Source organism: Amblyomma maculatum, chromosome 6 (assembly GCF_055883805.1).
Source record: "Amblyomma maculatum isolate TAMU_Amacu chromosome 6, ASM5588380v1, whole genome shotgun sequence".
Classification (NCBI taxonomy): Eukaryota; Metazoa; Arthropoda; class Arachnida; order Ixodida; family Ixodidae; genus Amblyomma; species Amblyomma maculatum.
The window spans coordinates 55,182,545-55,470,902 of record NC_139349.1 but is presented as its reverse complement, the minus strand read 5'-3'; the positions used below and the strand labels follow the sequence as shown (position 1 = coordinate 55,470,902).

At 47.2% G+C, this 288,358-nt stretch overlaps 4 protein-coding genes across 8 annotated transcripts in view; 1 reads left to right on the top strand and 3 right to left on the bottom strand.

Annotated features, from left to right (window-relative positions):
* The window catches only part of mnb (minibrain), a 92,543-nt gene extending 39,725 nt beyond the window's left edge, over window positions 1–52,818 (bottom strand). The window contains exons 1-2 of one of the 4 annotated variants that reach the window (XM_084606711.1): window positions 52,578–52,818; window positions 12,280–12,395 (exon numbers count right to left, since the gene is read on the bottom strand). In XM_084606711.1, the coding sequence (XP_084462837.1) occupies window positions 12,280–12,373 (94 nt within the window). In that variant the 5' untranslated portion in view covers window positions 12,374–12,395; window positions 52,578–52,818. Of the gene's footprint in view, window positions 1–12,279; window positions 13,275–52,577 lie in introns of those variants that run through there. The other 3 variants (XM_084606712.1, XM_084606710.1, XM_084606709.1) reach the window with 3 other exon arrangements.
* A 226-nt stretch (window positions 52,819–53,044) lies between these two features.
* Window positions 53,045–91,598, bottom strand: Fib (rRNA 2'-O-methyltransferase fibrillarin). The gene is made up of 10 exons (XM_084606708.1): window positions 91,466–91,598; window positions 90,300–90,587; window positions 88,019–88,144; window positions 86,405–86,455; window positions 85,260–85,354; window positions 79,718–79,888; window positions 73,448–73,580; window positions 69,006–69,118; window positions 60,976–61,121; window positions 53,045–53,189 (listed from the first exon to the last, which is right to left on the bottom strand). The coding sequence occupies exons 1-10, from the start codon at window positions 91,476–91,478 to the stop codon at window positions 53,165–53,167; spliced, it is 1,161 nt and encodes a 386-aa protein (XP_084462834.1). The 5' UTR covers window positions 91,479–91,598; the 3' UTR covers window positions 53,045–53,164.
* A 250-nt stretch (window positions 91,599–91,848) lies between these two features.
* Window positions 91,849–129,784, top strand: Vps16A (vacuolar protein sorting 16). Of its 2 annotated transcripts, XM_084606707.1 has the most exons (24): window positions 91,849–91,863; window positions 91,940–92,059; window positions 92,595–92,686; window positions 92,796–92,896; window positions 94,324–94,452; window positions 95,027–95,171; window positions 95,625–95,749; window positions 95,882–96,001; window positions 98,647–98,702; window positions 99,537–99,611; window positions 100,108–100,202; window positions 100,385–100,461; window positions 105,690–105,821; window positions 113,134–113,261; window positions 114,891–115,035; window positions 115,828–115,962; window positions 119,396–119,504; window positions 120,436–120,530; window positions 123,320–123,424; window positions 125,671–125,760; window positions 126,594–126,763; window positions 128,500–128,596; window positions 128,745–128,848; window positions 129,573–129,784. In XM_084606707.1, exons 2-24 carry the CDS (start codon window positions 92,007–92,009, stop codon window positions 129,715–129,717), a joined length of 2,523 nt encoding a protein of 840 aa, XP_084462833.1. In that variant the 5' UTR covers window positions 91,849–91,863; window positions 91,940–92,006; the 3' UTR covers window positions 129,718–129,784. The 2 variants fall into 2 exon arrangements, with proteins under 2 accessions (XP_084462833.1, XP_084462832.1); XM_084606706.1 differs by lacking the exon at window positions 91,849–91,863 and having other exon boundaries at window positions 91,922–92,059.
* A 7,625-nt stretch (window positions 129,785–137,409) lies between these two features.
* On the bottom strand, window positions 137,410–259,964 carry wit (kinase protein wishful thinking). Its single transcript, XM_084606705.1, has 13 exons — window positions 258,729–259,964; window positions 166,589–166,912; window positions 162,799–162,975; window positions 160,041–160,249; window positions 158,219–158,384; window positions 155,715–155,885; window positions 154,218–154,387; window positions 152,873–153,020; window positions 152,517–152,653; window positions 150,759–150,882; window positions 146,091–146,398; window positions 145,447–145,690; window positions 137,410–144,583 (listed from the first exon to the last, which is right to left on the bottom strand). Exons 1-13 carry the CDS (start codon window positions 258,778–258,780, stop codon window positions 144,069–144,071), a joined length of 2,745 nt encoding a protein of 914 aa, XP_084462831.1. The 5' UTR covers window positions 258,781–259,964; the 3' UTR covers window positions 137,410–144,068.
* Window positions 259,965–288,358: the final 28,394 nt, after the last annotated feature.

Sequence of the window (288,358 nt, the reverse complement as noted above, 5' to 3'; positions counted from 1 at the left end):
ACGCTGCATTCGCGGAGTGGAGGCGGGGCTGGAAGGCCGCCTCACCATAACGCCACAAAGGAATTCGAGAGATTTTTTTTCTTCCCCTCTTTTATCGACAGTGGTACAGGAGTATGATGGGAAAAGGGAACACGAAGAAGGCAACCCTTACGAAGTGTTCCCAAAACAGAGGAGGCGGTGCGAGAGACAAAGCGGGATGGTGGTGCACTCTTTTATAACGCCCCAAAACAGGGGTCGAGTCCAAGGACTGGTTGCACTGACTTAGAGAAGGTCAGTGAGGATCCCTTGGGATGTCATGGCCTCCAGCGCGCACTGGATAAGCCGGCGTTGGTCTGCTGGCTCGGAAGTACGCAGGACTCCCACGTCTCTGGGATGTTTGAGTTGTCTGTGTTGTAAAGTGTACAAGTCTACGCCATGTCTATGAGAGTGGCCGGAGCTGAGCAGTGTTTGCACGTGGGGAGTACCTGTTGAGGAAAGATCCTGCTGAATAAGAGAGGGCGTGGAAAGCTGCCAGTTTGTAGTTTGCGCCACTGGACGGCCCCGCGTCTTGTTAGATCGCGGTGTGCGGGAGGATATGAGCATCTGCAATAAAAGCAGCTTTTTCTCCTGTCACCCTTTTTCGCTACATAATATGCGAAAATAAACTCAGTGATTGATTGATTGGTGAGTGAGCATATGAGCATCTATGAGCGAATCGTGGCTGGAACCCAAAGAAGTTAAGCGAGAGGTGCACGAGGGTGGAGCAGAAAGTAGAATTAGTAACGCCTGGCAAGAGATGCGGCCAGCATTGTAGTTGCGGATAGCCTGTTGAGATCACTGATGACGATTTTTGTATATTAGGGTCAGCTAATGCTAGCGCAATGGCAATCTCCTCAGCTGTGGTGACTGTTTCTGCATTTAGAATCCTGCAGGCTGTGTACCAGCTGCGGTGAGGGGCGCGAGCTACCGCCACCGTCGCTGGCTTCGAGGGGTGGTAAAAGGCATTGTCGGGCCGTCTCTCGGAACAACCCGGACACTAAATCACCTCGACACTGCAAGCGCATTTCGTTCATACGTTCGCCACGCACGTAGACCCGCTCGGTACAACGCATATACTGTCACAGAGGTGTTTGTTTTCCGATCGAAACTGGGCGAGCGCTTGACAAAATCACATCGTTACGTCGCGTATGCACGCCAGCAAGTTGTTGGCTTTGTTTAGGCGCTCCACAACGCCTTTAAGATACAAATCTTGTAAACTTTTCTACAGAAATATACTGGCAAATGGCTATCTGACGATCTTAGAATACCTGTCAAATGCACTCCACTCCGTTTTAATTCATTTTATTTCACTCTCGAAGTCCGGGAGACGAAGGCCGCGCGGATTTAAGGGCCAAGGATTAAAGCAGAGTCGAAAAAGGAAATAATGAAGTTTGCGAAACGACACAACGGACCGTAAGAGAACGCTTGAAACCGAAGATACAGATATAACTGTCACCAACGGTCCAAGGTCGGTCTGTGCCGATACCAGCAGTAGTAGTAAAGCACTTCATTTCGGACCCAAACTGCTCAAAATGAGTTTCGCCTGACCAGCACGTTATAATAACAATAATAATAATTTAAAAAAAAAAAGATCAGCCAGAGAATGCATCAATATAACCGAGAAAAATAACGCTACCTTAGACGAAAACCAAGTCAGAAAAAGGAAAAAAAAAAAAAAAGAAGTATTCACGGCTATCCCACCAACGGCCGGTCTCGCAAACTAAACCGTCTTCACTTTCTCTCTCTCTCTCTCTCTCTCTCTCTCTCGCAGCTCTTTGAAGCTATTGACTCCTGATCGGCAGTCACGGGGTTTTGTTCGATTCGTCACGAGTTTTAATCCAGTGACGGCAAAAAGACGTTCCATGTTCAAAAGTGCAATTTTCTCCAACGAACAAACAAAAAATGTGTCATGAAATCGATTTTTTACTAAGCACAATATTTGAAGGGAACTGCTCTCGGTGTCCAACAAAGCGTGCGGCCATTGCCGGGAGGATAAAGGAACCGCCCTAAGGCAAGGCAAGAAAAGGGGCGATTGAGGTACTATCAGCCAAACAGGCCCAAATCCGGCAGCAACATGTGACTGAATTCTGAAGGAGACGACGGGCATCCTCCGCAATCTCAATGACGCTGGCGGCGCCCTATGTACTACATAGGTAGAATTTTCCAGTGACTCTATACATAGGTACCCGACCGACAATCCCGTGTGCGGTGGCAGCATTTCGATGGGGTGGAACCTCAAGGCACCGTGTATAATACACACTGCGACATTGGTCGAAGGTATCCGGCAACTGTCACTACGGTGATCCGCACATCACGAGTGTCTTTTGGGACCTGTCAATTAAATCAAGCGTGAATGTGCCGCATGAAAGGCATATTACTAAGCAAGCGTTCTAGGGAACGACAACTTCACAATAACGCTCGTGTAGAGTGAAAGCGTTGCTTGCACCATCCGAATAAGTGCCGTAAACGTTTCGCTCACACGTGTCACCCGTCCAAGAAGCAGTTTCGCTTAATTGAGGCGTTGCGGCCACCAAAGTGAACCCTTTAAGAAACACACGCTGCAAAAGCGGCAATTAATTCGTCCCCGTGTTTGACCAGGTTAAAGCTTACGCGCCGCAGGAAAGGGCACTCTAACGCCGAGATTTGCGTAACTCTAAGCGACTGACAAATTACCGGGCCAGGGATGTGTAGTATTAATGACCGCCGTCGTTGTGACGCCGTCATCGCCAGTTCCAAAATGGAGGAGGAGGAGGAGGGGGGAAGGGGGGGGGGGGAGGGCTTTCCTTAAGGCAGCTTCTTCGGCAACGCGCACTGCATGAAGAGCGCGGCTCGGCTTTCGGGGAGCACCCGAAGGATGATTTGTGCAAGCCTTATTAACACACCATTTATCTACGTTAACTGCCGTCGATGCTTCTCCCCCCACCTGCTATACGTGAAGAAGTCGGCACGTATTAAGTGGGTTGCGCCGAGGCGTAAATTTGCGATGTAGTTGATATAAGGTTACCGGCACGCGCAAAGGGCTCCATTTCTTTTTAGTTGTTCAGGGGCGCACGATCTCGCTAATGCGAGCTCGTTTAATTCAGTGTTCCGCTGTATTCGAATTGATGTTTATAAAGAAATAAAGGCCACCGACAACGGCTGCATTAGACCCCCCCCCCCCCCCTTTTTTTTTTTGTTAACGCCTAATTCGAACACACGGGGAGTGCGTTACGGGATCGATCTACCCATGCACAGGAACGTCATTTCTCTGCTATGAAATCGTTAACGTTACGCAGCTTGCAGACCGACCACATTGCGCGATTCAGCAAATGGCAATATACGGTCCCAAGACAAGTCAAATAAATAAATAAACGACTCCTACGATAGAAAGTGATTGACTTTACGTCGATTAAGCATTTAAAAGCCGCGGATCGGTTCACACTAAATTTGCATCGTTACTGCACGCCTAGAGAAACAGTTAAAAGTTAAATTGGTTCACAGGAAGGGAAAGGCGCAGTAACTGTCACACTTGCTCTGTGGACACCCGAACCGCGCCGTAAGGGAAGGGAGGAAGGTGGGAATGAAAGTGTAAAGAGAGAAAGAGGAGCCGTAGTGGAGGGCTACGGAGTAATTTCGACCACCTGGGGATCTTTAACGTGCGCTGACATCGCACAGCACACGACGCCTCTTCGTTTCGCCTCCATCGAAACGCAACAGTCCTGTCGCAGGTATTGAAGCAATGCTGCCTGGGACGAAAAAAAAAAAAAAGAATAACTATTGAAATAAAAACAAACAGAAGCGCAACGCTGTTTCTTTCATTTTGATCCACTGTTGAACAAGTTACTCTACAAGCCTACGTATGAACCAAGGCATTGGCTGACCCTGCTCCGTCCACCGTAGCCGCCACACGCTGTGGACCCTTCCAGTTGCAGCTGCCTTTCTGTTGCGCGCTCCTTCGCTCTCGCCGCAACATCAGACACCAGTCGCCTGACACACCGTCTCTCTTCCCTACTTTCCCCAAGACCTGCTGAGGGAGGCTTCCCTCTACCGGTGGCCATTCAAATAAAATGAATTAAGCCAACTGCCCTGCTTGGCACGTTATTACTCCGAAATCCTATTCTAAAGCTGCCTGTTTTCTCCTGGCCGCCTCCCGCTTCCTCCTCCTCCTCCGCCTAGCGGTAGCGGTCTCCACCTCGACCCACTTCGGCCATTCTCTTGACTGCGCATTTCTGGCCTGGAAGTCGCCCATCTTTCCTCGATCCAGCAGTGCCATCCTCTACAATGACTCCGCGTTTTCGAAAAGTCAACCAAACTCTCGGGTATACACTCTGGATGTGAAACCTTTTACAGTAAAGCCAAGGTGGGTCCCCCGGTTGTTCAGCGATTGCGCTACAGATTTAGCCCTGTAATAAGCTCACCGGTCCAGGCCACTACTGCGTGACAGGCCTTTTCTCGTCAGGCAAGCCACCTACCAGGAGTTCGTCGCTCTCCCTGCTCCTCGCTTTCCGCCTCTCCATTTCCTCCGTAGTTAAAATTCAGAGCAACGCACTCAGCACACCGTCAAGATGTTCTTTTTATATCACAGTCACTCAGGCCCCTCCTTCCCCCACTGATCTAGGTCCTGTGCCGATCTTGCAACACTGCTACTCCGTTTTGTCACTCCTCGATCTTCTTTCTAATCCCTCGCTAATCCCCGGTCCTCTCCTGGATTCGCCTCATTGGGGATCCGCTCCGACAGCTGAAGCTCATTTCGAGCTCCGGTCCTAAAATGCAATGTATTCCTACCGTCAACTGTCATTCATATCCAGCAGTGCAGGGTGTTAAAGGAGGTGGAGTGGGGTGCGAGTTTGCGATTCCTGATGTGCGGTCCCCAAAATAACTTGGCACCCCTTCTGTCTCCCCACTTCCCCAGTGGCTCAATTCAGGTACCACACCAGCCGTGAGACGGTCAGCGCACCTCTACACATGATCTCTTGCACGACCCCGAACTCCGTTTCTGCTTTCATCGCTTCACCGTCGATGAGTGAGGTGCCAACGGAGAATTATTCCCAAGACAAAATCGCTCACTACGTTCCACGCGCCAACACCTGTGCCTCGCAAGAGGGATAAGCACTCCGATCGCGCCCGATCGGGTTTCATTGTTTGACAGTTTAGCACCACAAAACTGGCACTCAGCCTCCCTGGTAAATGTGCGAGAAAAACACGCGTGCGTGTCTCGTCTCTCGAGTCTACCGGACAAGGATGAGCACCAGCCAGGTCCAACGAACGAGACTGTAGGATCCCGAAACGAGCGACAGACGTGTTACATGCCACGGACCGCCGGAGCCGGAGACCCTCACGCTGGGAAGTCCCGACTCATAAAGTGTGGTGTAACAAGCAGCAACTAAGACCATGTCGCTAAGCTGCAAATACCGACGTATAAACAGCAGTGGTGTCACACACTTGGTGAATAGCGGCCTTAGCCTGGCGAATCAGCGCGTCCACCGCGAAGAAAGGGGTCGGATGGAAGTAATGTGGAATTGCTCGAGGCGGAGGTGCATTGGAGAGCTTCGTCGCAGGCGCGCACACAGTATGCATCTACACATGGCGTTGGCGGAACCTATTAGTAAGCCGGCCGCAGCTATGCACTTGTGAAAACGAATAACGAAAACGGAAGAGATAACGGCAGAACAAACACACTTTTTTTTTTTCCTTAGCGCGAAAAAGACGCACGCTGCGCGGAGTTGTGACGCCACGTCGCGACGTCAACCGCCAGTGCGCTCGCCCCGTCGTCGGCCGTCGCGACACTTGTCGCGAGCGTTTCGAAAGGCCTTTTTTTTTTTTTTTTTTCCCTATTCTCTCTCCCTTTACTTTCGTTGTTTCCTGCGTCGCCGCTATCTCCACGCAACCGTTACAATGCACCGCACTGCTCGAGAATGGAATGAGCGGCGTTTCCACGTAGCGACAATGTTTCTCTTTCCTCCTCTCTTTTGACGTCTCTCGGGGCGGCTGTGACGGCGCTCCATGGGAAGTTAGCCTACAGCCTGCGGCGCCCATCAGTCATTGCGACGGCAGCTGATTAGGACGAAGCTTCAGCGCGCCCTCGCAGAAAATTTCTTTGAATTCGAGGCTGCGTTGATGATTCGATAGCAACAAAGAACGACAGCACTTCAATTTTACAAATGTTTCCTTCACCCCCCCCCCCCCCCCCGGTCTTCAGGTTCACGAGACTAGCGATTTTCCCTTTACCTTCCTTCCTTGCCACCATCCCAGGCATCCTCACTCCCATTTACTCCCCTCCCCCTTAACTCGGCGCAACGGCGGTGATCCCTCATACCTGAGGAGACAGTTGAACGCGCCGATCCCCCTTTTCATCCTCCACATAAGAACCACTTCTCTCTCTCTCTCCCGTCACAAGAACAATGCGATTACTAATGCGCAAGCCTACCAAGTAATCAATAATACGACGGGGTAATAAGAGTTTAGTACGAAACTACTTCCGCACTCGATTCAGCCGAAGGTGTTGCTTGATCAATCACACAAACTCAATTACTCACGTGCTCTTCCCCCGTGAGCGGTACATGTATACAGGTGCACGCAGAAGTTCTCGGAAAGCAGAAGCCAAGAAAACGCATTTTCTTTAACTACGAAGTTTCTGACAAAGCTGTATAGCTTTCCTTTGTTGCCGTAAGGCTGAGCCTCGGTGGATGTAAATGAGTAATTACTCCCCTATTATGAATCAAGAACCTGGACATCGGGTCGCTCACAAACAACAGTTGTAAGACAAACCTGCTCCCCCCTCGCTCACTGCAAGCGCGGAGGTGACATCTACTAACAGGTGGCGCGCTGAGGGGCACCAACAGCGCACCATTCCGCCCCTGCACTCTCAGGCTGCTGTCCAATAAGGTTTTCCGTGGCTTCAGTGTTTCAAACACTCCTGCACCTAGTGCACTAGCAGGCCCTCCCCCACCATGCCCTTTCTCTCTCCGCGCATTTTACAGAACGCTTTACCGCTCCACGTAACATTAACTGCTAAACAGCCTCCTGTGCTCCACGCACCCGCCGACCATGACCTACAAACCTGGCCCTCCTTCCCCTCGTCTCCGACTGACCGATATGCGCGAGAATCCCCCTTTCTCCCGACCCGCCGATCAAAACAAACAACAGGGCCAGGCAAGATTGTTGCGATGAGCCTTCGTTCCACGGAGTTTTTCTTCTCTCGTCCACTGTTCCAATTGACATTCGGCGAGCACTGGCGAAGAAGCTGTGCATGCTTCATCTCGCATCTCCGCTGAGAGCCCATGCGCATCTAGGTGGCTGAACTTCCTACCGATATTTTCGCGCGTGCCTGGATCTAGCCAATCGTCTCCTTGCGAGAGGCGAGGCAAAACTGAATACGAATTTTGAGGTTGCAAACTAGCGGTAGTGGTTGATTTATTTTTTTTTTTAAATAATCAAAAAGAAGGAAAAGAGTATTGCCGGCCGCGGCAACTGCTATCTAAAAAGCTGAAGCACTTGAGCTGCGGCCGGCGGGAAGGAAAAGGGGATAGGGAGAGGATAGCGCCCGGTAACCTAAAACGCAAGTTTCGTTTACCGCCGTGACTGGCTAGAAAGTAATACAGTACCTCTTCTTTTCTTCGTAGTACGCAAAGATCGATTCGCGTCCGAGGCCGGCGCCTTTCATGCTGTCGGGATCGAAGGAATTTCGGAACACGTCAAAATATATGAGCCGAAGGAATAGGGGGGAGAGTGCAGGGGTGCGTCGAGTAATGCCGAGCCGTTAGTGAAGACGAAGCGACGTTCGCTTCACACTCTGCTTACTATCGGCCTGGGCGTGAAAACTAGAGCTGTGCACGGGCTTCCGGGCCGGCCCGAGCCCGTGCACAGCTATAATCTGCCCTGAAGAGTTTGCTCTTGTCGCGGAAAGTTCCCGTGAAGGGTACACGGTGAGCCAGCGAGTTCACTGAGAACTTGGTCAAAAAATCAACCCCTTGTTTAGGTACAGAGCTAGCGCACTTTTGGATAAAAAAACAAGCTGCTCACCGAAAACTTGATTTTCTATCGAAAAACATGTTAGTCATCCCAACCACAAGTTATAGCGCAGAAAGAAACTTCAGCGCTATCGTATTCGGTTTGGTTTGGGGAGGGTTTAGCGTCCCAAAGCGACTTAGGAAATGAGAGACGACGTAGTGGAGGGCTCCGGAAATTTCGACCACCTGGGGTTCTTTAAAGTGCACTGACATCGCACAGCACACAGGCGCCTAACGTATTCATTATCCAGAATCGTCGCAAATGTCTCAATTCAATTCATAACTTGTTTTTGCACAATAAGTTAATTCTACTTGTGCTGCGCCTTCATGTATTACGTAAATTTGTCATTTCAAACGTGATAACACCTTGGATAAACTTTTCATTCTGAAATTATTTCCTTCTGTATCATTGCTTCAACTCCGAATATAGCATGACAGGCCGGGCCTTAAATGTGAGCGCCGGGCCGGGCTCAAGCCCTTTCAGAGTCGGGCCAGGCCGGGCTCGGGTCTGTAGCGTCTGGCCCGGGCCGGGCTCAAAATTTCGGCCCGTGCACACCTCTAGTTAGAGCAACAACGTCAGAAGTGCAAGCTCCGGGCATTTACCCCAGGCTGAGCGAAAGAAAAGAATACGGCACCGTCTTTAGGCACTTTCTTACTTCAATACCGTGGGTGGTTTAAACCCTCTCCGGTCAAGACGGTATGATATAGTATGTAAGCTGCCCATGGCCGACTGCGCAATGATCGAGACAACCAAGAGAGCGGAAAAGACGGAGGTCGCCGGAAGAAAGCTTGGCAAACAAGCGGCGATTCTTCGTTCACTTAGAACGTGCGTCACCGTGACGCTCTTTTCGGCGTCCAAAAGCGCCGTCTCGGATCTCCTCGGCGGGGAGAGTTGGTCTCCAACCACAATAATAAGTATAAAACGCAACGAAACAAGGCAAGAACAAGGAAGATGCAGCACAACAGCCTGAGAGCGCCGTTTTATTTGCGTCTGGTTCACCGATAGCGTGTGGGAGTACGCGAGGAAAGGGAGTTTACTTGTAAATACTACACACAAACATAAAAAGAGACGAGGTGACCTAGAACTAGACCAGACAGGCGCTTCGAGTTCCACGCCGTCCTTCGCTTTTTTTTTTTTTTTGTGTGCTACGTTTACTACTAAAACTTTCCTTGGTTCTGCAGCGAAGATTAAAAAGGAAAGGGAAAGAGAAGGTCTCTGTGACTGTGCTGCTGACTGCATTGTTTGCACTAGGGGAGCGGCTGAATGAAGGGGGTATTTCACTGTCACCGGCGGTGGTGAGTGTTTGCACCGGACGGTGACAAGAGCCCATCTCCTTTTCTTTCCTGCCTGTCCTTCACTGTGGAGCCACAAAATGCTGTCCGCGAGTACATAGCCCCCCCAGACCAAGCTTTTTTACTTCTCTAGCAGTCTAGTACCGTTAATGGCATCGAAAGAATTTGACTCCCTGAAGCATCTATGAAGCCCACTCTTGGGTATACTTCCCCCTGTGTACCTGTTCCCTTCGCTGTTCCTTCAATATGAATTCGAGTAGGGTCAAAATTATAAAATATGCATACGTAAATTCCGCCTGACTTGTCTAGCTAAAATAAAACTAGCTTGTGCTGGTCGCGACAGCTATCCATAAGCAAGCTGGTCTATCCGAGTCACGTTTTCGGTAGCAATGACGACAGCGCTGCAAGCAATCCGCAGGAAATGACCTACAATCAGGCAGCGCATTCCGTCTAATAGTGAATAAGATCAGTTTCTGGCGTAATATCAAACAAGCGACAGACATTGGAATTCTTGAGCTTATAACTTGGTCTGACGGGTAGTTTTACGTTTAGATATAACCAGGAAAGCTATCACAGCAAACTATTTCTCGTCATGGAGGACATGTGCACGGTGGTTACCGCGGGCTGGAGTCGTATCCGACTATACAGAACAGTGAGGTGGCCTTTTTATCCAAGTTGGTCGGTGACAACAGAGGAGCCTTAGCTCGGTAAACAACACATGAGTCACCGAGAATTCCCTAGCGATGGCACCAAATCTAGTGCTTCGAAAGCAGAGTAGGAACAGAAACACGAAATAGGGAAAGTTTGGACGAAGCCCAAACACCATCCTTGTGCTGTGCGACGTAAATGACGTTTTAAAAAGCATCACCAGGTGGTCGAAATTATTTCGGAGACCCTCGACTACAGCACCTCTTTTTCTGCCCGCCGCTGTGGTTAGAGCGGTCGACTTCTGTGCAAAAGGACGCGGGATCGGATCCCGGCAGCCTTTCGATGGAGGCGAAAAGCAAGGCGCCCGTGTGCTGTGCGATGTCAGTGCACGTTAAGGAACCCCAGGTGGTCGAAATTTCCGGAGCCCGCCACTACGACGTCTCTCATATAGCCCGAGTCGCTTTGGGCGGTAAGTCCCACCAACCAAACCTCTTTCTCTCCTTAACTTGCCTTACAATTCGGGTCGAGTGTCCATCGAGAAGTGTGACAATATGCCGGGCCTTTACTATAATAAACCAACTTACCAATTGAGAAGCGATACAGATAACGCGCCTTCCTTTCCCCAAAGGCAAACTTAAATAAACGGCACTATAACCACCATGGCCATAACCGAAGAGCAGTGGGAGACTGAGCTGTCAAGCCCCAGCCTGGAGGATCAGCGTAGTCTGGTCAGCCGGACTCGGGAGATGGCTCGGGTCCATGGCTTCCTGGACTGAGGAAGCTGCCCACCTAGGGCTGAATATTTCACGCCTGCTCATAATAAATGTTAGTTCTCTCTCTTAAAAGCCGCTGTTCAAGGACCTATCGCGTCTACTCGTGAACGAATCTGCGTCCTCGGGACACGATCGCCCTACAAACACTGGGCCACCGGCGCGTCGTGGCACGACGCGAGTGGGAACGACGACAATTACACATCCACCTGAAGCCGCTTGATTATGGCATCCATTGAAGCCAGGGTGGGTGTGCTACAACACTGATGTTTGAACCCGTTGGCGTTGATTCAACTTGTTAAAGCGATTCGCAGAACGAACACACACACATTCGTCCTGTCGTGGATGTGCTGTTTCACTCCTAAATTGAAGGGCTTATACAAACTGGTTGGAAAGCTGGCTAGTAACTTCGGTGGCCCTGAGGGTTACCTCCGGCATCCGAAGTCGGGTGATCGAGTGGCGAGCGCTGCGATTATTCCGCGGCAGGGTGATTTACCAGCTCGGCTCTGAAATCCAGCGATTTTCTCACATGACAGCCTCCATTCCTGGCGCAGCCTACGAAGGGTGACTTAAGGTGCGCGGTTTCGCTTGCTTCCACGCTCGCAGGCCTCGGCTTTGCCGGGGTGCGCGCATCAATCTCGGACCGGAGCCCGCCCTGAGGCAGTTACCGAGCGCGCTTTTGCTCGCCAGCCAAGGCCGTCTGGGCGCCGATAAGGCCCGGCGGCGCTCGGCCCGCCTCGAGGTCGGCTCGCTCGTAAAAAGGAGGAGAGGGGGGCGGGGGAGCTGCCCGGTAGCAGCAGCTGCGGCACCCTCCGCCCCCGCCGCGACATTGTTGCGAGCGTGCGCCCTTATCTGGCGCCCACCGTTGCACAAGCACGCTAGGCGCAAATCGGAGCAGCACATCCTCCGGAGCGAAGACGGGCGGCCACACGCTCAAGCCGCGACGCCCGCCGGGGAAGGGAAAGTAACAGAAAAAAAGAAAATGAGACGGCGTCAGGACGGCCGTCGCCAGCTACGTCGCTGCGCTCGTCACGCCCGTGCAGCTATGAGCAACGTCTCTCGCGTTTCACGCGAGGTACGGGAACTTAAAACGCGCGTGTGTACACGATGCGCGCTGGCATGCCAGAGGGAGACGCGACGACCGAGGAAGCCCTTCAGTGCGCGTGTTTAACCCCGACCGCGGAGAGGGGCTGCGGGATGCGCATGTAAAAAGTGCCTTCGGGGTCGTTGAACATGCCACTGACGCATGAATGAGTGTTGCCGCGGTCCACGGTGACCATGATCGCGCAACAGTGCTACCGGCGGCAGTCGCGGCGGAGCATGGCAGGCGTTGGAAGAGGCGAACGCACGCGCAGGTGGCGCCGCCGCTCGGCAGCGCACGCAAGCCAGCGGCGGCGACGCCCGAGCCATGCAAACAGAGGCTCCCGCGGCGGACTCAGACTGAAGAAGGAAAGGAGGAGAGGAAGACAGAGGGAGGGGGCGCCGCCGCGCGGAAGGAGGAGGGAGGAAAAGACGAAGCTTCGGCAGCGGCGTACAATCTGGCGGAGGCCTAGGGTACTCACGCTTGACGCGGATGCTGTCCAAGTGGAAGAGCTGGCTGGCCTTGTTCCAGTCGGACTGCTTGGCGAGCAGGACGGGGTCGTCCGGCGTGTCCATCCCCGCTGCCGCTGCGATGTCACTGCGGGCCACCACCATGAAGACAACGGGGCACCATTCAGCCCGGGCCAAAACACTCGAAGCCACACACACTCGCGCGCGCGCACCACCGCGGAAGCACACACACGCGCACACCAGCACTGCCGAGGAGACGCTTTCTCGTCGTCGGCAAGGCAGCACGCAGCGTAATCCAAAACGGTCCGAAGGGCGCACGCTCGCTTCACGGAACCATCCCCATCGTGGACGCCTCAATCCACCGCCGCCAGCGCTGTCCTTTCGGAGGAAACCAACATAAAGTTTCGCCGCTCGCAAAAAGCGCCCCTCACTCGCTGCTCTTCCTTCGCCCCTCCACCGGGGCCTCCCCCTCCCCCGTCGGCGCTGGCTCTCTTCTACGCTCGGCGAAGGAAAGCGTGCCGCCGTCGAGGGAAACGCAGGCCACAGGCGCGCACAGCAACAGCGGCGACCCCTAGCGTCGTCTGCGAAGGCGACGCCCCATTGGCCGCCACAGCGCCGGGCCGACCAATTGCGGAGCGGCAGACGGCGACCCAGCCGACGACTGCGGCTGGCGCTGGGGCTGGAGCGGCGGCCAGCGTCGGCGAGCGCCGACGGTCGTCAGCTAGTTCTCGCTAGAGTCGGAACATAACCATAAGCCACCATCCCTTACAAAAACTCTTCATGCCCGTGGCCACAGCTGAGCCCTGCTCGCGCATTTGGAAGCGACCAACGACTTACTTCCTCGGAGGATTCCCCGCTGGCTACGACCAGACACGCTCGGCGAAGCGAGCAAAACAAAAACAGTGACTCTTCCCTACAAAACACTGGCAGAGGCCGCGCCGTCGGCGCATATCCAGCGCTTGTTCGCCTTGCGACCTAGAAACAGCGGCGGTCGCGCCGCGAGTTTTTGAATGAACGCAAGCGGATGCAGAAAAGTGTCGGGCCGCGCCTACGCTCGTGTAAGTACGTACGCACGCACTTCCTCCAAGGACGGCGCAGATTCCCCTCCCCCCAAGACGGCAGGAAGCCCGCGGAAAGCCGCATCCGCCTGACGAGCGACAGATAAAGAAAAGCGGCCCCTACTTGGGTACGTCGTCGCCCCCACCAGCTCCAGCTGTGAATGAAGTCGGCGACAGGCAGCCATCTCTCCCTCCCCCCTCCCCTTTTTTTTTTTTTTACGTTGAGCCCGGTTGAACGAACGCGCCTTCCCGACAGCTGCCAACAGCGCTGCGTGGCACGCGCACTTTCTCGCAGTTTGGCCTACCACCTAAGGACACGCGACACTGAGAAATTCGTGATTCCAATTTAACTGTATACGAACGCCCTTTTCAACGTTCGGTCACTGACGGGGTCTGCAACATTGAGAATGAGCTCTACACCTGAATTCATTTCACTGGTACCGGGACGTGGATGTTTTGTTTTTTCTGCTAAGAGTTGACCAAGGCCCCAATTCGCATTTTGAATGAGGCAAGTCACATAATTACAATGAGGCTCATTATTTCGCGTGAGGCTCACATTGACAAACTGCCCTAGCTGCCGAGTAAAAAGAGAAATAACGTCAAACGAGCCAGATGATCTACCACTGACGAGTATCCGCTACTTCATGCATGCCTGACACACACACGAGTCAATAAGCAACACCTATTTGCCCTTTACAGCGTCGGCAAGGTCGCCAGGAAGCTTGATTCAACAGACGTTAGAGGGACGCGCAGGAGACCCGGTTCAAAATAGGAAGTCGACATCATAAATGTACATATACACTCCATGATATCACAGATGCCTTCCGAATGCGAAATTTACTGCAACCTAAATGACGCTCGCGGTTCAAGAGACGATCGCTACACGCCGAAGGTAAGACAATCTTCCTTTCCATGTGTTCGGCTGCGATTCTCTGGAGATATGAAACCAGCAGTGCCAAAATGCAAGAGCCTGGCTAATGAAAACAATTCCTATAAGGGCAACAGGAAGCTAAGCTAAGAAGACAAAATGTATTTCGTTGTTGCTGTTATCCCCTCTGTCAATACGCAACCGCGGTCGGATGAAGCAAGTATCGAACCGGACGAGCGAAAGCCTGGAATAGATCTTGGAGATATTGGGAACACGCCATATGACCCACACTTCCACGGCAGCAATTGGAGAGGTGTGTCATTCGGCAATGAGACAATCAATACGCGGAGGTCAGCTGGCGGAAATAAAATTACTTCCTTTGGCAGAGAGGAATCGACACCGTGCTTTGCAAACAGCTGTATATATGCGCCCGCGACCATTCAGCGGGCGCGTGATGTTCACATCCTGCTCATGTAAATCAAGCAGTCCCAGTCAGCGGCTGCCACAAAACAGCGAAAATTCGCCACGCCTTATGAAATTATTATACTAAACACAAGCTTAACAACGAGCTAAGAAGCTTGACCCGCGAAAACTCGAGTCGGAGTGCATGGCAGTGAAACATACCTTAGCTGGAAGCATAAACGTCAAGAGAAAACTGGAAGCAACAAAAATTCGACCAGTTTCTCTCCCCTCTGATGCTTCTGTTCGCCCTATGTAGCGTCTCGGCTTCAGAGGGTAAACAAACAGATATAGAAGCTGATGATTGTGTGTGTGTGTGTGTGTGTGTGTGTGTGTGTGTGTGTGTGTGTGTGTGTGTGTGTGTGTGTGTGTGTGTGTGTGTGTGTGTAAAAGAATGTTCGACAATTTGCCCCAGTGTCAATGAAGACACAGTACAAAAGGTCTGTCGCACAGAAGGATAAGAACGGTAAGCATTCCCTTCATCGCTGTTCGCGAAGCGGTCTTGTTCACGCCACCAGTCCAGTAGAGAGAGAGCGCTTCCGACAGCTTCTGTCTCACGCCGGTTCCGGATTCGCCACGCTACGCGAGGCGTTGAAAACAGGACTCGATTTAGACAAACCGGAGATCGGCCGTCCAATCGCGCATAGCGGGCGAGAAGCGGCGCATTCGTGCACCCACTCGGCTACGTGTAGCCGGCCCTATCCGTCCGTCCATCATCCGTGCGTGAATGAGCAAGCAGCAGCCGACAGACAGCCAGTGAGCGCCTAAAAAAAGAAACTACGACAAGCAGCAGGCGCTTCAACAAAGGCGCCGACAAGAGGCCCGGCGTCATTCAGGCGTCCATACAGACCCCCTCCCCCGACGTGGCCTCGCTCGCAACAGCGACTCCGTAGATGGGCCACGGGAATGCTTAGGCCACGTACCTATCACTGGTGGGCAGCACGAAAAACAGCACATATCAAGGGTGTGTAAACAGGTCCTCGTCTCAAATACTACGTACGAACAAAGCTGCTCTCCAGCCCCTTCTCGCCATTACCCGTGCTCTCAGTGAGAGATTATGATATTCACGGTTGCGTAGCCAACTCGGTACGTTTTCGTATCCCCTCAGAATTATCGGTACGTCTGTGCCTAGTCATACGATGTCATACGATCGAGCGAACGCAGGCCACTCTATCCAATGGCTTTCACCAAGCACACCCTCTGCCACACCCACGGCGGTGCGAGTGCCTAAGGAATCACGGCACGCGAGAACGAAGACTTCGCTTCCCTTGTGTCGTTCCATTTGCCACGGCACTTTCTGTGCTGCAACGTTGGGAGCGTTTGCTAACTCGCGAAATTTGGCAATGCTCACGTGGTCCAGTCCCAGTAATTCAGCCCTGAAGAACCCGCCGAATTTCGAACGCGCCGCAATGCACGTCGGGAAGGTCAGCGTGGTGCCATTCGGTGGCGCCACCACACGACAGCGGCGTCAAGCCAACGTCACATGCGCGTCACGGCGGTGCCATTGGCCGCGCTCCTGTTGCTACGGGACGCGGCGGCTGGCGCGCGCCCTATCGCGTCCTGCCGAGCGGCGGCGCGGTCCAATCGGGGCCGGTCGCCAAGGTTCAGAGACCCCCCCACGTTGAGGCGCGTCAGCGGCCCAACAACAGCGACGGCTCCAGCGATCGCGTCTGCCGTCTCCCAGCGTCCGCGCTAGCTGGTGCTCACGGCGGCGCTAGCCGCCTGTTCCTACGCACGCGCGCGCGCGCTATGGCCGGCTACCACACTCTCCCTCCTCCAAGGGGCAGGAGCCTCTCCGAACGCCATTGCGCAACTGCCCCTGTCCCTCGTGGGTGTTGTTAACCCTCCTCCCGCGTTCTTGGGAACACGAAGAGCGAAGTTTTTCAGCCCCCGAGCTAGTTGCCACCCGGACACAACACGCCACAGGCGCTTTCCCCCTCCCACTTTGCGTTGCCGACGTCCTCCCCGCATCTCAGGAACGATACCATTCATTCCAAGAAGGAAAAACATTTTTTTTTTTTTTTTTCCAGTGAGGAAACAAGCTGCTTCTCGCCGGGGCAACTGTTGCGAAACTCTCGCGCGCCGGCCAGACAGGCAACGCCGAGAAGCCTTGACACGGGTCAGTAAACATTGGCCACGCACGCCTCTGGTCGTGACCTTATTGCCACCTCGCGGTCGGTTTCCCTTCCGCCATCCCATGTGGGGAACCAGAATGTTGGGAAGCCAGGCGCTGTTCTGGTGACCTAAATTAAAAGCTAATCACGAGGCCAAATTACAAAGCTCGAGAATTTCAATGCCTCTGGCTTGTTTGGTACGGTCAAATTTCAAAAACTGATGCTGTTTTACAATTCAAGCGGAGTAATACACTCGCCGCCTACCATGGCCTATATATACAATTAGCAAGTGCTGTATAATACTCTTATACCGGTTTTGTTTTTAAGTCCAAAATTTAAAATAAAAAAGAAGTCTTTAGATTAATTTTAGCACTAAAGCTAGAATTGCCAAGCACGGTGGACAAGTAAGAGGCTGAAGGCTTCAATTGCTAATCTAATCACCTGATCAGCTACTTAAATTAACACATTAATGAAGTTTCTAATTTTCATTTTAGGGGGTATGTTGTATTTTCATAATTGAAGCTCGTATCTCCTCGCACATAGTACAGCTGCGATTTTTTTTTTAAAGCCCATGAATGTCATCCTGGTAGGCGGCTTCACGCAGTAGAACAGAGGCGCGTCCGATGTATTGCATTACGAAATTGACAACGAACTGCCGGGCGCTCGTCTGGCTCTCAGGTGACGCCAGCGGAGCGTTGAAATATCCAGGTGGAGCGATATCTAGACTACGGCAGAGGCGTTGTGTTAATGTGTGCAACTGCTTTTGAGGTTGACATTTGTGGGCCTTGTAACGAGCGCTACAACTTTTAACAAATCCCCCCCCCCCCCCCTTTTTTTTTTTTAGCTACACTATAACGCAGCACGAGCTTCACTTCTCCAAATAAAACATGCCCTCTAAAATGAAAATTTTAAAAGTTCGCATATTTAGCTATTTCGTGAACTAACTGAACGAAGGCTTTCGCCTCTTCCCTGCTGTCTGCCGAACCTCCCAATACAGCCCTATGGCTAAAATGAATCTAAAAGCACTTACTTTTTATCTTACATATTTGGAGCTTCCAAAAAAATTAAACATCCAGTATACTGTCAAAGAGCGATATTGCTGCCGTTCCGCTATGTCTGTCCTCGGTACGTCGAAGTCTGCTTAGGCTCGGCTATCATGCCCTCGGCACGCTGCAGAAAGGAGTTGTACGCCTGTTCCTCTTACAATTAGAAATAAGTGCGGTCTCTACGTCACCCGGAACGATAGGGAGCGTCAGGCCATAGTTTGCCCTAAATGAGAGACCCTGTCAGCCTAATCGGCCTAAATCGCGCTACACGTATAGTCTTCCTCGTTTCAAGAAGCGATGGCTGGCTGGATGGAAAACTTTTACTGACAGAGAGGCCTGCGCGAAGTTCGACCTTGTCCGTTTTCTCCTCCGCCGCTCCACCAAGCAGAGTCGAGCATCCATTACGACGATGATCACGACTGGACGAGAGAAGTTTGAATGCAAAGTGTTGACCGGCGATTTAACCATCACAACCATTACCAGTGTGTCCAGGATTCGGGAGATTCAGTGACGAATCAGTAATGAGCTGCTTAGAGCCAATCGGAAAATTTTACACCTAAAGGAACACGAGGTTGTCAAATGCTCGTGAACAACGCGAGCGTTCTATGAGGCCAATGCCGCTCACAGCCCATCGCACACTAAACGAACGCACAAAAAGACAGCGAAACCCAACAGTAGAAACAGCAGCGCACAGCACGAGGCCGGCCGAGCAAAGATGTAGCCGCGGTCGTCGTATATTCACGCTCCTCGGCCAAACCATGGTAACAGCGCGACCCTCAGAGGTCTTGCCTCCTCGCTGTCGGTTATAACTGCAGTTCCCGCTATACCTCGTTTCGACGGCTGGGGTGGGGGAAGCCCGACGAATCCCCAAGTTGACGGCATCAGGGAGCAAGGCGCGTAAGGCTCACTGCTAGGCAGCCCACAAACTTAACTTAGAAAGCAAGCTGAAATTAGCGTGCCAAGGCAGTCGTCAAGGCAGCAGTGCACTGGACAGTAGCAATGCTGCTCCGTGATAAAATGCAATCGCTCCTGCTTTGCTACTGAAATGAATATAGCTATTGCAAAGCTTCTAAAGCTATGCGTTTCTTCCCAAAATTACACTTATTGGTAATCAAATTAATTTAACAACGCGTGCTGACACACTCAGAAATTACTCAAATGAATAAAATATAACAAAAAATGAAGATTCGGTATATGTGCACGTTATGTAGGTTGATGCGACTATTGCGCAGGCAAGGCCATTCATTACAGGCTGCTGTCACGAGGAGCGATGGTGGTCGGCCGTGCACCTGGACGGCTACCTTACTGAGCGCGGTCACGGCGAGCACACGCCTTTGTTCAAGACAACCTTTCATGAGACTGCGACCGACGACAATCGAATAAAAGAGCCCCCAACAAACTCCACACCCATGGTTTCAACCTAACTCCTTGAGGCTGCCCACAAATTAAACCAGCCACTTCGTCATGTGCCGCAGCAGAGTGACACAGCTGTGCAACTATAACCTTCAGTGGCGAACAATCAAATGATTCTTAGAGCTACATACATAGCTATGAAGTTTCGGGAACCCTGGTATAGCTTTGGACCGACATGGACAACCTCTGGGGTGGTCGACTCACACGCAAAGCAAGCGATAACTTAATCGCATAGCTCTCGTTTTCATATCTTAAGTTGCCGCCAAAATGGACGCATTACCAGCCGCCCTAATAATTTCGGCAGGTCAACAGCGTCTACTGCGCCATGTTTGCTTCCTATTGCTCCCCTTATAATTAGCGTTGAAGATCGATAAGGCGGACTCAGGAACTGCCGGCGACATTATAGTTGTCGCTTTTTAAAGTCAACCGAGCAAGCGGCCAATCGAGGTCATTCCGATGTGCAATCAGATTTAAGAATTCGGTCCACAACTCGCCAATATCAGAGTACGGCGTCTACTACGCTGCCAGAGAATAATTTACAGTTCGCACACGCGTGCAGACGAACGCGATGTGACACAAACTAGCAGGCTCGCCCTTTACAAAACCCGCGTACAGAAAGTGACAAAGAAAACACGAGACGAATGCAACACACGACACCTTCCAATAATTGAAAACTGGCCGGAGCCCGACCGCTCCCCAACCTCGCGCCATTGCTCGTACTCCTGCCCCCCCCCCCCCCCCCCCCCACGCCCCCTTGCTTTTTACACACATACACACATACAAACCACCAAAAAGAAAAACCAAACGATGGCGGCTTGACTCACCTCCTATTATCCTGCATGGAGGCAGCTCGAGCATGAACGAGCACCCTCCGAACACGTGGGAGCGAGTGCAATGCAGTAGTAGCGACAGTGTGCGCGTACGGCGCTTTACGCGGGACGTAGCGTACACACCGCAACTACGGTAGGCGTAGTCCATCAGAGCGTCGGATCACACACACACACACACACACACACACACACACACACACACACACACACACACACACACACACACACACACACACACACACACACACACACACACACACACAAAACGCGACCACACCTGCGGCAAGCCGCACATCGTACCCACATTGTGAACGCGTATACGCAAGAGGTGTAGTGTACGCACCTGCTTGCGTGCTTTCTCTCTCCGCGTGTGTGTGCGTGCGTGCAATGAATACAGACCAAACTAGAAGTCACAGGATTTTCGCGCACATGTGCGGAGCAGTGCATATATGATAGGACGCTCTCGAAAGAACCGACAGGAAACGACGGCGCGCAGTGCACACGACCCCAAGTGGCGAAACATCCAAAAGTGCAAGCAGCCACGCACGCTGTGCAGCAATGCTTCCCGAAAGCCAGGCCACAACTTGTCAGCCGTGCACGCAGCGAGCACCTGCGGGAAGCGGCCACAGCAACAGCGTGCGTACAGTGTTACGCGGGGCTTCGTTTTATGAATGAAGAGGCAGCGGCGAGGAGGAGGGGGAGGAGGAGGTGCGTGCGTGCGTGCGTGCGTGTGTGTTGTGCTCTACTGCCTGAGCTGCCGGCAAGCTGCCATCACCCGCGGAATTTACACCGCATCCAGACGGCGGAGAAGCACTCGCGGATCTTTTCATGGCAGCCACCGCGAGCTGTGTCTGCGCGAGGGGCAGCGCATTTGCATGCGGTCGCGGCTGGTGTCGACGCTGAGAACTCGTTGCCTGTGAGATCGGAGTCTGCCTCGCTTCCTCCGCCGGTCGCACAACTCTGCCTTATACTTTCCGGCTGTCGTAGGATTTCGCCTCACTTTCCGCAGCCATATCGTGGCGTCAGCTTCTATCCATTCGATTTCAGCCATCGCAGGGAAAATGTGCAAGGCAGCCACGCATACGGCCGATACGTGCAACGCGATGCGACCACAACAATGAGCGCGTAACTGCGGAGACATCTTATCCCACAGCTGTCCCACAAAATGCCGACGAGAAACGAGGGGGGAGAAAAGAGAGAGAACTAACAGGCAAAGATAAGCAGCAATGGCACGGCGAGTGGGTCGAACGGATAAACCATGATTAGCAGCAAGTATACGATCTTTAATGCAACCTAATTGCGGTTGTGTGCGAAAACCGCTACCCACTAAATTTGGAGAAGGCGTCCAAAACATCTCGTCATCACGGTGTGTGCTCGCACGACGATGCGCATATACATACAACCGCGGCCGAAAACACACACACACACACACACACACACACACACACACACACACACACACACACACACACACACACACACACACACACACACACACACACACACACAGACACGCACACACACACACACACACACACACACACACACACACACACACACACACACACACACACACACACACACACACACACACACACACACACACACACACACACACACACACTTGAAGGTCCCTTCAGCTTTGGTTATACTGCAACGCGATAGCGCCTTATTCTTCATTTTCCTCTTTCATTGTACGCCTCTATAGTACAACACTAAGCATTCTATAGGGCTTCTAGACCCTCTTTACAAGCTCTGACTAACGAGCCTTTATGGCCTTTGTGTAGCGCTCTTTCGGTACGCGAAAGGCCCACCAGGTTAATTACGTCCCCAACAAGGAAAATTGCACCACTTTATTTCATAAATTGTGTACTTCCATTACCGGAACATATACTCGCCCAGCCTGACTTCATTTGGACCCTCCCCTGATTTGGTGACTTCATTTTTCGGGATCTCCAAATCACTATGCCGCCCCCATTTTCTGCGCCGCGAGCTCTTTAAAGGTTTAAAAAATAACATACGGCCACATCAGCCAGCGGTACATACTCGTGAAGCAATTACTGCATGTACGAAGCGTAACTGCAGCGGGTCCAGTCCAGTGGGCACAAAAAATGCATCCGTCCGCATTCTAATAGCACGGCCGGTAGCACTTACGACCTATATAGCGGTCACGACATTCCTCACTCCGAATACTTAAACACCGCCAATTTAAAGCTGGAAAGAAGGAAAGAATGTGAGCGAGAAAAAAGAAAGGAAGAATAATCGCGCAGCCGTCAGGACATTTGACAGGGTTGAAATATTATCGGAAAGCGCTTCTCCAGACACCTGTACACCCTCCAGAAACCAGACCACATGAATTGTCTACAGCGCCGAATGCAGGCAACCACGAGAGTTCGCTTTGTACTGAATCGAAGCAAAGAAAGGCCAAGGGAGGTTCTCTCTCCGCGCGATTGTTCAACCACTCAAGGCTGCGAACCGCCAATTACCGGTACTGTTACCCATCCTCTTTCGCTTCAGGTGACGCTGTACCGAGACACCGACCCCGAGCACCCCATCAGTTTGCGAAGAGGAGTTTGCGCGCATTTAAGAACGCGCCAAAAACACAATGCGGGCATTTTTGTGGTAGAAAAGGGGCTGCGACTTCAGACAGGACTTAAGACGAGATGTGTACAGGACGAGAGGCAACTGAAGTTCACTAGAACACCCGACGAGACCAATAATAATAAAAGCTATATTAATAAACACTGATGCATACAAAGAAAACTCAGAAAAAGCGATGAACTGCACAGCACCTCCCCCCCCCCCCCCCCATCAATCAAAATACAAAATCAAAATTGTGGTTTGTTCCCTTTTGTTCTTTGTAACGAGCCAATGCCTGTTCTGCATGCTACGGGTGTCTTTCTAATAAACCTCAGTTGCTAGTTGCCGCTCGTCCTGTCTGAATGCTTTTCCCGCACAACAATGTGAGACCAACTGACCGAAAACTCGTTGTTGAGCAATACAGACAGGCTTGTAGTATAAAGCTAAAAGCTGACAACTGATTCTTTTTTCGCAGCACTTCTCGCCACAATCACAGATATCAGCGGTGGCGATCCGACGCTTGCTCTCTCCGTTAAAGCCCTTCAATTTAATGAGGGGCTTTTCTCTCCGTGAGCTTGAGGCACGAAGGAGCCTAGGTGATGTTAAGCCACGTCGAGGGGCTTAGCCAATGAGAAGGCGGAGTGGCCTCACAACTGCAGCCAATGAGAGAGTGCAGCGTATCAGAGTTGCGGCCGTCACCGGGCGATGCTGTACAAGCGCTGTTACTGCGGTCAGTCGCTCCTGAGCCTTCATGGACAGCAGGTGTGTACGTGCGGTGTTCCATCGACCTCGGCTCCGAGCCGCTCACCGGGCCTAGAACTACTGCAGATGGTGTGAAGACAGCTCAAAACGCGGCTGCGCCGCACTTTTGTTTGGCGTCGGATGAACCATGTAGAGATAGTAGAACCACTTACATGGGAATTTTTAATAAAAAAGCAAACCAAAGTGTAAGGATACCTATGGAAGTATATAGCAGCTGGGATGAGCAGGGGTACGCACCGTACCTACTTTGCATTTGAAAAAAAAAAAAAATAAATAAATAAATAAGAAAATCGACTTTTTTTTTTCTTTTTTCTGTAATGAGGGCGTCAATGAGAGGCTGCCCTGGCCAGTTTAGATTTCCCGATAGTGCTCAGCAGTGCCGATAGTTTTCAGTAATTTTTTTTATAGATAACGTGTCCCTCCTCAGGCTGTACTGAGGGCCAGAGCCTACTCGCAAGGTGAGACGTCGGGCGAGTCCATTGACTTCCTCATTTCCCTAAAGCTAAGAATAGGTTGGCATCCGTAGTAAATGAATTATTCTGTCATCCTGACAGGTTTATAGTATCCTACTTGCTTGCGTTGAGTCCCTTCCGTGGAGAATTCCCTATTGCTGTTTTTGAATCATTTATGATTGAGTATCGATTGTCTCTAGCTGCTATTGCAAGAGTTAAATTGGTTGAAGCAATGCCACCTCTGCAGCCTTGTCAATTCTACGCTCGTCCTGACCCAGCCGCTTATTCATAGATTTTGTTGACCGCCTGTTAGGCGCCTAAGTGTTGTACTTCAATTAAGTCTTCTTCCCATACTACTGTTAATGCGGCAAGCATGATATACCTGTCCTCACAGTTGGCGGCGTCAACAAAGCCCACGTTCTGTCTTCAATGTGAAAGCATTGATGGGCTATGTTTTTCTTCTGCAGCGTTTCCGCCCATTCTTTCCTTCTTCCCGGTTATGCTCATGATGCATCTTCCGTGGCAGAGGGGAATTTTCGGTCGCGTCCTGACTTCCACCGGGACATCTGTCTTGTGGTCTCCTTTTGACTTTCATATGTGGTGATTAGTCACAAAGTACGCTTCGTCCCTTTAAGGACATAGCCATTTTTATTTTATTTTTTTTTAGTTTTGGGAGATTTGGTAGGCCCCACTATAACCTTTGACAGCGTATAGTGCACCTGATTAGCCGAGGATACCGGCTGCTACACTTCGTAAATATGACAGATAAAAAACTTGTCGCTTTAAGTGGGGAGAGACAAAACTTAACGGTCGCGTTCCTCAGCCGTTCCAGGTGGCCGGCAGTATTCTCGCCTTTCCGCGAGTAGCATGAAGGCATCATGAACGTCGACTCCACCATCGACAAGGCATTTGCTCTCATAGCCACCTGAAGTGGAAACTCAGCTCTGCGGTTTGTCCCTCCTCTTTCACAGCAGTTAGTCCGTTCAGTTCGCGCCAACCAAGCTTTGCTGGCAGAAAGCCTGGGTGCGAAAACTGGAGCAAACATGGAGGAAGAAATCTCGGGGCGTGACATCAAGCCGGCCACCGTTCGCAAGCCAAGTGTTTATAGTATAACCCCCCCCCCCCCCCCCCCCCACCCCCTCCGTCTTTTTTTCTTTCCAAAATGTGGGGACTCGATCTCCCATCGTCCCCTTTAAAGTCGGCTTTTCCCCCGAGGTCGACGATATGGCGCTAGTGTCATGGCAGCACTAGAGTTACTACGCGGGCTCCGCTCTGGCAGACGAGGCTTGGCCTCGCGAAGACTACCCCGCCTGCTCGTCCCGTACGTCCGACATCGGGAGGTATCCCCTGCTCTCGCGTGGGCGAACATTCGACCGTAACCTTGCTGGTGAGCCGGACGACCTATTCATTAGCGTGTTTTATTGCTAGCTGGCGTTGTTACTGCAGCAATAAATGCCAGTCTGTTGTCGTCAAGCGTTGCCCTTTGTTCCCAAGAGCACGGCCCGCCGTTCGCTCTGTATTTAGCGCGCGCGAACATAGGGTGGGGTCGGCGGCATGAACTGTCAACTCAAATAAGCGGGTTTTTATCGCCCTATTATAACTCCTTAAAAGCCTGTCAATAGTGTTAATGTAAGTATGTACTAGTGCGCACGTCCGCGCGGCCTTTTCCCTCCGTGTCACACGAGAAATTCAACGTCACAGTTTTTTTCAACACGCTGCTATGCTGTATACTTCCTCTTTGAGCCGACTCTTTTTAGTGCGTATCTCTACTAGCCGCAATCACGGTTTCGCCGATGTCTGTCCGAAGCCGCTCTCTCTCTCTTCGTGAACTTGAAGTGGAGAAAGAGGAGTGGCGACGCGCGCTCAGCATTGAGGAGGCGAAGCGGCCGCATAGCTGCAGCAGAACCCGCTCTCTCTCTCTGTCCATCCGTCTCTCCGTGAACTTGAAGAGGAGGAAGAGAAATTGGCGACGCCCGCATCACGCGACTTAACACTGAAGATTGATTGATTGATTTATGGGAAGGGATCGAAAGGCGCGGTAACTTTCTCACTTGCTTTTTGTGGACGCCCTAAGGGAAGGAAGGTGGGAGTGAAAGTGGAAAGAGAAAAGGAGGAGCCGTAGTGGAAGGCTACGGAGTAATTTCGACCACCTGGGGACCTTTAACGTGAGCTGACATCGCACAGCACACGGACGCCTCTTCGTTTCGCCTCCATCGAAACGCAGCCGCCGAGGTCGGGTTCGAACCCGGGTACTCCGGCACAGTAGTCGGGCGTCTTACCACTGCACCACCCCGGCGGGGCTTAGGAGGCGGAGCGGCCGCATAGATGCACCCATTGAGAGAGTAAGAGAGGGGCGTGTCAGTTGCAGACGTGGAGGCCGTCACTGGGCAGCGTTTCACAAGCGTGCGTTACTCCAGAGTGAGCAGTCGTGTATCGGTCGCGCATCCTCAATTTCGGCATCTCCCCCTCGCATCAGTCACTCCTCAGCCTTCACGGACAGCAGACGTGCACGCGCGGTGCTCCCTGGACCTCGGCTCCGAGTCACTCGCCGCGTCGTGAAGCTTCTGGTGCTTACCTCCGCGCCTTAACTGGCGGTCGCCTTCAAGCGCGTTATCCCTCTCCTCTCTTCTTCTCCCCCTATGATCCTAACCCAGACTTTTCGGCCGCAGAGCAGTGCATTGTAAATAGGTACAAATTGTCCCTGTTTTCGTTTATTTCTGAAGCCGCGCGTTTGCTTCGCGTCGCAATGGATGAAGCCGGGCCGTCAGGCACTGTGGCGCAGGTTCGCCGTTCTTGACAGGCTGAAGTACAACGGGTAAGCAGTGCTACGCACCTATTTCGCATTTAATTGGTGCAAATCGGTCGCAATTTTTTGTAACGATCGGTTTCCTTTATTTGTATCATTGTGCAGACTGTCGACATGATCGCAGATAAGTGACTAGCATGCACATATCTACTTTCGTGTTTGCCCTGCATGGTGCCCCTCTGCTGTATGCATGAGTGTTAGCTCTTACTACTCACGTTGCCGGTTTCTCCATTGTTCTCAGATTCAAAATGAGGACCAAGTCACGTGATCATAGCTACATTATTGCAAATAATTTTTTACCTGCCACGTGACCACCATACAATGGAGTCCAACATGTGTGACGTCATGATTCTCCAAAACTACGTGACCAAGGCCTCCCGACCACCGCTGCATTGCCTTACCTTATATATACTCCACCTGGGATAGTGGGTGGGTGGGAGGGTGTGGTGCGTGCCTGCGTGTGTCGTCACTTAAAATCATTATTGGTAGCAAAATTGTCGTCCACCCTTTTGAGGTGGAGGGTTCCGAGTGGCGTCAAACGAATCGGCATTATATGGCGCACAGAATTGTTTTTCGAGCTGAATCCTAACCTCCTAACAGGGATTCGCGCAGGCGACCTTTGGCCCTGGGAACCATGATGGGGTGCGACCTTCGGGAGGCCGTAGCGGGTGAACCAGTGGTCGCAGGGAGGTGCGTGTGGTACCAAACGAATCAGTGTTGTAATATACACGCTGGTACCGGAATCGAGGACCTAGGATTAAATTCTGTAAAACTCGCGCTAAAGCTCTTGATCGTACGCCTGCGGCGGTCGAGCACTTTTTATGAATGCTCCATCTGCAATGTACCTGTAATTTGGTAAGTGTAAAATCTGTTGCACCCCCCCCCCCCCCAATGCAACGCCTTACAGCAGTGCTGTTAGTAATAAATAAGTACTAACATTTGCACCGCACGAAAACAATCACAGCATGTTTAGCTTCACGGTACGGAGCAATCCTAATGTAAGACGCTCGTTACCCCGGTGGAATACCGACGCGAAAACTGGAACTCCAGAAAAAAAGCTCTCAATTAAGTCCAGCACGTGACAGCTGGACATCGACAAGCGCGGCCAAGATGATCCATCGGGCCGCACTGCTGCCGTCTTAGCGTAAACATGCCCTCTCAGCGGGCTATTGCGGAAAGGTGCCGTTCCGGTTGCCGCCGACGTTACGAAGACATCGCTCGCTGAAGCCTTCGGCCAAGAACAGAGTGATCGCTAAACGGGCCGCACAATAAATTTCTCCGCCCGCATCGCCCACGCGGCTCGAATTCCCGGCTATCCCACTGGCGACGGAGTTTCTCCACCGACTGACGTCACGGGGCGTACATCCTCCGCGGAGGGCAGCTCCCATAGGCAAACCAGCGCTTCTTCCCTTTCGCCCTTAAGCGGTGATGCAGGACACGGCCTTCTGCGCTACTCACGCATAGCACATGCTGTCATCCTCTCTTCCTCTACCACCCACGCATGCACTAGACTGCAAGCGAGCGCGCACATGGATGGAGGTCTGGAAGGGGAAGCAATGCTCCCCTTTGGCCACCTTTACATATCGGAAGCAGTGGGCGGGGGAAGCAGTGAGGGTCCGCGACGCGGGGACTGCAATGATTGCAATCGCCGGCGGCGGCGGCGTGCGCGCGGAGAGAGGACCTCGCGCTCCCCGGGTCCGGGCTCCGCGGCTGCCGCCGCCGTTCGATGGACGGAGCTCTGCACTCTCCTCTTCCAGTTCCGTCTGGGCTCCAGCCGAAGGGGGCGAAAGGGAACGGCGGCGGTCCATTTCGCAACCGCCGGCACGGAGCGGCGCAGCTTCGCTCTCGTCACCTCGGCGGGAACCCGCGGCTCAGACGACGGGCGCACAAAGAGGGGGAAAACGGTCGAAAGGGGGTTTGCGGAGACCCGGCAATTTCCAGCGCCACCTCGCGCTCTCCGCTCCACTTTCCTTCCTCCGGTGTTCCCGTCGCGCCCCCTGCCGACCCTCCACCTCGCCACGGCCATAACACGTGCTACTGCCATTACGCGGTTTCGCCGCCACTGTTTCGACACAGAGGCGCGTTCGTAACGGCGCGCGTCGGCGCTGCAGCGATCAAATCACGCGCTCCTCATTACTTATATAGTATACCGAGAGCGGCACCACCGAGCGACGGTCTCGCGAGCGCTTTTCGCGTTCTTGATCAAAACGGTGGCTTCATTATGTACCCACAGTTACGCACAGCAGCAAGCAAAGCGCGCGATGCGGTCGTCAGGTGTTCGTGGGAACCACATTTACACGATATAAGCAGACGGGAGACGTCCTCGAGTGGCGTCTGGGGTCGAAGCTCACGCCAGTGAGACACAAGTCGCGGGAACGTCGCAAGTAATGCGCAAAGCACGGCCCTTCAGCTACGCACCAAACGTACCACCGTGCAGTGAGCGCATAACTCCAGAACCGGCGACAGCGGGCCGAGCGCGAACATACACCGTCGTGACCCCAGCTGCAGGCACTGGTTTGCCGAAGATGGCGGAACACCCGTAATATACACGCCAATCACACCTTCGCTGCTCGCAAAAAAAAAAAAAAAAAAAAAGCGATGCACAGGCCGATAAGGCCGATAGATGCAGCTTCACGCGCGCTGACAGATGATATAGGTGCAGAAATAGGTAGCATAGAATAGGAGGTATGGGTTGTGGACCACTGGCGGTGGTGACAAATTTTATTGGGACATGCCAGCCGTAATTGTTATATCCTAGTGATGGAACTGCTCCTGGATGCGTGTCGTGGCATGAAGGTGATTCTTCGCGTCGACTTCCAAAGCCAGCCCGGCCCACCAGCAGCGCAGCGCTGCGGCGACATCATTTCAAGCCAATTCCTGAAGGAGGGCAGCATGCCTCATGTTTTTGCGAGTTAAATGTGCAGCTGTTTTCAGCCAGCCGCCGCACTGGTTCAGTGGTAGTGGTACTGGTTGCTCAGCGGGCAGACGCGGCCTTGATACCCACCGCGGAGATCGCATTCCGATGGAAACGAAATGTTACAGACCTGCGTACTGTGTGACGTCAGTGCACGTTAAAGAACCTAATTTGGTCTTAAATATGCGGAGCCCTCCACTACGGCGGCCCTCATAGCATGAGTCGCTACAGGACGCTAATCCTCATGCACCAAAACCGAGTTTTCTTAGTTTTTCAGAAGATGGAACAACGGCTGCGATCCGGCAATACGTGCTTCAATGCGTGTTTTATTTGTTGTTTGAGAGCTGGCGTGTCGCTAAGTGTTGGGTGCTTTGTAAACCATGTCCCACTGTTGCGCAGGATGATTATTCACCTGGATTAAACGTGGGTGAAAACTGGAGCCATAGGAAGCAGCAAGCATGATAAGGAAGCTCAGCGAAGTCGTCTGAGCACACTCTCCTCAGGGACCTAACAAGTTCAACGGGTCCAGCAGCCCCATCCGGAAATTGAGGTCGCATGATCCTTCGTGCGCGCGGGAAGCAGGGACAATGAATTACTAAAAGAGCAGCTGACTTCTTCAGGACTTCAAGGCAAAAAGTAATAATAATAATAATAATAATAATAATAATAATAATAATAATAATAATAATAATAATAATAATAATAATAATAATAATAATAATAATGCGGATTATCATTCGGAAATGGCTGACACATACTTCGAACAGTATAGTTTGCGACCAAACAATTGCCCAACACCCCTGACAATTGTTGTCGACACTACGCCGTACCACAGTGTTTCTCAAGAAAACAAAAACAAAATATGCCCACAGCGTCGACGCGAAAAGGTGACATCCAAACGCGGCTTACAAGACATTCAGTTCGTGCCGAATCATAGTAACTTTTAAGGAGAGTGGGCGTGCCCAATGGTACGTGGTACAGTGTACCGTCACTTCTGGTAACGAGGGAGAGCGCGCGAGGGAAGCCCGCTCTCCTTCGAGACCGGCCGTACTCAAAACGGCCACGGAGCCTTACGACTGCCTCCATTGCACTGCGAACTGAACCCAATCGAGAATGCACGAAGCATCGTGAAAGAAGACCACGTAGGTACGAAATGCAAGGAGTTCACTTCGGCGCATGTTGAGCAGCTTTTGCCATATCTGGGCAAACGTTTGCGTTCGTGTTGAACATGTTGAAAAAGCGGGCCTGGGAACAGGATGCAATTGTCGGTAGATCAAGCCGGTAATTATTGTCGCACTGCTTGGTGGAGTGACTCTTCTGAGCAACCTAGCAGCATTGAGCGGTATCCGAGAGCTGTCTTCAAGGACCGGCCCGTCACATAATTAGGCTTCATTGCAAATAAACTGGTTCACATGGAAAGGAAAGGCGCAGCATCTGTCACACTTGTTCTGTGGACAGCTGAACGGCGCCGTGAGGGAAGAGAGGAAGGTGGTAATGAATTTTTGTCGTACACTGGAAGCTGTAAAGGCCAAACACCGCGACGACTGATGGAGGCGAAACGAAGAGGCGCCCGTATGCTGTGCGATGTCAGCGCAGGTAAGATCCCCAGGCGGTCGAAATTACTCCGTAGCCCTCCACTACGGCTCCTCTTTCCACTTTCACTCCCACCATCCGCCCTTCCCTTACTGCGCGGTCCAGGTGTCCACAGAAACAAGTGTGACAAATACTGCACCTTTCCCTTCCTGTGAAACAATTATTATTTATTTAACACTTTGCCGAACAATGTGCCGAAAGGAAAACCACTTGCTTTCTGTGGACACCTCAACCGCGCCGTAAGTGAAGGGAGAAAGGTGGGAGTGAAAGTGGAAAGAGAGAAAGAGGAGCTGTAGTGGAGGGCTACGGAGTAATTTCGACCACCTGGGGGGATCTTTAACGTGCGCTGACATTGCACAGCACACGGACGCCTTTTCGTTTCGACTCCATCGAAACGCAGCCGCCGTGAGGCGGAGTGATTGCGCTGCGTTGCATACTATATGTGAAACGGAGAGTACTGCTAATCAACAGCCGGCTTAGCTTTGGCGGGCAGAATAGTCAAGAATACGGATACTTTCCGGTCCAAAAAACAAAATATCAAAATTTGAATCCGGCGCACATTTTTAGCTTCTTTTACAGCAGCACCGCAATATAGCCACATTCTGAGCAAAGCCCCATGTTTGTCTGAAGTCAATTTCACCTTTAATTTGAACAAATAAAACGCTTCTTCCTCGAAGCAAATAGACCCAGGCCGAAGCAAAAAGATCGGCTTCCTGGCCACTGCGTCATAAAACTACTCCACTTTTTTACCTATCATATTTATTGCAGGCGACTACGTACAGCAGAGAGCTAGTGGTTTCGCTGCACAAGCTAAAAAGTGCAACCACAAAATGCTTAGTTTAGTTTTATGGGGTTTAATGTCCCAAAGCGGCTCGGGATACGGGAGACGCCGCAGTGGACGGCTCCAAAAATTTCGACCAGCTGGGATTTTTTTACGCGTGCACTGACATCGCACAGCACATGGGCGCCTTACTTTTCGCCGCCATCGGAAAGCGGCCGCCGGGGCCGGGATTCGATCCCGCACCCTTAACTGTGCAAAGAAGTCGAGCGCCCTAGCCACTGCCCCACCACGGTGAAGCTAAAAGGGCGGCGAGGATAGACGCCGTACCAACCGGCGGAATGACCAGTCTGGATGAAAGACATTTCCCTCATAAGTGTCCCTTCATTGGAGCATAATACGGCTAACGTGATAGGTTCAACGTCGCAGTCCAACAAGCGCGCTTTCCACAGGTTAATCAGAAAAATCCCGCCCCAGGGTTCGTAGCCAGTTACTTCACGTACTAAGCCAGTCGTAGAAGGAAAACCAGCCAGTTGGCAGCTAAGGATAGCTAAGGGGAATATGGCAGTCCAACAGCACTGCTGCGGTTGCTGCAGTCTTTCACGTAGTGTCGTCGTCTCCTCCTCCAATGATAAATTCGCCCGTAAGATCGGAATGGTTGGTATTCATTTTCAGTGTGACTCTATTTTAGCACTATTGGCATCCAGGTAGGGGTGGCGCATGGAGAGAACGACGTTTGTCTCACGCGTTTGTTTGCGAACGCCCAGTTTTCCTGCGCATTCGATAGCCGTGTCTTGGGACAAACCCACACTGCAAAAAGTCCTGGCTCAGCGGAAGCTAATAAACCAGGACAAGCAACAATGCAACAAGCCCAACCTCCAATATTCGTACGCTGCAAGAAGGCCACGACAATGTAACAACAGGTCAACTGCCTCGGCGAAGCTTTCAGACGCAGGCCAGCTAGGTGCCGGAGCAGGTGACAGGGGTCGACCGCATCGTGTTTACATCCATTACTACACGTGACTATTTCATTTTTCGCTCCCACGCGAGCTATTACTGCCACAACTGGAAAAGGGGCTGTATATTCCCACACACAGAAGCCGCACAAACATTACCGGAGGCGCTGAAGAAGAAGCTTTGATTTCGAACAGTGGGGGCCACACGCAAATGCCACGACCTAGCGGTGGCAGGGGTCAATGGCATCCATCGATATTGTCACTCTCCCTCCTTCCAAAGATCAGAGGGCTCGAGAAGCTATTTACCGGCAACTCTACAAGCGTGGCGCTCATACGAGCGACGTGCGAATAAAATTAAATAAAAGCGCGACGGAGAGGTGGACGCAGCAGTGGGAAGGAGGAGCGCGCGCGTCGTTTTAGCGTCGTTTTCACACTCGCGCTCGTGGTGGCCGGCGCTTTCTATAAAAGTGGACCAGCAAACTGTATTTATATAAGCGGCTCCGTGCAGAGACTGAAGCACGCCTACGTCGCTTGCGTGCCACGCGCCGTGGTCACGCCACGCGTTCGTATATACGTACACGCACGCACGAGGGGACGCGCACTATGGTTACACCTGCTCGCTCAACAGCTTACGCGGCACAACGGAGTTGTGGCCCGGTTCGGTGAATTTTCGATTACTTCCGAAAATGGACGCGCACTACGCACGTCATGGCGCCAAGGAGATGGTGTGGCCAGCGCACGACACTTATTAACCAGTAGAACAAGTAACGATATAGTACAAAGTGGTCCCATGCATGTGACTCGAGCCAAAGTTTGCAAAAAAGAAAAGTTAACTCACACGCGAATGGAACCGGATGCATGACACGCGCTTGCGCCGCATTTGGTATATACGAGGATCAGACAGAAGCGCGAGAACTTGGGCTGTGACCATAGCCTGGCTGTGGCTATTCCCTGTTTTCCCCTAGCTAGCTCGCTTTGTAAGGCCCTCCCCTGACGCCTTTAAAGAAACACAATGAAAACCATCCTCGTAGCATGTTGGTAATAAACTTTTTTCTTTTTTTTTTTACTGGTCCCTTAAAGAGATTGTAAATAAGTTAAATTACTAATCTTTTCAAGTACTGGCTGCAGAGCCCAAGCGTGGTACGCACAGTTGTAGAGGACGTTCATAAACCTCTCGATAAATTGATTTCAACACGATACGTCTTGCGTGGTCTTTTTTTTTTTTTTTTTCGCATTCAGAGGAAAACCAGCGGAATATGAAAATAAGCCACGTGACGAGGCACTTTCGCACTGATGTTGGACTTATCTAAAGCATGCAATGGATAAACAAGGTTGGCTGCACTGCAACACCCTGCGCCACCAAAGCGACAGGCGGTTGTGTGTTTCGGCCTACTCCGGCTCTTGTCGCAGGAGGGCGTGTTTCTGGCCGAGCGCCGCGGAAGCGATGAAGCGTCAAAAACCACGAAACAAAATAAGAAAACAGCCTTTTGATTCCGCTTCAAAGAAGGAACGCTGGGCCAGCAGCACGCATGCGCGCATGCGCGCATATGCGACGAAAGCCAGAGGCCCAGACACAGCTGCTGCTGTCCCGTGGCCACAGGAGTAGAATCAGGGGCCACCAACTCCGCTCGTGCCACCAGGCATTTCTGACCAGCAGCAGTGGGATCAGAGTCGCTCCGCCCAAGAGGTTTGAGAAGGGTTGGACGGCCCCAGCAGTGCGGCCTTTCAGGACGACCGAGAGAGGGGTGCAGGTACGAAAGAGGGGAGTCGGGAAAGTGTCGTTTTGTAACTGCCTAAAGACAGCTGCTTCTCGCCGAGAAAGGGATGGTTGGGGGTGAGGATAGTGCTGCCTTACAAGTCGCATGTCCGCAAGGTACGTGAAACTGGAGGACGTGAAGGGGGAGTTGTCCGAGTCATCCCAGGAGACCCGGTCAGAGAGCTCTCGGGCCAAATCATGAGCGCGATCAATACCGGGGCAGCCTTCTTGACCAGGATTGTAGCAGTACGAGAATGTAAGGCGTTGGGAGAGTAGTAGCGATAAGCCGACTGTGAGAATATGAATTGGATGAGAGTGGTCGAGGTGCTGCGCGGCAAAAATAGCACCCGCTCTTCCAAATGGATTACATCATAAAGTCCAAGTTCAAGGAAACAGTGAAGGGGATCCGGGTGAGGGCTTATTTATTACCGTAACCAGGCTGGACTTGCATCCGCGTATAACAGTGGACCGAAGACGGACCATTCGACTCATACGATCATCATCACCAGCCTGACTATACCCACTGCAGGGCGAAGGCCTCTGCCACATTTCTCCAATTAACCCGGTTCTGTGCTAGCTGCATCCACTTCACCCAAGCGAATTTCTTAACCTCATCCGCCCACCTAACTTTCTGCCGCCCCCTACTTTCCTTTCCTTGGAATCCAGTTTGTTACCCTCAGCGACCATCGGTTATCCTCTCTTCGCACTGCATGTCCTGCCCATGACCATTTCTTCTTGATTTCCACTAGAATGTCACTAACTTGAGTTATTTCTCTGACCCACTCTGCACGCTTTTAATGTTATCCCTACCATTTTTCGTTCCATAGCCCTCTGGGTTGTCCTCAACTTAAGTTAAACCCTCTTTGGTTAGACTCATACGATACGCTTCCCTAACTCCAAGCCGGTGGTTGCCGTGCGAGGGGGAAGCCCGAGGGTTAGTTTTTGAGTGGACATGCGGGCCATCTAGGTGCCCGTGAGATTGTGATATGGTAGGTGATAAAGGAGCAAGGATTTACACAGGATGGAAAACATATCCTTCCCCTGAGCCATGCATATCATTTTTAAGAACCTGGCTGCATTGGTTTTTAAGCGCTTAAAATGTCGCAGTGACCTTGGCGTTAGCCTGTAGAGAGAACCCCAACACTCGCACAGCAGAACGACGTGGTATGGGTTGTCCATCGATGCAGATATAGATAGGGGGTTTAAGCTGTCCCTTGTTTATCTGGTAACCACTAGTTAGACCTCCCAGACAGGTGAACTGCTGAATGGTGTCGGCTGCTTGTTGGAGGCTTTGTTCAATCGATCCGATGGAACCAGTGCACACCCAGACAACGATATCATTCGCGTACATAGCATGGTATGGGGTCAGGAAGAAGCGGGTCAACTCATGGCGAGAAAAGCACAATCGAGCCTTGCGGTGCGCCTCGATTGGCTACTACCTTTCCCGTAGCCACGGTCACACTGCAATCGATCTCGTTAATTGGTTGGTTGGTTCATAGGAAGGGAAAGGCGCAGTATCTGTCACACTTGCTCTGTGGACACCTGAACCGCGCCGTAAGGGAAGGGAGGAAGGTGGGAGTGAAAGTGGATAGAGAGAAAGGGGAGCCGTAGTGGAGGGCTACGGAGTAATTTCGACCACCTGGGGATCTTTAACGTGCGCTGACATCGCACAGCACACGGACGCCACTTCGTTTCGCCTCCATCGAAACGCAGCCGCCGTGGTCGGGTTCGAACCCGGGAACTCCGGCACAGTAGTCGGGCGTCTTACCACTGCACCACCCCAATCCACTGCGTGTTTTAAGTAGGGTGAAAGAAAAAAAGGTTGATGGTAGAGCCATGCACGGGCTCGGGCCGTTCGGAAGCCCTCTACCTCGGGTTCGGGCCGGGCCCGGGCCAAGCTATATTTGTCTCGAGCTGGGCCGGGCACCTCGACCACGAATGCATGCAACTTTTGCGAAAGCGCGAACACGGCCATAGTGCGATAGGCATCTAGAATGCACAGCATTTTCCCGCGTCCTCTCCGTGGCCCCATGAGGGGATTTAGCCGCCCGCCTTTTCTCCTCGCCGCGAATGGATCTTTGATAGCCGTCAGTGACCGCTTGTCGGCTATTTAGCGCCGTAGCTGCCTCGACTCTATGCATAACTTGTTTTTGCACTCTAAGTTAATTCTATCTACGCGCTGTGCCTCTACATATACAGCAAACTTGCCATTTTAAACGCGAGAACTTCATATTTCAAGATCTTGGATAAACGTATCTTTTTGAAATGCTTTCCTTCTGTATCTTAGCTTCAACTGCAATTGTTTGGTTTGTGGGGTTTAACGTCCCAGAGCAAGAGACGCCGTAGTGGAGGACTCCGGAAATTTCGACCACCTGGGGTTCTTTAACGTGCACTGACATCGCACAACACACAGACGCCACTCCGTTTCGCCTCTTTCGAAATGCAGCCGCCGAGGTCGGGTTCGAGCCCGGGTACTCCAGCATAGTAGTCGGGCGTCTTACCACTGCACCACCCCGGCGGGGCTCAACTGCAATTATAACATGACATGACACGGGCGAGCCGGGCCTTAAATCTGAGCGCCGCGGGCCGGGCTGGGCTGGACTCAGGCCTCTAGCGTCGGGCCCGGGCAGGGCTCGGGCTCAAAATGTTGGCCCGTGCACATCTGTAGTTGACGGTTTACTGCAGTGCGCTTCATGCTACATGAGCAAAGGTGCACAAAGGGAGCTCCCGCAGTTACGTGGGACGTATCGTGCAGAAAACAATTCATGAAAAGGTTTCTGAATGAGCTCAGCACGTGGCAACAAGCTAGTGCCAATACATTTTGTCGTGTATAGTCAGCGTCGCAGATTTTGCGCGCGCTAAATTTTTCCAACTCCAGATTTGGTTTCGCGTCCGGGCGCTCTGAGTGTTGTAATCTACCATCTGTGCCATCGGTGAAGATCTCAATGCGTCACTATGGACTAGTGTCATTTTGTCATCGGTTGCACTTATGTTCGCATAAAGGTTGAGAGGCATCAAAGTGCCGTCGGGTGCGTTTTGATCGATTTGTGCTGCGATCGCCTCTTGCTGCAACCTTCGCAGTGGTCAGAAGTGTTCGCAGTAGCGCGACGACCGGATAATGGCGAATGATAGCAATCCCTGGCAGGACTTACTTCAATTTTAAAATCATGAGCGAAATCTTCGAGACAGCAGCAGGTCATCCTGAACAGCGCAAAGTAATGGCGGCTGCCGCAACACAAAGCTGCCACACCTGCTCTATTCCTTTCCCGGTACATCAAGGCTCATTCCTGCAGGCACACCTGTCCTCAGTCGTGCAACTCGGCACTGCGTTGCTTTCTGGCCTCTTCTCGCGTCTCGGTGGCGAGCAACAGCTGTGTCGTTGACGTGGTCTCCAGACCGAACGGCACGCGCAGACAGCCGACAGCTGACGGGAAAGGTCCACGTGCACCTCGGGGACGAACCAGGTGCATAGCGTACATGGCGGCGAGAGTCCGACGTCGAAGAGGAGGACGAGGAGAAAGAGGCCTCTCTCTATTTTTAGAGCGCGAAACAAGACCGCTCGCTGGGCGCTGAGAGCGTCAAGACGGCTGCGCGCGGCGACGGGGCAGCAGGAAGATGCCCTTCCAACGACGGAGCAACAGTCAAGGTCGCTTTACCTCCCCTACACCCCCGCCGGCCACCCAGCGACAAACGCCGGGCGGCAATCACGGACGCGTCACCGCCGTACGGCCCCATTTCGCCGCCCCAAGCTCTCCATGAGCGGAGACGCAGAAGGAGGCGCGAGTAGGGCGAGCGAAGAGCCCGTCGAGACACAACACGAGCGCAACAAAACGAGCCCTAGCGACGACGGCAGCGCACCAGCGGCAGCCGCAGCGCGAGGACCACCTGAGAGGGAAGCGGGCGCAAAATAGCGCCAATCATTAGGGGTACCCCCCTCTTCGCCGCCGTGGCCGCCGCACCACGCGGCCCCTTCCGCCGCCGGGTCGTCAGCCCTCGAGCGTCCCTTGACATTTTCGGCCGTCGCCGTGGGGCCCCGGCCGGCGGGCAGCAGGCGGCTCCGATACCATAGCTCCGAGGGCCCGCTGCTGCCGCCGACGCTGGTTGCGCCTCGCCGTTGCCAAGGAAACCGGCTGAGAGAGAAAGAGAGCGCGGCGCCGCTGCCGTTGCCATGGCAACAAAAGCGGCGGCGGCATGGATAGCCACCTTCATGGGCAGCGAGAGCAGCGCGGCACAACACACAAGGACCGCCCCGCGTTTTCGCTCCGGCCGACGGCCGCGGCAGCGGCGGGAGCTGCGGAGCCATCCGCGACGACAACGAAGACGAGGAGGAGGAGGGAGATCTCGACGGCGAACCTCTCCCTGTGCAGTCTGATGGTGCTCGCGCCGCCACCCCTGTGCAGTCTGATGGTGCTCGCGCCGCCACGCATGGTGCAATTCGCTCTGGCCGCCGCTGACCAGCGTCGTGCCACGGCCAGCTGCTGCTGCGCGCGCCGACGTCGGACGTGAGTCGGTTCGCGGATGGAACAATTCTCGTTGTTCGCCCCGAAAAAGGCCCAGCCGAGGGGAGAAATGGCTTCTGTGCTCGCGCCTCATTCGAGTCACGTTTCATCAGGTCGCGAAAAGCCATTAGCGCTGACGGAATGCTGCGCAGACCGCGAGCGGTTGCCTCAGAGCCGCACGGATCATAAGGCACACACCTTTCCCGCACCTGCCGCTGTGCAATTGATGAAACATTTGCAAAAAAAAAAAAAAAAAGAAATGGAAGAAAAGCCCAAAGACATGCGTTGCTCGAGTGAGGGCCACGAATTGCTCTGAATGCTGACTGACCACCTGCGACTACCGCCGAACGTCGCGATTCCAAGAGCAGGCTTTCCAGTCCGCGGGAAAAGCAGCTGACGAAAACGCTTGCCATAGGTTCAGAAAGTCTTACCATTTTCGTTAAAAAAAAAAAATAACCTTAATATCGGTTGTTTAAAAGGACATATTGTAACGTGGTGGTGACGGAGACTGGTAAGTAGGAATACACCGTGGTAGGAACAGTGAAAAGGAACTCTGTATCGGTTGAAAGTAAAAACCATGCTTGACATTCGTCGGAGAAAAGAGTCGTGGCCGCTCTCGGCCCCGCTCTATTTAAAGCTGGCAAAGAACTTTCTCGAGGTAAGCATAAATAAATAAGCACCCAAGAAAAAAAAAAAAAAACACCTTAGCGGCAATATGGGGAAGAAACGATGCAATTGGGCAAACGCAATAAAAACGTGAGTAAGGCTTGCTGCATCCGAAATGGTTATAATACATTCCTGCTGAAGGCAGCATATCCTCTGATGCCGGGGGTGGGCGATATTCTCAAACGCCAAGCTCACAATGTGACTCTTGGCCAGAAGGAAAAAAACAAGGGATGCAGAAAAGCGCGCCTCGGCCAGCCATTTGGGGCCAGCTACTGTACTACACTGGCCTAAGGGCGCAACGTACTCCTACTACTCCCCTCACCACTCATCCTTTCTTTCCTTTGCCACCCTTTTTAGAAAAGGCAGGCGCTGTGTTTCTTCGGACGGAAGTTGTCAGCCCGCCACAGTCTCTCTCTCTCTCTCTCTCTCTCTCTCTCTCTCTCTCTCTCTCTCTCTCTCTCACACACACACACACACACACACACACACACACACACACACACACACACACACACACACACACACACAACTTTTTTTTTATTTTTCAGAAAAGTCGCTTGTCAACTAGAAACGAGTCACCCCAAAACAAACGAAAACGCGTTACGTAATTATGGGGACACTGCATACGGCTCCATCCAATCATGGATCTCGGTGAAAACTGTTTCATTGCCTACACTGACGTTTGTCCGGTTGCCAAAAGGCGCATTCACCGTCGAGAAAACTGGTTACGAATATTTTGCAGCCAGTTGATAATATGAGCTCGTGACGTCCTTACCGAAAAAAAAAAAAAAAACAAAGAGCAGCTTGGCGCTGTTTTATAGTGACCGGAGGTGATGTGGCACTCTCCGCGTCCAGGAACTGGTGCCGACTCACGCACTTTGCTCGCAAAATCGGCCGATGAGTACGCCATGCGTTCTTTTCTTCGGTCTTTACTGATTTACCAAAGCTTAACATTTTCGGGGTCTCTACGTAATTACGATGCGGCCCCTTGCCGATACAAGCCCGCCCACTTGTATTTGTCACTATTTTCCCGTTTTAGCGTGGTTGGTGACGGCCACGGCTTGATTGCATCCGACAACGAACCACGTTATGCGGAGCGTCGGTCCCTTCTTCCTCTTGCATGCACGCAAATCAAAGAGCTTCCATCGCCCCTAAAGCGCAGCGTGTCACGGCATATTTGCGAATCTTCCTATTCCTGCCTGGATTCTGTACCACTTCCCATAGTCCGCTAGCACGACACTCTCAAGACTCAATCTCGGCTTTCCTTTATTTAAAAAATAATAATAATCAAGATGCAACGCAAAGGCATTCAGTCCGGTTTCTCATTAGTAATAAAGCGCGGCTTTCCTGTTCCGCTAAATACGGGTGCCCATTAAATGGCAGCAGCCCACGGGCGTTAACGATTGCGCTCGGCGGCATTCAGAGTAAACACGGCAAAGGCGCGCGCGAAACGTACTTACAGTGCATACCTCTCTATCTGCGGCCCCGGAAGAGCGGAACATAGACGCCCGGCTCTCCGCGGTGCGAACCAGAAGAGCTCTCGAGCGCTAAGCTCGCCTTGATTACGCTTAGATTGCGGCGCAGGAGCTCTCTGCTATGCGTGTGTGCCGCGCTGCGTGAATGATTGAACCAGAACAGACAGAGGGAGAGAGCTCCTCCGCCTGAACAGGAACATCGGTCCAGGGGGATTATCCCGACCACGTGATCCTCGCTGCGTGGGATCCCGCGCACCTGGCATTTTGTTTGTGTAGCGGCACCATGGAGGCACCCGGGCTTTTGTTCTGGGAAAGGAGAGGAGTGGGGATGAGGGTGTTATGCTGTAAATCAGGATAAAATCCTCTGATCTATCTCCGAAAGCCTCTCCTCTCCTGTCGCCATGCTTGTCGCTGGTGCAGGAGAACGCAGACAAAAGATACACCGCATCTATAAACAAAACAAGATCGCGGTGGGAACCAAAGCTCACCACCGAGCTGCCAGCAAAACAACAGTTGCTTGACCTTTCACACACCCCACGCAGCCGGAGGACTAAAGTTGTTTACACAACTGCGGCTGCAGTGGGACTTGACGAGCCTTCGTCAACCCTTGTTGCTCTTTCTTCTTTCTCCCTTTCAAGCGCATTCTGCTCAAGAAGCGCTTGGTGTGTTGGAGAAGCTCCTGTTTCGTACTTAAACAGGAGCGTCAAATAGTTCCGATTCTTGCCGGCTGGTCGGAATTGTGGGAACTGCAAAACGCTCCTCGGCATCATGAAGCAGGAAAACTTGCCCCGGATCGCTCACTGGAATGCGCCATATGTCGTCACACTTGGAGCCATTACGAAAATCGCTGCATCAGTTTTAAGTGCCTAAACACCATTTTCGCCGCCTGAGCGACCATTGTATGGACTGCGGCTGCTCTATCGAGCGTGAAAGATGCAACGTGAGCCATGCTTTTCTGAAGACACGCGAGACTGCGGAAGCTGCAAAAATAGCACGCAGGACCAACTGCCAAAGTGTTCCGTCAACCTCGCTTTCCGATAACCAGTTTACTTAACCTATCTTCAATATTCACTGAGTGATCAGTGAATGAACTAGCACGAACATTTTACAGTGCCCCGTTTTACACAACCCCAACGGTAACCAAATGAGAGCAGCTAGGCGCGCAGTGCTATCGCCTACCATCGCCAACCGATTTCTCGTAAAATGAAAGACAGCTGGAGGTGAGCGCTCAGAATTTCCGCATTTTTCTTGACGTCGTTGTGTTCCAACTTTCAAAAGCCAGGAGGTTGCAAGGCCTTGAGTTGGAGCTCAAATGTCTGTCGTTATCATCGACGTCGTCCGGACCCCAGCCAACATGAACGCGAAAGGGGGCTGGCTCTCAGAGAGAATAACGGCGGGCTTTGAGATTATGAAGAGGGAAAAGCTCTCCTCGCCCTCCTCTCACACAATTAAAACAAGGCGGCAAAACACAGTGCAGCCAGTACGCTGATTCGAGAAATCCTCCTTGGTTGCACTGCGGCAGCCCGGGAACAGAGCTGGCCAGGTAAACTGCGTTTCACCCAATGAGTTTACCAGCAAGAAATGCAACTAGGCTCTTAAAGAACCTGATCGATGCAAATGGCCCGACGAGCTAGGACCACAAGTTGCGAGCACTTGTCCACTTTTCGATAAACTTTTCGATAAATGCTCTCACACGGCGGCAGCCCAGAGCGACAAGGTCGCGCGGTCGAATGTTTTTGCGGGGAATCCCCAAGGATGAAGTAGATTTGTAATAGTGGAGTAATTACTCACTAACATCCACACAAGCGCAGCAAACGTGCATACCGCTAGGATGGAACCGTAGCACACAGCCAAGCGATGACCAACAGTAGCATGCCAACCCACAGCCCGTCGGACCCTCTTCAATAACACAGAAGGTTTAAGATAATATATATATATATATATATATATAAATGAGCCTTCACTATTTCCGCCATCGAATCGGAACACGGCTTCGCCGCAAGGAAAATTCAGGTGTTCTCTTTAGATTCAATCTACTGACTGTACGCTACGAAAAGACCAGCTTAGATATTCACGATAATGCTGCAGAATATGGCAACGTCGGCGGCCTCCGACTATAGTGCCTGGGTGTCGTCATAGTAAACGAACTTTAAGTACCGTTTCCAGAAAAGAGTAAGTGACCAGAGCACATCAGATGGAATGCATAAATTTATGCCTTGGATATCCGTTGTTCTCAGGAACACGCTTATCAGCGTAAAAAACGCGAACTGGTTCCGTGTTTTTGTTTTCGGGCACGAAGTGCGCAGCTGTGAAGGAAAACAAACTCAAATATACCGTGGACAACTGTTACAAAAGAAATGCAGAGCGAGGCAGCGGGCGCATCCGTGCATGCCCGATTACCAGTAGCGGATCAATTTTCGGGACACGCTTCGTCAACAGCTTTGTCTCTAATCCTGACCAGCTTTCGCCCTTGTACATTTCAAGGCGACCGACCGCTACGTGCTTCGTGCTCTAGGAAGAAATTTCCCACAGCCAGCGTTAAAGAACGGCAAATCCATTAGAATAACAGCTATCCGACTACCGCGTCGCAACAACCGCAGCGAAAGAGCACCGTGCTTTCTCCACACTGTATCCCTTGACGTCAGCCCACGGACTTGCAATCCGGACGCCTCGGGCGAAACAATGACGCCAAAGCGCCGAGCGGCGCCTTCCACTCCCATTTCTTACCGCCCACAGCCATCGCCAAACCGTTGGTCAAGCTTACTCCGCTACAGTCAACGCAAGTGGAGCATCAAAAGGCGGCGCCGCAGCAGCCAGCGCCACGACGCCAGGCAACAACATCTCGGCCGACGACGCATAGCAACAACACGACGCCGCGGCGGCCTTTCACTCCACGTGCCGCGCTCCACTCCGGTCGTCGTGGGGAAAGGGGGCAAGGCGCTGCCGCCGCTGCTCCTGAATGGAAGCACCCACGGCGACGAAACTTCATACACGACCCACGCGCGGGTGAGGCACGCAAGAGGCGATAGCAACGGCCCCCGGGGTCCGCACCCCACACCCTACCCGCTTACGCAGCATCCGCCCTCCTCCGCTCCTCCTCCCACGCGAAGACGACGGAGGTATCAGCTGGGTGACATACCGCGCGGCGCTGCTCTCGTTATCGCTAAACATGTGACGGCGCCGCGACAAGGCCGCGCTGTGAACTTCATGTCGACCCACCGACCGCCACTTCCGGTGCTGGCCGCGGCGGATTGTGCATGTGTAAACACTCACTTTAGCTCAGGACGCCTTCCCTGACCCCAATCCTTTTAAGAGACTGGCCGCGAGGTTGTGACCTTGCGCGGACAACGGCACATCTCGCCATACACAGAGGATCGAGGGACTCAATGACTCCCTCCGGAAAAAGGCACCTCCCGACGTGCACACGCTTTCAGCAGCGGCGCACAGGGGCAATAAATCGCCGCCCGCCCCAATATTCGGCTGTCAGCGGCCAAGCTTCTGTCGACTTTCCGAAAAGGGTCTCACAGCTGGCGACTGGCATTCGCGCTTGGACGCGCCTTCCAGGAACTACGCCGAACCGGACCGGCGAGGCGCGAAAGTTGGCGACGGTGCGGGGGAAACACGGAAATGTCGGCGCGTGCCGAGGCGATGACATATTTACCTAGGAAAAGGTTGACGAAACATTGGAACGGCGGTCGTTCAACAGCACACCGCGCTGCTCAAGCCCAAGATGAGCCGCACAGACACGGCCCCCAACACAACATGCGCGCTCCTCGGCTGCTCCCAGTAGCTGCCTGGAAGAAGGGTAGCTCACTGAGGAATACATCCGACGTCTGAACTACTTGAGGGTGTTGCCCCTAACTCGATAAATGGCGGACGAATAAAGAGATGCGACACATCAATACGCGATAGTGCAAAGTAATAACTAGTTGAACCCATTAAGAAAACCAAGGCTGGTGCAACGGAATCAGATAAGGGGCAGGAAAAAAAAAAAGGAAATGTGCATATGTACACAAGCTTTCACTCAGTCCAAAGGTTCAATATTAAAAGTCAGAGTCAACAGCTAACACGTTCGTGTTCCCAACCCAAAGCAGATAATGATTCAATCCCAGAATAAGTTTTTGAAAGGAATGTACAAAAATCTCCCCGTTTATTTAGTTTGTGAATATTTTCGATTATGTCACTGACGACTAACTTCGCAAGTTATTTTTGCCAAGTCTGAACGAAATGCATAAAAATTATTGTCAGAGGCCAGCCTTCTCACAATACTGAGACTGGCTATGACTAAGTATACATTTCACCAGCTAAAATGTGCAATATTTATTCTAACACATGCATCAAAGCAATGAAGGCATACAGTGATGCGAACATGTGAGATTATACGAGCTTATACATATTTAAAATTGACATTTTCAGTTGTGGCCTAGCCTTTATTCCCAGAACCGTTAGGCTCTCAATGTTAAGCAAAACTCATTCTGGGATCACTTTTGACAATAACTGACATGTTTCTCCTGAGAACCATTCACATTTCTTTCAGATTATATTGTTTCTAGGCTGTACCACTGCCATTACTGCTTTTCATGCCTATCGCGAGGCTACAAACCGGATGTTCTAGATGTACAACAGATCATTCTGCTACTTTCTAGTGCCCTGTGGTGTAAGTGACAATCAGCCAAATCTGGTTAACTTGGTAGCTTATTTCTGGCAAACTAGGCCTGGAAGAGGAGTCATTATCCGAGCTGTCAGTGATGAACAGAAAAAGCACAGTTCGAGTCTTGGCGCAAAACAGTTAACAAGCAAAGTGGTATTGGGAGAATACTGTGGCTATTTTCTAGAACACCTGTGAAGTGAAGGCAACATGCAACTTCAGTTTAATTAGCCAGCAATACAGGATATAAACTTTCTCATTTGAATGTGCTCCATTGTAATTAAACACTAAAATAATAAAAATTCTCACAAAATATATATTACACTAGCAAGCCACTTTTGAAAAAGCTGTGTAAGGGATAAGTAGAGAAAGACTGGCTGGTGGTTACTGCTGGTTAGGTACCTAAAGGTAATCGAGCATGTTTTAGACACTATTACTTAGCTGACTTAAAAATTCAAATACTGAAACTCCTTTGTTAACTTAGTAGTAGTAGTAAAACATTTTATTTAAGAAACTTCTGAATGCACTACAATTTATGGACTCGCTTTTACTCAACAGCTAATTTTTGCTGAAAAGAAACGTAGCTAAATTGAAACATGTGCAATAGTGGAAAGTAATAATTTATTTCGGACAGGCGTCATTCCCAGGCATCCCTCCCGCTTTTTGAGATGATGAAAACAGGCTGCTTTCCTCCTAATCTGTAAGTAATCTGCAATGTCAAAAGCTTCTTTCAACACTTTGCAGAGGAGAGCTGCGGAAGAGGTAAAATAGATTTTTGGTTCCCCATTTCAATTTACCAACCACCTCTCTTTCTCTGTAAATTTCTGAAAAAATCTTTAGACAAGAAAAATTTTAAATTGGCTGACGTCCAATTCTTGCCGGTCCTTTCAGGCTAGCCAGAAGAGTAATCAGTCACTGATGTGAACACACATCCATATTTGAACATGCCATAAACAGTCACAGCTCTTTTCATAAAACAAATGTTTTGGGGAACAGTGCCTGCTATTTCTATTTCTGCGAATGGCCACCACTTAATTTGAAGAAAAAAAAAAAAATCCTTACGTTTTTCTCTCATCCTTTCCCTATCATGGCATGCCATGGTATACATCTACTCACATATCTTGACAAGTGCAGACACTGCAAACGCAACTTTCTAAACCTTGCGTTTGGTGCTTGAAGGCTTTTACTGCCTATGCATCTAAAGCAAGACACAAACAAAACTTTCGATGCTGCATGCACGCTGGGTGATTAGTTTTAGGAGTGCACCATACGTAAAGGCCGTAGCTTCACCTTGGCCTCAGCATCTTGCATACACCCCCGGTACCTGCCAGCCTACTTGTGACATCCAGTGACATGTACGATAAGACTGGCTGTAAAGAAAAACTCTGGATGACTGAAACGATAGCCGCACTCTAGTACACAGATATAGCAATGCTGAAGTGCTAATGGATCCTGCCCCCATGAGCAGATTCGAAAGCGCCAGTTATTGTCTCACCCCCAGATGTTCACCTAAATCCCAGCCTACACTGCTTCCTTTCTTGTTCCGACAGTGTGAGAAAAAAATGGAAGCAAAAGGAGTAATTCACAACTTTGTCCACACTTCTGCACACAGCAAAATCCACAGGGAGCAAGCAAATAGATGGCCCTTTGGTGACTGGAGCATCTGGTGACTGGAGTTGCATCCCCTTTGGAGGGGATGCTACTACAAGGTTTAATGTTCATGACAAAGCTGACAACCAGGTGAAGATATGGAAACTTGCAGCTGCCTTGGAACCTTTTTAAAATTCCAAATTAAGCCAAATGTTTGATGATTACAACATTCTCCTAAGCAGTGTGACCTTTCACACGATGCTACTGCAAGACAATATGAGAAATACTTAAAAGCCTACAAAATACCAGCATTAACCTGATACCATATTGACATGACTGTAGCACACACTACATATGAGCAACATCGTGCAAGTCCAGCATGGACACCATACTTCTGTAAATACACACTACAATGCATGTGAAAAATCTGAGATGAAAAAAAAAAAAATAAGAACTTTTCTTACTGGAAAGCTTCAATTTTTTTCAATGAAGCATATTATGCTTTCTGAAATTAATCTACACCCTTTTATTACACTATGTTTTCATTTTGTGGAGACCTATTTTGCAGTAAAATTAAAAAAAAAAAACAAAATAGAGTTGTCCCTGAATATAAACACTACATATGAAACCCTATTTTCACCCCCAACACCAGGAAAAAAAAAAAAAAAAAAAAAAAAAAAAAAAAAAAAAAAAACTTGAAAATAAATGGTTGTGCATATTAACTATGGAGCTTTTCTTTCTTTTACACTTGCATTGTGGCTAAATTGCATAACAACCTTCACAGTGCCACAATATAGCAACCACTCATTCAATGCTACATTGCCTAACTGCACTATTTATTCTAATAATTTATATATAACTTGACTAAAGAATAAAGATCAACATATAACTGTATATTGCATGAATTGTCTCTTCCATGCAACCTTGCCACAGTGAATCAGTGATTGCGGCGCTCAACTGCTGAGCCCACAGGCAAGAGATCAATCCAGTTTGTGGTGGCAAAGCACAAGACACCTGTGTAATGCGCAATGTCAGCACATGTAAGAGAATCCAAGGCAGTCGAAATCAATCCAAAGCCCTCCACTATAGCGTCCCTCATAGCTGATGTCACATTCGGGCGTTCACGCCCTTTTACTGTCTATCAAGCACACAGTTCCGATGATGACCCCCCCCCCCCCCCCATTTCTATTTATCAAACATAATATACATCAAACAAAATTAGCACCTTTTCAGCAAGTCATAACTTCCACGGTTCCACTTATATAACTGTGTGCAAGTCACAGTGAACGTAAACGCAGAGCACCCAATTACATATCTAGGAAGCAGCAGGAAAGGTCATAATGCTAGCAAGCAAACGGGGTCCTGCCCCAACCACACACAGCTAAATAAAAATAAATATAATTAAATTTTATTTAATTTACTACTGAGGCTGTATTCTAGAAGTGTCTAATGTAGATATCTAAATAGACCTGCTTAATTTGATCTGAAAATGGAAAATGCCACAACTAGCACATTGAAATGCGTTGATTACCCAGAAGCACAAGCCCTCTTTAATCTGCCACGGATTCCTGTCATGTTTTCCAATGCTTTATTATAAATTGTAGGTACATAGGAATCATTTTAGCAGCATTCACTTATGCACTGCAATCTTTAATGCTATAGCAAGTGTAGCTATGGTTGATATGATGTAACAGGAAAGCATTTCATTTGTTGACACACAGCCATCATGTTTGCATTTGCAGCATTGATACCAGCTTTCACATCTTGCCTTCACTACAAAGAGCCAACCCCATTCTCACACACACACACACACACACACACACACACACACACACACACACACACACACACACACACACACACACACACACACACACACACACACACACACACACACACACACACACACACACACACACACACAAAGAGAGAAATAAACAACAACAAAACAAGCACTCTTGAATGTACATCCTATTCCAGGAAAACAATATGCCTTCAATGCCCATTCCCATTTAAGTACATTGTGTTCCTTGTTGCTCGAAGTAAACGCGTAGCTCCATAGTTTCAGTTGATTCGCACGCTGTCAACATTTGTCAAATAACAACTGGTGCCACAAACATTGCTAATGATTACTGTAGGTGTACATCATCTGCTGTTGCATCCAAGAGCAAATACAAAGGGAGGGCAATCTGTTGTTTACTAAACCTTTTCTCTTCTTTCAGGCATTTCACTTTTCAAGAAAATTTATCATTTTGCATCGGCAGCCACATAACCTCTTTTCAAGCACATAATTTTCTAACATTTAAAAATTTAAAAAGCACATAATAAATTTCATCAATACAGTCAGTCTGCTAGTCTTCTAACTTTTCATACCCCATTCTTTCATTTTTTTACTAATATCAGCCATTAAGATTGCTATAGAGTTTTGTTTAATTCTTCCTGTGACATTTTTTTTTTTCTTCTTAGGTATGTCATTTTCTTGTTTTGAGTTTATGACATTTTGTGCTTATAATCAACGTCCCTAACCCCATCTTCAATTCGAATAGGTGCAGCCGCCCGAATCTCTAAGTGGCGTGCGAGACGGTCGCATTTCCTGTGATTCTGACCGTTACAGAGGATGGCGAAAAGTCTACGGATCACATTGATCCCAAAACTGTTCACAAGCAATCATAAATAAAAGTGAAATGTAGGTAATGAGCACATCTCGTGCCTAAAACTAGCCAGTTAACAATGTTTCTAACAGATTTTCTATACGATTTCTAACCGATTTCTCTTTCCAGAAAGTTTTGACCTTCCGTGGCAATTTTGCTGACCAAAATACATAGATGGCACTGACTGAGTGCCTTGGGATACTGTAACCAAATGTAAACGCCTATGAAAGAAAAAATCCTACACGCCAGATCTGACATGCGCATCATTGAGCGACAGGACATTATATGGAAACAAATCACAACCTCTGCCCAGGATTCCTCTCCCCACGTTTCGTCCATACATTCGTTTTATATTTGTCTGATTATTGAAGAGCATGTCACGCAAACTAAATTGCGCAATAAACAAATGCGGCCTATGCTTTCCAATGCCTCGAAATCCGGATTCTGCAATGGAAAACAACAATACCAAACCCACAGCCAGACAGTGCAGGAACAAAATGAATAGGCTGAATGCAAAATTAAATTCAGACTTAACTGTTCAGTCGTGAATGTTTTGTGGAATTTTGTTGCGAGAGTTTGCAAGAAAGTATTATCAGGAATGTGTTAGCAGCACCACGACAGCACTACCGTTGCAACGCTTCTATCAGAAGACAAAAAGAGAAAAGGTGCATAGCGCGTGAGTTGCCTCAAACGGCACTTTTGGATTTGGCGCCAGTAATAGGGTCATACACGATACACGATGTCGTATGTCGACAGTACGCTGTGTGACGAGATGGCAACCTAAGAAGTAAGCTTCAGCGTGCTCAGATTCGGCTCTTAGCAGTCACCACAGCATTACACGAACCTTCAACTGTTCGGGGGCGAATGTATGACACGCTTGGCCGGCCCGCTCCGCCGCAGGTATGGCTAAAAAGCGAAAAACCACATAAAGCAGAAAGGTGGCAAAAAGCATAGCTTCAAAACGCGCCCACGCGGCTTTGTTGACATGCGACGGCCGGAGAGAGAATGAGCACACAAGAAACGAGGCGGAGAGAGCGACTGAAGAAAAAAACAAGAAAAAGAAAGAAAAAGCCCACATCACTGAAACTAGAGCGGCGCTGGTGTAACTAAAAAAAAAAAAAAAAAAAAACACCATCACAAAGAAACATAACGTAACGAAAGCTGCTTATTTCAGTGCAGCCAGGAAAAGATGGTCAGAGAAAGTCACGGTGACAGATTATAGACAACAGTACAGTCGCAACTAAGGAGGCTAGGACATTGCATTGCATTTTTCATGCAAATATGGCGTCCCCGATTCGAAGCGGCAGACGACAACGGCGGCCGCCAGGAGAGGGAAGAACACAAGCGAGGGCGAGGGCAAAAGCTAAACGCGAACTGAACGCAACGCTGCGGCGGACACAAAAAATACGGCAAAAAGGCAGTCTCGATGGGAAAGAAAAGCAGCTCTTTTACGTTAACAACGAAAATTCATCACAGATAGAATATAATGAAAGAAACCGGAGCCCGAAACGCTAATGAACGAGGAAACGTCATGTTTTTCGGCATCGCTGTCCTTTTCACTTCGCCCAGAGTCACCCGGATGTAGACATCTTAGAAGCGTCGTCAGCTGATCGCATGCTGTTACTAAGCGCCGCGAATTTCCGATCCCAACAGAATAACCTACAGGACGAAATAACAGTGATGGTCATTTCTAGCGCTCGTACGCCTACGATATGCACTGGGCACGCTGTGTCCGTGAAAGTGCGCGAATAAACAAACGAGTAAGCAAACAAGCCGATCTCGAGCAGGAACGATGAAACCGAGGCACCGCTCACGCCGGCGTTTAAACTTTCAAGCGAACCAACGCTGCACAGCGAAATCTGCAAACTACAACTGATGGATCGTCCGATGGCGCAGATTTCACCGACACAGCGACAAGAATGCGGCGACCAGTCGTCTCGAAGCGAACGGCGTCTGCAAGGCTTAGCAAATTGTCGGAGTTTTGGACATTTGTTTCGTACTGAGGTTAGTCAACGATGGGGATGGTGAGTGAAACGGTTAAAGAAACATGCGTAAAAGGAAACACCCTACGATTTAAACACCATTTAGGACCTCATGTCGCACAGAACAGTAAACACGAGAGAAATTCACGTGTTGCTGTGCGCAATGTGCTCCCGAGATAGAAACGGAACAACGAGTTTTATGTTCAACTTGTTCCGTCTCCAACGATCTCAACCGGCACTTACATTCTGCTACCTCAAATTTCACTAGGCTGATTGCTCCCGAAGCTACATAAGCTAAAATTCATTTGTAAACATTGCGCGTTCCTTTCATTTGAAAGAACAACGCCATAACCACATGGCGCATTGGCTCAAGTGAGATTGCCACGCAGCCTCAGGAAAAAAGGGCCACCTACCTCAACACAGGCTATCCACAGTTATTTTAGTTCACAGCGCAGGTCAGGTAATCCAATCAGAAGTAATCCAGAAGGCACACACACACAAAATAAAATCTCCAACACGTTAAAATGGCGCGGAAAATCTTTCAATTTGAATTCCGCTTATCCATGGCCGTTGCGTTTCCTCCCGCCAAAAGCGGCGAAGCCGAGCACCAGACACTGTAGTTGCGTACCATTAAAGAGAGGTTTATGCAAGTGCATGTGTATATGCTGCTATTAAATACAAACAATAACTTCTTGGCCAAGTTAAAATGGCAAAAAGCAAGCAGCTAGTAATACATACACATGGAAACGCGAATACGCAACTACCAATCGAGGTGTTGCTGAACGGGGACGTGCAACAACTCGTTTGCAAGGTTGGATTTCAACTTTGGGTACATACCAACTTTCAAACCAGACATCTTAGAGGGAAAAACACAATACGGTTAGGGCAAAAAAAAACGTTTATTATAGCTTACAGCCACGCGAACTGCGCGTTTTCAAATCCGGAAGGAGACGCTAAAACACTGTGCAGGATAAAAACAGACTTGTCCCGGGCCTGCAGGTCACCCTTCTGATTTCTTCGGTTGCCTGCACGGATACAAATGGTAAAAAAATATTAGAACGCTTTACTACTATAAAACAGTGTTTCATCACGAACATAAGGCTATTTACAAGCATCTGGTGGCTTGGCAAAGATGCGCCAAGAAACCGCATGTTGAAGGCAATGTGGTGCCACCTATGGAGCTTGAACGAAAACAATCCACCAGCGGCGACGCAACATCGGTTACACCGCGCAATTCAAAATCTTATACCTCTGTCACACGAGCAAATTTAATGTAATTCGTATCGAATGACATTAGCATCTAATGTCATTATTTTCCTGCTACACGAGAAAACTTAATGTGATTAGGTTCGAATGACATTCTTCATTGAATGAGTTTGGGGAACTCATTCGCATTCGATTGCAAACCGAATGTTCACTCTTGACACCAGATACGCAGCAGAAACATATAACGCAACAACATATTCTGCGCACAGTGAAAGTTAAAAATTATATTTCTGGAGTTATGTTTTAAAACCTGCTAATTCAGATGTAAAATTATTCGCACTGCAGGCACTCGCGGAACGGCATTACTCTCGGTCACAGCAGTGGTCCAATCATGGCAGCATCTCCCGATCATTTTGGGCTCTTTGTTCCTTGGTGGCCGCATCTCCCCGTATTTATCTCGGAACTACTTAAAGCTGAGACTGAGCTCCTCACAGTTTGGACGTCAATTACATGCTCTACGTGCCTCTGTGCGTCTCCGCACTGTATATACCATGCTGTATATCCGCGCTCCGCTGTATTGAGTCATATTGTTTGTTTACATTTATCGAATTTGTGGGTGACTCGATACTTGGCTTGGATTTTTGTGGCTAAAGTGCTACAGCACAACTAAAAGTAATGTTTTTCGCTTGAATTATCGAACGGAAATGTTTTGATCAGCCTTAAAATGCTACACAGTGATTTCAAACGCCTTTAATAAGCACTCATGTTCCTTAAGTGCAGTATTTTTATTATAGCTGATCGTAATTGCCACCATTTGCGAACGACATATTTTACCGTGTAGCACCGAACGACATTCGATTCGAATGACATTAAATCTGCTTCTGTGATGGAGGTATTAGTCCTTTCCAAAGTGGTCACCGTAAAATGATTACTTTTAGTGCGCTATAAATATGGTGACATACGGCGATCTCGGCACATCAACCATAAGCTATCATGTGTGCCTGACTGAACTTCAAAACCTACCAAACGACTAAGGAAAGCGAGCGCTGCAATTTGTAACCTGTGTATTGCACGTTTCATGAAGTATGAACACTGCCAATCTATACAACCTAAATGCTGCCCATAGAGATACAAATTCTATTCAAATGACATTAAACCTTACATCAGGGGCATCAGACCACCTTTGACATTTCAAGCCTGCCACAACTGAGGCCATTATAAGAACATACAGTGCTCTGCAACTTCATCGAACCCCTGTTTGAAAAATTCTCCCCCCTCAACCGGAGGCTCATTTGCGCTGAAACTGCGCAGAAAGCTTGCACATTGTTGTTTCCTTCTTTATTAGGTAAGTTTGACCATGGCGCTTACTAGGTTTGGCCACGCATGATGAGAAACCAGAACCATCTGCGACGAGATTGAAGAGTAAAAGAAGCGAACGTAAACTTTCCACCGAAGGGCAGCAGTGCGCCATTTAGCACCGTTACAGGAACGTGCCATGCTTGCCTTGGCGCTTTTGAACTGCGGCGCTTTCCTCCAGCGACACCAGATGACGCCACAGCTGCCTTATGCTAGAAACTCTGCGCTGGCGCTTTTTGCTCCTCAGTCTCGTCGCAGACGGTTCTGGATTCTCATCATCCGCAACCAAATCAAGTAAGCACCATGGTCAAACTTACCTCATAAAGAAGGGGACAACAACCCGCAAGCTTTGTGTGCAGTTTCAGCGCAAATGAGCCTCCGGTTGAGGCGGGAGAATTTTTCAAACGGGGGTTCGATAAAGTTGCAGAATAATGTACAAAAGAGGCCAACCATTACTAAGAAAAATATAGCAGGTCTTTTCTTTTCTTCTTCTTTCGAGCATACCAATGTGAGATAATGATGTACCCATGGAGATAATTATTTCTTGCGCAAGTTATCTGGTAAAGAATGCTGCGCCAAAACCTGAGTGACAGGAAAAGCTCTCAAGCGCGCTCGTTAATCAGCAAAGCAGCACATGTAAGCAGCAGCAGCCACCTAGCAGAAGATGCTACTCACTCTAGACCTGTCTTTCGTTTAAGTTCTGTGTCTTATGTACCTGCACAAAATGTGCGCCTCTCTGTCAGATGCCCTACATTCGTCTTGCACTGTACTTTATTTGCACCAGTAGTATGACAGCCTTAGCGTTATGCGTTTAAATCATCGCTTAAGAGGTTTCATTGTCTACCTAGTAGGCCTATCTTCGCTCAAGAGGCGGTCCAGTTAGAAAGTAGGGGAAAAAACAACCACATGCCGCAGGTAGGATCCTTACCCACGACCAACGGCAGTGGCAGTGGCTGTTCAATCTAATTTCATAGGTGTTTATGTTGGGTTGTGGGTTCGGATTTCACTGGGGGCGCATGGTTGTTTTTTCTTCTACATTCTTATCAATTATCTCGATGATTACATTATTTCACATTGATCAAACAAATAAACCCCTAAGCTTCCCTTGGTGTCGGTGGCTGCTTGCTTCCTTTGCATGTTTTCACAACGAGCCCCTAATTTTCCTGTGATGGCTGATTAGCCTGACGAGTGCCTTGATGTCACAGACAGCGTCGAAGGGCTACTGCACAGCTCCCCTCCTTCCCATTAGATCATGTTCCATGTGGAAGTTGCGGTAATACAGGATGTACTACGTCGCCTGCTATCGACACGGCTGGCACTGGTGAATGCTCTCGGGGATAATTTACATGCAACATACATATAGTCACTGAACCTCAGGCGGTAGAGCAACAGACTCGAAATTTGGAGTCCCCTATTTGCTGATTAGGTAGACACATGAAACAATGTTTTGGGGGAAAAGATGAAGTTAACCGAACAATAGACAGATATTCAGTCGCTGATCACAGGTAAAATACCTCTCAGTACGCTGGGAAATGCATAAAATAATGCAGGATCTACGACTGGCTTTTGGCTCTAGCTAGAAGGCGTAATTATTACAGTAAACGTCGAAGAAGCAGTTTCTTGTTCCTTGTCGCCACCTTGGTATTTTCTCTTCAAGCCCTCAGCACAACGGACCGGTTTGCTTCCGCGCCTGAACACTGTCCCAACCTGTGCGCTTGTCTGCACTGCACCGATGGTGGTACAGCCAGTGAACGCAGATTGCATAAAAGCAGTCACCACCCATCGTGTATGCTTGCATGACAGGCTTTGTCATACATGAAAGGTTTAGTCAACTGAACTGTCACATCATGCACAAAACTACTAACTGCTGCCCCACCACATGACAATTAGAAGTTGATGTAAAATGACCTTTTTTTTTACTTCAATAAACTGGATTTGGCCACTTTGTGCCAAATTGGCTACTTTTGGGACCTCTTGGCAACAGTAACTTGAAATTGGCAAAATCTAAGTCAGGACCAAATAAAATGCGATGTTTGGCCAAAGGTTAGACCAGACTTAATCTCCCCCCCTAGGCAAGACTTCGAAATACTTCCTTGTGCCATGCAATGCCGCCATGCGGCCTTTTCCAACCACCACTATAGTCAGATACAGGTCAAGAAAAAAGCTGCAAACAGCCTTCAAGGGAACCCCCTCTAACCAGTGGCATCGCTCCAAATGTGTGACGTCACGGCATACACTGGTTAATAATAATATTAATAATAATTATAATAATAAAAAGAAGACACCAGTATTCCCTCCGCGCTCACGGTTACACGGACTGTTACTAAAATGGCCGCCTCCGATTGTTGCATCTGTCCATCGGTGTTCCCAGGGGCGCCCACATCGTAGGGCTCCATGGCGGAAAAGAGATGCAACGAAGCGCAGAAACAACAAAGCGGTTTCGTGAAAACTCGACAGTGCTGAAATTCACCATCAGAATATGCTGTTTTGCCTGTTGCACTCTGATGAGCAAACGACTGTTGATCGAATTGAGTGAAGGCATGTATTCTTGCTGGAACTCGCGAAGCATTTAGGAACTATTTGCCAGCACGGACTCGCTCGAAAAACCACGTTCCAAGCACTACTCGTAGGTGCAAGGTGGTCGGCAGTGACGTCATCGTATAGCTCGGCAGCTATTGGTTGGAGGGGGGTCGTTTCATAGCTGGATGCCACATTTTTTCTTGACCTGTATCCGACTATAGGATGCGTCTCACTACCTTTCACTTTATTGTAGTACAGTCAAACCCGAATATAACGAACTCGGATAGAGCAAATTAGGTTTTATATCGAACACTCGAATTTCCGCTAGCATTATGAATGTATTTTTCATAACGCTCGCCAACGGGCGGGCCTTTGTGCTGGCTCCGAGTACTCTTTGGGCAGCCCACGCTGCCGGGCCGCAATACTTCTAGCACATGCCGTTGTCAGATGGGAGGGGGATTGGCGACTGCTCCGTTCCCCAAGGTCTCACACAGCGCATACGTCGTCACGCGCCCGCTAGGGTGCTTCTGCGCCGATTCCGCGCTGCCTCCAGGCGGCCTCGGCCCATGCTGGAGGCAAACGCAGGAGGAGCTCTCTACAGCAGCTTCCACGACGGACCCTCTTGTACGCATGCGCGGCCGTCGCCCGGAGTAGCCTTTAAAATCTGCGCCATCGGCCAGCCTCTCTTCGCAGCGCTCCTATTCGGCAGCTGCCTACCATGTGATCAAAGACGTGCGAGCAGCTCCAGACCTATTGTGCTTCGAGAAAGAAGAAACACTGACCAGAACTGGTTTCAAGTTTGGGCGAAGGGAAGGGGAGAATCTTCAAAGGGAAGGCAGCCTCCAACAACGAACGAGTCAGTGGCGCACTTTCCCACATCCTCAGAGCTTTCTTTGTTCGCGTTTGCAAGTCGTGCTGCTGCTATCCTCACATTTCCGGATGTGCCTATGTTGCTGCTGACTTGCATTCCGGCGCTACATCCTGCAAGATGACGACGAAGCAGCGGCGTGCCCTACCGCTTTCCGACAAGCTGGAGATCCGCGGCGAAAAAAAGTCTGACGTTGCCGCGCATTTCAAAATTTTGCGGAGCACGTTAAGCACCATTTTGAAAAACCAGTCGGCCATCAGAAGCAATGAACAGGAACGACCAAATGGTGATGGCTTTCGCCACCGCAAGCCGGCTTACGACCAAGTAGAGAAAGCGCTGTACCAATGGTTCTTGGACGTTCGCGCGCGAAATCTGCCTGTCTCTGGCCCCATGCTGCAACAGACGGCAAAAGATTCTGCCTTCGTCCTGGACGTCGAGGGGTTTACAGCGGGCAGTGGTTGGCTCCAACGATTTAAAGACCGCTACTCCACCACCGGAAAGGTGGCTGCAGGTGAAAGCCAAGCAGTGGACGCTGAGAGTGCTGAGAAGTGGGTGCAAGACGTGTGGCGTGCTGTCACGGAGAGATACAAACCATGCAATATTTTTAACACTGAAGAGACTGCCTTGTTTTGGCAACTGTGCTGCCGAGCAGTATCTTGGCGGTAAAAAATGAGAAGTGCCATGGCAGTAAATTGAATAAGGCCCGAGTCACCGTTCTTCTCACGACAAACATGAACGGTTCATCAAAGCTGCGGCCGCTTGTCATAGGCAAGTTCAAGTCACCTATGTGCCTGTGAGGATGCACTTCACTCCCAGTCACATACAACTCAAATTCTAAGGCCTGGATGACCAGAACGTTGTTCGAAGCGTGGCTGCGTGGCTGGGATGAGGAACTTGCAACGAGCGGGCGCAAGATTTGCCTCCTCCTCGATAACTGTTCTGCGCACCACTGCGGCGTCACGCTCAAGAACATCGAGCTTTGTTTCCTGCCACCGAACGCAACAGCGGTTTTGCAGCCCCTCGATCAGGGGATCATCCGCGCTATCAAGCTGGGCTACAGGAAATGCGTTGTTGAGCGGCTGTTGGTGAAATTGCGGGTTAACGACGAGCTAAGATTAATTTGCTGGCCGCAATAGAAATGATTAACCGTGCCTGGAAAGACGTGACGCAATCCACAATCAGCAACTGCTTCCACTATGCTGGACTATGTCGAGAGGATGCAGAAGCTACTAGTGAAGCGCGCACTGTGCAAGATGACAGCGATGTTGCCACGCTGTGGGAAGAACTCGCTGATGTTCCGGATGCTGTGCTCAAAGAAGTTGCCCTGGAGGATTTTCTCACTGTTGACGACAACGTAGCCGTGACAGCGAGCCCGTTGGACTCGAAAATTGTTGCCGACGAGGAGACCGAGGAGCCACCGCCGGAAGACGATCGCCCTTGCCAGACGTTGCACGAAGACCTCGCTGCTACCGATCTGCTGCGCCGATACTGCTCCTGAATACAGGGAAGCGGACTGGAGCTTGTGGAAATGATGTCGCGTGTGGAAAGTGCGATTCTCGCTGATGGAGTTAAACGCAGTGTTCAGGCGAAGATCACTGCCTACTGCAAATAAGTAAGCATTTATCTGCAATAAATTTCTTTTGTAGATTCATGGTGAGCGGCACGGTTTTTCTTTAGTTAGTGGGTTTTACGCTGCGCTGTTCTGGACATTGTGTATAACGAATTTGGTACTGAAGTTCGTTATAAACGGGTTTGGTTATAGCGAAATACTTTATATAGCGAACAAATCGCGTTGAATTATGCAGTTCATTATAACCCGGGTTTGACTGTATTTTATCAAAGCAAGGAAATTACTTGCTGCTTAGCAGATATACTTTGTTTCAGTAGTCTACTGGCTTTAAGGGCGTTGTGATCGGTGGCGCATGACAGCCCGGCAGGTGAGTTGTGTGATGCTGAGAGCTGCAGTGGGGTAAAAAATTTTCAGGCTACATAATTTTTTAGCCTTTTAACTCCAGAAAGTCTGAAATGTGAAAATGACGGCTGTCTGTATCATAAACGATGAATAGCTTATGGCTGTTGTAAGCACCTCAGTACACGTTGAAAAGTGAAGCATGTGGCCTGAACAACTTTGTACTTCCGATTTTTTTCTCATATGTATTGATTGCGCTTCATCAAAAGCATGTTTTTAAACAGAAAAATGCAACTAAAAACAGTATGCATCAAATCATGCCCTTGTTCACAGAGTACTGCAAAAATGTCACGCGAAAAAACTAAGCCATTAATGCCGCAATCTATTCGGGAATAAAAACCTTTACAACTACACCTCAAGAACAGTGTTTCTCCTCTAGCGAGGACAAAGCTAACTGTTCTTGTTACACACATGCTTTTTGCCTTCGTTTCAGAAATGCCTCAAGCATTTCCGCGCTTTTGCTTCGGGGTGCTCACGCATATATTTTTTCGTTAGGTTGTGGATGCTCTTTCCTGTATCCCAGGAAATTTTAACAATTTTTCGTGACAGAGCTGCTTTTGATGATGCATTTGTGGTGCCTTGGCGCTATTTTTAGCTACTTTTGACAGCCCGCCCGCAGTTTGGCCACTTTTGCAATTTATGTGGCTCTTGTTGAGTTTTGGACCTGGTAACCCTGCTACAGAGCGCTCCAAAGTCTGCTCGACAAATAAATGCATATATGTTCGCATGAAAAATATTTAAGTTCCCCTGAAGTGAAAGTAGTCCAATTTGTGCACAGGAGAGCTCCTGACTGCTTTACTGAAATGCTCACTTTAATATTAAGCACATGCAGCTACTGATCTAAACCGAAGAAACAACACTACCTTGATTGTACTAAACAAGACAAAATCACCTGTAGATGCCCACAACAACAGCGTGGTCTCTCTCGTAAGGTTCCAATGTAATTTGCTCTTGAGGCTTGAGGCGCTCCTGCTTCAGTTTTTCCACCTCACCGGCAAAGACGGCCTCAGGCTCCGCTGTTGAGTCAATGCAATTGGCCTGCACAGAAGCAAGAAAGATGCCATGCAGCTCGACAAGGACAATGCCTACAGCAGCAAACACTTTATAAAGTGCAAGCTTTTCCGCATCCTGGTCCATCACAAGTCCTGAGCGCATTTATAATAGCACAACGAGGGGCAAGCAAATTTTCAAATAACTGGAATATCAAATGAAATATTCATCTATTCAATTCACTTAACAAATAACATAACAAATAACACAGTGCTGGTGGTTCAAAATCATTCAAAGGAAAAAGATGGTTTTCAATTTTTTGGCATGCAGTTCGACTTCCCGGTGTACTTCTCTTCCATGACTACATTCGAACCCGGTTATATCGAACCAGGATATATCAAATTTTGGTTATATCGAACTCACGGAATATCCCCTTGAAAATCGCATGTAAAAGTATAGGAAAGCCGCGTCATATATCGAACTCAATTTCACCGGTCGTTGGATGTATCGAACTCCGCACCACGCACTGGAAAGTGTGCCTTCCCCAAAGACTATTGCATCCCCATTGGCCGTTTGCCGCGTGACGTTTTCAAGCCACGCGCGGAAGGAATGAGAAGGGACAGTTCGGAGTCGGGACAGTTCGGATTCGGCTGGTTTGGGCAGCGCCGTGCCCATTCCCCAAAGGTGCGCGCATCTGCAGTTATCGTTTCCCGCGCGCCAGCACATGACGTTTGCAAGCCATGTGCGTGGGTGTGCCCATTCTTTTGCCGAGCTATCTCTCTCCTTCAGCACGCGCTACGCATGCGCCAAGCCAGCTCAGCCCGTTTTCAGACAGACGTCGGACGCTTTCTTCAGCGTGTGCTGCGAACCCTCTGCGCGCGGCGGCTGACGTGGCTATGACGCCTGCGGACGTCAAGAAGCGGCAGATCTCTCTCTCTGTTTTTTTTTCTTTTTTTGCGAGAGTCCTTCATTCTTATTGGTGTGCTGAATGCGCGGCGTAGCGTCAGATATGGCGGCTGCGGACGTTAAAAAGCAAGAAGCTTTTTTTTCTTTTTGGCGGGAGTCGTTTATCCGTGCATGTATGAATCAACGAAAGCACGCGATCATGACGCCCGTCCCAAGCGCGGCGCGATAAATCGAACCAGGCACGTGCAATCAAGCCATTGCGGACACTCTGCAGAGTTCGTTCCCTGCCACGGCAGGAGCTATCAAAGGATAAACACGCCGCGACGTTATCGCTGCACAGCATCTTGGCACGCTGCCAAGAAATGAGCTGTGGATGAGACGACCCAAACGGAGCGACGCGCGCCATCAACATGCAAGCGAAAACGCTTCACTCCTGTCGCTGCCGCTAGCCACTGAGATCGCTTGCATGCAAGCGAGCTGGCCTTAACGCTTTTTTTCTTTTTTTTTTAAATTCTCGGGTGCAAAAGTGGAGGGTGGGTTCATTATGCGAGTGGGTTGATTACGCGACAAATACGGTATCGTTTTTTCGCATCGTAAGTGCCGTCACAAGACGATTTCGGTATATCGAATTATCGATACATCGAACTATTTTGCGGTCCCCTTCGAGTTCGATATATCCGGATTCGAATGTATTTCAAAAACAAGGATCAAACAGGCCTCATGCTGCGCTGTCACAATCGGTATGCACAGAATGCAGTGCTCAGCGCCGCAACAATGTCCATTCACTTGGCGGCGTTCGTACATGCCCTCAGACTGGATGATGTTAGAAGGTTTGGTTTGGTCTGTTGGGTTTAGCGCCCCGAAGCAACTAAGGCTATGAGAGACGCCGTAGTGGAGTGCTCCGGAAATTTCGACCACCCAAAGTTTTTTAACATGCACTAACATCGCACAGCACACGGGCGCCTAGCTTTTCACCTCCATCGAAAAGCGGCAGCCGAGGCCGGGATTCGATGTCGCATCCTTGGGCACAGTAGTCGAGTGCACTACCACTGCACCACCCCGTCAGGGCAGAAGGATAGAGCAGCTTCAGCAAATCTAGCTTCGATGCCTCATGTTGGAGGCCAAGGTTTGTACGCAGCTCTCTCCTCTTTCATGTACTGAGGTATGAAGCTAGTCTATTATCTTCAGTCATCAACAGTGAAACATACTTTTCTCAGGTTAATAAACTCTCCTTGTTTAGCAATCACCCAAAAAAGAGATCAGTGCTGCATAAAACTACAGCAACAACTGCATTATGACGCTGTACCTCAGTGCTTGGCTGTTTCCTACAACTACCCAACTATGTGCATTGTAGAGGTCTGATATGGCCAGAGCTCTGTGCCACGTGTTATCTATTGCACTTAGCCTCCACTACTTGGAAAGGTTTATGGTGTGTTAACATCCATAAGCAACTCCGGGGCTATAAGGGATGCATAATGGAGGACTCCAAACCCAGGTCACTTGGATTGGTACCGATCGGATACCGTGAAGTGGGGGGGAAAAAAAAAAATATATATATATATATATAAAAATCGACTGTCTCCCTGCATTATCGGAGCTACGATTTCACTCCAAACTTTCAGCAGCATTACGACTCTTTGCTGCTCGCCCCTCCCAGAGTGTGTGTCATCTAGTTCCATCAAGCGTGTTGCTTAAGGGGGGACATGGGTCTTGAGCAAAATTTTCTTAATATTTGTCCTGTCAGTATGAAATTTGCAGGGTTTATGTAAATTCTTATGCTGGTTTCAAATATGTTGTTAGTTTTCTTCTACATAAATTTGCTGAGTAGTTACAGCAACTTTGCTGTTCCAGACTTGCGGGAAGCTTGTAAAAATATCTACTGAAGGGAAATTGCTAAAATGCACATGGATCTGTTTCTGAATGTCTAAGGAACACAATAAAACAAGTTTTGTGCTCCTGCCTTACTACAAGCCAAAGTTATGGAAGTTTTAAGTTTCAGCTTCACAAGTGCAACCACCCCCTTTCTACATCTTCTTATGTTTAAAAATTTTTCATGCAGTTGAGACCTTGTATAATAGCTTTATTGTGTTCCTTTAAGGGGGGACACGGGTCTTGCGGAACAAAAAATCGCGAAAAAATCACTTTTTAGAAAATGTGATTTACGAAATCAGTAGCTCTTTATCTACCTATCTGCTAAGTTTTTCATCTCTAGGGTCGGTATTTTAGTCACAATGCCAATTTATATAATCGATGTCGCCCAAATTTGGGCCGAAAACGACCCCCGAAACAACCATTTTCCGCGAGGCGTAGCTCCCATTTTGTGCGCGGCACCGTAGCCATCTTGGTCTCATTCGAAAGAGCCGCCTTTCGTCTTCAAATTGCCGCCTCTGCTGTTTACATTCGCCCATTGGTCGCATAAAAAATAGCAAAAAAGAAAACGTGGAATTTGCAATCCCATTGGCTTTCGAGGTGCACGTGACGATAAGGCGTCTCCGCATTGGTGGAGCTGGCTGACGGCGTCTGCTCGGCGCGCCCGAGCCGCGGGGAGACGGCGGAGACGTGACGCCGGCCGCGCTTGGTTCCGAACCGCGAGGTGCGTTCATGGCAAGAATTTGTGAAAAAAGTGAAAAAAAAAAAATAGTTGAATAATTATCTCAAGTGATGCCCTGCCCCGGCTGTGCACGCTCAGGCCGACGGAAATCGTGCGCCGAACGATCGTGTGTACGAGCCTGAAGTAGGCCTAGCGTGTTCCCCACCCCAGCACGGAGGACTGCTACTGCCAGCGGTCGCACCCGCCGCGACAGTGATAACGCAGGCCGCAGATGAGCAGAAAGATAAGCTCAAAACAGGAAAAGCTTGAACTCGCGCCAACTCCAGCAACGAAGCGGTAGACGGATTGTGTTCGTAACGATGACGGCAGCGCGGCGGACAGTCCGCTTGGCGATGCGGAGTTCACGATCGTCAGATCTAAACAGTTTGCCGAGATTGGCGAAGCGTAAAACATACGGCGGCGATATTGGCATTTAAAAAAGTGAACGGGGATAAGGAATCGCCGTCAAACTTATTCTCCAATGCGTAAACTGCGGGACACGTCGTCTTCGTAGAGCTCGCTGCGCGTTTACGCCGATCGGACCTCGTTCATAGTCCTTAGGGAATTCACTTGCTTCCAGTGCAATGCAGAGCACTGGGAAGCAGCAAACAGCTCCAAATTACATTCCTTTTCCGCAATAAACGTTCCTCACCGCGGTCTTGATACGAGGACGTAGCAAAACGACGTACGTAAAAAAAAAAAAAAAGAAGAAGAAAAAAAGAAAAAAAAAGTGACAACTGAATGTGCTGCAACTGCAAATCAAAATAAAAGAGGCGACACTTGGACGTTGGAAAGCAAAGAGACTACATTCCTGGAGGTTTATAGCCATTTTAAATTGTAAACGTGTGCATTGCACCAGTGAATGTCTGAGAGCAGAGAGGAAGCGTGCTTCCTCTGCAGCTTTTCAGACTGCAGCAAAACGAAAGCAGAAAGGCAAACCCAATGCAGATTACTGTCCAGGAGCCTTCTAGGCCACAGTGGCCTGCATTTCTACAGTTTTTGTTTGATTAAATTAGTGTTTGACATTGCAATTCGTTTTTTCCATTTTTCTCAAAATGAAAATTTTGCCTACCCTTCTATTTTGTGGGTGGCATTGTGGCTCTCCTACTCGTTAGATTGTAATGATTTTTCTTTTTACTGGCTCGTGAGTGTTAAAGGAACACAATAAAGCTATTATACAAGGTCTCAACTGCATGAAAAATTTTTAAACATAAGAAGATGTAGAAAGGGGGTGGTTGCACTTGTGAAGCTGAAACTTAAAACTTCCATAACTTTGGCTTGTAGTAAGGCAGGAGCACAAAACTTGTTTTATTGTGTTCCTTAGACATTCAGGAACAGATCCATGTGCATTTTAGCAATTTCCCTTCAGTAGATATTTTTACAAGCTTCCCGCAAGTCTGGAACAGCAAAGTTGCTGTAACTACTCAGCAAATTTATGTAGAAGAAAACTAACAACATATTTGAAACCAGCACAAGAATTTACATAAACCCTGCAAATTTCATACTGACAGGTCAAATATTAAGAAAATTTTGCTCAAGACCCATGTCCCCCCTTAACATTCACGAGCCAGTAAAAAAAAAATCATTACAATCTAACAAGTAGGAGAGCCACAATGCCGCCCGCAAAATAGAAGGGTAGGCAAAATTTTCATTTTGAGAAAAATGGAAAAAACGAATTGCAATGTCAAACACTAATTTAATCAAACAAAAACTGTAGAAATGCAGGCCACTGTGGCCTAGAAGGCTCCTGGACAGTAATCTGCATTGGGTTTGCCCTTCTGCTTTCGTTTTGCTGCAGTCTGAAAAGCTGCAGAGGAAGCACGCTTCCTCTCTGCTCTCAGACATTCACTGGTGCAATGCACACGTTTACAATTTAAAATGGCTATAAACCTCCAGGAATGTAGTCTCTTTGCTTTCCAACGTCCAAGTGTCGCCTCTTTCATTTTGATTTGCAGTTGCAGCCCATTCAGTTGTCACTTTTTCGTTTTTTTTTTTTTCGTTTTTTTTTTTCGTTTTTTTTTTTTGTTTTTTTTGCTACGTCCTCGCATCAAGACCGCGGTGAGGAACGTTTATTGCGGAAAAGAAATGTAATTTGGAGCTGTTTGCTGCTTCCTAGTGCTCTGCATTGCACTGGAAGCAAGTGAATTCCCTAAGGACTATGAACGAGGTCCGATCGCCGCAAACGCGCGGCGAGCTCTACGAAGACGACGTGTCCCGCAGTTTACGCATTGGAGAATAAGTTTGACGGCGATTCCTTATCCCCGTTCACTTTTTTAAATGCCGATATCACCGCCGTATGTTTTACGCTTCGCCAATCTCGGCAAACTGTTTAGATCGGACGATCGTGAACTCCGCATCGCCAAGTGGACTGTCCGCCGCGCTGCCGTCATCGTTACGAACACAATTCGTCTACCGCTTCGTTGCTGGAGTTGGCGCGAGTTCAAGCTTTTCCTGTTTTGAGCTTATCTTTCCGCTCATCTGTGGCCTGCGTTATCACTGTCGCGGCGGGTGCGACCACTGGCAGTAGCAGTCCCCCGTGCTGGGGAACACGCTAGGCCTACTTCAGGCTCGTACACACGATCGTTCGGCGCACGATTTTCGTCGGCCTGAGCGGGCACAGCCGGGGCAGGGCATCACTTGAGATGATTATTCAACTATTTTTTTCACTTTTTTCACAAATTCTTGCCATGAACGCACCTCGCGGTTCGGAACCAAGCGCGGCCGGCGTCACGTCTCCGCAGTCTCCCCGCGGCTCGGGCGCGCCGAGCAGACGCCGTCCAGCCAGCTCCACCAATGCGGGGACGCCTTATCGTCAAATGCACCCCGAAAGCCAATGGGATTGCAAATGCCACGTTTTCTTTTTTGCTATTTTTTATGCGACCAATGGCGAATGTAAACAGCAGAGGCGGCAATTTGAAAACGAAAGGCGGCTCTTTCGAATGAGACCAAGATGGCTACGGTGCCGCGCACAAAATGGGAGCTACGCCTCGCGGAAAATGGTTGTTTCGGGGGTCGTTTTCGGCCCAAATTTGGGCGACATCGATTATATAAATTGGCATTGTGACTAAAATACCGACCCTAGAGATGAAAAACTTAGCAGATAGGTAGATAAAGAGCTACTGATTTCGCAAACCACATTTTCTAAAAAGTGATTTTTTCGCGATTTTTTGGTCCGCAAGACCCGTGTCCTTGAAAGGTTGCATGCAAACAGCTGATCTTGTCCACGGCACCGCACACTCTTCTCTAAAACACCGAACCGTCGCCGAGAGAGGATCCATGTTGCCGTTCGCTTCGGCGAACGATACCCTTTCTAGGAAGCTACTGTAAACTGTCTTCACGTACCATTATTTATTGCTAAAGGGCATTTTACACTCTCATAGGCCAAATGAAAGTGCGCATGCTAACATAAATGCGCTTGGGACGAAAAAAAGAATGCCAGCAACTGCAGGTTGTCGATACGGTTTTGGCCAGAGCTTTTGGATCATACCAGTTGCAAAACTTCACTTCAAAAAGTGACTAGTTTTGTATGCATTTTTCAGGTGCCTATGAATTGTCACACCATCTAGAAGCGGTCAATAGAAGCTTTTTGCTCGTCATTGCCTTTTGGAAATCACATTTCTCTCTCTTCTTTTCCATCTCAATTATTATATGGCTGTTAGTATCTTTAAGAATTCTTGCTAGTGCAAGTCTTCAACTAATTTTATTTTCCATGATGGTTGTGTATTTATAAACAATCTGAAAGCTTGCAATTTAGACGCAGCTTCCTCTAATGGCCGCAGGCGCCACTACTATTCGTATACACCCGAACTTTGACCAATTAAAATCACCATTCTTCGATACATGGGCCTTATGGGAAGTTTCACAACTAGTAGTATTGAAAAGCTTTGGTTTTGGCTGTCCATTCACGAGCAGGCATGCCATCTGTTGCCAGACTGTGCCTCAAATTCTGCTAAAGACGGCTCTATAAGACGAGGGGTGATTTTAGCTTGCTTTCTTCGAGGAAAAAATCTCGACCTATAAAATTGGCCACAGGGCACTGCCATATTGGAGAGTGAACTGTACTCATAACACAGGAAAAAGCTGATGATTCCCCCCCCCCCCTGCTTCACAGCCCAGTCAAACCGGTTTCTCCCAGGGTCGTGAAAAGATCTATATTCCAGTTTATACTGTATAGTTCAATGCCTAACCCCAGACTAAAACGCATAAAGGCAGGGTGTGGGATACAGCTGCTCCTCTATAGGCTTCAACAGTCTTTCAAACAATGCAGCATTGCAATATGTTCGTGTAGCCCAGAGATATAAGATGGCCCGATACGAGTGCAGCAGGCATATATTTTCTGCAGTGCAGAAATGACATGTGGTGTATCGCCCAGATATATCCCAGCCACATCACCTGCATGTGTGACATACAAAGGAGAACGTAGGAGATCGGCCTACCTTTATGGATATGACAAAATGACCGCCATTTTTGAGGAACTGGTGAGCATTGATGGCAACTATCCTTGCCTGGTCCGGCTGAGCAACGTCTGCAAAAATGGTGTCCACCATACCTGCAAAGCAGCAACGGTCAGCAAGGAATTATATCCACTTGCCAGATCAATGGGCACACTGCTTCTAGGTCAAAGTCCACTAGTCAAGAGCATTTTATGAATTTTTATTATGATATCCAACTAGTGCCCACCATGTATCTTCAGAATTATGAACACAGTTAAACCTACATGTAACAAACCTTGATGTACTGAATTCTCCAATATTCCAATATTACGAAGCTTCTTAGCTTCCCAGAGCCACCCCATTGAAGCATGTGTATTTGAAAACTCCAAAATGATGAATGCATAGAGGCGGCAGACTTTGAAAAAACAAACTCTCTACACTGACTACAGTAGAACTCCGCTGTTGCGTTCATAGGTGTTATGTTATCCTGGCTGCTGCGTTGAGGTTGAGTCCTGGCATGGCTACCATAGAGTTTCATTTATTAGCCCTTTCAATGTCACAAACGTACCGGTACGTTTTTGTGCTTCGCCCCGCAGTGTCACAGACGTGCCGACACGTTTTCTACCGTGCATTCAAAACTTCGTGCCTCAGCGCGAAGCTGGCGCGCTTGGACTGGCAGCGCCATCTGTCAAATCTTTCTGCAAGCTCGCATTTTCACCCCGCGCTGTGTTGGTACATGTATATTAAAAATTATGAAGCGACCGCGCCCCCCAGCAAGAAGGGGGTCGGCGCGGTCACACCACGCGCTCAACTCTCTCGTACTAAGCGATCATGCGGCAAGCGAGTGCAGTTACAGGTCTTGATTTCTCAACGTGCCAGTTCTCTCCATTGTGCGGGCCACCGAAAGTGCGCCCTCCGTGCGCGTGGTTACTTTCGGATGGCTGATAGTGCGGGACCTTCGACTGCGGACTCGAGTGATGGCTCTTCTGATTACAAGTACCAGCCAAGCTCGGATTCAGACTCTCAAGAAGTATCAAGCAGTGTTCTTTTTCTTATATTATCCTCATTTATCTCTTTTATAGTCAGGCTGGTGATGATAATATAAACAACACCTGCAGAACACTGAAATGTGCATATTCCATTGACTATGTTATTTGTATAGCAATCATAATAAAAAATCGCTATGCTCGTTCCCTGAAACCAAGCCGACAATGGGAGTGTGTCACCGCCAGAAACACCCAACAGCGAAAGGGTTAGAAACCCCGCTGTTAGGTTGTAAATTGGGGATGTTCCCGTATGATACGGGCATCCAAAAAATTAGAAGGGTTCAACGCTGCTGAACCGAACAAGAAGCGAAAGCATTAGCTGCGAGTAACCAAGCATTCTTCTTCTTCCCCAGCCCACATATAAAGCCCACTTTAACCAAGCCGTATGAACGTGCCTTAGTGGCCTGTGGGGGTAACGTGAATGCCAGGGACCTGGCAGGCCGATTCTGACATAACCGTCCATAACCGTTCCATGTGAAACGAGAGATCCAAGTTGGCAGCTCCTGCCAGGCAACCACGGACACGGCACACAGCGACGAGCGGTTTGACCTGGCGCAGTATTACTTTAGCAATAAAACCGACCCAAGTGACAGGTGCACAAGGCCATGTTTACTTTTAAGGTGGCTTGGCTTGGCCTGTTCAAATATTTATCCACACGCAATGTAGAGGGCATATGGGCAGGCTGCACCACCATGTTTATCTCAGTTCTTTTGCACAGTCGCTGTAGTCACGCACATTGTCGCATCGCTTCCCTTCATGGTTCGCTCGAACAGGATCACATGCAGCACACGAGCACTACAAGCGATTCCGTTCGCGCAAACTGTGAAAGCGATTACTTTCATGAGGATGATGCCATTTGACCTCCACGGCTCTAACGGTCGACGAGGTCGTGGCTGAGTGGGTCGATTCACACAACAGTGTCGACGGAGAGCAAAGTCAACCCTCGAACTCGCATATCTCGAAAAATAGGTTAATTCGAAAATTTTTCACGCCGCGACTTCACCTCCCATAGGTGTTATGTATTAGCTCCCATTTATCTCGAAGCATTTTTCGGACGTAATGCGGATATCTTGAAATTTTGGCCAGAAGGACCGAAGGCAAAGGTCATTGCCGAAAGGTAATAGGGACTCCGAGCAAGTGCTTTGTTCCTACACAAAGTGCCGAACTGGTTTGGTCAGCTGCCCTTCGCATGTGCATACCGGCAAGAGCGATTTAGTGATTGTGTGGTTCTGTTTCATCGCGCTATGCACACGAAGCGTTGACTTTGATTTTTGTTGTGGATGCACTGTTCGCAATGCTTGCTCCGCAACAAAGTTTAATGCAGCGGCGGCGACCAACGGCTTATGCGATGCATTCAGCAGCTCGAGGATGCTTTTGTCAGGCGAAATGCCAACATAAAGCAAGCAATACCCCCCCCCCCCAGTTCTTCCTTCCAAAATATTCAAATTCAGTTTTTCCTGAGAATTTTTTTTGCGTTTATTACAAAACCTTCCCTTGTGAAGTGGAGCGTCAACGGGCGCGATGGGCCGAGGGCTGCCAAAGCATTTTCGCTCGTCGCCGTCAGGTTCTGAGTTTTTAGAAAATTTCGCGTCACTCGGAAGCAGCTCACAGGGCAGCCAATCGCAGAAGGCTTTGGGCTACTCAATTTCCGTTGTGGCTTTTTTCCTTTTCTGTTCCTAGTCTAGTTTGAGCGAAGAACCTGCAGATGCTCACTTCGTCTGATCCGTGCATATATGAGAGCATCGAGACAATGCAGTAAAAGCTTGGTAGGGTAGCAAAGGAAAATAAAAAGGCTAGTGTGGCTAGATGTTAATTTTCGAAAGGAGCAGGAGAAAGTCACTGCTTGCAATGCAAGTATGCATTGCAGTTTAGAAGCACATCGCTGCGGTGCGACTTTATTTTTTTTTAGACGCGATGTGTTACAAAAAATTTCATCAGTGTTATTGTATTTCAAGCTCTGTAATGTTAGAAACAGAATATAGCGTAACTGTACTCCCTTGACCGAATGACGACGGGGTGGTAACAAAGCAACGCTGAAAATGCGCCTCCCTGTCGCAGAGTACTGCCACTCCGTGCTGTGTGCACTAGCGGCAACGACAGGCGTTGGCAGCGGCGGCGCGCGACGGATCGCCAGAGATTGTTGCCAAAAATTTTCGGCAATTTGCCTAACCTGAAACTCCGCTTATCTCGAAATTTTCCCCGGATTTTACAACTTCGAGTTAATGAGGGTTTACTGTATAGTGAGCCACGCCAGAATCAACCTTTACTTCGGCTGTAGCGGCAATAGGCCTGCACAGAACGTATATGCTTGCTCAAGTGATGGCCATGAGAGATGCACGACCCTGCAAGTTCTGGAGAAGTGCGTTATGCTCACCAGGTGCGAGAAAGTGCGGCAGACAACGATCCACGATCATTTCCAATGATCGCACAGCAATAGCAGGTATTCAGTTTGTGACTACTGTCAATTTTCATTGCGTCGTATTTACCGGCTCTAACGTTTTTCTTTTCAGTCCCATGAAAAACACATCAGCGGGGCTCTACTGTGTTTGTTAGCGCTAGGTTACTGAAAATTTGGTAGAATCACGCGACAGTTTTGTGACAATAAAACACAAAATGAAATTGAAAGAACGTCCTCGACCACAACATGTGACTGCAGTTGATGCAACGTGCCGCAGCCAACCGTTCCGTTTTTTTCTCGGGTTGCTCTGGCCATTTCTAATTGCTGCCGAATGCGTTCATCTCTGGCCGGGTGTTTTCGGGCTGCACGCTGATAGCCAGACTGGCTGCACTCAGGCAGCTAGCAGGCAATGGGCAGGCGATATGCAAGCGATCAAGTGCGCATTAAAAAGAGCGGGAGAGTGAGACAGTAACAGGCACATAAAGATGCATGCCCCTTTTCAATAGCTCGTGCCGGATGAGACTGAACATGCAAACAAGCGAAGCATATGCCTAATGAATGTCCGTTAAGTCACTCAGTACAATAAGCACAAAAGGCTGCGCAAATATATGCTTTTGGATAATCTAACTCAGTTGCCATCTCTATTTTTTGCTACCTGCAAATTACACCTCGCATTGGAAACCACTTCGATAGTACTGAGAACACAAAAGAAATTCTAATTCGTCAGGCTTTTGAATTAAACGAGCACATAAAAAAAAGGGAGGTTGGGGGGGGGGGGGGGGGGGGAAGAGGATAACAGACTGCCCCCAACGGAAGTTTTCAACAGCCACTGAGTGGGTCGACGGAGCGTACTACAGTTACTTCCCCCCAGCTGGCACCAGCTCATCATCATTCAGAGGCATGTGCTTTGACAGCACAAACAGATACGTGCAAGTTAAATGGAAGCAGCATGTCCAAAAATCAATGTAACAAAGCTAATGCGCAAAAAGAAACAGCCGTACCAACAAGCATCCGATACTTGTGCGGATGGCGGGCATCTTCAATAATGGGGATAACATTGGTCCTCTTCTGTGCCACACCAATGAGGTCTCGTCCAGATCGATGAGAAAACTCAACAGCATAGACCAGGCCCTCCTGAAGAAAACAAAACAAAATGGCTGCTTCAGGACTTTCCTAGCATAATGGACCCAGTCTGTATAAGACGTAGGGATGGTGCTCCCTAAGCTACGAGCATGGAGTCGCTATTGCTCTTACTCCTTAGAGACCTGCTGTGGGGTCACTGCGAAAGGGAAGAGGCGGGCATTGTACTGCTGACTCCCTCCAAAAGGAGCTCTTCCAAGAACCACTGTCATTTACCTTCCCTTTCGTTCTTCCTGCATTAATGTCGCATCCCAACTGGGCCACCTCACAGTGACATATTGGGTTGCTGTTTTGACACGAGGCCTCAAGTCTAGTCCCGAAAGGAGACTTTTACCTGCATGCGTGGCATCGACACTCCCGAGTTGGGAGGGCCTGATTTTGGCAAGGTTCTCAGTGGTGACAAGTGATGAGGTCTGGGGATAAGTGGAGTGTTGCATAATGCAGCTCATTGCACAATAACCGATAGCGGTAGGCCGCATTCAATGTTCTGGGAAAGGGGGGTACCCGAACTCTTGGGCAGTTTCGTTTTCTATGAGTCCATTTCAGGGACCTTGCAGTAGCAGATTGCGCTCGCTCCAAAAACCTGTCTAGGTTGTTTTGCTCAAGCCACGACCCAGAGAGATGGCCTTCATCAGTGGCACATGTTGGAGGGTTGTGTTGCACATCAATGAGTGGAGTTCAGTTTAGTTTCAGTTTGGAATCATCACCTTTGTCACTGTGAGGCACGCTGACTCCGCATCTACTTGTGCAAAATGTTGCTCTTTCTTGATATCATGAAGCACAAAAATTCAGAAAATATACTGCAATATCATCATCATCATCATCAGCCTGATTATACCCACTGCAGGGCGAAGGCCTCTCCCATATTTCTCCACTTAACCCGGTTCTGTGCTAGCTGCATCCACTTGACCCCTGCGAACTTCTTAATCTCATCCGCCCACCTAACTTTCTGCCTCCCCCTGCTACGCTTTCCTTCCCTTGGAATCCAGTTTGTTACCCTCAGCGACCATCGGTTATCCTCTCTTCGCACTACATGTCCTGCCCATGTCCATTTCTTCTTCTTAATTTCCACTAGAATGTCATTAACTTGAGTTATTTCTCTGACCCACTCTGCACGCTTTCTATCTCTTAATGTTACCCCTACCATTTTTCGTTCCATAGCCCTCTGGGTTGTCCTCAACTTAAGTAGAACTCTCTTGGTTAGCCTCCACGTTTCAGCCCCATAGGTGAGTACAGGCAAGATGCAACTGTTGTACACTTTCCTCTTGAGCGATACCGGTAAGCTGCTAGTCATAATCTGCGAGTGCTTGCCAAATGCGCTCCATCCCAATCTTATTCTTCTTGATATTTCCTTTTCATGGTCTGGATCTGCGGTTACTACCTGTCCTAAGTAGACATATTCGCCTACTACTTCCAGTATTTCGCTACCTAATGTAAACTGCTGTTCCTTCCCGAGGCTGTTGAACATTACCTTAGTCTTCTGCATATTGATTTTCAAGCCTACCATTCTACTTTTTCTGTCTAGGTCATCAATCATTATTTGCAGTTCATCCCCCGAGTTGCTTAGCAAGGCAATGTCATCAGCAAATCGCAGATTACTGAGGTATTCTCCATCTACCCTTATCCCTAACTGCTCCCATTCTAAGTCTCTAAATACTTCCTCTAAACAAGCTGTGAATAGTACTGGGGAGATTGTGTCTCCTTGCCTAACACCTTTCTTTATGGGAATTTTATTGCTTTCTTTATGTAGAACTATGGTTGCTGTGCAGCCACTATATATATCTTCCAGCACTTTCACGTACGGCTCGTCTACCCCCTGATTTCGCAATGCCTGCATCACCGCCGAGGTTTCAACTGAGTCAAATGCTTTTTCGTAATCAATGAATGCTATGTATAAGGGCTGGTTATATTCCGAGCATTTTTCTATCACCTGATTGATGGTATGGATATGATCGATAGTAGAGTACCGTTTCCGAAACCCTGCTTGATCCTTTGCTTGATTGCAGTCTAAGGTTGTCCTGATTCTATTGGCGATTACCTTAGTAAATACCTTATACGTAACAGACAGTAAGCTGATTGGTCTGTAATTTTTAAGGTCCTTAGAGTCCCCTTTCTTGTGAATGAGGATAATGTTTGCATTCTTCCATGCTTCCGGTACCGTCGATGACACCAGGCACTGCGTATACAGGGTGGCCAGTTTTTCTAGCACGATATCCCCCCCGTCCTTCAGCAAATCTGTAGTTATCTGATCCTCTCCAGCTGATTTCCCCCTTTTCATAGTTTCTAGTGCTTTCTTGACCTCGTCCTTCGTCACTGGTGGAACGTCTGACTGTTTTTCCCTACCGCCAATCTCACTACGGTCCTGACTACTTTGGCTACTGTAGAGATCTGTATAGAACTCCTCGGCTACTTTGACTATCTTGTCCATATTAGTGATGACGTTGCCCGCCTTGTCCCTTATCGCATACATCTGGTTTTTGCCTATGCCCAATTTCTTCTTTACCGCTTTAAGGCTTCCCCCGTTCTTTACAGCATGCTCAATTTTCTCCATGTTATACTTCCTTATACCGGCCACCTTGCGCTTATTGATTAGCTTTGATATCTCGGCCAATTCGATCTGGTCTGTTGGATTGGAAGCTTTCATACTCTGCCGTTTCTTAATCAAATCTTTCGTCTCCTTAGACAGCTTACCGGTATCCTCTTTAACTATCCTACCGCCTACTTCTACTGCGCACTCAGTAATGATATCTCTGAAATTATTGTTCATTGCCTCTAGGGTAATGTCGCCATCCTCAGTTAGAGCTGAAAACCTATTCTGTAGCGAGATTCTGAACTCTTCTGCCCTCCCCCTCACCGCTAATTCGTTGATGGGTTTCTTTCTTACTAATCTATTGCGTTCCTTCTTCAGATTTAGGCTAATTCGGGACCTCACCATCCGATGGTCACTACATCGAACTTTCCCGATTACCTCTACATCCTGCACAATGGCGGGGGTTGAACACATTATGAAGTCGATTTCATTTTTTGTCTCTCCGTTAGGACTTTTCCATGTCCATTTCCGGTTCTTCCGTTTGCTGAAGAAGGTATTCATGATTCGTAAGTTATTGCGCTCTGCAAACTCAACTAGTAACTCCCCCCTGCTATTCCTAGAACCAATGCCATAGTCACCTACTGCCTTGTCTCCTGCCTGTTTTTTCCCTACCTTGGCATTGAAGTCGCCCATTAGTACAGTATACTGCGTCTTTACTTTTCGCATTGCCGATTCTACATCTTCATAGAAGCTTTCAACTGCCTGGTCATCATAACTACATGTAGGTGCATAGGCCTGTACAACCTTCAGTTTATACCGCTTATTAAGCCTAATTACGATGCCTGCAACCCTCTCATTAATGCTATAGAATTCATCTATATTACCCGCTATATACTTATTGACAAGAAAACCTACCCCTAGTTGTCGCCTCTCTGGTAAACCTCGATAACACAGTACATGCCCATCCTTCAATACAGTATATGCCTCATTCGGCCTCCTAACCTCACTAAGCCCTATGACATCCCATTTCATGCCCTCTAGTTCCTCTAACAGCACTGCTAAACTAGCTTCACTAGCAAGGGTTCTAGCATTAAACGTTGCCAGGGTCAGTTTCCAATGGCGGCCTGTCCAGCGGAGCCAGGCTTTCTTAGCACCCCCTGCTGCGTCACAGGTCTGACCGCCGCCGTGGTCAGTTGTTCCGCAGCCGCTGGTGACTGAGGGCCGGGGTTTTATGGAGCTTATCATAGGAGGTTGTGGCCAATTACTGCACCAGGGTGGCCAACTCCTGTTCTGGTGAGGGAGTGCGTTGCCGGAGGTGTTCACCGGCATCAGGTCGCACCCCAAACCTGTATATGCAATTCCATCGACACGCGGATTTTTTTTTTTTTTTTTTTTTTTTTTTTTTCATCCGGTGGAGAATTGCGCGGCACCGGGATTTGAACCCCGGTCCTCTTGCATGCGAGGCGGATGTTCTACCGCTACGCCACCGCTGCAACTGTTCTACTGCAATAACTTCTGCTAAAATCTCTTCTTGGGCTCTGATAGCGCCGCGACTTCAAGCACATGAGAATTATAACTTTACACTGTGCATTGCACACAGATGGCCCAGCGAATTGGTGTGAATAATAATGTCCCATTCATTTGGTGTCGTTTGTCCCCAGGAGGTTCTCGTTCCCATGCTAGCAGTACATAGCTCGAACACAGCTCTCATTGTGGAATTTAAAAGATATCATAAAATATGCAAATCTAGAATGCGGCAAATTTATTACATATGAAGCAATGTGCTAGACCTTCTTATAGCTTTTCCCTTGCATACAAAGCACGAAAGTGCCATAACGATGCATGAAGGTACAAGCAGCTCTTTGTTACAAACGGCTCCATATTTTAAATGATTTGACCTTGCATCTGCAAGCTGAAGTAACACTGGAAAACTGAAATTCGAAACAGAAACCCAGAAAGCATCTGCTTGCAAACATGGGTCACAATCGTCATATATCAGCTACTTATGCACTACTGGTGTCTAGAGGTCACAAAGTATGCTTGAAAATCTGAAAAGCTTTTGTACAGTTGTCATCTACAGCAGCTTTTAACACTCTAGTTCAAACCTTACACTCTCTTCACTTAGCGAGTAAAAAGAATGCCGCCCACAGTGATGCAATGTACCATAGCGGTCAAGACGACAGCACTTAGCGTAGACAGTTGTTTTTTCCGGCTCGGTTTTACCCCTCATTAAAAGGCAATCAATGAGATTTCGCAAAAGCCATTCTTGTGTGGCCAGTGCCAACTTACTGAGAGATATATGGCTGTATTTTTACAATAGGAAGGTTCAGTAAGAAATCAGGAAGGTTGGCAGGTATGCATTAGTGTTTTTTTACCCAAAATGAGCAAATGCAAGCCCACACGAAAGATTAACAAGATTCATAAAATAGCAAGAAGAAACGCTTGGTTGAGCACTTCATCTGTCTGTGTAACCAGAAACTGTGACCAGAACGGTCAGACAGGCTCACATAGCTGACAGCCTTCGTTACCTTCGCTGTGCTAGTTGCGAGCAGTGTGCAAATAAACATCACTACACAGTCGGTGCCCTGACTTGGGATTACCACCTTCTCATTGCCATGTCATGGAGCCGAACCGGTCATACAGGAAGAAACTCTTAGAAACATCCAGGGTCTTTGCACCCACATTATTACAACAGTTGGCCCTGCATGTGGTTCTTGTCCCTTGCATTCACAAAACATATGTACGTGCGAGTGCAAAAATGTTGCCTTTTCCCACTCATTCATATGTCGCCATGTCACACACCAACAGGTGCTATTCATAAGCATGAGATAAAGGCTGTGGGTATCCCTAATAAAGGTGCTGGATGTTGCCTCAGTGTGCATCAACATATTTATGTTTTGACTTCATCTTCTGATGCACTATGATTTGCAAAGACTAAAGCTGTAGACAGCAGAACACGTGTTAGCACTACATTGCATTTTCTGTTCAGTGTTGCGAGCACAGTGTTCCCGAAGGCCACTGGCATTTCAGACTTACTCTGTTGTAACCAGGTATCGCGGCAACCTACGACTAGACAAGATGGGGCTGCCCTTGTATCGGCATAAAGGGAGCGGAGACAACCCCGGGCCAATCAGATGCGGCCATTTGAATTTGCGCCACGCAGTGACCAATGAAGTCACTCTACAGTGCTTACCTTTTCTGCTTTGTATTTTGTTTGCTGGTTAGTTTGAAATGGCTTGATTTGGCAGGAAAGCAAGCCGAAAGGGCACTTCTTCGAATGAAATCAAGATGGCCGCGATCCGCCGCGGAGTTTTGAAATCGCAGGCACTACAAAACGGGTGACTTTAGCGCATCGCTCATGCGCGATCCTCGTCATACGAGTTATATTATAGCCAATATTACAGCTAAATCATGTCTTTGGGAGCTGAATTTTTAGTAATAGATACAGAAAACCATGAGGGATCGAAAAATAACCAAACTGAAAAATCGGTTTTTTTTCGCTATTTTTTTCGTCTTCAAGACTCGGCTCCCCCCTTAACAGAACATGTAAACCAGTGGGTAGAAACCTGACACCAGCAGCTGGTAGTGATCAAATACTCACAGGTCCCACTATGTCAGCCACGTGAGATACAGTGGTTCCCGAGGCTGCCCCAAGGTAGAGCACCTTCGAACCAGGCGGCATGTGAATCTGGTCGACACCACCCAAGATGGCCGCGGCCAGCTTGGATCGGAAGGGGTTCCACACCCTGTACTCTTGCTTCACTTCATTCTCCTGGCGTTGGAGAGAGAGATAGAAAAAGAAATAAATAATGTTTCCTTGTGATTAATGCTCATGACTTTGGCTGTCTGGGTTACGAACACACACCTATAGGGAGAAGTCTAACAAACCAAACGAATGTCGCAGTTCACTGTAAAACAATTTTAATCCCAAGAAGCTCGTTTTTTAACCTCCAAACCAAAAATTGCTCATGTGCGGTGGGAAACCAATAGCAGCGGGTGTTTCATGCGATTTTGTTCCTTAGCTTTCCGCTTCGGTGGGTTTGGTCATGAATGCCAACTGAAATAAAGGAATGGCCTAAATTGCAATCTTTCGAATGAGAAAAAGATTATGCTCGTGGAGCGCGTATTTCTCTAACTCCGGGCAATCGAAATTCGGTGCAACTTGACCTCAAATTAAAGGACCACGCATGTAGATCCTCATCTTCGGAATGCTATAACGCGCATTAGGCGGTATTTTTAAACATAACTAAGGCGGTAGCTGCGGAAAGATCTCAGGGTTGCGAAAACGAGGAAATCGAGAATCAAATTTTGTGAGCAATTTTCGACCGCAAAGACCCGGGTCCCCCCTGAAATATAAATGGACCTTTCTTTCTTTTCCAAACTTTGACTGCACAGTCTTTCGCGCGTTTCTTCTCCTTTCCCACGCGCGTTTTTCATTCCTGTTTTTCAAGTAAGAAGATAGTTTTTACCTGCACTCTTTACCATATGAAATTATGTGCATCACTACTTTGACACCAATTTCAACACTACGTGATGCATCACACAATGGTTGTGGCATAATTTAATGTGTAACTGTGTGCACTGTTGGGGTCGCCACTTATAAACTTAATAGTGGCGCCCTCTAAACTGAAACGTACCCAGGGGGGGATTGGAATAAATCAGTTTGTGTTTGGTTCTGCAGCGGCGTGGATGCTTGGCTCTCTCTTTCGGCCTTCCGGCACGACAGCACGAGAACGCCCACTCAACATGCACGAAGATGGCCGAACTGCTATTTATGGCAGAACCAGCAGCAGTCAGTCCTGCGGCCGGACCTGTGAAATCGACTGCACTGCACCGTTAAAATTCAAAACAAAGCATATGCATGACAAGCTGGAGAGGCAGTGTCAGTCTATAGCTTGCAGCAAGCTCCTATGGTATTTGCAAATTTCACACTGCAAAAAGAATATGTCAGCTAAAACCATGACTAAAACCGTTCTGCACGTCACAAACCTCTTGCTAAAGGGACAGTCTAGTGCCCAATATGAGTATCAAAATAAAATATCGGCATAATCTGGTAGAGTTCGACACTTGCTGGGAGTAATGAGCGAAGAACTTGCGGTTTAGGCAGGTCTTTCCTGTACAAGGTCTTCTATTACAATATATATATATATATATATATATATATCTCTCTTAAGGGGGGACACGGCTCTTTGGCACCGAAAATCGGCCTGAAAATCGGATTTTCAATTTTTTCATTTTCGTATTCCTCGCACCATTCCGCATCTGCACGCAAATTTTCATCCTTATACCCCGCGTATTTATGAAGTTATAGCGATTAAAAAATGCAGTACCACACCCACTGCCCTTTATATTGTGGACAAACGACACCCAATTTCGATCGCCCGGCGCATGAGAACTACGCGCTCCACCGCGGCGATTTTGGTCTCGTTCGAAAGTGCTCGCTTTCGGCTTATTTTTTCTTTCGGAAAGCAACCCTGTGCGCTCCGCCTTCTCCATAAAAAACAAACAAAAAGATAGCATGCAGCGCGCGCTACTATTGGCCGGTTAAGGCATGTGATCAAAATGGCGTCGTTTGGTTGGTTCCGGCAAGCTAGCCCTGAAATGTGGACTCCCAGTGACGCCATTTTGTCTTTCTGCCGACCACGCTAGTGCAACGCGAGAGTCATGCCAGGCGCGAAGAAGTACCGCTCTTTGCACAAGTACGGGCGAAAGCAACCAAAGAAACGCGTTAAGAATGCGACTTCGTTGCATACTGTGCAAGAAGCAAGTGCCAGTGCTGCGGGATTGTGTGACGATCACGTTGCAGGCGGCGACGCTTCTCCGATTCCGCTGGACAACGGCGCCGTTCTTCGTGCCGACTGCAATCGTGTACGTATTGATACCGCGCCTGTCACTAACAGTGACATAACTCAAGTGAGTGCCCGTGAGCAGGCTACGCTTGATAGACTGGTATCGACGCCGGCGACGGCACGAAAGACCGCGCTGTTCGCCGATGCAAGTGGTGCGTCCGCAGAGTCAGATGCGGACGGAACGGCCTCCTATGCGGTAATTGACCTCAGCATTGTGAATATCCTTCTGGATGCCGTGCGGTGCAAAACGTGTCGTGGATGCGTGCGTTTAATTACCAGCGACCGGAGCTATGGCCTCGCCGTAAAACTGATCGTGCTGTGCGACAACTGCGGTGAGATTGCGGCCGAGTGGAACTCGCGGAGGATTGACGGCGAGAAAAGGTGCAATCCTTTTGAGCTGAATATTCTGGCTAGTCGAGCAATGCTGTCGACCGGTAACGGCCAGACAGCAATGAACGATATCTTTTCGGCGATGGGGTTGTCGCGGCGTGGGATGCACAACAAGACGTTTCAACGGCATCTGAAGAACACACTGCAACCCGCTGCTACCCGAGCCGCCACGACCGCTATGGCACAAGCCGCGCAGGCAGTGGCGAAGGTCTACGATGACTTGTGTTTTGGGCATAGGGGGAACATTGCCGTGTGCTACGACGGCACATGGATGACGCGCGGACACTCATCACATATAGGCGTCGGTGCCGTGGTGGAACTCTTCACTGGTTGCGTGCTTGATTATGTGGTGTTGTCAAACTTTTGTCTGGGCTGCGAAATTGGTCCTAAGCCAAACACTGACGGCTACGAACTTTGGAAATCACGCCACCAGTGCCAAAAAAACACCAACTCCAAGGCTGGTCAAATGGAGGTAGAGGCTGGCAAAATTCTGTTTGAAAGATCTCTGCAGCGTCACAACATGCGCTACACAACCATGCTATGCGATGGGGACAGTCGCACGTTCAGTGCTCTTAAAGATGCTGCAATCTATGGCTACATTGAAATAGTCAAAGAGGACTGCATAAATCACGTGCACAAGCGTATGGGAGCAGCTTTGCGCAACCTCTTGCAGAGACACAAGGGTGCAGGGAAGCAAAGTCTTGGCGGCAGAGGAAGGCTGACAGCTGATCTAGTTGACAAGCTGGCAATATATTATGGCCGAGCGCTTCGATCAAATGTAGGTGATGTGGATGCCATGCAGCGAGCTGTGATGGCGACATATTACCACATCACATCTACTGATGACTGCCCCAAACACAGTTTGTGTCCTACCGGTGATAAGTCATGGTGCCGCCACAACGCTGCAAAGGCAAAAGAGGAGCCTGCACCAAAGCACAATTACAGTCTGCCAAGAGATGTGGCTGATGCTCTTTTGCCTGTTTATAGTCGTTTATCAGAGAAGAGCCTGCTGCAGAGGTGCATTCGGGGGAAGACCCAGAACTCGAACGAAAGCTTCCACTCGGTCATCTGGACCTTGATCCACAAAGAGCGGCACTCATCACTGTTTGCTGTGGAAGCAGCCACAGCAGAAGCTGTGCTGCGCTTCAATGCCGGCTGCAAGCATACAGCAGCAGCAATTCTGCAAGAATGCAGTACAAATGTAACAGCAACTGGGTCCAGGAGAGCTGAAGAAAAGGACTTGCGCCGTAGCGCACGTTCTGCAAAGAAGCGGGCGGCTTCGCTTGGCGTTGCTAAAACAGAAAAAAGAAAACACCGCGACAGCATGCACCCCGACTATGCTCCTGGTGCATTTTAATAGCATGAGGTCTTTGGGGTTGCCCTTCCTGATTAAATGCCGTGAGGCTTGAGTGCTTCCGACAATCCCCCAATTTTGGTAGTGTTGCATTTTTTAAAGATCAATATCTCTGGTCCTGTTCTTGCTATTGCTTTGAAAATTTTTTTTCTAGAAAGGGAATCCTGCGAGTCTCATGAAACCAAGGTAAATGCAGTGACCACAAAAGAAAATTTGCTGAGAAGGTTATGTTGTCTTCGGTACCCAAATGGAATTTTCCTTTCGAACGTTTCCTATTGCGTAACTTTGGCTCAAATTGGCATAGGCCATTAATTTTCGCTTCAGATCACTTTCCACCTGTTTCTGATCTTGTTGACATATCAATCATTGACATAATTTACACCTACATGCTGTGAAGTGTTTTTCCTCGTTTTCTCAAAACTGCAATTTTGAGGGTGCTGCAATTTTGGAGGAGAGATATCTCTTAGTCTATTTGTGCTATAGCTCTCATTCTTGTCTTGTTAGAAACAGAAAACCTTCGACAGTGCCGTAGGACAAAAATATGTACAGTTATTATGCGGCAACATTTACAGAATTAATTATCAATCTTAGGTGCCAACCAGGGCTTTTATTCATAAAAGTTTGACTTATTGTAACTTTGGTTCAAATTCTTCTACCACGTTAATTCATGACTAGCGGCACTCTATGATCCTTCTAGATCACTCTGGTAGGGCTATTCTCATCATGCCATAAAGTGTTTAGTAATTAACTCACCTCCAAACGAAGAACATGAATTAGGTAATATTTTGAAAGCTATTTCATCTACAAGAAAACTAATCAGATATTTGAAATCAGCATGCAAAAGTACATTAATGGTGCAAGTTTCAGTCAGATCCACCCATAAATAAGGAAAAAAGTTTTAAGAGGGGTGTCCCCCCTTAAATTGGTCAAGAAAGTCAAGTTCGAGCTGACAGTGGTGTCATACTACAGCCTTTTATTGTGGCCAACATTGTATCTGCTTGGAGTGCCTGAAGTTTATGACTATGCCACAGTGTCGTGCAAACAGCATGAACAGGTACCGGCCTTGGAGTTCACAATGAACAGGAAGCAGCTGCCACAATGGCTGCCGCTCCGGTTTCGTATTATGCGGTTTAACAGGCTTTCCCCGTTCAGGAGTCAATGCAGTTGAGTGACCTGGGTGCCCTATTGCGCAGGCATTTTCCTTAGCCATGTGTCCAGCCCCAGCTCACTGGTGTGGTGGCACATGTTCCAATTAACCGTTTCAACTGTAAAAAAACCTGAATTATTCTGTTTTTCAGAAATCAATCACTTTTCACCACATATGTTATACAAGACCACCAAAAGCACTGTAGTCTGCAGACCATTCTTACTTGGTGACATTTGCAGGCTAGTTGACTGAACAAGGTGAGAAGCCCATTTTGGATGGAGCTCACGGTGAGGTCTACTGCTAACATTAGACCTGTCAACATGTTCACACTGTCAAATGCCAAAAAGCACTGAGCTGTCGAAACTGGCATGCTTTAAAAAGCAAGCTCGAACAGGTGGCATACCTCAACAGCAATGCGTTTCTCCCCATAGACGGAGTCTCCGACGACCAAGTTTTTGGTGACCAGGGCATCCTCTTTTCCTCGTGCAATAAAGACACCTGAGCAAAAGAAAGTGAAAGATCAAGTTGCTCACAACTCCACAAAGAAAAAAACTAAGAAGCTGAAGCAAGGATAGCAGATGGTAACACAATGCACAGTTTGCCAACTGAGGAGAAAGCGACTACAAATTGAGCACAAAATGTAACCGGCATAGCATGCTCATGTCGGGAGCAAAGGTGCAGGGCAGGAAGAGGATGCCAAGAAAGACACAGTAGCATGCACAACACAATAACCAAGAATTGATGGCTTTATTTCACCATTTCAGCCCAACAGATGCAAGGCATATACACCAAAGAGAATAAATAAGCCGAGAACAAATACTGTAAAAGCCCTTGCATAGCATACAGTAGAACAATGATTATGCGCCCCCCTTTGTGCAATGGTGCACACTTCATAATGAACTCATGCGGGCTCAGAAATTATGCATTAGGCCACAGTAATGGGCAATTTTCATGAATGCAGTGGTGCTGTGAACTAGTCCAAGAAGGCCTGAGGTATGCTCCATGTGGATGCTTTGCCAGCACATTTGGATGTTCGAAAGGAAGGGGAATTGGGCGGCTGGGGCTGCTAACTGTGATCAGAGGACCGGAGTGCCGCAGAGCATTGCAGGACAGGCTCCGGGAAGGCAGGGGCACTTAATAACCGAGGCAAGTTCCAATGCGTCGCAGAGGGGTTCATAGTGCCATTCAACTTAACCTTGACGCATTAGGAGCAGGGTAAGCTGCTTTCAAAAGCACAAGCATGCGCTTTCAGTTCGTGAGAATCATTTGTGCTCTGCCCATTGCAAGCTCAAGGGAAAAAAAGAAAAAACGGTATGCGTGAAACATGCATTCTTAGCAGTTTTCTAACACGTATACTTTTAAGCGCTGCTAGCCTGCTCAGAAAGCGTTCACAGCCTATGCCGTGCGCGAACTGCGAACGTTCACCTGCCGCTGATGCACAGGACATCGCCCACATGAGACCCTAGCAGGACGAGCCGTGGCACACCCCTTTAGTTTCCTCTGCACGTAGCAGGTACAGAAAGTACAAAGGAGGACAGCACAACTCACCTTCATGCCTGTGGGGCTCAATGAACACTTTCTTGCCTCCCCTGAAGCCACCTGCAACAATAAGCAGAAAAATTATACCTGCCGCTGAACTCGGACGCCATTGAAACAGCTTTCAGACAAAGGAACCTTTGATATATATATATATATATATATATTAAAAAAAAAAAAAAAAAAAAACCAGCTTACTGCACATACGGTCTACTGCACTTGACAAACACATTTCCCACAAAGCTTCCCAACAGTTAAAAATTACCCAATGTTTAAAAACAAAGAAATGCCAGGTACACCTGGTAGATCATGGAGTCGCATTCTTTTTCAAACTTGCACATAACATTCGAAATACAGGGAAAAAAAACAACCTATTACTTGGTGTCATAATCAGCCAGCACGCAAACGGCGGACTATATGCTGCCATTTTAGTGTTTGGTGAAATATCTGCTATGCTCACTAGGTGGAGTAAAAAACTATTCCATTTGTAGCAGTAAAGGGCCATGAAAAAGGGTGGTGTGAGGTCACCAATAAATGTGTGCAATGTATAGAACGAGTGCTCTTGAGCAATAGCCCAAAGTATAACTCCTTGGAACAAAGCCAATGATTTATTATTCATTTTTTTCAAAACAGCATTTTTTTTAACGTGTGGGCAGATAGGGTGGTGCCTGGCGGTGAACTTTGGAAGCATTTCACCAATTCGTCCTACAAGTCACTCCCCTCCCACAAAGCAGCAGGAGTTAAAACACCATGATGTTACCGCTGTACAGCATCTTGGCACGCTGCCAAGGAATGCACTGTAGACTGTGACAATGACAGCACCAAACTAAAGCTTTTTTTTTTTTATAGTGTAAAGTGGGGGCTGGTTTCATTATGCGAGTGGGTTCACTATGAGAGTAACATTATATCTGCATTCGCAAAAACTCCTCGCAATCGCCAAAATCACAGTCACAAATCCCATGAATTTGATTAATCCACTCGTCACGAGAGGGGGCTGATGTCGGTTGTTTGGGTCAGAAAATGTTTAATTTTTTCACAAATGCTCACATATTTCAAGGCAGAGGTGAAGCCACCCGTTTCTTGCCCTGCTAACATCTGCTTTGTTTTCTCCAGCAGTTTCATTTCACTAGGTCGAGTTTTCAGAGTTGTGCCTCTATAAGTGGAACGGCATGCCGGCACGTATGAAGTGCTCAACACGGTCCCACGCACACAAATTACATTACCCGAACTGACAGGAGTAAATGTCGTCATTCAATGGCAACTGAACACCTGAAGGGCTTTCTTCTCGGCGTTGACAATGCCCAGCTCCTCGAATGATGCCTTTCAGTACGCAGTTTTGCCGCAGTGCCGCAGCCACAAGCTGTATATGAAGCGCTCCCATGACGTTCCGGAGAAGTTTTACAACCAATCAGCCTTCAAGAACTCTGGCTAAACACCACTTGCACAAAGCTGCGCCCCACCCCATGGATATCAGGTAATCCATAGGTTAGGTTTATTTAACGGCATCATGTGTATCATGACAATGCCCCGCTGTAAAACTTTCGATAGATTTCAGCTGAAGAATGTCTCAGTCTGAGCCATGTGACGTGAATTGAGATGGGCAGATTGCTGAAATTTGCCACTCACCACGACCTCCTCCTCCACGTCCTCGTCCACCACCCCGGTCACCCCCTCGTCCACCGCGGCCTCCAAAGCCACCACGGCCTCCAAAGCCACCACGGCCTCCAAATCCACCACGACCACCAAAGCCACCTGAAATGCGATGACAAATACTTACGCACACAGAATGGAAACAATCATCAAATATGGGCGCAAATATACTGCAGAAACTCAACACTTAAAAGAATAATGAGTGCCTCCTCACATGCATCACACTCAGTAGTAGAGCAAAACACTGCATAACTGCTGATAGGACATGCCGCATAATTGCATAGTCCAACTTGAATGCCAATGGTTTCTCATGAAATGAGCCCGGTGCTCAGATTTAAGGCTCAGCCCTGCATGCTATATTGCAGTTGATGCGATTATACAGAAGGAAATAATTTCAGGATAAGTTTACCCAAGATCGCGAAATGTTGAGTTGTTACGTTTGAAATGGCAAATTTGTGTTGTATATAAAGGCACACGTAAAATTAACTTATCGTGCAAAAGCATTGAAGTGAGGCATTTGCAGCGCTCCTGGATAATGAGTCTGGTATAGCTGAAGACCTTTTCGGTGCTAAAACTTGCGGCTGGAATGACTAACACGTTCTTTGATAGGAAAGCAAGTTTTTGGTAAGCAGCTTGTTTGCTTCTTCAAAAGTGCACTGGCTCTAATACTAAACAAAGGGTCAATTTAGTGCCCAAGTACTTGGCCAGCTCGCCTGGCTCATCGTGTGCCATTCATGTGAACTTTTCGCAACAAGAAAAACAAGAGGAAACTTCCACCGCAGATGCTTTGAGCTGCGTCCCGCTTCAAACGAGGCCAGGTCGAAGCAGGAGTAAGCCATAACAGAGACACATGACAAGCGACAGTGTGGTACAAATCTTGAAACGGATACCTAAACATTAGCGCCAGCGCTACCCAAGCGGAGATGCAATACTAGAAAGCGCCACGCCACGAGCGCCACGCCACGTCCTCACGTCCGGCACCTGGTCGGTGCCGCCGTCTCCTACCATAGTTGGCATCCAGGGCTAGAACTATCACTGAGACACTCTGACCGCGCCTGCGCAGACTACTAATTGTCACTTTTATGGGCTCCCCGTCAATGATGAAGGCCCCTCTGTTTGGTCATTGGCAGCTACCAAAGATCAGTTCACAGCAAGGTGGTGAGAAGGAAAGGCGGGTCAAAGCCTGGAAAGAACTCAAAAGCTATCATGTGGATGCAAGGAAATGCTGTGCATTTTAGACGCCTACTGCACTATAGCTGCATTTGCACTTTCACAAAAGTTGCATATGTTTGTGGTCAGGGTATCCGGCCCGGCCCGTCCAAGACAAATATACCTTGACCCAGGCCCAGCCAGAGCCCTAGAAAGAGGGCTTCTGAGTGGCCCGAGCCCGTGCACAGTTCTATGTTCGACTACTAAGCTGCAAGGCCAAGGCATGCTCTCACTTTTTGTATTGGAATACAGTGCCCACATTCAGTTTTAAGTTTTCATTGAAAACACACCATTTTTTCAATGCCATGTTTCAACTGCCAGCAAGAAACATTGAAAGAAAACGTTTTTTTTTTTTTGTTACAACAAATTTGCTAGGCACGACTTATTACAAGAATATCTATAGATGGCACGAGATACACCAAGAAAGAGACTGCGGAAAGTGCAATATGACGGTGTGCCAAGCACACTTTCCCATGGCCGACCTATTTGACGCTATCTTGTCGTCATGGATGCCTCGCTGCTGTAATCTTTTCTGCAAAGAAGTAATTAATTACCTGTAATAAATTACAAAACAAAAATTAGTGAATTGCCCAAAATGTTACTTTTTGAAAAAGTAATGAATTATGTCACCAATCTGATACTACGTAAGCTGCATGCTTGCTCAATATAGTCAGAGTTGCAGGGCTTGCAAGAACCTGATGAATTAAAAAAATTATCGTTGAAAACAACCCAAACTATGGAGGTAAAAATTGTACGTGTGTGCAAGAAGACAACACTGCAACAAGCGATGGTGCCACATAACTGCAGGGATAAAAATTATCAGTATGCCTAGGTACGGGACTGCAATGTAAGAGAAAAAAAAAATTACAAGGGCCTTTAGCAAATAAAGTAGTGAAAGGCGAAAGCCTGTGAGGTCTCATATTGTCGAGCGTTCCTGCCATCTGCAATCCCACACTTGAACGCGCGCCAAGGAACGCCACGTGACAGCCGCCGCAAAGGCGGGACACACTTTGTCCATGACAGTACAAGCCATTAAAACCGCACTTACCGCGTCCGCCGCCTCTATCTCCACCACCGAAGCTGCTCCGTCCTCCACGGTCACCAAAACTGCCTCGGTCTCCACGATCCCCGAAGCTGCCTCGGTCTCCACGGTCGCCGAAGCCGCCTCGGCCGCCACGTCCACCACGGTCGCCAAAGCCACCACGGCCACCCCGACCTCCGAAACCACCTCGACCGCCACGGTCGCCAAAACCACCCCGGCCACCACCGCGATCGCCGAAACCGCCTCGACCACCTCGGCCGCCGAAACCGCCGCGATCGCCTCTAGGAGTGAAGCCTATGAACGGAAAGAGGCAACAAGAGCCATGTCGTCAGGCTTTCGACGCTGCAAACAAAGTACAATAAAACGAAAACAGCGCTTGTACTTACACTTCGTTCCCAGCCTGTATACAGAGATGCACTGCACCGCTTTATCGCGGTTGATGCGGCAGTACGGATTACAACACTAGCAATGCGACATGGCTCGTTCATCGCACCAACCTCGCGATCGTGAGAAAGAACATACAGCAATAGAATGCGCACTAAGGCAATAGTTACATGAAGCGAAGGAATTTTAATATACGCATTTTTTCCCCTCCAAAAAAAAAAAAACAAAAATAAAAAACACTACAACTTTAAAACCGCGCGCGCCGGTCTTGGCAACAAGTTTCTAGTTCATCAGCAGTTACGCAGCACTGCAGGCACTTTACTCGCCACTCACTCCGCAGTTGAATACGCGCATTTAAAAGACAAATGACGAACCATGTATTATATTGACTAATCCAAATGGCAAAAAAAGGAGGCTATTCCAGTTTCAACCAAAACACAGACGGTGACAGCCATGATAGCGTCAATCAGGTTCAGAAACACGACAGAGTATATATAAGTACAGAACAAACGAGCTTTTAAGCACAGCATACACAAAATTTGTTCGATAGAAGTGCTCGCCAAGAGAAGACACGTTTTCGCAAGCACATTTCTAAATCAAATAAGCCAAGCTTTTCCATCCCGCGGTAAAAAACATTCTCTTGTGCACGCGGTATGCGATTACCGGCTAACGCCAACCGCGCAAGATTAACTCTCATTCTGCATAAAATGATTGACAAAATTTCACCCTGAGAAATCTTGGGGCTGACAATAATGTAATCACAATACGACAAACTTTAGAAATATTACCTGGTCGACCCATCTTCTCAACCACGTGTTACTCAAAACCACGCTTGCCTCACGAAGCGGCGCGCGATGCCATCAGACTGCCGCGTACCCTTATCCGCAGTGCGGTACTTTCTCGCATCAAAATCCAAATACCAAACCTTTTTCTACAAAATATCCTCAAAAATCGTTAACAACAAAGCTACATTTTATTCTTTTGTGCTAGTAATCATTTTTTAATTTTGTCTATTTCTTTTAGAACTTTGTGAATAAGAAGAACGTGACAAAACTTTAGGACTAATTTTTACAGCGTAGATCACAATATTATCATGGTTGGCGGTTTTGTTTACGACACTTGTTTTCCTTCCTCCATGTTTTCAAATTTGACTGAGAAATCAAATTTAACACCCAAAAAAGTTCCTGTAATTCAATTTTCAATAAGTTTATTCAACGTTTTAAAAATAATAATAATCCTAATTTGTCTTCATTAATTTACAGTCGCGCTGCTTTAACTCGCTCACCGACTGCCTTCTCGCCTACAAACACTTCAGGGGGCGATGCTGAAATGGCGCTTCATACAGCTGATTGGAGTCCCCTGGGCAAAGATGTTTACTACAGGCAAGTTTAGTCGTAATATTACCCTGTAAAGAAAAGAGGACGTGCGCACAAAATTACGGTTGTTCACTGGCGCTGCTTGTGAAAATCGCTGACCGCTACCTACACACGCGCATTGTCGATTACGTGTGGCTAGCGCACGCTGAAAGTTAAACTTGTGTGGAACACTGCTGTCAACACTACAGTATCCACAAACAACTCAATTTGTGCATTCTCAGTTCATTGTTATCATTAATTTAATTCGTTAACCGGCTATTGAGTGCTGTCTTCTAGCAACTTGCTTTGCTTAGAGGAAAAACATTGCTGCCGTGTCTCATTTTTTTCTTCCATCGATATTGTTGAAGCGAACTTCACTTCGGCAATTACTTCCTTGAGAAATAAGCATCTCCATCGCGGAAAGTACAAAACCGAAGACTATGCCATGTTTTAGTAGCCGCAACTATCGCATACATCGCACATGCAAAGAGCACCAACTGAAACTTGGTAATGCTCTTTGGTACGTTATTGATTTGCCGTCCTCCATCAACCTTTGTCACAGGAAATTTGAGCTCTATTCGATGGACTGGCAGGCACAAAACCTTGAGCTCTCGGATTTCATTGTCGCCGCAGCTCCATTCGGAGGACCAATCGGTGTGTATCCTTCCAATGAAAAAGACGTATGTAGAAAAGTCATTCCTTCCTGCCCTGTAGAGTCTGAAAATCTGATAAAAAAGGGCATATGTGACTATCTTTTCTTTAGCCCTCATAAGAGATGACTGCAAAGCCGCCCGGATCAAGTTAGGCAGCGGATGCCTAATACATCTCTTCTCGGCTAGTGGGAAAACACTAGGGAATATTAAGGTAAGACAGCTTATCTGTGCACGTACACTATTAACCCCCTGTGCCTGTGGAAAATATTCTTGAGAACTCCACTATAGCACTCTTTTTACCATTATACAGCATGAGTTGCATGCATATCTGGCATGTATGAGAATGGTAAAATTGCGCTCAGGGTATAGTAAATGAAGTGACGTCACTTCATCACTTTTAAGTCGAAAGCCTTTCTCGGCTCATGGAAAGAAATACCGTGCGCTAGATCTGTCTTATTCCTGGAGATTCTACGAGATTAGTTCTTGTCTAGCGTTCCTGCCATCTGCAATGCCACACTTGAACACGCACCAACGAATGTCACACGACAGGAGCGATGGTGTACCATCCAAACTAACACCTGCTGGAGAAAGTGTGACAGATATGGCGCCTTTCCTCTTATTTAAACCAATTATAATTATATGTAGCACTGCAACAGATGCCGATAAGAGGCAAACGATGAGAGGAAAAGGATAGGAGAGGAAGGATAGGCTTTTGCCACTCTCCTCTTAAAAGACATCTAAGAGACCCTCTAATTTTTAAACCATTTTGACCACTGTCTCTCATTATTTCTTGAAAAGGAAAAGGCTGAAAATTAGTACAAATAACTGTCTCTCATTATTTCTTGAAAAGAAAAAGGCTGAAAATTAGTACAAATAACTTTGTAAAAGGCTTCAAACTGGGTATCTGTTTATACATCAGTCTTTTCAACATACTATAACAACTATAACATACTATAACATACTATACTATAACATACTATAACATACAATACTTGCGTTATCGGACAAAGAGCTTGCGTTCCTGGCAATGCGTAAAAAGTGATAATTGGCTTTGGTTTCGGCATGCGCATTGCATCTGTTTTATCTGTTTTTCTGTCACGCATCAAGGCATGTATATATGCTTGCTAACTTCTGGAATTAAATCAGTTGTCAGTCAGCGCTGTGTTTGTGTCCTTCTATCTTCGTCCTCGTCCTTCGCGCTGTTATTCCAAAAAAAAATACTATAACAAACCTTGCATTACAATTTATAATTGCTTCAACGAGTATTATGAGGCAGCTGAATATGAAAAGGGTGAAAAAGGTGAAAATTTTTTTCAATTTTATCTTTTTCCTGCCAACATGATCCATGTTAAACTGTACTCTCTTTTAAATATGCATAGAACGGCAAGCAGGCCTATGAGCAAAAACTAAAAATAAGCTGAATTGTTCGTTCTATCGTTCAGTATTCAGCAGGATAAATTATGGTACATGAGTGCACTATTGTCCACTTGCCGACATTAGAAGCTAGCGGGACAGATGTGTCCTTCATATAAAGGTTAATAGCAGCAGCCAGCACGCATTGTCGTTTTCCTTTTATTGTTATCTACCCTGAGATGGTTCAAGTAAGTTCCTGTCCTAAATGTGCTGGAATTATTTCAGCATGACACTGGGGCCATTGTAGCCATGGGTTGGTCGAACGTGGAGAGCCTGGTCGTTGTTCAACGGGACGGTGCCATCACTGAGTACACCTTGCAGGGCAGAGTACAGGCAACTTTCACCATGGGTCAGGTGAGGATCATAGTGTCGGAAATTATTACACCACTGCAGACACAGACGGTCATAATGATTCTATTGTGCAGCCGCATTCATTCAGAAATGAACGTAGGAGGCGTACTAGTCATCTCTGAAATGCTCACAGCAGTGGCATGCATCATTATTGCAACTGCGCGCAAGCCATTTCGTAAAAGAAAAGTAGAGTGGTCTTTTCAGTTTCCCAGAGAGAGATTCTTGTTAACGAGGTGTGGCTAGCTGCTTTTCCTAAATCCGACCATATCTCCATTGAACCTGCAAAGATGTGTGCGTGTTCACAGGAGAAATTCTCTGACAACACGGTGGACTACAATCAGGCATACAGCATCTTTTCTTTCTCCTTTCCTTTTACTTTCTTTTCTGCTGTTGCACTAAAGTTACTTGGCTCTGAATATTTCAGGCTCAAAGAGGACTGAAAACATGGTTTAATTGTGCAGAGTTCAGATTAAAAGAGTTCTCTTGCACGTGCTGCAGGCTGGACAGTAAACACGAGGTTTGAACTGACAACAATCCACCACTCTTCTCTCTATTGCACACTGGTCTATTTGTGCAGATTCCCAAGGATGCTGGTGTTTTGGAAGCCCGAGTGTTTTCTACCAACAAAAGGACTGGCGTAGTTATCCTCACACGATCCTACAAGTTCTTCCTTGTTGAGAACATTGCCAGCTACAAGACGTGGCAGCTCGGGGACATACCTGGTAGGTGACCAGTTTGTGCTATTGCTTTTGTTGTTTCGCAATGTTTCTTGTGGTCTGAGTGTCCGTCCAATTACAACTTTATCATGAAAGTCTCATACCATTTTCGGGCATCAAATGAAAAAATAAAATAGAAGACTAGGCCTGCATATATTCAGTTTTTGGGGTTTGAAGTGACTGACCCATCCCATATGACAAATTTTAGTCATATTTCTCCCAGCATTTAAGATGCCCTGATTGCTCTTGGCAACCGGGTGGTGTACGGCTACATCTGTTTGTATCAAATCTGCTGTTTGAATTGGCAAAAACTTTCTTGAAACAATGTGAACAATTGATATGCTGTAGCATTCATGGGAAGTTCGAGAGCAACATAAAAAAAAAAGAAAAAAAAAATCTTTACACTGTAGTATATGTATCAGTTTGCAGATTCTTTCTTTTTTTCCTCATCTTGAACAGGTTTGGATGCACCCCCCAGTAGTTGGACTGCTATCCTGGATGACTCAAGTACCAAAGTTATCGCTGCCAAAGATGACAAAATTTACATACTGGACCCAAGGAGCAGCACAAGGTGCTCCTTAGAGGTCTGTTTCCAGTTTCCCAGTTATGTTTGTATCCACTTAATAAGCGTGGATTGAAGGGTCTTTCAAAGACCCTTAATTGTAAGAGCCCAAATATGTTTTGTAACTGAGTATTTCAATCTTATTTGCTTTTAGGCGCCACCTATCAAGTCTCCTTTTAATGCTGTGATTGAAATGGCCGTCTCCTTCGACTACAGAAACATTGCTGTCTTTCTGGACAATGGACATCTGTGGGCAGGAACTAGTGACCTAAAGGTGACTTCTAGCACTACATTGCTGTTCTAGCAACAAGCTGTACAGATCCATTCAGATTAGCACATCGTGCATGCAGAAACTGCAAACTGGGCTGTTTGCAGCCTTTCTAGTACAGTGGAGCAAGCTTATTTAGAACTAAAGGTTCCATAAATGTATTCATGCTGTACTGTTTCCAGGCTCATTACTTGCGTTCGAACTAAAACGGAATGCTTCTCCGAGAGCTGAAACTACACCTGAACCCAAAAGGTGTGAACCTGAAGTGAATGCGAAAGAAATCCGGTTTCAACACCCTGATTTTAAGCTATAGCATTAGATGCCTCATTCAGAAAAAAACGACGACAGCCAGTTTATCTTAGTTAGGCCAAATGAGAATTACTATGTGCTTTAGCACTGTTGGCCATGGTTTGACTCTTGCATTGCTTATCTTGATTTTACTTGGTTTGTCCTGATTTTGCATCATTTCAATAGTTTTATTCAAGGTTACATGTCGTATAGCAATGTAGTTCAGGCCATTTTGTCAGCGACAGTTAAACACTTCCCTTAAGGGTGTGATGTTACAGTGTCTTCCATCGATGGCTCCTCTTACAAATACTCAGTTGCGTACATGCATTTTGCTACTCGCTTAAACACTAACCTCTTAATTTGTGCCTGTATTGTCTCACACATACTTATAAAGCCCCACTTTAATCAAGCCATATGAACAGGTTTGTATGGCCTAAGAGTAATTTGTCTAATGCAAGATTCAAGGGCTCCTCAGTGGTCGATTCCCATCTCGGAAGCACTGCCCGAGTTGGTAGCTCCTGCCAGCTCGCTCATGTCACATAGTTTTGTGACATAACACATCCCGCTGACAGATTAGTGCCCGGCCATGTCACCTGCCAATTTCCACCTGCCCCAGCTATCGCATATGCAAGGTTGCACGAAGGGGCAACATGAAGACAGAGACTGACAATATCAGCTAGTGCATGCACACTAAATATGCAGTGTCACTTAAATCTTGTTGGCTGAGAGCTGTGTGACGTCATCGACCGATGCAAGCCAATGCTGGTTCAGTATCCTTCCATCACTTGATTCCCGTCGACTGAGAATGATGTGCTGTCATCAACCAGTGGGGAGCCAGCAGCAGACCCGTACTGTCTTCCTAAAAGTCCTGCCACGGGCATTTTGCAGGTGCACTGATGGTGTGAAATAGCCGAGCATAATGCCGCCACTATGCTCCCCACCAGCTTATCTGCAAAATGGTGGAAGTTGGTAGCTGATATAGGTGTGTCTAGACAACTTCGCATATCAAGTTGAAATGCAACCAGAATGAATTCTGCATATGTCTGCCATAGTGGAAAATCCCTCAAGTTGAACGTGCAACCGCGGAAGAATGTTACTGAAGATGGGAGCCTCAGTGGCCCCACAGGCTCAGCATGTAGGGTGAGCAGCACCGACAGAGGAGGATAAGAAGCAGGCTGCGCGGACTTTAGAACTTAACACTCTCGCATTCTCAGCACATGGTGCAATTCATTGTCGCTTAACTTTCTTTTTCCACGCACAGTACTGTATAACCAACTTAATTTTTTTATATAAATATTATCTTGGGATGCAGTCCATGGCATAAGTAAGCACGTTTTCGCATGTAAAAATAGGCGGAGGCTTGTATGATGAAAATCTCGGGAACTACTGCAAGGTTGAGTGGCAGTCGTTTCATATTTCTTTATTAATAGGTGCGGTGTTTAATGATGGTGCTCTTTCATTCATATTGTTACGTGGTGGCATGACAAGCGATAGAACATGGTGACACAATAAAAACAGAACGACGTGATGACATGACGATGAAATATGCTTTAATGGCCAGCGGGCCTGGCGCGGGGCAGAGCGCCTGCGCCACTGCCCGCTTCTTCATCTTCGTAGCACTACCCGGGGCCACCGAGCGATCGTCTCGATCGATTGCTAGAAATCCATTGCATGAAGTGACGATGAACACAGACACAGGATTAGGACATGAAACGCTGGACATTACAGTGAACGCGAAGATGGGATGAATGCCGTCAACTACTCGCGACAGAAAGCAGCGGCCACGATCAGTTAGTAGTTCACGAGGGGCACCGTGATGTAGAGTCACGTTTTCTAGGATGAAGTCAGCGACGTCTGTGGTGCAGCTGGTCAGGATGGCTCTGGTAATAGCATACCGCGTAGCATAATCGGTGGCGACGGCGATCCATTTGTTCCCTCAGGCGGAAACTGGAAAGGGCCCAAGAAGGTCAACACCTACACGGGAAAACAGGTCAGTGGGTATGGGGATTGGCTGCAATTGGCCTGAAGGCAAAATTGTGGGCTTCTTTCGACGCTGACACAATTCACAATATTCTGATGTGGTCCTTGCATGCACCTTAAAGAGAGGCTTCTCCTTTGAAGGCTTCTCAAATCACCCCTCCATTCAAGTAACGAAGGAGTAATCTGCTTTAGGGCAGATTCTACATTTAAAGGAGAGAACAAACTTCTGGAATTGATTCACTAGCCTGAGGCTAGCACTCGTTGGTATGTACTGTGCACTGTCATTTGCTTTTATTTTGCATGTTTCCAATGCTTTGGCTCAGTGGGTTCTTAAAATTTTAACTTGTGGCGTTTCTATTGAAACCCTTTTTTTTTTTTCTCAGACACCTTATTGCGAGATAGATACCAAGGCAAAGTCTCGGCCCAAGCAACTGTTGTGGTGAGTCAGTATTATGAATTTTTTTATGACCCGCTGAATAAAGCTTAGAGCAAGCCACAGCTTTTATACTAGATAACTTCTACTGGAGTCAGTAAATACTTCTCTAGGCTGGACATGTATGCACAGTCCGGAACTTCGAATATTCATGCTGGAACCTACGTTGGTTATGTAGTCAAGGACTATGCTGATCATGTGCACTGTTTTGTGATGATACTACTAAAAGCAAGGCATTATGCAAGGTTGAATAAACACAGAAGATGCTCTTTTTTTTTTTTTTTCGGAAGGCAGTGTTTGTTCACAATTCTTTACAAAATGAGCTCACAGCTGCTTTTGGGAGTGGGCCACACCTAGCACTGATTTTTTTGCTTCAGGGGAATTCAGCGCCCCTCATGTTGCAAACAAGATGGCTTTTTTTGCCATATAGCGAATGCAATAAATAATATTTTTCGATTAGCATTCTGATATTGCTATTTTCACCAAATACGATACTGCAAAATTTTTCCTATGCCTGTAAAAATTAACTGCTAGTATTTTACGCTGAAAAACTAAAATACTATCTCCCTGGGGGCATGGTTATACTATTTAGGTTCAGGAATGATTGTTTTTGATGGAAACGAAGGAAAGTGGCATCAAAACGGGTTAATTGAACATTAATGTAGTAACAAGTAATTTAGCGCTTATATCAATGGCTCAGATGTATTGCACCTGGCTCATTGCAATTGGCTCAGCTATATTGCAGTTGCATCTGATGCCTTGAAAGTGGGCTGCATGGAAATGTTGTGATTACCTTTGCATTGAAACTACACTGTGGCAATGCATTTTTCGCCTTTGTAGGTGTGGTCGGAGAGCAGTCATCGGGCATTGGAACAACATCGTCTTTGTTGTTGGCATGGACAGGGACTTCATAAAATATCCTTTGTCTGGCATTTAGATTGTGAGGTGGGGTGGGGGAACCATCTTGGTACACCATGTTTTATTTTTTCTTGATAATGTCACCAAATCTATTTTCTTATAGCGTTAGCCTAGTGAGCACACTTCACAGTGAGCCTAGTCCAGTTGCACAGAATCTTGTGATGGCAGTTATTTGTGGCCAATGTATTGAAAACTTGTGCAGAGGTGACTTGTTTGTTGTGCAGAGATAGTTTGTTATACTGCTTTGGACCAACTTTGGGGCTCTGGCATTCAGCTGCTGTGCATGAGTTTGCAGGATTAGTCTCGGCTGCATTGGTCACACCGCACTGAAAACAAAATGCAAAAACTCTTGTGCGCCAAGGCTTCGGTTCACGTTAAAGAACCTCGTGAGGGTAGAACTAATTGAGGGTTCTGTGCTGGGACGTGTGCCTTAACCCACATTGCAGCATTGTCGTGCACAAATCCCCTCTTTTTTTTCTTGACTGCTGTGCACTTACACTTTCGACACTTCAGTATATTTGGTCCAGGAACTGGATGGCGCCCGCATCATTGGCAACTTCAGCCATGAACTGTTGCAGAAGGTTCCAGGTAATAACCTCTGTTGCGTTTATTGCTTAGGGGAGCAAGCGTAATCAGGTCTGCCTCTGTGGCACAGGCCAACTGCTTTTTACTTACTTATTTATCTAGGGTTTGCATTAAGAAGTTTTTTGAAAATATGCTTTCTTTCTTAAATAATGTGTAATGCACATATTTTTTCCTTTCCCTTTCAGACGTTGTAACAGACGTGTTCAGAATCGGCTCCATCAAGCCTGGGGCGCTCCTTGTCGAGGCATCAGTAGAATTTGAGGTTTGCGCTTCTTTTTTTTTGCTGAGGCACAGTTTCTGCTACGATGTATTTTCACACCAGTGTGTATTACGCTTTTAAGGATGCAGCTACAAAGGCACAAGCATCCAAGCAACAAAAATGCGAGTGAGAGTCAGCACACACAACTTCAGAAGTACCAGGAGCTTCATCTAAAGATTCATCATTGCTAATTAGCATTAATTGGCAGTGTACAGTTACAGAGCAGACAAGGTGACCTTCTGCTTGCTTTCATAATGCTGCCATTGTAGAAGGTATTCTTTTGCATTAGTAATTAGTTACCTTCATGCCAAGCACATTCAATAACTAAGATGCATGCTCATGGTCATATAAGAGGCCCATTACTTTTTGAAGTTTAATTGGAAATAAAGTTAATGAAAAGGCATCATCATCATCATCATCATCATCTTTATTTACACTGTGAGGTACATGTACATGGATTATTAGTATTACAGAAGGAGGTCCCGAAGTATAAACTGTCCGGGGGACCTCCTATGACAGAATGGATAAGATTAGCAGGTAATATACTAGGCAGTGAAAAGAAGAATATACAGGCGTGCAGAGAAAAACTATAATAGAATACTAACAAGAAACAGTGCAAATAAATTCTAAATAAACAGGAACTTCAAACAAAAAATGCACAAATTACAGAAATTAGCGCATTATTGGTACAAGAATAAATAAAATGTAAACACGGAAACTATGATCCAGACAAAACATCTTTAGTCGGTGGAACAAAACAAGGTAGAAAATAAATATGTCTTTAATGAACGATGAAATGAATGAATAGTACGCTGTGCTTTAATTTCAGGAGGCAGTGAATTCCAAACAGATATGCCTGAGAAGTATGCAGTTTGTTTCCCATAAATGGTCCTGATTTTCGGTAGTAGTAGATTATGCTGTTCAGCAAATCTGGTGTTATTTTTGTTAAAAAGCTTGGATGACTCAAAACCACTAAGGACGACATGTTTATTACGCGTTTTGAAGATGATTGATGCCAACCTAAAATTAAGCTGAAGCGACAATGGCAGTATGTTAAGTGTGCGATAATAATTGAAAACGGATGCACGGTAAGGGCTGAAGGTAAGTATGCGGAGTGCTTGATTTTGAAGGTGGCGAACACATGAAAGGTGAGTGTTGTATGTGTTACCCCATGATGATATGCAATTCGAAAGGTGGCTATGTATGAAGGAGAAATACAACATGCGAAGTGTAGGTAGGTCAAAGTAATGTTGGGCTTTAATTATTACGTGAATACCGAAGGCTGCTTTAGATTTAATGAATTTGGTATGCTGATGAAACTTTAGTTTATTATCTAGGACGACACCAAGAAATGTAGTAGATTCTGACGGGTAAATTGTGTCCGTGCCTAAATGTACCTGAAGAGCAGGAACTGCCTCTTTATTGCGTGAGTGAAAAATCATAAAGGTGGTCTTTTTTGGATTAATTAGGAGATGGTTATTTTGGCACCAAAGGTGAATCGTTCAAATTGGCGGTTACAACAGAAACATCGCTAGCGTGAGAAAAAATGGTAGTATCGTCAGCGTAAAGAATTGAACTAGAGTAGTTGAGGCATTTTGGCAAGTCATTAATATAGATAAGAAAGAGAAGAGGGCCTAAAATGGATCCCTGTGGAACACCGCGGTTAATTAGCTTAGGGTCAGAAAATGTGCCACTGAATTCCACAACTTGAAGTCGGTCAGTGAGATAGCTACGTATTAGTTTAAGCGCAGGACCAGAAACACCAAGGCATTCTAATTTTTGAAAGAGAATGTTATGGGTAATTGTGTCGAATGCTTTTGTGAAATCTATAAAAAGGGCGCCAACAAAGTAACCACGATCAAGGGAATGTTTAATTTTGTCAGTGAATTCTATTAATGCAAGTTCGGTGGAGTAGTTCGGACGAAATCCAAATTGGTGTGGAGTTAAGAGATCGAATTTAAGAAGATAATTTGTTAGCCGAATGACAATTAGTTTTTCAATCAGTTTACTGAAAAACGGTAGTATAGTAATGGGACGGTAGTTGGTTATTATACTGCGGTCGCCTTTTTTGAAAACTGGTACCACTTTTCCTCGTTTCAGCTGATTAGGAAAACTACCAGTTATAAACATTGAGTTAATTAAGTGAGCCAAAACAGGTGAAATGTCCTCGGCAATAAGCTTCATTTTAGCTGGGACGATCCCATCTATCCCGGGGCCTGTATTTTTTAATTGCCTAATGGTTAAAAGTACTTCGTTAGCAGAAGTTGGGTATAAAAAGAAAGAATGGGGGTACGGGTACACACTGGTGACTGTGAGTTAACGACAGCTGTGTCAGAACTGAAGATACGATTAAAAGCATTGGCGATATCTATAGCATTTGAGAAAGTGTCGATTCCATCGCTAAGGTTAGTCATGGTAGGTTCACGGGCAGCCAGATTTAAGCACTCTTTAATTAGTTCCCAGTTTTTACGCGTGTTGTTTCCATTAGCTTTAATTTTGTTTTGGTAATAAGTACGCTTGGCAGTCTTAAGCACAGCTGTTAGAGTGTGACAATACTTTTTGAAGCGGTTACGAAGTGCGAGGTTAAATGGCTGCTTTTTAAGTTTTTTCCTAAGATTATCTTTTTTGCGAATGGAATGCAATAACCCTCCCGTAATCCATGGATTTCGAGGCACGGAGAATTTCTTCTCCTGATTAAAAGTCGTTGTAGAAGAGCTAAGGCATTCTGTTAATAAACTGATGAACTTGTCAAACGCTGCATTAGGACAACTTTCATTCAGGACGTGGCTCCAGTCTGCGAGAGTTATATTCTGAGCAACTTTGATGTTATCAAGTGACTGTCTCGTAAGGAATGTTTCTTTAATGTTCCGAACACCATTTAGTATAAGAAAAATAGGAAAATGATCAGTTAAATGAGTATCAACCACTCCAGCAATATGAGATGAAATAATGTTCGTTAGAATGTGGTCGATAAGTGTGGTTGAGCCGCCTGGAATAATGCGCGTAGGTGAACTGATAAGTGATTGTAGACCATGACCAAGGAAACAGTTGTTATAATTCACGCTGTAGACGTCATTTTCGTCAATAATGTTTATGTTGATGTCTCCCATAATGATAATGTTTTTGTTTTCGTGATTTAGCATGGTAAGTATTCGGTCAAGCTCAGAGCAGAAATCAGAATAGGATGAGGAAGGAGAGCGATATACTGTTCCGATTATTGTGTTCCTGTTGGAAAGGAATGGTTTGTAAACTTCTATCCAAACCGATTCACAACTGTCAGTGGAAAATACAACGTCATGCCGGCGATGATATGTTAGATAACTAGAAATGAAAATGGCAGACCCACCATAACGGCTATCATGGCGATGGGCGTATTCTTCTCGGTAATTTTGAATATGAAAGAGTTTATCAGTAGTGGGCGAGAGCCAGGTTTCAGAAAGACATATAAGAGAAAATGCATGATCAGTAAGCGTTAAGAAATTTATTAAATCATCGTAATGACAGGGAAGGCTGCGTATGTTCAGATGGATAATAGATTCCGAAGAAGGAGCGGCGTCACGAAGAAGTGATTTGAATTCTTCGAGAGAATAAGATGCCGTAGTTAAGGGATGAAAAGCTAGATAGATTAGGTGAAGATAGAAAGGTCACTGTGGCTGGATATGCGAAAAACGTGACTATCTGCTGTCTTTCGGGCCTTGATCCGGCAGTTGTCCACCCAGACAAACTTCCAGTCTTTCTCTTTCTTTAGTTCACGTGCTTTTGCCAGCAATCGTTTGTTGTGAGGGGTCAGGTGGTCGTTAATAAAGATAGGGTTGCTCAGTTCAGCGCTGAATCCGAGAGATTGTGTGGATAAGCGTGCCTTCTTCGCTTTCGAGGTAAACGCAACCTTTGCTTCTCGTGAACGAAACCTAGCAATTATGTTAGGCTCACCATTATTTCTTGTTGCGACACGGTGTAAAACATCAATGTCAGTCTCTGCAACCGGGCAGCCAACCTCATCACCTATGCGCTGAAGAATCGCGGTGCAGCTCTCACCCTGAGTGACTGGTACTCCTTTGATTTCGACGTTGTTCTGCCGAGAGTACTGCTCGAGCTCAGAAACTCGTTGCGTGAGCTGCTCGTTTTTGTCAGCCAAATCTTTGTTTTCATTTATGAGAGCCTCTTGTTGTTGCTTCATAGTTTTGTACTGGTCATTGAAAAGGGTGAGACTGCTACGCAATGCCTCAACTTCCTTGCGTAGTTCATCTACGTCTTTGGCAAGTTCCGCATTTGTGGGCATTTTCAATCACAGAAGTATGTACAATAGGCAGCAAATGGCACGGCAGCAAAAAGAGGAACATGGTTTGAAAATGCGGTTGTAACAAACCTGTGTGGAATGACAGGATGCAGTTAGAGCGTTGCCTCTCTGCCGCATCCACTGCTGCCTAGTGAAGGCTTTCCGGGGGGTGTCTCGGCTTTAAATAGCTCAGGCGGTGTGGTAGCGGTGGCGCTCGGTGTCCGTGATGATGTCGGCGATGCGGGTCCAGAGGAATCGGGAAGGGGGGCACATGCGCACCGCGTCCGATGATCCGGCGGCACGTGGACTGCTTTTGGCTATGACGGGGGGTTCTCGTACAAAACCTGTGTGGAATGACAGGATGCAGTTAGAGCGTTGCCTCTCTGCCGCATCCACTGCTGCCTAGTGAAGCCTAGTGAGTACCATTACTAAAAAACTGCATTGTTTTTTGTCTCCAATGATAAGTAGATATTAATAAGTTGGTTGTTAAATAACTGCACTCTGTTCTGTCTTCAGTGCAGTACTGACTGTTTGCAGTATAATGAAAATTAAGTTTGATTTGCTTGGTATATACATATGGCATTGCTAAAAGATATAATTGCTATTGAGAAGTGGCTAAGTTTTAAAAGCATTAGTGATGTCTCTTGACTGGCTTTACAAGGACTCAGCAGCATATGCTGGAAGGTCCACCACGTGATAATGCCATATTGGGGGTGGTATATTCCGCCTCAGACATGTGCATGTAAGTAACTGCTTGCTTATTGCTGATCATCTAACACCTGAGAGACTTTTGAGGAATAATGAATAAATAAATGTCTATCAATTATGCCAATCTTAAGGCAAGAACGTGTTTTGCTAGCTGCAATCTAGTGAACTTGGTTGCACTTGGTGACAGGGCTTCTAGTCCTCTCATTCCTTGGCAGTTGTGGTCATTGAAGGACTTCTTCTTTGTCAGAAAAAAAGCTACAAGGCTGATGAGTATTTGAGGACAGTCATGGAGAACAATGAACTGGAAGTGGCTGTGCAGCAGTGCATTGATGCTGCCGCACATGAGTACCAGCCCAAGACACAGAAGAAGTTACTCAGGGTAAGCTGTCTTCTTTTCAGTAGCTCTGTTAATTGCACAAGCTCGAAGCCGTACAGGACTATTAACACATGCTGTTCTGCAATTGTTCCAAGCTGCCTCGTTATGGTGGCTCGATGGTTAGGGCATTTGACTTCTTAGGCTGATGGTGTTTGGTGCAATTCGATGGAGGCAAACTGCAAGGTTCCTGCGCAATGTCGATGCATATCAAAGAAACCTAGGTAATTGAAATTAATCCGGAGCCCTCCACTACGCCATCCCTCATGGTCCATGTCGCTGTGGGATGTTAAAATCCATAATACTACCATTATACCAGCCGTTCTAAGCAAAAAATGTATAGGTGTGCTGAAGGGAGTGTATGTAGAAATACTGCAATGACAAAGCATAGGCTCTGAATTTGGATTGTTCCTGTGTGCATATGCACTGAAAAAGTAGCCAAAGAGATATTACAGTTGAACCCAAATATGTATAACAAACCTGGATAAAGCAAATTATGCCATGTAACGAACACTCAAAGTTCTAACATTTCGCATGTAAAATTATTTTTTTTAACAAACTAAACATTAGATATAGCGAACTCTGAGCATGCGCGATTGGTCACCAAACGCCCGCCAATGCGCTTCTGGGTCTGCTCCGGGTAGCCCCTGGGCTACCGCGGTACTTGCCAGTGCTTCCATGAAACGATGCTCTTGGGACTGTAGGAAGAACTAAAAAAAATGAATGGGCCTGCCAAAGGAAGGAGGAGGAGGAAAAAACTTTATTTAATTAAAATAATGTAGACACACTCCCAGGAGGACCCCTTAGTCCAGGAGCCCTCTGGCTGTTCCTTCTAGCTTAGCTCACTCGACCAGTTGTAACTGATCTGCGGGTTGCGTTTCTAAAAGGGTGGCCTTCCAGGAAGAGGGGGTGGGATTTTTGATGGGAGGAAGGCGGATGAGATGTGGGCATTCTCATAAGTAATGGTAGAGTGTGGGTGGGGTGGCATTGCATGTGGTACAATATGGTGGGAGTCCGTGGGGTGAAAGATGTGGGTAAATTGAGGAGATGGGAACGAACGTGTCTGGAGTTGTCGCCAGTACGTGCTGTTGATGTAAGAAAGTGTGTGATGTGGTGGCGGTTACGTGGTACGGCAACGACGATAGTGTTGAACGATTGTAGTGTAGTCAAGAGGTTCGATGAGGGTGTATAATGAAGGTTTGGGGGGGGCCATCCACCGGCGCCCGGAAGCTGAGTTCTCGGGCAAACGCATGATACCCAGGTGCCCATGTGATGGTGATGGGATTGGGAGGGGAAGGTGGAGTAGATAATATTCTAGTGGATGAGTGTGGAAGGGTTCCTCGCAGGAGATATCGTTATGCTGTTTGGGAGTCTGTGCATATCATGGTAGGCTGATTCTGCAACTGACTGACGTGTGCAATAGCGAGTGTAATGGCCAGGCATTCGGCCTCGGCGGTGCTAGTGCATTGGATGGAGGCGGCATTGAACGTTGAGCGGTGAATGTCCGTGAACACGGCAGTGCAGATGTGAGGATTGTCTGGATTACGTGAAGCATCCTTGTAGATGATGTCCTGGCGTTCAGACTACTGCTTAGAAAAATATGAGGCACGGGCTGCGCGACAGCCTTTGTGGTGTTCGGGATCCATATTTCAAGGGAGGGGTTCGAGCTCGAGGAGGCCCCACAGATGTGGGGGGATGGCTATATGAGTGTGAGGTGAGGGATCAGGGGTATTGTAGCTCATTGAGCGCAGGAAATGAGTGCCTGTAGGTGTTGTGCGGAGTCGGCGTTGTTGGCTGGAGAGGTTCGCCTCTATAATCTCTTCAACATTGTTATGCATGCCTAATTGAAGAAACTGAATCGTACTCGTATGACGAGGTAAATGGAGGGCAACTTTAACGGCTGAGAGGTGTAGGACGTTAAGTTTATTGAGTTGGGTTTTGGTGACGTGGTGGTAGGAAAGGTTGTAGGCTAGTCGACTAACGATGAGGGTGTCTACAAGTCTTAAAGTATCCTTTTCCTTGAGGCCGTTAAAGGGAGTGGTGTTAAATTCCGTGCCTTCTGCGAGCTTCGCTCTGCAGCATTTATACTCAGAAGCTGCCTACCACGTGATCAAGTATGTGTGAACAGCTTCGAACCAATCATGCCTCGGATGACTGGAGAAGAGGAAGGCAGCATTTTGCGCACTGCGTCGGCCGCACCCACCATGCTATCTTTGTGTTTGCGACATTGCGGGCTGCTGTGCTGCTCATACGACTTCGGCCGTAACTACGTTGTCGGTGTTTCTGCAAGATGACGACAAAGCAATGGCAAGCTCTGCCGCTTTACGACAAGCTTGAGATAATTCGCTTTGTTGAGCGTGGCAAAAAAAAGTCTAACGTTGCAATTTTGCAGTACATCTTAAAATTTCAAGGATCACATTGAGCACCATCCTGAAAAACAAGTCCGCCATCAGAGACAATGCACAGGACCGCTCAAAAGCTGATGGCTGTTGCCTCTGCAAGTCGGCTTACGACAAAGTAGAAAAAGCCATACCAGTGGTTTTTGGACATCCACACACGGAATCTGCCAGTCTCCGGCCCCATGCTGCAACAGAAGGCAAAAGATTTCACCGGCATCCTGGACGTCGAGGGTTTTACGGCTGGAAGTGGTTGGCTCCAAAGATTTAAGGGTTGCTACCTTATTGCCGGAAAATCGGTAGTAGGTGAGAGCCATGCTGTGGATGCAAAAGGGGCCGAGAAGTGGGTGCAGGACATATGGCGTAGTGTGAAGGAAAGGTACGTGTCATGCAACGTTTTTAATATGGACGAGACTGCTTTGTTTTGGCAGCTACTGCCAAGTAGGACATTGGTGCTTAAAAATGAGAAGTGCCATGGAGGCAAAATAAATAAGGCCTTAGTTACTGTTCTTCTCACGACGAACATGGATGGGTCGCAAAGTTACAACCGCTTGTCATTGGCATGTTAAAGTCTCCGTTGTGTCTGTGAGGGTGCACTTCACTCCCTGTGACACACAAGTCGAATTCAAAGGCGTGGATGAGCAGGACGTTATTTGAGGCTTGGCGGCAGGATTGGGATGAGGAACTTTCAATGAGCGGACGCAAAATTTTCTTCCCCCTCGACAACTGCTCCGCGCACCATTGTGGCATCTTGCTCAAAAACATCAAGCTCTGCTTCTTGCCGCCGAACAGTGGTTTTACAGCCCCTTGATCAAGGAATCGTATGGTCATTCAAGCAAGGCTACTGGAAGTGCATTGTTGAGCTCCTGTTGGTGAAATTTGGGGCGAATGACGAGCTGAAGATAAATTTGCTAGGCGCAATTGAAATGATCAACCGTGCCTGGCAAGATGTGACAAGAGACACAATCCTGAACTGTTTCCACCTTGCTGGATTATATCGGGAAGGTGCGGAAATTATGAGTGCAGTGCAAGGCGACAGCGATATTAACACGCTTTGGGAAGAGCTCACAGATACACCAGATGCTCTGCCAGAAAGGTTGTCTTCAAGGACTTATTGAGTTGACGAAGATGTTGGTGTGACAGCGAGCCCACTGGACTCTGAAATTGTTGTAGAGTGTTGGCATCTAGTACCAGTGCCACCAAGGAGCCACCACCTAAAGATAATCATCCTTGCCCGATGCTGCAAGAAGCCCTTTCTGCTACTGATGTGTTGTGGCAATCAGTTCAGTTCAGTCGTGTCTGACTCTTCGTGACCCTATGGACCATATCACGCCACGCTTTCCGGTCTCTCACTATCTTCCTAACATCACATAACTTCATCTGCAGCACCTCGAGGATGCCATCTAACCATCACGTTCTCTGCCTACCCCTTCTCCGGTGACCCTCAACCTTTCTCAACATCAAATCTTTCTCCAACGACTCCTCTCTTCTCATCAGATGACCAAAGTAGCTAAGCTTTAACTTTAGAATTTGACCCTCCAATGAACAGTCAGGGTTTATGGTCGACAATATCGACTGATTTGATCTTCTGGCAGTCCAAGGAACTCTCAGGAGTCCCCGCCAGCACCACAATTCAAACGCGTCAATTCTTCGGCGGTCAGCCTTCTTCACAGTCCAACTCTCGCATCCATACATCACAACTGGAAAGACCATAGCGCGAGTTATACGGATCTTGGTTGGCAGTCTAATGTCTCTGCTCTTTACTAGGCGATCAAAACTAGCCATGGCTCTCTTTCCCAGAAGCAGGCGTCTCCTAATTTCATGGCTGCAGTCTCCTTCTGGGGTAATCTTGGAGCCCGAGAAGAGAAAATCTGCCACAGCTTCCACTTCTTGTCCCTTGATGCTCCAGGACTTGATAGGGCAAGATGCCATGATCGATCTTTGTCTTTTTAATGTTCAGTTTAAGCCCAAATTTCTCACTCTCTTCTTGTACGCGCATCAGAAGTCTGAGTTCTACTTCACTTTCTGCCATTAAAGTGGTATCATCCGCATATCTGAGGTTGTTGATATGTTTTCCAGCAATCTTCACTCCAGCTGAAGACTCGTCCACACGTTGGGGCGATACTGCGCCAAAATACAGGGAAGTGGGTTAGAGTTTGTCGAGATGATGTCGTGTGTTGAGAACGCAATTATTCTTGACGATGCTAAACGCAATGTTCAGGCGAAAATCACTGCCTACTGCAAATAGATGTAAATTTCTCTGCAATAAATTTCTTTTGGAGTAGAGTATTCATGGTGAGTGGCATGATTTTTCATTTGTTAATTCGGTTTTGATCAACAGTTTTCGAACAAATTATAACGAATTCGATGCCAAAGTTCGTTATGAACAGGTTTAAATAAAGCAAACGACTTCGTATATTGAACAAATCACATTAAATCACGCTGTTCATTATAATCTGGTTTGACTGTGCAGTAGTTTGTTTCTGACTTTTTCTTTTTTGCCATGTGCCACATATATTTAAAACTGGTGCTTGAAGCCATTTTTTTACTTTATAGTCTACCGGACATCCCAACTAAATGTAACATTGTTTTAAGACTGACCGTTGTAAATATTTCAAACAACTTCAGGGCTTGAGAGGCAGGTGACACTAGTAAGTTAAATAACTGAAACTAGCAAGTTCACTTTTTAGATATTGACTTTGGGAAAAAAGACTATATTTAAACATTGTAGATGACCTTCAAAAACAGCTGGCTGAAGTATTTAAATAATGTAGCGTTTACGTCGGATTACTTATGGGCCTTAAAAGGACATGCTAAATTTTAAAAATCTTAAACTTGACGGTGGTCCTACTTGAGTGCCTGAAACGCGAATTCACAATGCAGTGAGGTATGGAAAGGGAAAACGATGGAGGTAACGTTAAGAAGAGACCGGAAGCGTGCAGAATAGTAATAGAGTCGAACGATGAGCTAGTTGGTCACACATCTCTTGGAAGAAGGCAGCAGGAAGGAAGGCAGAAGGAAGAAGGCAGATGCCTCAGATTAGAGAGCACGCTAAGGCAATATCGGACAAGTCTAGCACAAATCTGGCTGTGCACTGCAAAGACTGCGTTGATTGTAGAGACCAAAAATGTCCGGCTGACCTTCACAATGTTAAGGTTATGAGAAGGGTGAAGGACAAGTTAGGCGGAAAGATTTATGAAGCATATGCAATCTATGACTTAGGAGACCAATGTGTTGGCATGCCATTGGTGGTTTTGTTGAAAAAGGAAGTAGAATTTTTGCACAAACCGGCAGGATGTTAACGACAAGAAAGAAGTTGGCTGCAGATGTAAAGTGAAGGAAGAAGTGAAAGATTTGAAGAAGATGTGCGGTTTCCAGTTAAAATAGTTGTCAGTGCAGCGTAGTCCTTGTGTGCGTGTGTGTGCCTCTTGTGCTTTGTGTTGGTGTTACCTGCTCTGCTGCCTTCTTCCAAGAGACGTGCAGAATAGGTTAGGAAATAAATGCAAATCGATGATGATCTGATCAAACTCAAAAAGGCAAAATAGGCATGGGCAGGGCATGTAGTGCGAAAAGATGATAAACGATGGTTGCTAAGGGTAACCACTTGTTTTCCAAGGGAAGGCAAGCTTAGAAGGGACTGGCAGAAAGTCAGGTGGGCAGATGAGATTTGGAAGTTTGCTGGAATAAGATGGCCACAGCTGGCTCAACACCGAGGTAAAATGAGGGATATGGGAACACGAATTTGCCCTCCAGTGTGTGTAGTCTGGCTGCTGCTGCTGATGATGATGATTACTGGGATTTTAGCACGTGGTAAAGAACTCCTGGCGGTCAAAATTAATCCCCGAGTCCTCCACTGTCGCATGCTTCACTTCCCACGGGACATCTGCTTTGGCATATTAAATCCATCAGTTGTGAGCTTGGGCACTTGTCGTTTTCACAAAGACATGAAGCTCTTGCGGACAACTTTCTGCAGGCTTCAGGGAGTGACATCCAGCGAAACTGAAGCCAGCTTCAGACTGACACCCAATGTCTGCCCACCGCTGGTGCCATTCAGTACAGTCATTTTCACTGAATTTCTCATGATGGAGTGAAGTAGGTGGCATTAATAGCAGAAACTTGATGTGTCAGATGATTGCGCTACAGAGTAGCACTCAGGCATCAGGTTTAAAGCCAGTATATCAACACTGTGATGTCTCAGACCGTTGATTTCCCAGGCAGAGTGCCAGATGCACTAATCTACCTGCTGTTGAGTCTATGCTTCTCCATTCAGCAGTATGTGAACTCTCTCTCTTTAATTTTTTTCATTTCTTTATTTCATTTCATGTTAAATAAGTGTGGTTGGGAAAATATTACTACATAAATAATTAGCTGAAGTTCTGTGAAATTTCTATTACTAGTACTCTTTTCGCTCACGTCTTTTTTGTGAATCTGCTTTCTGATGATACGTTTGTATGATGGGGTGAGCATAACTTTTGTTGTTGCTTCAGTTTTTGGTTTTCACATTTTATTTGTTCCCATCCCTTCTTGGAGCCTGTGACTAAATTTTGGGCTGCGGCACTGGCATAACGGAAATATAGTGCAATAAAAAGCTCCGTTTATGCAGATGCAGCAATTGGTAAAGATGTGGTATCGGCTGAATTGAAATTACATAATATATCCATACTTTTTTTGTTATTTTCACTGGTTGGTCATAAAAATTTACCTTTGAATTTGTTTTACATAAATGTCACAGATAGCTCAAATTAAAGCAAACAGCATGGTGCATATGTGTGTACTGTCCAAGGTAATTTCTGAAATAATTGAACAGTGTTCAAAACACAGTGACACATTCTATGTGGCCTTAAAGTGGTTCTGTTATATAAAAGCCAGCTCATTTATTAGCAGTGCTAGTTCTAACATTGTGATTTTTGCTCGCTTTGCAGGCCGCATTCTTCGGGAAATCATTTGTACAGAGCATGGATCCAAATAGTTTTGTGGAAACCTGTCGGCTGTTGCGAGTTCTGAACGCCGTGAGGGACCATATGGTGGGATTACCTCTGACCTACACGCAGTATCCTTGGTGCTCATTTTTATGTTTCAGTGGTCTTAATTGGCCTGCGTTGTTCACCAAGCAATGCGTTTTGTTGTGGTGTGTGAATATTGAAATTTTCGGGTAAGAATCAAATACGAATATGAATACGAAAGAAGTCCTTTAAATATTGAAGGAAATATCTGGGAGTTAAAAAAACATGGAAAATTAAAAAAGCATTGTTCATGTTTATTTCAGAATTCACATGGTATTTGCAATAAACCTAAATTAAAATTGCGTAGAAGTGTATACCCTGCTGAAAAGTCCAGCATAATTTTCAAACAGGAATTTTCAAATTTCTGTATACCTGTTTTTTTTTTGTACAAGAAGGGCTTACATGAAACTGAATGGAGCTGTCATATCGCTGCTAAATGCAGTAAACGCTAGTCAGGACCACAAAAGAATGTCTGAATTTAACCGAAAGCTCGATTGGGTCCCAAGAAAACTGCCAAAAACCGTTACATCACAGTAATTTCATCTGATAAGCACCTGCACAATGGTTGTCTGCATTTGCAATAAAAATAAAAAAAGTTTTTTTCTCAGTTTTGTCAAGTATTTTTTCATAAAACAGTCCCATCTTGTTTTGAGGGCACTTCCCTGGACAGTCCGCATGGTCAAGCGTTGCGGTGAAGCGTGCAGTGCGATGAAACTGGGGTGACTTCGAAATTTTCAGTGTATGTTCGACGAAATTATTCAAAAATTCTTAAAATCGATTTTTCGAATACATACTATGAATAATAAACCGAAGAACAAACGCATTCGATTTGTATTCGAGATTTTAACTATTCGCACAGGCCTAATAAAAAGGAACGAAATTGGATTTTTTTGTGTGTCAAGAAGAGAAAATTGCAATTGCTGAATGTGTTTGACTCTGTAGTCAGTTGCAACTCAGGAAAGCAGTGGCAAAGACCCCTCAAATGATGTCAGTTCTCGATGCTGCTTCCCCTCCAGAGGGAAGGGACACCAGCCTTTGTCTACGTCACCCTAGGCTGAGCAGTTTCTTTCTTTGCAGGTACTGCCAATATAATGCCCTTTGTCACCTACTGCCTTAAAAGGGGTGGGGGGGAGGGAAGAATTCTTCAGTGCCTGAGTTGCTAAGTGGTTTCTCTCCGTCGATGCCATTGGTGGGGGGCTTCCCTTGAGGAGCATTCAACTCTGCATTGTTTCTTAGCTTGTAACTGACTATAGAAACATGCTCCAAAATGCAATTCGAACGCTCCAAAACCTTTTGTTTTATTGCTCCAAAGCTACTCCAAAATGCTTGAGCCTACGTTGGATGAATCAGCAAGAAGAACAAGGACCAGCAAAGGTGAGGACACATACAGTCCTCATCTTTGTTCGTCCTCGTCCTTCGCACTGTTTCATCCAACGTGAGCAACCAACTAACTAGCCCGCACCTCAACGCTTGCTTGAGCCTGCTTCCACCTCTGTATATTCGGGCTTCAGTATATCCGGGATCTGCTGTATGTGTTCTTGTGGGGAAGATCTGTAGCCAACATGGGATTACTACCACACGTGCATTATCCGTGAGCATTCAGCTATGTGATTTGCACGCGCTGGAACCAGTTGCCTTCATTTTCCCTGTGTGCCCTTGACTGCTTGTGTCCAAAGGCTTCAGTGCCTGTCAGTTGACGTCTTGCTGGACCGGTTGGTTCTGCGACAGCACTACTACCTAGCACTCAAGATCGCCAAGTTCCTTCGCCTGCCGGAACTAGAGGGCACCAGCCGTATTCTGGCCCACTGGGCTTGCTATAAGGTGATGAAACTTGTCCAGACTTTGAATTCCTGCCTTTGCCAGCAGTGTAGTCATTGCCCCCGTCCCTGAACTTGTTGCTACCATATGTGCTAAATTATTATGCCTGTCTCCTTTTAGTGCACCAGCATTGGATGGTTCACTCAGCCGTTTAGCCATTGTGTGGTGTCTGTAGCTTCCAGGCTCGTGCAACAGCGGCGCTCGTGCGACATGCTCGTGTTTTTGTCAGTGGTTTGTGCGACGTCACCTGACCACATGTCACGGCTAAATTGGCAGGAGCTGTCGACTTGGCCAGAATGAAAATCAAACCCATCGGGATCCTTAGATCCCGATTCAGACATGCTACTCCTAGGCCATAGAGGCACGTTTTACGGTTTGTTTAGTTAAAGCCGGGCTTATCTCTGTCAGATGGTTTTTCACATACCATATTAGGTTACAACTGTATGCTAATGAGAGCAACCTAAAATCGACCTAAAGATGCAACCTGAAATCGAAGTTGGAACTAAAGAGCTAGCGCACCTAATTCGCATGTTGCCTAAGGGCAATAAATTTTTACTTTTTATTGCATCACTGTTCTCTTTTTACAGTGTTTACAATAACCTCAGACATATTTGCTCAGAAGAAAAGTGATTTGTAAAAGGCTTTTGGCAAGTTTCTTTTTCAGATATTATTTCCGTGTTATAAACTTATTCTAAATGGTAAAATTTTTGTAGGCTACTCAGAATGGATGAGTATACAACTTGCTAGTACTAGTGGAATGTTCTCATAATGTTTTGTCTGCCTTTTGTTTCACAGGTAGCGCAGCTGCACATTCCCACAGACGAAGTTGCCAAAGCCATTTCAGAAAAACTGGCTTCATCGCCAGGCATCCTTTACTCGGAGATAGCGAGGAAAGCAGTGGATTGCGGGAGGCAAGACCTGGCCATCAAGGTAAGCCGACAGTGTTAACTGAGTCGTTACAAAATTTGGGGACTTCCTAATTTGACAGTATACTCGTTCACTTCGCCCCTTGATGGTGCTGACAGCCCTTGTCAGTGTTTTGATGTCAAAATGCATTCAGGCTTTCATGTCGGATCTTCACCCATGCTTCCTTCTGCACATTGGAGCACCACTTTTGTATCTAAACAGCAGAGCTTTTCTGGAAAACACTAAGGACATCCCAAGGACATCCCACCTGCATGCTGCAAACGGCTTCATGTTTTGGCGTTTTCCGCAGATTGTGTAAAACTCATGAAAAATTGGCCCCACAAGTACCTTCTGCAAAGTTACCGATTACTGGTCAAAAAAGGACAGACAGCTTAGCTTAGTTAGGACACATGCAAATTTGGTGTGCTAGCACATTGAGTTTCACTTCGGTTTCAGTTCCAGTTCAAGGCTACGCTTTCCAGGTCAAACAGGCTTCAGTCGAACATTAGCGAAATCAGCATTTGGGGACCATAGTGGTAGTGCTCATTATATTTTTCGGCCACTTAACACATCTTAAGAGGAAAACACGATAGCAGTATGTTCTGGATTCATTGTGCTTGAATGGAAGTTGAAGAGGACAATGCCATGCCAAGCATAGTGTGAGAGACTGGCAGTTAAAAGCGCAGGCCATTCGGCTGTGGTGATGGCGTAGAGGTTCATCTGTTTGTGCCGCCATGGGATAACGCACTTGGGATCATTAATGGTTTTATTTTATTTTATTTCAATGTCAGGAGGACCAGACAAAGAAGCATCGATGAAATGTCCAACTGTGAATGCTAGTGCTATCGCATTAGAAATGAAAGCCTCTATCCAGCTCCTGTCTCTTTTGCGAAATATCTAGATTACTGCAATTTGCACAAGAACGACACAAGCTTTTTGTAATTTTCGCACATCGGATTCTGTATTGTGCAAGGTATGTTTATAAAGAAAACAATTATTTAGGTCCCGGCTCAGGCTGCAGAAGTCGAAACACATTAAGGTTCATTCCAGAAATGTCTCTTATTCAAGAACTACAGACATTACTGTTTTCTCTGCCCACTGACAACTCCCTTCATGGGTCAGTGTTGTGAAATTGAGGCAGAACAGAGCTGTGAACCATGTTCCTGCACTATGCTGTGTCTGGAAGCTCTCTTACAGTCAGGAAGAAAAAGATCACTGAAGGCGAAGCCGCATTTGCTTTCTGTGAAATGCTCTCGGACTGCAGTGAAATTTGTGGAATTTTTAGATGGTGCAGTCGAATCTGGATATATCGATTTCAGATAATTCGAATTTTGGTTATATCAAACTTGCAAAATGTCCCCTTGAAAATCCCATGTAAAAGTATAGGAAAGCTGCATCGTATATCGAACTCATTTCACCTGTCGTTTGATACAGTAAAATCTCGTTGCAAGAGGCATGGTTACAAGAGACACTCGGTTTTAAGAGACACTTGAAAATAGTTTGGTTGGTTTCCCTATGTTTGCCAAGTTAACAACATTGCATACAAGAAACATGGTTACAAAGGACACTCTGTTACTAAGGACAACTTTTGCAGGTCCTATAAAGTAACTTCTTCAGCGTTTAATAGAGACACAGTTAACCCAGGTATGCTTATGTAATGCAGCTGATTCGTAACAACTCATATGTGCAGCAGTTTTGATTGACTTATCTAAATTCTATTCCATATTAGTAGTGTCCTTTTTTGTTGGAATATGTCAGGAGCCAAGGAGTGCCCCCTCTTGACTGGGAAGTCAATATGTCTCTGTTGTTTCAGTCACATAGGAATGGGACGACAGTGGCTGAACAACAGGGACATTTTGACTTCCCAGTCAAAAGGAGGCACTCCTTCTTGGTTCCTGACATATCGCAGCAAAAAAGAGCACTGATATGGAACAGAATTTAGTTAAGGGAATCTAAACTGCCGCACATAGGAGTTGGTAAGAAGTTTTGGTTACAAGAGACATCTTTTTCGGGTCCCTTGAGTGTCTCTTGTAACGAGGTTTAATTGTATATCAAACTCCACACCATGCACTGGAAGATGCTCAGTCCCCAAAGACTATTGCATCACCCTCGGCCGGTTGCCGCCTGACGTTTTCAAGCCACGCACGGAAGGAATGAGAGAGAACAGTTCGGCGACGGCTGGTCTAGGGCAGTGCCACGTCCTTTCCCTAAAGGCATGCACAGCTGCTGTGATTGTTTTCCGTGCACCAACACGTGATGTTTGCAAGCCATGTGCGTGAAGGAATGAGAGAGAACCAGTTTGGCAATGGCCGATGTGGAGCAGACGCAGCCAATGCAGCTGTGATGTTCGGAAGAGGGGAAAAACACGATTGAGCGTAGCGCAAGGGTGTGCCCATTCTTCTGCCGAGCTTTCTCTCTCTCCTCCATTCCTCTTTCGCGGTCTTCATTTGCAGCAGCATGCACCACTCATGCGCCAACAACCCAGCTCAGCCTGTCACGAGACTGTGGCAGACAGAACGCCAGATGCTTCCTTCAGTGTGTGTTGTGAGCCCTCTGTGTGTGGCAGGTGACATGAGACTTATGTCGTGTGTTGTCGTGCTGAACGTGCGGCCTAGCGTAAGCTATGGTGGCTGCGGACATTAAGCGGCGGCAGATTTTTCTTTCTTTCTTTTGTTTTCTTTTTTTTTTTTTTCGAGAGTTGTTCATTCTTGCATCTATGAATCAATGAAAGCACGTGGTCAGCTGCGATCATGACGGCGATTTTAGCATTGTTCGCTTCAAGCAGCATTTGCGGCTATCACACTTTCTAACGATTTTGTGGCAGTAGACGCCGCCCGCCCTAAGCGTGGCGGGATAAATCAAACCAGGCTTGTGCAATCAAGCCATCACGGGCACTACCAAGTTCGCTTCCCGCCACCGCAGGAGCTAACATGTAAAGTATAGCCAAAAGATAAACACGCTGTGACGTTATAGCTGCGCAGTGTCCTGCGCGCTGCCAATAAATGAACTATGTATGCGACGGCGTGAAACAGAAGGATGTGCTATCGAGTAACATTTTCTTTTTTTTTCAAATTCTCAGCGGTAAAAGTGAAGGGTGGGTTCATTATGTGAGTGGGTTTATTACACGACAAATAAGGTATCATTTTTCAGGATCGCAAACGGCGTCTCAAGCCGATTTCTGTATATCGAATTGTCCATATAGTATCAAACTGTTTCATGATCCCCTTCAAGTTCGATATATCCGGTTTCGACTGTATGTACCAGGTGATAAAAAATTTCTAAAAAGAAAACTAATGAAGAACATAGCTGCTTTGTGTCACTCAGTGGTAACCTTCTTGCTACGTGCCTCATTAGCACACACCCTTGGCAGTTTTTAGCAAAACTTTCTAATTTTAAGATGTCTACTTGGTTTGGCCCCACCTTCACTTGTCCTTCTCGGTTTTTTTGGTTTAAACAGCTGCTTGACTGTGAACCGAGGGCCTCTGAGCAGGTGCCCATTCTTGTGGAGCTTGGACAAGAAGAGCGTGCCCTTGTCAAAGCTATTGAGAGTGGCGACACAGATCTGGGTATGACAGCCATCTTTATAGTGGTTACACTACGCAAAAAGGGTGTCTTTTTCACAGAGTACATTAGTAAGAAAACATATTTTGCTGTTAGTTTCATGTTTTTGCTGTGTACTAATTGCCTGTTTTCATTTTCTCATTTTGGGGCACTGAGTAGTTATATATGGGCAAGCTGTCAAATGAGTAGTAAAATGTTTCTCGGGCATGGTAACTTATGGTGGCTACCAGAGTTGTGGCTCAAAGATCCGACTGCTTTATGGTTTCTAGAGGGCTCCAGTCATGTTGCACGCATCTGTAAGAGTGCTATAAGAGTGCAGTTAGTTCAGGAAGACAACGAGAGAGAGAACCCAAAAATATGAAAAGATCGGTTACTTTTTATTTTTTTGTCCACTATATTAATTAACAGTGAGTTCAGGGGAACGTTGAACATAATTCACCACATTTTTCATTTTCAAGTACAATTTTTGAAAGTCACAGCAGCAGCAGCTTTACAACAGTTTTGTGACTGAGGTTCTGAGGTTTATCCCCATTTTCCTCTGTAAATTCATGTTAGCATTTGTTTGTTTATTTTTTAACACTATATTTGAGAGTTTCTAAATCACAAAAATAACAGTATTCTCACTGTCCCAATTCGTAATGTTTCTCTCGTCATGCACAGAAGGAACCGTTTGAGTTAATAATTGTGCTAATCGCTACAACATCGTCATATCATGATATGCCAAATGGTGTGCCATTTTTACTCCAGATATGTTTCCTTGTGGTATTATAGCTGTTCAAAAATGATTACAATGTGCTATGTCTCATTATAAAACCTGCGCTGCGTATTACGAGACCCTTGTTTAAAAGCTATATTTTCTGTGATGTGCCATATGCACATATGTTTTTGCATCATCGAGACACGAAAGTATTGAAATTTGGGCCATTGCAATTCCAGTGTACATGGTGATGCTGAAGCTAAAGGAAATGAGGCCCACACAGCTTGACATGATAATTCGAGCATACCCTGTAGCATGGTCCCTTTACCTCAAGGTGAGTCTTCATGGATGCTGCCCTATTTATTTCATATGAAGCCTCTTTGTCGTATATCATACTTTCTGATGTACAGTTCGCACCCAGACTATTGTGTACAAGGCTCAGTTTCAAATAAAAAAATATTTTCTTTTTACTAGCACGTTGTTTACATCCAGCGCATAGCCTGCAACCAATATGTTGTCAACATCTGCTGTATAGAACTAAATTTGGCATTTTATGCTGTATTGAATGATATTAAAGAAAATTTTGGATAGTCTGCACCTTTATATAGTTTGCAAAGCCCAACATTTTAATAATTTATTGAACATAAATAACTGTTGGACTCTATACTGGACTACACAGTACTTCCATGCATAACGATGACTGGGCATTCTTTCTTAAAATATAGGGGGTGATTCTACGAGAGATCGAACTGCCTAAATATTTCAGATTTTTATTTTTTGTGTTTACATTATATATTGTGTGCAAAATTCTCAGTTGGCCAACAGTAGAATTAGTTTTGAGCAAATTTTAATATTTTGGAAGAAAAAAAAATTATGAATGGCATTGTGGCAAAAGCAGCTTTTTCAAGCATAGAGCTTTTTCGCAACTTTGCAATGACCTACAAATACAGCTACGACGAATATATTTCAGAAAGAGTATGTCAAGCATATTTCTGATGCTGTGGGGAAGTCATTGCTTCCAAGAAAAAATTTCAAAAATGCAACAAGTCTTAAATGAGACTATTTTGAATAACTTCTTTTTTCTCTGCGACTATAGGCACTTCAATATTGCAGACTTGGTAAACATTTAGTTGCTAAAAAGAGCTTACAAGCATTGTTTGTCACATATAAAATGAAAGAACATGAAACAGTGTCCCAAATATGCTTTGAACATAGTAGTGATAATCAAAGGAGAAAGAAACCATCCCCAAATTTTCTTAAAATTTTAGGAACAAGTGTCTAGGTAAAGGTGGAAAAGAATATGAAATAATATGTTGCATTATATTGTCTGCATCAGTTATCAAAGCTGAAACCTGTGGCTTCTCAACCAATAATGGAGAGTCTGAAGGAAGGCTCAAAAGCAACAAATAGACTCTCTGCTTCTCAAAATGCTGCCTGTATGCCAAGGCTGACACCTTTGCCATAAAAAGAAGCATACCTGATCTTTGACATGAGTGAAAAAACAGCGCAACAACAATGAGACACACGAGAGACAAGCGCTGTCTCTCGTGTGTCTCGTTGTTGTTGCGCTGTTTTTTCACTAATGGATAACCACCACGCCCAAGCAGCCGTTCTTTGACTTGAGCAGGTTACGGAGGCATATTTATCTGTGGGTGCGGTTAGCAGCTTGAGGTGGCCTATAGGAATGCATATAAAGAACAGTTTTCAGGGCAAATTTTGAACTTCGCAGTGTAACTATTAAATGTTTCTTTGTTTATGCATTTAAAAAAAAAAGGGGTTGTTTAAAACGTCATTTAAGAGGCAATATCTCTCCAAAATGTACTTGGCAGAGGCGTTTTACGCATCCATATTCTGCTGTAGGCTCTATTCAAACTTAATTGAGAAAAAATCTGATGCTACTTCTGACAAGCAAAACTGAATTTCAAGAATGGTGTGGAAATGTCTGCTGTGGAATACCTTTGTGGAAACCAATAAAATTAAATGAAGGGGGGGGGGGCAAAAAATAATAAACTGTATTTTTGATTAAATGCCCACTAGAAAAGAAAGAGAAGGCACAGTATGCCAATAACAGGTGGACAAAGCGATGGCCTGGAGATGTGAAAGTCATGATAAATGCACCATGGAAAACAGAAAATTACAAAAAACTCATTTGTGTGTGCATTCCTAAAGGCGCCAGCCTGAGCGGTTGCCTGCGCCATAGATATCGGAGCCACCAAATGCAGCCTACGTCACTAATGGGCATTCATTCATAATAATGTATTCAGATATGCTTCTCTTTATGGTAATGGTAAATAGAGGCAACATTTTAAGAAGCAGAGGGTATGCTGCCTTAGCGCCTTCGTTTAGATGCGCTGCCGATGCTTGAGGTGTTACAGGTTTCGGTATTCGGAGACTTATGCTCTGCTATCTGTGTTGTGTTTTATCTGTCCCCTCGTGTAGCTAGTAGTGCATAAGGCTCCAAATATGATGAACCAGCTGGCCGCCTCTGTGTTAGCATTGTTACAGGTTTTAGCTTTGATAGCACCCTTGCAAACAGTATAATGCAACATGGTTTTTTTTTTTTTTTTTTTTTTTTTTTTCATCTCCTCCTAGAGATTTGTTCCTGAAATGTTAAGAAAATTTGGGGATGGGGTTCTTTCCTTTCAATTTTTGAAAGTCACTGTTTATGTTCAAACATGCTAAAAACTGAGCATTCTAGGCAAAATATGTAGTGTAATCAAGAAAATTAAGAATCTAAAATTTTTAGGCAGTTTGATCTCTCGTGGAATCAGCCAGGTGCAATTTGCAGTGTCCAGTCATCTGGGATTTTACTTCATGAAGCCATACCGCCATTTCCTCTTGAGAACAGCATTTGTCATGGCACCTAGAATTTGTGGTACTAGTTGTTGCCACAGGAGGGCATAAATATCTATTGTGAAGTTCGAAGCGGTACTTGTCGACAGTAGTAATTTCTGAGCACTGTCATCTGTGTGCCTTCATTGCTAGGTTTCATCTGTTTGTTTTACTCTGTTGAAGTGCAGTATTGTCAAAGGCAAAATGGTTGTAAAAACAGAAGTGTTTGTAAAAGAAAAAAAAAGGACATAGTATACACGCACAAAAGCACCTTTGCCGCTCCTGATGCAGGTTTGCAAAGAGTGGGACCTGCAAAAATTGGAGAGCCTTCATGACCAGGAAGACAACTTTGCAGGGATTGCAGAGTGCAAAATTATCGAAAGCTACAAAACTTCGGTAAGTTGTAGCGATAGCACTGTGACGGCTTTCACTGTTGTTCTCTTAGTAATGCGTAGATTACCCGGTACACCAGGCTAGCAGTTTGCGTCAAGCGCCAGTGTGCAGTGCCAATAAACTTCAAGCTCAGCTGCCTTAATTAACGTGTATAGTTAAGTAAAGGCAGCCAGTTTAAAGGCTCACATCTACTGAAGCAAGTCGGATTAAATCTTTTTTTTGAGGATCACCTCACTTCTTACTATACTGCATTAGGTGTGCTGCAGGCTTGAACAGACTGTCATCTCATTTGCAAGCTAAAATACACCCTTCCTTAAAGAGTCCAAAGCGTTTCATTCTGGTCCATTGCTATGTGGCTCATCATGCATTCCCACCATTCCAAATCAATGGAATTTTTAATGAACAACAGTTCTCCCTTTACAAAGCTTAGGACTTTCATGGATGGATGCTAAGAGAGTCCTATGGCTTGGATGCAAACCGCTTGAACTATAAACTTTGACAAAGACTGTACATCCACTGCCAGGGAAAGAGTGATGTATTATACCACTCAAACATTGGTTCTATAGTTGATTGTTGAATAGGTTTCTGGCAGTAGCTGTTGTTGGCAAAGCAGGGATCATTTATGTTATAAGGCATGGAAGTTTTCTCATTTCCATTTATGGCACTTCTGAATGCAGCCTGCAGCAGGTTTTTGTTCTCAGCATAACCTCATTGCTGGGCCTTTCATTTTACTATCGACATTTGTTTATAAGAAGCTGGTTTAAAAACGAAAAGCTTGGAAGCAGTTTCAGGCTCTCCTGTTTCCCACTTCATTCCTTCTAGGTTGACAAGGTTTGGCATTGAACGCTGTAGGTGGCCACTTCTTGCTTACATTACATCGGCGACGCACAGAAAACATATGAGTCCAACATTTTGTATTGTAACGGCAAAAGCACTTAAAAAAACTCGTGCACACCAAAGTAAAAGCAGTAATTAACATTGTGCTGCAAAAGTAGTGAACTCACGGCTCGCGTTTAATGGGTTTCCATAAGGCATGCTCCGTGCACTTTGCTTCACAAAGCCTGAAAAATTATCTGGATCCATTCACACAACTTAGTTTGAAGACAAGTGCACACGTGCATCAGCGGGTCACGTGTGCACACACTAACTATGTACAAGCCTCACTCTTGATCACTTTGCCAGCCCTAACGATTAGGGACAAAGGCCATGGGAAGGAGAAAAGTGTGCGAGAAGCCTCGCAACGAAACCGCTCGAGCTTCTGAGATAGAAAGAGAACAACCCATTTTTTCCTTCCTCCACAGAGCAACCCTTGCAGCTCACGTAAGACCATGCCTCCCTTCCAAAGTTTTCAAGGTGTTACTCAAAATTTCTCTTCATTTAAACGCCACACTGTCAAGAATCATGCGTTTAGGTGCACGTGCCTTGAAAATCATTTAAGAAAGATCTTTTCTTTTTAATAAGAGAGTAATTACTGATTAGTGGCTACCCAAGGGCAACCATACGACTACAAAGGAAAACTGTACAGATTTCACACAAACTTTGTAGTTAAAGAAATCCTGCTCCGTGGTGTAAACTCAGTACCACCTATCCGGGGCATTTTCTCCACCCGCTGAGCTAAACAGAACAGCTAGCATATAGGAGGATGAGAGTGAATTGGTCAGTAACTCAAAGTCGGATGGTGGTGGTCCAGTTTTGGGGGGAAATCCATCAAGGTGTGGAGTGGATTATAATAAGGAAGTGCAGTCAGCCGATAGCATCTCTCTAAGCATGTCCATATGCCAACTTGACCAAAGAGCAAAACCAGCCAAGTTGCCTTTGCAGCATAAAAATTCGTCACTTGGATCATAAAACTTGTGACATAGGTGGTATATAATCTTTAAATGTGGTGAGTAACCTTCCCTTCTTTTTCTCTTTTGGGCAACAAGAAATTTCAGCTTACTTCACTGCGGTTTAATTTTGGAAACGGCCAGTGGCCTAGCTTGTGAGCGCTCTGTGTTCAATAAAAGTAGTGTTTGTCATCTAGGAGTGGTACTGCACTGATTTGCGATATTTTCGATTTCACATCAGTGTCTCTAATTTCAGGCCGTTTAAGCAAAAAGGCTCTGAAGCAATAGGAGTAAGTTAACATGTGAAAAAGCACTCACCAGTAGTATTCGATACATGCTCTGCTCGTACTGCTTGTTAAGAAATACATTGCTGGTGGTTACCCATTAACGTTTGGTTTTCAAGTTCACTGGGTACTGTTTCAGCGTCCTGAGCAGCGAATTGCCTGTTTGCAAGCAGCTGTTGCAAAGTATAAGCAAGGCAGCAAGAAAGGAAGCAACGATTTCTGTGCAGCGGTAAGCAGTAAGAATGAACTTTTTAGAGACGGATCACTAATTTATTTTGCTGTTCCAAATGTACCCTTCAACTGAACTTAGTGTCTTTGACTAGGTGCTGTTTTCAAGAAGAAAGGTTTGCTGCTGAAGATTGGTGTAAAAGATACAATTCTAACATTCAGTGTATATATGCTGTGTGTTCCTTTGTCAAATCTTCCTGTGTGCAATAGAATTCTTAGTGCACTTCGCTTCAACAGTTGAAGAAAATTGGCATTTGCTTTAAGTTTGCTTCCAACTAAAGAACTGTTATCCTCACGATAAGGATAAGGATATCCTCACTTTGAGGATATCCTTATCATGAGGATAAGGAATGTTTGCATGCAATGTAATGTGTTCTTCATGCTATAAGAGGTAACCATAATTGGCTACACGTAGTTCTAAAATAGACTTTTGACTTTTCAGTTTTTGGATGTTTTTACCTGTGGTGTGAAACATCAAACCATGAAGCATAAGGACAGTACCTATGTTTCCTTTCACATTTGAATGCTTCATTTGAGAGCTACAGGTTTCGCCAGCCTTCGTGATCAGTCATTCATTGCTCGAATCAACACATTTTAGTTTTGGCCTGTGGCATAGTGGTATTACTGTATGGAATAATTGAACTGGAAAATATGAACATGAGTGATAGTATCAGAGACGATAAGAATATGGCCATGCCCTGTGAACAAATAGAACTGCTAAGCAACCTATAATGACACTGTGAAATCGCTTTGAGTTGCTGCGTTTCTGGGCGTGACAAGAAAGGCACGCTCCATTTTTGTAATAGTATTGTATTTATCGGTTAATGATTGTAGCAAACGGAGGATCAGCTGAGGTTGATGAGGTATCAACTGAAGCTTGAGGAAAAGTTCAACGATAAGTTTTTGGACCTGTCCGTGCACGAGACCATGCACCGGCTCATGGAAATTGGCGAAATGAAGCTGGCTGAAGAGCTTTGCAAAGACTTCAAGGTGCCCGAAAAGAGGCAAGTTACTGCCCGTCTGCTCTGACATATTGGAGGATGCTGCCGTTGATTCAGTGTTTGTTAAAGCTACTTACTTCTTTCTAACTTTGTAACAGCTCTGATTCATACTGCGGCTGATGCGGTTTAGTGCAGCTCATGGAAATGATCCATGATACATTGAACCTGAAGGTGGATCACAAAATAGTTTGGTGTATTGACATACATATATATACGCGCACACCATATTTACTCGATCTTAAGTACCCTATATTTGCTTTGCATCCTGTAAAAATAATGGGGGGAATATATCTGTGCTGAATTGTCTGCACACAGTTCTGACCATTTATCAGTTGAGCGCACAAGCCTGAACAGCGTCAGATTTTCTCAGAATATGACTGCTTGCTGTGGGGGACACGGGCATTAGCAAGAGATGACTGTAGTGGCTTAAAGAGCAAAAAATGCAGCTTGCACTATATAGCTTCACTAACTATAATCTTCCATGCACTAATTATAATCTTTTAATGATACCAATAGCTGAACTGCTATAGCAAGCCTCATGTATATTTTTTTTGTATGTGCAAAAAGAAAGGGGGGGGGGGGGGGTTGTCTCTTTATCAGTGTAGGGTGAGCTCGCAGTGTGGACATTTTGACTTCTTGTTATCCATGCTGTTTGCATTTCTTCTGAAACAATTTAAATGTCTAATGATTAGGACTCTTTGAAATGTATTTCTTCCAGGAATTCCTTCCAGTCAGAAAACCAGAGGAAGCTACCACATTATATAAAAGACCAGTCAACATAGGTATAAAGCCCTGATTTAGCCAAGCTGTGCAAATGGGCCTGTATGGTGTAGGGGTTGTGTGTTTGACATACAATCTAAAGGTACCGGAGGGCTTGATTCCCATCTTAAAGGAGACGCCTGAGTTGTCAGCTCCTGCTCTGTTACATAGTCTTGTGATATTACACAACTTGCCGACCCTGTCACCTTCCGACTACTACCTGCAAGAGCCGTGCTAATTATATTTCACTCACAGCACCAACAATACCGAATTTTCTGGAGAACGGAGCCTTTAACGTTGTTCCAACACTGTTATAAACTCTTACTATAGCTAAAGTAGAGCAGGCTGTGAAAGGACCTTGTGGATTGAAGAAAACAAGCAATAAAAGGTGTTAACAGGCACAGAGCTGTGCAGCTTAAAACACCTAACTAGACAGGAAGTGGACGGCATGGGCATCACTGGTGAGCGGGAAGCTTTCTGTGGAGTATTGCAGGTTCTTCGTTCTCGATTCACGGAATTTAAAATTTTCCTAAGCCCTTAGTGTTGCTGCCTTGTCGTTTCTCTCTCTCTCTCTTTTTTGAAATTGTCACTTGGATTATCACCGTTCCGAAATGTTGAGCCATCGGACTGGTTTTTGGTTTGGCTCTGAGGTGGTGGCTGTGATAAATATGAACAGTTGGAGAAATGTAAGGTCAATCCGGTGATTACACCTCCCCTGCACCGATGTCCTGTGTGCACACTTTACATAGTGTATTTGTCGTGAGCATCGGCAAATGGAGTGTAGACAGTAATAGTATGAGTGGTGTCTCTTCAAACGGAGGCCAAGCCTATGGACTCATACAATCCTTGTCAGGTATTTAGTCTATTCCTTTTAGTATTATGTGGATGAAAGACATGCTTGGCAGTACAGATTTAGTGCTTTCTTTATTTGGTTTTAATTGTAGTGTCATTAGTGCCACTTGAAAAAAATTTTCTTGCAGGTTTTGGTGGCTTAAAATAAAGGTATTAGCAGACAAGGAACTTTGGATGGAACTGGAGAAGTTTTCAAAATCCAAAAAGTCTCCCATTGGGTATGAGGTAATGTAGCCATCTTTTTTTGGGTTGTATTGTGTGTTGTGTTGTGTGCTGTGGCACATAAGCGACCAGTGGCGGCCTACGTTTTCTTAGAGCCTAGCCTGAGCGTTTTACTATTCAGTCTCTTTTTTTTTTTTTATTTTTTTTTCAGCCCTTTGTTGATATTTGTTGGGAGCACAAGAATAAGTTTGAAGCTCAGAAGTACATGCAAAAAGTCAAAGAAGAAAATAAAGTTAGATATCTTGTGAAGATTGGGTATGTACCTGTATGGTTCTTATTTTCATCCAGGGTCACCGTTATGGCACTGTGTTGTTTGTGCAGGACAGATGAGATGTATTAAACTCCACACAGTGGGTTGTGGTTAATTCAACTTTCTTGATAGTCAGAAAAATTTTCTTGTCCCATTTTCCACCTTTTAGCTTTAGGCAAGACTCTAGATTTCATAGGCAAAACTAATGTTTCAATTTGTGCCGTGATTATCAGTGTTTCTGTATAACTGCTGCATATCTTCTTGATGAAAAAATAAACATTATTATTATTATTATTATTATTATTATTATTATTATTATTATTATTATTATTATTATTATTATTATAGAGTTGCTCAGCTCGAAGAAAACTATTGTAACTAATAGATTATAGCTGCAAAAAGATATCATTTTTGCAGTGAAATGTAAATAAAGTACTGTTTCAGTGTGATGATAGAAAATAAAATTTTTAATGTGATCAAGTATTTTTTTTTTATTATTATTTCTGGTGCGTCTGATGAACCGGGTGAGGCAAAAACGTGAAGGTAAAAGTCATCTTAAAAAAACGTCATTAATTATAAAGGCTAAAAACAGAGTTTGAGAAGACTCACAGCCTCATGTAACGCTTCCTTGTGTCTTCATGCTATCTTTTTAACAAATTAATTTTTGCGTACGAATGTTGCATTGGTTTCCAAAATATATTTGAAGTTTGTTATTAATTGCCTTTGCAGGAACTTGGAGGAGGCTGCGAAGGTTGCCTTTGAGCAGAAAGATGACGGTGCCTTGAACTTCATCCTGACCAAGTGCACAGCAGCCAACCGTGCAGTCAGTGAAAAAATTGCCACCATGAAACAGCAGCTGGCTGGAAAACGGTGAACTGTATCTACTTGTGGCACATTGTACATAGAAGCTCGTATTAAAACAGTCTCATCTGTTTACTATACTTTGTTTGCTGGTCTAACTAAAGATCTTGTTGATGAGCTAACGTTGGAAGACTGAAGAAAATCTGGCAGCAGATGCTGTGTTGTGTACGTGGAGGTTATGTCTGTGCCACTTTGATGGCAGTTCCCTCTCCACTTGTAGGGAGAGGACAGAAGGTAGATGCCATGGTAAGAACCTTCCCAGCCACCCAGAAAGAACTAAAATTTGTAATGACTAACAATGGCTAAGAATGACTGCAAAAAGTGAAAATGACTAAGAATGGCTCACTAAAGTCAGTTTCTGAATAAAATTGTGCAAACAACTTTTAACGAGCAAAATAATACTTTGCAAAATATATAAGGAATGTGAACACACTGTCGGATAATGACAATTAAGAGTTTTCATAAATTTTATTTCGTAATGTTGCCTTTGTCTTGGCCATATGCCCCTCAAATACACCCTTCTACTTGCAAGACAACCTATAAGAGAACATTGTGAAAACTTGTTAAGAGTAACCCATGTTCTAATTTTTATATAATAAAAAAGAATTAAAGTTTATGAACATTTACAGAGTACAAAAAATACAGACTGGGGTCCCATAATCGAAAGACTGTACTGGAACCCTCGAGAGGTCATAACAGCAAAAGGAATAACAACAGCATAGTTAGCTAATGGTTATAAAATGCAAAACATGGCAAATCAGTACACAAAAACAAAGGCTAGTGTCACAATAACACGGGTATTAGACCTATACCACGTATAACAAATCAGCATTTCAGCAAATGCATCTTCAATTTATTCTTAAATGAAGGCAAGGACATTGATGTTTTCACGTGTTAAAGCCAAAGTGTTCCAGAATGAAATGGCTGCAAAAGAGGTTTTCCATAATTGTACAAACTTTTGGGAGTAGGAGATAGTTATTTGGTACAAATCTTGTAGAGTTGTAGTTGCAAAGTAGTATAGGATTAACAAACTGAAAATTCAGGGTGTCATTTAATAGCCTAAAGGCCCGCCGAGGTGGCACAGTGGTTGGGACGCTCGAATAATGTGCTAAGGATGCGGGATCGAATCCCAACCACTGCGGCTGCTTTTTGATGGACCCAAAAAGTAAGGCGCTCATGTGCTGTGTGATGTCAGTGTTAAAGAACCCCAGGTGGTCGAAATTTCTGGAGCCCTCCACTACAGCGTCTCTCATAGCCTTAGCCGCTTTGGGACATTAAACCAAACTAAAGCAAAGGCATCTGCTGTCAGCCCTTTGAAGTCTCGCAGCCTCGAAAAATCGAGAGCACACCTCTGACAGGTGGTAGTTAGGTGACATGGCTTGGCACAGATTGGTGTAAGATGCACCCATGCGCTGTGGCAATGTATTCTTTGGCCTGTTGAAGTCAACGGGCATGTAGAGTAGCCTTCTCCTTTTTCCAAAGCAGTTGCACTTCTGTGAGACTGTGTTGATTATTAAACAACTGTGCTGCAATGCTTTTTGCTAGTCTGAGCATTTGATTGAGTTGTCACAGCTGACAAAAAAAAGTTTTCTTGTATTTTTATGGACCTTACTCTTTGTGTTGTTTCTCTGAATACTTGTTGTGAAACACCAATTAATCAGAGCCCAAGCTTGTATGCAAGGTGGCCATCTGTGGTCTTGTGATATACTTGGGCCTGTGTGCGGGTGCGCTCGTCTGGTAAAGAAGGGAAGAGTTAACTTCAACTCTTATGCCTTTGACTTTGGGTTCACTGTGCGACTGTTTACAGCCATGTTGCTGAAACACCGTCACAACATTTGTTTATTATACTGAGAGCTTCCAACGTACTTAATGATAAAATAGTTTGTTTGCTATTGGTAATGCACCATAATGTCTTTTTTTCCACTCGCACATTACCTCAGCCTAAATGTGCCAGTTACTTGCACTTCAGTTTACACTTCGCTCATGAGGGAATCACTTTTTGTGTGTGATAAGTTAACGAGCATAATTAGCTAAATGTTGGGTTGTGGCCACGCTCTACCACAAGTCTGGCCTTGTGGTAGAGCGTCCGCCTCGTGCTCGGGAGGTACCAGGTTCGATCTCTGGTGCCGCCGGGTACCCACCGGCTGTTCAATGGGTACAAGCTTTCCCCCGGTCTGGTGCTCGGCTCTTTGGGGTGAAATGTTTGGGAAAGGGGTCATAGGTCCCAAATAGTTGCTCCGATGTGGCAGTGATCAGTTCCGCCATCGGACAACAATAAGTCCGCCTTGTGCGGCAAAAGCCCATTATGTGGCCCTTTTTTTTTTATATATATATATATAGTTGTATGCTGGTTGCGCCAAGGCTCAGAGGGAAAGCCAAGACGAACATGAACCACTTTTGCAGGTTGCAAGGCTGTTCGAAACTAGGTTTGGCCCACCAGGGGCGCAGCGGGGTTTACGAAGCTTCTCCCAAGCGAATACCCCTAGGAAAGCCGAGCGCCAGGCCGAGGGACGCTTGTACCCATTTTTACAGTTGGGTGTCTGACGGTGGGTTTCGAACTGACCACCTCCTGCAGCCGTGACGGGCGCTCTAACCACTAGGCCACGGCTGCACAACACACTAGCAGCAGGTGTTACCAGATACTTTTCACTTTAGAAGGGTGCTGGGCGAACTTCATTGAAAGTGGTACAGATGAGCATGGGTATGTGTCAGTCATTTTTCGGGTGAGTTACGTAAACAGTGACACCAATTCGAAACTCTAATGAGTACTAATGGAGAGCTCAAAAGCAAATTTCTTACCTGTGGAGATGATAAAGTGTCAGCAACAAGAGATAGTAACGTTATAACTTTGTTTGGTTTATAGGGTTTGACATCCCAAAGCGACTTGGACTATGAGACGCCACAGTGGAACGCTCCTGAAATTTTGGCCACCTGGGGTTCAATAATGTGCAACTGACATTGCACAGTGATGGGTGCCTTGCTTTCTGCCTCCATCAAAAAGCTTATAACTTTGTACAATGAATTAATGTGCGAGCAGTACGTGCTTCATTACGTGGCATAAAGTGAAAAAAAGATGGCTTTGAAGCTATCGCTATTAGCATCATTTCAATGTGAAGACCATACCTGTTCAACCTGTTCATTCCTGAGCAGTTCCAGATTTTCTGTAATGTGTGCCCAAGCAGATTTTGCAGAATACAAGCCAAACCCCAATTCTGCATGAGAAACCATATTTGCCAGATGATCCCATATTTTAAACAACTGTTATCACCGCTTGGACATTGCCACATATTCTATATACTTTTCATTTTATTTACCCTTGTGTTTGGCACACGATAGCCTCCATAGCTGCTTACGTGCCATGAGAACCAACACAGCAAAAACGATAAGTGCATTTCAGAAATTCTTCCCTAGTAATTATAATTTAATCATGTTTAATCCCTGTTGCCTCAGCATGACTTCATTTTAGTGTTAAGATAAACACTGCCTGGATCTAAGCCACATGACCTCCTGGCACGGTACTGTTTCAATTGTTTATTAATCGGCATTGTAGCAAACAGTACCAAACACTGCTCCAAAGCTGTAATAAATTCCAAATTGCTACTGCAATGTTCACTGCATGAATACCTTCAAATCTACAATGCGCACAGCTGAGGCCTGGTAGGTCTACCATGAGTGTGGGAATGCTGCTAAAAGGCTGCCTAGAACGCTAAATGAACCTTTCAAATTTTTATACCATATTCGCTCACGTAACAAATGCACTCGCATAATGAACACATACGGAAGAGTATAAAGCATCATCAGTAGACTACTATGTATCACTCTGCACAAAGAACAGCAAAAAAAAAGAAAAAGTAATTTGAGAACTGCTAGAAACTATGCCTGGTCACAAAGGATTTCGCCGTTCGTATAAAGGATTGCAGCAGCCTTCTGCAGTTGGGCTTGCAATGAATATTCAGTTATGGTTGCCTTAGATGGACAGCATTGTTGGCCATTATATATTAAGGAGGTGGATTTAAGATGGTAACTGCACCCTCAAGCAGGGTAACTGTGGTGAAAGCATTTCTTTATTTGTTAAGTTGTACTGAATGAAGCATTTATTCCACCATTCTACTCGCTGTCCAATATGAATGCACGCTCCAAATTTTCAGAGAATTTTGATGAAATTAAGTGCGTTCACTACGTGAGTAAATGTACGTAAATTAAGGAAATTAACATCAGTCGTAGGCTCAAACTCGTAACCAACATCATACTGGAACTCTCGAGCCCGTTTTAAGTCATTAGTCTCATCTTGCCAATTGGTAGTTATCCTCGGTAGCTTGGTAGGTTGAGTGCCCTGTTGAGGCAGTGGTCTTAAGTTGAAGACCTTAGCCAGCACAAATTCTTCAGCTGCAAAGGTTCCAGAATCCTGTGCGTTTTCTTTTGCTGCCAAATGGTTCCACTTGGTTTGGTTTGGTATATAGGGTTTAACGTCCCAAAGCGACTCAGGCAATGAGAGATGCCGAAGTTGAGGGCTCTGGAAATTTCGACCACCTGGGGCTCTTTAATGTGCACTGACATCGCACAGCACATGGGCATCAAAAAGTGGCCACAGAGGCCGGGATTCGATTCCGCATCCTTGGGCACGGTAGCCGAGCACCCTAGCCACTGCGCCACCCCGGCGGGGCGGTTCTACTTGGGTAGAGCACTGTACACTTGGGTGAATGGGGACAATAGCTGCTCCCATGTTTTATTTCCAGACAACCCTAGAGGGGGATTCCCTTAACTTACCAGGACCCTATTTTGTGATTCTCTCTCCAAGCCATTATTAAGTGGCGGCAGTCCACCATTTAAGTAGAAAGAAGCACGCGCTGTCACTTTTCTTTTCCTTGAGGAGTGAAAGCGTACGGTCTGGGATCGAGAAGTTCATCTGATTTTACTTTTTGTCATTGACTGTTTTTCGTCTTTCTTGTTATATTCATTTACTGTTTCTAGTGCTATATTCCGGCTGCTGGCCTGCGAGGGATGAAATTTCTTGATCTGACCCACATAGCAACATGGATTTGAGACCCCTGCAGTACATGGTGGTCATGGAACTGTAAGAGTATGTTCAGTCTCAGGTCGATGTTCCTATCGAACGTTTAACTAGCAGGCCAGTCTCTTGCGTCGTCTTCTTTATCTGAGGTCTTCTTTTAGCACGTGCCTTTCGACATACGCTTGTCTGTCTTCTTTGCAACAGTCACCGAGCGTGTTGCAGAACCCTAAATTAGCTGCACCTGTCAGGTAAAAGAGAACATTAGCTAACTTGGTGGTATCGTCCCACTTGTTGTAGGCGCTTACGCGTTCATATGAGGATAGCCAATCATCCACATCCTGTCATCTGCGCCACTGAATAAGCTGGGGTCACGCTGGCGAAGCCCACCAGAGCACAAGATGGTAGGCGGAGCGATGGGAGCACTCGAGCATGGTGTAGCGGTCTGGCTTGTTGCCTTAGGCATAGCAGATGGCGGAGCGAGTGTGCGACTGCGAAGCTCCAGCGTGAGAGGAGGAACAAAGAGTAGCCTCCACCAAGTGTAAGAGTGCGTTCAGTCTCAGGTCGATGTTCCCATCGAACTTTTAACTAGCAGGCTAGTCTCTTGCATAGTCTTCTTTGTGTGAAGTCTTTTTTTTTTTTTAGCGCGCGCCTTTCGACATACGCTCGTCTGTCTTTGCAACAGTCACCGAGCGTTGGTGTGACACTACAGAACAGATAATTCTGTAGGTTAACAGGAAATGACAATTTATAAAATTTACCTGCAGCACGCTGTCATTTGTAATTGTTTATGACGTGACGAATTTTCATCACGCAGAAAAATAAGGTGACTGCTCATGATGAATTCTTTGTTTTTGTAAAACAGAACTTGGATGCACCCAATTAATGGAATAGTTAAATAAACCATTTCTAAGCACAGTGCTAAAAATTTTATTGCTGTTAAAAATAATCCAGAAAACAATTTCAAAGCAAAAAAAAAAGAAAGTTCCGAGGGCACTGCAGAATCTGCAGTGGAGAAATGCGAAAGACTGAGCTTTGCTGCGGCGCAAGGTACATCATGCACCCCTTGTCTAATGCAATCAGCATTCCCTTATCAAAGTTCAGCGTTTTATAATGAGTTTACAGGAAAGGAAAGGCGTATGTCATTTGCTGAATCTCACTGACACATCTCGTGGACAAATCTTGCCGACAGGAGATTTTCATTATGAGCCTAGAAATTAATAATTGGTTTACGACAAGGGAAAGGCGCGGTGTCTGTCACACTTGTTTCTGTGGATACCTGAAGTCATTTTGGGCTATCATCGAGTCCGCACACCGTTGACCACATTTTTTAGAGCGCAGCTCTTTGGCGTCCGTTCCTGGGTTTTGTGTCGGCGTCGGCCTCGTAACCAGCTCCGCCCCCCTTTCATCCCCCCAGCGCTAGCAGCGACCGACTGATACCGCTGACGCCGCTAGAGAGTCAAGATAACGTGACTGCATAGAACACCGTCGCCGCCATGCAGAAAGAGGAGGGGAGGGTCCCCCCCCCTGTTCCTGTGTCCCCCCCCCCTGTTCCTGTGTGGCGGATAGGGTGCTCTTCAGTTGCCGACGCGCCGGTTATTTCACGTAGGCCCCGGCACGTCGACGAATACGTGACCACCTTCCCACGGCTAGACCTGGTTCTTGGCGCTGCGGAAGCGAGGGTATCGTATTGTTTGCGTCGGCATCGGCGGCGTTGTCCCTGAAACCAACTCCGCAGCTGGGGTTGACTCACTATCGGTGTCAGCAGCATCAGTCAGTCGCTGCTATCTCTTCCCTCCTCCCTTTATCGCGTTGTCCGCTTGCTGCGCGCGCTTCTGCCCCCATCGTTTGCCGCTGGGTGTACACGTCGCCCCCCTCCCCCCTCTTCCTGCGAGTCTCCGGTTGTCAAAGCGCCGGCTCGAACTTAATTCCTTTCTTCGCTCCTCCTCCAATGCAACCCCTGTGCGGTGGCAATCAGAGAGCCAGATCGATGGCGGCGGATCTGTATATGTGCACCGCCCGAGCCGAAATTGCCGCTGCCGTTCGCCACTGTGAAATTATCTGCCAGTTCTTTCTGAGCCATGAGCGAGATGACCGGTGGAAGTCCTCCGTCTGCTGCTGCTGCTGCTAAACGAGCTGCCAGAGCAGAGGCCCAGCGCCGTCGCCGCCAGAATCCAGAGCAGTAAGCGAGGCTGAAGCAGAAGCTCATCGCCGCCGTCGAGAAGGGAGTCTTCGTTAAAGGAATACGTGTGAAAAATAAAAAAAAAAAGTTCTGTGATAGCGCATGTTGCTCGATTTCTTTGCCTCAATCTATCGAAAGGGTGAAAGGGTGAAGCTTATTTGCTGCGCTCAAATTTCGCATTAGGAAGTAACGTAATCGTCGGTAATTTTTTTTTTTTAACTTGTACACTACCTTATTAACATGACGAATACGTGTGAAAAATAAAAAAAAAATTCTGTGATAGCGCATGTTGCTCGATTTCTTTGCCTCAATCTATCGAAAGGGTGAAAGGGTGAAGCTTATTTGCTGCGCTCAAATTTCGCATTAGGAAGTAACGTAATCGTCGGTAATTTTTTTTTTTTAACTTGTACACTACCTTATTAACATGACAAATGGTACTCAGTTTAATCAGCCCCCTCTCCCCACTTTTTCTCTCTCTCCATGTGCACTGATCAGTCGGAACAAGTAGACAAGCATTCAAACATGAAAAAGAATTTATTCGTAAAAGAAAAAACAAAAAAAAACAGCACCAGCATGCCTTAACTATGACAGAAAGTGAAATATAAATAAAAGCTAATCGCGATTTCATTTACTGAAAGTCTGCATGGCAGAAAAATTCTGTAACACAATCTTTCCATACTTAGCCAGCAGTTCTTATTTTTGGTACTTGGTACTTAACTGGTACACAGCTGATCAGTGCTTGTCGGGCGCTAAATGAACAAAGTAATAGACATTTACACTCTATAGTAGCAAGCACAGTTGCTAAAACAAAGAAGTTGCAATACAAGGCAGTTTGACGCATGCTGCATATTGAAGTCCATGAAAGCAACACTGCTGTCTCAGCCGTAGGAAACGAAAGACAAAAGAGAAGGACTGAGTACAGAAGACGACAGACGTCCTGGAAAAAACTCTTTACCGCACACACATAAACTCTCTCCTTTGAATGAATCCTCAAGCAATTTGCGCACTAACAGTAACACGTCAAACTCCTCTCTTTCACTTCAACAAACAATGCCATCACATCTTCAAGCGCACACACAATTGATTGTTCCCTTTCTCACTTGCCTATCTACATTCGCTTCGTAAAAATGACTCCTCCATTCCTCATGCACTCACTCCCTCACAATGTTTTGGTCTAGTCTATAGAGTTCACAAAAACTAGAAACGTACCATCATTTGATGCATCGCCACTCAAAAACACGAAAGCCCCCACGGCAACTCGGTGCTACGGCAAGTAGGCACACAAAGTTGTAAAGTTGGTTCTGGAGGCTGCCCTCACTTATCACCCATCATTGCTCTGAACACATATGATCATCACAAAAATGCTGGTGCAAGAACTTGTGCTATGGCTTTTTCTTTCTGTGAGCAACTGCTTGTATACACTTTGGTCACTGAGCTCTCTGGCTGTAATGAAATGACAAGGCTGGTCTTGGTGCCAGAGTAACGACTGCTGTCCGTTGTTGGTGACGTGCTCCCTTTTGTACACCTGTAATGACGATTGAGCTAGCGCCTCAAAAATTCGTTGCCACCAAACTCAACATTCGAGGCTTCCTCACACTGATGGAAATTTTCTCTCTCTGAAATGAGTGATAAACTAATTTCATTAATTTTACTTCTGCAATGAGAACTTGGTCTTGCCAAAGCATCAAGCCAAACCAGTCAGTACTAGTTTATGGAGTCAGCGAAAGCTGGCATAGTGCAAAAACATGCTGAGTCTGCATGTAAAGCAGTTCAATCTTTTTCGGCCTGAAAGCATTCAGATGATCTGCAAAATGACCATTTCTCCATCATTGCACCTCTATTCTGCTGCAGCCTGAATATGACAACTCGTAACGAATTCCAATCGGCAATCTGAAGCACATTCTTTATTTTTTTCTGCTCACAAACCAAAAAGCATGTTTCACCTGATTTGGATTCAGTTTTTGTGTTCCATTTGTCAAGTTGGGGAAACCTGCTCTGTTTCAGATCACTGTTCTTTGACACTTCCTGGCATGCACTGATTTCATGCCTCTTGCGGGTTCAGAGCGGTTCTCCAAGTCACCGATTGGTATTCGTTATAAGCTGCATGTGGTTCTACAATGACATGGCAGCTAGTGGCACAGAAGAATGCAGTTCTGAAGAAAATGGGATGCACGTATGAAGGAATCGACAAGAAACAGGCCGAGCAATGGTCACAATGACGCCTCTAGTTCATCTCGCCTTTTTCCAAACAAAAACGAGGAATGAGAACAGGTTTCAAGGCTTACTCCTCATTGGCTGGCATGCCCAGACTTTGCTGTAGAAGTCAAACTGTTTGCATTCAGAATTTCCTAGCTAAAATGTGCGTACTTTAGTTTGGCAAGAATTAATTAACACTGTCCGGCTTTGCTTTAGCAGCTAATTTTTGGCTGGAAGCTGCACCGAATGCCAAACAGCTTAATCCTGCAACCACTTCAAACTTTAAAAGGTGGGTGCAAAGGGAGTAATTTCACGAGCCTCTAAAATTATGCCAGACAAAACGTGATGACAACATCCACCAATTAGATTGGTAAAAAGCTGCGAACTTCTCCAAAGACCAACACTGCAAGTCACCATGTTTGCTATTACACTCAATACTGATAATTTCTCAAGCATAATTGGCAGCAGAGTTCCGCACAAGGCTTGGCTCAATTCGTACACAATAAATTGCGCTCACTAGTTTTCCATGTTATGCTGAAGTGCAACCATTTACTGCTAAAAATTTTTCCTTAAAAATGAACATTTGTTAATGGACAAATGTATCGAAAAAAATTGTGAACCAGTATTCGAACCAGTATGACCACAGCTCTGAAAGCAATAAAATTTTAGCACCCTCATGACAGAGTAACTAGAGTCGCACAAAGAAAGCCCATATTGAACGGTACTCCTATTAAATTTACGGCATAATGAGCAAGCTGCAGCAAATACCATTATGGTAAAAAAAAAAATTTTAGCAGGATAATAATTATCATCTGGGAACTGAAAACTACTTCAATATGTGCACATGCTTGTTTCAAACCAGAAGTTACAGAATGAAGCCTGCCTCTAGGAGATGCTCTCACATGCAGACATGGTTGCAGAGCCTTCTGTATCAATATATGCTATCGGTCATGATTGCCATGAATTTTATCAGTTAAATCTGGTCTTTCAAAGCACCTTTCGCGTTCCTCGGTGTGCCACAATGAGCAGCACCAGCAATATAGCTTGCATTCCACCAGAATCGCAAACCAATTGTGTGCGTGGAATCAAAGCCAAAACAAGTTCTAGTGAAACCGGTATGCGCAATGAATGCATGAAAAGCAGACATGCACAAAGCAGCTAGTTTGTAACAATTGACACAGCATCCATGTGTGGTGCCTCTTGAAAAATCTGTATCGATTCTTTCTTGCCAAAAGGGTCTCATTCCTGTTTTTCTTAACAGCACTGTCTACTCTCTTTTTGAAAAAGTCCTGATGCGCGGAAATCTATTTATTCTGCACACTTAGAAGGCTTCATGTTTTTCTACGTGCTCCGTGCAGCGTTAAGCACCCCATGCTCAGAGCTACTATCAAAGCTAAATTTTGCGGGGTTCGCAACTTTTGTAGCCAGCTGTTGAGCCTGTACTTGCATGCTCGGCTCAAGAAACGCAACTCAGTTCCAGGATGTGGACTTTAGTCCGGTGCCTCACAAACCCACAAACTTAATTATGGCGCTAACAGTGCTTCTCAGCAAAGTGCTCAGAACACATATGTGCACAATGCAATGAGCAGCAGCCAGAAAATTGCATTGATTTGAGGCTAGAGCATAATGAGCGTGTACACTTTCTACAGGTCATGATGACAGTCAAAACTTTTCATTCACTGATGAAGTACTGCAATTAGTTGCTTCTGGAGCTCTTTCTTTCTCACTGAATGATGCGCTAGAAACAGGAAGTGGGTGGCATTGCCACTTTCCCGCACACCTGGATCGGTTTGCACTCAGGACAATCACACCATCCAACAACAACACAGCTTCGGCAATGTTCGTGGTGAACACATACACACACATGCTTTTCATAAGGCAAGCTTCCCCTCTGTACAGTACACCCTGTTCCAATGACGTAGTGGCAGGAAGGATGCGCCACCTGGTGGCAACACGCCTTCCCTTTCCCAGCTAGCCGCAGCTAGCGCGAACCGCATAGCAGTATCAATGGCATTCTGCTCACAAGCACTCTACCGCCACACGCGATCTCTTGCTGGTGACGACATTTCACTCAGAACAAGAAAACACAGTTATCACAGCTTCAAGACTTTCTTCCTGTAGTAGATCAACCTTTCTCCGCTGTTTAACCATTCAGGAAGATTTGAGAACCAAAGGCTTTTTTTTTTTAACATTTTTTTAACCTTTCTTTTCTTTTCTGGTTTCAAACAGCTATGTACAAGACATAAAAACACATGATGCCGCTTCTATCACGACCAAAACGCCAACCAGGAACTGCTTCCAGAGTTGTACGGATCGTTGGCGTTGGTTTCGCTCGGCGTGCACAAACTAGCACAAGACGGACAGCACAGCAATGTTGATGACATGACCAGGAAAAGTGACGCAGAGACCACTTTGATCACTGGCAACTTGGATGCTCCTTTCAGGCTGAAAGTACTAGGAACCTTCCCTGCTCGGAGTGATGAATAGTACACAACCAAATCAGAAGAGCCGGCGTACAAACACGTCAACAGTCAGTATGCACGCGTGCGCTACCTGCTGACAGAGAGATTCCTAGACTGAAACAAGCTTCTAGCCACAAGCATGCAAACTACAACCCAGGTGAATTGCACAGCAGAGTAGTATAAATAGGCAAGTGAAAAGAAACAACACGCACAGGTGACTGACCACCTGCACGACATTTCTCTCGGGGGTATACTTGGTTAATTAATGGTGAGCATATCTATTTCTTGAGTCCGCCTGCTCCATGGTGTATCAACAATATCAATGATTTCCTGAGTTGTGAAAGAAAGCTTCAACTGCACCGCACATTACAGATAACTTATCTGCAGAGAGCCATAAAAGTAGCCCATAGCATTCTATCCTCACGCTCTAATAATGTTTCGCGACGAAACCTGCGCCTTTGAGAAGTGAAAAAAGGTTGGTTGGTTGGTTTGTGGGGTTTAACGTCCCAAAGCGACTTAGGCTATGAGAGACGCAGAAGTGAAAAAAGATTGAAGTTTGTACATGCAGATCAGTGGGAGATTCCCCACTAAATTAGTAACTAAATATATAAACTGATTCTTTCTTCCCTTTGCATTTAACTCGGCTACTAATAAACCTGCCCAGCCGGAAAAGTTCATTGGTTCCAATTGGAATTTTTCCAATTTGTACCAGTTAGGTTTTCGGACACCACTTTGCAGAGAGGCGTATGCAACACTGGCCATTACCATATACATAATATGTGCTTACATTTTATATTTATATGCATATAAATGTATATACATCTATGCTGAATTCGGGTAAAAATGAATACCTAGTCACTGAAGCTTTTCCCTGTTCAGGCATGGTAGCACACTGACTTCCTGAATTATCTTCTGCTGTCCCCCGACTGATGAAATCAAATTTCAGATAACACTGTTTTTGTAATACGCCTATCTTGCACTGTTATTATGCCCAGTCTAATGCACAGGAGTCAATCATCTGGCTTTGACAATAGTCATAGCTCCTGAAGGCAAAAGTAGAAGAAAATTGGCTTTTTGTAAAATGACAGAGGTGTCTTTCTTTTTCCTCCCAGATTTTTCAGCGTGCAATGCACATGTGTTTGAAATGTTTGGCTCGAAGTGATGTCCCACAAAATGTAAGCATGGAAGGTGCCAACAATAGTGAGCAAAACAGCAATTCAGCAACAGAACCATCTAGATGACCAGTAGTATTTGCACATTCAACCCATTTACCTGTTTTGCATGCTGCTTCAACGTCAAAAAAAAAAACATGAGGGTGGGGGGAGGGCGGGGGGGGGGGAATTGGGCTGCTGTGACGATGACGGTGAAATGAAATTAGCATGGTAAGAACTACATATTTGGCAAATGACACACAACTCTTCTGCACTGCTGTCTACGAATCTGCCAAAGCCGATGCCACAGCAGCAGGCCCATTATGCCTTTACAAAAAAGAAACATGCAGTTCTCGATGATGAACCTCTGGACAAAGCAAGAATTCATAGCCAAAAAATAACTTTGCATCTTCATGGCAAGGCAATAGCTTTAAAAAAAATTAGCAACATCAATGGCGTATTGCCCATGCCTTGATAACTTGTACGAGACTGACATGTCTGCAAACAGCCTTGCGTTCACCAACTGTGCTAGCAATTGGGAGTTATCCTTGACCAAATGTGAATGAGAATCCAGCACTAACCACTGACAACTCAAAAGCAGGCTGACACATTCAGCTGCCTTAACTTAAGCTGAAAACTGAACGACTGAGATGAGAGTTAGGCTCACTGAAAATATGGCAGTGCCTTATATAAGCTGACGGCTTTTTTTTTTTTTTTTTTTAAAGACCGAACTCTCATGTGCCACAGTGAAGGAAAAAAGGGTGTCCTACATTTTAAGCGTGAATTTCATGGATGCGAAGCTGTTCTCAAGCCCACTCACTGCAATAGGTAGAGTCTCAGGCTATAGCATTCACATCTGGCACATCTCGAGTGCTAACCCCAAAGCTTCGAATATAGGAATAAGATGTGAGCATCATGAAAGGCTGCTTCTCGCCCCTCCTCACCAACCCTGCTTGCAAAATCAGCCTGAGGCAGGAAACAGCGAGTTTCAGACAAAGCCATGCAGCTATTGCATCACATTCATGCTATGGTTGCAATGCCTTATTCTCATCAATTACTACGAAACAAAACTTGCAAGTGCCTGTCAAAAAGGCATCATGGTATGAGAAAGCCAGTTATATCTGCAATGGTCAGCAAGAGGAAGATAAATGAAAGCCAAGTTACTTTGCTCTTTACGCAACCTGTTTGAGTACCAAAGCAGCTGACAGAAAGAGAAATGGGGAAAATGATAATACTCTGCATGTTAGGTGGTAAGAATTTTGTTGCCAGTTGCGCAGTCACCATCAATAACCCCACATAGCTTGGTGCCAGTTGGTCACACAAGGCGTTTGAACAGATGAAATGAACAATGGTGGATGCTGGCGGTCAGGCTTCCCTAGTGCCAGCATGTTGCTGCTGCAGGGCTTGCTGCTCGCTGGCTGTCAACAGCAGCGATGGTGGGTGGTCCTTGGGCTGCAGGTACGTCCGCAGAGGCAGCGTGGTGGGTCTGGGGAGCCTGCCCTCCTCCTCGCTGTCTCTGCAATTGTCGTTGATGTCCTTGCTCTGCAGGAGCGGAGACGTCTCAGCGTCTGCAGACACAGGCCTGACCCGGCAGCCCCCATCCACCATCTGCACCTCTGTGTTGACCGGCAGCTTCTCCACCCAGATGGCAGTACTGGCTGCCTCGGCACCAGTACTGCTTTGGTCTCGGTTCATCACCACTGGTGCCGCGCTCTCCCATGGACGCCGGCCAAACAGTCCCCGTAAAACACGCCGTCGCGGTCTGTCAGCGGTGGCATTGTTAGGCGGAGTCTTGTTGTTGCTCTTCCGGAACATGTTTCCGAAGGCATGGTTCTTTTCTGGGGGCTTCTTGGCAGTGGCTGGCAGTTTGTGTCCATTACCTGCATCAACATGATATGACACATGGTCATCTTCTGAGAAGGACTCACATAAAAATGCAGGCAAACAGAGCACCACTCCGAGTTGCAATTTGCTCGACCAGTTAGTTTGACCCTTTAACCATCAATTTACCTGCCAGAAGGCATAACAAAATCGCCAATTTTTTTCTAGGACGTCAATTTCTTAAACTTGATTCTGAAAAATTGCATATATTGCTCGTGGTTTGAATTAGAATAAAAAAAATTAAGAAAAGAAAAAGCTGGTGTTGAGGGCAGCTTTCCCTCAATGCATTCCATAGTAATAAATAACAGCATACTGACATTTAAAGAACTTGCTTCATGCAATACAATGTAATACATTAAGAACTGTACAGACGCTGCTTTGCCCTGACACAAACAAAGGAAAATTGCGGTAGCGCCGATAGTGGGTTTTGGATATCCGCACGCTGCCACACATGTGCACAGCTCAGCGCGTTACCATTGCTGCCAAAGCAGTCATCGACACATGAGGAATATTCAGCTTGAAAACGAAGTCAGAGCCACTGTTGGACACTAATAATTGAGATTGTCTTTTTCTCAGAACATCGCTGCCACCAACATCACTCCTGTGGTGCCATTATGAAATGAGCGTTTACATTCTTAAAAAGACATAAAGGGACTAAATGTGGTCTTTCATGGCCAACTACCGCGCTCTCGAGTTGAAAATTGCAGCCAATAAAAATGACAGCCAATACTCGTCTTTGACTGTGGAGGCGTAGAACTTCTTGTTCAAAGAACTTTGTTCAACAACTTTGTCCAGAAAAGCAACCCAACTGCTTTATAGACAGAAGGTTCAGCCATGATGATGTGCCTGTGGTCAAGTCTACCTGGTAGGTTTGGCTGCTTGGGTATGACAGTAGAGACGTGCACAGCATTCTGCACATAAGGGATGGGGTGACAGGTGCGCGTGGATCCCCCCAGCAGGTCTCCAAGAGCAAGCGCCACACTGTTGTCTTCGGCCGAAGCAGCGATGGGCGTGGTGGACATCTCATTGAGGCGCGTGTAAGGGGGCAGCCCTTTACCGTGCCCAACTGTGTCTTGCTCGAGCAGCGTGTTTCCGCTGATGGCCACCTGTGAAAGATAGGCGGGCATACGATCAGAGTTTTTACAGCAACACAGTGCAGCTTAGGCCTCACAATAACAAAATTCAACGAGATTCAAATGTGAACCAAGAGTATATAACATGAATCAAAATAGGCAGCTGATAAACTAATTGCCACAAATTCACTCCTATTGCAAGGCAAAAAGCGGAAGTGACAAAAAATAAACAAGATAACCATTTAACTGCCTTTCATAAAGACAAGTAGTGTACCATCAAAAAAGTGAAAGAACAAAGCTGCTGCACTCTTTTAGTGCTGCTAAAGAAAAAAAACAAAACACGTAAATGAATACCTCAGATCCTCTCAAAGTGAGAAGTGACTATATTTCAGAGGAAACGATTAGCTAAGCCTAAAAGGTTATGCATATATACCTCCTCTGTGGGCTCCATCATGAGGTTTCGCTCGAGGCATGGGTTCCTGCCCTGGTGTGGTTGCAAGGGCATGCTGGGCAGGTGAACCACATTGTTCGTGATGCTGTTTTTGGGCTGACCACCACCACCGTCCGAGGAGAGGCTGGGCGAGAGGAGCGTCTCGGTTGTGTTCTCGCTTTGCTCCGCGTCCCTCTGTGTCGCTGCCAGTCCGGCCAGGCCTCCACTGCCTCCCAGCAAACACAGGGGACGCGGCTGCTGGGGCCAGGTGGCATTGATGGTCGGACTCACCCCCGCAACGCTGAGACCCGCTGCAAGCACATCGCCCGCACGGGGTCTTAAACAGCAGCTCCGTAACAGCACAAGACGACAACAGCCAGACAGTTAACACAAAAACAAAGACCCCATTCACCAGAAAATCTGGCGTCAGCATTGTCAGAGCCCTTCAATACTCCTAATGGAAATGAAACTCCTGTCGAAGTTTGGTTCGCTGACAAAAGTGGCTGCGACAGGTGTCACTGCCAATTGGGGGCCGCAAGCGGCCAGCCATCCCGGCGGCGTACGGTGTGCTTGCACCCGAAATTTTTGCTTTCCCATTCCTGCTGTTTGTCCTGTTTTTATTACTTTGAATGCAATTGAAGCTGAGGTACTGAATTCGCTGCACATGTGTAATCGTAGTACAGTTTAAGCTTATGTGAAGAAGGGGCTGCCAGCAGAGTCAGATTTTCTAGCTCCTGCCGGGAGATCTGTTATGTGGCACAATGAAACATTGCCAAAGGGTGTGGTGTGTTCATTAACCTACAACATATGATTGACCGTAGAGCACGTCATGGCAAGGCAAAGGGCATGTTAGCAGACAGAACTCAAAGGATTCATATTGCGCTTGTTGCTCGCCTGGCTTGCTCAAGTGGTCATCCGACATCAACAGATGTTTCACAGTAAGTCACTTCACCTTGCTGCACGCTGACAACTAGATGACACAGGATGCTACTGGATGGTTGATAAATAAGCGTTTGAGACTGTAGCGTGCGGACGTGCAAAAATGCTGCAATCGTTGCTGTGGCATTCAGGCACAGAAAAGAACAGTAAATTCTTGCTAGTGAAACTTACACAGCAGAGAACATTTTCACTTGTTCTTTTGAGTTCATTATTGTAAATTTTAGCGCGCATAGGTTTACCATTTTGACGGCATGGTTCCATGATCTGTAAGTCGAAAATGCTATGACACGGTGTCGCTAAATTCTCCGACTCCAATCAAATAAGAACGTTAAGAATTTCGACACGCTTAGATACACATTACAGCTTTGTACCGAAGTGTTTACTACAGCAATGTAAATTATTTTCCCCAACTTAGCCACCTCTGTCATCGACGGTGCACATGCGCAAAATAAAAAAGCGGGCTCCTTACACAGAATGAACAATGTATTGACATATTCTGACGTAGTTCGGAAGTGAGGAAAATAGCAAACGGTTTTCCAAAGAAACACTTTATTGAGTTGACAAGCGACAGCAAAGAAACGCACACTCGGCAGCGCCAATAGCAAGAAAGTACTTGGTGCTCAAGAAAGTGCGGGTAAACGACGGCAATAACTATGCTTCTCTCACGGTATTTAGATGCCCTTTATCTAATAGCGACGTGCACGCGGTTTTATGTCTTAAAGCGACTCAGGCTATGAGAGGCGCCGTAGTGGTGGACTCCGGCAATTTCTACCCTAGCTTACACTGACATCGCACGCAGCACACCGCCTTGCTTTTCGCTCCAACAAAATGCAGCCGCCACAGCTGATATTCGCTTACGCGTCCCAAGGCACAGCAGTCCAGTGTCATTACCACTGCACCACCGCGATGGGGCAGAAGTTGTAAAAACAAAAAATGATAAGAAGTACAGTTGTAAAGTAAGCAAGTAAAGTAAAAGTAAATTTGTAGAGATCAGAAGAGCTACAAAGTACAGATTGAGCTCATAAAGAAAATAAGGCACAAAACTCTCAATGCTTTCACATTTCCACATGAAAGGAGACACCCCTGCAAATCTTTTGCCGAGTAGTCGACATAACCGGCTGCTGTATGTAATATCTCGTCAATATTACCGTATTTACATCCGCTTCACTGTTCCTCTGTGCTGTGTTATGCAATTTATATTTCCTCCGGCTCCTTTCTGCAGTGCACTTGGGCTCTGAGCTTACGAGAACAGAGTTTTGTCACCGTTAAATACCGTGGCAGCCCTTCGAACATTTCCGGAAATGTTACAAGCATCAGTTGTGGGAGAATTTTAACGACACAAGTTTCCCATTCACTTCGAATTTATCGCACCACGAGATGCCCATGTTGCCTAAATATTTCCCACTAACACACACGTTTGGAGAGTCAAATCAGAGATCACAAACTTCTTTTTTGGCGGATGGCGTGCATCCACGTCTGTCGCAGTTCAATACCATACATGAAAAAAGGGAGCGACACTTTTCCGTCATTGCTCCCAGAGCGGTAGCACCCGTCCATCACGCAACAAGCTGACAGTATCGTTCGCAGAATGCAATGGCTTCGCGAAAACAAGCACATTTGCACATTTTGACTAAGTGCCAATAAAACCGCCGCGAAGCGAAAACCCTACAAAACCCTACAAAACCCCACAACACATCACGTTTCACACAGACGGCCACCCACTACGCCGTCCGCAAAAACATGCTCCTCAATTGACGCCAGCTCCACAGTGCGGCTGCTCTGGACAGCTTACCAAGCTCTCCCATAGAGCGACGGAGAAGTTTCATGAATATAAAATGGCATTGAAGGACTATGGCATTGTGGACACTCATGGGCAGGTGGTAGTTGGCAAATGACATGGCCAGGCATTGACTTGTCATTGGGTTGTGAGATGTCACACAACCACATGACATGACTAAGTTGCTAGGAGCAGCTGCCTGTCCTACGAGTGGCAAGTTGAGATTGAAATCGAAACCTGGGATCCTTGGATCCCAAGTCAGACACACTAGTCCTAAGCCATGCAGGCATGCTCGAATTAGTTGTTTAAGCGAGCTTTATATCGGCTGGTCTTTCCACATAATGAGGCAGCTTTTGAATGTTTGCTAATAAGTATGCGTGAGGTAATAGAGACACAGATTAATAGATTAGTGGTTGAGCAAGTTGCAAATCACATGTATGCGAACGAGAATCTGCCAGGAGAGCTTCAGATAGGAGTTACTGATGCTATCGCACCTACGAAGCTAGTGTGTTCCCAAAATATTTTGCCATAGATATTTTGTACAATGAGCGTCAAATGAAATGTGAAATGAACACAAAATTCTAAGTTACAGCAAAGTCTCGGTAAGAAGAATCCAGTTGATAAGAATTTCGGGATGATACGAATTCGCAAAATTCCCTAGCCGGAGTGCATTGTGTACAATGTTAAAAATTTAGGATGTTCCGAACACTCTCCCGCGCCACTATGGATGATGCGAATGCACAAACTGGACAACCTGGGCACTACACACTGCTCGCATATTGACTCCGCGATTGCCAGCCACGTTGTATGTATGCGCATCATGAGCAGTTTACGGTGACGCGTAACCCGCATCTCGCCAACGTCGCGACTGTCTGCCGAGCTCACGCTGTGAAGAGTTTTTAGCGGTGCATGGCCCACAAACCGTAGACGTCGCAACGGCAGCTGTTGGCGGTGGTGGGCGCGCACGAACCACACATCGCTGGCTTCGCAATCCGCGAGCAGTTTGTGGCACCGCGCGGCCCGCATGTCGCCATCTCCTGTCGTGTTGTAAGTGCCACGAGAAGTATGTGGAGGTGGGTGGACCGCACATCACCGGCATTGCGATCGCTTCCCACATTACGAAAAGTCTGCAGCGGCACGCGGTCGTAAGTAGTAGTCGGTGGCTAATGCGGCGCACACGGACTGCTCATCGTGGACTTCGCAACCGCTAGTCGTGCTGCGCGCATCTCGAACGGTCAGTCTGTGGCTCTATGCAGCCGTCACGTCGCCATCTCTTGTCATGCTTTACGCGCCACGAGAAGTCCGTGGAGACACGCGGCCCACACGTCACCGACGTCGCGATCACCTGTTGCGCTGTGCGCACCGCAAGTGGCGAGCTGTGACCACGCGACCGAGAAAAACCTTCTTGGCTGTAACAGGTCTCCGCAACTGCCTTTCCCATGCTTCTGCATACTTATTTCTTTTTTAGTTTCCATGATACGAATGCTTGGATGATATGAATTTTGTTGCGACCCCATGAAATTTGTATCACCGAGGTTCTACTGTAGTTACTGGAGAACTATAAGCACAGGTCATTAACACTTCCACACAATCATCTTTGCATTATCAAAGCAAAAAGCAAGTTTACTAGCATTCGATCACCCTCCAGTAAACTTCTGGCATTGCTGCTCTTATGTCAAATGACTCATCAGCATTTCATTCAATGCAGGCAGTACTTCCAAATGTCATGATAAAAAATACCAAAGCTCCCTCATTTTTCTTACACATACATATTCAGTGACATCCTTTCCAAAGTCTTTCTCGCTCTAAATCCCATCCTCATGAGTGGCACACTGGAAGTTTTAAAAAATTCCAGAAAGATTTAAACATGGTAAAAAAAAAAAACACAAAAAAAAACAGCACATTACTGATGTGTGAACCACTGCATGACTTCCAAGGTTGGCTGCCAAAATTACCTTTGTGCCTCTCCCATAAAACAGGCAGTTCAGTGAGGCGCTCCTCCACACAAACTGCAGTCAGCCGAGCTTCAGCATCGTGGTCCCAGCAGTCTTCTATCGTTTCCTTCAGAGCACGCACAGCCTGCACATTCATGACAATGCTGCATAAACTTCACGAACCAAGCAATTACTTGTTGAGACCACAATTTTTCACAGTACCACTCAGCAAAAAATAATAATAATAATAAATAAAGATTTGGTAAGCTACGCTGAGATCTGGCCCAGCTTATCAGTTAAATCGCAGCGAGAGCTGTTGCTTATGCTTTAGCTACATAGTGAATCTATAATAAACAAGCAATTACTTACCAGCATCCATCAAAGCACAGTGATATGTCAACAAAGGAATGCTGAACAGATTTCGCAGGAGCTTCGTTGTTAAAGAAAAATTTGTCTGGTCTGGGGCTGCACTTAGGTGGATGCGAGTAATTTCTCCCTTATTATAAATCTATTCCACCTTGGAGGATTCCCCAGTGCATCGCACCAACATGTATATAGTAGTACATCTATATATAGTTTTGTTATATTCCAGCCAAATAGACTATCCTCAGATCCCTTGTTCAAACTTGTTCGTCACTGCTTGGCAAGTGCTTCTCCTTCTTCCCATTGCATTGGCAACATTCATTTCGTTATTTTTTTTTAGCACGAAATTCATTTGTTCACATTTTCGGACACTTGGTGACAGCAGGGTCAGCATTAGAGGCCAGTACGGCTGAAAAAGTCTCAAGCGGCAGCTTACTCCACTCCTTTGTGACATGACGCCATACAAGCTGCCTCCGACGGTGAGGCCAGAGCAGCTGGCGGTGACATCAGCGGAACCATTGCTCTGCCAGACCCCTAATACTCCATAATATATACAGCTCCCACATTAAAAAAAAGAAAAAGATAATATTAATAACCTAGCAAGAAAGGAAAGTAATAATTTTCCTCTGGAATTCATGCGGTGTTCCCCCTTCCAAGTGGTAAAATGGCATAGATATTGATTGCATATAAGGAGCTATAAAGAACATCAAAAGGCAAAATTAAAGTAACCATGTGTACCATGATGTGGTCTACTGTAGGCAACATAATGGCATATGGCACGGTAAAGAAAAATTGCTGTCAGTAGGGACCAGCAAGCAGTAAACGGTGATGGGATACACAAAAGTCATAGTGGCAGCATAAACAGCGTTACGGTAACAAAACTTAAGGGATAGTGTTTTGATGGTAATGAGGTTGGTCTGCACTGTCTCTTCAAGAATAATGTTGAAAGCAGATGCCTGCATAGTACGTGCCTTCAGCAAATGGGCTCATAACCCCTCTCTTGCTCATAACCCCTCTTTCTTTTCCCCCTTTTCAGTAAGCAAGTGGATACTCTGCCAAGTGACCAAAGAGAACAGAACAAAGTCTCAGTTACAGACATAGATGTTTACCAGTGGAGCCTACAATTTTTCCTCAACATATATGGTGAGGCTGGCGAGGCTCCTTAAAACTATTTAAAAACCGACATTTTCATTAATTATTTTTAAACAGCTACATTTCCATGCAAAATGGCCATGCCTTCTGTGACGTTAGCATACGGCAAAGAATCTCAAGTTAGTGATCCAGCCCTCCACTAACCCTCCACATAAGGTAAAGAACCTCAAGTTAGTTGATTCAGTCCTCCACTAACTCTCCACATACCGCACCATAGATGCCAAGAAGCACACATGTTCTTACATGACACAAAGCTATGCTCACCGGATTGCTGTCTTTCCAGATGTCGGGAAAGAGGGGTCGTGCCTTGTGCCTGGCGACGAGTACCTGCATCTGGTCTGTGCTTGGGTGCATCCCAACCTCAGCCTCAAATGGCATCTTGTAGTCGGGAACACTCATCCCTGTAGCAGCAAGTAGGGAGCAAAGATTGACAAACTGGAACTACACCGCATTTGTGCTCAACTTTGAAAAGTACATTTGTGTCGGATCACTTGAAGCAGTTGAAGCCACTGCTGATATACTCGTGCAAGTTTATAGTGCTAGGTTTGGGAATTCACAATGGCCGGGAAGGAAGCTTAACATGTGCATGCATAAAAAGCGGCCACAAGTAGCTTGGTTACCTTGATAGAGGTCGGAGCAGCGGGTGGCTATTTCCCACAAAACCAGACCAAGTGCGTAGACATCCACTTGCTTGAGTGACGATTCACAGTCTCGCAGGTTGACAGCACCTTCAAGCACCTCCGGCGCCATGTACCTCAACGTTCCAACCTTGACAAAGCAGTTGTAAGTAGGGTCAAGGTGCAGTACATAGCGCACACTCTGACTTATCTTTTTTCTTTAATTTGATTGTGGCAGCTACTCAACTTTTTTACCTTTAATACCCTTGGATATGCTTTAATAAATTGTATCGCACTGTTTCAGCATGCTACTTCCAAATTATTTGCAACAAAATAAACATGCATCATCACAAGAGATGTTGTCAGCTTCAACATCTTTTGCTCGGCATCATTTGCAATGCTAAGAGACACGAGGTAATACGTCTCCTTTTGGACTTCTTAGAAGATGCAGGCCTCCTGAGGTAGTGGTGGCCGTGGTTCTTTTCTTTTCTCTTTAGACTGCACCATACACAAAGCAATTGCTGACACCAATGAATGTAAAGCTAACCTTGTTTGATCCTCAATGTTAACTAGTATAAAAGTGTTGGGGTACCTGCAAAAATATCCATGTAGCAGCCAGAGGAGTAATCTGCAGCACATATTACTTCAAAGCAGCGCGAATTTTTTACGTATATTTCAAAATTCAAAACAGATATAAAAAGGCTGATGGAACATATTAAGGTATGTATATACATATATATATAATTTTTTATTTATATTTTTAATTATAAATAACTAAATAGCATGGTGTGCACTAATGAACACGGGTCACAATGAAAGCTCCGTCATTCTTCTGAGTAATTTTCATGGCACAGCGCAGCTCAGTACTTGAAGATCTTCAAGGTAAAAAGGTGGGGGAGGTGAAGGGAAAGAATTATATCCACTGTGGAACATTTCAACATGCAAGCCTAATTAGCGCACCTTTTCTGAAACTCTGAAATAACACTACACCTTCCCAAATCGCTGTTTACCTCTCTACAGAACAAGGAATTGTCTATTCTTTTTTTTCCACTTCTACTACTTCCACTTCTACTACTTCCACTTCTACTACTTCTACTTCTACTACTTCTACTACTACTTCTACTACTACTTCTACTACTACTTCTACTACTTCTACTTCTACTACTTCTACTGCTACTACTTCTACTGCTACTACTCCTACTGCTACTACTACTACTATTACTACTACTACTGCTACTGCTACTACTACTGCTTTTACTACTGCTCAGCATCAATACATAAGCAGGGATGCCACCATCATTGCAGTTCAATAGAATACTGCTCCTAAGCAGCAGCTGTAAGCACTTACATCAGCCAGGGAGTTGGTCTCGGCATGCTGCTCTTCACCATTCTGGATGTACTTTGAGCCAGAGATTCGGATGGCAAAGCCAAAATCGCACAGCATACAGCTGCCATCATCCTTAACCAAGATGTTTTGCGAAGTGAGATCACGATGGGCTATGCAGGGCTTGTTAGGTGCTGAAAGACAACGTAAAAAGAAATTAACAAAAAAAAAAACATTAAAGTAATGCATTCTTCATTTGACATTGCCACCCAGCTGCCATATCACTTAAGGCATCATGTTTTTTAACATTTAAAGGGACAGTCTACTGCCGGAGACGAGTACGGCAGCGCTGCTATAAGCAAAAACAGTTGTTGGTATCTGATAGATTTCACCGGGCTTATTTAATTTATTTATTCATTTCATTTTACTTGAAGCTATTTTGGTACTCTCAATTATAGTTTTAACACAATTTGTGTCTTAGCTAATGACACGTTATGCACGCGACTCAAGCGGCGCGGCAGTCATTGTGTTCAGAGGGCTGCATAGAGTTACTATACTAACTGTATGTTGCATCCACAATGTAAGTGTTTGCAGATGCAGACTACCATTGACAAAATGAGACTACCATATGGGAAAATTAAGATTTAAATGGTTCTGTCGGGTTTCCCGACTCCACGGCAAGTATATTCATTAAACGGGCTGGAGCATTCCATAGAAGTGAGAAAAAAATTGTTAGAAAGACCAGTACACTGTCCCTTTAAGCTAAGAAGTCAAGTGGATAGCTCAGAGACGTTTGCACAGGTCCACCTACGTGAATGAACAGTTAAGCAAGAAGGAGTAAGCAGAGGAAACTGGACGCTGGGACATAGAACACCAGGAGATTAGAAATGGGAAACTTGAAATTTAACCACAGTATGCGCTTCATGCCGTGGACTAAAGAAAAACTAGCTATTCACACATATACATATTTATTTATTCAGTATCAATATGCAAAGTTTAACAAAGAAAGCCATAGCCAGAGCTTGGTCTTAGAACTGGCTAAAACAGACGCTTGGGCAAGTTGGTAATCCATTGAGGGTAAACAGCGCAATAAAGACGCTCGTTTGTGTACTTCGTTCGTCCTCGTCTTTATTGCGCTGTTTACCCTCATTGGTCTTAGAGCCATTGTACAAAAATATGATTGAGAAAGTGTGGAACACTACACATACAAACACAAAAGTGCTTACCCATGTCACAAAAACATAGTAAATTTAGAAACTGTTCACTGCATTTGCAATACTGCAATAATAAAATCGTATCAATGCAATAATGCAAAAATGATTATCAGCTTCTTAGTAGCTAAACAGCAGTTGTGCCAGAACTCTTTGCGTATCAAAGGATGCAGATCCTAACTAGTGGAGTGACTTGGAGTGACTTCTGGAATGATCAGCATTGCGTGCAGTTTTCTCCTTTTGCATGTGCAACTCTGTGTCGAGCCCTTTAAGCCCTTCATTGGCGATGGACACTTTACACATGGCATACCTTCTGTGTGTAGGAATGCCAGAGCTTTGGTGATGGACTGAGCCATGCGGCACAAGCTGGACCAGTCCACAGTTGTCTTCCGGAGCTGCTCTTGCAAGCAGCCCTTGGGGACGTGAGTCAGGACAAGCAGCCATTCACGTCTCCCATCAGGGAATGTGCGCTCGTCAGCACCTGCGGTGTAAGAACAGAAATTCTTGCTGGCAAAAATCATTCCGAAATGCAGGGCAAGAATACAATGTGAAGAGAAACCCTAGACCTACTAACATAGACCTGCTGTAAATCAAATGCCAGTCCTGTCTACGCACACATATTTACCCTACTTTAATCATGCTGTCCTTATTTTTTTCTATTCTACGTTTTTGCTAGTAATGCCTGCCTTCTGCTGGCGTATCGTTTGCCCCCCACCAGGGTGGCACAGTGGTTAGGGCGCTCGACTACTGTTTCCAAGGACGCGGGATCGAATCCCGGCCTCGGCGGCCGCTTTTCGATGGAGGCGAAAAGTAAGGCGCCCGTGTGCTGTGCGATGTCAGTGCACGTTAAAAAACCCCAGGTGGTCTAAATTTCCGGAGTCCTTCACTACGGCATCTCTCATAGCCTGAGTTGCTTTGGGACGTTAAACCCCACAAATCAATCAATCAATCAATCGTATCGTATCGTATCGTTTGCAGGATGCATCACACAAACATACAGTTTTCAGTAGAAAGAAGGTTAATAAATGCTTATTTTTAAAGTCTATAGCTGAAGAAAAGTGCATCTCACAACACCAAGTTAAATTTCCAGCTTTAATTATGTTTTCTAAACAGCAGCAGTCAGGGTTAAGTGTGCCTTGAGTATAAAAGCACATGAACTCAAATTGCACCAAATATAAATGCACTATTTGCGAGAACATACGGGCTATATTCATGAATAACCATAAATAGCCTGTCCGTTCCAGTTCATAGTGCATGTCACCTCTTTGTGGACGAACACTGACAGATAAATTGCTAAAATTTACTGTATAGGCTCCCTGTGGGAGGCAGAGCAGTTTCACTGCGTTGCTCTCCCAAGCATCCAAGACACGAGGGAAAGCCTTGCATACAGGAGGCATTCATTGTGGAATAGCCAGAACGAATGAAAGCCCGATCCAATCCAGCCTACATTTTGGGGTGGGCGGAACAGGAGAAAAATTTTTCACAAGAAAACCATGCAAAACCCCTTTTTTTTTTAAGCAGAGAAGCCCACAAATGCAACAAATATGCAACAGGACTACCTCCCACAACTGCGCTCTCCAGAAGACTTCTGTAAATCGGCTTCTGCTTAATCCTCTTATATCTGGCTCCTGAACTTTCTTTGCTCGAGCCAAAGTGTATACTGTTGTAGTGAATGATATACCTTGTTAATTATTCAATCATCAACTGCACCAAGACATATCTCAATGAGTTAAGAACAAAATACTCACTACAATGTGAGTTCGGGTGGTACAATCTGTTGTAAAGCCCACAAGGCAAGAGAACTTTCTTTTCAAAAACTGGAGAAGGTTTGTCATAAAATTGCATGTTTTCGATACAAAAATGTCCTTTTGATAAATGTATGCACTTTGACAGAATGAAATGCTGCAAAGCACAAGAAAAGTAAGAAAGCCAATTAATGCTCTCCCAACAAGAGACGTATGCAAAGCGATGCAGAGCTGTTCGCTTGTCTACTCTATACAGATGCTTTTGAACATTTGGCCAACCAAAACCAAAAGCGAAATTTTGGTTTGGTAGGGAGTTTAGTAATTCTAGTATTCCACCCAGACATGCGATTAAATAAGGTAACTACTGTTCAAATAAAATTCTGCTGATACAGAAAGTGTCTGGATCAAATTTAACAGTTCCTCATCGATTAAGTCGCAGATACTACTGCAAGAATGTGACCTTAATTAGTATGCTCCTCTTAGCACATGCAGTTAAATTTGTACATATACCCACTGTGGTGGCCCAGTGGTCAGTGAGCCGAAAGACCTGAGTCTAATTCTGGGCATGGCGATCGCATTTCGATGGAGATGAAACACAAGATTCTCATGTGCTGTGTGATGTCTGTGCACAATAAAGAAACTCAGCTGGTCGAAGTTATCTGGAGCTCTTAATAAGGCGTCGCACACCGTACAGCCTCAGTTGCTTTGAGACATTGAACCCCACAAACTATACCAAACCAAAAACCAAATTTGTATACTTTGGGAATCTTCGGGCTTGATTTTCAGGCATGTAGCAAAGTGTGTAGGCTTATTTTTTGTCCCTCAAAATCAGCTTGACCACTAACCACACCACAGCGCAATACTGTACAGTCGCAAGCTCACGTTTTTCATAATTTCAGGCTATGGTGTACAGAGATAAGCAATGGCTGACTTAAATAAGCAACGCAGACTCTATCGGGCACCGTCATGCAGAGCAATTGTAAACAATTCTTTGAAACGGCTCCCTTGAATACTGCTTAATTGCAGCACCATAACCACACACATTATTAAAGTGTGTTCCTAAGCTCACCTATCAACCTTGGAAGAAATGGGAGGTCGCCATGAAACAGCTTGTAGATATCCTTCTCATTGGCATAATAATGGTGGTGATGCTGGGCAAAGATCTTCACAGCCACAGTGCAGTCATTCAGTGAACCTTTGCACACACAGCCGTATCGCCCCTTCCCAATGGTCTCCTGTACAAAGGATGGTTGAAGAAAACAGAATGAGTTCACACGATACCACTGGGGTTTAAGCTGTCCACTTTAAAAAATGGCAACAAAATTTAAAAGCAGACAACATGTTCTTTAATGCATTAAGTCACTCTTAGATTGTCTTCCATGTAGTAAACTTGGTCAGTGTAGCCGAGTGTTCACAGAAATCAACAGGCAATAGCTCGTCTTTCCTTTTACTCGCTGGGTGCAGTGTTAACCTTCTTCTGCAAAGGGCAACAATCCATGCGTTGCTACAATAAAAGAAGTACTTATCTCTTGCGTGCCACAATTTTTCTTCCATACCAGCACAATTCATGGAAAGACTACACTTTAAAACTGTACACGAACTTTCGTGCTGAGCTAGAAAAGTTTGCACTTATAGCCACATCTATGTACACACGTGGCATTCTAGTATATGACAGCTAGGTGTGCTGATATGATTAAATCAATATTGGTGATATAAGTTAGCCATTTTTTACCTCAATATGCATTGATTAGCAAAAGCGACCCTCGTGTTACAATCACAGCTTTGCTACATTCGTATATACACAACACTAGGCGGCCTCTCACTATTTTCCTGACGAGACCCACGCAGGCCTGGCAATTCACTACTACATCTGGGTCAATTTTTCACAACAAAGTTAACTATCAACAGTGATAACTAGAGAACTATTCATACATACGTGCCACAAATGTGCCATATGTTCATGAATTCTGTCAATAATGTGTATGGTGTTGAGCCTCTAATGTGCCTCATTTTGTCATTTTTGGCATTTTTTAATGTGACAATGTTAAAGTACCCATTCGTCGAAAATATGGCGTGGGCAGCCGGTGGTGTTGCCCGTCCGCCAGCGTTGGCATTGTGAACGAAAAATCATGATCATGGCGCTGGCAGGCGGTGTTGCATTTTTAGAGAACTGATTTTAAAGTCTGCTATGCACAAACTAAGAATAACTTTCCATTTAAATGCACCAGGAGCAGTCTTTTTTATTGGCACGCTTTTTCCGCAGGCAATTCAAAGCAAAGTAGTTCCATGCATTTTTTTTTTTTATCTCATTAATTGCCAGTATTAACAGTTTAAACATAAGTACATTGAGTAAGCCTGTACATCTACCATAAGCGGAAGTAATATGTGTTCACACAAACATGAAAAATGGATGATGGCCTTTGAAGTAAGAAGCCTCTGCCTCAAACGTCTGCTGTGTGCTTTTACCACACACTGATTAAATTGGTGCGCACATGACTTGCATTTGAATTCATAAGATGGCATTTGGGTTAAACAGGATAGTGCTCAGGTTATCCACAATGGAATCCAGATTAAATACATCCTGGCACATGAATTAAGTGTTTGACACCTCAATAACCAATCAGGCACAAAAATTTGTGCAGGATCCAGAATCTTTTGGCTCGCACCCTTCTTTTTGGCACAACAGCAGAGGCAGATATAAACATGCAGTTGCAAGCTTTAAGATCAGTAATCATGTTTAAAATTAGCTGCCTTGGGGTAAAAGCACTAGTGAAGATAACACAAAAATGCTCAGAGACAGTTGTCGTCTGGCATCCACTTAGCAGTGTTTTTCCTTCCAGTATATTCTTGTTCCGCGGCTAACAGTTACTGTCCAGGGGTCCGCAACGTGCCTGTATTTTGAGGCTGTCCAGGTCCATCATGGGCGACTGCAGCTGTGGTGCCTCCATGAGGTGGGCAGAGTCGAGACCTGGCTTGGGCTTCGGTGACACGTGGCGCCAGTACAGCAACACCAGGCCTATCACGAATGCAAGCAGCAGCAGGCTCCCAACCACCAACGCCAGCACCGTCTGACCTCCATGCTCAGCATGGTACTGCTCAGCTGCAGAGATGCAATCGCGGTGCCCCAGATGATTACAGTTGTGCCTCGTTAATGTGACCCCCGTTAATGTGGATCACTCGAATTATGGAAAAGTTTTGAGGGGATGTGAAACTTTCAATATACTCAATATGTGTCAATATGAAAACTTGCTTCCCAGACCATGAACGGCGGTAAAATGCGCAGAGTCCATTGGGGCCAATGCATTTTTGCCACGTTAACATTGACAGTAAGAGACCAAAATTCCTACTGCCCAACTCAGGTATGATTGATTTTCTGCACTTTGAGAGAACGCCAGCTGAAGAACATAATCAAAAAATGTAAAGAACTGAATTAGTAGCTCTTTTTTTTTTTTTGTTGTTTTTTCGTGCTTTACAGTGCGAAGTTTCTAAGCCGACGCACCTTGCCATTTTCCATATTGTATGACGGGCTGTGGAGAGAACTCTTCCTGCAACTTGTGCAAAGCAATGAGCTAAATTCAGTAATTTTCACCTTAACACGTACAGTGCTAATGTCACGAATGCGAACAGTTGATTGTAGAAGCTCATTTATTCATGGTACATGCCATTAAGATACCATAAGCACCACATTATTTCAATCATGCTGTTGTCCGAGGTAATCGGCTTGTAGATACAAAGATCTTCTAATAGTAACTTAACTGACCACCGCTATGCAGAAAAGCTGACCTTAATCTTAGCTCTTGATATTTTTTTCAGCACGATTCGTTTTTCTAGATTAATTGTTCTAGAGAATCAAAGTGTCCACATAACGGGCGCGACTGTGTACCCAAATGAGAACTCAGCTGGTTTCAGCCAGGGTTGACTAGTCTCACCTCGAATATACTGATTTTTGGATAAGGGACTAGTGAACAGTGAGTCAAACATAAGGAGACAGCACATGAAGTGAACAACATATCTTATCCCGCTCACTGGGCTAACTAAAACACAGCTAGTTTCAGCTGGAAGCCAGCTGCAAACTAAAACCCACCTGTGACGGAAGTGAGCAGAGCTGAATTAATACAAGCTGTAGGATAATAATTCCTTCTCAGACCAACAGAAGTCACTCTCTTTGACCACAGGTAGCTCAGCAATGACTGCAGCTTTATGCATCCAATGCTGGATGATTCCTTGTAGGCGTTGGTAAACAGTGGCGCATAATCTATACACACTCCATCGTCGTCATCATCATCATCAGCCGGACTATACCCACTCCAGTGCAAAGGTGTCTCTCATTTTCCTCCAATTCACCCGGTTTTATGCCAGCTGCATCCACTTGACCCCTTCGAACTTCTTAACCTCATCCACCCACCTAATTTTCTGCCGCCCTCTGCTATGCTTCCCTTCCATTGGAATCTAATTGGTTACACGAGACCATTGCTTACCCTCCCTTCGTACTATATGTCCTGATTATGCCCATTTCTTTTTCTTGATTTCAACTAGAATGTCAGTAACTAGAGTAATTTCCCTGACCCACCCTACACGCTTCATATTCCTTAACATTACACCTACCATTTTCTATTCCATAGCCCCCTGCATTGTTCTCAACTTAAGTAGAATTCTTTTCGTTAGCCTCCATGTTTCAGCCCCATAGGCGAGTACCAGTAGGATGCAACTGGTATACACTTTTCTCTTGAGCGATACTGGTAAGCTCCTAGTCATAATGTGCGAGCACCTTCCAAATGCACTCCACCCCAACCTTATTCACCTAGTTATTTCCCTTTTGTAGTCCAGATCTGCAGTTACTACCTGTCCTAAGTAGGTATAGTCGCGTTTTCCAGCGCTTCGCTACCTATTTTAAACGCCTGTTCCTTTCCCAGGTTGTTGAACACCACCGTAATCTTTTGCATATTAATCTGTAGGCCTACCTTTCTGCTTCTCCTGTCTAGATCATTAATCATTCGTTGCAATTGGTCCCCTGAGTTACAACAACAACAAGGCAATGGCATCAGCGAATTGCAGATTACTGAGGCATTCTTTATCGACCCTGATGCCTACGCACACTTACATGCAAGAATACACACCACACTGCGACATGACTTTTCGCTGTTGCTATAGCCAAGTTGTCAAATACCACACATAGCCAATAAGTTAATAAACCTAGCAAAGCAGGTTTGCCTGTCAAGAGCATGGAGGAAGTAGTCTTTGATGGGCTAGGTTGAGCTACAGCACAAGACGAGATGCTTGGTCACAGAGATTAATTAACCAGAGAAAACTGTTTTATACATTTTTTAGCTCATTTTGAAGGACTTTATTTGTGCAGATGTGGCATCACTGCATTCGACAAAGCCGGTCTCATCAAGTCAGTGAAAAACTATCTCAACTTGCACTATGGTTGACATATTTAGCCCATCAAAGGATCCATTCATTTGTGTACTTGACAAGCGAACCCTCTTTGTTTGTTGGTTTGGTCAGCCTAAACTGCTTGATTCAACAGACTTGGTATCCAGACTGCTCGTGACTGAAATGGCTTAGAGACAACACGATGTTGCCATTTTTTGACTACGAAGGGCGAGCCTCCAAGGTGTCAGAGTGCATCACAAAAATCAAACTTACGAAGGTATACTTCCGTGCTGTCATCATCAGAGGGAACATAGCCATCAGTCACGTTGACATTGCAGAAATCTCCCAAGCAGCAGCAGAACTTTGTGTTGTTCAGTGCCCTGGAAGGCTTTTTGGTAGAGATGCAGCTGGAGGATTTACAGTCCACTTCACCAGATGTTCCCCAGCAGCCTATGGAGCACATGATTGACTCGTCAGCTTCTCAATGGCAGTTTGGCCACGAGGTTTAGAAACAGGAGACGCAGCTCAGTTGCTTGTGCCATGTATATGACGTGGAAGTTCACAGACCACAGAACACCATCTGACTTTCAGACACCACTGGATCCTGTTCGGTTTAAAACAAAGTACTGAATGGTTTCATTTTTTCACAACTGTGTTTTCTCCCAGGACTGATATCCAGCTTCCTTGTTGCAACAATTTTACAGAAAGTAAATTATTAAAAAAGTAAAGCCAAAAAAACAAACCTGCATCAAACAAAAGGAACACTAAAGCAAGACAATACTAACGTAAGCTCAGTCTGGAGAACATACCTTTAATACCCCATTTATGAGACCCCCTTGCTGAAGCCAATGAGATTTTGTCATTGAGTAGACTATGTGTCTTTATTGCACACCACAATGATAAAAATTATTAAACAATTCAGCAGATAGAGCAGCAAATATTTTGTTTTACAAAAACATATATTTAATATTTAGTTCATGGGTTTGCAGCGATGACATGCAAGTGCAGCATTCACTTCCCAAGGACCACAGTGACAATCCTGGTGGATAATGAATCATCTGCTGGATAAAAAGATTCCATTTGCTGATGGAACTGCACAACCAGGCTCGGGGTGCGGATAGACCTTGGTGATCACAGCCAAACCTGCACCCTTCCACCATAACAGGATTTGGCCATCTTGGTGTTGTACTTGGCCATGCTCTCTACTATGAGTGCACCAACTAACCCACGTCCTCAGTCCCAGCAGCTGTGCTTCATCTGACCAAGGCGTTACTCAGACCTGTCATGTAGTAGAGGGTGCCTAAGAATCTCTGGCTATGAACAAGCTTTCACTGGAAACTGAACCAGCAACACTGGACCAATGAGGCTGGGCTAGTGGTGCTGTTTAAGGAACTGTGGGTATTAATTTGGATGTCATAGGGCTTAGGTTAGGAGGCCAAATGAGCATACACAATTTTAGCAGGTGGGCACGTACTATGCTGGCAACACAGAGGAAAATTGGAACATACTTATTTGAAATCGGAATAGATCGGCGATCAAAAGACAGTAGAATTAGGATTGGAATAGATTGGAAAGTGACAAATTTTCTTCATATCATTTCAGGTGAGTGCCCCTATATTTTTTTAGTGAATATTAGTGTTTGCTTTGAATGATAGTCTTGTTTCCCATCAGACCACTAGGAGCATACATTGAATTCTGATAGTTTCCATTCCCGGGTAAAAATGTTGGCACAAACTGCTAAGCACCTGCCTGTAGCCCAGGGAGGAAGCCTAATTAATTTCAACTGGAACCAAATGATTTTTGGACACCACTACAATTGAAAACAATGGATGTGAAACAGCATGAATCACTGACACAGGAACCAATTGGTTCCAATGGTGTCCAGAATTCAATTGGTTCTGAAATTCTACTCTCTCTCTATCTCTCTGTGGTGTGGTGTGTGGTGTGTCAGGCCCTTTGCATAAGAATGTGAACCTTGTACAGTACACTGGATGCACACTGCATCAAAACATAAAAATGCAGAAAACAGCAGAAGCACACCAGAAGCTATCAAGCACTTCAGGAACCATTATGTTTGCTTTTCTCACTAAATTGAACCAGTAACTTCCTTTCTTGGTGTTTGGAAACAGCTAGTGCAGTCAGAAATGTAAACCTTAGTACGATAACTTTTGGAAAACAACTCTGCAGAGAAGGCTACAAAAAGACTGCAAAAAATAAAAAGCAGTATATTTCTGGACAAAATACAAAAATTAGGCATTTTGAGATGCTTCTTCGGTAGGTAAAGTAAAATCACCAATAAAGGTATCTGCCCACCTTTTGTACTTAGCGTCATCGCTCACTCATACAGAAGCTATGAAAGGCTTTCACATAGCTTTACCGATTTCAGGAATCCTTATTCATATAAGCACCTGCACTCGAAGCATTACCGCACCCATGCTAAACCTCAATAGCCTTCTAATGCATTCCAACCAGGAGAAGAAATTTAAGCTGCTTAGCCCCTATACTTGTCATGCATAGCAACGCGTTAAGTTCAATGATTTTAATACACTCCTCCAAAGCAATTAGTCTCACCACTTTGATTACTGCACAAGCAATTATGCAGATTTGCACACACTTGCATTCATCAGGAAGACCATTTTTGCTATGAACACTTGGCTGTGCAAATGCTCACACCGTTTCAATTCTCGTCACTTGTGATGACGTGTCCTTCATCTATCAACATGAAAGTGTTAAAGGCTCCATTCCGCACTGAAAATCCTGCGTCGAGACGTCGTGTGCGTTGAGAGAAAAAAATTGTGAGCACTGCTCTGGTAGGAGGTAGTTGGCAAGTGACATATGACTAAGCACCGATTTGTCACTGGGTTGTATGGTGTTACGTGAACACATCACATAGGTGCTGCTAACTTAGTCTTCTGTTTTGAGATGGGAAGGCGAGATGGCAATCGAAACCTCTGGTACCCTCGAAGCCACCGTGATGGTACCCCTAAGCCATGCAGGCATACTTCTAAAGTGGTGCTTTATATCTAAGCCGAATAGTCTTTCAGATAAAGTAATCGCTCATGACATTATGCTAATGAGCGTGCATGAGATAACATAGGCAAATATTAAGGAGTTAGTGACTAAGTGAATAGCAAAGTGTGCAAGTACACCAACGAAGATCGGAAGCCACGGGTGGAAGCTACTAACGCTTTGCATCGTACCTTTAAAAACGAAGCTTAAGTGTCGCTCAACTTTTTTTTCTTTCCAATCTTTATATTTACTTTCAATTTATTTACCATGTTAAAAAAAACTGCTTGTTTGAAAACATTGCAGCTCCATTCAGGGGTAGAAGTGAGTTACATGAAAATATGAATGATTAGAAATTTCATGCACTAAGAGTAAGAAACCAAAGTATATATCCTACATGATTTTAAAGAAACAACCACAAACAAGAAATCTAAAAGTGATAATAAGCAAATGGTGCAATGAGCTCAGACTTTCCACAGTACGGGAAAGAATCTGTATTTGTTTAATGTGTGAATGCTTGCAAAAATTGGCTGAATATCAGCATTGTTACGGCTCCTAGTTGCTAACAGCACAGATAGATGTATGACTGCCTGACAGCAAGTAAAATCTGCTTGAGAAGGAGAAAGCTCTGAAGATTCATTGACACTTAAATTTGGGCTCATTGGCAATGTGAAAATCTTGGCGCATTCAAAATCTTATAGATTTTAATTTCAACGAATCAGTTTTCCAGCACATGAAGTGCGTTACTGGAGTGCCCAGGCCTTGTGCACTTTCCAAATGCAGAAGTCTGCATGTCTGAAATATCTGGCATCTCCTATAAAGGTACCACAAAAGAATCTAACATGTTATGATTATTTCATTGTTTATATATCTCACTATGCAGTGGCTGACTTTTCACCAAGTGACTTGCTACGCATCACAAAATGTAACCTCATATACAATCACAAATGGAGAGCACTTTTTTTTCTCAACTTGTGACTATCCTTGCATCAATATTTATTTAGCACCACCACACTGCTCGGAGTGTGCATGCAAATGGAAGTGCTCTCCTACATACCTTGAGTGAGGATGAGTAGCGCCGACTTGTTTGTAGGATCTTCCTGCCAGAGGGTGTAACAGAAATTGGAGCCTCGTGGACACCGCTCGGTTGTGTTAAAGTCCAGCAGTTCGCCTGTGTCCAGATTCTGATCTTGATCTTGATGCTGCTGAGGCGGGGGCTGCTGGCGTCGCTGATGTTCACCGCCACTGCTCCGCCTGGTTTCATGGTCTTCCTGGTCGGCAGACTCGTGGTCTTTGTGCCCCGGAGTGTCAGTTTTGGATGGCTGCAGCCGCACCGAAGACTGGCGTGAATATGCGCACACCTTCTGTGACGCGGCAGCTGCTGCAAGAAAAACAGAGAAGAAGACGCAGCAATCAGGGGGATGACCAAACTTCTATGCATTGATAAACATCTCATACAGCCTGGCATCAACCTCGCATTATACATAAACATGAGAAAGCCCCATGAAGCATAACAGGAGCCTGCCCATCAAACAGGAACCACACGATTGCTCAGACAGAAAAAAAGCATTCTCTCCTACTGAACCAACACTAATGCAGCCATTACGCAGCTGTGTTCATTGCTACAGCTTGCTCTGAATTCAGTTATTAGATGGCAGAAACATTCATGGAATTAATAAAAGAATTAAGTCGCCACAACATTTATGTAAGTTGCATCAGCAACAGCATGGATGCTCAACTCCCCATTATATCAGCATGTAACCACAATTTAGATACCTGTCTTCATGAGCCTAAACCTGCAGGATTGTAGACTATTTTCATCTCTGCTGATTACGGTACAAAGTAGCCTATACTGAAGTTAAAGAAGAAAAAGAAAGCATAAGCGCATATTGGGCTACTCCTTGATATGAAGGGGCCAAAAAGGCGCTGTGACAGCGATGAACCATACTGGCATCAGTACTCGGTGACATGGGCGGAAGGTGTGTCAAAGGTAGCACATTACAGAAAAAGAATAAACAATGAGAGGAACACTCAAGCTCCACCTTAAAGGAGTACAGACACTTAATTTTTTGGTTTGTGCTTTATCCTTTGTAATGATGCTTAAGACATTACCACACATGGATCACCACGTCATATTTGCCTACGACTGCTGAATAATTTATAATAGGATTTCTTTTCTCGCCGGTTTCGGTTTCAACGGCCGATCAATGGCTGTGACATCACGGTCAAGTCTACGTCATGTAAAGGATCAAAATACAATTATATATTTATTCCTGTCTTGTTTGAATTCACTACAATGATAAAGCCAGCCTGCCTCAAGAACAGGAATCACAGCAAGTGAAGAATCAGAGATTATATCACTATTTTTTCATGCCACGCATCAAGGCTTCATTGTGATATCACAGCCATCTCTCTGCTGCTGAAACCGAAACTAGTGAGAAAAGAAAATTCAATTATAAATTATTTGGCGGTCATTCATTTCAAACCAGCCAAAAGACAAGACACAGAGAATAAAAGCGAACAAGACGAGGCTGGGAACTGCTGGCGAAAGCTGTTTGTTGATCGATATACAGGGATTTTGGTAGAACAAAAATTCTACCGAAATTTGGTGCCTATAGTCCTTTAAGAATAGACACGATAGCGCCTTACACTGCATTTTCATTCTGTGTTTTTTTTATATATATTTTTGTTTAAGTTGGTTTTGGGGCATAGGAATGTGCAGTATCTGTCTCACTTTTCAGTAGACATGTACAGTCTTTGTCAAAACTATACAGCCCAAGGGTTTCGCTTCTAAGCCCCATAATGGGGATCTTGGAGAATCTCCAACGTTCGAAATCTCGTAGATGACAAATCTCGACCTCATATTTGTCTAGCGTACCTACATATTCCACTATTGCTCCAAGGAGCTTCCTTAAAGCGCTTTGAAGAAAAACCCTTGGGCTGTATATTTTTGACAAGGACTGTACTCTTATTAGAGGCATCTATGATCATTAGTTCGCATCCCTTTCGCAAACTAGCCTCGAACTTGACTGGCAGAGGTATGCTAAATAGGAAACAAACCGTTATGACACTACCCTGGGCGCTGAACACAGAATGGTCATGTCATAATATTGACATGAATTCATGTGCGTATTTTTACGTGAAGCATATACAGCTTGTTTTGTCGAAAAGCCGTCACCGCAACCAAAATTGAGAAAAATGGCGTCAGAGAAAATACACGCGTGATCTCGTATCAAAACTGCAGTTCAACAATTCTTTGTGAAGCGTAAAGGGTGATATCACACCATTTTGCTTCCCACTTAGCATCCATCTTATGGAGGTTATTTTGCGACAGGAATTTGAACACACGGTATGCGTACCCCAAATAAATGTACGTGTTCACCGAGGAATGAAATAATGCACCATTCTTTCCCTCAAAAACAAGCCTAAACAAAAATTATCAAACTATTTGCAGAATGAAAACGATGTTAAAGGCGCTTCCTGTCAACTGTTAGGCGAAGCTTGAGCAACCCCCTACCTACCTAGCAAGAAAAAAACATGAACATTACAAACCATTGGAATCTCAACTGATTCTGATGAGACTCAATGGGTTTCAGTTGGAATTTACATTCCAGCCAAAAGCCACTGGAGAATCCAGCTGGATTTCACATTCCAACTGGGCCCAGTCGAAAACGACTACAGACAATTTTCTGTTGTTATGACAGAAGTTATGTGCAGCTTTTGACAGCACGCCTGTTCTGACAAAATTTTCTGTAGTAACATCAGAATTTTTGTGCAGTAGGGATACAGCACTAAAGACAACAGAAAAGTACTACAGAAAACTCTGGCATTTACGACACAACTACAAAATATTTTGTCGCATTTTCGACGCCGGTCTGTTTTGTTTTTTGTCTGGGTAATTTTTTCCGCCTTGTTTAGAACGCTTTCAAGCTTCTCCCTGACAATTCTGGAGCACAGCGACGGCATTTTGGCACAGTGCATTCCTGTAAAATACCAATGTGTCTGTGAGTGTAGAAATAGCATGATTAACTTGGCATGCATGAGCTGCTAGAAGGTTGATTCCTATCCCTTCCCCACACATAAAGCAATTTGAGTTGGCAGCTCCTCTCAACTCGGTGACATCATGTGGTCTCGTTATACCGCACAACCCATTGATGAATCTAGAGCTTGGCTAAGCCACTGGCCTACCACCTACCGTATCATACCTTCTGACGTTTCGCTCAGAACGCCGACGCCAAATAACGCCGGATTTTCTGATTAACCCACACAACTGCCAGTTCGCATTTCCACGTAGTTTCTGTTTTTCTTTTTTTTTTTCTTTTACTGACATCCGTCACTTGTAAAACGTATGCATTATTTCAGTGTTCTTTCGCGTGCGTGCGTGCCGTGCAAAGACTTGATATGACTGTCAAAAGTTTCCCATTTTCATCGCCGTTCGCCACCATGAACCAGCTTGAACCACCGTTCGCCATCTCTTCGATTATTTCCGATTCTTCTTCCTCACGCGCCGAAACAAAGGTGGCTAGCCGAACCTACGACTATGACTATGAACGACTATGACGAGTCGGTCCCTTCCCCACCATGTGAAAGGAGAGGCCTTAGCAGTTCGTGCAGCCATATGTCAGTTGCCAGTGGTTTTCGCTCACAGCGCCAACGCTGGCGCCTACGCCGACGCCCGATTTTTGGTGAACGGGGCATGCTGTCGCGTTGAAAATGCGGAGGCTTATCCCGGTAAAACCGAGCTATCCGCATCTATCCGAGCGTATATAAGCCATGTACAAGCTCTGCTAAAATCCGGCGCCGGCGTTGTGAGCGAAACATCACGTGCATGCCGCTGGTAGCTGACATGGACGCGCACTGCGCCTGACGTCACGTTTGGCAGAGAGAGATAATAAACTTTAATTGGTCGACGAAATTGCATGAGTGATTTCCTTAGTCTCGAATTCTAGTGACTTGGGCTTGGGCTGCCTCCCGGGCCCTGGCGAGCAGCTTGCGAGCGGTACCGGAACTCCGGTGTCACCCCTTCCGGAAATTTTCACCATGTTTTCGACACCACCTTGCGCTGCTGAGATCACGCTGAGTCCAACGTTGCTGAGCCCGTGAGCCAGTTCCGCCTCCTGTCTGGTTGAGTGCTCTGGTTTTATATTTCTCTAATTGTCCTTTTCAATTCCATATCATGTGAATGATGCCGGAGACTTCGCATGCGGTGCATGTGTTGTTGTTATGTTCTTTTAATTTTTCGGGCCAACATGGCTCGCATTACAGAATACATCCACTAGGAAGAAAGACGCGTGCCGAGTCTGGCAGTTGGTGTAACTGTAGAGGGTTCAGGGACAAGAAAGAAAGACTGCACATACTGGGCAGCAACCAAAATAGCCTCAAGTTTGACGGAGCTGCCGACTCGAGTCTTTCATTTCACATGGGGTGATATCAGAATTAGCCAGGACACCTGCATTCACGAGCCCTATGCCGCGCAGTTCCCCCATAATTGTTTCTTCGGCAGTCTCTGCCTCCAGCTGATAATGCTTTCTCTGCTTCTCGGCTATCTATTATGGGCGGGATGATCCTGACGCCTGCGCCAATCGCTGACGCGCTCAGACCGGTAGGCCCATGTCGAGACTGAGCAACAAAGTTACCAAGCGCCTACAGCCTAGTCACGTGACATCATAGCGGAAAGCTCGGTTGGCTCGTTCAGGTGGCTCAAGGTCAAACACGCAAGTGAATGATTTTGGGAGTTGCAGTGCGAAGAGTGGAGACACGCTCTGCAACGTGTTCGATGGCTTTTGGTTTGCGGCGAAGTCATTCTAGTGCCAAAAATCATTGATTCAATACCACAGGAACTTTCTACCAGTTTTCATAATCTCTGCATCGGCATTGTAAAACCGCCGTCACAAACCGAGCCTGTAACAAATTATAACTTGAGCAGATAACACTGCATTCACGAAAGAATAAATTGGCTGCTTGCCTATCCAGTGACTCTATATGCTAGCAAAATGCGGCGAACGCCATGTGTGAAAAATGGAGCGTCGGGTCTTTACCCTAAAGGCCGCAACCGCGGCCGATCGATACATGCTGTCTGGAGAGCGAGGCCACTGTGTTGCGCTACGTCGCTAGCTGTCCATGGCAGTCCCCCGACGGTTCAAGGCTATAATGATGTGCGAAATATTCGTATTATGCAGACAAGCATTTTTCGTTAACGCTTGCAACTGTGCTGATATGTCGCGGGATTTCCTTCTACCGCCACGACGGTACACTAATCATGCTTTGCCCTGTATCCCCATATGTAACCGGAGAGCATAGGAGAGCAGCAATCTTGTCCGTTACTTCAAACCGATATCCACGCCTCACGCATTTGCGAGAGCAACGGCACAGACGGCGAATATGACGAAACCCGGCTACAATATTATGAAAAAAGTCTTCCTTTTTCCAAGCAGAGATATAACAGTAAGAGAGAAGCACTGCTGTCCGTAACTTCGAATCGACTTTCACCTCTATAGCATTGGCGAATAGCAGCGGCAAAGATGGCTAAACTCTCGACAAGCAGGCCTTCATTTTTTTTTTTTTTTTTTTTTTTTAAGAAGAAAAGCCGCCTTTCTAACTTCTAAGCGATGAAAACTTCTAAGCGATGGTCGATTGTCCTCGGTTTCTAGGTGTTTGGTCCACAATGGCTGACCAAAACGTATCCAGCGTTCGATACAACAAAGATCCGGGGAGGTAGAATACAGTCGCGCCTCGTTGATGCTTCCCCCGTTTATACGGATATACGGAAAGCGAATGATGGACAAAATTTCTTGGCGGCAAAACTTTTTGAATGCATTCACGCCTCGTTAATATGGAAACTTGCCGTCGCAAGAGGGAAATGGGCAAGGGGGAAATACGTAGAGCCCATTGGCATTGAGGTCCATGTATTTTAGGTCGCGCAGCGATGAAAGAAAAGCCTCCACTACCCAACCCACATTTTCTGCACTTTCAGTGCGGGCCAGTTGACGAACGTAATCAGGAGTGTAAATTACTTAAATGGGTACTTTTTTCTTTTGTGGTTTTATGTTTTAGAGCACGAAGTTGTTCGATCAACCGGTGCACATTATAGATGGCTGTGAAGAAAACTACTTCGGCAGCTTGTACAGAGCTGAATGCTAAATTAAGTCGTTTTCAGGCGACTGAGTTCTGATTTCATGTATGCAAACAGTTTAATGGAATGCCATTAAGCTTCATCCACCGCTATATCGCGTCAAGTTGCACCGCATTATCGTTCATAACGGTGTCTGGTGTAATTAGCTTGTAGTTTCAAAAATATTCTAATTTTATCTTCACTGGCATTATTTGAAAAATATTCTGCCCTCGCGATTCGTCGCACCACAGCATGCCACCTGCCAGACGCCTGCATCATATGGCTCCCGGGACAAACCCACCTGTAAAGAAACGAGGCCGCCAACGCGTCAGCCTGACGACGCTAATCGGACACCACTTCCAAAGAGATTTCGGAATACCCAGGATGTACCCAAGAAGTATACTGACATAATTCTGCATAACAGACTTGACAGAAGAAAATTTCCCTACCTCACCCGAAACTAACCAGAAAAGAAGCAGTCATCTTTCGAAAAATGCAAACCAAGTCACGTGCACGGCACCTTACTACACAGGATATCGCCCACCACCTACAAATATGAATGTACATTCTGTACTTGTCTAACATCCTAGAACATATGGTGTGTGGATACAAAGGACCATACCATAACCACCACGGGCCTAACGAAGAGCAGCGGGATCGAGACCCAGCAGCTAGGCCCCAGCCTGTATGACCAGCGTATAGTCACGTCGACGTAAGCCTCTACATATACATGTTAAATCTCGTTACAAGAGACACTGTTACAAGAGAAACTCGGTTATAAGAGACATTTTAAAATGGTTTGGTTGGTTCTCCTATGTCTGCCATGTTAGCAACATTGCATACAAGAGACATGGTTACAAAAGACACTCGGTTACTAAGGACAACTTTTTCAGGTCCCTGGAGTAAATTCTTCACTATTTAGAAGAGACACAATCCAGGTGTGCTCATGCAATGCAGCTTTAGCGTACCAACTCGTACATGATGCACTTCAGATTCCCTTAGCTAAATTCTGTTCCATAGCATCATTTTTGTTGTATATGGCAGGAACTGAGGAGTGCTTCCCCTTGATTGGAAAGGCAAAACGATCCCGCTGTTTCAGCCACTGGAATTGCATTACTGTCACCTACGAATCAAATCAAAATACATGAATGACATCCAGCATTTTTAACTCCGCTGTTAAGATTTGATCACAAGATGAAAGCTCACAATCCTGATGTTGAAAAATCTTGCAGCACCAAAAGCACTAAAGTTATCTTGCTCAAAGCCACCAAATTTATTTTTCCCTCCAAACTCCACACCCTACCTTCAACCAACAGACAAATGCATTATGCACTCTGTCAAGTTGCTGTACAAAACAAGGTTGGTAGAACGCCTGTTGCTCGACAGGCATCAAGACTGTACAATAGTAAATGATGCGAAGTTTGCTGTTCAGGTGATTTCAGGTGTCTGGAATGGCCTGAGAAATGATGCTGTGTAAAACAGTTTCAGACAAGCAGGCTTAAATGTGGTGATATGATGTAGGAGGGCCCATATATGGATACTGTGGAAAGCTTCCTTGAAGATGAAGCTTGGACGAGCATCCAAGAGACTGCTGAGGTATCAGATTGAGGAATTCATATCTACAGACGTGGATCTTGTATACTCCCGAAGAGCTTAGACTGTGCAATTCTCGTGCAAGTAAATGGCACATGTTTCACAGTAGGTGACTACGAGGACATTTCAGCAGAAAAGTGTCAGCATCTGAAGGTGACGAGCATGTAAGAGTGGCTTCAAAGGTATTAGAGAGACAGGAAGGCTTACAAAGTGCTTTATCTCCAGAATTTGGGAAGGAATACACTCTGCACTCACAAAAATACATATTAGCATGAATGACTTCTTTAAGCTTTCCTAAACAATTTCCTCTTAATGCGTGTGAATCCGTTAATATGCTTATGTACAGAAATCTGATCAACACAGTGCTTTTAGAATTTTTGGTTACAAGAGACATCTTTTTCGGGTCCCTTTTGTATCTCTTGTAACGAGGTTTTACTGTGTGTGTGTGTGTGTGTGTGTGTGTGTGTGTGTGTGTGTGTGTGTGTGTGTGTGTGTGTGTGTGTGTGTGTGTGTGTGTGTGTGTGTGTGTGTGTGTGTGTGTGTGTGTGTGTGTGTGTGTGTGTGTGTGTGTGTGTGTGTGTGTGTGTGTGTGTGTGTGTGTGTGTGTGTGTGTGTGTGTGTGTGTGTGTGTGTGTGTGTGTGTGTGTGTGTGTGTGTGTGTGTGTGTGTGTGTGTGTGTGTGTGTGTGTGTGTGTGTGTGTGTGTGTGTGTGTGTGTGTGTGTGTGTGTGTGTGTGTGTGTGTGTGTGTGTGTGTGTGTGTGTGTGTGTGTGTGTGTGTGTGTGTGTATATGGTGCACCCGATATCCCAGCTATAGTTTGAGCCAAGGGCTGAAAATTATTTGAGGTAGGCCAGGGAAACCAGTTTTATACAGCTTCCAACCGTCTTTCGCGCCACAAGCAATTTTTTTAAGTTAAAGCCTGTTAGGCTCATGGTGATGTTTGTGTCCTTTCGCTGGATGCGTCCGCCGTGTGAAAAACAATCTGTCTTGACCAGAATCAACCCACTATCCCTCCGATCCACAGCCAAGCGCGCTAACCACTGCGCCAAGCTGGGTTCGTGAGAAATCGATCGTAATTCTCCTCGTCTAGCGCGACGATTATAGTAGAGATGGCAATGACGATGCAGTTGGTGATTATGATAATGATCATAGCAGCGATGATAATGACGCTGCAGTTAGTGATCATGGTAACGATGGCAGTAGCGCTGAAATGACGGTACACATTGATATCGATAATACTAGCGCTAGAAATGATGATGCTGACAGTAGGAATGAAAATGATGATGCAGTTAGTGGTGCAGTTAGTGATGATGTAAAGTGTTTTCAGCTATTTGCGATTTAGCCTTGTAATTTTATTGTTTAGCAATTGAATTAGATTGCTTTTCTAAATTACCAATTTAGAGTTTAGCCAATTAATGTGGTTTTCAACGCTGGACAGCACCTTCCGAAGCCTCTGTTCCGTTGCCTGCAAGAAAAAAAGCCAGGCGTGTATCTTTTTCCGTGCTCCGAGGAAAGCCCGCAAAATATAAAAAGAAAAAAAATCACGTGACGCGCATTCTCGCGCCACGATTTAGCTGCTCTCAATGGTGGGATTCAGCCACGGTTTCAGCAAACGAAATCAGCTGCGGCCATGATTCGGCGGTAGCTTATCGGCGGTAGCTTATCGGCGGTCCCTTCTTAGCGGTAGACGATACTGGCGCAAGTTCGTCATGCTTGCCACAACTTGCACCGTCAGTAGCGCCGGCTGGTAGTTACAGTTAAGACACAGTAGCGAGGCGTGAATGTATGTTATGTGAGTGATTGCAGATATCCATTTACAAAAGCCAGCGCCTAGGAGGCGCTGAAACAGCGCATGCTCCCGCAGCGAAGAAGGGGGCGTATCTGCGCACCTGCACGGCGCCGCGCCAGCAAGCCTTGCCGCTAGCAAAGAGACCGAGCGAGGAAGAGAGCAAGTAAGGGAGAGAAGTCCAGACGGAGGGAAGAAGAAAGAAGGGGTTAGAAAGAAATATGAACAAGACGAGCTGTTACCAAGGTTACCGCCGTCTGGTCCAGACGTAGCGGAGGGAGTAGGGCCGCCGCCACACCAGTCACAACGACGCGGCAGTGGCGAGACGCCAGACAAATACGCCCACTTTTTCTCCTTCCCTTCCTCTCTCTATCCGTCTCTCGCCCTCTGATGTCCTCCTCGTCTGCCCCATCTATTACTCCATGGCCCCATCCGCTTGCTCCTCCTCGCGCTATCTCTCGCCACTCCCTCTCACAATCTCCTTTCTTTCACTCTCTGTCTGTAACCCTCTCCTATCTCCCTCAGGATCCTTTGAACTCTCCCGAGCTCTCTTCATCTCTTTCCGGGTTCCTTTCCACTTTTCCTTCCTCCGCTTCTCTCTACTTCCTTTCGATCAGGCCGCTCAACCTTCTCTTTTCCCTTTGCTCTCTAATTCACAAACGCTCTCTATTTGCATCGCCACTCTCTCTCATAAGCATCCTCTTCTTTACCCTCCGCAGCCACGGCCGCTCGATCCCCGCCCCAGCAAGCGGGAGAGCAGCGAGCTACACACAGCTAAACATGAGACGCCGATACAGCGGCCAGTAACGGCGGCTCGACGGCGGATATACGGAGCAAGTGGTAGTGACGATCATGAGAGCTCGGGGTTGTCGACAACAATTCGACGTTAACGATCTTGCTCGCTAATCCTAACTTAGCAACGTTCATCCTAGTGTTTCCTTCTTTTCGCATTGCCTTCCTTTCTACCAACTTCTTGAGATGAAAGGACTGCACACGAAGTAGTCCAAATTAACCGGAGCCCTCCACTGCCGCCAATCCTCGCTCCCAAATACGGCCCCGCCGCGGTATGGTTAGGTACCCGGGTTCGACCCCGAACGCGGCTGCTGCTTTTTGATGGAGGCAAAACGCAAGGCTCCGGGCGTATACTATGCGATGTTAGTGCACGCTATAAAGGACTCCAAGTGATTGAAATTAACCTCCACTACCGCATTCCTCATAGTCCATTGAAAAGTCACAGTTAACTGCGCTCTTTCCTTTCCTGTAAAACAATATCATTATGGGCTGCACTTCTGCGTTTTCTTACTTTTTGATAATTTAAATTCGGCGAACCTTTTCGGATGCCTATTACAGAACGTTCTTTTTCTTTCTTTTTTTTTCTTTTCTTTTTTTTTTTTTGAGAATTAATTTCCAACTTACGAATTTTGGATTTTTATTGGGGAAATGTCTCTCTCTTTGAGGTCAGAAGTGAGCAGCGTTTATCTTGGCCCGTCTTTTTTTTTTTTAACCACATAAATAATCTTACTAAGGATATATATTTGCGGAAGTAAGTTGTACACAGTCGCACCAAAAAAAAAGCAAGAATGTTGGAGGAGAATGGTCGGGCCGGCCGTGAGCCAGAGACTGAAGTTTAGTTTGAAAAACTGACACCATTGCGGTCGTACTCAGCGCTAAACGAGAAGTCAGTGCAATCCATTTCGAGAGGCTACGATGGAACTGAGGTTTAACCGTATTGGAAGCCATAACATGATACTTTCGTGCGATTATTGTACGGCTTAATCGCGTTGGCAGTTTGTTACTATTTCGATTACTTAAAATATCTCTATCACTCTTAATTTTGTGTGTGTGTGTGTGTGTGTGTGTGTGTGTGTGTGTGTGTGTGTGTGTGTGTGTGTGTGTGTGTGTGTGTGTGTGTGTGTGTGTGTGTGTGTGTGTGTGTGTGTGTGTGTGTGTGTGTGTTTCTCTTTTAGCACTATAGTTATATTTTTTTTTCTACTCCGCGGGGAGTCTTCCTCTGTTAAACTGATCCACAAACTGTCCCTACACGCACTGGGACTTATTTAACCAAGCGACGGCTCCAAACCGGTAACACAGACTATCAGTTTAGTGCTACCGTCTACCGCTACCACGCCAGCGCCAGTAAGCATCACCCTAAGGGCGACAGGTGGCGCCACGTTCCCGTCAAAAGCTCATATTATACTCGAATGTAATGGTATCCATCCGGAAGTTGATGCAGGCGCAATCACTGTTCCTGAAGCTCTGGGGTTTAGAGATACCAGTGGCCGGGTGAATAAACGGGCGGTGGAAACTAGCAAAAAACGACTGGAAGATTGGTGGCCTAAAAGCAGAGAAGTGACATAATGTTAGTAATGTAGAAACAAAAATTTAATAAATAGAATGATGGTTTAGTTAACCAATATAAATCAATAATTAAGATATAGAGAGAAAAATGAGCATGATAGCTACTGCTACCACCCCGTTTCAAAGAGGACGATCCTATATTCCATCCATCCATCCAAGCTCCCTAGTTATAAGTAGGGTGCCTGAGCGCAGGTGCGCGCATCCCTCGTTTATCGTTCTTTGGTGATGGTGGTGGTGGCAGTGGTTTATTTTATTGAATACAAACAAAAAGGAAGGGAAAAAGTATTACCGGCAGCGGCAACTGCTATTTAAAATCTGAAGCAGAAAGGCATTTTTATTTTTATTTACGAGATGACGGTAGCCGCATCTGAGCTCCTCAACAGGAACACATGCACGGTGGAGGCGGAAAGGCGCTTTAAATGCAACGCACCGAAGAGAGTCGTTCGTTGAAGGCACTCTCCGAAACCTTCAGTAAATAACGATCTGCGTGTGGCCTCGAATTCCAATGCTGCGTGCGCGAGTAGGAATAGCCCTCCGCAGTCTAACCTGCGCGTACGACACGTCAATGCAGTACATTTCCGCAGTGGATGAAACGGACGTTCGAAGCACGCGCCGCCCGTGACGCACCAGCCTCGTCTGCGATAACGCTCTGCAACCTCGTGTCTAAACCCCGCTTGCAGCACTACGCGTTGGCGCCGCGGCTTATAGACGCGCGACAGATGCGCGCGGCAGATATATGCCCCTTATAGTTTTGTTTTTCCCATTATCAACCGAAGAACGCTAACACGGTGCAGACCACTCACCGTTTTTTTTTTTTTTTTTTTATCTATCCCGTTCAAGCGCCACTTTTGCCGCGGCGACATCAAGGCGGGCTTTGTCCCAGCCGCAGCACGCGCGAAGGCATTGCGCAACCCATGGCGGCAGCGCAGTCGAGATGCAGCACGCGGTGAAGGAACCGCAAAGCGTATAGGTTGTCTACGCGCTGATCTGGTTTCGATACACGCAGCTGCTACTTTTCAGCGCCCGCGCTTGCGTCGGGGCAAGAAAGCGTTTATTCATTTCTCTATTTATTTTTCTAAAGCCAGGGATTTCCTTTAGACTTAAGCATATATTCCACCCATGATTGTTGCACAACCCAGCAAGCTACAGAAATGAAATGAGACAGCAAGAGTGCATGGTGTATCAGGGAAGAAACATGATATGCCCGGATATCCACTCCAGATTAAGAAAATAAAAAAAGAAAATGGAACGATGTCAGGACACGTAGGATAGACGAAGGTCAACGGGATGGATTCCAACGGAAGGCAAGCATAGCACTGCGGCAGATGAGATCTGAACAGGAAGTATGGGTTGGCAGCTGCTGATACACTTTACGCTTTTCTACTTCCTTCCCTTCTTTCTCCCTTTCTCGTTATTTGTTCAACTGAATGATTATTATGTTTTCTTATAAAGCATTGAAGCTTTCGAATAAGCATTTGCTACTTAACTGCTAGGCGCCGTCCAAGCTAACATCAATCGCACTGCTCAGGACCATAAAACAACCCAACAGGGTAGTCGATAAAAATACTTAATTGTTTAAAGGGAAGATTTCAGGCGGCGCAACAAGCGAGGCTACTTCGTGAAAGTTATCGTGTGCAGTCTGTAAAGATTGTGTCCACCATCGGAATGTTGCATAACGCCTTTGCCCCTCGCGCTATTGAGACCAGAGACGATTTCATCCCTTCAATTCGTATGAAACGCTTCACTTCCGCTTGATAGAGTGAAAAGGAGATGAAAGACCGTTCCGCATCAGTCAGCCGAAGTTTTTGCCCCGTAAAGCACCTAAAGAGTGGCAGCAATCGTCAACAGAAACCTGCGGAGGTTACAGCCGAGTAGTTAACACGAAGACAGCAAGAGTGACACAAATGTCCTGCCGACTTCCACCTCCTGATGGAAAATAGCGCGAAAGTACACGAAGGACGGAAGGAAGTAAGACACGGACAAGCGCTACTTCCTTCCTGTCTTACTTCCTTCCGTCCTTCGTGTACTTCCGTGTACTTTCGCGCTATTTTTCATCATGAATGTTAACCAACTCGCCCAACTTTCTGCATGACTTCCACCTCACTCCCCTCCCTCATCCACACAGTCCCTCTCCGGTGAAGAGGCTCAACTCGGCAAGGGCATTTTGAGCACTCTATTACTCCAAATTCAACGATGACGCCAACTGCATAGTACGGTCAGTACAAAACAGAAATTGATGTCGCTTTCGTAATCAATTAAGAAAGTTCGTGGTGTGCAAAAAAAGTTTGCGCCTCGGCGCAGCTTGTTCTCGGCAGCGAGAACAAGTGAGGTCATTACTCCAGTTTAGACGATTATAGTTCAGGACAGCGCGTCGGCTGGAACGCGTTGGGCTTCGTTGCACGGCTGGGCGTGGACTGTCACAATGAAGTGAACGAACAGAATGCAGCAACTGCAATTTCTGGACGGATAGATCGAAAGACAGCGCTATGCCAGTGCGCGAACAGGTTCTGCTGCTGCGCGTCTTTAAATTACCATGCGCGCGCAAGAGAGAAAGAGAGCGAGAGAGACAGCATCTCAAGGTCGGCCACTGGCTTATCGCCTCGCCACTCAACCCATCAGCCCCCCGGCCATTCGTTTATTGCAGAGAGCGGCCGTTCTCTGTCGAAGGGAGAGGAAACGCTTGGATGGCTCGGACGGGACAGCCACTGTGGTACAATGTAACACATCCGACAAGAGCACGAAGGCTAGTAGGTGGCGCGCCATCTGCGCGGAGTGTACCGACGAGTGTTTCGGTACCTCCACTTTAAGGGGACCAGAACGCGATGGTGCTCCCGGGTACAGCGGTTGCGCTGCAAGTACAGTCTCTTTGAAAATTCCACCCAAGAGAACGAGCTAACTGAACGCAAGAGCGGACGCGCGGTGCGGACCCGGGTGCAAGCAGCAGAGACCGGCCACTGGCAATCCGCTATGGAGACCAAATAAACGCTCCAGATGTACCGCACGCACAAGCAGGCAATTGCACCAGAACTCCTGTACGACAACAGCGGGGGTAGTGCCCTTCTTTTCGAGGCGCGCGCCGGAGCTCTGCGCACACTCGTGTACCGCCGGCGCTTCGCTGATTCCGCCGAGGCACAAGCCGCCACCAGCAGAGCCTGCGGGAGACATGAGGAGCTCCTAGAACACCTGGTGCTCCACTGCGACGGGTTGTCTCCTCGGCACGCAGATGGCGCCACCCTTTTGCGCGCATTGGGTTTCAAGGCGGGCGACAAAAGCGACGAAACGAACGCTGTCGCAAGTCGCAGTGTTTCCACCACGAAGGCTAGGCTACATGATGGCAAATAACTCGGCGATGACCGCCAAACGACTGAACATCGCACTCAGTGACTGCCACGTGTGTGTGTGTGTGTGTGTGTGTGTGTGTGTGTGTGTGTGTGTGTGTGTGTGTGTGTGTGTGTGTGTGTGTGTGTGTGTGTGTGTGTGTGTGTGTGTGTGTGTGTGTGTGTGTGTGTGTGTGTGTGTGTGTGTGTGTGTGTGTGTGTGTGTGTGTGTGTGTGTGTGTGTGTGTGTGTGTGTGTGTGTGTGTGTCAGTGCGCGAATTTGTGCCAGTGTGTGTTTTGTGCGACAATGTGTATGCGTGTTGTGAATGTTTTTTTTATTGTTTTTTTTTACAATGTTTTGGTCTGATCCGGGGGACCCCGTTGATCTCCCGATACGAAGGGAATGATCTCAGACTCATCATCATCATCATCGGGTAGGAGACGCGGTTGTAGCAGGTCGCGTCGCCATGCTCGCACAGCAAAGAGTGCCTTGACCACGGCCTGGACGTTCCGCCACGCACTCTGCCGCACAGCGAGACGCTGCGATGCTCAGTTCACACTCATACCGGCGACCCGGACCTCTCGCAAGCGCGCGACATGTGTAGTACGTAGCTGCTGTCGCGACAGCGGTCATTTCTTTTCTTCTTGCGAGCGTGGGCCGTGACAAGTTGTTTTTCTTTTCTGCCGCGCCTTTTTCTCTATTATTCACTGTCAGACAAAGCGCCTTGACGGCAAGAACGGGGCGGCGGATGGCGAAGCAGTAGCACATATAGCACCGAAGGGTCGGCCCCGAGGCGGATACGAATTTTCCAGGGAGCCCGAAAAAAAGGAAGGATGGGGTACAGCACAACTAGATATGCTTGTAGGCAATTCAACCAACGTCTTGCCTGCATACCAAACGTGAAACAGAAAAGAAAAATCATATTGTGAGAGATAACTTTAATGACGAGGTGATGTTGTTAAGCTACTAAGCTACCACGTTACGCCACCCGACGTATAAAGTCTCGCGTTACAGTGGCTAGTACTCGCGTTAACCAAGCGGTGTCTGTGTGGCTTAGGAGTAGGGTGCCTGACGGGGCGTCCAAGAGCATTGGAAGGTTGGTTCTTATTTCACCTTCGCACTTCAAGTGAGTAACACGAGGTGGCAGCTCCTGCCGACTTTATGGTATCATGTGGTCTCGTGGCATTTTAAACAAGCAAGCCCAAAACTTCGATCAGGTCTGGAAAATATTACAGCGATGCGCGCTTTGCAAAGCAGCAAAAATACAAATCAAAGCTCTCTCTCATGCTCCCCTTCTAAAGCAGCTTTCCCTCAGGCCCTGGATCCTGGATTGAGACGTCGATGCCCAGGCCTTACCCAGGACGACATCCACTGGTCAGTCTCTCTGACCGGTGAAGGGTGAGCGGAGACTACATTTTGTGTGAGCCGCTGGCTGCGCGCTTCTCTCTCGCCCGTTTTGTTGTCGCGCACGCGCTGTCCCTGCTCCGAGGTTGTTCTGTGTGCTGTAACACAGACCGGGGAGGAAGAAGATTCTAAATGTAAAAATTGCGGACAAAAAGGCACGCTAGATCATATAATATGGCAATGCGCCGATTCCCCAGGCGCCCGCATTAACATTGATAGTAGAGAAGCCTGGGAGGTTTGGTTGCGGAGCGGAGATCCCACCGTTCAGCGGCACGCGACCCGCCTGGCGGCTGAGGCCGTAAAGAGTGCTTGTAACCTCACCTGACCTCAGCCTGCGGGGCCCTCCTGGCCCGCTCCCCGGCCTGCGTGCCGGGGGCGGGAGATGAGGAGCTCCTTTTCGGTGGAAATAAAGTTTTCATTCATTCATTCATTCATTCATTCATTCATTCATTCTGTGTGCTGCGCCGTTTCTAAAACCTTTCGACAGACACCACGCCTCCCGCCAAACGCGGAGGAAGGAAGGAACATTTGGCTTGCTGAGGCATGGCTGAGGCTAGACGGCTAGGCAGGAGAGGAGAAAGGAGGAGAGACACCGCAGAATCGGTTGATTGCGGTGCTACTAATTGCTCTGTAGAAATAAAAAAAAAAAAAAAAAACGTTGCTGATCAGCGTTCTGGGAGCGAAGCCTCACTAATCTTGTATACATGACCTCGGCAAAATGCGGGTCGGGTTAACTATTCGAAAGAGCGAGTATTTAAATGGAGACGCGAGACTGGTCCTCTACTCTAATCATCCACGTTTGCACCCTTTCCCTCTAAAAGGAGACCTGACTTGACTTTTACCGAGTTCATTAAACCTCCAGACAGTCACCGGGGAAGAAAATATTTTCTACCGAAAGGTGGACTGCGGCCATTCAAAGGCGGCCTGCTCGCCACAAACTGCCAATGCTGCGCCATGTTTGCTCGCAGCCCCTTCTCCTGCTACCCATTTACGGCCTCAGTTGCCTGTTGTTCTTTCTCGTCCGAAATGGAAAGGTGTTCCCCCTCCATTAACAATGAGGCAAACTGCGGGACGATAAATAATGAGGTGGAGTTCTAGCGCCTTCAACAATCGCCGGGCCTCAAGCAAAAAGACGCGGTAACGTTCGTCAGCCTTGCTGGTCACGGATTAAACAGATGTGTGCCCACAACCGGCTCACGCCTACACCTACCGTAGCCAGGAGAAAGTGACACTGCTCACAATAACATAAGCCTATCCTACCACTATAACGGAGTTCTGACAGTGACACTAAGAATGTGAGGGATTTAGCCGGCTTGAATAAATGAAGTTTGATCAGCTACAGTGACCTGACACGTCAAACGTTCTTGGCTTGGTAACCGCTACTGGAGTGAGGAAGAAGTTCCATCCTACTTCTCTTTCCAACGTCATTTCTTCCCTTCCCGCAGTGAAACATGTACCAATAAGCTACAGCCGTCAGCAGGTGCCATATTGTTCAGGGGTGCTGGAGCCTCATCAGCCTACTCCCTTGCTACGCCCCTGCTCCTCAGTCGTGATAAGGCAAGGAGTCCAGTTTGCATGAGCAAAGCAGGGGTTCGATTCCCGCTCGACCACTTGTCCCTTTCCTCACGAGAGTTTTTCTTGGGAGGCGTTAAACAGCGGCGGCTGATTGACGTCACGACCGGTGACGTCACTGCTGTGCTAACCAACCACAGAATTTCGTTGTGACACCGTGGATTCCGACGAAATTGCGCCCCAGCGCTCGCTATCGCGGTAATGCACATGCAGTTCCGCGAACTCAGATGTTTGCATGAAAAAAGCGAAGGCAACACGGAGCTTTACAGACCCGGGCCTCGTCGGAGCAGGGCACGCTGCTTCGCTCCAGAAGACTGATGATCCCTGGCAACCTGGCTGGCTAGGCCCGTTCGCTACACATCGCCATTTGCATGAAACAACTGCTCTAAAACGCGCTCGTACAAGTTGGTCCTTCATCCTGGCTCAGGAAGCGCACTGGAAATTGGACAGACTACAAACACCCTGTGTCATGTCCCGTTTCTCCCCGCCGCGCGTGCATGCGCGTGTGTGTGTGTGTGTGTGTGTGTGTGTGTGTGTGTGTGTGTGTGTGTGTGTGTGTGTGTGTGTGTGTGTGTGTGTGTGTGTGTGTGTGTGTGTGTGTGTGTGTGTGTGTGTGTGTGTGTGTGTGTGTGTGTGCGTGCGTGCGTGCGTGCGTGCGTGCGTGCGTGTGTGTGTGTGTGTGTGTGTGTGTGTGTGTGTGAGTGCGTGCGTGCGCGCGTGCGCGCTTCTAACGCGATAGCGTTTTCTTTTTTTCTGCACTGCCTGCTGCACCGTGGTCTCAACCTTACGCATAAGCAGAAAACTCAACGGAGCAACGACGCCCTGAAACTAAGCTCCACCCCTACACGGCGACCTCGTGTGCCCGCTCTGTTCGAGTGCCCCGGGTCCGGGCCCGGGCGCCGAAGAAGAGCACGACGTTCCTTCTCCCTTTGGAGAAACGCGCGGATGGAGTCCCCCGCCGTGCAGTCGGAGACCGGTGGTGGTGTCGGCTGCAGTGCTCGCAGTGCAGCCTCTCCCCTCTCTCTGCAGTGTTATTCCCCCTCGTCGGCGCCGCCGCCGTAGCCGCCCGCTTCACTGCTGGCGGCCATTGCGATCGATCTCGCGGACATCCGCAGAGGACGCGCCTCCACGCAGCTGCTTCCTAACCGTGCGCGCACGAACGGCATGCATGTTGCGTAGTGTGTTTGCCGCAGTTCATTTGTCAAAGAAAAAAAAAATACTGTGAGGGGGCTAACAATACCGTGAGCATAGTAACTGGACAGACATAACGGACGTGAGCAAAAATTAGTGACGTCCAAAAACATGGATATTAAAGCACTAAACAACACTCGCAGTTTCACATATCAATGTAGCAGGCGACAAAAAAAAAAGGGGGGAATATAACGAAGCAAAGAAGTTGGAATGAATTAATTTTGGGGCGAAAAACTACCCAGCCAGAGTCGTTCCCTGTTTTCAGCCCTGTTTGTCAGCTTAATTTTTCCCTTCTTCAAAAGCCGTCATCTATACGCGGCCGCATGTCAGCACATAGATGGTATTGAACCCAAACTCTCACGTTCAATGTCCAGCGATACCAGCTAGGTCGCCTCCGCCCAGCGCTCAATGGCTACCACGAGACTAGCGACGGTTGGTGGAAAAACCGCAGGCCCCCTCACGTCGATAAACTGCAAGTACACGCAGGGCGCGGCTTTGTCTGCCTGCTCGCGAGTTGCGACAGATGGAGGGGAGTGCGGTCGCGCGTTATTATGAGCGGCCGCACGGTCACGCTGGACTGGCTGTTGTATATACCACGTCTACTTCGCACCCAGTCCGGGTGAAGTATATGTCTACTTCGGAGCCAGTCTGGATGGAGTATACCACAGGAATACTCCGGCACATTTTCACACTACAAGTATCAATGATAACCTAATTACTGCCCGTTAATGCATGTCTCGAATTTAAACAAAAAACCAAGAGAATTCTGGTTTGGTATCCCAAGGATACAAGGGGCGTCGAAATGGATGGAGGACTTCAGATATTTTGACCACCTGGGTGGTTCTTTGCCGATCACTGACATCTAGCAGAACACGACCGCACGCTTTTTGCCTCCATCGTAGGAAGGTTGCAAAGGCGGGATTGAACCCGCGTCCTTGGGATCAGCACTAGGTCGCCCTAAAAACTGAGCTACTACAGACTGGCTTTAGAGAATTTCGGTTCCTCGAAATTAAGCATCAGGGACCATAAATATGGGTTCAATCAACAAATAAACAGCCGAGCCACGATGGGTAAGCGATTATAGTCATCGTCCTATGAGTTTTCTGTTGTCTTCCTTTCTTTCCGCGCATAAAAAAGAGGATTAACCACGTTTATTCGGCAAGGCACCAAACATTACATGCACCTAGTGAAGGTAAGACATACGTTCGTGACTCAACGTCCAAACCTGTATTCTGAGAATGCCTCTCGCTGCATTTCAGATACAAGCAGCTATTACGCACTCTCTCGGTGCGGAACAAGCGGCGCTCCTTCTATTTCGTTATATCCGACACCACATGGAACTCGAGTCGCAATAAAAGTGTCGCTTTCGTTTTCCGGTATTTCCAGCGCTGAACGCTTACGAACCCTCCCCCCCTCCCCTCCCCCCCTTTGCGTCTTTTTCCTAACACCCGCTTTACACGCAAGGCTAGCGGAGCGTAATAAAGCAGGGCTGTTCGGTCTGCTGTGGTGCACACGCGCGAGTTGTGTCCCTTATCAACAGGCAGGGCACGCGGCAGGTTTTCCGGAGAAAACGCCGCACAGAAAGCAGCCTACACATACGACGTTTAAAAGTAAATAGTACGAAGATGCGCCCACCTCTCCGGTTCCACTTGTGAAACGATCGTTACAGCAATGCGGCATACGCCGGGACAAGTATATATACTCCCAGCTTGCGAAGAGCGACACATGCGAAACAAGGAGAAAGAAAGAGGGTGGCATGCTCAGTTTCAATCGTGCCACGCTTACAAGAAGCAGATATCGAGCCTGCAAAAGCAAAAAGCGAGTGCATGGCGCCTGAGCGTGCGAAGAATGAAAGAAAGAAGGGCCATTCCTCGATGGGGCTTGGAATCGGCGCTTCCCTCTGAGGCGAGTGTGTGCATGTCCTGTACTCGCGCCACCCATCGTTCTCTCGTTTGAAGTCGGGCCGGTGGCCGTGAGAAAGGGTTAAAACGAGGGGTGGAAAAAGACAAAACGCTCAACTAACTACTGGGCGACAGACGCGATGTCGTCCCCCGCCACGGCTCCCCGCAGCAAGTGGGCATACGCGCCGCCTCCGCGGCATTTCTTTCTCGGTTATCAGCGAAAGAAGAACCGCTAGAGGCGCTCACTAATGCGAAAAGGCAGCTGCGCCATTCCGCCAGCTCTTGTTAGCACTGGGAGGACGCGAATTAAGTGCCAATGAACGGGCGGCTACAACTTGACGAGGGAAGAGGAGAAGCAGTCGCCCCGTTTTCTTCTTCTTGCACATGCACGGAAGCACTCTGAGGGAGCGCATAAACTGCTCAGATTTATCGCAGTGCGTCGGAAAATGCACACGCTAAAGGAATGATAATAATAAAGCCGCGTTATCGCGACAGGCGAAAGATCGATCGAACTGAAGCGCCAAAGTGCAACCGAAGAGTGCTCGCGCAAGAAGGAGCAAGCCATGCGAAAGATGAGATGGCGCGCGCAAAAGACCTCTCAGCGAGACCCCGCAGCTGAGAGTGTGCAGCGCAGCTAGCGAATGCGCGTGCGCAAAGTGGAATAACAAGTGCGCGCCCGCACTCGGCCTTTGACCTCTCCTTCCCAGGCATCGCTTATATGCAGTGGTTGCATTTCCAGAAGCCCAGTACGCTGCCTGTTCGTATTAGGAGCACGGTACCAGGCCAGCATTTCACACGCTCGCTGGTGTCAACAGTGCTACCACTATATGCGGGGTTGCACGCATATGCACACACTCATATAAAAGTGTTAGCGAGCCGCCACCACGTGATGCGCAGCGAGCGAGCTCAGCAGAATAGAGTCGTCTAGCCACCCTGGCGAAGAAGAAGAAGCGACCCCTGTGGAGGAAGACGAACCGAGGGGAGAAGAAAGATGGACTCTGGACAGTACGGACGCATGTAGCCACGATTATTAGTTTTCATTTTTAATAAACAGATTGCAAAAGCAGCAAAAAAGGCTTCCTGAATTCAATTCGCGCACCATCAAGTAATCAAAATCGCCTACAGATGTTTAACGCGGCTAAACCTAGAAAAACGTCTTGGGAGCCGATAGATGTAGCTATCCTCTCGCTCGCTATTTATTGTTCACGCCGATTGGCGCGGCGCATCACGGCCTCCGGACAACTCCCGAGGTGGACACCATTCCTAAGAAGAACGAATCTATCACCCGACTCGTCAGGGTTATGCCACGCGACACAAGGTCACTGCTGACATTGAACAAATGTAAGTAAACACGTACAAAGACAAATAGCTCCCCTAGTTGCCAGGGTTGACATAGGCGTGAAGCCCCGCTTTATCCAAGCCGTTCGTGCCAGCGTGGCATAGGGGCAACGTGTCTAACTTGGGATCCAAGGGATTCCGATCTCAACCTCTCGTCTCAATGCCAAAACCCGAGATGATGCGGTCTTGTGACGTCACAGAAACCGCCGACCAATCAGTATCCGTCATGATCATCGAACATCAAAAGTCGAGACTTCAGACATACCTCCTGTTCTTTTTTCTTTTTTTCCCCCTGAAGTAGTGCTTTCGCTCATAAAAAGCGGGCGCAGAAGCATTGGCGTAAAAGACGCGAGGCAATCCATTCTTTATAAAGGCTATAGCTGCGCCGAATGGACAAGAATGCGTGCACGGGGAAGGCGCGCGCGCAAACCTTTCGTTTGTTTGCTTCTTTTTTCTTTTTTACTCGGTTGCGCGAGATGACGCGCGAAGGTCAGGTTGGAAACGCATGCTCAAGGCAGGAGCCGCGGGCAACGTGAAGGATGATTCCAGGAATCCACTTTGAGTCGAGCCGAACCGATAGTCAAGCCTGCGAGCCTGCGTACCGCTTTAACACTTCATCATAGCCCGACGGCAGTGGGGGAAGGGGGTGAGACAACCCGGTATGCGTTCACAGCGGGCGCAGTGCAGCGGCTATCTTTTGAGCGGGCGCTCTTCGAGAGAAACTCTGCCGACGATGAAAATGCAGCCGCCGGAACGTCGGAGTCCTAAGAGGACCATCTAAGTGCTTTGAAGTCAGTCCGGTACTGACGTAAAGCCGAGCACACAGACTGGAAGGCGGGTTATGCAAGGCTTTCCCGCAACCAGCAAGAGTGAGTGAAAAACATGTGAAGGCCAGAAACAGGGTGGGAGGGAAAGCGAAGGGCTGGCCGATGCCGCATTACGAAAGTCGCATCTGTCGAAGCAGAGACGAGGGATTGCTGCGCTGTTCGTCGTCAAGCAAGTGGCACCCTGGAAGAGGAGCAAATACAGTACCGTCTTTTTCGACTATAATTGCTGCGTCCCCTTATAGTTGTGTTCCGTGCATGAGGACCCATGAACGCGTTCGAAGCTGCGAATGCGTTGAACGCTGGTCCACGCTTTAAACAGAACGTATTACAAAGCCGCACTTGAGCGGCTTCGCTGAAACATTCGGTTTAAAGTTGCGTGGTGCTGGACGTCACGTCGATACCACTGCGTTCCTTTCTTTCCTCGTTTTCCTTTTCTCTTTTTTTGACAATACGGATCGCGCAGCCGTAGCAGTAGTAACAAACTGGATTAACTTTAGGGCTCACTTTGATCCCCTCACTTTGATCCTCTCCTCGGAGAACTGGGGGATAAAAGGCGTTCAAGCTGAGCATGCGAGCGTGTTGCCAGATCAGACCACCAGTGCAATGCGAGCGCCATTCTCTTGTTGAGCCGATGATGGACTTAACTAGTTAAGCATTGATTCGCCGAGGAAAGAGGAAATCAGTTTAGATACTTATTTTCTCCTAAGGTGAAAAAAATTACAAGAGTTCAACGCTGCTGAACCAAATATTGAGCGAAAGCCTTAGCTGCGGGTGACCGAGCGTTATTCTTCTCTTTTTCTTCTTCCTCAGCCCACATATAAAGCCCCGCTTTAACCAAGCCGTATGAACGTGCCTTAGTGGCCTATAGGGGTAACGTGAATGCCAGGGTCCTAGCTGGCTGATTCTTACATAACCGTCCCGTGTGAAACTAGAGACCCAAGTTGGCAGCTCCTGCCAAATGAGCCGCGGCTCCGACCGCGCCACGACGACCGCTTCAGTTAGGAGCCAATGTCTCGCTTTTGTGTCACGTGGGGTGTGACGTCACAACGTCACGTGGGTAAGAAGTGGCTACCGCCGCGCTAGGCTGAAGGCTCGAAACCTAGAGTAGTATTGCTTTCGCGATAAAACCTTTAGCCGGAATCTGAACAGGACTCAACTGAGGGCGGAAAGAACAATGTTTTCGGACTGCCTCGTCACTTCGCGAAGTCATCACACCACAACAGGTCGAACCCGAGCGGCCTGTTTTCTTCCTAATTCGCACGAACTCGCTCAGCTCTATTAAACTTTACAACAGGCCGCTAAAAAAGGCCTTACACGGCCCCACTCTTCGGATCCTCGTTCGCGTACATGTGGTCTCTTAATGAGTGCCTATTGATCTCTCAATGCGTGCCTCCATTATCTCGCACATATTCATTAGCATACAGTTGTAACCACTACCACATTGCTGCGGTTCTGCGGCGGAATGGTTGCGTGCTCGCCTCGCACTGCGAAGGAACCATGATCGACTCCGCGGGTTTCCGCAAAACATTTATTGTTTCTTTACTTTCTTCAGATTTTCGCATTACAACCACAACGCCGACATCCGCTTTGCTGCGACACAGTACCCTTAAAGCATAGTCGCACAGTTGCAAGCTCGTGTATTTACAGCCTTCGTCGAAAGCTAGCCCAGGGGACCTACTTCTGAGCTATATTATGTGGCTCGTAAAGCATTCCCAGGTTTCCAAACTTGCTGAAGGCAAGATTTTTCGTCCTACCCTCTTCAATGGCTAGGACTAACACGATTGTTAAAGGAGTCATAACATATATACGGCTTAAAAACAAACCCTCTGGGCTCTAAACTTTTGACAAATGCTGTACGTGCTACCTCGGAGCCCTCGCCTGCGCTGGCCATCGAATGGAGCGTCCCCTTTGAAACGGTGTGGTAGCAGTAGCTATCATGCTCATTTTTCTCCCTATATCTTTAATTATTGACTTAGAATGGTTCACTAAACCAGCATTCTATTTATTAAATTTTGTTCCTACATTACTAACATTACGTCACTTCTCTGCTTTTAAGCCATCAATCTTCCAGTCGTTTTTTGCTAGTTTCCACCGCCGGTTTATTCAGCCGGCCAGTGTTATCTCTAAAGCCCAGAGCTTCGGGAACAGTGATTGCGCCTGCACCAACTTCCGGATGGATACCAGTACATTCGAGTATAATATGGACACAAGCTGTTTGCTGCACTATATACGAAAGTGCATCGAGACATGGAGCGGGGGCGACACCTAGCGACCTGCCTGTCCATTTCAAAGCGGCACAAGTAGCGCACCTATAGTTGCGTCTGTGACGACACAGGCACGCAATGCGTTCGACCTTTACCGTGCATTTTGTCACTATACGAAGGAAAACAGAGGATAAGGAACGAGCGGCCAGCACCACAAATGCCTGATAAGAGTGTCGGTCGATTTCTTCCTCCCCTTATATTCCCTTTCCCAAGCAGCAACACGAAAGGTAAGTGTGACCTGGGCCAATCACGATGGCGAGCACATGATGATTGTGCTCCTTCTGGCGAGAAGGAACCTGTCTCTCTCACGCCCCTGTATGTTTTTTTTTTTTTTTTTTTTTTTTTTTTGCGCTTCAGGCCTCGCCAGAATGAGCAAACCAATTAGGCCAAGAAACAGCCTTGTCGAGCATGATCGTGTTCTTCTCTACTGTGCCGCCGTCGGCCCCGACACAAGTGTAGGTGCACATTCATGTAGTGCGCGCTAACTTATTGGCCCAGACTACATTTGCCTTTCGTATAGTGCAGCAAACAGCTTGTGTCAAATAATTATGAAACAAGCAGTTCTTAAAGTTTCCAGAATACTTTATATGTTCCATCAAAGGAAGCAATGAACAGGCACAAGATTATCAGTCACGCTACCTGGATGAGGAACTGGGCTGACCAGGCGGGTGCTTATCTGCCGATCCCGCTAAATCCTTCGGAAAACTTCTTCGAACTGCAATGCGCAGATCCGCAGTCGTAATAATGAATATAATGTCATTACCACGGAGCCGAGCTGCTACAACATATGCGCCGGCAATCTAAATGTTACGCTTTTGCGACGCTAAATTACACGCGCAATTTGCAGCCCTCCCGTGCCAGCTGGTAGCAGGGTCGACAATAATACTCGTAATTGCATGTGATTCGTTCCTTGAGATAACGGCCAATTCCAATTCCGCTTTCGAGGTGCTCAACACAGGTTCTGCTTTCCCGAATAATGAGAGCAGTGTCGAAGACCCCGTAATAACATTGTTAATTTACTTAATCGTTCAACAGGTCGCTGGCGCTGTCATGGAAATGCACCTATATTATATATATATATATATATATATATATATATATATATATATATATATATATAATCGCCAGTGACCGAGCACGCAAGCCGGCCTTCGACTGAGGTCTGCGTTCTCATCCACATTATCACGCAGATTCAACGACTGGCGAAATGGCATGTGCATGCTCCCTAGAAATGCTCTTTCCTGCAGCTAGCCCTTGTCCATCCCCTCTCTTTCTCCTCCTCCTCTTCTTTCCGTCTGCGGAATGCAGTATTTGCTTCAGCGCGTGCTTGTCGCGGCGGCGAAAGTCGCTGAAAGCGCCCAAGATTAGATAAGTCGCGCCGACGGGACCGTCCCAGACGCAGCAACGTCTGCGGGGCAAGTTGGGTGACGCCCGGCGGCCTCGTGGGTTGCCCCGTGATAGGGGACTCTGTTGTCACCCGCGTACGGCGCCTGCGCACGGTCCTTGCCTCACGTAGACCGCTCTCGCACGCTGGCAATGTGTGTGCTGTGCGCACGCAGCCTGTCCGGTCCTTTATTTTTCTTCCGTTCCCGGGAGATACTACGGGATAAAGCGCGCGCGCTTAGGGCTGAAAGTGACCAGAGCAACCGCGCGGAACTCCAGCGGCACGGTTTCCGTCCCGTACGTTATGCAAATTAGGCAGTTTTAGTTTCACGTGCGTACAGAGTTCACGCACGCGAACGTGAGAGGTCTACGTGCGCTGCGCGCATTTCGCCAGGACTGCTTTCAGTTTCACGTACTGGCGTACGTGACGCCAACTATATAGAATTTTCATTGAGCCTCGAAAAAAATGTGCGAGCTGCTCCCTATATTCGAGCGTGTTATGCCGCGCCATCTAGTACATATAAACAAAACTAATTTTGTTTAGTTGAGCCGCCTGGAGCCGAGCCACGCTGCGGCCGTAGCCCAGAGTCAGACGAACTGGAACTTGCTCATGTTTAGTCTATATTACAACAATTACAACCGTTTACAACGAATTGGCTCTGGTTGGCTGCCGGCTTGCATCTGGCGCTCTAGCCATTTCATGCTCAACTTTGGTCTCGCGTAATCTCGCGAGATCATTACGACAAACGCTTCTTCGTCAGGCTTAACAGCGGGAAAATCGCCCTTCTAGCTAAAAAACAAAAGATATTTGTCACTTGGAACTTTATGCGAGGGTACGATTGGGCAAACTGAAGGCGAATGCAACCGTTTAGAACACGATATCGCGCCGAGGAATTAATGACGAAGCTGTTTTTGCTGTGAAGCGGGCGTGCAGGGCGCCGCCATGTTGTCAACTCTATACGCGCGCCAGCAACGTGAAGACGTCAACGTGAAGATCCGAATCTCACGTACGTCCGTGAGACACACGTAGACCCTTCACGTTCTGCGCATGCGCACTGGCCACACGTAAGAGCTCTACGCGAGTGAAGCTGCCACGTACGTGAAACAAATTGTCGCGAGCCGATCCTTAGTCTCTACGTACCCTTTGGCAGCGGTGTAATTCACGCGTGACACACACACGCAGACGCACACACACACACACACACACACACACACACACACACACACACACACACACACACACACACACACACACACACACACACACACACACACACACACACACACACACACACACACACACACACACACACACACACACACACACACACACACACACACACACACACACACACACACACACACAGGCCCCATAGAAACACGGCCACCGGGTCTAAAGTTGTAGGCTGGTTTGTGGGGATTAACGTCCCAAAGCGACTCGGGCTATGAGAGACGCCGTAGTAGAGGACACCGGAAATTCCGACCACCTGGGGTTCTTTAAATCGCACAGCACACGGGCGCCTTGCTTTGCTGTACATTATTACTCGCTTTATATACAGCATTGCTCAGGAACCAGAATGTCATTATTCACGAGGCATGATTGCATTTTCCTTCGTTCTTTTTCACCTTTTTGAAAGCGACAGTTTTTCAATATGGTTTTGATGTTTGCGCTGTGCACTGGCGCTCTGGAATATAAGCAAGAAGAGCATGTTACAGCAGCAGCAGCAACAACAACAACAAAAAAGCTAAAGTGGGCCCGGTCCGTGCTCCGAACTGGTTCGAACTATTCCTCCGATTTCTTGCTGATCGGGTTCAGCTCCAACGGTGGCGGGAAAAATCCGGGTTCGGTGTGGTTAGGTTCCGGGCAAAAGATCGAGTTCAGTTCCGGTTCGACACCCTGCATGGTTACGACGCTAACTCCCTTCCGAAATGAGATTGTCCAAGTGTCGGTAGACAACTGGACACAGCTGGGCACCCGGTATTCTCGGCCAGCCAATGCAGGCCCAAAGGTGAGCCTATAGTTGACTTCCAGTTACGCTAGTTAGTAGTTGGCCAAATATTTTGAACCAAAATCAACAAATGGCAGGGAATTAGCACTCGATGCTTGGCAGCCAAACATGGCCCGTGGTTGGCTGTCCACGAGGTCACAAATCGCGGGTAGGAGTGAAATATGCAACATGAAGTTGACGAGGCTAATACATTGTAATGGTAATGATACTGCTTTCAACGAACCCGATGCATGCAGTAGTAAAGCAACATATGAATACGTCTCGGAAACACGTCTCCTTGAAAATTAGCATATATGTTGTTAGCAAATGCATCTGCATAATGTTCGCAGAAAGGCAGCAGAGCGGACTTTTTAAATAAATTATTAGCAACATGATCATGTTCTATTTTTCTATTTTTCCTTTCGCAAGCTTAAAACTGAATGATATAACTTCTCTCAGCTTAAGAGGGTCACTGGCTGATAGTTGCAATTTGTGAGTGCGCGCGCGTGCGTGTTGTGTGTGTGTGTGTGTGTGTGTGTGTGTGTGTGTGTGTGTGTGTGTGTGTGTGTGTGTGTGTGTGTGTGTGTGTGTGTGTGTGTGTGTGTGTGTGTGTGTGTGTGTGTGTGTGTGTGTGTGTGTGTGTGTGTTTGCGCGTGCGTGCGTGCGTGCGTGCGTGCGGTGCGGTGCAGCAATATAACATGGTCAGAAGTAGGGTGCAGCGCAGGAGACGTCTCCTGTGGCAATGATGGCCGCATCCGTTTTCTGCACCCCTTTGTTGCTGTGACGATTAGGTGATTAAAAGCGCCTGTGTCTAACAAGTACCATATTAATAACCATCCTCCCCTCCCGATTTTGAAGAGTGAAGGCATGCTGCTCGCTAGATTCGTGCAGGGCATGGGACTTCGTTATAAAGTATTCTGCGCTGCACCTAACTTCTGCCCCGACGACGGGCAGCGCCGTCATGGTAAAGGGGTTTTTTGCCATGCAAAAAAAGCTGACTTGTTGAGTTTTGCAAAGGGTCCGACCAGACATCTGCTCCTTGCAATCTGTTTAAAAGGACATTGTATTTGCTTTAGCTTTGCAGAATCTTCTTAGGGTCACCAGATTATTTCGAGTGGAATGCGCGTGTTTTGCTCAAACTTTTGTCAGTTCAACGTCAGGGTAATGTAGTACGTTGCCCAAATGTCGTATCAACTTTGTTCTATACGTCTCGAGGTGATGACAACTTCGCAACATATCCGCGGCGGCCGCTTCTCGATTCAGCCGTAGGAGCCGTGTGCTGTGCGATATCAGCGCACGTTAGTTAAGGAATAACATGCGGTCGAAATTTCCGGAGCCCTCCTCTAAGGCTAGCTCTCATAGTCTTAATCTCTCTGGGACGTTAAACCTCATAAACGCAAACCATTGAGGCAAAGCTATGGACTGGCGCATGAAAATATTTAGGTGTTCTGCATTTCCCCGGTAAGCAGTGTCAACTAGGTTGGCCTCCGGCCCTGGCCCTGCGTCGGCAGCCGAAGGTAAGCCAATAACAATTCCCAACCTTGGCTCAACCTTGTTGGCCTAGCTTGGGCCACGCGTGCGAGACTAGGGCTAATGTTATCTTGTTTTGGTTCGTTATTACCTCTAATATCAAATGCTCATTAGCATAAAGCCGTGATGTATTGCGACATACAACACGGCAGATATTATCTCATTCTTTTAACCAAGCAGAACGAACGTGCACATGTTTGCGTGGTCGAGTGTTGTCTGAATCGAAATCAAAAGGTCCCGGATATGATTTCCATTTAACCCTACGTAAATTCCCTTTAGGCACAGTGCCTTTATTTGTCAACCGCGCTGCTCCACGTGACACGTCAAACCTTTATGGACTAATGTCGGCTTCCTGCTCACGTCAGCGCTGGCGCAGCGGAGTACCAGAATACGAACAAGGGCGCCTATGCGTTCAGCAATTTTTCTCGCTGCGCTTTCAGCCGGGCAGCAAAAAGCACTGAGTCGTTCACAATTGTATCCTCGGACACTTTAGCGCACTCCTTCATATCCACCAGGCCGGAACACCCACGGCGACAAGAAATTGCAACAGGGGAGCACATAAAGGCCGCCCAGTTCGCATTTCGGTTTATCGCCTTTGTACACCGCTTACGTTGAAAGCGAGAGACGAGGCAACAACCATTTAATCAGCTCTGCAAATTACGTAAGCCGGAGACGCAACAGCAGTCATGCGGCAGGCGCAATTTGGGGGAACGTGCAGTCAGACCAGCTCGGCAAACAATGCTCGCTTCCGCCGCTGCAAGAACCGCCGCGAATGGTGCATGCACCCCTGGTGCAAACGTTCCCATTCGGTCAAAACGTGAGAAAAAGATCAATGTGGTGTTGAATCCGGACACCAAACACACTGACCGTTTCCAACTCTGACCGTCTCCTCACGGAAAGCGCACGTCACCTCACGCCATGGGCTTCCCGCCCGAACTCCCAAAAAGCGGGCGCAGGCGGCGGAACGGTCTACAAGCGGCGAACAAATGAAAGAGGGGGCGGGTGGGAAGGAACTATTAGGAACTAACAAGAAGGACGCCAACAACTTGAAGCCCCCCGGCCGGCATCGCTTTTTGGGCGTCGGAAGGTGCTTTCCTAATCGCTTTCTAATGGGGCGCTGCTTTCCGAACCCGCTGTGCGCGGGGCCTCCGCAAGGGTGATACATGGTCTTTTAATGGGGACCACGCGCAGTGGAAGATTGGCACGCACGCTCAGCAGCGGTCGTGTGCGTCGTCGCGGTACCTGCATCCGCGCTTCCACACGTCGTCAGCACCCTCGTGGGTGCGTGGCTTCAGCTTCCCGTCAGCAGTGACGATTGTCTGTCCTTTCTGCTTCATCTCGGTAACGATGTGAGAGGCAGCACTCCAAGGCGTCCTGCGTTCACAAGGCACCCAAACAACCGCGCTGTCACACGTCGCAGCGCGCGGCCGCTTTTTGTCTTCGTATATCCTCGTCGGGGAACCTTCGTCGCCACAGCGCAGGCTCACGTATACGTTGCCCTAGGCGCTTCTGGAACCTGAAAGCGGGAAAATAACGCCGGCGGCTTCGTTTCGATGGAGGCGAAGCAAAGAGGAGTCCGTGTGCTGTGCGATGTCAGCGTTAAAGACCCCCAGGTGGTCGAAATTACTCTGTAGCCCTCCACTACGGCTCCTCTTTCTCTCTTTCAACTTTCACTCCCACCTTCCTCCCCGTTTCAAGTGTCCACAGAAAGAAGTGTGACAGATACTGTGCCTTTCCCTTCCTGTGAACCAATTATTCAAAATAACTTACATATATCCCGGCCTCGGCGGCTGCGTTTCGATGGAGGCGAAACGAAGTGGCGTCCGTGTGCTGTGCGATGTCAGCGCACGTTAAAGATCCCCAGGTGGTCGAAATTACTCCGTAGCCCTCCACTACGACCCCCCTTTCTCTCTATTCACTTTCACTCCCACCTTCATCCCTTCCCTTACGGCGCGGTTCAGGTGTCCACAGAGCAAGTGTGACAGACACTGCGCCTTTCCCTTCCTATGAACCAACCAACCAACCAACTATAACATGGGCGCAAAAAAGAAAAAAGAAAGCGCATATTGTTCGTTGTCGAGCAGAGAGGCTTCCGAGTGCTGTGCGATATGTTAGTGCACGTTAAATTAAATTGGTTCACAGGAAGGGAAAGGCGCAGTAACTGTCACACTTGCTCTGTGGACACCCGAACTGCGCCGTAACGGAAGGGAGGAAGGTGGGAATTAAAGTGGAAAGAGAGACGTTAGTGCACGTTATAGATACCGAAGTGGTCGAGAGAGAGAGAGAGAGAGAAAGAGAGAGAAAACTTTATTGTCGGGAGTATTAGTGGAAGAGCCAAGTGGCCGTTAGCTGGTGGCTTGCGGCGACTTCTTCAGCGCGGTTTACGGCGCCCAATTGTATATCGGGGCTCGCGTTACGCAGCACTTCCTCCCAGGATTCAAGTGAGGGAGCTTCTATGAAAGCCTTGGGAGGCGAGTCCTCTGAGCAATCCACAGGATATGATTAAGGTCGGCTTTCTCTCCGCACTTAGTTCATGATGAGCTTATGCTGTCCGAAAATATGTGCGAGTAAACCGCAGGGTTGGGGAAGGAGTTCGTTTGTAGTTTTCTCCAAACAATTTCTTGTTTTGTTAGTGATTTTGCGTGGTGGTGGGGTAGAACTGCGCAAGCTACACAGGGACAAGAAAGGAAGACGAGGCTCTCACAGCGCTGTGTGTGTCTGTCTTCCTTTCTTGTCCCTGTGTAGCTTGCGCTGTGTTCTGCCTCGAGATGAACCAATTAGACCGCGATGTGTTATTCAGGGTCACCACGTTCATCAGTGCGTTCACTAAAAATAAATAGGGCATCTGGCTTTCACTTAGCCTCATTTCGCGAATACCACGAGCAACAAATTTTCCTTATCATTTAATTTAGAATCGTGATACAGTCACTCTTGGACCTAAGATCTCTATACTCCGTTTCATACATCAGGTGCAACGCAGCGAAAGCTACGCAAGTAGTCCGCAATAAAAAAAAAAAAAAAAAAAAAAAAAAAGGAGGCGTACCACTACGCGCTCGTTTTGTGGCCGAGTGGTTCCTGCGGAAACGGGCTCTATTCCGAGCATACACGTTTGCAATAACTTGCTTCGCATGCCTAAACATCTTCGCAATGCGGATCTCATAGCAAAGATGCGCACCGAAGAACCATTTCCTCAAAAAGATATGCGCAGCGCGGAGCACAGCCAGCGCCATCTAGTGGCACAGCTGGCAAGGTTGCTGGGAAGCGAAAACGCGACACGAACGAAAACGACATAAGAAACATACAAATTTACCGAATTCTATCCTTTCTCCCTAAAAAAGGTGCTCTTTATGAAGTTGGTGGCAAATGTAAGATGTATTAAACTTGCAGACAAAATAACTATGATTTCTTCTCGTCAAGAACAGGCCCTATTTTTCATCGCGGATGCGGAGAGCGCGAACAAGAGCTGTAGCTTTGACAGTGTTGCACTTGATGTATGAACCAACCAAGTAACGCTGCCGAAAAGCTTCCAGCTACGCATGTTCCTTACGCCTGAGTCCCCGATGCGCAGCGCTGCTGAACGGCGAAGCCAGGGGCCCCAATAAGGGGGCTCCATCGTGGCTCGTTCAGCGCAGTGCCGGCACACCGCCGCTGAACCCGTCCGACCGGCCGCCAGCGAAGCGCGCTGAATCACAGTCCGCGCTGTCACGGGGAGCGGCTGTCAGTCAGAAGAGGGCGAGCAATGAAAGGAGGCGGAACGGACAGCGGCGGCCGCACTTATCGCGTGCCGCGAGGTCGCCCGATTGTTACAGTGCATGGCGTCGGTAGGCGTCACGCCACGCTCACCCATACACATCATACAAACTGAGCACAGCTCCATGGCTAGCATCGCGCAAAGCGAGGAAGCGGCCACTTCGGAAAGAAGCAGGCGCGTTGCACCACTGCGACCATCGCCCCGACCTGGCCATGGGATGGAAGAGTAAACTGCACCACGTTTCGGACAACAGTCGCGCTGGACAAGCGCGCCTTTACAAAAGTTACCCCAGCAAAAAGCCATAGGCGGCCACGTGCACACGCGGGTTTCCAGAGCGGTAAAAGCAGAAACTGCGAGGACGAGTTCCGCAAAACGCAGCTGTGACGTACGGCTTCGCGGAACCACTGACCGCGAGGAGGATGCATATCGGACCTACACAAAGGTTCCGCGGAATACACAGCCGGTGGACCAAGGTTACGACGAGGCCCCTTCCGGGGCTATAGTTGTGTGCGCGTGCATACCTGCCTTTCTTGCGAGGGCAGTGCTCTACGGAGACAGACTGCTGTGCCCTCTTGTTCTCCTACCCTACGAAAGGTGTGCTCGGCGGATGGGCGGCGTCGTCACAGAAGGGCTTCCAAAAAGAGATCCGCATTATGGACGCCCTCGTTCGCTGTAATCTCATGACGTAAACATAAACAGGAGAGGGAGGATCGCTACACGCACTGCTGGTAGCGTGCACGCAAGCACAACCCCGACGAGCGTGCAGGGCGTCGTTCGGAGCAAGAGAGCAGCACGCCAAGCGTGTTCCTCCGCCCAGTACATAACTGCACGTTGGCTGGTAGAGACTCTGGCACGCGCCGCCAGAACTGCGCGCAACACGGCAGTGGCATGCACCGGCGGAAAGAGAGAAAGGGGCAAGCGGTAGGGGTGCGGTGATTTGTAGCTGCACGCGGGGCAGCGCAGATTCCCGATAAGAACGGGTCAGGCTGGGGATGATGGCTGCAGCAGTCCAAATGGGCGGGGAAATGGCGCCGGAGGATTTAGCGGCTGTCAGGCAAAGACACTGCACGCGTGCACTTGGCTTGCACTGCTACGCCGCCACTGGAGGCGAAGCGTGCTCGAGCGCCCGGGCGCCCCTGCACGCGCTTCTCTCGGGCAATGTTAGACACTGCGCCAATCAGCCCGTATTGCGCTGCGCATCGCGAGATTCCGAGGAAGCGCGGTCGTGATCGGCGATACGCTCCATTCGGCAGCAAGGATCGACCACCCGGGGAGAAAATTTAAATAAACGTAAATAACAGCCGTATGCAGCAACGAGACGTTTCGCGTATACATTTTGCGTTTTGTGAATAATGTAAAAAGCTGCCCCTGTCCTTTCTTGCTCCCACTTCCATCTGTACTTCTCGCTATCCTTTTTACAGCTGGGTGAACCGCCTCCGTCACCGCTAGTTCCTCGGACTCCGAAGGCGAGCAAAAATAAATTATGTCGCTTTAGCTCCAACACGCTTGAAATCGATTCTGTACATGAATAAAAGACCTAGTTTCCTATCAAAGCGGCCGTCGTTGGGAAAAATATGCATAAGCGGCGAGACACATACAGCTAATGTAAGATAACAGATTGCCGATTAACTGACAACCAATAGTAAGAAATTTCGTGGACTTATTGGGTACTTTATTTCTCAAACGTTAACGGGAGGTTGAATGACGATTGCCAATCGTATTTTTATGATCACAAATTTTTATTATCGGATGCGCAGGTCTACGCGGGCTAGACTGAAATCTTCCATTGACGCTCGCTCGCACTGAAAACGTAATGAAAGGTTCGTTAAGCCTTTGTTTTCCCCACATATAAATAGGGTATGCTAAGATTGCTTGCAGACAGAAATTATGTCAGGGGCTGCTGATACTCTATTTGAACGTGGGCGGATACATATGAGCAGGCAGTTGCATATGAAACGAAATAGATCAGCGACAGCTCATACAGATGCACGAAACCTAACAGCGGATGACTCAAAACCAGCAGGATGAACAATTTGCGACTTAAATGAATATAAATAACTAGTTCAAGCATATATGGTACCAACATATAAAACACTACGGAATTATATAAAAATGTCCACTGCTACGAGAACATGAATGAATTAAGCTGCTAAATTTGAAGACACGCAAGACACAGGCAGATTCATAAGATAGCGCCATCAAACACAATTATTTGCACCTATACCTCAGGTCTTATATCAGGCTCTGCTTTAGAGCTCTGCACTTGGTTTAGCGACTTCACATAAAACGGGAATCGCATGAGGACGTAGAGCTTCACTATGAGAAGCGTTATTTGTGTCATACATACCAAATTCACGCATGCTATTTGCATTAATTTGCCATAAACTAATTTTTTTTTTTCAAAGACTCTTCCAGCGTGTTTCCGAGTCCGCAGACAAATAAGGAAGACTTCCGTTGCTGGATTTTGAGGTGATTTGTGTGTGTGTGTGGGCCGCGCAAGATTTGCTCGAAATGAAAGTGCACAACGACACGGGTTGGAACTGTGCTATGCTCTCTGCAGACATGTGCTTTCCTGCTTGAGCAATCATCAACAACGCATCATAATAGTACGGCAGAGAACAACGGAATCAACGCAGGACACGAGCCGCATAACGTTTTCTCGGTGGCGCGCGCGCTTCTGATGCGCTCCTGCGACTGACAGCGCCACCTACGTTCTTCATCGCTCCGGCGACCAACCCGTTGCCGCGCGCCGAAGACGGCACACTATACTTGCGGAGAGCCAGATAGATGTAAAGCAATTTCTTCCGGTGATGCATAACTTTAAAATTTCCTGTCAATCGCTGTAAATAGGCAGATAGAATACATTTTGTTTTCCTTTACTCTGCTGGCGACGTCCCAAGTACGCAGCAGGTATAGGCCATCTTTCCAGACACTCACACACGCCATATAACATAGGTCAAAAGTTGAGAGAAAAAAAAAAAAAAAAAAAAAAAAAAAAAAAAAAAAAAAAAAACGACAACTGCGCGCTGACTCGCCACGATACAAGGGAACCAACCTTCGTTGCCGCTGTGCAATACTCCAGATAGGCTAATTCAATGGCACGTTGACGCGAAGGCATCGAGGCACCCTACCCCTCAGACAGAGCCGATCCATGGATCGGCTCTTCATGGTTGGATCCATGGATCAGCTCTGCCCCCAGAATACCTTCAGTGCCGCACGGCGTCCGTCGCTAGCAGTGCAAAAAGGTGCCCAAATTTACTGCGGAACTTCATTACCAGAAGAGTATTGAAGGACTCCGCTAGTATACCACTGGTCTCAAACGCGAAGGTTGCAACAACCCGCGTATATTTGTTCAACATGTACCGTGCAATCATCATATTAACATCGGAGATATTGGTCCGCCCAACAGCACCTCTCAGCGTCTTCCCCATTCAACGTCACGCCGTCGACACTTTCCTCAAGACAGCGTTGCCAAGACGCAAGCCACCATCGAGTGAGCGAGCCATGCTCTTGGTTACAACACCGCAGAGTAGCGCGCCTTCCCTTTCCGGGCCGCTCATCCCACCCACTGTGTCAGTGATGTGCGGCGCTTTTTTGCCTCTTTTTATCGATTCGGTCTTCGTTCCCCCTCCCTTGCCTGGCCGAGTACAATGTGCCCCTTAAAAAAAAAGGGGGGAGGGTGGGGGGAGCAGTTACTTCGCCCCATCATATGGCGCCCGAAATGTTGCGTTCCGCGCCACAAGCGACGCTACCCAACACCACCTATAGTCTTCTAGGTGGTGTTGCGCTACCCCGGGTTCCATGCAAATGCTTAGCCGTGCATCGGCATCGCCGAGAATTGCATCGAAGCGGACCTAATGAGCGGCCGCACTTCAGGCGCTGCATACGTGCGCTACATCCGCACCTGCGCGAACTATTTCCTCGCGGGGCTAGCTGTGCGAAACAGCGAGTCCTCAACCCTGATAGGTCCGCGTGTATTGCTCACCACTCCACGAGAATGTATATTCAGCCTACCGTATATATATATATATATATATATATATATATATATATATATATATATATATATATATATATATATATATATATATATATATATATATATACGCGCGCACACCTCTACGCAGCGACCCGTAATGACTTCCCTCTGGTGAAAGGAAAAATAAAGGGCGTCGTGTTAGCGCAGCCTTTCCTCTGTTCGCGCGCGCCAGAGGATGACGCGTAACCACGGCCCTTTTTTGTCCTCCGGACGCTGCATGCGACACTGAATCGGACGACCCCCCGAATGGGCAATTGCAAGCTCTTAATGCGCACCTCCAGCTCGCGCATGTGCGGCCATTCTTTTCCGTTGGTGGCAGCTCTGTGTAGGCTTCGAACCAACGGGTATTTTTCCTCTGTCCATGATCCGTGTGATAAACGGAAGCCTGCTTGCAGGATGCCAGTGAATGGCCGTCTTCTAGAGTTCCGGCCCTTTCCACAAAATGCGTACTGTCTACGGACGGGGCATTGTATAGTTGATTCTAGTTGGATAATAAGTTCGAGCGTGAAGCTTACTTGTGAAGCAGACACGCGATTATGGAAAAATGGCTGCAGTTTTCAAGGTCGGCGAAGCCGCATAACAGTTTCAAGGGTCACATATTTGAAGCCCCTGTACTCAGCTGCATAACTCGAGACGAAAACAAAAAAAAAAAAAAAAAAGACGGCAAATATGCCTCTCAAAGCAAGCCTTGCAGACCATGGCGGCGACCGATCTTCATGACGCCGCCGCGATTAACCCTATCGAGCTGTGGGTTAGACCCCTCTCATCTTTCAAACACATGCACTGTTACGCTAGTAGGTGTAGACCTAAAGGGGGATTGTCCGTGCACGACGTCTTGAGTATTTCCGAGACACTTTTTCCTGGGAAGCACAGAAGACTGGGAATAGGAGCAAGCGAAACATGACAGAGCGCTTTCCTTTCTCGTTGCTCTCTTTCCACTTTCATTCCCACCTTCCTCCCTTCCCTTACGGCGCGGTTCGGGTGTCCACAGAGCAAGTGTGACAGTTACTGCGCCTTTCCCTTCCTGTGAACCAATTTATTATTATGCCGCATTGCTTAGAACGATGCCGCTGACCCATCAGCTCACACTTCTTTTAGCCATATTGCCGGTTACAATTCGCCAAATGTGTACTATAGGCGACAAAAAGTCCCTGGAACATACGAACCAAGCAAGTCCCATATATCTATTTTATCAATCAGTAATTTTAGACCACATTTGCGCATGTGAAAAGCTAACTTAAGTATGCAACTACTAGTTTTGATCGCGCTTCCAGTCCAAAATCCCCAGATGTGCGTTCCAGAGGCTTTCTTGATTTCTTTTTTTTTTTCATTTTTTTTTTTTTGCCACTACAGTAAGGCACTGTTAAAGCCATGAAGTTTATTGTAGAGAATGCTACTTACAGATGGGCCACTTCCACCAAATTAGTGGAGTAAGCGCGGCTTTGCGAAAGTTATAAACTAGTTTATGATAAACTACCGGGTAGTTTATGACAAGTGCACTCACAGTGGCTGTTGTGTGCACACACATGGTTACCAAACGCGTTGTCCCACAAACTGACTGCCTCCTTTCCTTCCGTTTCATTAGTGCAAAAGCACTCGTTCGGGCAGCAATTCCGAGCAGGATTCTTGTCAACCGTCGTTGTGCCCGAATCCTGATTGGTTCGTCAGGTCGTGACGCCACAGTACACACGCACGGGTAGTTCAAACAGTGCTTTCGCACGGTGCCATCCTTGTAACAGTGTTAAACCCGGGAGCTTTTTCTTCTTTTTTTGGTTAACGCACCAGTAGAAGTTTTAAAGGAAAACAGATACAAACAAAGGTATACGGTTATTATCTCGATGCCTACGCGAAGAGGCACCTAGCCCAGTCTTTACGACACAAAACTAGCAATTTTTTTTTTTTTTTTTTTTTTTTTTAACGATCGCCACTGCTAGGCGCTCAACGAACCGGGTCCATTTAATCGCAGTTGTCAAAACTGTTCCACGAGACCTTAAACAATGGCTTTACTACCCCCTCTCCCCCCATTTCCCCCACAGGCCCTCTCTAATTCCTGCTAATAGCCGGCCCTACTTGCGACGCAGTGCAAGGTGCGTCGCGCTATCGGTCTCTGCATGCGCACATCCTCCCTCGGAGCCATTAGCGGGCGCAGGGAGCAGGTGTAACTGCCTTATCTGCGACTTGTAACAAAACATGCAGTGGTGCAGTACTATCTCGGGCGATTTAGGTGCCACTCGAGGGCCCCTTGTTATTGTTTTCCTTTTGTCCCGTTTCCATTCTCTAATCCCCTTGACGGGGCGCTACCAGCCGGACAGTATACGCGGGTTCCGGCGAATGGCCACATTCACTCCGTTCTTCGGGCGTGCAGCGAGCGCACGCGGTGCGCGACCACTGATAACAAGCGAGCCTATTTTGTGCGAGTATAAGATAGCCGTCTCTAAGATGGTCTTGCAGATGGGGTACGCGCTGCGGTAATACATGTGAGCGAACGACACAACGATGCAGTAGACTGGCCGACAAGCCTGACAAAGAACGAGAACGGGTTTTACATATATTACCTCTCCGAAACGAAGTGGCGTCCGTGTGCTGTGCGATGTTAAGTTAAATTGGTTCACAGGAAGGGAAAGGCGCAGTAACTGTCACACTTGCTCTGTGGACACCCGAACCGCGCCGTGAGGGAAGGGATGAAGGTGGGAGTGAAGGTGGAAAGAGAGAAAGGGGAGCCGTAGTGGAGGGCTACGGAGTAATTTCGACCACCTGGGGATCTTTAACGTGCGCTGACATCGCACAGCACACGGACGCCACTTCGTTTCGCCTCCATCGAAACGCAGCCGCCGCGGTCGGGTTCGAACCCGGGAACTCCGGCACAGTAGCGGGCGTCTTACCACTGCACCACCCCGGCGGGGCCTGTGCGATGTCAGCGCACGTTAAGGATGCCCAGGTGTTCGAAATTACTCCGTAGCCCTACACTACGGCTCATCTTTCTCTCTTTCCACTTTCACTCCCACCTTCATGAACCCTTCCCTTACGGCGCGGTTCAGGTGTCCACATAACAAGTGTGACAGATACTGCGCCTTTCCCTTCCTATGAACCAATCATCATTAATCATATCCGTTACCGTTTTCCACAGCAGCTGCCGGCGACCCACGCCAAGCGATAAGGGTTGCACACCTTGCAGATTTCTGCCAAATTTACCACCAGTATATATACCGGGTGTCCCAGCTAACTTGAACCAAGGGTCACAAAATAACATATTTGAGGTAGGTCAGTGAAACCAATTGCATACAACTGCCAGCCTGTTTGCGCACTACAGGCAATTTTTTGTTTTTTTTTTATTTATTTATTATTTATTTATTTAAGCATACTGTAAGCCTTGGTAGGCTCTTACAGGAATGGGTGAGTTGATGGGACCGTTATACAAAATGAAAAACATCAGAAACACAAAAAATGGAAAACATACGCACTGCAACACTCTAACGGGCATTCAATTTTTCGCATATAAAGCACTGTAAAGAACCGCGAAGCGACACAATAATAGAACACGTTAGACAATAGGTATTAATAAGATAAAATCCTAGACTGAACACTCGCAGTGAATAACGAAACACATTTTAGGAACAATTTTTTTTTTTACACCATTTGCTTCTCAAAATATGACTCAACGTTTTTAAGAAAAATATCAAGGCAGATATCGCCCATAAATTCATGTGGCAGCCTATTCCATTCTTCAATAGCTGAAGGAAAAAATGAAAATTTGTATGCGTCGCATCGAGCTGGGATGGGTCTGATGCACTTCCCATGATTTAGCCTTTTCGAACGATGATATGATGCCTTGATGTACTGATCTGTATCAATTTTGATTCCACCGTTATAAAGAAGGTATAGAAATTTCATGGATGCTACTCGTCGCCGACAAGAAAGGGTAGGAATACCCGCTTTAGTTCGCATGGATGATACACTATCGTGGCGTGAGTAGCTGGAGAAAATAAAACGAAGGGCCTTATTTTGAATTTTTTCTAATTTTTGGCTGAGGCATGATTGATGAGGGCTCCAAATGATGCTACCGTACTCAAGAATGGGCCTTATGAGGGTATTATAGGCTGTTAGCTTTAGATGAGAAGGAGCTGCTGACAGTTTTCTACGAAGAAATCCAAGTTGTTTGAATGCTTTTGCACACGTGTTATTTATATGAGTGTCCCAGCTTAGTTTATGGGTAAATGTGATGCCTAAATATTTCACCGTATCAACCCTCGTTATGTTACATCCTGATAAAGTGTAACAATATACAAGAGGCGCTTTTTTACGTGTAATTGTGATGGAAAAAATTTTGTCGATATTAATTTCCATTCCCCATGATTTACACCATTTGGCAATACTATTTACAGAAGAATTTAAATTTAATTGGTCATCCCGTGTATGTACCGCAGTGTAGAGAACGCAGTCGTCAGCGAAGAGCCTTATTGTCACCCCAGGTTCGCCGCAAGCATGAATATCATTAATATATATCAAGAATAGGATCGGTCCCAAGACGGATCCTTGTGGGACCCCGGAAGAAACACGTATTCGTTCTGATTGAGCGCTGTTTACTTCCACGTACTGCATACGACCTGTGAGGTAAGAGGCTATCCAGGTTACTACTTTTGGGTTAATGCCAATGGCACGAAGCTTCTCTATTACTTAATTAGCTAATTATGTTAATTTCTCTAATTTATTAAATATCAACTTTAGACCAAAAATGTGAATTGGAAAGTTGTAGAGCACCTTCAGAAACCCCCATTCCATTAATTGCGATAAAGAAAGTCTCACGTGTATCTTTTTTTCCGGGCTGAGAAGAAAGCCCGCGAAATACAAATAATACCACGTGACTAGCGCATTTGTGCGCCGCGACTGTGGTGCTCTCAGTCGTGGTTTGAGCGCACGAAATCAGCTCAATCAGAAAGCCCGTATATATATATATATATATATATAGGAAGGGGGTTGAAGCTCGAATGGGTCCGGTAGGGCATAAACGTAAAGGAGGTGACACACGGTGGAAAAAACAACACTTTAATCCGACGTTTCGGCCGGGGTCCGGCCTTTGTCAAGGAATGTAGCTATATATATATATATATATATATATATATATATATATATATATATATATATATATATATATATATATATATATATATATATATATCCCTGCGGAGCCACACACGTTTAAAAAGAAAAAAGAAAATGCCCGCCGGTTAAAAAAAAAAAAAAAAAAAGAAACGAAAACATCGCAAGGTCAGCGAACTGTTGCGCCATCTGCGGCCGCTAAAGTAACGAGGCGCTGCCGACAGCTGATGCGAAGGCACCAAAATGAGAATTATTAGGAACGGAGGAACAAGACATGAGTGTGTAGCACAAAAGAACGAAGGGCACAGAAAAGGTACACAGCACAGGCGGTAACTTCCGAATGAAAGTAACTAAGGCGAAGCGAAACGTGACACGTAAAACAGGCGCATGCGTCCAGGAATGCTAGCTCACGTTCGGAATTTAGCGCCTCTGTTGTGTACCTTTTCTGTGTCTTTCGTTCTTTTGTGCTACACGCTCATGTCACGAATATCCCAAGCTTCCACCCTTGTGGAAAAAACAAGGAAACATGCAATGGCCAAGCCTCGCCACTCGGCGTACAATGCTCAAGTGGCCATTCGGAAGCAGTCGCGTACGGGCTCGCGCGACTGTCCGATGGAGGTCGGGTGCACATGCAGCCCCACCTCTATTCACCCGGCACTGAAGGTTACACGATCCGTCTGCTGCAGACTGAACACTGCTGCGTGCAAGTGCAGCCACGGGAGGAGTTGGGGATGGAGAGAAAGAGCAGTGCAAGTACTACGTGCATGGAGCAAGAATGTCTTGGATTACAATCGACCTCAAAGGGAGAACCTCATTTATTACCAACAGGGCTTGCATAACAGAGCTTACCAGCAAAACTTTCGTATTACCTGCTGTAAATGTTTTGTGAAAAATAAACATTCTTATTCTGATGAAGACCAGACTAATACTCATCTCAAACACACGGATATCATTTGCAATTAGGCGCCCACACTAAAAAGCTCGCTTCAGCAATTTTTTTTTTTTCTTTTTCTTCAAATGTTCCCCCGAACACCCTCCGTTAGCACACCCTCCAAAACTCCCGGAGGGCGAGAGTAAACCTTTCGCCGATATTCACCCCTCAAAAGCTTCGAAGTCTCAGAATGTACGGGCAAGCTGCTAATCTCACAACTGACGAACTTTTGAGATTTGGCTAACAGACAAGAGGAAAAACGTGCGAGGTACACGAGTAAACGAGTCTCAAGAGGGTGCATGCAATCAGCGACCAAAGCAGTCACTGACCGGCCCAGGCTGGCTAGTTAGCCAGACCACTGGACACAGATTGGAAAAACCAGACTGCGACCTTCGGCGGCAGGCCAGTTAGCGACAAGTGTACACAGCGACCAAAAAGAAACCGGCTCTTTCTGCGGTGGAGAAAATTGAACGACTGAGTAGCCGCTCTTGGCACGTGATGATCGCCAGATTGTAAAACGGCCGCCCTCCTCTTCCCAGGCTTTCTTTCAGCAGACGTGGCAGAATTCCGAAAACATAGATGCAGGAAATAAAAATTTAATAATACCCTTTATCGTTCATAGTCCACCACTCCACGGCGCCCGTCCGTGCTGAAAACCCGTTCCTTTGTTCATCTCGTATATGACCGCCGATCGATCTTGGTTTCTGCGCGGTGCGGCTTCGTGCGCTCGTTTACCGGCCGCCTATATCGGGCAAATGGCTTCCAAGTGTCAGCCGTATATCGTCTCTCGGCGCCGACGCCGGTAGAACGGATAGGACAGACCGCGGCGCGACCACTTGCCCGTCGGCGAATGGTCGACGCAGTCACCGAGGCAATCCGGTGCCGTAAAAGGGGTCGGGCCCGGCAGCGTCGCAAGCATTTTTGGGCTATCGAGAGAGGACGTGCGATCATTTGGAGTGCGCAGCGAACTTCTGGGCTGAAACTTTTCGTGCAGTCGCTGAACAGGGTTCCGGTGAAGCTTCACGCGGAATCTGCGCCTCCCGATTCTTAAGACCCTTCCCTGTCACCCTCATTCGCCAAACAACAAACCGTAGGAAAGATGTAAATCAAATCGTTGTGTGGTACCCGCTGCTTCGAAAACAGGATAGAAAAAAATTACATTTCAGCCCTGCTGGTCGAGAGAGAGAGAGAGAGAGAGAGAGAGAGAGAGAGAACTTTATTTCAAAAAGAAAAAAAAAAGGGGGGGGGCAGTGAGTGGAGTCTTCATTTCAAGACCCCAGTGGCCTGGGCTGCCGCTCTTGCCTGAGTTACCAGCCTACGCTGGGTCTCTAGATCATAGCATTGTAGAGCGACCTCCCACTGCGCCTCCGAATGGTGCATGTTTATGTGTGGAGGTTTGGGGCCTGTGCACCCCCATGTGACGTGGTATATGCGGTGGGCTGGTCATTGCACCAAGGGCATATATGTCTGTGTAGTGTTCTGGGAACATTATGTTGTATTGATGTAGGTTGGGGTAAGTGTTGGTTTGAAGCTGTCTCCATTCCCGCATTTCTTGTGCATTTAGACCCTTGTGTGGAGGGGGATAAATCCTACGTTGTTCCCGTAGGTACTTAAGTCGCGCGCCGTAAGTCGCTGGGACAGGAATGCTGGTTGTGAGATCGGGATTGGTGGCCGCTCGGTTTGTGTGACCTCGAGCTAGCCTATCCGCGACCTCATTACCTTCCAATCCAGAGTGCCCCCGAACCCAAGTGATCTGATGTTTGAGCTGTGAGGTTGTAGCCAATGGGTATAGTTGTGAAGCGAGCTAATTTTTTAGGTATTCTGCCTGCAAGAAAGAGCCGACACGCCGCTTGTGAGTCGGTGATTGTGCAGCTCTCGATTGGTCGCGTCTCCGTAGGTAATGGCCAGCACGATCGCCGCCACTTCCGCTTCTGTAATAGTACAGTGCGGGATGGACATGCTGGAGACTTCTCTTCTGTCCCGTTATTGACCAATGGTCATTATCCCCTTCAAGCATGCACTATACGATCTACACTATCAATAAAAACCTGGAAATTTGTGAAAACCATTGTATTCGTGAACTCTATAGAAACTTGAGCGCACAAAATACACTTTAATGCTCACGGAGTTACAACCGTACCTTCAAAAAGCACGAGCGTGCGTGTGCAATCAATTCTTTCTATATCATATCACGGGATTTGAACTGCGCGAGAAATAGCCAAAGTTATCTGCGCCCTATCGAGGGCGACCGCATTTTTTGAAAGCCTATAATATAAGCAATGGTCGGATAAAAACGTCTAATTACAACTAGGTGTCTACCCAAATACTACCCCCCCCCCCCCCCCTCCCGCTTCGTTTCTGCGTCGATATCTTGACGAGACGAGCGCGAGAAAATAATTGATTTTGCAAACAAACTTTCCAAGAATTTTCTGCAAACGCGACTTAAATGCACTTGTAATTCGAACAGTGACAGCCCTCCAACTGATGTCCTAAACTCATTTTCTTAAAATAGAGGTTTGTCCATCTATCCACCCGAATTATAACTTACGGCTACCTACTTACGGCTCCGACTTACGGCTACCAAAGCGCTGAATAAAGCGACGCAGGCCCGCGATGCCAGCTAAACCTGCCGAGATCCGCCGAATGGCGTCCAATTCCAGGTTCATGCGACAACATGCTGATAGAGTAATCAGCACTGCTTTTCGGTCCGCCTATGCCATCCCGCGCCGCCAGCTGTTGTGTAGTGTCGGAACGCAGCAGCACAAGAAGCTCGGCATCGCGCCGCACCTCGGGTCTCCGAGGGCTCCGACTCGACTGAATAACAAGCGCGCTGGCAGACTTGTCTCTATAACTCGCAAAAAGGGGGCGCTTAAATTCATGTGCAATAGTTTTTTTTTTATTATTATTATCATTTTTTTTTCCAAGATCATTTTGCGAAGTGGGAGAGGGGTCCCTAGAATCGGGTGCTTGGAATCGCTAAATTACGGTATAAGAATTTAATAAGCCATCATATTCTGGCATTCAACCTGATTCATTTGTTGTCTATATAGCGTCCGTAAGCTGTGTTGTATCCCGAAACTGTCGTGAATTTATCCACAAAATCTTATATTTAAATATTAGTAGCGACTTTCCCTGAAACACCTGAATCTCGATCGCGGTGGCTCAGAGGTTAGGGCAATCGACTGCTGTGCCCAGCGACGAGGGATCGAATCAGGGCCGCTTTTCGGTGGAGGCGAAAAGCAAGGCGCCCGTGTGCTGCGCGATGTCAGTGCACGCTAAAGAACCTCAGATAGTCGAAATTTCCGAAGTCCTCCACTACGGCGTCTCGCATAGCCTGAGTCGCTTTGGGACGTTAAACCCCACAAACCAAACCAGAGTCTTTATCGAACATTTTATTTATTTATTCATTCAATACTGCCGGCCGCCTTTTGGTAGCCAAGGCAGGAGAGGGTACATCACGTACGATAACAAATTATGGTCCACCAAAGAGAACAACAAAACAAAGAAAAAGAAAAAAAAGTCGCACACGTTGGCACATAAATAAATTTACTGTGGCGCGAATCAGGAAGAAACAAACAAGAAACAAGCGCGTTAAATCCAAATCCAACAATCAAAAACATACACTCAAAAAAACAAAGCCGAGCACACTAAACTTATTGGCAAGAACTTATTGCAGAGAAAAACGCATCGGACGGTGATAAGGACGATGATCGCAAGGTAACTTATTCCATTCGGCAATCGTTCTCGGAAAGAACGACAGCTTGTATGCATTGGTTCGGCATTGAGGAATTACAATTGTTCTGTCATGTTTGTAACGAGTTTGTTTTGTTCTGTTGTACTGCATATAAGTATGAAATTCTAGTCTGGTATGATTGTTAATGATATTGTTACGGACGAGCAACGAAGAAACAGGTATACAGTGGCGCGGGCAGGAGCGCTCGCGCTATAGGCCCGCTAACATATTCATTAAACGCCATCTCACGACCATCGAGCATCGTCTCTCTGTTGTCTGTTCTCCTGTTTTCATCAGCTTGCCGTCACGTAATAATATTAAATAACATTTTCAAGCATTTTAGACATTTTTCTGGAAACTGATCATTTCTTTTCATGTTACGCGACCCTGTATACACTTCGTTTCATTCGGCCCTTTACGGTGCCGCAGACGGAATGCCACAGCGCTGCCGATAAAAGGCGCGACATATAATGATACACCTCCGTCGGCACTCACCGAAGCGGCCGATGTTATCATTGTACGCGCGTCTCCTACACTGGCAAAGCTAGGCCACGGTCGGCCAACGCCGAGTGTTATATATGCGCACGGGCGACCGTCGCAGAGTCCACCTCGCCTAATGACGTTCAATGCTCTCCAAGTGTATATGTGTTCTCCCTCGGGCGAACATCACGTTAAGGTATATATATATATATATATATATATATATATATATATATATATATATATATATATACACGCGTTAATTACGCATACAAGACTCTTAGTAACGTCTGATGAGCACGGTTTATAGGCAAACGACCGTCGTTTACCCCGTTCATAGATCGTCAGCATCGCTCAAGGATTAAGCACGTTATTTTGGTACCGTCAGCCCACATGGCTCATATGTTTACGGCTGGAAAGGTAGAAGCAAACGAAAGATATCGCTTTTGTTGCGCGCCTTATAAAGAATAAATGGTAGTCGTAGACCGATACGGTTGTAGTATACGGATAACAGGCCTGCCCAGGTTCGCACATGAACGCCAACTCTGAACATGCAGTGGCCGTTCCTCGATGCCCGGTATACCTTTCTTGAGAAATAAAAGACGAGAGCGAGCTGGAGTGCGCGGCTAGTTGGTGCGTGTCTCGCTGTTCTGTTTTTGCGCTTTCCCAGTGATTTCACAACGAAAAAATTCTGCACCACGTCGTGCGTCCATATGCTTTCAACACGGTCGGATTCCCTGTGATTTCACAACGAAGCAATAAAAAAAAAAAAAAAATGTCTGCACCATGTCGCGCGTCCATGTGTTCAGACTTAAGCAGCGGCGGTGCCCGCTTTCGTATACATACGCACCGCACCGACTGCGGATACAACTTCCCAAAACGGCTCAGGCTATGAGAGACGCCTTAGTGACGGACTCCGGAAATTTCGACCACCCGATGTTCTTAAACGTGCACTGACATCGCACAGTACACGGACACCGCTCCGTTTCGCCTCCAGCGAAACGCAGCCGCCGGCGGTCGGGATAGAACTCGGGGACATTTTATACATTTATGTCAGTGTTTTTCAGACTATGATAAGGCAACAGTATACATTATCGTTTTTCGCTGTACCACTGGTGTTTTTGTGCGAGCCAAACACAGCTAATTATGAGCGCACCTGCTGGGAGTAATGTTAACGCACAGGAGTACCATTATTTTTCACAAAAGCTGCTCCTTATGCGACCACCTTGCCTGATCCTTTACGGTATGAGGAGAAAGCGCGCCGTTTAATAGTCAAAAATGTAATGACAATGCTGTAGAAGTCCGTTCTCCACCGGAAATGGAGCGAGCGCTTTGTCTGCTGTTTTCGGTGAGTTCGCTGTTCGATGAAATGCATCGCATTCTGCCAGTCAGTTTAATTGTGAGGGGGAGTAGAGTTTCTCTTGCGTGCACTATGCCTTGGAACACGCGTTTCTCCTTTGAAAGCGTTTCTGTTTGCTTCCGCGCGTGTCGCAAATTCAAGGTGGTCACTGACCTGCTGCTGGTTCTGCTCACCCGCGTGTGAAATAGCTATACGCTTGTCGCTGTGTGCCTTTAGCGGCGCATTCACCGCAACTTGTCCGGTTCTAAAACGCGCGATTCGCCTTGGTGCAGCACAAGACACTGTGTCTCGACTCAACCCGACAGCGTTTACATGCTTCCTGCAGCGGGCTCGAGTTCAGGCAACCTACGCCCTACGCCGAAGTTGACTCGACTCGCGTCTCGACTTCTCGACCCAACCCAACAGCGTTTACATGAACCCTGTAACCGGTTTTCGACCCGATAACTCAACTCGACCCGCTCGGGTCCATGTAAACGCCGCTATGAAAGCGCGGGCTCCGCAGCGCTCCATGCATATAAGGCGCAGGCCAGACAAAGCGCGCTTCTCTGCTGCCACCCAAGTCCGGCCATGGAGTAACAGAAAAGTGCCTTCGCCGTGGCACGTACTGCGCGCAATTCCAGATGTACATCGCGGTTATAATTGTTTTTACACTACCGCGGCTGTTAACGGGACATTCGGCCTTTTCGCGTAGTTATAAACTACGCGAAAAGGCCGAATGTCCCGTTAATAGTCGACGACTGCTTTCAGTCAGCAGATGTGTCGCATGACACGCGAGCGTACAACTGTCATCCAGTGTGTCTTATACCGCAACGGAGATTCGCCTCGTGTCGCAAGGAGTTTCGCGCTCGTTCACGAAGCAGGGCGAAAGCGTCGAGGCACAGCGGCACCTCATCAGATGCGGCCGCGGGCCGATGAAACGAACCTGAGAACTCGCGGCCGCAGGCCGATGAAACGATCACCAATTCGCTCTCGCTAGAGGACTCACGCAGACGGCTTGCAACCAATAGGGCCGTTTCCACTAAATACCTTTCCACCAATCCGCTTCAGTTTAAGCTATGTTGAGGTTGCCCGACAAGACATAACCGCGCGCACCGTTTGCGAAACGAGCGTAATTTGTTCATCTTCCAGCCGCCCATTTATTTGGGGCCATTCCAGCTCGACTGGCTCACTGCATGACGCATAGGTAAAAATAACCGTAACGCGTATAATGCCTACAGGGGTAAAGGCACGGTTTAATTACTGGGATCGCGCAGGCAATGAGGCAAAGGCGCGGGCCCACGTACAAATGCAATTGCTAATTCTTCCCGCCCCGACGACTGTATACTACTCGCCGCCCTGTTATACAGCATGCGTATATGCAAGAATATAAGCATCGCCCAACTTTTTTTCTTTATAGTATACATATTGCCCCGAGGCGGCACGCGTGGAGCGAATACGTGAGGGTTGGTTAGCCCACGGTTTGCGGGGCGGCCGTTCTGAGCTCGGTGCACGTAATGACAAAGGCGGAGGACGAGGGCGGGGAATCTGTGCAGCGGTAATAACCGCAATGCCGCCCCATAAACCATGGCAACCCGAAAGTATATACGGCCTGCTGTACGCGCTCAGCCCTTCGGGCACACGCACGGAGTCTGGGAACGATTCCAGCAGCAAGGCGCTGAGAACATGCCGGGCCATTCGAGGATGCGAAGGCACTCGGCATGGACACCGCGTCCTTCAAAGCAGCGATCTGGAGAGGACGGAACAAGCCGTATTGGTCACAGCCTGAATGATTATAATTTAACGATACTTGGACGTGTCGGAAAAGTTCGTCCCGCATATATACGCCTATAACGAATAAGTTCACGTGCGCTTAACTCAGCGGTCCAGTATCCCGCGTTGTTCAATGCAACAACGACATCCAGTGAACGAAGCCTCTCAGTATTTGCAGGCTACAGAGCAAATAGCTTGACCGACGCCAGCCGCGACGTATTATAGGATATGGCTTCATAAGACGCGCAACAACTCGAGCCAAACGACGACTGGAACAATCTCAATTTTCAAGAATCAATAAGAGACGCGAGCGAAGCCTTCGCAATGCGCGGTAGCAGCCGCTGTGTACCTGCACGTGCAAATTCCAAGGAACGATTAGTACCTATGAATGTTGTTGAACAGATAAGCAAGGATGACAGATATATGGGCCTATAATTCTCAACACGGTATCCGGATAATCTAGTCGTGAGAGCTTAATCTAAATAGTTACTGATATCCAACGGCCATATTCTACAGTACCTTGGGACGGTACTGAACCGTACGTGGGCAACGGCAGTGAACGGAGCACGCAATTTCCTTCTAAAATTTTTTCACGCGTTGCATAACTGAAACTGACAGTCGTGGTATGTGCGAATCGGTAGTAGACTCCAGTACCCTTTGGACAAATACTGTTTTCTTATCTCCAGTGCAGAAGGCATTATTTTAATTTGAACGAAAAAGCGTGCTCCGTTTATTTATGCATGGCCTACAGTTTAACGTCCCAAAGCGACTCAGGCTATGAGAACCGCCGTAGTGGAGGACTCCGGAAATTTCGACCACCTGGGGTTCTTTAACGTGCACTGGCAACGCACAGCACACGGGCGCCTTGTTTTTCGCCTCCATCGAAAAGCGGCCGCCGAGGCTGAGATGCTCCGTTTACTTATGTCCGCACCTGTGCATGCCCAGTATTTTAATACTATGTTTTTGTTTTTTGTTTTTTTAGTTTTCTAAAAAAAAAAAAGAAAGAAAATTAGAGTTGTGGTTATACAGTATAGTTTGGTGGTCTCAGTACGTACCTTAGTCCGCCGTCTTATGCATTTTTTCCTCCGCAAATGCATTCACGTAGTCTCTGCTTTACGGGTATATATTCGCCAGGGCGGGGCAGATCTCAACCGAAGGAAGAATTGACATTAACGTCCGATCTGTTTACTTTAGCTTGAAACAACTGAATCACACTGAGAATGTCCCCTAAGAGATGCATGCTTTTGAGCAAAACGTTTTCGTCTCAAGCTGTAAATCACTTCGGTTTCGTACTGCATGCCACGCCTGCTATTCGTCCTGATTTGAAAGGCGGTGATGACCGGTAACATACCCGTACAAGACGAAGACAATAACGGTGCTACAGAAGAGCCAGAACTGGCTGTTAGCTGACGCTCTACGTTTCAGTGTCGGTCATCGTCCATTAGTTACCCCTTTGTTCATCTTCTTAACGTGTACTAGGGCGGCAAACTAACCCGCTCCATCGTTTTCCGTTGTTCCACGAAACTGTTTACATGAAAAGGTTGACAATGGTCTAAACACAATCTGCCCTTTAGTTCTAGATTTCCCTATAGGTTGGCCTGTCCTTGCTATAGCCTTTCCTAGACCTCGGGAAGGCGTACAGCCGTCAGCACGCATGTCTAGAGCGCTGTAGTAGTGTGCAGTGGAGCAAATAAAGTGAAATGAACGTGAAGTGAACGGTACAATGCAGTTGTCAAGGGAAACTGCTTGCCAAAAATGTTCACTTTCTTTGTGCGACAGAGTGGTGTAAAACCGCTCTAGACAGGCGTGCTGACGACTGCACCGTGGTGCTAACTAGAGGGCCACGCCTATAGGCCCAGACGCAGGTCCACCAACATCGCTAGATTGCCTCTGCGCGCTGGGCGCCCTTTTCCCTGTATGCCCACGGTATGCAACAGCCGCAGCTCGCACGCGGCAACAAGGCGGGTGCAGGCGGATAGCGGAAACGTGATTTCAGCGAGGATGCGCCGCGCGACAACGCGCTGTCTTTCTTCGCAAGTACGGAGACTGCCGCCGCCGCTGCGTCCTCCTCTGGGTGTACGCACGTGCTGCGTACCTGCAGGCTCCCTGCACGTGTGGGCCTTGCAGAAAAAGAGAGATACTGACGCGGCCTACGCGCTTATGCAAAACTCGCCGTAATGTCACTTCGAGCTGCACGCCGCGTCAGTGTGGCGGTATACCCACGCGCCACCGCCTGCTGCTGCCGCTTGCATGTCACGTCATCATCCGGGTACCGCGACTTACGCATCCGAACGAGCTACACTGCAAGCATAATCAGGAAAAGAGGGTATATATGTACAAGAGAGAGAGAGAGGTTTTGCATACGCTGCTGAGATTTACCGTAGGCGGCATGTAAAAGGGGGGAGGGGGCGTTTAACCACTTGGTTCGAGGATAGGGATATATTTTGCGAAGCTAATTCTGCGCACCAACCGGGATTCGGACCACGAAGCAGGCGTAGGCGCATTACTTTTCCGCTGTCTTGAAAACTTCCTCTTTGAGTTCCTTGTCCGATAATGCGCCCAGAGTCAAAGTTCGTCGGACCAGCAACGACAACATGTCGGAGAACAGCCATTTCATGCGGCTTCGCCAAGAAACGAAAATGTATTTTCATTACAGCTATGTTTTTAAACTGCGCGTGTAAGTTCCTCCATCGAAGGTCTTCCATCAAAAGGAAAAAATATTTCAATCAAGCTACAACATTTAAAAAACGTCTACACCAGCACCACTGGCCAGAAAAAAAAAAAATGGGGGGGGGGCGCATTCGGCCAACAACAACCCTCGTTTACTTAGCCACTTGCGCGCCACAAGACCCAAAATAGCCCAAGGTCCTTCCCGCTGGCTTCATGCACACAAGCTTGCAGACGTATGCATGCGCCGCATTTTGTGCACGAGCGCCGATACGAGGTTGGCTCCCGTGCACGGGCAGCGCCGAGACAAGCGCTATTAATTTATAGCCCACTTACCCGGTCTCTCTCGTCCTTGATTGGCTGGCTGTTGCGTTCCTAATCGCCGTTCCCGCGGGCCAGCAGCATCGGGCGCGCGGACACAATTAAATGTAACCTCCCACCACCCCCAATCCCTTTATACTGAGCGCCGGTCGCCGACATATATAGCACATCTCAGGCAGTGCTGGCCCCAGCAGTGCGTGTAGCAGCCCCCCTCCCTCCCTCATTTTTTTATTGTTCGTGGATTCAATGCACACGGACGCGGGCCCCTCGTGGTTGTGCGTAGATGAGCATTGTGTATACGTCGCCTCCTCCATCTTCCACCCTCCCTTCCTCACTCCTCAGCGTGTGAGAACAGGCATCCGCTCTCCTCGCAGAAATGTTAGCGTCCCATTACAAGTGCATCGCGAACCGCGTGCGCTGAGACCGCCATTGTTCGCCCTCTAAATGCAGTATTCGTGGGTATACGTTCCCAGCGACGTCCGCACCGCACCGAAACGAGCCCGCCTACTTAATTACGCGACTCGAACATGGGCTGTGGAGCAAGCTCTCGCCGCCTTCTTCACAGGCGTCGCCCCGCAGACGTCGACCCTGACAGCGGCAAAGCTTGTTCAACACACGACGTGGACACAGAAGCCGACATTCACGTGGACGTGCGCACCCGTATAACAAACATGCATATGTTGTTCTGGAAAGAGGCGCCATCTGTCGTCATCGGGGTTATCTGCGCATGCGTACTGACGTTCGCGCGGTAGCGGTAGGCAGTGGTGTCCAGCGATAGCGGTAAACTAAAAGACTCAATTCTTTGCGTAGACAAAATCCAGGACCAATCCACATTAGGTGTGCCACGCTGGATTGTTTTCAAGCGTAAATCGCAATATTCCGACAAGAGGTGAAAGCGATGAGCAGCGGCCGTGGAGCGTGACAAAGACAACGGATTGCATTCGCGACTAGTGTTGCACTTCTGCGTTGAAATGATCTGTTAGTTTTAGGGGTCTTAATCCTCACGGCTTCTCCTTGGTCTCTCGACGAATAGGGCAAGAACAAGCGCCTACAGCTCGTTCAAGTTTTGTCATGCTCCCAATACGAGAAGTTCAGACGCAGAAAGGAGGTCACAAAAGTTGCGTTAACCCTGAGCGGTCACATCGAGCCGCCGAGGGCGATATTCCTGATGAAGCGCGAGCGTACGTATTTGGGAGTTAACACGACGCGTAGTTTATATTAAATTTCGCGAGATTCAACAAGTTATTCTTTCAACACTTGTCCTAGAAAAGCGATTAAACATCACTAGAATCTCGACAAAGTGACAGTGTTATTCATCAGGAATTTTCTCGTTGTGTAGCGATCGCTTAGAATCTGACACAGGGAATACCACGCCAAGACGTTATTATGACCTAACCAGAACAAGTAAGGTTTATGGGCTTTAACATTTCGGAAGTGACGTCGACTATGAGGTATGCAAAATGAGCAGAATAAGACGCGAGCACTTAAACAAAATGTTTAAAGTATGATTTTAAATATCCAACTTAGGACTAGTGAGCGTAATTTTCGCTTATAGCTCGAGAAAAACGTCCATATCTGCATTTGTGCGTCTCTCCGGAAGCCAAAAAAGAAAAATGGCAACATTCTCGAGAAGCGGCATGTATGCTATAACTGCGAAGCGAGACGCCGACTCGCCTAAAATGTCTGTTTATGCAGCGAGGATTATCTTGACAGCGCGCACTCGGTCGGGGGTGCCAAAAGACGGAGAGATCACACTTTACTTATTCAAAGTAATATTCCACGTCCCCTAGTGTGAAATGCTTGGAGAAAGCACATCGCAAAGTTCGACACATGAAAAAGCTGCTTCGCGTCGTCCATGACGTCGTCCTTCTGCGTGCCTGAGCGAGTAATCGATTCGGAACTCGATAAGCGCCCACGATTAGTATTCTCTATATACCTCGCCCTTTCTCGGTTTCGTTTAATTTAATCTAATCGCCGGCCGTAGACGCGCTGTCGCTGCCAAGGCGGAGAAGGAAGCCGATACAGCGATCCGCCTGCTAATTCCATCTGGGGAATAGGCTGAAAGAGTGCAGAGCTTATGTCGTAGCCCAAGCGACGAGCACGCTCCGAAATATTCGCACACGTGACTGATTTCAAAGGCAGAGTCGCTTGGCGCAGTAGTAGTAAGTGGTTTTATTGTTATAGAATAAAATAAAAAATAAAGAAAAAAGAATTTTTGCCTGCTCCGTTATCTGCTTTCGAAATGAGCTGAAGCACCTGGGGGCATGCTGCGTTTTTGCCTCCACCCGCGCGTCGCTACCGATCGCAGCGCCACCTTTGTTAACAAACATGACGATTATCCATAGCAGCGCATAAGTGGCAGATGCCGTCTACACAGTCCAAAATATCCTGCCGACGCTCGTGGTGTAAGCGCAGAAACATAATTACGTTATCGGGAACTATACTTATTTTCATACATCAGGCTACAGTGCCTAGAATAATATTCTAGGCACTATAATCAGGCGCTAGGCAGCGAAAGCTACGCAAGTAGTCCGGAAAAAAAAAAGGAGGCGTATCACTACGCGGTCGTTTCGTGGGCGAGTGATTTCTGCGGAAATGGGCTCTATTCCGAGCATACACGCTTGCAATAACTTTCTTCGCGTGCCTGGACATCTTCGCAGTGCGGATCTTATAGAAAAAATCCGCTCTGAAGAGGCAATCGAGGTCGCTGCGTTGCGCAGCACAGAGGGCACTGCTGGCAGGGTTGTGGGGCAGCGAAGACGCGAACACGAACGAAAACGACAAACAAAACATACAAATTCACCGAATCTGACCTATTCTCCCTAAAAAAGGTGCTTTTTATGGAGTTGATGGCAAATGTAAGATGTATTAAGCTTGTAGACAAAACAACTATTATTTCCTCTCGTCAAGAGCAGGCACTATTTTTCATCGCGGATGCGGGGAGCGCAAACAAGAGCTCCAGCTTTGGCAGCGTTGCACTTGATGTATGAAACGGAATATAAATGCTGCTAGCAAGCAGCTTGACGAAGTCCGGGCGATTGCTTACAACGGAATGCTATCGAGTAAAGATTGTCAACGATTATGGCCACGTGAAGTTACACACTCTAATAAAAGTAAAGCACTCCGAGAATGCTCGCTCTGCCCCCCCCCCCCCCCTTTTTTTCTTCATAGAAGTCAGCAAACGCTGTCGGAAAGAGGCTGTCCTAAAAGCTCTGCAAAATGTTACGTGAGCATAACCGTGTGCCTATAAGGGCCCTTGAATCAGTATATTCCCTGCCGCTGCAGACGCGAACGTCCAGTATCGCTCTCCGCTATTAGAATAGATGCCATGAAAGTCGAACAGTAACTATGTATTGGATAGATATGCACTGAAGAAGGAGGGGCTGCAGAGTGCGGCATCCGTTTTCGATTTCCACCTCTTGGATTTCATCATGCCCTCGTCCAGGACAGCCGACTGTGAGGTGCCCACTATACAGTGTACGCTCGTATAAGCACGCAAGCTCTCCGTTCAGATTGTTCAGAGAACGCGAAGATGCCAACCGATCATTACTTCGCGCGCTCAGAAGACAACGGGGACCGGACCGCTCGTCATCAGCGCGGCCACAAAGGCAACGAGTTTCGTGTGCCGCAAGTTCTTTCTTCTTCTTTCTGGACAACAGGGGCCACATGCAGCGGGGACCGATGGCAAGGCAGGCACGGATCGCCAGGCAGCCAGCCCTCCTGGCGCACATATATAGGCAGCACCATCATTACTTCTACTTTACCTTCCGTTTTTGGAGCCAATTAATTTCGCCAGGAGGACGCTCCCTTCCTATCATTCCACGGAAGGCTGCATGAATAGGGCCTGGAACGGGAACGATTTACAGCCGGGGTGTCGCGGACGACTGCTTTCCTCTTTTCAAGCGTGGCGAACCCTTTTCGTTGCTTCCTTGCCACCTCTAAAGCGCCGTGGACAACATGCGCAGATGAGGGGATCGCTCTACGGTGGGGTGGAGGACGGGTACGGGGAGGTTGCTCGCCGAAATTAAACAGTCGCCGCTGGATTGCTAACTATCGGCAGCAGTAACAGGTTCGCAAACGGCCGTCTTTAAGCCCAAATAAAAGGGAAAACTGCTCGCCGGAGAACATGAAAGGGGACGATAACTGGCGGCGGACATAATGGAGAAACGCCGGGCGTACACGTACGGCCTGCCTGCACTCGCAAACTGCGATAGCCCCTGAAACATTGACTCGGTCACCAATAGATGCACTCAACAGGCGCGTTTCGGAAAGAAAAAAAAAAAAAGCATAGCTTCGAGTCTCCTCACGACCTGTATAATGGGCGTTTGACCCCAACTGCGACTCCTACTCTCCCTGTGGTGTCCTCCACCTAAGTACTCCAATCTGCGCCGGCCGCAGTTCTTCATCGAGCGCCTCCATGGACATTGTAATTTTTGCGTCATTAAATAAGAATTACGAGTATAACCAACTAGCACAACAGCATGCACTTACCATCCTATCCTGTTTATCCTGAATAAGCTATGCGGATGTGACTAGTTACTGTATATACCTATAAGCTATTTTTTGTTTCTTTGTTTTTTCAAGTGCCTAGCGAGAGACGGAGCTGCACTCTGGTGGCGTCCGCGCACGAACCCACGTACCACGCATGCGCCAAGAACAAGCGAGGCTCCACCACGCACGTGCGCGCATAACCAGTTCAGTCACGTGCGCACAACAGAAATAGACGAGGAGAAAATGGCGACGTGCACTGTAGCAACAGCCTTATCGGGGCTCCCTTTGCTTCGGCCATTTCTCTCCACTGCAAAGGTTCCTCCTCGCCAGAATTTACGTCAGAGGCGTCGCCGCGACGGTGATCAGCTTTTCTTACTACTTTCCCAAGCAATGCATCGCTGCTGCCATGGTGTCATCCTCGCCCACTTGTTTCTTTTTTTCATAGTACCGGCAAGAGAGTTTTGAAGCGGCTAGCCATGTGCAGTGAGTAGATGCACGAAAACACATCCCCCTCCCCTTTAAGGCCGTTGCAGCCCACTGTGCATGCGAGAGAGCCAGCTGTAATCTCCAGCCGTAAATCACACCCGCGCTGCGGAGGAGATTTAGTGCACGCAGCGCCGCCGCCCGGGCAGCACGGCGCAGCCTCCAGATGGTCCGGAGAGGGAAAAAGAAACGATCCCGACCCCCACTGAGCGGCGGCAGTGGAGTGGCTGTGTGCGTGCCCTACGTGGTGGCTTTGGTCCTGCTCGGCACGCATTCTCGCTCCCTTTACGTCGCGCAAGACTTGCAGGCGCGGCGTTGTACAAATCCTTTAACCCAACATGCCGGCATGGAACAAAAAGCGCCCGCCAAATATCGCCCACACGCGCTGCACACGAAAATGCGCCCGGAAGGAGACGAATTGTCGCTGTTCATCAGTTGCGGCCAGAATATAGCCTCCTTTCGCGGTTGCAATTTCATTCTTTCTTTTTTTCTTTTTTTCAGGCTCTTGCTGATTTCTTCCATAGCGGCCTGCAGCAGAAAAAGTACCCGCTTGTAGGAAGAAGTGCGAACGTTGATGACGTTGCAGCCGTCTGGGAGGAACTTATGCACACACACGCCATGTGCCCCCTGCGAAACGAGCGTTACACAGCTGCAACGTGAAGCTCATCTTCGAACGCTGTCTCTTCAGTCCAGTGCTCTACCACAGAGCTAGCATTCAAAAATCCGCCGGAGACTAGTGGTCATTGACACAGCACATATTGCACAGTTGTGTCGCGCACCGGTGAGCGGAATTTGGTTCTAGTTTCGGTTTAAAATCACCTTTACCGCCATGTACCACGCTGACGTCCCATCCACACGCTGTGCCAAATGCAAAATGTACCCCTGTGGACAAAAGTGATATACATACTTCACACGCTGCGAGAAAACTGCATGCCAGAGTTTTCCGAGAGAGAAGCAGTTATTTCTGAGATATGCATAACGGTGCCCTCCTTGATATACTTTCCATCTAGTCCAAGCAATTTTGTGTGGCACATTTTTCTATACTGAAAAAAAAAAATGCAATCGTTGCAATTCGCGTGGAGTATACCACTTTTGTCCGCGGCTGTACGTGCACATATCGCATACGTGCACTTTGCTGCCCCCTCACGCAATCACTGAGCCGCGCTGTGCGCCTCTATTATTACAAACACACACTCATTATCGTACAATCGTAAGCTCCCATATTACGGGCAAGGCCGCCCGTAGCTGCGTGGCCTATACTTTGCTGAGCGATAACGAGCAACAGCTTGGGTGAGCACGCGTCGACTTTCTATGGCTATACACGTCCTACACTAAATCGACGTGCAGTTCGTAGAAACGAGGCGTAGTAACGAGGCGGAGAGAATAACATTGAACTTTACTGGCCCCGCCATTACCCAGAAAATCTAGTGCCGAAGTTGTGAGCTTGGTTCTGGCAGGTGAAACGGCGGGGCATGTAGTGATTGGTCGGCGCATAGTGACGTCATGAGACAGGATGACCTGTTTGCAGGCGCTGCCAACTCGGGTTTCTTCTTTGAGATGGGAGGGTGATACTCCGATAGGCCGTCATATAGGTCAGCACCCATTATAGAGGAGGCTCACTCGCAGTCGTAATCACAATCTCTTACGCACTCACAAATTTGAGCGTGAGCGAGCGGTTATGAGCGCACTCACGAGAGACTCCACCGACATATTGGCGGATCACAAGACGCCTTTGTACTGCGGGGTGTTCGTAAATAAGAACCTGCAAGTGGTCGATACTATCCAGGGCCTTCCTCTACGCCGTCCCTCATAGTCTGAATCGCTTCGAGACGTTAAACGCCACGAACTAATTGACCAAACGTGACGCATTCAGTGATGTCCTCTGTCGGCTCCCTGTGGACCACTTGCCATGGCCGCACTCGAGCGGCGGTCGCCGCTTGAGCCCGGCCGTGTACCCGCTTACCCACAACCACACGCTCAGCACATGTAATCGCACTCACGTCTTCCACTCACATCAATGACCACTCATTCACTTCAAAAGTGAGTGTGAGCGAGTGGATGGATATGAGTGCACTCATGAGTAGGAGCGCCAGCCTAGCTCTCTCTCGCTCCTCCGCCCTATCCGTCAAACGTCACGCTCATCCATCCAGCACGTAGCAACGCCGACACGACAGAGAGACGGATAGATAGGCAAAAGCGAGAGGCGTTCCGGCGCTCCATTTGTCCGCGCCTCGCGAACAAAGGCGGCCGGGCAAACACGTCACTGCGAAAACCAAGCGGACCAGCCCAGAAGGAGGAAGATGAGGAGGAAAGGAGACCAGCCCAGGCCAACAGGAAAAGCGTGGGCTGGCAGAAGTTTCATCAATCTTGGCACTTTTTCCAGCCGGTGCGAGCCGCGCACCAGCCTTCGTCTCTTCGTCCAGCCCACAACTCGGGAACGGCAAGGCCTTCCCCACGTGAGCCATTCTTGAAGCCCACGAAGAGAATCCCGAAGCCCACGTTCCCTGCGACCGCCCGGCCGCCTCGTCGCCAGGAGTGCAATGGGAAAGGGGCGCACTGCGCGCTACACGATGAGTCGGCCGATGTATACAGGCTATAGCCTCCATACATTGGCCGACTCTGGCAAGCACATGGTCACATGCACATGGGAGTTCCTACGCAATGACGATGTTTCGCGTTTTGGTAAGATCACCGAACCATTGGACTAAAGGGTTTGATGTTTTCCCGAGGACCGCGGCTCCTCTGGAGAGCATCATTGTACTCAAGAGAGGTTAGTGGAAGGCCACCTTTATACGTCCTCCAGATATTTTCAATCTCATGCACGAATAACGCAGCGCTCAGGAACAATTCTGGTGGCACAGCCACTTTTGACGAGGATTTAGCTCATTAAGGATGACGTGCTCATATTCACTTCGGAGCGCTCCGTGCCTCCACATCATCATCACTTCAAAAGAAGACCGACATTCACACTTCATTAAAACACCTTCCAGGCCGAGTTGGTGCAGCGCTCGTGTCTCGTCTAAATTCCCGTATCGTTCTGTGGCATGCACGTATTAGTGCTGTTATGATTACACGGCGAACAATTAACTACCAGCAGTTTAAACAACACATCGGACGCCCAACTTCTCCCCGACAGATTCAGAAACCTGCGTACACTAATGCGATTATTTGTTACTAGGTTACTAGTCCTGATATGAATTTCTAATTATGGTCAGTCAAACTTAATTATACGCGTCTGAATCGAGGCGCAGTATTTTTATACCACTGAGCCCAAGTTTTCCACAAAATGCTACTGAAGCCCAAACCAGGCCTTCCCAACAGCCCCTTAAAAAGTAGGTGAGCTGGACGTTCCGGGAAGGTCCACGAGAGATGGGCTGGTATCCTTTCATAACATTACTAATAATTTCAAGCGGAGGATTTACCCACCCCCGGACAAGCAATTGGTGAAGACGCAGGAATGCGTCTGGCGACGATTGCAGACTAGATGTTTCCTCAACCCATACGTGTTGAGCAAAATCTACCCGGACATTCAGCCGGAGTGCAAATGGTGTCAGGAATTGGCAACCTATGACCACATATTATGAAGCTGCATCATAGCACCGCCACCGGCGGATATTATGCGTGATCCTTCCCTCGAGCAGTGGGAGGCCGTGTTGACCAGCTCAGACCCGGTCGTCCAGACCAGGGCCGTGGAGTGGGCCACCCAGGTCGCCGTCAGCCATGGGTTGATGGCCATCTAACACGGAATCGTCCACACATGCTCTCTGACGAAAATAAAGTTTTTCCATCCATCCACAGATGAACCTCTCCTTTAAAAACGTCACATCGACAGGGGTATTTCGTTTCCATAGAGACCGAATGTTTCATGTTCTTTTCATGTTCTTTCAGCGACCTTTTCGCGGCGTCGTTGTTGACTCGTGTTTACACATGCTCGGCACTGGTGCGCGGTGCGCCTATAGTAGCAGTCATGGTACGTGATTAAAATATGAAACGGTAATACATATGGTCGTGGTGATTGGTGCGCATGCAAGCCATGGCGACGTGTGTAGTGATGAGTGCGTTTATCTGACATGACTAAGCATGGCAAGTGATGGTAGTGATGCATGACAAGCAAGCACCACGACTAATTTAGTCCTGACTGTTATGTACGGAGAACGTAGCATAGTATTGTGTAGGATACATGTAACAAGTCACGACTCACAGTAATGTCACCAGACCGGTAGTGACGCCGCGTAGAACGGAAGTGACGTCGCGAACATGCGCCCTGAAAAACGCCCAAACGGGCTACTTGCGCTATACCTCAAACCTTGCTTGGAATTTTCAATCAGTGACAACGGAAGAGGACGCCAAGCTTAAGTTAGCGTATGCTGCGAATAACGACCTGCATGATGACGGCGGCGTATTATAAACCATATCGCCGCCGCAGAGTAAATGCAACTGAAGCTATAGACCTTTGCAACGAGGGCCTCCTGGGCGTCACCATATTGCTCGCTGGGCTGTTGTGTGCGCATGACATCAACACGGTGGAGGCGGCAGCAGAACCGGTTTGCAACAGTCCAGAAAGGAGGCGTTTCGACAACCTCCTCTCTCGATGCAAATGTCTATACGATCTACGTTCCGCCAGTGTGAAAAAGAAAGCATGTTCGCCAACGCTTGCACTGCCTTGCCTGGCCTTGTTTGATAGACATAGCGCATAATTTTGGCCTTTGTCCACAAAAAGTTTTTGTATGAGGGGCACGCACTTATCCCCAAGAACATGCATTTAACGCGGCGTAGGTCAAGGGCTGCAGGTCGTACATACAGCCACGCCACGAGTGCTCAGCGCATGACCGTCCTGCGTGATAGGCAGGACGGCGGGAACAGGTAACACGCGCCTATTGTTTCCTACCCGAACTGCGCGCAGCTCCAGCCCGACAGTGCACGCATTTCAACACGGCTGCATTTGGAAAACAACTTTCACGGCTGCATGTTCGGAACAAACAAAAGAGAGAGAATGGCCGCGCTTTGCATAAAGCGAGACGCGCGACGGCCGGAACAAAAGAGCCATTCTTCCCCTTTCAACCGCCTATCGCAAACAGCGTACGCATGTGGTCGCCGCGCTGGTTGCGAGTCGAAGGGCAAACATGCTCGAGCACCAGACGAAAGCCGCGCGCGGAACCGGTATATACATACTGGGCCCAAGATGTGCGGCCTGGCACACAGGCTTCGGTTTGCATTACGCTCCCCTCCGATATAACGGCACATACGAAGGGACTCGTCGAAGAGCAGTTACAACTACAAACTGCATCAAATATGCAAGCTTTAATTGCGAAGCAGGCGTGAGCAGGCTTAACAGCGCCATCATTGAGTCTCGGCTCTTTCGTCAACAGCTACAGAGCGCGTATACACAGCGAAAGAAGTGTACTTACCATGCAAAGTAGCCACATAAGAAAAGAAAGGCTCTGTAAAAAGAAACTCCAAGCACGCAGAAACCGGCAGCTCACTAGTGCACTCCAATCATGTGCTATACCTCCACGCATTCCACATAAATGGAGGCGAAAGATTCCTGCGGCATACAAGCGATATGCAAACGAGCAACCCGCGGCGTCGCTAGAGCGCTCGCACCGACGAGATACAGTGTAAACAAATGCTGCCGAGGGCCTTAAAGTTCCAAGGTGTCGTAAAAGAAGGTCGTATAATGCGCGCGCGCGCGCGCAGTGGTTCGCACTCGGCAGCCGTCATGTCCTTCGATGTTCGCGCAAAGGGCGCCCGCTGCGCCCCTCGACCCTCATCAGCACACGGCGCGGACAGCGTTTACGACCGCGCCTTCGCACGCGAGAAGAAACGGGCAGATACTGAACGCGAAGAACCTTAAATGCACGCGGTATACATAGGAAACAGGCAGCTCGCTTGCTCTGTCCTGGTCGGTATAATTAAGTCTCTAAAAGAGTCCTTGCCTGGCGAAGACGGCGCGAATCCTCTTCAGAGTCAATAAAGTTGTCCATCTCACTCATTTCCTGCGGCGGGCATCAAATCGAGTTGCCTTCTTCCTCTTCTCGCAGAGCGCAAGAGGAGCTCAACACTTTCGGCCTTCACTTGCGCACCGCAGTTATCCAGTTCCCGTGCATACAAACCGCAGTTATCCAGTTCCCGGGCATACAAGAAAGGGAGAGCAGCCGCCGGACAACTCGAACGTGCATGCCGCAAATAGTTCGCATGAATTGCACGCAGCTATAGTTAGTCGAACAGAACTAATCGAGGTTTACCGATTAAATTAGCGCTGGATTACAGCGGCTTATTCGGCGCACGGATGCTGGTCCCAAGTCTTCGCAGAAACGCATCCCGGGCGCTCTCGATGGAAGCGAAATATAAAAAGCATCCGTGTGCTCTGTGTGGTATGTCGAGACACGTTAAATAACCCTCGACTGATCAAAATTACACAGACACGCTGATCAACATTAATCCGGAGATGTGGCGCCTGTAAAAGCCAGGGCCATTCGCAGCTTTGGGAAGTTGATCCAATCACTGCAGGCTTACCCATCGGAATAGAGGGATTAAATGCAATCCGAAACACGTTCAGGCAACGGCGGCTGCGTGTATATTTATGGCAACTTGAAATACTCCAGCCCGAAGGCCGACTCCTTTTCACATACCCGCTGAGTCAGCCCTTGACTGCTGCCCTGCTATTTGCCTTGCACTCGGTTCACCGAGGATGTGATCGTATACAAGTGACACAGAAATGACGCGCGATCGATCGAACCCCGCGTAAACGTGCGCTACGCAAGCAACGAGAGGAAAAGAAAGGGAATTGTTCCGAGCCATGTGGTGCGCATGCGAAGCGTCGCATCGGGGAGACAGATGGTCGAGCGCGCGGGGGAATTGCGAAACGCGCCGCGCGGATGTTTTCGTCTCAGCGTCGCGCCGACAGGTCGTCGTCCTTCTCGGAGCTGCGTGGCCACGGCGACGACTGAGTGCAAGCTGACGCACAGCTGCGGTGTTGTGTCTCGCTTGTGTGTCGATTCGCCGCCACTTTGTGCACGGCTGCTGGCTTGTTCACCGTTAGGATACTGCCTTTAGTTTAATATTATTGCCCATTATCATCCGAAACATGTTCATTCACCTCAATTATTCTCCCTTCCAGATACGATGACAATGCAGGACGTACTATGTCCACCGCTTTTGATGAGGGTGTCTGTCGTGACGCTGGGACTAAGTCGACCCGGCCTTCACTTGGTAGCGTGCAGAGACTCCGGGTTGAAGAAGGATTGAATCTTCGAAGTTGGTGAAATATGTACAAGCAGGTTTAATGGCACTTTGAGAAAACTTATTTACATGATTATTTACATGAAAAAGAAGGGTACATCAGCAAAAAGGCAAGCGTTAAGAGTTCATAGCGAGAAGCTTCTGGATGAGCCGTTTACCCAGGGCTCAGAGCGACATTTCGTGCTCTGCAGCGTCCTTAAAACCCCCTATGTCCAGCCCCTCTCTGAAGATGCTGACCAACCAAATCCAGGGCACGCCCCTCAGATATCGGCATCCAATCGAACACATCACTGCACTGATGGTCTGAAGCACTGACTGGCCCGGCATTGTTTCGTTGGGCCTGGTCACTTGTTGGCGGGAAAAGCTTGGGAACGGCGAGGAGGTACATTTCTATTCTTCAGCCAAGAATCGATAGGCTGGTTCCGGCAAGTGGATTTACTTCTCAGAAACCCAAGTGCACGTGCGCGCCGCATACGGCTCCCAGCATTGTCCCTTTCCAACAATTGCAAATCTTTCCTGCATTCCCAGGAAATCCTCTAATGGCCGTAATCACCTTGCTCCTTTCTTGTCCTGTACGTCAGCGGACGTGTCACTCTGTCGTCTCCTTTGGACAGTAGGCATTCCTTACTTGACCATAGCGCTTCTCGACGGGAAGGGTGAACAATTGAACGAAAGAACTTCCGGCTATTTCCTGCAGGGGGACATTTCTTTGTGTTTTTCTAGACGTTCTCTTGACAGGGTCAATTTGGCATTTGCAGGGTGTCCGCAAAGCAAAACAGGCTTACACAAAAGGATTCCTGGAAACAGGCTCGCTTAGCGCCCTTGTACCAACAGCACATATCCACAGCACTTATCCATGCCCACAGGCGAACAATAGAGCGCGCAAGTGCGGATGATGCACGGTCGTAACAGTGGCACTGGTGTAAACTGTCGAGGTTCGTTAACAAGCAGCATCAGTAGCCTCCAAAAGTAGAAGACTGAACTGGAGCCTGAGGAAGCTTTGTTGGTAGGAGCATCTGACGCCAAATTCAAGGTTGTGGATTCGGATCATATATCAGTGGTAGTATATTCTTCTTCTTCTTCTTCTTCTACTTTGTGTTTGGTTAATTATGTTTCGTTCATAAAATGATTACAGGAAAAGCCCACGTGAACAGCACAAGTGCTTTCCGATCACGGTTGGCTTTTTTGTTTGTGCGTGCGTGCTAGGTCAACTATGGGGTGATGGTATTTTGCACTGAAGTTCATACTAAAGTTCATCGTGTGGCACTGCGCGAATGGCACTAAAGGCGAGTATCACTCACTGAATGCAATACTAAATGCGCACGTGTGACAAGGCGGGGTATTATTCTTTTCCTTCTATTGTTGGTATTCAGACTGTATACATATATATGTTCAATGCAACCACCTCTCTTAGCTTACGATCTGGGCCACGTCACACAAGCTGCTATAGATAGACCCGTTTTGCTGCGGCAATTTACCCTATAGGTTCTGAAGGAATGTTGCCGTTATAGAGGTGCTGGTGCTGACGACGATGATCAAAAAATTGTTCCAAAAGAGCAGGCGCGATCTTATCGCTTCTTGGAGCGGAGAACACCTCACATAATGGCCCGGGTGAATTTAGACGCATACCCAGCCTCAAAAAAAAAAAAAAAAAAAAAAAAAAAAAAAAAAATCAGTAAGCGGCCCGAGCTGCGGGACTGCATGGGGCAATTGGAGGGCCTCCGACGCTCGCCAGAAGCGCTAAGGTGGCCGCTCAAGCGCCTATCCGTCGGCATCCGGCCTCCGGAAACATCGGGCTGGGCTGGTTCATCCGGCGGACTTGTTTTGAGGCGGCGTGCGGGGCGCAAGGAGATGTCGGCATGTTGCGGCGGTGCGTCTGATAGCCCAGATAAGACTCGCCGCAGACACACCAGCCACTGCGCCCTTGACTGCGCTGCGCGGTGCAAGAGGCGTTTTCAACCCAACATATGTTTCCACGAAACCCTTGCCAGTTCTGTGGCCAGCATCATGGAGCGTCAGCTGACACATGTGAACGCAATTCACAGCAATCATTAGTTGGCTGGTGACATAGCCGGGCCAGAAGGACTACATATTACACGCAGTGATACCTCGGACATCTTTACATACTGGATGCATTTGCTTATCAAAAGAGCTATCCGTATTTATTCCCAATGTAAATTCTTCGTGTTTTTAAGTACTGTAGTTCATAGAAGACCCATATCCTAGTTAGCTCTTTTATGATGCAGAAAAATGCTGACAAGCATAATGAAAACGCGCTTTACAGAGCTAAAACAAAACGAAACATATAACACCAAAAAAAAAAAAAAAATGGAGGGAGGGAGGGGGGGGGGGGGGGGGGGGGCTATCGAGCAAAGTAAGCTCGCAGCTCAGCCACGCGGGGTAGCTTTCAATTCCCCTTGAGTCATTAAAGATCACCCGGTGCCACACAGCGATTTTCAATGATGTCTGAAGTCTCAAATACCTCAAGCGCAGCGTGTCACGTTCACTATAGGGGGTATGCACCCAGGGCTTAAATAAACCAGGAAGGTTACCCCCCCCCCCCCCTCCCATCAGTATTTAACAGGGGTATGAAACCCCCGGCGCTTGCATGTGTAAGGACTGCATGAGTACGAAGCACGCTGCCATTTATTTTTGTCAGTGGTTTTCAGATCATTTCTTCTCTATTGTTGCTGTGAGTTTTGACAATACCAATACCATATTTCTAAAACCAAATATAGAGGACGATAACATCTCCCTTTCCCTCTATTTCCCTTTCCACATGTACTCGAATCTCTAGAAACTCCCCTCCGATGAAGCCAGAACTGTATGCACCTACGTCACAGTGGCAGCCATTCTGTGGTGCACGAAGGTAGGCGAAAGACTGCCAGCATATCTAACCGGCTTATCGATATATCTGTTTCATTTTGCACTGCTGAATCTGTGCCCTGCACCGCAAAATAGTGCCTGTGACGTCACTTGAACACTTGCTATACGACGACTGAAATTAAAAGGACGCCTATGCAGATCTCCGCCTTCTAAAAGTAGCGGGCGTACTCGACGCTCGGGGACTTCGGCGGTCGGACTGCAGTGAGCTGACTGCCCGTAACATGCAGTGGTTAACTGCACGTGCAATCGTTTCTGCCATCGCACGCCAAATAGCGGCAATTAGGGTGACGCGAAAGTTTCCACACGCACTCCCAACAATATACGACCGTCAAGCGTACGCACCATATCTTGAACTCGCTCCCAGAGCGTATATAAAGCGGCATGCTTATTTCTGGCAATTACGGTCTGCTATCTGCTGCTATTCCAGCGCACGCGATGGACAGTTACTCGCCGCCCCCTCTCGCACATTCGGCATGGTAGCCATGGCGGCGCATCGCACGAACTGAAAGTATTTTGTTCATAAAACAACGGTTTTTCAAAGGGCGCAGATAAATGTCAGCCCTCCACCTCGCCTTTTAATATACAACACTCATCAGAAGTAACGCAGACGAACGCCTGGGCGCAATTGACAGAAGCCACAGAAAAGGACGGAGCTGTGCTATGTTCTGCAATATACCTCTGTCACACGAGCAAATTTAATGTAATTGATATCGAATGACATTAGCATCTAATGTCATTATTCCCCTGCTAGACGAGAAAATTTAATGTCATTAGGTTCGAATGACATTCTTCATCGAATGAGTTTGGGGAACTCATTCGCATTCGATTGCGAACCGAATGTGTACTCTTGACACCAGATGCGCAGCAGAAACACGCAACGCAACAACATATTCTGCGCACAGTGAAATTAAAAAATTATATTTCTAGAGTTTTGTTTTAAAACCTGTTAACAACTTAGGTGTAAAATTATTCACACTGCAGGCTCTCGCGGAACGGCATTACTCTCGGTCACAGCAGTGGTCCAGTCATGGCAGCGACTCACGATCATTTTTGGCTCTTTGTTCCTTGGTGGCCGCATCTCCCCGTATGTTTATCTCGGAACTATTTAAAGCTGCGACTGAGCTCCTCACAGTTTGGACGTCAATTGCATGCTCTACGTGCCTCCGTGCGTCTCCGCACTGTGTATCCGCGCTCCGCTGTATTAAGTCATATTGTTTGTTTACATTTATCGAATTTGTGGGTGACTCGATACTTGACCTGGATTTTTATGGCTAAAGTGCTACAGCACAGCCAAAAGTAATGTTTTTTGCTTGAATTATCGTACAGAAATGTTTTTATCAGCTTTAAAATGTTACAGGGTGATTTCTAACGCCTTTTATGCGCACTCATGTTCTTTAAGCGCAGTATTTTTCTATAGCTGATCGTAATGACACCATTTACGAATGACGTTATATTTTACCGTGTAGCACCGAAAGAAACCGAAAGACATTCGATGCAGATCGAATGACATTAAATCTGCTCGTGTGACAGAGGTATTAGTCTCTATATATCGTTGGCCGTGAAGGAGCAAACCAAGATTGTGGCCTCACGTCACGCAAGGCCCGTGCCCACGCCGCACACACGTGAACAGGGGCCGCAAAACGAACAGCGGACGACCTATAGATGTCTCCATCGTGCCTCTCTTTCTCTTAGCTCTTGCACACATACACACCACACGCAAGTCGTGCATGGCCAATCTGATGGGGTCAATGCAAACACGAGTGGGTCAGTTCGGCTCATCTTGCACACTGAGGGAAACGGGCACTCGCTACAGCCGTCGCTTCGCACGCACGCGCGCCATGCCGCGTCTGCCAGACGCAGAAAGGGCCACCCCAAGACGGTGGTCACGTGATGCGGGCCCGTCTGCTTTATTCGCATCTGGCCAGAATGCCGGCAACTTTATACTGGAACCCCGCTAGGTGCTGTTACTGTAGGTGGTGCTTATTGCTTTCTCGTTCCGATATCGTCTATACTACAAAAGAATAGACATCGCACTCTTCCTGTATCGAGGCCCGCTGCCATCACAATAGATGTGGCTGTTATATTTTTTGCTTTCCTTACGCGATAGCGCTAGGCTTCCAGTCCGCCGAGAAAGTCGCCGGCGCCAAAGTAAATGCAAAAAATTAGAACGGCTTTCGCTCTACTACTGTGCCCAAGGATGCGGGATTGAATCCTAGCCGCGGTGGCTCGATGGAGGCGAAAAGCAAGGCGCCCGTGTGCTGTGCGATGTCAGTGCACGTTAAAGAACCCCAGGTGGTCGAAATTTCCGGAGTCCTCCTCTACGGCGTCTCTCATAGCCTGAGTCGTCCCAAATACATAGTCTCTTTAGAATATTCTAAAAATTTTAGAAATTCGTCTTTGGGACGTAAAACCCATGAACCAAGCCAAACCAAGAATCTATGCAAACAGAACATTTACAAAGCACACATCTAGCAGCTGTTCTGCACTAGCTGACTTGATATAAAGGGTTAATGACACAACTAAAAGGGTGACTACGGTAAACACCCGGAAGGTCTCTTCCATCACTAATATCCCCAAAGCAGAGCGTTATTCCGACAAAATGACTTCCGAGTGCAACATGTTCAACGGGGCTGTTAGACATGCCGCTTCCCACAGGATATTAAGTCCAATGAGGAAAATCATGCTATAGACCAACACCGTGTTTACAAACAAAGAGGGCGCTCGCGGCGTCGCAGCAGGACTGGGGGTGAAAAATAGGGTTAGCGCCCATAGGAATACATGGAACCGAAATATTTCTAAGCAGTTTTCTCATTTAATGGGGCACCTGTGATGTCGTTATTCGGTACAAAGCAAGTATGAACATCCTAGAACAGATCGTCGAAATATGAAATCTCATTACCGAGGCGAAGTATTTTTAAAACACCGCGAAACATGTGGTGCGAGTTGGGAGGGCGACCCGTAGAAATACATGTAAACACAACTTACCGGAACATTTTTCTCATTTCGCAGTGCATCAGAAGTGGTGGCCGGTCGTTAAACGTTCACCACCGCTTTGAAGAAGTGTGTGATAAAGTATGGTGCGTCATTACGAAGGCAGTCTACTTTTAAAACTCCCCGAATAACCTGTGTTATGAATCCAGACACCGCCAAAAGCCAAGCTGGGTGTAGCGAATCGCGTATTTTTGCTTACAGTCTGATATGCTGCCGCATAGGGTAAATAAGCTTGATAATACTGTCGCTCTAGTGATACGTCCTAGACAGAATTACATTTAAAGAGCAGTTGTCAAACGCCATACGACAATACTAACCGAACGAGATTCACGCATTGCAGCAGACGACAGCGCAACTGCCGCCTCCAGCTCCAGAGCATCTGCTAGCGACAGCGGCCGTCTGCAACTGTGCGCGGTCGGTTTATCGTGCTGTGAGCGGTCCCGCATGTCGTCAGACTTGCATTACTTGCAAGAGAATGTAGTGTGTCATGCAACATGACGTTGGGGCGTCGTACAAGATGTTCACCAAAAAATGAGAAGGGTTCAACGCTGCTGAACCGAGCAAAATGTTGCGGTAAGTTGTGTTTACCATGTATTTCTATGGGTTGCCCTCTCAACTGGCACCCCGATACGTTTCGCGGTGTTTTAAAGATACTTCGCCTCGTTAATGAGATTTGATACTTTCGTGAGCTGTTCTAGGATGTTCATGGTTGCTATGTACCGAATAACGACATCACAGATGACCCGTGAAATTAGAAAACTGCTTTGGAATATTTCGCTTCCATGTATTCCTAAAGCCTATTTTTCACCCCCAGTCGGACCACGCTGGCGATAGAAGCTCCACCGCATCGTGCTTACGTCACAGATCGGTGTTGGTCTATAGGATTCGTTATCAAAGTTTTAGTAACTACAAAGACGCTATAGATTGCTGTCGGGGCTGCAGCAAAACCTTCGGTTTAAATTCTCATTCAAACTGATTACACCACAGGGCACATACGTAGCTTGACAAATGGAGATGAGTTGACATGATGGATACCTGATTAAAAAAAAAAAGAAAAAAAAAGATAAGGTGGTGGCGGTGGTGACAAACGTTTATTGATCCAAAAGAGGTGGATGTATGCATCCGCCGGATCTATGAACATCCAGCCCTTACAGATACTGGGTGGGGTCCCTAGTACGGGACCCCAGTGGCATCGACCGCTGCCCGGGCGCGCTCGACCAAGGCCGTTTGGGCCTGCAGGTCATAGCAGCCGAGCAAGGTCGCCTCCCAGTCCTCCCGAGTGGGGTTGGGGTGAGGAGGAACAGCTGGGTTGGATGGGCAAGCCCACACCATGTGGTAGATGTCCGAAGACTTCTCCGCACAGTGCGGACAACTGCCCGTGAAGGAGGGATTAATATGTTTTAGTGCTGCCGGGCACAGCAGAGTGTTGGTATAAAGACGGAGTAGAAGCCGCTCCTCCGTCTTAGATAGACCTTTACTCGGGCGAGGGTAAAGGCTATGACAAGATTGATAATAAAGAACAATGTCTTTAAAAGAATACGCGGGTTCGAATTCGAGGTCCTGATCTAGGGGGTCGAGATGGGAAGCCCGGAAAGAGAGCGCGCGGGCGGCGGCGTCGGCTGCCTCATTCCCCTCAAGACCCATATGAGCAGGAGCCCATACTATATTCCGGTAAGCGGGGCCCCCGGTGTAGGTGCAATTTTGAAGTAGTCGGTAGGCTAAGTATGGCGCCCAGCCTTGCTCGACGTTCCGACAGGCCCCTCGCGAGTCGGAGATAATTGTTTTAGAATCAGTGTGGGTAGCTGCCAGCGCAATGGCGACCTCCTCCGCGTGGGTTATGTCACGGGCGCGAAATGTAGGCCCGTTAACAGTTTTGGACTGGTGGACCACTGCGGCCGCGTACCATCCCCCATGGTGGGGGCCGGAGGCGTCCACGTAGTAAATGCCAGGTTTCGACCGATAGTGGCGGCCCAGGGCTTCCGCCCGCGCCAGGCGCCGGCCATTGTGGTCTTCACGTGTCATGTTTTTAGGAAGAGGGCGTACGTGGAGGGCGCATCTCCACTTGCGAATAACGTGTACTGACATTTTTTTTCTTTCTTTAGTTTAGAAATTCAGAAATTACTGAGGCTGCCAACATCAGAAAAGGTCCACTAGTTTATTTTCTGCGGCACAAGCACAGTTCTTACGATTTTGTGAAGCGGTGTATCTTGGGGGGGGGGGGGGGGGGGGGGGGGGGGGATGTTCTTGCCACCGTCCGAAACGCTCACATGACAGGTGCACGTGGTACAGAATCCATGCTTATCTTTTAGCGAACTGTCAGAGCACGGAAACTCAGCCGTGTACGATTTCCGAAATACTTGCAAGTATTTCTTCTTCGCTTTCGAAAGCGCCATCGATTGTTCCAACTTGGGGAAACAAAGAGAAGTTCGGCGTTCCGCACTTCACTCGACAACCTGAGAAAGCCAACTGAAGCCTAGCGCAGCTAGCGCACCCACGATCATATAACGACTGGATTGCTAAATGCGCAAGCCAGCCTGAGGCGAGACAATCTGGAAAATCTAATATGGCAGCGTCCGTCGGTTCCTTACGCTCGTGGTGTTGCCGGCGGCCGCTACCTCGATTCAAAGTCATCTCCCACACTTCTTTCCGGTATAGTTATATTACGGGAGGTTATAAAATTATAGCTATAGTGCGGAAAAAATTAAAAGTTAGCAAAGAAAACACTGAGCTGTGACGGCCACTTTTCGGGAGATCTGAGGTCGCGTTCGTACAATCAGAAAATGTAATCGAAATTCGGGAGCCTCCCGGACAATTCGGGAGAGTTGGCAGGTATGCTTCTATGAGCGTGGAATTCGGAATTCCTCCTGCGGTGGTTCATAACATCGATACCAGCACGACCTCGTCAGCGAATTCATCTTACGCTGTGCGAACGTTAGTCGAACACCTGGACTGTGTTCTGCTCGCACCTGCGCAAACGCAGCCTGAATAGCGCTCCGGACTCGTGACTTGCAAGGCGGCGACATCAGGAGAAGCACAGGCTAGCCAGGCTTTTGAAGACACAGCGGCGCGAGCGAGTCGAGATCTCTACTGGCCGCAAAGGCGAAGCGGCAATAAAGGCGCGGTGGCAGCGGTGTTACTCAATGGGACCTCGGCCACAAAGGTGGCGAGGAGAAACAGGGGAGGAGGTGTGGCAGACGACGCAACGGGACCACCACGCAAGCCACACTATTACACGCAGCGTGAAGACAGAAACAAAAGAGCGGGGGATGCGGCAAAGGACGAAGGGGGGGGGGGGGTGGAGGGGGGTGATGGAAGAAGAGAAGGAGAAAGAGGAGCGTACTAGAAAGAAAATGAGAATCGTCTCCACAACGACGTCGTCGTTGAGATGCCGGCTTCTTTCTTCTCGCTGCTTTTGTTGCGACTCAGACACCTCGCCTCGTTCGTGATACTTTGCGTGTCTTCCCTCATATGTACTCTTTTTGTTCTACATATTTATTTATTTTTTCTTCTCTGGCCTCTAGCGGCATTCTTTCGGCGAACCTGGCCTTTTCATTCTCTTCTCCGACCTCCCAGTCGTCGTCACCTCAACTTACTCCAGTACGTCATTTTCCTATATGCCCTTTTTCTTTCCTTCTTCCACCCTTGGTGGGTATATATTCGTAGCTTTCCTGCATTAACTTTCTTCTTTCGCGCCCACGTTTTCTCGCTTTTCTTTTTCTTCTTGCCTTTGGATTGAGAAGGTACCCACCACGGCCATCACGCAAGACAGCGTATCCAGAAAAAACATACAGAAACGTGAGATTCGGCGAACGGTGGCCGGCGACACAGGATTACACGAACTGGGCAAGCAGGCCGCAGAACGCAGGCCAAGTCAGCGGGCCACAGCAAAGAAATATAAATATCTACCCCGGTACGCGTCGCGGCAAAAGAGAAAGAAAAAACAGCAGAGAAGCGATAATAATGTGAGCCAGGGACCTTGCCAGGGACGTGCTTGGGGCCCGTCCACAAGGAAACAAAAAGTTAAGAAATGGCAGTGCGGCGCCACTCGGGCGGGCAACACAATTCGGCTGTCTCACAATGCATCTGGGCGGCACACCGTCACCAGTCGTTAAAAACAGTAAAGAAAAAGAGTATAATGCGTTTGCATCTCGCATTGAGCAATAGAAAATGCACTGAAGCACAATACGGTTTTTTTAACCGCGTTTTTTTTTCTTCTTCTTTTTTTTTCCCCTTTTTTTTCAGTGCCCAACGTTAAAGGATTGAATTGCAGACTGTGGTGTCTATTTAGAGTGGAAAAAGTTTGAGATATCAGTAGAGACCCGACTTCGAAAATTCCTCTCACACGAAATGCCACAAAATACTAGTCACCGAGTATCCACTGGTCCAATAGGCTGCTATTGGGCTGCTCTCAAGTGTGCGATGGGGAAGTGACTGGACGTTGCGCCGCTTGTAGGTGCCTGCATGGCGTCCTGCTTTTGCAGCATGACGGCGCAAATGCGTGCTTCTTGCCCAGCTTTTCTTCTTTAAAGCAGACTGGAAAACCGATTTTCTTTTCTTTCGCACCCTTGGACCCTTTATCGCTTCGGCAATTATTGGCGAGAGCGTGCATTCCCGTTATCATGCGACGTGAGCCGGAGACCCAAATACCAAATACCACCCTACCAAATACCACCGTCACACTGCAGGCGGCCTTGGCCTTGATCATTCGTCGCACGATGGAGAGCAGCACAACAGGCCAATTCATAATGGCGGCGAAAATGGAGACCAGAAACGGTTTGGGGCGCTTTTTCCGAGCGCTTGACGCTTATATTAAAAAACGTACAGCATGCTAAGAACCGATGCACTGAGGCACGCGAGAACTCTGTCAAAGCTAACAGCATGCGAAGAAACGATGCACTGAGGCACGCGAGAACTCTGTCGTCGGTATCATACGACATCGTTTCCTGCTGGACTTTCACACGCGAGCTCTTGTGTCCGCTTGGCCGCCGCGGTCAGCTGCATGGTTTTACGCATTCGTACTGGTCGTTGATACAGCATATTGGTCGGTGTTGGCTGTGTCATACATTTTGTTGCTATGCTTTCCCATATGCGTGGTTAATATATAATAAGCCTGAATAAACTACGATCCACGCTTGCTGGCAGCTACATTGCGAATTGCACTTTACGCCAGCGGTTAATAGGTTGAACGCATTTATTCTTTAATTGCGAAAATTAATTGATCAGTTACATACTCCTAATTTTCTTAATTAGCATCATCAGCCATTGGCTTTTCATTCTGAGCATTTTGACACCTTTCACTTTCCCTTTTTGCTGCCTATTTTTTTTTCATGTCTTTAATTTATCAATTATTCTAATTCCAATGACTTCATTGACTCGCATCGCCTGACACGATTTCTTTCTACACAGCCTCCGATTACTTCCGACACGCGGTGCCGAGCTACAACCACTACGCCGACGGATTTTCGATCAAACGAGCAGTATTAGCTGTCGCTTAGAAAAAGAACAATGGACGTCGCGAGGTATCCCGTGATCGAACAGTGCGTCGTCGGCTCAGACAAAGATGATAAAGGCAGAAGAATGAGAATATGGCAAAGATAACCTGCGATAAGACTGGACTGAATGTGCATAACAGCAGTCCAAAGGGGACCGCCCTTCAGAGTAATTTTCATGTGGAGTTGATGCGAAGACCAGCGTTCTAAGAAAGTTACGAAATTTCGACTGTCCGTGGACAGAGTTCGGATAGGCATATCCGCTCGGTAACAAGGATCCGTTCACGTGTTTCCGCTCGAAGCGCTTCTGATGTGAGATAACCCTCCCCCCCCCCCCACCCCACCCCCCCTCTCCCTCCTCCTCCCCATTCCTTGCCACTGCAATGATAACAAGTGGCGGTTCCCCTGCTACATGGAGGTTCCCATCAACACTCGACGAGAAGCGTCACGCAAGCACCTACAAAGTGTGACAATGGCATTCACGAGGATCCGGCAATGACTGAAGAAACAGGTCTATGGTCACACCAGCCCCATTTATAGAAGCAGCTTTGAATACGATGAAACTGCGGCAGCTCTCTGACCTGAATAATCAAAAGGTAAATATGAGCGCTTTGTGGTGGTGTATTTATGGACAGTTCTTACAGAAGCGGAGACCTTTATACAATGAATTTTATAACCACGTTCTGTGATTCTCCAAAACAAAATTTCTGGCCGGAGGGAGGGAGGGAAGTAGCTTTATTCCGAGGGCCCGCAAAAGAAGCCGCGAACGGCAGCCATTAACGTTTTCTCTGGTCGGGCTCTTAATGACGGAGCGTAAGATGTCCCCCAGCTCTTTTCAACGACACCGGTTCATAAAAGCAAAAGCGAAAATTTGACAAGCTTGCCCCTTGGAGACACAACTGCTGCCTAATGGCACATGCCTGCACAAGAAGCATATCTGGACCTCCTGCCAAGCGCTTTCTTCCAGCGTGGGCGAGCACACAGATAATATGGGGCTCCTTGCCCTGGTCGCAATACAGACACATCCGATGAACGAAGAGCTCAATTCAACTTTCTTCCGCTTTAATACTACTTGCCACGAGCAGTATCAATAACAAAATACGAGCCCCCCGCGCGTCGGCGTATACGTGTTCATTTCTCGAAGCCACAGAAATGAGAAGGAATGACTCGGGGAAGCCGGAGCTACAACATGAAAACGCGGAACATCCATTAGGCGTTGATGAGCCCCCGCAAGCATCACTAAGGTCTTTTCACCTTCGTGCATTTTGTACGCACATATTTCCGACCCGGAAAGAGGAAGAAGATGGAAAGAGGCTGCAGCGGAAGCCTTCTTCGGTTGGCTGCATACATCAAACTTCCACGAAACAGGCTGCCTCCTAATGGATGCCGAGATACAGGGGCGACCAATCAGAGATGCAGCGTACGCTTGCCAGTAATAGGCCGCCAGATTCTGCTGCTCCTATGGGCTCCATAAAGTTACCAAAGCGTCGCGCACTGGATCGCCGCGCGGTGGCGATCCAGTGCGCCATGCGATGTCAGCGCACGTTAAAGATCCCCAGGTGGTCGAAATTACTCCGTAGCCCTCCACTACGACTCCCCTTTGTCTCTTTCCACTTTCACTCCTACCTTCCTTCACTTACGGCGCGGTTCAGGTGTCCACAGAGCAAGTGTGACAGATACTGCGTCTTTCCCTTCCTGTGAACCAATTATTTTTTTCTTTCAAAACGTGGGTAGTACGGCGACACTTTTTCGGCCGAACGAGCGAGCTGTTGTACGCGCGCCCTCGCGTTATCAATAAGCGTGACGTTCGATCCAGGAAAGAGAGCAATACGCGCGACGCGTTTATGTCCTGGCAGCCAAATATCGCACGCAGGAGGCGCCAGGAAATACGACGCCGGCTGGCTGTATGGCGCTGTGTTACCGCTCTCCCTTCTGTCCATTTGCCGCCAAAACATCCATGTAATGGCGCGAAATATTGCGCGCGCTGATAGCTATCGGCAACACGACCTTCTCCGCGTTGTATGCGCGTCCGGGTCGCATGGGGATGGAGAGCTTGGCAGCAGCATAAATTACACAAAATGGCCGACGTCCCCCCCCCCCCCGTCCCCCCCCCCCCTCCTCCTCTCGTGCAAGTGTAGCGCATGCACGTCTTCGATACAGGATCAAAAGTTCGCGTGCGATTCTGTCGCTGCCGCAGTGTGTACTTGGTGCTATACGATGCGGGATGCGTCGGCGCGGTGCCTCAAAGTTCCCTCCGCACCTCCTTCGCTTCAGCCAATATTTTCTGCCACCCGCCTCTTGCGATCGTATTATACTGGCACTACGTTAATGCGGGCCTTATCGCTCCCATACCAGTTGACAGATTCGATGTCGAAACCCGCAAAATAAAAGGAAGAAAATTAATGTGCCGAAAGACAAAATGTTTTAACTCCTGCGCAGTTTTCTCCGTTTCGACCAAAATATTTAAGACAGAAGTCGAATAGCGTAACCTGCGTCAAGAGCGAACAGAGCTGTAAATCTGCTTTTCAAGTTCTAGCCGCATTTGGCAGAGTTAGTGATGCATGGACAGATTCCTTCGACTTTACAGGCCACATTTAAGACATTTTCCTAATGGCAAGTTTTCTAATGTTCACAGACTCTTTTTTTTTTTTTTTTCTTAGCTGTCGTTGCAGGCAATCAGAAAGTGGGCGCTGCGAACCCGTAAATCAGAATCCGGGCAGCTTTTTTTTTTTTTTCTTCTGCACTTGCCCCCGTGTTCTTGAATACGGCAGTAACTTTTGTTGCAGAAGAAACGGAATTGGATCGGATAAGATGATTAATCGGGCAACTCCGTTCCATGTGAAGAATAATCGACTACGCTCAAAGTGCAGGAAAGCGAGAAACCATGGCAATAATGGACGCTTTAAAGTGAAGGAAAAGAAAAAAGTGATATTGAGAGAGGCCGTCGCTCCCTGAGAGATATTCGGCACGGAAAAACTACACTTTATCACTATTTCTGATGGAAAAGTTCGAAAACGTCATGTGCAGTTTCCCTTCCCTGCCCCTACCGGAGAGAGAGAGAGAGAGAGAGAGAGAGAGAGAGAGAGAGAGAGAGTGTGTGTGTGTGTGTGTGTGTGTGTGTGTGTGTGTGTGTGTGTGTGTGTGTGTGTGTGTGTGTGTGTGTGTGTGTGTGTGTGTGTGTGTGTGTGTGTGTGTGTGTGTGTGTGTGTGTGTGTGTGTGTGTGTGTGTGTGTGTGTGTGTGTGTGTGTGTGTGTGTGTGTGTGTGTGTGTGTGTGTGTCGGCCAGCACTTTGAATTGTCATCCGCATTTTGTAGAGAAAATTACGTTGATGATTGCAGGATGCTTGACGTTTTGCAGGTTCAATGTTGCTCAATCCCGTTACTCGAGGTCACTTCCGGAAATGTTGAGTATTTTGCTAACAATTAACTAAACAGGCAGAAGATATTCAAGCAAGGGGGAAATATATTTACATATGACTGACTCGTAGTTTGACCTGGCGAAACCAAACCTCTGTCCCACTAAAGGCATCTTGTTTTAAAACTCCATATCCCGCCCTCGGAGAGAGAAGCTTCAAATAAGGTAACTTCACAAATAGTCACCCCATAAATCACTAAAGAACGGAGAACATAACTGAGCTGGAGTGCCATAGTACTCGGTGGTTACCGCAACGCTCAGCCCATATATAGAAGCATGCAGGATCGAATTATTCCAGTGACGCCGCCTTTTGCCGCAGGTGAAACGCAAATGATGGCCGCCGTGTGCTGGGCGTGGCAGTGTCTGTGCACACGCCCTCTGCTATGGCACCTCTTCCTCTTTCACTCTGTTCTCGCCGGGCAAACATCCATCGAGACAAGCGCGACAGTTTCTGCGCCATTTCTTCTCCTCATAACTAATATTTTCCCCACGACGACCGACTCTTTCCGCTGCAGCCGAAGTCCTTATCAATGGTTGTCGACAGCAAAATGGCAGAAGTATGGTGTCGGATCGCTGCTGTCACGTGCACCGTCCTCCTGGACGACTGCGCACACCTCCAGCGGCAACACAGGATGCTGAGACGCGCGGGATTTCCTGTGGTATTACACGATACGCTAGCCCAGTAGACACAGGGGAGTTTGAAAAGTGCCGGCTGCTTGTTCGCTGGCCGAAAATAGCAGCATCTGTCCGAAGGCACCAACACGACGGCAGGCGAAGGAAGCAACGCCTAATTATGTACCTCGCCACATCGAGACCTGTGTCACTGCACCCGGTCTGTCGCTGCGCACGCTTCATGATAAGGGCAGCGTTGAAGGCAACTTCGAAACGTCCTTGTCGTCTCGTCAGCAGTCCAAAACCACGTGAGATACCAGAAAGCAATACACCCTGTACAAACTAAGACCCCCTCAATGTAAATCATCGGTATACATCTAAGATGCTTGATGACACTTCGCTAGCACCAGACGAAGAAGACACAGCAACACGGCGAGGCGCCAGCACTTGCGCGCACAAAAAATGCGATCCTAAAAGGATGATCACGAATATTTGTCTGTATACTATTTTTTTATCGATATTTATTGTCTCAGGGCATCCATCACTAGGGTCTGAGATGGAGGATGAATAAATGATTAAACGAATGGAAAAAGGTTGGCTGATTTTATGAAGTACAGGAGTGAGCGATGATGAGGTCCCTGCGTCCAAGCGATATATGAGGAAGGATTGGTTGCATACTATTTAATCGCCTTTGTCTATCGCTGAACTTCTTCCTCTTCGTATTTCACCACTGTAGCGCTAATGGAGGCCGTTAATACGCTCTTCAAGAGCGGCGTTTACATGGACCCGACAGAAGCGGGTTGAGTTGAGTTATCGGGTCGAAAACCGGTTACAGGGTTCGTGTAAACGCTGTCTGGTTGGGTCCAGAAGTCGAGTCGAGTCAACTCCGGCGCAAGGGGTGGGCTGATCCGGCGGCAGAAAGCATGTAAACGCTGTCGAGTTGAGTCGGGGCACAGTGGGAGAGGAGGACAGCACAGAAAACGCTAGAGATTGTGGGATTCGGGCTTGCTGCGGCTGCCCTTTGCGCGGCCGCCGCCCGCTTCCCAGTTGTTCTCCCCGTTCCCTTTCTCCCGCCTGAGGCTGCGGAGAGGGGCTCGAACGACTTGTCACTGTCGTTTGGGCCACAGCTCCGCCCTGGCGTCCCAGTGGCTGTTCCCATTGGCGCCTTTTGGCGGGAACACGGCACCGCTTCGACAGCCGCGCTCGCGCGACTGTCCGAGCGGAGCTCTGAGAGACCCCTCCGAGACATCGCAAGGTGCGTACGCTACTGTTCTTGTCTGCCGGCCTTTGTCCGCGAAGACCAGTGTGTACTCGAGTTCGTCTGCTCCGGGTCGTACCTGAGAGCGCAACTCGAGCCTGTCGATCGTGATCCAACGATCCGCGACAGGCGTACCTTGCGGTGGTTGCCCAATCTCTCTCAAAGGAACCCTTTGGTTACTGCGAGAGAGAGATCACAGCACGCCCTTGCGTGCTTGCGGCGCGCACTCCGTGTCACTTCGTGCGCGCAGGGGAGCCTAGCTCCTCGCGCGCTCCCTTGACACGGTGACTGTGTATGTGTGTGTATGTGCGTTTGTAAATATGCGTATGTGCGTTTGTAAATATGTGTATGTGTGTGCGTGTGTGTGTGTGTGTGCCGCTGGAGGATGGCGTTTCAATAAACGTCTCCTTCGTGAACTTGGAGGTTGGTGTCCTTGCAGCGAAGTGCTCTCCTCCCGGTGGAGGTTGAATGCGCGCTGCGGTGTTTCAGTGTGCGCGTGGTAACGGCTGATCGGGGCTTCGGCTCGCGCGACGCTCGAACCCGCGGTGGTTGGTGGCTTATGTCCACGTAGGAAACCACAAGATGCATGGGGGAAAACAGGAACTGGGTGCCGTCTGCTAGATCGTCGCCTCGACGCGAAGTGCCACCGTAATCGCCGCTCGTCAAGAGCCGGTTCTAAGGGTCGGGTTCATGTAAACTCGGTAGTATCGAGTCCACTCAACTCGACCCGCACTGTCGGGTTCATGTAAGCAGGGCCAAGGTATGAATTCAAATAGAAGGCGGGCCAACGCATGCATCCGAGCAGGCGACTGTGCCAGCCATCATATTGTTACGAAGCGGCAAGCCGATGAAAACAGGAGAATAAAGGACAGAGAGAAGTTGTTGGATGACCGTGAAATGACGTTTAATGAATATGTTAGCGGGCCTAGCGCGAGCGCTCCTGCCCGCTACTTCTACCTTGCTCGTCCGTAACAATATTTTCGGAGAGGAACTATAACTTAATTATATTAACTCTTCCATTCTGAATTTCTATGTTCGATTAAAACCGTAATATGAGGCCTAAATAGGACATCTAGACCTCAAGAAGCCAAATTCGTTAGATTTATAACGGGAAAACATCAGAAGTTTATTTTTCAACGAACATACAGAACCCCATTCTTTGGTTTGGTTTGTGGGGTTCAACGTCCCAAAGCTACTCAGGTTGTGAGAGATGTCGTAGTGCAGGACTCCGGAAATTTCGACCACCTGGGGTTCTTTAACGTGCACTGACATCGCACAGCACACGAACGCCTTGCTTTTCGCCTCTATCGAAAAGCGGCCGCCGAGACCAGTATTCGACCCTGCATCCTTGGGAACAGTATAGTCGCGCGCCCTATACCACTGCGCCACCCCGGCGGGGCAATCGTATTTTTTTTTTTTTGTCACAATGGTCGGAAGCCATGAATCGAAAGGCCATGATATGTGAAATTAGCATCTACTGATACCAAAAATCATTTTGCATTCCAAAGACGGATATGAGAACGGATTTTTTTTTTTTTAATGACATTATTAGTGATGAAAAAACCTCGACAAGAAATTAGCAGAAGAGGTGCCAAGCTGACAGTTTAGCAATCTTTTTTTTTTTTTCTGCTTTCACTAGCTAGCATAAAGAAATGCACTATTGTCAAGGTGAAGGGTGCTACACATCTTCGACAGAAAAGAAGAAATTAAGGCTATAGAGCCAAGCAAACGCAGACTAAAAAAAGGCTGCGAGTACACAGCTGTGTACGAAGCACCTTGCAATGTCGTCGAAACCTCTTCATGCTTTCCTCGTTTCAATCGGAACTGCTTCCTCTTTTCCTTCCATTACCCTTGGTTTCCCTCTCCGTCTCCTTTCGACTTAACGTCAGTGCTGTTTTGTTCTTAACGCGAAATGCGCAGAGGTAGTTGCAATGGCGCCGACTCCACAACACTTTTACTTAATGGCAAGGATTGCATCTATATTGAGCGCGTGCAACGAAATGTCCCAGCCGCGCTGCTGTAACAGAAGTTCCAAGGACGCTCTGCTGCTAACGGTCATCATCATCTCATATGCAGGAGTCCATCGTCTGCTCATACCAAGGGCGACAGAAAGGAAACGCTCGTCGCCAAAATGCTTGCTCTGTACGACGCTGAACGACTTCTCCCGCACCTTTCATCTGTCTATTTCTTTCCCAAATGGACACGCACATGAGTAATTTACGAGCTTCTGTTTGATCATCTAACGAGGAAAGTGATCACCAACATGTTTTATGCATGTATCCCCGCAGCAATAATCAGACGACTCAGCTGGGCCATATAAGACTGCTCCGTGGCACTTCCTGCCGTGGGAAGCAGCGCAGGATTCCTCCCCACTCCCTCCCAGCTACTATACCGTACTTTCTCTGCGACCACGAATCCCGGTCGGCGCTCGTTGGCAAACAACGCACCGCCGAGCCCATAACGCGCTTTCGGGGTGCGAACCGGTCGGTTCCCCCCCCCCCCCTTTTTTTTTTCTTTTTCTTTTCTTTTTCTTTTCTTTTTTTTCGTCCGTATCGCGTTCCGCGCGCGAACCCCGCCGTCGACGATGAAACGGCACGGATCGCGCAAACCGTGCATCAGCGCCAGGGCAAACAGTACAGGCATGCACGGACCACCGCCCAGCTATGGCGCGAAGCTGCACTGCGCGAGCTTTCACCGCTTTCTCTTTCATCTATTATCTCCCTCATAAAGAGAGAGAGAGAGAGAGAGAGGGGGGGGGGGAGACGGTTTCGTGCCCGAAGGTTTGCACAAGGCAGCGCAGCGCACGCGACCGCCGTCTTCTGACGTCTTTATTTGGCAGAAGCGAACTTATCGCGATTTCTGGCGGCGACACGAATTGAAATCGTTGGAAAAAAAAAAAAAAAAAAAAAAAAAAAAAAAAAAAAAAAAAAACGATGGAAGAAATTGAAAAATGCCGAGTTTACATTTCGAGCTTTTGTGAGCCGCTGGAATGCTCTACAGCGCGCCGTGGACAGCCAGCTGAAAAATACAAGTTAAAAAAGTTAGGGCAAAGGGAAAAAACAAAAAAAAAAACCCTTTACGAAAAGAAAAAGTTCTTGACGAGAAAGGAAGCGTATACATATATATATAGCTGACAGTCCGGGATAATACGTATGTCTACCGGATGAGATGGCAGGAAAGAAAAGACACAGGAACGGGGGCCGTCGACCTTTTGTACACGCGCTCAGTTTTTAGAACATTCCTACATGCGACTACGGTGAAAAATCTGCGCGACTGCGAGAGGAGTCCGCGCCGTCGGCGGGTGAGCTCCAGCTCACCCGCTCGTTTTCACCGTCGTCAGGGGACTGCAGAAGGAGTACGCGGTGACGCAATTACTATTCCACGTGTGCTTTCTTACGAAACGAAACAGTGAAGTTCGCGATGGGGCTCCTTTAAATCTGCAATTTAACATTCTCGAAATGCGAAAGTTATTCCACGCATTTTGAATGAGCTCTTTTCTTGCGTTTAAAGTGCAGTTTCCTTTCTCGCTCCCTTCTGCAAGTGAATGTGAAGGACATTGTCTCTACATTAGACTCACGTGTCTATGTGGGGGGACAAAAAAGAAGATAAAATATATGCTTAATGAGCACGTTGCAGTCTAAGGTTTGTTATCATCATCATGACATTATAATCACAACTATACAGGCGATTTTCCATCATAGAAGTGGGTCCTCAATCCAATTTGACGTCGATATGGCGGCAGCCTAAGTTGAGGACAACCCAGATACTTAAGTTGAGGTCAACCCAGAGGGCTATGGAACGAAAAATGGTAGGGGTAACATTAAGAGATAGGAAGCGTGCAGAGTGGGTCAGAGAAATAACTCAAGTTACCGACATTCTAGTGGAAATTAAGAAGAAATGGGCATGGGCAGGACATGTAGTGCGAAGAGAGGATAACCGATGGTCGCTTAGGGTAACAAACTGGATTCCAAGGGAAGGAAAGCGTAGCAGGGGGTTGCAGAAAGTTAGGTGGGCGGATGAGGTTAAGAAGTTCGCAGGGGTCAAGTGGATGCAGCTAGCACAGTATATAGGAGAGACCTTCGCCCTGCAGTGGGTATAGTCAGGCCGATGATGATGATGATGGCGGCAGCTCCCGGGGTCAACCAAACCTATGTAGAATCGCGCTGGTTTAAAGATTTCATGACCAATCTGAGCATTTTTTTTTTCTTCGTTGGATCCAAGCGAGTGTGACCAAGGCCGTCTCTGTACTAGGTAATGTAAAGTAATAAACGAGAAGCAAATTAAGAAATACCTGCCTGGCGATTGCAAATTAACGACCGGCGTGAAGGTAAAATCGCATGCCAACGAAACGTTAGCATTCACTTTGCCGTTGATCTCGGGCTTTGTGCGCACTTGACAAGAAAGAGATTCACAATTATGATTGACAGCAGAACTGTACTAGTATAACATCGATACCTGCGCGTGCATGATTATCCGTAGCGTTGTGCCGTGTTTGCAAAGTAAAAGAAAAACAGTGGCGCATTTTGCAGCATTTTGACAGCAAACTGCTGGCTGCAAAAAAAAAAAATAGATGGCAAACAAAACGCATTATTCATCAACTGTTCCGGCGTTCTCCCCTCTGGGGAGATGTTTTCCGCTGCACCAGTTTTTGAGTCGTATTGAATCATGGCAGGCTGCACTTAGGCCCTTCTGTTGTGAATTTCGACTGTGCGTGAAGCTAGCGGTCAGGGCTCACCTGTCTCTCTGCCCCCCCACCCCATTGTTTTTTTTTTTTTTTTTGAGTCACAGGTGGACTTGGACCACTCCAGTGCCAAACGCTACCCCATGTGGCCCTCCCTAAGAAAAAAAAAAAATGTTACGTTCATCATGAGGGCCGAGGGCAAACACAGAGGTGCGCTCATGTAATAGGAGCAGGGAACGTACCACCGGCTGAAGACATAGTCAGCAAACAACTGTCTTCAGCGACTTCAACGAGTCCATATGACCAGGAAAGAGAGCATATTCCGATAATGAAACAAGGCCAAACACACGCTCTCAGCTGGGCTGGCCAGGACGATTCGCAGATATCACGGTAAGGCGATCCACTCGAGGAGGAGCCTATGCTAATCCAATGCTGTAGAAATTCCCTTATTTTGCAGTACAGATTCGAGACGTGATACGATTTCCTTTCCAAAGGCCGCGTGGATGCGTTCGGGTGGATACCCGATCGTGTCTGCGTCACAGTGCAGCCAAGCCAGCGACTTGATCAAACACTTAAAAATAGCTCGGCGGGGGCGGATATTTAAGCATCCGCGTATACGTCGCTCGTCAATCTATGTCAGCGAGGGAGCGACGCGGTTTGGCGCCTCGGAGCCGCGTGTTCTTTAAAACAATGGCATTCCGCGCAGCAACCGAGATCGGCTCCAGTCTCGATTTACACAAATAAAGAGGGAGAACATTGCATAAGCGATCGCCTGTGTGTCCGTGTGGACGTCCGACGTCAGCGGAGAGATGAGTTACGCCAGTGGCGCGGGACTGTTTATTTTGCGCTTGAATGGAAGTTCCTCAAACGACAGCCAAGCGCACGCTCTTCAATCTTCGTGGCTCGTGGAGTGGTACGAAGAAGCCCCGGCCACGTAACCTGCCTCATGAAGGGGGTGGTGGGCAGGCATATAAACAGACCCGGATGAGTGTGCCCCCCTGAGCAGAAATAAACGGCGGAAATTCCTGCCGCTGAAAAGCGCAAGACGACGAGCAGGCCTTCCACGGAAATGGCGCTCCCGAACAAGCAAACAAACGCGGCGGGTCCATTGTTTTTATCCGCAGAACGTACTATTTTCTCATTTTTTCAATTGAAAATACTGTTTACAGCCTGTGACTAAGTGTGTAGCTGCGTTCTGCACCGTAACGACAGCGTCCTGCACCGCTTCAATGACCACGCTCTAAAGGCGCCGACACTGACGTTTCGGGCGCGTGCGCGCGTGCCTGTGTCGAAATGAAGGCGTGGCAGCTCTCTCTTAGGCCGTTCAAAGGTCTCCAACTGCAACAGAGCTGTGTCGGGGACGCCGGATGCACCAACAGCTGGCTGCCCCCTTTACCTCAAGGGCGGCGCTGCGTCGCCTGCGAATATAAAGGGAGGCCCTTTCTCGCGCGGTACAGAGAAGGAAGGAACTTGGCCTCGAGGATCAAGGTTAAACGTTTCGAAACGGCGCTTGCTAACGTAACGAAACTTGGACTGTCCATGCGCAGCAGTGCTCAGCTCTCGCTGCGCTTTACGCACAAGCGTTCGTTCGTGAAATGGCTGGCAAAATCACGACCTATACAGTAGGTCGTGGGCAAAATATGACGATGTTTTTGTTATTGTTCTTTTTTTTTTTTTTCAAAATGCCGTCGGTTTCAACATTTAATGAGAAATGATCGCTGCATGCAGACCCATCGACCGTCCTTGCACATAGGGACCCCCAACGTCTCGCCGCCGACACCATAAAGAAAGGAGAAATCAAAATACGGACACCAGCCGTCGGCCCCAGACGCTTGCGAGCGAACTGGTCGGTTGAACAACCGCAAATGTCATTTAGGGACTTTTAGGCGCGGGCTGGTTCGTGTTAAAAGAGCATGATTTCTTATGACTACCGTCGAAGAAGGATGGAAGGAATTCATCTTGAGGCAGCAATGACGTGAAGAAATTGTACAGCTGACTACCACATCTCCTTTCACAGAATTACCAAGCTGGTTATTATGCTTCGCTGAGTAACGGCACATACTCGCTACCCGTCAATCAGCCCAGGGCGCGCGCATAGACAAAGGCGCTTCAAAGACCTATAGCTATCTCGGCGTGAACGTCAGAAAGGATCTTGCGCAAGCGGCGGCACAGGCGCACGCCAACACGCAAAATTTCAAGGCTGCGATGAGGTGCACACATTTTCACTGCTAACGCATTGACGACAATTAAAGGTGCTAATCGTATTTCACCGTACAACAAAGGAGAAAGAAACGTCCTTGCCAAGAGAAGAGGCAGTCGTGGTCTCAAAGGACTCCGACAGCTCTGAATACATAACTGTCCTACTGACCCTAACCTTGCCCAGCTAACCCTTCCCAGCATGTCGGGACAGCCTTACGAAAATTGTAACTCTGTGTTGGTTTAATGCATACTTAATGCACAGGTTCCCTATTATTCTGATAAGGGTCTGAATTAGTATCAGAGGCAGCAAAATGACGCGCAATTTCAAACACGGAAAGCACTATAGTTTCTTTACGTCACAAATTCTTGCAGCCCTTAATTAAAATAATGTCACAAGAAAATCGGTTTTTGGTGACGTACAAAGGATATCTAGTAGCATTTAGTTCGACAGCTTCACTGATCGACAACTCCCAAATACCTATGATGGCTACGCTCAGGGGGTCTGTAAAACAACTATGTACCTGCTGTGGCACGATGATAGCTATGCGAGTGCTACTCGATGGGGCTGGTACAGGTGGGTCACCGCTGCTTGCGGCGGGGGCTAGCCTGGTACTGAATTTTTATCTTTTGTAGGCAGTCATTGCACACGCCACCGCTGGTGGTGGACGACGGCTGTTGTGCGGCGCGCGTCTTTCTTTCCCTCTTCCCTTTCTTTCTTCTCTATATTCTCTTCTTTCTGCACGAGGCAGCGGAGGTGGCTAAGCGAGAGCCAGTAGCAGGCCCGTGCATTTTCTTTTCCTTCTTCCTACAGCCACAACAACAACAACACGAGTGCTACTCCTCAGCGTCCGAAAAGCAATGCGAGTCAATATTTCCTATTTGATTCATTTCTTATTATTAGACGAACTGCATACGCCTTGCTGTTGGATGACGAAGGATGATGTTTATAAAAAAGCTGAATGCTGTTTCTGAGGCTCAAGTACGGATGTTCATCGCAACATAAAGCAATAATTATTTTCCAAATATAGACACAGCATTGACGCTCATAGGTAAGCTACGTGCTTCAAAACACAGCCCTATGAAAATACACACGAGTTGACCGTGTATTTCTACGGTGTTCTTTGCAAGCTCGTTGCTCGCTCCCTTGTGTCGCAGGCTTGCCTCTCGTTTGCATCCTAACATAAGATAGATAGTCCAAGTGTGGAAACTTGCAGTACTTATTGAAAATGAGGCTTGTCACATGAAGATAAAATGTAACCAGGCCTCCCACTTTCGCGCTGTTTGCGACTTCCGATGCTGCGTTGCGTGCATTAAGTTGAATAAACAAGTCATGCCAAGCTACGCTGCCTGAACCGTCCCGAAAAAAAAAAAAAAAAAAAAGAAACTTCGATGTGCTTGTGTTCCGACGCGATATTGATCTGCAAAGTGCGTTTTGCAACGATCGGAGCGCCTGAAGGATACCTCAGGCGTGGACCCGGCATGGACAAATTATCGGGATAATGGTGCGGTCATGTGTTCTAGTCCCACGAAGGTTTAAATATGTTGAATATATATAAGCCGCTGCATTTTCATCCACCTTTGCCGCAAGTAAAAACAGAAATCAATACAAAACAGTACGCACGAAACGCACGGAGGGAATATTTTCAACGTGTTCACTAACGGTACTGGGGGGATGGAACGCGTCACTGTCGAGCAACATGCTTCGGCGCGCGCGAGAAACAAGCCTCGAAAACGGAAATAGTAAAGAAGTCGACTTACGAATGAGTGCAGCCAGCAAGGACACGACGACGAGGAGCCGTAGTGGAGTCATTTCGAGAGCACACCACCAACGACGTGGTCTCAATTAGAAGAAAGTACACATCTTCACAAGGTCGTCATCTGTCACATGCCATGAACGTCACTTCGATTTTCGTCGCTCCAACAGCGCGGCCTTTGCACACATACAGCAGATTCAAAGCACGATGCATGTGTAAGCTTAACCGGAAAACACTCGAAGCGATAGCTTCCTTCCCACATGACGAGATCACGGAGAATGATAAAAGAAATAAAGAAAAGCAGGTAGAGCGAGAGACGACGTTATCCTCAGTCCGCACAATACATATCCATCAACAACTCTTCCACGCAAGAATGCAGCGCTTCACACACATGCACAAACATCCATCCAGCGCCAGCGCGGCTTATGCGGCTCTCTTGTTGACGCCAGAAGAGCCGTCGTATCCCGTCGTTGCAGCCGCTTTTCAGAGAAATCCGTCTGACCGGCACTCATGTGAGCGGCCCCTCGAGGCGGCGGCTTGAAAACGTCAACGTCCAACGTCGCCGAGGCTCGAAGAAGAGAAATCTCTGACAGGTGCGCAATGCGCTTAGGCCTTCATGCACGCAACTGTCCAGGTTACTCTAGTGAGGAGCTACATCGGCAGAGGTATTGAAAGAAGGAAAAAAAAAAAAGAAAGAAAGAAAACACGGCAAACCTAGAACCAACTAAACCTGGCACAGTCAGACCCGTCAACCGGTTAGGCCTATACACGCTTCGAGCAGCCAAACAACCCTTTCGAACACAGCAGTTGTAGTAGCTTCTCTGCAGACGAAGCAGCAGCAGCGTAGGAAACTGCTGCAGGATGCAGTACGGCACAGCAGCGGGCCACGTTTTCGGCGACGGTCCAAGGCGATGCGGAGGTCGCAAGGCGCCGCATGATCACTGCCGACGACGGTGTTTACGCACGCAGAACACGGCCAACACGGCGCCGCAGCGCGGTCGCGACTCTCGGCTTTCGGCGCCTACTTGGAGCCAGGACAGTTGCCGCTCCGGCGGCATTCTTCGCCAGACTGGCGAGGCTGGCTGGGCGAGCCGACAGAGGAGTCCACTTTGAGCGCGCCGCCGAGGGGAGGCCGTCGGGGCGCCCTTGGCAGCTCTCTTGGCCGTCTCGGCGTGGTGCAAGCATGTGCAGTGGCGGCAGCAGCAGCGGCGGCAGCTAGAAAATCGAAGCCCCGCGCCGCCGCCGCCGACGACGTTTCCTTTGTGTGTGAATTGTTGCAGTCGTTGTTTAGCTTCCCCTTCCCTCGTTGTGCGCGTACACACCGGCGGAGGGTATGCCGCACAGCCGCGTCTGCGTCGATAGCCCGCTACGCTGCTTGTTGTCCCCACCTGTGCGCTCCCTGCGTGTGTGCCCAAGGGTGCGAGGCATCGTACCGCACACCGGTAGCTCACGAAACGGAGCTCCTAGCTCTCTCTCTCCCTGACTTTTCATCTCTAATTTCCATTTCAGTGTCGCGTGCGGGCTACTTGATGGGCGTGTACGAAACCCGAGCTGCACTCTGCAGCACGTGTGCAGAAAGCAATCGCGCCCAAGTCGCTGGTTCCTCTTTGAAAGCCTGTGCGACAGAGAGCAGTGTCAAATGCATAGAGTGTATTTTTGCTTCGAACTCCTCTAAGTCGATGAGTTATGGGATTCAAGCGTATGATCAGTTGTAGTGTCCTTCGCTTTGTAACAAGAGCCAAGACTTATGTGACGAAAAAAAAAAAAAAAGCGCAAGTACAGTAGTCGGATGTCACAAAGTCTGGTGTCACAAGGCTGTTGCGCCATTGACTTATGGTCGCTACTACGCGTAACGGTGCCTGAGTGAGAGGCCCTGCTCTAAAGGCCTTATTGTGGACCGATTCCGTTACGCCGTGTCCGCAGACGCGGCCTGCAGGGCTCATCCTCCCTGGTGCTACGCTGAACGCACCGTTGCACCGGTCGAGCTCTGGCGAGCTGCCGTTGCTGAAATGGGCTGACGGAGCGAGTGGGTGCATCCCCCGTCTTCATCCTCTCCACCTAACTGTGTCCCCCGATCCTCCCATCGACCCTTTTCACTCCTTTGTGTTGGGCGTGCCTGTCGCAGCTACACCGTTTTCCGTGGGGACTAAACTGAAAGACGCTTTCCGAAAAGGCTCGGAGCCTGCATGGCACTGTCGAGAAGGAATGCCATCTGCGGGAGTCTGCATGGCCCACGTGAGCCCCGACCATCTCAAAAATCAGCATTGCTTTAGTTCATTGTGTTTAGGGCAATACCATAAAATTAAGCAAATTTGAAATAAGGAATCGAATGCTTACTAGCAAGCATCCACCAAAGCACTGTTGCACATCCACAGAAGCTATGTTAGTTGGAACATTATTGAGAAAATATGGCGCTTAAGTCTGTGTCGTCTTTTAACCTTACCCCTGCAAACCCAAGTAGCGCACGTATATCTCTATAAAAAATCTACACAACTTTGTCAATTTGTTTAATTGTTCAGATTAGCTTTGTTGGCACAGTGGCTACATAGGATAGGTGGTGGTGTGGTTTCGGTCTCGAACGAGGCCTAGCGTGCTCGCCGCAGAAATCAGAATTGTTTATATACAATCCGAAGCACTTAAGGTGCAAGGCACCGTCGGAGATCAAAATTAAAGTGGTGGGTAACGAGGTACCAATAGTCGAGCAAATCAGAATCTTGGGCTTGATTCTCCAGTCACACGGACATAATGGCGAGACCATCAAGAGGCTGGAGAATCACGCGATGCAGACCCTGAGCCTAATTAGGCGGGTGGCCAACAGAGGCCGAGGGTTAAAGGAAAAAAATTTGATGAAACTGATACAGGCCTACATCTTCAGCCGAGTGAGCTACGCAACGCCGTATCTAGATTTGAAAGCGGTGGAAAAAGAAAAAATTGAGTCTCTAATGAGAAAATGCGTAAAAGGAGCGCTGGGACTGCCCATATGCACATCCACAGAGAGAGTGATGGCTCTAGGGGTACACAACACATGGGCAGAACTGGCGAAAGCGGTGCGAACCTCTCAAATTGAGAGACAGCACCACGAAGACAGGAAGAGCCATTTTGACGAAAGTTGGAATAAATCCGGATAGGGGTCCCACGGTCAAGGTGGAGGTAGCTAGAGAAGTCAGACAAAATTTGGTGATTCCCCCGCTGCCAAAAAACATGCACCCGGAATATAACAAAGACAGGAGGAAAAAACGAGCCAAAGCATTAGAAATTAGATTCGGCGAAATTTCGGAACATGAAGTGGCCTATGTAGACGCGGTGGGAGGTGGTGGCAGTTTCACGGTAGCAACGGTCGTCAGCGGCCGGGGCAATCCCGTGACAGCTGCCACTTTGCGCGGGCAGAGCATAGAAATAGCCGAGGAAACTGCGATCGCGTTAGCTTGCGTCGGAACGGAAGCGAAGTTTGTCATCAGTGACAGCAAAACTGCCATACAAAATTTTAGCAAGGGCAGGGTCTCGCCCTTAGCAGCCAGAATCTTAGGCCAGAAAAAGTTGGATAGGAAAATTCAAATAATTTGGACTCCTGCGCACGAAGCCGTCCCCGGCAACGAGGCGGCCCACAAGTTGGCTCGAGATCTCTACCGCCGAGCCGCTACAGGGCCACTTGATGACCGAGGAAGCGGAGAGCGCTTGCTAAAATATGGGGAGATCACGCAGCATTACAGATTGGATCGTAGACTGGTACCCCCACCAGACCCGAAATTAACAAGCAGTGGCGTGGAGGCGACTGCAAACTTATACATATCCGCACCCGGTTATGGCGAACCACATGTTCCCTGAGGCTAGGAGTGACAAGTGCAATCTTTGTGGGGCGAGAGGGACCCTCGACCACATAATATGGGAATGCCCGTATTCTCCCAGGAGGACGAACAATATAGGCTGTAGAGACACCTGGGAGACCCTGCTGCGCAGCTCGGACCCTGAGCTCCAGCTCCTACTCGTCCAACTGGCTGAAGAGGCTGCTGGGACCCAAGACCTCCCGGCCTGCCTTTGAGGCGGCGGCACCCGCCCCTTGACCTGCGTGTCGGGGGGTGGGTAGATCACCTTATCTGTTGGACATTAAAGTTTAGTCCATCCATCCTTACCGAGATGAATTTTTTCTTCCATCCATACCAGGTTGAGCAGAAAGATGTATAACGTTTATTTATAGCTGTACTGATACGCTTTAAGAGGGGGGGGGGGGGGGGGGGAGTTGATATGTCAGCAACATTTATTTAATGTAGAACATTTTGCTAGGCTAGTTAGTTCTTGATGAGGGCAGCTGATCGGGCAAGTTACACTCGAGAGACATCCTCGTCTGTCCATGTCTTTCGAGCGCTTCATCTATATATGTTAATCCATTCATACCTAATTTAAGCAGCGTTTCGCATTTCGGCAAATTCATTCTTTCTGCTTTATGCCATTTATTTCATTACAGCATTTAAAGAAAGTCATCTGAACACTTATTTACCTTGTCTGCCGTTATTCGTTTAAGAATAAGAAAAAAAGATAGTGGTAAGCAGCTCTCAGGGCCGTTTTATTCATTCATTTATTTATTTAGAATACTAAATGCCCTTCTGGACCCTTACAAAAGGGGCGCAAAAAGCACTGAAATAATTTTAAAATGCAGAACTGACTTTTTATAGCATCATCCTACGTTCTTAATGAAGTCAATATCGCTCAGTACAGCCAGACTAAATATTCCCGCTATTTATGGCGTGAGGGAAGAAGGAATGTTTATTTGGGCCAGTGAATGGAATTAATAAATCAGAGAAGCTATGTCTCGTTAACCACGCCACCGAGGAAAAAAAAATTGATATGGATATCGGCTCATTGTCAACCTGCTAAATTTGAGAAGAAAAATAAATTTAAACCTGAAAATTTCTTTTGTCTCTCTTGTAACATTTCAACTCCATGTCCCTGCCATATGGCAGTTTGGTGAATCTTTTAAAAGGTGTTGATCGTCAAGATGAATTAGACAGCCTTGCGCTGAATCATTTAAAGAGTTTTAGTATAAGATTTGCTAAATAGGACCAAAAAAACGGAGCATTCTCTTCTTGCATCTGGTTATTAAATGCGCTAAAAATTTGTGCTGGCACGCGCATTATTCACTTTATGGTTATAAGAACGAAATTTTTTTTGCGGAAAGCTGGGTGATGCCCACGTTTGACTTATATGCTTGTTCCAATCTAAATTGTTTGCTAAGATTAGGCTAAGGTATTGAAACGCAAGTGCTCGAGAAGGCGAAAGCGATGGAAGACTTTCTTTGTTAGTCCATTTCATAAGCATAGATGTATGGGCATTACGTTTCATATTACACTGATCTCACCAAGCGAGAATATTCGTTATAGTTATAACATGAGTAAGCTTTGTTTTTCCTGAAAGTAATTTTATCCAATAAAATGTAGTCATCCGCACAGTTTTTTGTTTTCTTTGACAGTGTTCGTGACTACATCAGCAATACCTTTTATATATATATATATATATATATATATATATATATATATATATATATATATATATATATATATATATATATATATATATATATATATATATATATATATATATATATATATATTATTAGAAATAAGAGACCAAGGACTAGCACACCACAAGAGACGTGGAAGGTTATTTTTATAATGTAATCACTACTAACTAATTCCATTCGCTTATATAAGTAGAATAAAACCAGCGTAAAGGAGGCCTACTGTCACTGAAATCAAGGAAACCATATGGCAATGCATGCGTTTATGTTTAAATTCTCCAATTAATTGAAGGTATATCAGCAAGATAATAAATGTGCTGCCTAATGGTAATTAAAAAGGTTAAAGAAAATCCACATGTCACCGGTGGGACCTGAACCGACGACCTCTGCATGTCGCTTAGAGCACTTTTGTGACCTGAGATATAGTGGCGGCTGTCAGTCTCCTGCTTACGGAGGTATTAAAGAGAGACCTTAAAAATATATTTATGATCATATTCTAATCAAACATATATGCAGAGTCGGCCATTTCGAGTAAGGAAGCTAAATATATAAGCTCTGAGTCTACCATATATGATTCACAAATAATTCTTAGATTGCTCCTCGAGACCGCTAGTAAACGAGAGCTCTTTTGAAGGAAATCGCGCGTGTGTTATATATACGTGCCGGTCACTTTTCGGCGCAGAGTGAGAGCATGAATCTGCTGGATCCGTACATGCGAGACCTCTTCGTGGTCGGGAAGGAATGTGGAGTGCTTCGTGATTCCGCATGTGGTTAACCCGTTTTATATAAAATTCGAAATGTTCACGGATGGGCGTGCATCGACCAAGCAATCGATCTCAGCTTAATTGAGTCTGCCGTATAGCAAAGACCTTATTGAAACACCTTTCGGCACACTTCAGACGGAAGCCGCGCTGTCGTCTGTACTTCTCCATATCATTATACCATACCTGTTTTCACACAGGTCCCATCATCTCCTGCGAGAAAATGGGCTTCTATATTTCGCGAGGCTAGAGTCCAGGCCTTGACCAGATCGATAGCTCGATCATAAGCTATAGCTGCATGCAAATGCGGTAGTTTCCAAGGCAACGATGTCGAAGAGTGAGAGAGGGTCGAATTACTTACTGTGGAAAAGTGAGAAAGGGTCGGATGCGACATTGTCCTAAGGAAGAAATGATCGGATACGACACTGTCGAAAATAGAAAGGGACGGACGCGACATTGAGAAACAGTGACATAGGGTCGAAGGCGACATTTGTCGAGCAGTGAGAAATGGTCGGAAGCGACGCTGCCGAACACGGAGAAAGGGTCGTAGTCGAAACTGTCGAACAGCGAGACAGGGTCGGAAGCGACTGGGTTGAAAAGTGAGAAAGGGCCGGAAGGGCAGAGCGATGAGATTCAGGGCACGTCCGAGTTGGATAGAGGAAAGCCTGAAACTTTGGAGGCATATACAGGGGAAATTTTGAAAAGGCAATAAAAACCATAATAAAAGATGCCTGCCGATGACCCAAAAGCATTGGCTTGTGAAGCCTTCTCAGATAACGAAACGCAGCTCACATGACACGTGCGGCTAGCTGACGAGCAGCTAGCGGAGGCTTCGGTGAAGGAGGAGCACGAAAGTCAGAGCAGGTTAGCCTTGGAGGAAATGCCCTAATCAAAAGGACTATAGCCACCTGCTTCAGAAGGACAGTTGAATACGTCCGAAGCGCTCACGACAGGCTTCAGGGGCGAGGAAAAGGTCGCGTTTGAATACAGAAAAGAGAATTTGAGCGCTCTCTTTCAGGAACTTAAAAGGGATCGTTGCCGCCGAGTATATCGCAAACGCAAAAAAGCACAGCTCGCGGAGATGATGTCCGTGGGTACCTCAAGCCGTAACAGCATTAAAGAAAAAACTAAAGCGTGTTTGGCAAGTGCAAGTCACTCGCATCCCATGATGAAGAGGTACCGGCATGTGGAAGGTTAAAAAACGAAGCGACGACAAAAATCGCCAGGTGTCAAATTTTGGAAGGGCGTATGCGACGCTGGAAGATCCAGAGAATTTGCGTGCCAGGACGCAAGTTAATTCGTCGCGCACGGCAGACTATACATTCACCGAAGGCGATCATTCTCGAGGCGCCATTGTAGACAGCAGGTAAAGGTTCATTACAAAACACACTGCCCTGAAACATAGCGTCCCAGCGAAGGCATTGGCTTTCGCCGTCACATGACAGTAGGGAGAGCGTCCACACCGCGCGCAGCTATCCAGGAGCAAGTTTCGCAGGAGCCTCGCTTTGTAACTGTATTCTCTCGAGGTGCGTTACAAAATAGGGGAGACTTAGTGGTAACGCCTGTGGAGTAAATCGCAAAGCCTCTAACGACCGAATCCGCCTCAAAGTTGTGGCGTCTGGTGATTTTTGCTGCAGAATGTTGAACTTATTGCCCTTCTTTAGGGATTAAAAAAAATGACATCCTTTCTGTAGAGTAATTTGCAGACGTATGGGTGTGTTCCAAATGCTGCTGAGTTACAAGAGACCAAAGAGCCTGGCATGACTCAGTGGAGTTAGTGTCGTGCTTGCTGAGTGAGTGGTTGAGTTTTCGGCGCACTTCCAATGCTTGCAGAGAACTAAGAAAAATAATTAAGAACACTCTTTCTATGGGGAGAGTTTTCTATTTTTTTTTTTTAATTCTTGCCAGTTTTCAGCGTCCTTTTCGAACTTGCGCGAGCGAAGGAAGCCTTTTAGGTGCGCTGGGCTCAGGAAGCACCGAGATGTGACCAACTTTGGTTTGGAGCATCACTGAGTTACATTCCTTTGGACAAAGGAAGCAGTCTCCTGCCGGTATTTCTCTCCCCCGACGGGCAGTCTGTTATATTTAACAACCGGTGTATTGGATCGCTGACGCGGCTGCAACAGATTCAAAGTCAACCTTTGGAACGGCGGACATTTTAGGCCATTTCAGCGCTGTGCAGACTATCTCCAACGTCTTCTCCGGCAAGCTTATCCAGATGCACCCCGTTTGCCACGTTTCTTCGTGTGTGCACGTGTGTTCGTGCGAATGTTTTTCGACTTCCAGCGTTGGCGGACGGAGTCTTCGCCCTTGGTTAGTGTGACGCAAGTGTCTGGCCAAGGAGGTAGTGCGCAGTGCTCAACTGCTCATACAGTGCCACGGTGACGCTCAAAACATTAACATTCCAGTCAGCTGAGCAAGTAGGAACGCAATTACACAGTGACTGAACAAGAGCGCCTTGCAGTTGTTTCTTCTGTGCAAAGATTTCGTTTTTATATCTATGGAAATTATTTTATTATCATCATCGACCATCATGCACTGTGTTGGCTTGTGAGCCTTCGTGATCCCTGCAGCCATCTCGCCCGATAGAATTTGCGCATGAAAGAGTTCAACTTCACTTTGATGTACAAGAGTGGCAGTCAACACGCCGACGCTTACTGCCTCTCGCGCTTGCCACTTCCGACAACTGATTGCGAATTTCCGATGGCGACAGCTTTGAAGACACATGATTTATAAAAGTCGGAAAGCGCACTTAAGGTCGCTTATGTATGAGAAAGCGAAAACAACGTTATTTTGTAAAGTACCCAGTGATGTTGTTGCATAGTGACTATGAGCCTTGATCATCACTATACGCGTAATTTCCATACAAATTTTACACATTAAATTACGGTATTCTGGAAAATGCAATTATCATGCTAGCCATGTCATGTCCTGGCTCACGTATACGTGCTTAAGAAGGACAGTGATGAATGCAGCTCAAGTTGCCAGGAGCGACATAGATATAAAGTGTGTTGCAAAATAGAAAGATGGGCCAGTTGCAATAATCCATCCTGTCCGTGTCGTTCTCTTCTGTGTCTTCGTTTGTATGTGCTCCATTTTAACATGGATATAAAGTGCTCTTAAACCAAGCCTCCCAGATGTGCCTGTGTGTATATGAGTAGCGCTTCCGGTATCCTAGTCGGAAGCCCCAGTGGGTTCGATTTTCAAATGGGCTGCCCAATGTGGCAGCAACCGCCAGATTAGCCATGACATGGGGTGTCGTGACGTCATAAAATCGCCGACCAATCAGTGCTTGACCATGACACCTACCAACTACCCCCTTCCAGAGGCACGCACATATTTTTCTGAGACAGCGTGGTTTCAAAGGGGGGTAGCAAGGGTTCCGGCGAGTTCGATTCCCGTCTCATCCTTTGACATAAAAGAACCTGCAACTCTTTCTAACTCAAAAGGCCGCCTGTTCACATGACGTCACAAAACCCGCCGGTCATGTCACTCATTTTTTGTTCCATTTTATTGGACCTTTCGAACACACACACACACACACACACACACACACACACACACACACACACACACACACACACACACACACACACACACACACACACACACACACACACACACACACACACACACACACACACACACACACACACACACACACACACACACACGCACGCACGCACACACACACACACACACACACACACACACACACACACACACACACACACACACACACACACACACACACACACACACACACACACACACACACACGCGCGCGCGCGCGCGCGCACGCACGCACGCACGCACAAAAGAGAGGGAGCCCGCACCAGCAACATGCAGCGTTACCGGGCTTGAAGCCCATTCAGTTCAGTTCAGTCGTTCAGTCGTGTCCGACTCTTCGTGACCCTATTGACCATGTCACGCCACGCTTTCCGGTCTCTCACTATCTTCCTAACATCACATAATTTCATCTGCAGTGCCTCGAAGATGCCATCTAACCATCGTGTTCGCTGCCTAACCCTTCTCCGGCGACCCTCAACCTTTCCCAACATCAAATCTTTCTCCAGCGACTCCTCTCTTCTCATCAGATGACCAAAGTAGCTGAGCTTTAACTTTAGAATTTGACCCTCCAATGAGCAGTCAGGGTTTATGGTCGACAATATTGACTGATTTGATCTTCTGGCAGTCCAAGGAACTCTCAAGAGTCTTCGCCAGCACCACAATTCAAACGCGTCAATTCTTTGGCGGTCAGCCTTTTTCACAGTCCAACTCTCGCATCCATACATCACAACTGGAAAGACCATAGCACGAGTTATACGGATCTTGGTTGGCAGACTAATGTCTCTGCTCTTTACTAGACGGTCAAGGCTAACCATTGCTCTCTTTCCCAGAAGCAGGCGTCTCCTAATTTCATGGCTGCAGTCTCCTTCCGAGGTAATCTTGGAGCCCAAGAAGAGAAAATCTGTCACAGCTTCCACTTCTTGTCCCTTGATGCTCCAGGACTTGATAGGGCAAGACGCCATGATCTTTGTCTTTTTAATGTTCAGTTTAAGCCCAAACTTCTCACTCTCTTCTTGTACGCGCATCAGAAGTCTCTTGAGTTCCGCTTCACTTTCTGCCATTAAAGTGGTATCATCCGCATATCTAAGGTTGTTGATACGTTTTCCAGCAATCTTCACTCCAGCTGAAGACTCGTCCAGACCAGCCTTCCTCATGATGCACTCTGCATATAGGTTAAATAGGCAGGGCGACAGTATGCAGCCTTGCCTCACTCCTTTCTCAGTCGGAAACCAATCAGTAAGACCATGCCCAGTTCTGACTGTGGCCTCTTGCCCTTCATACAGGTTCCTGAGGAGACAGATGAGGTGAATTGGAACTCCCATCTCTTGGAGAGCTTGCCACAATCTGCTGTGATCTACGCAGTCAAACGCTTTCGCATAGTCAATAAAGCAGAAGTAGATGGGTTTCTGGAACTCTCTTGCTTTTTCCATGATCCAGCGAAGGTTGGCAACTTGGTCTCTAGTTCCTCTGCCCTTGCGAAACCCAGCTTGCACGTCCGAAGCTCCCGATCCACATACTGCTGCAGCCTACCTTGGAGGATTTTCAACATCACCTTGCTAGCATGCGAAATAAGCGCGATCGTGCGGTAGTTGGAATAATCTTTGGCACTGCCTTTCTTTGGAATGGGGATGTAAACTGACCTCCTCCAATCCTGTGGCCACTGCAGGGTTGTCCAAATCTTCTGACATAATGTATGCAGAATGTTAACAGCGTCATGGTTGAGGTTTTGAAGCAACTCAGCTGGAATTGTATCAATTCCGCTAGCTTTGTTCTTAGCAAGGCTGGCTAAGGCCCATTCAACTTCACTCTTCAGGATGCCCGGCTCGAGATCAGTGACCACAACCGTCTTATGTTGGGTTTGCACATTCGGGTCCTTCTTGTACAGTTCTTCTGTGTATTCCTGCCACCTCTTCTTTATCTCTGCGGCTTCAGCGAGGTCCTTGCCTCGTTTGTCCTTTATCACGCCCATCTTAGCACAGAAGCTTCCTTTGATATTTTTGATTGTCTTATACAGAGCTCTTGTGTTCCTTAATTGGCTGTTGTCCTCAACTGCTTGGCACTGTATGTTCAGGAAGGCATTCTTATCTCTCCTTGCTATTTTCTGAAAATCCGCATTGAGAACCTTGTATCTTTCTCTTTCCCCCATAACTTTTGCCATCCTCCTTTCCTCAGCTATTTGCAAAGCCTCTTCAGATAACCATTTTGCTTTCTTGATTTCTTTTGCTTTGGAACTACCTTAGTAGCAACTTCTTGTATTATATCACGAACATCAGTCCACATCTCTTCGGGCTCTTTGTCTTCTAGATCTAATTCTTGAAATCGATTCCTCACTTCCACAGTATATTCTAATGGAACTTGATCCAGATTATACCTGAAAGGCCTTCTAGTTTTCTGCGTTTTTCTCAATCGAAGCTTAATCTTGGCAACAAGAAGCTGATGATCGGTGCCACAATCGGCCCCAGGCCTTGTTTTTACTGCTTGTATAGCGCTTCTCCATCTCTGTCGGCAAATAATATAATCGATCTGATTCCTGTACAGACCGTCCGGCGAAGTCCATGTGTACAGGCGCCTCTTGTGCTGTTGAAAATGAGTATTCGCTATGGTCAGGTTGTTTTCTTGACAAAACTCTACTAGCCTCTGCCCAGCTTCATTTGGCTCACCAAGACCGAACTTGCCTGTAATTCCGGATATTTCTTCACTCCCTACCTTAGCATTCCAGTCTCCTATGAGAAAAACGACGTCTGATGATGGGGTGCGGTCTAAAAGGCATTGTAGGTCCGCATAAAATCTCTCAACGTCAGCTTCTTCAGCAGTAGTGGTCGGTGCATAGACTTGGATAACTGTTATGTTGAAAGGGTAACCTTGGATCCGAAGTGAAATCATTCGATCGTTTTTGGGGTTGTACCCTAGCACTGCTTTGCCCATTCTTCTGTTTACTATGAGAGCGACCCCATTCCTTCTCTTGGATTCGTGCCCACAATAAAAGACATAATGGTCGCCGGAGTTAAATTCTCCCATTCCGATCCACTTGAGCTCGCTGATACCCAAGATATCAATGTTCAATCTGTCCATTTATCGCTTGACGATATCCAGTTTACCTTGCGTCATAGATCTTACATTCCATGTTGCTATGTGATACATCTCCTTGCAACATCGGACTTTCCGGTCGCTTCCCGACACATCCACAACTGAGCGTCCTTTTGGCTTTAGCCCAGCCGCTTCATTCGTCCTGGAGCTACTAGGAATCGCCCTTTGTTCATCCCCAGTAACATATGGGACGCCTTCCAACCTGGGGGGCTCATCTTCCGGCGCCATATCATTAATGGTATTGTGACTGGCCATAGGGTTTTCTTGGCAGGAAATACTGGAGTGGGTTGCCATTACCTTCTCCAGTGAATCACATTTTGTCAGAACTCTCTGCCGTGACCTGTCTATCTTGTGTGGCCCTACACAGCAGAGCTCACGACTTCATCGAGTTTCGCAAGCCCCTCCGCCACGACAAGGCAGTGATCCTTGAAGGGGTGAAGCCCATTAAAAATACGTAAAAAGGAGCAAAACTCAAAATAAAAAAAAAAACATTAAAAACGGTGAAGTAAAAATAACAATAATAAAAAAATGATGTCTGAGTCGCAAGGAGGTCCCACTGGCCTAAAAAAAGGCGCCCAGGAGGCAGCATTCACACCTGGAAATGACAAAAAAAAAAAAAAAAAAAAACAGTATCCGAAAAGCAAAGAACAGCAAGCAAACAACAAAATTTCAAAAATGACAAAGAACGTGCAGTGAAGGAGACACTTACGCAGTACAAAAACATGGGGGAAAAAAGACACTGCATTAACATAGTAAGCGGGATAGTCCATAACAAGCAGGAGGGGTGGAAAGTTGAGCTTGACAGTCACGTACGGCATTGTAGCTCCATAAATGATTCACAAAGAAAAAAAAAAAAGAAAAGCTACAATGAGGGGCAGAAGATGAAACAGAAAAAAAAAAAAGGAATTAAGAGAAAGTGCTTATAAACCAAGCACAAGAGAGAGGGAAAGAGAGATAAAGGAATTACCAAGACCAAACAAAAGAGAATGAAAGAGCAAGATGACCTAGATGTACGCAGAAGACGTCCATCACGTCACCTGCTAACTACCATATATAGCAGAAGCATGCTTGGGATTTTCGTGTTATGGAATGCGGATTTTACGCTAATGGGGCATATAAGTATTTCGCCTAAAATATGTGCTTATATTCTGCCCGCCGGAGTCCACCACCCATGGTTGCAATCCTTAGACCACCAACAGTTCCCACCTCTTCCCCTCAAGAAAGGCCCGCAATATTTCATTAAGATTGTTTCAGACTTATCAACCGCGGGGCGCTACCGCATTTTTTTCACTACCGGGAGATGAAAGAGCCAGCTTGTTCTGGCGTGCTGCGCTGGGCGAGCACTTTCGCGAAACGAATACGCAAGTGCAGCGTGCCCGCGCAGTACCGGTCAGCTACACCCCTTGAACTGGTATACAGCTTGCAGTTAAATTAGAGATTTGCATGATTCGAACACTTTGTATGATGCGAGGCATTCGAACCAATCAGTGACGTAAAATGCAACCGGATGTTCATTTGGAAAATGCATGCATCGAGAGACTTCCATCGAGTTGCCGTGGTAGCGGTCCTCTTGCTTTTGCGCTAAGCAGCTTTAAAGGCATGGCAAGGCTAACGAATGCGTTTAGTGCAGAGGATGAGTACTTCAGTGCGGACGTATACCGGAGCAAGAATGCCTTAAGCGAACTTTAGGCATTCGGTTGCAGTTGCGGGAACCCAAGGGCAGTGCGAACGTGTCTTTCACTTTACGTTCTTCATTCTGTCTACTTCATGGAATGTCTCAAGCTAGCGCTCTTCCATTTTTCTGGATTTTTAATATCTATAAGATATTTGTGATCTCGTTATCCTTCGGGATGGCGGGCGCGCGACCCCTGTGCCCATCCGCCGCCGTCGAGCGAGCTGCGGCATACTCGACGCGTCACCTCAACGTTGTGGATGTGGATTCGACGGATGAATCCATAGGATGGACTCCGACAGCAGGTATACACGCCTGTTCAGTCGCGCCATCTGAAACGGAAGCTGCGTAGCACATCATCAATAGAGACTTTATTTTAGCGCCACCGCTTACTGCTACCGCTACCGCGCCAACGTGAGTACGCATGCGCAGATCAACCCAATGGCAATAGATGGCGCCACGTTCTTCTCAAATTTTAGCGGATGCTGCACACGGGGACCAATCAGCGCGTGTTGTGCTGACGGTGCGCGGTAGCGGTAGCGGTAGACGGCCGCGGTAAACGGCAGCGCTAAACTAAAAGTTTCTAATGAGTGAGTCATCAAACAAGAATGCTGACTAGCAAGGGATCTTTTCCGTGACCTTCGTACCATCAACGGCGACGGCTAATTTGTATGCTATAAACAAACAGCACCTGACCGAGTTTTTCGATCAGCTGGTTCCCGATGATGTTGACGCGTGGTCAGAATTATTCCCTGGAAGAATGTCCTCACAGTGGATGTCGAATCCTAGGCTATTGTACAAGCTGAAAGTAATTGGTGCTCTATAGGCAACATGCCGGTCCGTTCCTTTCTTGCACACAGAAAAAGACTACTGCAGTTGTAATCACGGATGTTGACCCTGAGATAAGTGAAAACGATCTCTGCACGCTGATCAAATCTACGGCGCGCATCTTGGATGTTCATCATTTCGGCCGCTCGAAGTGTGTTAAATTAGTCTGAAACTGAATTCCTCCCATCACACGTTAAAGTGGGCTATGTGAGACATCCAGTTCGGATTTATGTTCCAAGGCCTGTTCAGTGCCACAAATGCAATAAGATCGGACATGTGAGTTTGTCGAAACGAGGTATTCTGCCGTCTATGCGGCGCGCACCCTCATGACACATACCAGACGGAGACTGTCAAGCGTGCTAACTGCTCGGGTGCGCATGAAGCGACGGCTAAGGACTGTCCAAAAATTCGGAACGAAAGACGTGTACTAAAGAAGATGGTGAGAGACAACTCGACTCGTCAAGAAGCGTAAGCGGAGCGTCTATTCGTCGCCGCAAGCACTGTTCCCGACGCCGACACATCGTACCAACATGATATGCCCTTCCATATTGTCCTAACCACCATGAGTGATGGATAAACTTTTGGTGCACGTTTGTGTTCCCGGGATACTGAAGAAATCAATGGTGCCACTTAGTGGGCTCAAACAACTTACTCTGGCGCACATCTAGTCAGAATATCCTAATTATATTCCCATATACACTGACAGATCTGTGTCAGCACAGGCATCCGCTGCAGCTGTGATCATACCCGCTCAGAAAACGACTTTACATTTCCTTTTGGGACATACTTCTACGCCAATCGCTGCTGAACTTGTAGCCCTTCAGGAATCTATTCGATGCATATGTGATCGACAGAGACGCCACACACTTTCGGCCCACTGACGGAATGGGAGCAGACCCTCTCCGGGCTCCCGCCTCGGACTCAACGGGGGATGCTCTGCCCCGCTGTGAAGCCGCTCTCTGGTTACCTGGCCATTCCGACCTCGGACATCTGGTGGGAGAGGGTGTGCTGAGAGGGACCGAATGGACCGTGCCGCCACCGAAACGAACCCTTTTCGGACAGTGTGTGTTTTGTACGCCGTGCGAGCGAGTGCTGTCAAACGTAGGGACAATAAATCTGTTCCGTTGTTTTGTTTTAACGACTATGTCGACTACATATGTGGGGAACCACCTCAAAATAATGTATATTTACGGACTCAAAGACTGCATTGCAAATTTTGGAAAATTTCTTACGCCACACCGCCTACCAGTCTCGCACTAACATTATGGAGTTCCTTGCCCGACTGCAAGCCACAGGACCCTGCCCACTGCAGGCTCAATGGAAATGAACAGGCAGACGTTGAAGCAAAAAGTGCCCTCAGCAATGGCCTCTAAACAGCTGTGCTTTTTTTTTAAAAGCGGATACGACGTGTCTTCTAAAGAACTGCATGAAGAAGGCTACGACAGCTTACTGGGCACAGCCAGTCGCGCGGCACGTTCGTCTATGAATACTCGATCGATCTGTGACATTTTATGTTCCGCGTGACATTCCGCGCCATCATGCATGCTTGTTGCATAAACTGCGTTTAAACGTGGCTTTCGCGTGCAGGTACTTGCATATAATTGGACAGGTGGACTCCCCGGAATGTTGAACTTGTGGCATCCCCGATACTGTGGACCGTATATTATTGGTGCGCCCAGTGTATGCGCGTGAAAGAAATGTTCTAGCCGTCTCCTTCAAGAAGCGTTTGGACAAGAGGGCTCTGTCGGAAGAACTGCTGGGCGCTTGACAAGACAAGGGGAAGGGTGTCCAAGCAGTGCGGGCCCTTTGCCGTTTTTTGTGCGCCACCAGACTCGATTCGCGCTTGTAAAGCAAAATGCCGTGCCTGTATATTTTTTTCGTATGCCTTCTCCCACATCGTCACCCATCATGATCCTCTTTCTCCTCCACTTCCCTAGTGTAGAGTAGCAGGCCAGATTTTAATCTTTCCGGCCAACCTCTCTGCCTTACTTTCAATAAATCCATCTATCTGTCTATCTACTTCATCTTCCTTTGACGCGCGAGCTATCAGTGATACCAGTCACATATCGGCTCACCACGGTCGTAGTATACAAGCTGTCGCATGTGAAGTTTGTAGTCTAGCGCAATTTGAAGGTTATACTTATCACATTCATTCAGGCGAAATGTACAGACATTTTTTCTGGCGTGACGGCCACACTGTAAAAAATGTGTGTGAAATTACAGGTATTTCAAAAAAAAATTCTGTCCTCGTACATAGAATATGTTTTACTTCATTGACCGAGATGCGTTCACGAAAATAACAGTAATTTTCTGTTTTGCAGCCGGAACCTTGACTGGAAGGCAAATAATTCGATATATATTTGTCGTCTGTTCCATTTTCTACCGCAAACTGATTTTTACTTGAATAGTAGGTAAATTCTGAATAGGAAGCGAAATGGTATGACAACTTTGAAGGCGCTGTCCGACGATCGGCTGCGTAACAATGTTTATTCGAAAGAAGATAACTAGTGGCGACACATTGTGGTCCGTTGTTGGCTGGCTCCCTGCCACAGTGGTATCTGTTATGGATTTTACCACTTGCCGCTTTTCGGTGGCTAGACGACGACCGTGGCGCGGTCAACTTTATGGGTGCCATCTGAGAGAGCTGAGAGATATTCGTGAGATGGAGTTAGCAAGGCTTTCGCCTTAGGAATAATGTTCCTTGAAAAAATTGCCGCTTAACGCAAATTTATTGTTACAGGAAGAAAAACATGTGAAATGAAAGAGGAGTATAAAAACGATATAATTGCATCATTGTTTTAACTGCGACAGAATACAAAAACTAAAGAAAATAAGAAAAAGAAAACACCATATAACCGAAAACTTTTGTCAATATAAAAAAAAAAATTCTATCAGTTCTAAACAGGAGAAAACTGTAAAATCACAGAAAAATTTAAAATAAAAAACATAGCAGAACCAAAAATTTATGACCCCGCCGCGGGAAGACCAGGACGAGACGTACTTAAGCGGGTGAAGGCGATGCAGGTCCCGTCAAATACAAAAACTTTTTTCTTTAAGTTACACACGGAAACACTGCCAGTAAAGAAGTTTTTGGAAAGGAAGAATTTATTTTTACCTTGGGGTTCGCATTGCTTAATTTGTAAACAGCCAGAAACTATAGACCACGTTTTCCTACATTGTTGAGAAGTGGTATACTTTTGGGATATTTTACAAAGGACTTTAAAAAAGGAATTTCCATTAGACTCGCATGGTATTAGGTACTTGCCTGTAGATGGGGTGCCATTTGACCTTATTATGCCCTCCACTGTATTTGGCGCTCGAGAATGGCAGGATACCATTACGATCCTGACGCACGGCCAGCACGGATCTATTTTCGGGAAGGCATGAATAGGTATATTGAAATTCAGAAACTTGCTCCTGAAGCTCCCGAGTGGCTCGGAAGATTGGAGCCATTAGTGACCCTAAGAGAATTTTAGCACGACGACGTCACAACCCACCTGGCTGATTGTTGTATTAATGAATGCTAATTGTGCCCTATAAGTGGTTTTGTGTATTGTGCTGAAGTCAGGCAATAAAGAAAAAAAAAAAAGCCGGGGTGGCGCAGCGGTTACGACGCTCGACTACTGTTCCCAAGGGCGCGGGATCGAATCCCGGCCTCGGCGGCAGCTTTTCCATGGAGGCGAAAAGCAAGGCGTCCGTGTGCTGTGCGATGTCAGCGCACGTTAAAGAACCCCAGGTGGTCGAAATACGGCGTCTCTCATAGCCTGAGTTGCTTTGGGACGTTAAACCCCACAAACCAACCAACCAAAAATTTATGGCAGGACAGCTGCCAGAAAATTTCTGTAATTTTTAACAAAATTTTTTTACAATGTAGTCCGCAGCAAACATGGTGGTGCATGCACGATCGAATACGGCTATAGCATGTGCTTAGTTGCTATCACTGTCGAAAAAAACTACAAAGCCGCGTCACAAATACGGCAAAAAGTTCTCAAGCTCTGTCGCAAACGTCAGATTTTTCATTAGTTTTGTAGTTTTTTCTGTAGTAGCTTTCTGTTGTCTGTAGTTTTGTACTACTTTTCTTTTGCATTTACAGAAAACTCTGATGAATTCTTTTATCACAACAGGATTCCTGTCAAAACTCGCACAGAAATTCGGTCCCAACAATATAAAATTTTCTGTAGTTCTTTTGCAACTGGGATATACATAACTAAACTCGTGTATTTGTTGCTGTTTTCTTGCGAAAATAAACCATGTCATAATGCTTTTATCCGAGTATACGTTAGCTCCGTAGTGATTACCTTCAAATCGCGCTGGTATGTGCACCGACACGACCGAGCGCGGTAGAAGCGTAGTCGAAGCATGCACCAACTCCTCGTACAAGGCTGCAGCTCCACAATCACTCAAAGTGAACCTTCCTTTCTGCTTGTGTTTGTCTCCTATTTGAAGTCCTGCGTGGAAGCGTATATAATATATGGGCTCTGCTAGTGTTCCGCTCCAACAAAACGAAATGATCTTGTATTCCTTTTTCTTTGCATCTATTTTTTCGTTGTTTTTTTTTTTTTTTTTTTTTCCTTTCACGGTTTGGCAATTCTTTCCGCTTCGACACTCAGTACGACAGGGAATCTGATGTATGACGCTCGAACAAGCGGTGGCCGAAGAAGAGGTCTAGCGCTGCTCCATCCCGCCGAGTAATACAGCATTCGAAAAGAAAACGTTGAGGGAGGAGAAATAGAAACTGCCCATTCTGTCACCATCACCACGTGCGCCGACGTCTGTCTCCGTTTGAAGCGAGTCGGCTTTCCGGTCGCCGTCTTTCCTGTCATCTTCCTTCCGTCACCGACGATAGAGTGAAGCAAGTGGGCGACTGCCATGTACTGAGTGCTGGAGCGCTTCAGTAGTTAAAGAAAATGCAACAAAAACGGTTATAAGTATATGGTGCATGCGAAGTATGCCCCTACAGGATCTTCGATGCTGTCCGTGGCTATATGATGTGATCATCACGTCGATCTGAGCTCTTTCCTCTTTTCGCTGTCACTCCTCGGATAATGAGCCAGTGAGACGACTGCCTCGTCAGATCTGCCTCATACTTTTTACTGTCCATTAATAGTTCTTCTTTCTCGCTTTCACTAGGAAGACATTTTTAAGGTATGCTTCGAGCGAGGCATGGTTTAGACAGGACAGATGAACGGCGAAGGACAAAGTACTTCCTCTGCCTGTCTTCACACGCACGCACGCACGCACGCGTGCGCGCGCGCGCGCGCGCGCGTGTGTGTGTGTGTGTGTGTGTGTGTGTGTGTGTGTGTGTGTGTGTGTGTGTGTGTGTGTGTGTGTGTGTGTGTGTGTGTGTGTGTGTGTGTGTGTGTGTGTGTGTGTGTGTGTGTGTGTGTGTGTGTGTGTGTGTGTGTGTGTGTGTGTGTGTGTGTGTGTGTGTGTGTGTGTGTGTGTGTGTGTGTGTGTGTGTGTGTGTGTGTGTGTGTGTGTGTGTGTGTGTGTGTGTGTGTGTGTGTGTGTGTGTGTGTGTGTGTGTGTGTGTGTGTGTGTGTGTGTGTGTGTGTGTGTGTGTGTGTGTGTGTGTGTTTTGCGCTTGCCTTGCAGCTGCTGGCATCTGGGGTATTCTCTTAAAGATATTCTCTTTTAGTTCACTGTAACCGCACTTCGCGTATCCTGCAGAAAATGATTAGAGGGCCTACGCCTAAGATAAGCTAGTATTCATTAATGCTAAGATAATGGTCGATATAACCTGGCAGTTCAAAAAATTCGCTGGCTTATTTTAGAGGACTGTTTTCCAGTTACTACCAGAGGTGCCGAAAAATACAGTATGCATGATTCTCGACTTTTTCACAGCACTGAACTGATAGTCATACTTGCTTCCGCTGTTTTGATTTGTTAAAACCTGAGGCTGTGCATAATGTGCGCTTTGAACGCGTCACCATGTTTCGATAAACCGTCTAGTCACGAGTCTGATTCGAAGACCAATCATGATTATTTTCACAGTAACTATCTTGGGGATGAATATGATGAATGGAACCGGGCTAATTGCGGCCACCTGTGGTTCTTTAACTTACACATACAGAGAATAGCGTACAAGCGCTTCTGCATTTTCTCTGCATCAAAGTCTGCCGCCGCTGTTTGAATCGAACCCATGAACTCGTACGTCTTATAGGTGAACACCTCATTTACAGTGAACCACCATGCACGGAGCGTCGATGAAGTGGAGTGTGAGGTTGGTGTCTTCAGTGCGGTTCGTAAAAAGATTAATTTCCTTTGAATGTCGAAAAAGCAACCAAGGGACAAGCGCACGAAGGATGAAGACAGAGAGCGGAGGCAACAAAAGGACAGTGCTTAAGACAAAAAGTAATGACGGGGTGACTGCTATGGAAACACAGCACTCAGTCACAGTCGGCACCACGGTACGCGGGCTCGGGGCATCAGAGCGGCGCCTTTGTTCTTGTGGCGTCGGAGACCACGCAGCCTCTTGTTTTGCAGTCCTTTGTACCAAGGCGCAGTTGAGATTCGGCGAAGACAGTGACATAGACGATATCCGATTGTTCCTTGGTTGCCACAGGCGCCGCAGGCACTAATTTAGGTCTGACGGATGAGGAGAGAATAGGCATTTGCAGAGGGCCTCTATATCGGGATGGCTCCCAACAAAGCCTTTGCTTCGTCTTAAGAAAGTGCAGGCGGAACGTTGAGCTACCATGAACAATACGCAGGGGAACAAAGATTTGCGCTTGGGGACAATTTTGACAAAGCGTACCGAAGGATTGTTCATTCTGCATACGTGTAATTTTGTGCTGACTTTTCTTCGCTGTCATCAGGTGCCATGCATACTGCATTATTGAGCTAGCTGGGGTGTATTCGTTAATTTGTTGCCATAGCAAAATAAAAACACATAAATCGAATAAGACAACTGCCGAGTTTATTTATCATGAAAGGTATAACCGACGAATACCGATGTGTGCGAGGTAGCTGAAATGGGAAGGGTTTGTTTAAGCACAAAATCTGGGGATCGAATTCATTGCAAAATTACACCATTGACCTGCCATTAATACGTCATACGTGAGAAAGTAGGCCGGTACAACAATTCTTAGAGCTACTGCACTTAGCTTTTTCTAAGTACCTCAGCATTCCCAGACAAATATTAGAAAAGCGTTTTTTTTTTCTTTTTTCAACATGATGTTGTTTATGCATGCGATGTTTCCGTACATCGTAAGGCTCCACTATAATGAATCAATACATCCCCAGACTTCTCTTCGAGAGGATCATTGCATCTGGCTGTCAGCTCTTTTGCCCTCGTCAAAAACGTTCCCCATTGGCTTTTGATGGCAGTCTTAACTACTCGATGAAAGCAAAGAGGACAGTCCTTAAAGGAGAAATTTTTCTGCGCATTAGAAGATTGGATCACTTCCTTCAAAATGCCCCCATAGCATTATCTCACAATATTTCACAGTTGCTTCACTATTCATCTCGATGTCCAGCTCGAGCTCCTCCATCCTTCAGGTCTGAGTGACACTCGCAAGAGCGGCTGTGAGCTGGTATATAAATGAACATCCAGCTCATTGTTTATTGGCAGGTGATGTCCTTTGGCTCACGCTATGAGCCCTCAAACGTGTAGTATCTTTTATTCGCTGTTTGAACAGCGCTCAGGCGGCACAGAAGATTGGCCCAATGCTGGCACTGAAAATGTACTGGTCCTTGTTTGGCCCGATATATAGCCAGCACAGTACCAGTATTGGGCCAATGGCTAGTGCTCGCGCTGTCTTTATCAACAGTTTCATGTAGTTCTGAAACCTGCTGGGAATTATGGCATTTACTTTCCACGCGAGGTCATGCAGATTAAGTTCTTTACGGTTGCATGCAGTATACATGAAGTTTACATGAATTGTGTTTTCTCCAACGACGGAAGCCGCGCAGAGTCGGTCGAGACACGAACTGCCGATAGTTTTCGACCCCCATAGTAACGGCATCCAGCGTTGGAAACGTGTCGGCGTCGAAAAAGTGGGTTCCTTGAACCTCCTTCGCGGCGCATTTCGCAAAGACCGTCACTGCTTGCACGGCGGAAGTTTCTGACACAGCTATTGGCACAGACGGGCTGGCAGGCGGACACTGACTCACCGTGTGGGCCGCGTAATAAATAGGAAAATGTCACGTTTTGGAGCGTGTGCGTGACAAAATAAATGTCTAGTTAGTGCGCGAAACTGTAACGCTCGTGCCGGGTAGTCACCCACACGAGCCTTACAGTTTCGTGCACTTCCTGATGCAGTTCCCTGATGCAGGAGCATAAAGCCCGAAAGCAGCTGAACACGCTTTGCCTGACGCCAAGATTATGGAATGAGATCAAATACAGAATCCCACATCTCCTATTTCAAAAGGAAGCTTTCGTAGTATATTCAATAGAAGAGTCGTTTCGTGCAGTTTCAGTGACCAATTTTATATCTTGACGTTAATCTTTTGTGTGCCCAATCGTATTGGTCGCTGGAAAAAAAAGGGGCGCTAAGCACCTAAAGATACCTAAGCTATTTTGTAACTAATTTTAATCTTTAAAATATTTCAAGCACTGGTTCACATTCTACCCCAATGACCAAGGATAACATTGAATACGTACTTAGGTGGCTATTGGATACTACATTTGATCGTGCGCTCGCGAACCGACCACATACAGGCGTAAAACACCATTGCTTCGCGCTCTGAGCTTCACTGAGTAGAGAGCGAGAGAGCGAGCGAGCGAGCGAGAGAGAGAGAGAGAGAGAGAGAGAGAGAGAGAGAGAGAGAGAGAGAATCTCAAGTTACCCTCGACTTAAGTTGGGTATTCTATGCAAAGAACCTCAGTACAAGTTGCAAGACGAGGTTTAATCTAGTCTTACCTTACCCTCCCATACGCCGAGCGCTAATACGTTGCTGGTAGAGAACCTTCGTAAACAAACTTGGTCGAGCCCTCGCAAACCGGAGGATTCGCATACCAAGCTGCCCCTGGATGGTGCACTGAGCGTGTCGTGTCCTGGCGGCAGGACAGATTGCTTGGCGAGTAAGTGACACGCCTCCCACCAGGCTAGAGAGCAGCGCCACTAAAACGCGATGCCTTGTCACGGGTCGCCGGTCGCTTGGACGCCCGCCAATATGGCGCGCGAAAATCGCTGTTGTTGAGTGGGAGCCACGTCAGCGAGAGGAAGAGGCAGCAGCCGGAGCAAAGTGAGCACAGCATCGCGAGCTCCCATTAAAACCTTTTCACGCTGCATGCTCTCTTGCGCGCGTCCGTGTGGTAGTTAAAAGTGCACGCCACTCTGCCCTGTTTCTTTCTCTCCCTCTGCCACAGTCCAGTTTCCACCCTTCTCTGCTCGTGCGCGGCGGGCATTGCTCATCCCTCGGTGCCGCGTTGAGAGCTATGTTTAGTCAATGCGCGTGGCGAGCTCTCCGGAACGTGCTTTGGTGCAGCGAACAAAAATGAATGAATTGAACAGAGAAAAAAGAACCGAGAATAAGCCATGGCTCTCTCAACTCCAACGCGGCATATGCATAATGTAAGCGTACTAACAGCGAGCTCAGCGGAGGCCTGCTCTTTGCGCTGATGTGCTTGCTGATGGTTTTCCTAGAGACCTCCTGCCGCCTGTAGCCTCTCATGCACGAGCACGCTCGGCTTCGTGCATTTAACGCGCGCTTGCACGTGAGCGCAGGCGAGCCAAACAGATCTGACGCCTCCTTCGCTTGCTTGCTGCTCGCGCTTTCCTCCTCTTCTTTCCCTCTCTCGCTCGCCAGCACGTACACAGCACGCGCAGGTCTGAGTCGACTTCGTCCCTTGATTGCAAACACAACGGATGCAAACACAACGAAACGTACGAGTCCACAGAACCTTGGAAAATTTTCCGCCGCCGACTAAATTTAAATGTATGGAGCAATTAACATTCACCTGAACGCAGCCAAGATGCACAGAACTCTTGGTTTGATTGCTAAGCGCCTGGTCGCGGAATTGAATCACAGTGTTTGAGTGTAGGCGAAATGAACGGCCCTGCTGAGCGCGAGTGAACACCTTTATTACAGTAGCCGCTTTTCTTTCTCCGTCACCAGTTATTATTAGTGTTACCAAATTTTTAAAGTTCAAGAACAATTCTTCATGTCTTTTTTGCCCACCTTGACGACTGCGGGGATAGAAGACGTATTTCACAAACTACGAGAAAAATGACCGCAACTTCAGTTATGTTCGGGCGGGGCAACCGTATAGCTTTTTTTTTTGTTTGTTTGTTTTTTAATGTCCAAAATTTTAAGACGAAGGTAAGTTTAGGTTTATTTTTGCCCTGGCCGCTTTTCCATGGAGGCGAAAAGCAAGGCGCCCGTGTGCTGTGCGATGTCAGTGCACGTTAAAGAACCCTAGGTGGTCGAAATTTCCGGAATCCTCCACTACGGCGTCTCTCATAGCCTGAGTTGCTTTGGGACGTTAAAACCCAGAAAGCAAAGCAAACCAAACCTAATTGTTTTTAATTTTCATTTTAGGGTGTATGTTGCATTTAGAGAATCGAAACTCATTTTTCGTCATTCGTCAGTCCAAGATACAGCTCGGGAGTCCAGTTGAAATTGGACTTTTGAAATTATTGTTTCAACAAAGTCGAATACAAAGCCAGGAATTTTCTTCGCGTAATGGCTTGCATGGCGAATTTTCGTTTTTTCGCCAAGTATCGGTACAGCTTTTGACAGATGTTTGTAGACGACCACGAATGTATAGTCGGAGCGAAACCTTAGTGTAAAACAACGTACGAGTCACAATAACCCCATACAGATTGCTCATACTAAACTGACACAAATTTCATTAATTCTCATATATTTCTCATATGACGAATGAGTTTAGTATGAGATTATATGAGACTGGTATGATATTTGTATGAGTTTAGTATGAGAATTTGTATGAGGTTATTGTGACTCATAGGGTTTTTTCACTATAGGGAAGCGGATCAAAAGCGGCGCATACCGGTGCCCGAGGCTGCAGTAGTGGGAGAGTATATGCATGTTATCCTCAAATCTCACGAGACCTCATGTCGTCAAGCATCGATGGGGGTTAAAGGGCAACTCCGGTGGTTTTTTTCATCATTTTGTGTTTTTAGTTAATTTACATTCTTCGGCATGTCCTGACTGCAACACAAAAAGCCTCATTTCGAAATTCCAATTAGAAGTATTTTAAAAAAGGAAAAATAGCAAATCGAAACCGAAACTGCTTTCAAGGCCAGAAACGACGTCCCAGTTGACGAAATGGTGACGTCACATTAAGTATTAGAAAAACACTCGTATGCGCGTTGGATTGTGGAAAAAAAAAAAAGTAGGGAAATTATGACAGAGCACATAAAACGCCGAAATAACCAAATACAAGCCTCAAAATTTCATGATCACGCAGGAAGTGGCCAGAAACGTGGATCCACTGTTTGTGACGTCACAAACGCAGTGTTGCTCGCAGAAATCGTCTCAACCGAAGCCACGAAAACTGCACATATTAAAATACATAGTGTTATACGCGAAATTATCAGGCCACCTACAGTAAAATTTTTACCAGAATATGCAAATGTCGAAAAACCTCCGGAGTTGCCCTTTAAAGCACTAAAGCCGCCCACATGCTGCGTGACGTCAGTGCAGCGAGCACTCCGATGGTCGAAGTTAATCCGCAGTCCCCACTACGGCAGCTCTTTCTTCCTTTATTCTTTTCCTCGCTCTTTTATCCCACTGTGCGACTCTGTGCCCACCGAGAATGGAGACAGTGGCTGCGTCCCACCTCTCCCGAAAACATTTTATTATTATTATTATTATTATTATTATTATTATTATTATTATTATTATTATTATTATTATTATTATTATTATTATTATTATTATTATTATTATTCTGTGGAGTGAAATGCGCATACTTTCTCTAACGTTCTCTCCTGACGGGAGCCACATCGCGGCCGCGCTTCGTTCAGACCAAGTTCGCGATGGACTCCGAACTTTTGACAAAAGCTGTATGTATTTTCCAAAATTTTGATGCCATAGGAATTCCGCTGTGCCCTTGCTGGCAGTGAACGACGGAAAAGTGAACACCCATTCGTCCTCCAAAGACTTGAGGCGTTGAGGTTCCAGCACTCTGCAGGATTCGAAAGCAGCCCTTGTGGCCTGAGGACTTTTGAAAAACCGACACAGCATGATAAAACAGAGCCACAACGGCAATCATCTCGAGAGCTTTTGCGAACTGTTAATCTTGAACCTTCCTGCGTCCATTTTAACGTGACAGCGTTAAAGGTCACGTTCACCGAAACTCCGGCGTTGTCGTTGTGAGCGAAAAATCACGTGCGTGGCGCTGACAGGTGGTAGCTGGCCCCTGACATGGCCGAACACTGACTGTATGCAGGGTTGCCAGACGTTACGTTTGGTATACGAGCTGCCAACTCGGGCCTCTCATTTCACATGGGAGGGCGATATCCGAATCACCAAGACCGTTGCATCGCCAAGACTGTTGAATCGCCAAGACCGTTGCATTCACGTTACTCCTATGCCACACAGGCACGTTCATATAGCATTTGTTAGAGGGGGGCTTTTATATGTGGGCTGGTAGCCGCCCCTACGCTATATTCTTAAAGGCGGAGCTTAAGTGTCCCCCATAATTTTTGAAACGGCGCTTATACGTGCCCGGTTACGGTAAAAAAAAAACGCAGAATTTTTTTCGTTACTGCATATTACGGCGGCGATGCTACCTCGTAGTCGGGAGAGTGCCCTTTACCTCTAGCTCCCTTTGGCGCTGTCTAGTCGACCGAAAATCCCCTGCTCAGCAGTCGCTATCGAATACACCCGCAGAGATGAATGTATAGACCTGACAGTTGAAGTGACGTTCAATAGAAACCGCTCGACAGTGCTCTGATACCGAGCAGCATGCAGTTCCATGGACGGACTTGATGCGCAATCCCGGAAGTTGTCCAGACGACCATCGCAAATACAGCTGTCGGTGCAAACGTAGCCGCTGCAAACGGTTCTCTGGACGTGACTCGTCAGCGAATGAATGAATACTTCCTGGGTACGTGCGCTTCCCTTCGACTACAATTAGGGCCGGAATCCACGCGCATTTTGCAATCCGCCTTGCGGTACCACGCCTAACCAGCAGCGATGAGAGCCGCATAGCGAAGTTACATAGCTGACAGCCAACTCGCGTCTGGGCAGTCACTGGCAGAGGGACAAATTTAAACGGTAGATTTTTTTTTTTTTGTCTGAAAGAGAAGAAAAAGATACAGATGGTATATGGAGCAATTAACATACTCGGAACATATTCAGTGCGCAAAAAGTATGACGCACATATAACATAACAATATATGAAAGAAAGTATGCTAGCTCAAAGAGTTTGTTGCAACAGATATTTAAGATATGGCAAGTTAACTTCGGAATCAATGTGTGATGTTAGGTTATACAAGTTTATTCTGGAACGAGGAATGAATTGGCTTTGAATAAAAGAGTAACCGCAGATCTTGCGTTTTACTTTGTTGATTGTGGTCACGGCGCGGGAAGAAGTTATTGGAGCGAGTTGGATGATGATATCAAAAGAGCTTATTTACGCTGCTTATTTGCATGAAACTGCATCAGCTTTGTGAAATAAAAGACGTATTTATGGAATAAAGTTTGTAATCTCAATCTCTTACTTTCACAATCACTTATTTCAACGACAGCACATACACCAGAACTTTCACCTAAAATTGTAATGCTTGTAATGCTTGAGGCTTGTAATGGCCGCAGTTATGTTACGAAAGAAGGTAGAGCTACCTTCAAAATATGAATACATTAGGGCGATGACAGTTCGTCAAGACGTAACGGACGGCAGTGGTATCGCTTCTCAGTTATAACTATGTATCGTCGATCATCCCGTCTCGCGATAAAAGTTATCGCGATGGCTACTCGCTGCTCAGTGTCGCGCTATGCCGTGCTTGTATGCGCATACGCCGGCAGTTCACGGAAGTATTTGACCTTGCGATGATCTATGTACAGATATGCTGGTTTGAGGCTGCCAGATGAGCTACTCGTTACAAACCCTCCTGTTCGATAGCTCTGGTGTCCGGATATAACAAAAACGAACGGGAAGACCAGTAGACTCGTCGCTATACAGTCGGAAGATGTGTGCTACCAGCCAATGAGGAGACCGAAAAGCATCTCCCAATTCTTGCATCCCGCCTCCTTTTCGTGAGCAAAGTGCTGACCACCTCCCCCCTATA

What these genes read in the sequence shown, in the direction of transcription:
- Fib (XM_084606708.1), bottom strand. An exon ending in ACGTGGAGGAGGAGGTCGTG is followed by an intron (nt 86,456 to 88,018) that starts GTGAGTGGCAAA and finishes TTATTGTTGCAG; the next exon opens with GTGGCTTCAGGGGAGGCAAG. An exon ending in ATTTTGTCATATCCATAAAG is followed by an intron (nt 61,122 to 69,005) that starts GTAGGCCGATCT and finishes GCTTCTGTGCAG; the next exon opens with GCCAATTGCATTGACTCAAC.
- Vps16A (XM_084606707.1), top strand. Translation starts at nt 92,007, where the DNA reads ATGGCGCTTCATACAGCTGATTGGAGTCCCCTGGGCAAAGATGTTTAC. An exon ending in GCAGCTCGGGGACATACCTG is followed by an intron (nt 95,172 to 95,624) that starts GTAGGTGACCAG and finishes CATCTTGAACAG; the next exon opens with GTTTGGATGCACCCCCCAGT. An exon ending in CATGGTCCCTTTACCTCAAG is followed by an intron (nt 120,531 to 123,319) that starts GTGAGTCTTCAT and finishes CTCCTGATGCAG; the next exon opens with GTTTGCAAAGAGTGGGACCT.
- wit (XM_084606705.1), bottom strand. Translation starts at nt 258,780, where the DNA reads ATGACTCCACTACGGCTCCTCGTCGTCGTGTCCTTGCTGGCTGCACTC. An exon ending in CTTGCTGGCTGCACTCATTC is followed by an intron (nt 166,913 to 258,728) that starts GTAAGTCGACTT and finishes TTTTTCTTGCAG; the next exon opens with CAGCTGCCGCGTCACAGAAG. An exon ending in GCTACTCATCCTCACTCAAG is followed by an intron (nt 162,976 to 166,588) that starts GTATGTAGGAGA and finishes TGTGCTCCATAG; the next exon opens with GCTGCTGGGGAACATCTGGT.